General features: G+C 47.8%; 3 protein-coding genes and 2 pseudogenes across 4 annotated transcripts; 2 read left to right on the top strand and 3 right to left on the bottom strand.

Annotated features, from left to right (window-relative positions):
- Positions 1-71,789: 71,789 nt before the first annotated feature.
- LOC144104616 (uncharacterized protein CG1161) lies at positions 71,790-119,838 on the bottom strand. 2 transcript variants are annotated; one of them, XM_077637733.1, is made up of 5 exons: positions 119,682-119,813; positions 117,473-117,582; positions 82,033-82,282; positions 81,763-81,792; positions 71,790-74,104 (listed from the first exon to the last, which is right to left on the bottom strand). In XM_077637733.1, exons 1-5 carry the CDS (start codon positions 119,772-119,774, stop codon positions 73,958-73,960), a joined length of 630 nt encoding a protein of 209 aa, XP_077493859.1. In that variant the 5' UTR covers positions 119,775-119,813; the 3' UTR covers positions 71,790-73,957. The 2 variants fall into 2 exon arrangements, with proteins under 2 accessions (XP_077493859.1, XP_077493860.1); XM_077637734.1 differs by lacking the exon at positions 81,763-81,792 and having other exon boundaries at positions 119,682-119,838.
- LOC144105041 (uncharacterized) lies at positions 94,805-97,111 on the bottom strand (annotated as a pseudogene).
- A 5,805-nt stretch (positions 119,839-125,643) lies between the features above and the next one.
- Positions 125,644-225,035, top strand: LOC144104150 (methylosome protein WDR77-like). Its single transcript, XM_077636992.1, has 9 exons — positions 125,644-125,851; positions 145,605-145,790; positions 168,007-168,151; positions 174,747-174,799; positions 185,756-185,823; positions 195,176-195,230; positions 198,504-198,684; positions 208,996-209,073; positions 224,844-225,035. Exons 1-9 carry the CDS (start codon positions 125,791-125,793, stop codon positions 225,025-225,027), a joined length of 1,011 nt encoding a protein of 336 aa, XP_077493118.1. The 5' UTR covers positions 125,644-125,790; the 3' UTR covers positions 225,028-225,035.
- A 33,562-nt stretch (positions 225,036-258,597) lies between these two features.
- On the top strand, positions 258,598-260,242 carry LOC144104149 (uncharacterized; annotated as a pseudogene).
- A 25,252-nt stretch (positions 260,243-285,494) lies between these two features.
- On the bottom strand, positions 285,495-287,359 carry LOC144105166 (uncharacterized). Its single transcript, XM_077638325.1, has one exon. It carries the CDS (start codon positions 287,357-287,359, stop codon positions 286,163-286,165), a length of 1,197 nt encoding a protein of 398 aa, XP_077494451.1. The 3' UTR covers positions 285,495-286,162.
- Between the last annotated feature and the right edge of the window lie 999 nt (positions 287,360-288,358).

Genomic DNA, 288,358 nt, shown 5'->3' with positions numbered 1-288,358 from the left:
CCGATTTTGCTGTGGTCAGAACCACCTGAATAGTGCTGCGTAGAGACGATGAGCGAGCAGTTCCCCGGGACAGAGCGCTAGCGCTATCCATCTGCGGACGCTCGAGCCGATTTTGCTCTGGTCAGAACCACCTGATTAGTGCTGCATTGAGACGATGAGCGAGCAGTTCCACGGGACAGAGCGCTAGCACTATCCATCTGCGGACGCTCACAGAGCCGAGTTTACTCTGGTGAGAACCACCTGATTAGTGCTGCGCAGAGACGATGAGCGAGCAGTTCCCCGAGACAGAGCGCTAGCGCTATCCATCTGCAGACACTCACAGAGCCGAGTTTACTCTGGTGAGAACCACATGATTAGTGCTGCGTAGAGACGATGAGCGAGCATTTCCCCGAGAGAGAGCGCTAGCACTATCCATCTGCGGAGGCTCAAGAGCCGATTATGCTCTGGTCAGAACCGCCTGATTAGTGCTGCGTAGAGACGAAGAACGAGCATTTCCCCGAGACAGAGCGCTAGCGCTATCCATCTGCGAACGCTCAAGAGCCGATTTTGCTCTGGCCAGAACCACCTGATTAGAGCGGCGTAGAGACGATGAGCGAGCATTTTCCCGAGACAGAGCGCTAGCCCTATCCATCTGCGGAGGCTCAAGAGCCGATTTTGCTCTGGTCAGAACCACATGATTAGTGCTGCGTAGAGACGATGAGCGAGCAGTTCCCCGAGACAGAGCGCTATCCATCTGTGGACGCTCAAGAGCCGATTTTGCTCTGGTGAGAACCACCTTATTAGTGCTGCGTAGAGACGATGAGGGAGCATTTCCCCGAGACAGAGCGCAAGCGCTATCCATCTGCGGAGGCTCAAGAGCCGATTTTGCTCTGGTCAGAACCACATGATTAGTGCTAGGTAGAGACGATGAGCGAGCAGTTCCCCGGGACAAAACGCTAGCGCTATCCATCTGCGGACGGTCAAGAGCCGATTTTGCTCTGGTCAGAACCACCTGATTAGTGCTGCGTAGAGACGATGAGCGACCAGTTCCCCGGGACAGAGCGCTAGCGCTATCCATCTGCGGACGCTCAAGAGCTGATTTCGCTCTGGTCAGAACCACGTGATTAGTGCTGCATAGAGACGATGAGCAAGCACTTCCCCGGAACCGAGCGCTAGTGCTATCCATCTGCGGACGCTCAAGAGCCAAATTTGCTCTGGTCAGAACCACCTGATTAGTGCTGCGCAGAGACGATGAGCGAGCAGTTCCCCGAGACATAGCGCTAGCGCTATCCATCTGCGGACGCTCAAGATCCGATTTTGCTCTGGTGAGAACCACCTGATTAGTGCTGCGTAGAGGCGATGAGCGAGCAGTTCCACGAGACAGAGCGCTAGCGCTATCCACCTGCGGACGCTCAAGAGCCCATTTTGCTCTGGTGAGAACCACCTGATTAGTGCTGCGTAGAGACGATGAGCGAGCAGTTCCCCGAGACAGAGCGCTAGCGCTATCCATCTGAGGACGCTCAAGAGCCGATTTTGCTCTGGTCAGAACCACCTGATTAGTGTTGCGTAGAGGCGATGAGCGAGTAGTTCCACGAGACAGAGCGCTAGCGCTATCCACCTGCGGACGCTCAAGAGCCCATTTTGCTCTCGTGAGAACCACCTGATTAGTGCTGCGTAGAGACGATGAGCGAGCAGTTCCCCGAGACAGAGCGCTAGCGCTATCCATCTGAGGACGCTCAAGAGCCGATTTTGCTCTGGTCAGAACCACCTGATTAGTGTTGCGTAGAGACGAGGAGCGAGCATTTCCCCGAGACAGAGCGCAAGCGCTATCCATCTGCGGACGCTCAAGAGCCGATTTTGCTCTGGTCAGAACCACCTGATTAGTGCTGCATAGAGACGATGAGCGAGTAGTCCCCCGGGACAGAGCGCTGGCGCTATCCATCTGCGGACGCTCAAGAGCCGATTTTGCTCTGGTCAGAACCACCTGATTAGTGCTGCGTAGAGACGATGAGCGAGCAGTTCCCCGGGACAGAGCGCTAGCGCTATCCATCTGCAGACGCTCAAGAGCCGATTTTGCTCTGGTGAGAACCACCTGATTAGTGCTATGTAGAGACGATGAGCGAGCAGTTCCCCGAGGCAGAGCGCTAGCGCTATCCATCTGCGGACGCTCAAGAGCCGATTTTGCTCTGGTCAGAACCACCTGACTAGTGCTGCATAGAGACGATGAGCGAGCAGTTCCCCGGGACAGAGCGCTGGCGCTATCCATCTGCGGACGCTCAAGAGCCGATTTCGCTCGGGTCAGAACCACCTGATTAGTGCTGTGTAGAGACGATGAGCGAGCAGTTCCCCGGGACAGAGCGCTAGCGCTATCCATCTGCAGACGCTCATGAGCCGATTTTGCTCTGGTCAGAACCACCTGATTAGTGCTGCGTAGAGACGATGAGCGAGCATTTCCCCCAGACAGAGCGCTAGCGCTATCCATCTGCGGAGGCTCAAGAGCCGATTTTGCTCTGGTCAGAACCACCTGATTAGTGCTGCGTAGAGACGAAGAGCGAGCAGTTCCCCGGGACAGAGCGCTAGCGCTATCCATCTGCGGACGCTCAAGAGCCGATTTTGCTCTGGTCAGAACCACCTGATTAGTGCTGCGTAGAGACGATGAGCGAGCAGTTCCCCGAGGCAGAGCGCTAGCGCTATCCATCTTCGGACGCTCAAGAGCCGACTTTGCTCTGCTGAGAACCACCTGATTAGTGCTGCGTAGAGACGATGAGCGAGCAGTTCCACGAGACAGAGCGCTAGCGCTATCTTTCTATGGACGCTCATGAGCCGATTTTGCTCTGGTGAGAACCACATGTTTAGTGCTGCGTAGAGACGATGAGCGAGCAGTTGCCCGAGGCAGAGCGCTAGCGCTATCTATCTGCGGACGCTCAAGAGCCGATTTTGCTCTGGTCAGAACCACTTGATTAGTGCTGCGTAGAGACGATTAGCGAGCAGTTCCCCGAGACAGAGCGCTAGCGCTATCCATCTGAGGACGCTCAAGAGCCGATTTTGCTCTGGTCAGAACCACCTGATTAGTGTTGCGTAGATGCGATGAGCGAGTAGTTCCACGAGACAGAGCGCTAGCGCTATCCACCTGCGGACGCTCAAGAGCCCATTTTGCTCTGGTGAGAACCACCTGATTAGTGCTGCGTAGAGACGATGAGCGAGCAGTTCCCCCAGACAGAGCGCTAGCGCTATCCATCTGCGGAGGCTCAAGAGCCGATTTTGCTCTGGTCAGAACCACCTGATTAGTGCTGCGTAGAGACGAAGAGCGAGCAGTTCCCCGGGACAGAGCGCTAGCGCTATCCATCTGCGGACGCTCAAGAGCCGATTTTGCTCTGGTCAGAACCACCTGATTAGTGCTGCGTAGAGACGATGAGCGAGCATTTCCCCGAGACAGAGCGCTAGCGCTATCCATCTGCGGACGCTCAAGAGCCGATTTTGCTCTGGTCAGAACCACCTGATTAGTGCTGCGTAGAGACGATGAGCGAGCATTTCCCCCAGACAGAGCGCTAGCGCTATCCATCTGCGGAGGCTCAAGAGCCGATTTTGCTCTGGTCAGAACCACCTGATTAGTGCTGCGTAGAGACGAAGAACGAGCAGTTCCCCGAGACAGAGCGCTAGCGCTATTCATCTGCGGACGCTCAAGAGCGGATTTTGCTCTGGTCAGAACCACCTGATTAGTGCTGCGTAGAGACGATGAGCGAGCAGTTCCCCGAGGCAGAGCGCTAGCGCTATCCATCTTCGGACGCTCAAGAGCCGACTTTGCTCTGCTGAGAACCACCTGATTAGTGCTGCGTAGAGACGATGAGCGAGCAGTTCCACGAGACAGAGCGCTAGCGCTATCTTTCTATGGACGCTCATGCGCCGATTTTGCTCTGGTGAGAACCACATGTTTAGTGCTGCGTAGAGACGATGAACGAGCAGTTGCCCGAGGCAGAGCGCTAGCGCTATCTATCTGCGGACGCTCAAGAGCCGATTTTGCTCTGGTCAGAACCACCTGATTAGTGCTGCGTAGAGACGATTAGCGAGCAGTTCCCCGAGACAGAGCGCTAGCGCTATCCATCTGAGGACGCTCAAGAGCCGATTTTGCTCTGGTCAGAACCACCTGATTAGTGTTGCGTAGAGGCGATGAGCGAGTAGTTCCACGAGACAGAGCGCTAGCGCTATCCACCTGCGGACGCTCAAGAGCCCATTTTGCTCTGGTGAGAACCACCTGATTAGTGCTGCGTAGAGACGATGAGCGAGCAGTTCCCCGAGACAGAGCGCTAGCGCTATCCATCTGAGGACGCTCAAGAGCCGATTTTGCTCTGGTCAGAACCACCTGATTAGTGTTGCGTAGAGACGAGGAGCGAGCATTTCCCCGAGACAGAGCGCAAGCGCTATACATCTGCGGACGCTCAAGAGCCGATTTTGCTCTGGTCAGAACCACCTGATTAGTGCTGCATAGAGACGATGAGCGAGTAGTCCCCCGGGACAGAGCGCTGGCGCTATCCATCTGCGGACGCTCAAGAGCCGATTTTGCTCTGGTCAGAACCACCTGATTAGTGCTGCATAGAGACGATGAGCGAGCAGTTCCCCGGGACAGAGCGCTGGCGCTATCCATCTGCGGACGCTCAAGAGCCGATTTTGCTCTGGTCAGAACCACCTGATTAGTGCTGCGTAGAGACGATGAGCGAGCAGTTCCCCGGGACAGAGCGCTAGCGCTATCCATCTGAGGACGCTCAAGAGCCGATTTTGCTCTGGTGAGAACCACCTGATTAGTGCTGTGTAGAGACGATGAGCGAGCAGTTCCCCGAGGCAGAGCGCTAGCGCTATCCATCTGCGGACGCTCAAGAGCCGATTTTGCTCTGGTCAGAACCACCTGATTAGTGCTGCATAGAGACGATGAGCGAGCAGTTCCCCGGGACAGAGCGCTGGCGCTATCCATCTGCGGACGCTCAAGAGCCGATTTCGCTCGGGTCAGAACCACCTGATTAGTGCTGCGTAGAGACGATGAGCGAGCAGTTCCCCGGGACAGAGCGCTAGCGCTATCCATCTGCAGACGCTCAAGAGCCGATTTTGCTCTGGTCAGAAAAACACCTGATTAGTGCTGCGTAGAGACGATGAGCGAGCAGTTCCCCGGGACAGAGCGCTAGCGCTATCCATCTGCGGACGCTCAAGAGCCGATTTTGCTCTTGTCAGCACCACCTGATTAGTGCTGCGTAGAGACGATGAGCGAGCATTTCCCCGAGACAGAGCGCTAGCGCTATCCATCTGCGGACGCTCAAGAGCCGATTTTGCTCTGGTCAGAACCACCTGATTAGTGCTGCGTAGAGACGATGAGCGAGCATTTCCCCCAGACAGAGCGCTAGCGCTATCCATCTGCGGAGGCTCAAGAGCCGATTTTGCTCTGGTCAGAACCACCTGATTAGTGCTGCGTAGAGACGAAGAACGAGCAGTTCCCCGAGACAGAGCGCTAGCGCTATTCATCTGCGGACGCTCAAGAGCGGATTTTGCTCCGGTCAGAACCACCTGATTAGTGCTGCGTAGAGACGATGAGCGAGCAGTTCCCCGAGGCAGAGCGCTAGCGCTATCCATCTTCGGACGCTCAAGAGCCGACTTTGCTCTGCTGAGAACCACCTGATTAGTGCTGCGTAGAGACGATGAGCGAGCAGTTCCACGAGACAGAGCGCTAGCGCTATCTTTCTATGGACGCTCATGAGCCGATTTTGCTCTGGTGAGAACCACATGTTTAGTGCTGCGTAGAGACGATGAGCGAGCAGTTGCCCGAGGCAGAGCGCTAGCGCTATCTATCTGCGGACGCTCAAGAGCCGATTTTGCTCTGGTGAGAACCACCTGATTAGTGCTGCGCAGAGATGATGAGCGAGCACTTCCCCGAGACAAAGCGCTAGCGCTATCCATCTGCGGACGCTCAAGAGCCGATTTTGCTCTGGTGAGAACCACCTGATTAGTGCTGCGTAGAGGCGATGAGCGAGCAGTTCCACGAGACAGAGCGCTAGCGCTATCCATCTGCGGACGCTCAAGAGCCCATTTTGCTCTGGTGAGAACCACCTGATTAGTGCTGCGTAGAGACGATGAGCGAGCAGTTCCCCGAGACAGAGCGCTAGCGCTATCCATCTGAGGACGCTCAATAGCCGATTTTGCTCTGGTCAGAACCACCTGATTAGTGCTGCGTAGAGACGAGGAGCGAGCATTTCCCCGAGACAGAGCGCAAGCGCTATCCATCTTCGGACGCTCAAGAGCCGATTTTGCTCTGGTGAGAACCACCTGATTAGGGCTGTGTAGAGACGATGAGCGAGCAGTTCCCCGAGGCAGAGCGCTAGCGCTATCCATCTGCGGACGTTCAAGAGCCGATTTTGCTCTGGTCAGAACCACCTGATTAGTGCTGCATAGAGACGATGAGCGAGCAGTTCCCCGGGACAGAGCGCTGGCGCTATCCATCTGCGGACGCTCAAGAGCCGATTTTGCTCTGGTCAGAACCACCTGATTAGTGCTGCGTAGAGACTATGAGCGAGCAGTTCCCCGAGACAGAACGCCAGCGCTATCCATCTGCGGGCGCTCAAGAGCTGATTTTGCTCTGGTCAGAACCGCCTGATTAGTTCTGCGTAGAGGCGATGAGCGAGCAGTTCCCCGAGACAGAGTGCTATCCATCTGTGGACCCTCAAGTGCCGATTTTGCTCTGGTGAGAACCACCTGATTAGTGCTGCGTAGAGACGATGAGCGAGCATTTCCCCGAGACAGAGCGCTAGCACTATCCATCTGCGGAGGCTCAAGAGCCGATTTTGCTCTGGTCAGAACCACCTGATTAGTGCTGCGTAGAGACGAAGAACGAGCATTTCCCCGAGACAGAGCGCTAGCGCTATCCATCTGCGAACGCTCAAGAGCAGATTTTGCTCTGGCCAGAACCACCTGATTAGTGCTGCGTAGAGACGATGAGCGAGCATTTCCCCGAGACAGAGCGCTAGCCCTATCCATCTGCGGAGGCTCAAGAGCCGATTTTGCTCTGGTCAGAACCACATGATTAGTGCTGCGTAGAGACGAAGAACGAGCAGTTTACCGAGACAGAGCGCTAGCGCTATTCATCTGCGGACGCTCAAGAGCCGATTTTGCTCCAGTCAGAACCACCTGATTAGTGCTGCGTAGAGACGATGAGCGAGCAGTTCCTCGAGACAGAGCGCTAGCGCTATCCATCTGCGGACGCTCAAGAGCCGATTTTGCTCTGGTGAGAACCACCTGATTAGTGCTGCGTAGAGACGATGAGCGAGCAGTTCCCCGAGACAGAGCGCTATCCATCTGTGGACGCTCAAAAGCCGATTTTGCTCTGGTGAGAACCACCTGATTAGTGCTGCGTAGAGACGATGAGCGAGCATTTCCCCGAGACAGAGCGCAAGCGCTATCCATCTGCGGAGGCTCAAGAGCCGATTTTGCTCTGGTCAGAACCACAGGATTAGTGCTGCGTAGAGACGATGAGCGAGCAGTTCCCCGGGACAGAACGCTAGCGCTATCCATCTGCGGACGCTCAAGAGCCGATTTTGCTCTGGTCAGAACCACCTTATTAGTGCCGCGAAGAGACGACGAGCGAGCAGTTCCCCGGGACAGAGCGCTAGCGCTATCCATCTGCGGACGCACAAGAGCCGATTTTGCTCTGGTGAGAACCACCTGATTAGTGCTGCGTAGAGACGATGAGCGAGCAGTTCCCCGAGACAGAGCGCTATCCATCTGTGGACGCTCAAGAGCCGATTTTGCTATGGTGAGAACCACCTGATTAGTGCTGCGTAGAGACGATGAGCGAGCATTTCCCCGAGACAGAGCGCAAGCGCTATCCATCTGCGGACGCTCAAGAGCCGATTTTGCTGTGGTCAGAACCACCTGAATAGTGCTGCGTAGAGACAATGAGCGAGCAGTTCCCCGGGACAGAGCGCTAGCGCTATCCATCTGCGGACGCTCGAGCCGATTTTGCTCTGGTCAGAACCACATGATTAGTGCTGCGTAGAGACGATGAGCGACCAGTTCCCCGGGACAGAACGCTAGTGCTATCCATCTGCGGACGCTCAAGAGCCGAATTTGCTCTGGTCAGAACCACCTGATTAGTGCTGCGCAGAGACGATGAGCGAGCAGTTCCCCGAGACAGAGCGCTAGCGCTATCCATCTGCGGAGGCTCAAGAGCCGATTTTGCTCTGGTCAGAACCACCTGATTAGTGCTGTGTAGAGACGATGAGCGAGCATTTCCCCGTGACAGAGCGCTAGCGCTATCCATCTGCGAACGCTCAAGAGCCGATTTTGCTCTGGTCAGAACCACCTGATTAGTGCGGCGTAGAGACGATGAGCGAGCATTTCCCCGAGACAGAGCGCTAGCCCTATCCATCTGCGGAGGCTCAAGAGCCGATTTTGCTCTGGTCAGAACCACATGATTAGTGCTGCGTAGAGACGAAGAACGAGCAGTTTCCCGAGACAGAGCGCGAGCGCTATTCATCTGCGGACGCTCAAGAGCCGATTTTGCTGCGGTCAGAACCACCTGATTAGTGCTGCGTAGAGACGATGAGCGAGCAGTTCCCCGAGACAGAGCGCTAGCGCTATCCATCTCCGGACGCTCAAGAGCCGATTTTGCTCTGGTGAGAACCACCTGATTAGTGCTGCGTAGAGACGATGAGCGAGCAGTTCCCCGAGACAGAGCGCTATCCATCTGTAGACGCTCAAGAGCCGATTTTGCTCTGGTGAGAACCACCTGATTAGTGCTGCGCAGAGACGATGAGCGAGCATTTCCCCGAGACAGAGCGCAAGCGCTATCCATCTGCGGATGCTCAAGAGCCGATTTTGCTGTGGTCAGAACAACCTGAATAGTGCTGCGTAGAGACGATGAGCGAGCAGTTCCCCGGGACAGAGCGCTAGCGCTATCCATCTGCGGACGCTCGAGCCGATTTTGCTCTGGTCAGAACCACATGATTAGTGCTGCGTAGAGACGATGAGCGACCACTTCCCGGGACAGAGCGCTAGCGCTATCCATCTGCGGACGCTCAAGAGCTGATTTTGCTCTGGTCAGAATCACGTGATTAGTGCTGCACAGAGACGATGAGCAAGCACTTCCCCGGAACAGAGCGCTAGTGCTATCCATCTGCGGACGCTCAAGAGCCAAATTTGCTCTGGTCAGAACCACCTGATTAGTGCTGCGCAGAGACGATGAGCGAGCAGTTCCCCGAGACAGAGCGCTAGCGCTATCCATCTGCGGACGCTCACAGAGCAGAGTTTACTCTGGTGAGAACCACATGATTAGTGCTGAGTAGAGACGATGAGCGAGCAGTTCCCCGAGACATAGCGCTATCCATCTGCGGACGGTCGAGCCGATTTTGCTCTGGTGAGAACCACCTGATTAGTGCTGCGTAGAGACGATGAGCGAGCAGTTCCCCGAGACAGAGCGCTATCCATCTGTGGACGCTCAAGAGCCGATTTTTCTCTGGTGAGAACCACCTTATTAGTGCTGCGTAGAGACGATGAGCGAGCATTTCCCCGGGACAAAACGCTAGCGCTATCCATCTGCGGACGCTCAAGAGCCGATTTTGCTCTGGTGAGAACCACCTGATTAGTGCTGCGTAGAGGCGATGAGCGAGCAGTTCCACGAGACAGGGCGCTAGCGCTATCCGTCTGCGGACGCTCAAGAGCCCATTTTGCTCTGGTGAGAACCACCTGATTAGTGCTGCGTAGAGACGATGAGCGAGCAGTTCCCCGAGACATAGCGCTATCCATCTCCGGACGCTCGAGCCAATTTTGCTCTGGTCAGAACCACCTGATTAGTGCTGCATAGAGACGATGAGCGAGCAGTTGCCCGAGGCAGAGCGCTAGCGCTATCTATCTGCGGACGCTCAAGAGCCGATTTTGCTCTGGTCAGAACCACCTGATTAGTGCTGCGCAGAGATGATTAGCGAGCAGTTCCCCGAGACAGAGCGCTAGCGCTATCCATCTGCGGACGCTCAAGAGCCGATTTTGCTCTGGTGAGAACCACCTGATTAGTGCTGCGTAGAGGCGATGAGCGAACAGTTCCACGAGACAGCGCTAGCGCTATCCATCTGCGGACGCTCAAGAGCCCATTTTGCTCTGGTGAGAACCACCTGATTAGTGCTGCGTAGAGACGATGAGCGAGCAGTTCCCCGAGACAGAGCGCTAGCACTATCCGTCTGCGGACGCTCAGGAGCCGATTTTGCTCTGGTTAAAACCACCTGATTAGTGCTGAAGAGAGACGATGAGCGAACAGTTCCCAGAGACAGAGCGCTATCGCTATCCATCTGAGGACGCTCAAGAGCCGATTTTGCTTTGGGCAGAACCACCTGATTAGTGCTGCATAGAGACGATGAGCGAGCATTTCCCCGAGACAGAGCGCTAGCCCTATCCATCTGCGGAGGCTCAAGAGCCGATTTTGCTCTGGTCAGAACCACATGATTAGTGCTGCGTAGAGTCGAAGAACGAGCAGTTTACCGAGACAGGGCGCTAGCGCTATTCATCTGCGGACGCTCAAGAGCCGATTTTGCTCCGGTCAGAACCACCTGATTAGTGCTGCGTAGAGACGATGAGCGAGCAGTTCCCCGAGACAGAGCGCTAGCGCTATCCATCTGCGGACGCTCAAGAGCCGATTTTGCTCTGGTGAGAACCACCTGATTAGTGCTGCGTAGAGACGATGAGCGAGCAGTTCCCCGAGACAGAGCGCTATCCATCTGTGGACGCTCAAAAGCCGATTTTGCTCTGGTGAGAACCACCTGATTAGTGCTGCGTAGAGACGATGAGCGAGCATTTCCCCGAGACAGAGCGAGAGCGCTATCCATCTGCGGAGGCTCAAGAGCCGATTTTGCTCTGGTCAGAACCACATGATCAGTGCTGCGTAGAGACGATGAGCGAGCAGTTCCCCGGGACAGAACGCTAGCGCTATCCATCTGCGGACGCTCAAGAGCCCATTTTGCTCTGGTGAGAACCACCTGATTAGTGCTGCGTAGAGACGATGAGCGAGCAGTTCCCCGAGACAGAGCGCTAGCACTATCCGTCTGCGGACGCTCAAGAGCCCATTTTGCTCTGGTGAGAACCACCTGATTAGTGCTGCGTAGAGACGATGAGCGAGCAGTTCCCCGAGACATAGCGCTATCCATCTGCGGACGCTCGAGCCGATTTTGCTCTGGTCAGAACCACCTGATTAGTACTGCATAGAGACGATGAGCGAGCAGTTGCCCGAGGCAGAGCGCTAGCGCTATCTATCTGCGGACGCTCAAGAGCCGATTTTGCTCTGGTCAGAACCACCTGATTAGTGCTGCATAGAGACGATGAGCGAGTAGTCCCCCGGGACAGAGCGCTGGCGCTATCCATCTGCGGACGCTCAAGAGCCGATTTTGCTCTGGTCAGAACCACCTGATTAGTGCTGCATAGAGACGATGAGCGAGCAGTTCCCCGGGACAGAGCGCTGGCGCTATCCATCTGCGGACGCTCAAGAGCCGATTTTGCTCTGGTCAGAACCACCTGATTAGTGCTGCGTAGAGACGATGAGCGAGCAGTTCCCCGGGACAGAGCGCTAGCGCTATCCATCTGCAGACGCTCAAGAGCCGATTTTGCTCTGGTGAGAACCACCTGATTAGTGCTGTGTAGAGACGATGAGCGAGCAGTTCCCCGAGGCAGAGCGCTAGCGCTATCCATCTGCGGACGCTCAAGAGCCGATTTTGCTCTGGTCAGAACCACCTGATTAGTGCTGCATAGAGACGATGAGCGAGCAGTTCCCCGGGACAGAGCGCTGGCGCTATCCATCTGCGGACGCTCAAGAGCCGATTTCGCTCGGGTCAGAACCACCTGATTAGTGCTGCGTAGAGACGATGAGCGAGCAGTTCCCCGGGACAGAGCGCTAGCGCTATCCATCTGCAGACGCTCAAGAGCCGATTTTGCTCTGGTCAGAAAAACACCTGATTAGTGCTGCGTAGAGACGATGAGCGAGCAGTTCCCCGGGACAGAGCGCTAGCGCTATCCATCTGCGGACGCTCAAGAGCCGATTTTGCTCTTGTCAGCACCACCTGATTAGTGCTGCGTAGAGACGATGAGCGAGCATTTCCCCGAGACAGAGCGCTAGCGCTATCCATCTGCGGACGCTCAAGAGCCGATTTTGCTCTGGTCAGAACCACCTGATTAGTGCTGCGTAGAGACGATGAGCGAGCATTTCCCCCAGACAGAGCGCTAGCGCTATCCATCTGCGGAGGCTCAAGAGCCGATTTTGCTCTGGTCAGAACCACCTGATTAGTGCTGCGTAGAGACGAAGAACGAGCAGTTCCCCGAGACAGAGCGCTAGCGCTATTCATCTGCGGACGCTCAAGAGCGGATTTTGCTCCGGTCAGAACCACCTGATTAGTGCTGCGTAGAGACGATGAGCGAGCAGTTCCCCGAGGCAGAGCGCTAGCGCTATCCATCTTCGGACGCTCAAGAGCCGACTTTGCTCTGCTGAGAACCACCTGATTAGTGCTGCGTAGAGACGATGAGCGAGCAGTTCCACGAGACAGAGCGCTAGCGCTATCTTTCTATGGACGCTCATGAGCCGATTTTGCTCTGGTGAGAACCACATGTTTAGTGCTGCGTAGAGACGATGAGCGAGCAGTTGCCCGAGGCAGAGCGCTAGCGCTATCTATCTGCGGACGCTCAAGAGCCGATTTTGCTCTGGTGAGAACCACCTGATTAGTGCTGCGCAGAGATGATGAGCGAGCACTTCCCCGAGACAAAGCGCTAGCGCTATCCATCTGCGGACGCTCAAGAGCCGATTTTGCTCTGGTGAGAACCACCTGATTAGTGCTGCGTAGAGGCGATGAGCGAGCAGTTCCACGAGACAGAGCGCTAGCGCTATCCATCTGCGGACGCTCAAGAGCCCATTTTGCTCTGGTGAGAACCACCTGATTAGTGCTGCGTAGAGACGATGAGCGAGCAGTTCCCCGAGACAGAGCGCTAGCGCTATCCATCTGAGGACGCTCAATAGCCGATTTTGCTCTGGTCAGAACCACCTGATTAGTGCTGCGTAGAGACGAGGAGCGAGCATTTCCCCGAGACAGAGCGCAAGCGCTATCCATCTTCGGACGCTCAAGAGCCGATTTTGCTCTGGTGAGAACCACCTGATTAGGGCTGTGTAGAGACGATGAGCGAGCAGTTCCCCGAGGCAGAGCGCTAGCGCTATCCATCTGCGGACGTTCAAGAGCCGATTTTGCTCTGGTCAGAACCACCTGATTAGTGCTGCATAGAGACGATGAGCGAGCAGTTCCCCGGGACAGAGCGCTGGCGCTATCCATCTGCGGACGCTCAAGAGCCGATTTTGCTCTGGTCAGAACCACCTGATTAGTGCTGCGTAGAGACTATGAGCGAGCAGTTCCCCGAGACAGAACGCCAGCGCTATCCATCTGCGGGCGCTCAAGAGCTGATTTTGCTCTGGTCAGAACCGCCTGATTAGTTCTGCGTAGAGGCGATGAGCGAGCAGTTCCCCGAGACAGAGTGCTATCCATCTGTGGACCCTCAAGTGCCGATTTTGCTCTGGTGAGAACCACCTGATTAGTGCTGCGTAGAGACGATGAGCGAGCATTTCCCCGAGACAGAGCGCTAGCACTATCCATCTGCGGAGGCTCAAGAGCCGATTTTGCTCTGGTCAGAACCACCTGATTAGTGCTGCGTAGAGACGAAGAACGAGCATTTCCCCGAGACAGAGCGCTAGCGCTATCCATCTGCGAACGCTCAAGAGCAGATTTTGCTCTGGCCAGAACCACCTGATTAGTGCTGCGTAGAGACGATGAGCGAGCATTTCCCCGAGACAGAGCGCTAGCCCTATCCATCTGCGGAGGCTCAAGAGCCGATTTTGCTCTGGTCAGAACCACATGATTAGTGCTGCGTAGAGACGAAGAACGAGCAGTTTACCGAGACAGAGCGCTAGCGCTATTCATCTGCGGACGCTCAAGAGCCGATTTTGCTCCAGTCAGAACCACCTGATTAGTGCTGCGTAGAGACGATGAGCGAGCAGTTCCTCGAGACAGAGCGCTAGCGCTATCCATCTGCGGACGCTCAAGAGCCGATTTTGCTCTGGTGAGAACCACCTGATTAGTGCTGCGTAGAGACGATGAGCGAGCAGTTCCCCGAGACAGAGCGCTATCCATCTGTGGACGCTCAAAAGCCGATTTTGCTCTGGTGAGAACCACCTGATTAGTGCTGCGTAGAGACGATGAGAGAGCATTTCCCCGAGACAGAGCGCAAGCGCTATCCATCTGCGGAGGCTCAAGAGCCGATTTTGCTCTGGTCAGAACCACAGGATTAGTGCTGCGTAGAGACGATGAGCGAGCAGTTCCCCGGGACAGAACGCTAGCGCTATCCATCTGCGGACGCTCAAGAGCCGATTTTGCTCTGGTCAGAACCACCTTATTAGTGCCGCGAAGAGACGACGAGCGAGCAGTTCCCCGGGACAGAGCGCTAGCGCTATCCATCTGCGGACGCACAAGAGCCGATTTTGCTCTGGTGAGAACCACCTGATTAGTGCTGCGTAGAGACGATGAGCGAGCAGTTCCCCGAGACAGAGCGCTATCCATCTGTGGACGCTCAAGAGCCGATTTTGCTATGGTGAGAACCACCTGATTAGTGCTGCGTAGAGACGATGAGCGAGCATTTCCCCGAGACAGAGCGCAAGCGCTATCCATCTGCGGACGCTCAAGAGCCGATTTTGCTGTGGTCAGAACCACCTGAATAGTGCTGCGTAGAGACAATGAGCGAGCAGTTCCCCGGGACAGAGCGCTAGCGCTATCCATCTGCGGACGCTCGAGCCGATTTTGCTCTGGTCAGAACCACATGATTAGTGCTGCGTAGAGACGATGAGCGACCAGTTCCCCGGGACAGAACGCTAGTGCTATCCATCTGCGGACGCTCAAGAGCCGAATTTGCTCTGGTCAGAACCACCTGATTAGTGCTGCGCAGAGACGATGAGCGAGCAGTTCCCCGAGACAGAGCGCTAGCGCTATCCATCTGCGGAGGCTCAAGAGCCGATTTTGCTCTGGTCAGAACCACCTGATTAGTGCTGTGTAGAGACGATGAGCGAGCATTTCCCCGTGACAGAGCGCTAGCGCTATCCATCTGCGAACGCTCAAGAGCCGATTTTGCTCTGGTCAGAACCACCTGATTAGTGCGGCGTAGAGACGATGAGCGAGCATTTCCCCGAGACAGAGCGCTAGCCCTATCCATCTGCGGAGGCTCAAGAGCCGATTTTGCTCTGGTCAGAACCACATGATTAGTGCTGCGTAGAGACGAAGAACGAGCAGTTTCCCGAGACAGAGCGCGAGCGCTATTCATCTGCGGACGCTCAAGAGCCGATTTTGCTGCGGTCAGAACCACCTGATTAGTGCTGCGTAGAGACGATGAGCGAGCAGTTCCCCGAGACAGAGCGCTAGCGCTATCCATCTCCGGACGCTCAAGAGCCGATTTTGCTCTGGTGAGAACCACCTGATTAGTGCTGCGTAGAGACGATGAGCGAGCAGTTCCCCGAGACAGAGCGCTATCCATCTGTAGACGCTCAAGAGCCGATTTTGCTCTGGTGAGAACCACCTGATTAGTGCTGCGCAGAGACGATGAGCGAGCATTTCCCCGAGACAGAGCGCAAGCGCTATCCATCTGCGGATGCTCAAGAGCCGATTTTGCTGTGGTCAGAACAACCTGAATAGTGCTGCGTAGAGACGATGAGCGAGCAGTTCCCCGGGACAGAGCGCTAGCGCTATCCATCTGCGGACGCTCGAGCCGATTTTGCTCTGGTCAGAACCACATGATTAGTGCTGCGTAGAGACGATGAGCGACCAGTTCCCGGGACAGAGCGCTAGCGCTATCCATCTGCGGACGCTCAAGAGCTGATTTTGCTCTGGTCAGAATCACGTGATTAGTGCTGCACAGAGACGATGAGCAAGCACTTCCCCGGAACAGAGCGCTAGTGCTATCCATCTGCGGACGCTCAAGAGCCAAATTTGCTCTGGTCAGAACCACCTGATTAGTGCTGCGCAGAGACGATGAGCGAGCAGTTCCCCGAGACAGAGCGCTAGCGCTATCCATCTGCGGACGCTCACAGAGCAGAGTTTACTCTGGTGAGAACCACATGATTAGTGCTGAGTAGAGACGATGAGCGAGCAGTTCCCCGAGACATAGCGCTATCCATCTGCGGACGGTCGAGCCGATTTTGCTCTGGTGAGAACCACCTGATTAGTGCTGCGTAGAGACGATGAGCGAGCAGTTCCCCGAGACAGAGCGCTATCCATCTGTGGACGCTCAAGAGCCGATTTTTCTCTGGTGAGAACCACCTTATTAGTGCTGCGTAGAGACGATGAGCGAGCATTTCCCCGGGACAAAACGCTAGCGCTATCCATCTGCGGACGCTCAAGAGCCGATTTTGCTCTGGTGAGAACCACCTGATTAGTGCTGCGTAGAGGCGATGAGCGAGCAGTTCCACGAGACAGGGCGCTAGCGCTATCCATCTGCGGTCGCTCAAGAGCCCATTTTGCTCTGGTGAGAACCACCTGATTAGTGCTGCGTAGAGACGATGAGCGAGCAGTTCCCCGAGACAGAGCGCTAGCACTATCCGTCTGCGGACGCTCAAGAGCCCATTTTGCTCTGGTGAGAACCACCTGATTAGTGCTGCGTAGAGACGATGAGCGAGCAGTTCCCCGAGACATAGCGCTATCCATCTCCGGACGCTCGAGCCAATTTTGCTCTGGTCAGAACCACCTGATTAGTGCTGCATAGAGACGATGAGCGAGCAGTTGCCCGAGGCAGAGCGCTAGCGCTATCTATCTGCGGACGCTCAAGAGCCGATTTTGCTCTGGTCAGAACCACCTGATTAGTGCTGCGCAGAGATGATTAGCGAGCAGTTCCCCGAGACAGAGCGCTAGCGCTATCCATCTGCGGACGCTCAAGAGCCGATTTTGCTCTGGTGAGAACCACCTGATTAGTGCTGCGTAGAGGCGATGAGCGAACAGTTCCACGAGACAGCGCTAGCGCTATCCATCTGCGGACGCTCAAGAGCCCATTTTGCTCTGGTGAGAACCACCTGATTAGTGCTGCGTAGAGACGATGAGCGAGCAGTTCCCCGAGACAGAGCGCTAGCACTATCCGTCTGCGGACGCTCAGGAGCCGATTTTGCTCTGGTTAAAACCACCTGATTAGTGCTGAAGAGAGACGATGAGCGAACAGTTCCCAGAGACAGAGCGCTATCGCTATCCATCTGAGGACGCTCAAGAGCCGATTTTGCTTTGGTCAGAACCACCTGATTAGTGCTGCATAGAGACGATGAGCGAGCATTTCCCCGAGACAGAGCGCTAGCCCTATCCATCTGCGGAGGCTCAAGAGCCGATTTTGCTCTGGTCAGAACCACATGATTAGTGCTGCGTAGAGTCGAAGAACGAGCAGTTTACCGAGACAGGGCGCTAGCGCTATTCATCTGCGGACGCTCAAGAGCCGATTTTGCTCCGGTCAGAACCACCTGATTAGTGCTGCGTAGAGACGATGAGCGAGCAGTTCCCCGAGACAGAGCGCTAGCGCTATCCATCTGCGGACGCTCAAGAGCCGATTTTGCTCTGGTGAGAACCACCTGATTAGTGCTGCGTAGAGACGATGAGCGAGCAGTTCCCCGAGACAGAGCGCTATCCATCTGTGGACGCTCAAAAGCCGATTTTGCTCTGGTGAGAACCACCTGATTAGTGCTGCGTAGAGACGATGAGCGAGCATTTCCCCGAGACAGAGCGAGAGCGCTATCCATCTGCGGAGGCTCAAGAGCCGATTTTGCTCTGGTCAGAACCACATGATCAGTGCTGCGTAGAGACGATGAGCGAGCAGTTCCCCGGGACAGAACGCTAGCGCTATCCATCTGCGGACGCTCAAGAGCCCATTTTGCTCTGGTGAGAACCACCTGATTAGTGCTGCGTAGAGACGATGAGCGAGCAGTTCCCCGAGACAGAGCGCTAGCACTATCCGTCTGCGGACGCTCAAGAGCCCATTTTGCTCTGGTGAGAACCACCTGATTAGTGCTGCGTAGAGACGATGAGCGAGCAGTTCCCCGAGACATAGCGCTATCCATCTGCGGACGCTCGAGCCGATTTTGCTCTGGTCAGAACCACCTGATTAGTACTGCATAGAGACGATGAGCGAGCAGTTGCCCGAGGCAGAGCGCTAGCGCTATCTATCTGCGGACGCTCAAGAGCCGATTTTGCTCTGGTCAGAACCACCTGATTAGTGCTGCGCAGAGATGATGAGCGAGCAGTTCCCCGAGACAGAGCGCTAGCGCTATCCATCTGCGGACGCTCAAGAGCCGATTTTGCTCTGGTGAGAACCACCTGATTAGTGCTGCGCAGAGGCGATGAGCGAGCAGTTCCACGAGACAGCGCTAGCGCTATCCATCTGCGGACGCTCAAGAGCCCATTTTGCTCTGGTGAGAACCACCTGATTAGTGCTGCGTAGAGACGATGAGCGAGCAGTTCCCCGAGACAGAGCGCTAGCACTATCCGTCTGCGGACGCTCAGGAGCCGATTTTGCTCTGGTTAAAACCACCTGATTAGTGCTGAAGAGAGACGATGAGCGAACAGTTCCCAGAGACAGAGCGCTATCGCTATCCATCTGCGGACGCTCGAGCCGATTTTGCTCTGGTGAGAACCACCTGATTAGTGCTGCGTAGAGACGATGAGCGAGCAGTTCCCCGGGACAGAGCGCTAGCGCTATCCATCTGCGGACGCTCAAGAGCCGATTTTGCTCTGGTCAGAACCACCTGATTAGTGCTGCATAGAGACGATGAGCGAGCAGTTCCCAGGGACAGAGCGCTAGCGCTATCCATCTGCGGACGCTCAAGAGCCGATTTTGCTCTGGTGAGAACCACCTGATTAGTGCTGCGTAGAGACGATGAGCGAGCAGTTCCCCGGGACAGAGCGCTAGCGCTATCCATCTGCGGACGCTCAAGAGCCGATTTTGCTCTGGTCAGAACCACCTGATTAGTGCTGCATAGAGACGATGAGCGAGCAGTTCCCAGGGACAGAGCGCTAGCGCTATCCTTCTGCGGACGCTCGAGCCGATTTTGCTCTGGTCAGAACCACCTGATTAGTGCTGCATAGAGACGATGAGTGAGCAGTTCCCAGGGACAGAGCGCTAGCGCTATCCATCTGCGGACGCTCAAGAGCCGATTTTGCTCTGGTCAGAACCACCTGATTAGTGCTGCGTAGAGACGATGAGCGAGCATTTCCCCGAGACAGAGCGCAAGCGCTATCCATCTTCGGACGCTCAAGATCCGATTTTGCTATGGTGAGAACCACCTGATTAGTGCTGTGTAGAGACAATGAGCGAGCAGTTCCCCGAGGCAGAATGCTAGCGCTATCCATCAGCGGACGCTCAAGAGCCGATTTTGCTGTGGTCAGAACCACCTGAATAGTGCTGCGTAGAGACGATGAGCGAGCAGTTCCCCAGGACAGAACGCTAGCGCTATCCATCTGCGGACGCTCAAGAGCCGATTTTGCTCTGGTCAGAACCACCTTATTAGTGCTGCGAAGAGACGACGAGCGAGCAGTTCCCCGGGACAGAGCGCTAGCGCTATCCATCTGCGGACGCTCAAGAGCCGATTTTGCTGTGGTCAGAACCACCTGAATAGTGCTGCGTAGAGACGATGAGCGAGCAGTTCCCCGGGACAGAGCGCTAGCGCTATCCATCTGCGGACGCTCGAGCCGATTTTGCTCTGGTCAGAACCACCTGATTAGTGCTGCATAGAGACGATGAGCGAGCAGTTCCCCGGGACAGAGCGCTAGCGCTATCCATCTGCGGACGCTCAAGAGCCGATTTTGCTCTGGTCAGAACCACCTGATTAGTGCTGCGTAGAGACGATGAGCGACCAGTTCCCCGGGACAGACCGCAAGCGCGATCCATCTGCGGACGCTCAAGAGCTGATGTTGCTCTGGTCAGAACCATGTGATTAGTGCTGCATAGAGACGATGAGCAAGCACTTCCCCGGAACAGAGCGCTAGTGCTATCCATCTGCGGACGCTCAAGAGCCGAATTTGCTCTGGTCAGAACCACCTGATTAGTGCTACGCAGAGACGATGAGCGAGCAGTTCCCCGAGACAGAGCGCTAGCGCTATCCATCTGCGGACGCTCACAGAGCCGAGTTTGCTCTGGTGAGAACCACCTGATTAGTGCTGCGTAGACACGATGAGCGAGCAGTTCCCCGAGACAGAGCGCTATCCATCTGCGGAAGCTCAAGAGCCGATTTTGCTCTTGTGAGAGCCACCTGATTAGTGCTGCGTAGAGACGATGAGCGAGCAGTTCCCCAGGACAGAACGCTAGCGCTATCCATCTGCGGACGCTCAAGAGCCGATTTTGCTCTGGTCAGAACCACCTTATTAGTACTGCGAAGAGACGACGAGCGAGCAGTTCCCCGGGACAGAGCACTAGCGCTATCCATCTGCGGACGCTCAAGAGCCGATTTTGCTCTGGTCAGAACCACCTGATTAGGGCTGCGTAGAGACGATGAGCGATCAGTTCCCCGGGACAGAGCGGTAGCGCCATCCATCTGCGGACGCTCGAGCCGATTTTGCTCTGGTCAGAACCACCTGATTAGTGCTGCATAGAGACGATGAGCGACCAGTTCGCCGGGACAGAGCGCTAGCGCATTCCATCTGCGGACGCTCAAGAGCTGATTTTGCTCTGGTCAGAACCACGTGATTAGTGCTGCATAGAGACGATGAGCAAGCACTTCCCCGGAACAGAGCGCTAGTGCTATCCATCTGCGGACGCTCAAGAGCCGATTTTGCTCTGGTCAGAACCACCTTATTAGTGCTGCGAAGAGACGACGAGCGAGCAGTTCGCCGGGACAGAGCGCTAGCGCATTCCATCTGCGGACGCTCAAGAGCTGATTTTGCTCTGGTCAGAACCACGTGATTAGTGCTGCATAGAGACGATGAGCAAGCACTTCCCCGGAACAGAGCGCTAGTGCTATCCATCTGCGGACGCTCAAGAGCCGAATTTGCTCTGGTCAGAACCACCTGATTAGTGCTGCGCAGGGGACGATGAGCAAGCTCTTCCCCGGAACAGAGCGCTAGCGCTATCCATCTGCGGACGCTCACAGAGCCGAGTTTGCTCTGGTCAGAACCACCTGATTAGTGCTGCGCAGAGACGATGAGCGAGCCGTTCCCCAGGACAGAACGCTAGCGCTATCCATCTGCGGACGCTCAAGAGCCGATTTTGCTCTGGTCAGAACCACCTTATTAGTGCTGCGAAGAGACGACGAGCGAGCAGTTCCCCGGGACAGAGCGCTAGCGCTATCCATCTGCGGACGCTCAAGAGCCGATTTTGCTGTGGTCAGAACCACCTGAATAGTGCTGCGTAGAGACGATGAGCAAGCACTTCCCCGGAAAAGAGCGCTAGTGCTATCCATCTGCGGACGCTCAAGAGCCGAATTTGCTCTGGTCAGAAGCACCTGATTAGTGCTGCGCAGAGACGATGAGCGAGCAGTTCCCCGAGACAGAGCGCTAGCGCTATCCATCTGCGGACGCTCAAGAGCCGATTTTGCTCTGGTGAGAACCACCTGATTAGTGCTGCGTAGAGACGATGAGCGAGCAGTTCCACGAGGCAGAGCGCTAGCGCTGTCCATCTGCAGACGCTCAAGAGCCCATTTTGCTCTGGTGAGAACCACCTGATTAGTGCTGCGTAGAGACGATGAGCGACCAGTTCCCCGGGACAGAACGCTAGTGCTATCCATCTGCGGACGCTCAAGAGCCGAATTTGCTCTGGTCAGAACCACCTGATTAGTGCTGCGCAGAGACGATGAGCGAGCAGTTCCCCGAGACAGAGCGCTAGCGCTATCCATCTGCGGAGGCTCAAGAGCCGATTTTGCTCTGGTCAGAACCACCTGATTAGTGCTGTGTAGAGACGATGAGCGAGCATTTCCCCGTGACAGAGCGCTAGCGCTATCCATCTGCGAACGCTCAAGAGCCGATTTTGCTCTGGTCAGAACCACCTGATTAGTGCGGCGTAGAGACGATGAGCGAGCATTTCCCCGAGACAGAGCGCTAGCCCTATCCATCTGCGGAGGCTCAAGAGCCGATTTTGCTCTGGTCAGAACCACATGATTAGTGCTGCGTAGAGACGAAGAACGAGCAGTTTCCCGAGACAGAGCGCGAGCGCTATTCATCTGCGGACGCTCAAGAGCCGATTTTGCTGCGGTCAGAACCACCTGATTAGTGCTGCGTAGAGACGATGAGCGAGCAGTTCCCCGAGACAGAGCGCTAGCGCTATCCATCTCCGGACGCTCAAGAGCCGATTTTGCTCTGGTGAGAACCACCTGATTAGTGCTGCGTAGAGACGATGAGCGAGCAGTTCCCCGAGACAGAGCGCTATCCATCTGTAGACGCTCAAGAGCCGATTTTGCTCTGGTGAGAACCACCTGATTAGTGCTGCGCAGAGACGATGAGCGAGCATTTCCCCGAGACAGAGCGCAAGCGCTATCCATCTGCGGATGCTCAAGAGCCGATTTTGCTGTGGTCAGAACAACCTGAATAGTGCTGCGTAGAGACGATGAGCGAGCAGTTCCCCGGGACAGAGCGCTAGCGCTATCCATCTGCGGACGCTCGAGCCGATTTTGCTCTGGTCAGAACCACATGATTAGTGCTGCGTAGAGACGATGAGCGACCAGTTCCCGGGACAGAGCGCTAGCGCTATCCATCTGCGGACGCTCAAGAGCTGATTTTGCTCTGGTCAGAATCACGTGATTAGTGCTGCACAGAGACGATGAGCAAGCACTTCCCCGGAACAGAGCGCTAGTGCTATCCATCTGCGGACGCTCAAGAGCCAAATTTGCTCTGGTCAGAACCACCTGATTAGTGCTGCGCAGAGACGATGAGCGAGCAGTTCCCCGAGACAGAGCGCTAGCGCTATCCATCTGCGGACGCTCACAGAGCAGAGTTTACTCTGGTGAGAACCACATGATTAGTGCTGAGTAGAGACGATGAGCGAGCAGTTCCCCGAGACATAGCGCTATCCATCTGCGGACGGTCGAGCCGATTTTGCTCTGGTGAGAACCACCTGATTAGTGCTGCGTAGAGACGATGAGCGAGCAGTTCCCCGAGACAGAGCGCTATCCATCTGTGGACGCTCAAGAGCCGATTTTTCTCTGGTGAGAACCACCTTATTAGTGCTGCGTAGAGACGATGAGCGAGCATTTCCCCGGGACAAAACGCTAGCGCTATCCATCTGCGGACGCTCAAGAGCCGATTTTGCTCTGGTGAGAACCACCTGATTAGTGCTGCGTAGAGGCGATGAGCGAGCAGTTCCACGAGACAGGGCGCTAGCGCTATCCATCTGCGGTCGCTCAAGAGCCCATTTTGCTCTGGTGAGAACCACCTGATTAGTGCTGCGTAGAGACGATGAGCGAGCAGTTCCCCGAGACAGAGCGCTAGCACTATCCGTCTGCGGACGCTCAAGAGCCCATTTTGCTCTGGTGAGAACCACCTGATTAGTGCTGCGTAGAGACGATGAGCGAGCAGTTCCCCGAGACATAGCGCTATCCATCTCCGGACGCTCGAGCCAATTTTGCTCTGGTCAGAACCACCTGATTAGTGCTGCATAGAGACGATGAGCGAGCAGTTGCCCGAGGCAGAGCGCTAGCGCTATCTATCTGCGGACGCTCAAGAGCCGATTTTGCTCTGGTCAGAACCACCTGATTAGTGCTGCGCAGAGATGATTAGCGAGCAGTTCCCCGAGACAGAGCGCTAGCGCTATCCATCTGCGGACGCTCAAGAGCCGATTTTGCTCTGGTGAGAACCACCTGATTAGTGCTGCGTAGAGGCGATGAGCGAACAGTTCCACGAGACAGCGCTAGCGCTATCCATCTGCGGACGCTCAAGAGCCCATTTTGCTCTGGTGAGAACCACCTGATTAGTGCTGCGTAGAGACGATGAGCGAGCAGTTCCCCGAGACAGAGCGCTAGCACTATCCGTCTGCGGACGCTCAGGAGCCGATTTTGCTCTGGTTAAAACCACCTGATTAGTGCTGAAGAGAGACGATGAGCGAACAGTTCCCAGAGACAGAGCGCTATCGCTATCCATCTGAGGACGCTCAAGAGCCGATTTTGCTTTGGTCAGAACCACCTGATTAGTGCTGCATAGAGACGATGAGCGAGCATTTCCCCGAGACAGAGCGCTAGCCCTATCCATCTGCGGAGGCTCAAGAGCCGATTTTGCTCTGGTCAGAACCACATGATTAGTGCTGCGTAGAGTCGAAGAACGAGCAGTTTACCGAGACAGGGCGCTAGCGCTATTCATCTGCGGACGCTCAAGAGCCGATTTTGCTCCGGTCAGAACCACCTGATTAGTGCTGCGTAGAGACGATGAGCGAGCAGTTCCCCGAGACAGAGCGCTAGCGCTATCCATCTGCGGACGCTCAAGAGCCGATTTTGCTCTGGTGAGAACCACCTGATTAGTGCTGCGTAGAGACGATGAGCGAGCAGTTCCCCGAGACAGAGCGCTATCCATCTGTGGACGCTCAAAAGCCGATTTTGCTCTGGTGAGAACCACCTGATTAGTGCTGCGTAGAGACGATGAGCGAGCATTTCCCCGAGACAGAGCGAGAGCGCTATCCATCTGCGGAGGCTCAAGAGCCGATTTTGCTCTGGTCAGAACCACATGATCAGTGCTGCGTAGAGACGATGAGCGAGCAGTTCCCCGGGACAGAACGCTAGCGCTATCCATCTGCGGACGCTCAAGAGCCCATTTTGCTCTGGTGAGAACCACCTGATTAGTGCTGCGTAGAGACGATGAGCGAGCAGTTCCCCGAGACAGAGCGCTAGCACTATCCGTCTGCGGACGCTCAAGAGCCCATTTTGCTCTGGTGAGAACCACCTGATTAGTGCTGCGTAGAGACGATGAGCGAGCAGTTCCCCGAGACATAGCGCTATCCATCTGCGGACGCTCGAGCCGATTTTGCTCTGGTCAGAACCACCTGATTAGTACTGCATAGAGACGATGAGCGAGCAGTTGCCCGAGGCAGAGCGCTAGCGCTATCTATCTGCGGACGCTCAAGAGCCGATTTTGCTCTGGTCAGAACCACCTGATTAGTGCTGCGCAGAGATGATGAGCGAGCAGTTCCCCGAGACAGAGCGCTAGCGCTATCCATCTGCGGACGCTCAAGAGCCGATTTTGCTCTGGTGAGAACCACCTGATTAGTGCTGCGCAGAGGCGATGAGCGAGCAGTTCCACGAGACAGCGCTAGCGCTATCCATCTGCGGACGCTCAAGAGCCCATTTTGCTCTGGTGAGAACCACCTGATTAGTGCTGCGTAGAGACGATGAGCGAGCAGTTCCCCGAGACAGAGCGCTAGCACTATCCGTCTGCGGACGCTCAGGAGCCGATTTTGCTCTGGTTAAAACCACCTGATTAGTGCTGAAGAGAGACGATGAGCGAACAGTTCCCAGAGACAGAGCGCTATCGCTATCCATCTGCGGACGCTCGAGCCGATTTTGCTCTGGTGAGAACCACCTGATTAGTGCTGCGTAGAGACGATGAGCGAGCAGTTCCCCGGGACAGAGCGCTAGCGCTATCCATCTGCGGACGCTCAAGAGCCGATTTTGCTCTGGTCAGAACCACCTGATTAGTGCTGCATAGAGACGATGAGCGAGCAGTTCCCAGGGACAGAGCGCTAGCGCTATCCATCTGCGGACGCTCAAGAGCCGATTTTGCTCTGGTGAGAACCACCTGATTAGTGCTGCGTAGAGACGATGAGCGAGCAGTTCCCCGGGACAGAGCGCTAGCGCTATCCATCTGCGGACGCTCAAGAGCCGATTTTGCTCTGGTCAGAACCACCTGATTAGTGCTGCATAGAGACGATGAGCGAGCAGTTCCCAGGGACAGAGCGCTAGCGCTATCCTTCTGCGGACGCTCGAGCCGATTTTGCTCTGGTCAGAACCACCTGATTAGTGCTGCATAGAGACGATGAGTGAGCAGTTCCCAGGGACAGAGCGCTAGCGCTATCCATCTGCGGACGCTCAAGAGCCGATTTTGCTCTGGTCAGAACCACCTGATTAGTGCTGCGTAGAGACGATGAGCGAGCATTTCCCCGAGACAGAGCGCAAGCGCTATCCATCTTCGGACGCTCAAGATCCGATTTTGCTATGGTGAGAACCACCTGATTAGTGCTGTGTAGAGACAATGAGCGAGCAGTTCCCCGAGGCAGAATGCTAGCGCTATCCATCAGCGGACGCTCAAGAGCCGATTTTGCTGTGGTCAGAACCACCTGAATAGTGCTGCGTAGAGACGATGAGCGAGCAGTTCCCCAGGACAGAACGCTAGCGCTATCCATCTGCGGACGCTCAAGAGCCGATTTTGCTCTGGTCAGAACCACCTTATTAGTGCTGCGAAGAGACGACGAGCGAGCAGTTCCCCGGGACAGAGCGCTAGCGCTATCCATCTGCGGACGCTCAAGAGCCGATTTTGCTGTGGTCAGAACCACCTGAATAGTGCTGCGTAGAGACGATGAGCGAGCAGTTCCCCGGGACAGAGCGCTAGCGCTATCCATCTGCGGACGCTCGAGCCGATTTTGCTCTGGTCAGAACCACCTGATTAGTGCTGCATAGAGACGATGAGCGAGCAGTTCCCCGGGACAGAGCGCTAGCGCTATCCATCTGCGGACGCTCAAGAGCCGATTTTGCTCTGGTCAGAACCACCTGATTAGTGCTGCGTAGAGACGATGAGCGACCAGTTCCCCGGGACAGACCGCAAGCGCGATCCATCTGCGGACGCTCAAGAGCTGATGTTGCTCTGGTCAGAACCATGTGATTAGTGCTGCATAGAGACGATGAGCAAGCACTTCCCCGGAACAGAGCGCTAGTGCTATCCATCTGCGGACGCTCAAGAGCCGAATTTGCTCTGGTCAGAACCACCTGATTAGTGCTACGCAGAGACGATGAGCGAGCAGTTCCCCGAGACAGAGCGCTAGCGCTATCCATCTGCGGACGCTCACAGAGCCGAGTTTGCTCTGGTGAGAACCACCTGATTAGTGCTGCGTAGACACGATGAGCGAGCAGTTCCCCGAGACAGAGCGCTATCCATCTGCGGAAGCTCAAGAGCCGATTTTGCTCTTGTGAGAGCCACCTGATTAGTGCTGCGTAGAGACGATGAGCGAGCAGTTCCCCAGGACAGAACGCTAGCGCTATCCATCTGCGGACGCTCAAGAGCCGATTTTGCTCTGGTCAGAACCACCTTATTAGTACTGCGAAGAGACGACGAGCGAGCAGTTCCCCGGGACAGAGCACTAGCGCTATCCATCTGCGGACGCTCAAGAGCCGATTTTGCTCTGGTCAGAACCACCTGATTAGGGCTGCGTAGAGACGATGAGCGATCAGTTCCCCGGGACAGAGCGGTAGCGCCATCCATCTGCGGACGCTCGAGCCGATTTTGCTCTGGTCAGAACCACCTGATTAGTGCTGCATAGAGACGATGAGCGACCAGTTCGCCGGGACAGAGCGCTAGCGCATTCCATCTGCGGACGCTCAAGAGCTGATTTTGCTCTGGTCAGAACCACGTGATTAGTGCTGCATAGAGACGATGAGCAAGCACTTCCCCGGAACAGAGCGCTAGTGCTATCCATCTGCGGACGCTCAAGAGCCGATTTTGCTCTGGTCAGAACCACCTTATTAGTGCTGCGAAGAGACGACGAGCGAGCAGTTCGCCGGGACAGAGCGCTAGCGCATTCCATCTGCGGACGCTCAAGAGCTGATTTTGCTCTGGTCAGAACCACGTGATTAGTGCTGCATAGAGACGATGAGCAAGCACTTCCCCGGAACAGAGCGCTAGTGCTATCCATCTGCGGACGCTCAAGAGCCGAATTTGCTCTGGTCAGAACCACCTGATTAGTGCTGCGCAGGGGACGATGAGCAAGCTCTTCCCCGGAACAGAGCGCTAGCGCTATCCATCTGCGGACGCTCACAGAGCCGAGTTTGCTCTGGTCAGAACCACCTGATTAGTGCTGCGCAGAGACGATGAGCGAGCCGTTCCCCAGGACAGAACGCTAGCGCTATCCATCTGCGGACGCTCAAGAGCCGATTTTGCTCTGGTCAGAACCACCTTATTAGTGCTGCGAAGAGACGACGAGCGAGCAGTTCCCCGGGACAGAGCGCTAGCGCTATCCATCTGCGGACGCTCAAGAGCCGATTTTGCTGTGGTCAGAACCACCTGAATAGTGCTGCGTAGAGACGATGAGCAAGCACTTCCCCGGAAAAGAGCGCTAGTGCTATCCATCTGCGGACGCTCAAGAGCCGAATTTGCTCTGGTCAGAAGCACCTGATTAGTGCTGCGCAGAGACGATGAGCGAGCAGTTCCCCGAGACAGAGCGCTAGCGCTATCCATCTGCGGACGCTCAAGAGCCGATTTTGCTCTGGTGAGAACCACCTGATTAGTGCTGCGTAGAGACGATGAGCGAGCAGTTCCACGAGGCAGAGCGCTAGCGCTGTCCATCTGCAGACGCTCAAGAGCCCATTTTGCTCTGGTGAGAACCACCTGATTAGTGCTGCGTAGAGACGATGAGCGAGCAGTTCCCCGAGACAGAGCGCTAGCGCTATCCATCTGGGGACGCTCAAGAGCCGATTTTGCTCTGGTCAGAACCACCTGATTAGTGCTGCGTAGAGACGATGAGCGAGCATTTCCCCGAGACAGAGCGCAAGCGCTATCCATCTTCGGACGCTCAAGAGCCGATTTTGCTCTGGTCAGAACCACCTGATTAGTGCTGCATAGAGACGATGAGCGAGCAGTTCCCCGGGACAGAGGGCTGGCGCTATCCATCTGCGGACGCTCAAGAGCCGATTTTGCTCTGGTCAGAACCATTTGATTAGTGCTGCGTAGAGACGATGAGCGAGCAGTTCCCCGGGACAGAGCGCTAGCGCTATCCATCTGCGGACGCTCAAGAGCCGATTTTGCTCTGGTCAGAACCACCTTATTAGTGCTGCGAAGAGACGACGAGCGAGCAGTTCCCCGGGACAGAGCGCTAGCGCTATCCATCTGCGGACGCTCAAGAGCCGATTTTGCTCTGGTCAGAACCACCTGATTAGTGCTGCGTAGAGACGATGAGCGAGCAGTTCCCCGGGACAGAGCGCTAGCGCTATCCATCTGCGGACGCTCAAGAGCCGATTTTGCTGTGGTCAGAACCACCTGAATAGTGCTGCGTAGAGACGATGAGCGAGCAGTTCCCCGGGACAGAGCGCTAGCGCTATCCTTCTGCGGACGCTCGAGCCGATTTTGCTCTGGTCAGAACCACCTGATTAGTGCTGCGAAGAGACGACGAGCGAGCAGTTGCCCGGGACAGAGCGCTAGCGCTATCCATCTGCGAACGCTCAAGAGCCGATTTTGCTCTGGTCAGAACCACCTGATTAGTGCTGAATAGAGACGATGAGCGAAAAGTTCCCAGAGACAGAGCGCTATCGCTATCCATCTGAGGACGCTCAAGAGCCGATTTTGCTCTGCTCAGAACCACCTTATTAGTGCTGCATAGAGACGATGAGCGAGTAGTTCCTCGGGTCAGAGCGCTGGCGCTATCCATCTGCGGACGCTCAAGAGCCGATTTTGCTCTGGTCAGAACCACCTGATTAGTGCTGCGTAGAGACGATGAGCGAGCAGTTCTCCGGGACAGAGCCCTAGCGCTATCCATCTGCGGACGCTCAAGAGCCGATTTTGCTGTGGTCAGAACCACCTGAATAGTGCTGCCTAGAGACGATGAGCGAGCAGTTCCCCGGGACAGAGCGCTAGCGCTATCCATCTGCGGACGCTCGAGCCGATTTTGCTCTGGTCAGAACCACCTGATTAGTGCTGCATAGAGACGATGAGCGAGCAGTTCCCCGGGACAGAGCGCTAGCGCTATCCATCTGCGGACGCTCAAGGGCCGATTTTGCTCTGGTCAGAACCACCTGATTAGTGCTGCGTAGAGACGATGAGCGACCAGTTCCCCGGGACAGAGCGCTAGCGCTATCCATATGCTGACGCTCAAGAGCTGATTTTGCTCTGGTCAGAACCACGTGATTAGTGCTGCATAGAGACGATGAGCAAGCACTTCCCCGGAACAGAGCGCTAGTGCTATCCATCTGCGGACGCTCAAGAGCCCATTTTGCTCTGGTGAGAACCACCTGATTAGTGCTGCGTAGAGACGATGAGCGAGCAGTTCCACGAGACAGAGCGCTAGCGCTATCCATCTGCGGAAGCTCAAGAGCCGATTTTGCTCTGGTCAGAACCACCTGATTAGTGCTGCGTAAAGACGATGAGCGAGCAGTTCCCCGGGACAGAGCGCTAGCGCTATCCATCTGCGGACGCTCAAGAGCTGATTTTGCTCTGGTCAGAACCACGTGATTAGTGCTGCATAGAGACGATGAGCAAGCACTTCCCCGGAACAGAGCGCTAGTGCTATCCATCTGCGGACGCTCAAGAGCCGAATTTGGTCTGGTCAGAACCACCTGATTAGTGCTGCGCAGAGACGATGAGCGAGCAGTTCCCCGAGACAGAGCGCTAGCGCTATCCATCTGCGGACGCTCACAGAGCCGAGTTTGCTCTGGTGAGAACCACATGATTAGTGCTGCGTAGAGACGATGAGCGAGCAGTTCCCCGAGACAGAGCGCTTTCCATCTGCGGAAGCTCAAGAGCCGATTTTGCTCTTGTGAGAACCACATGATTAATGCTGCGTAGATACGATGAGCGAGCAGTTGCCCGAGGCAGAGCGCTAGCGCTATCCATCTGCGGAAGCTCAAGAGCCGATTTTGCTCTTGTCAGAACCACCTGATTAGTGCTGCGCAGAGACGATGAGCGAGCAGTTCCCCGAGACAGAGCGCTAGCGCTATCCATCTGCGGACGCTCAAGAGCCGATTTTGCTCTTGTCAGAACCACCTGATTAGTGCTGCGCAGAGACGATGAGCGAGCAGTTCCCCGGGACAGAGCGCTAGCGCTATCCATCTGCGGACGCTCGAGCCGATTTTGCTCTGGTCAGAACCACCTGATTAGTGCTGCATAGAGACTATGAGCGAGCAGTTCCCCGGGACAGAGCGCTAGCGCTATCCATCTGCGGACGCTCAAGAGCCGATTTTGCTCTGGTCAGAACCACCTGATTAGTGCTGCGTAGAGACGATGAGCGACCAGTTCCCCGGGACAGAGCGCTAGCGCTATCCATATGCGGACGCTCAAGAGCTGATTTTGCTCTGGTCAGAACCACGTGATTAGTGCTGCATAGAGACGATGAGCAAGCACTTCCCCGGAACAGAGCGCTAGTGCTATCCATCTGCGGACGCTCAAGAGCCGAATTTGGTCTGGTCAGAACCACCCGATTAGTGCTGCGCAGAGACGATGAGCGAGCAGTTCCCCGAGACAGAGCGCTAGCGCTATCCATCTGCGGACGCTCACAGAGCCGAGTTTGCTCTGGTGAGAACCACATGATTAGTGCTGCGTAGAGACGATGAGCGAGCAGTTCCCCGAGACAGAGCGCTTTCCATCTGCGGAAGCTCAAGAGCCGATTTTGCTCTTGTGAGAACCACATGATTAATGCTGCGTAGATACGATGAGCGAGCAGTTGCCCGAGGCAGAGCGCTAGCGCTATCCATCTGCGGAAGCTCAAGAGCCGATTTTGCTCTTGTCAGAACCACCTGATTAGTGCTGCGCAGAGACGATGAGCGAGCAGTTCCCCGAGACAGAGCGCTAGCGCTATCCATCTGCGGACGCTCAAGAGCCGATTTTGCTCTGGTGAGAACCACCTGATTAGTGCTGCGTAGAGACGATGAGCGAGCAGTTCCACGAGACAGAGAGCTAGCGCTATCCATCTGCGGACGCTCAAGAGCCCATTTTGCTCTGGTGAGAACCACCTGATTAGTGCTGCGTAGAGACGATGAGCGAGCAGTTCCCCGGGACTGAGCGCTGGCGCTATCCATCTGCGGACGCTCAAGAGCCGATTTTGCTCTGGTCAGAACCACCTGATTAGTGCTGCGTAGAGACGATGAGCGAGCAGTTCCCCGGGACAGAGCGCTAGCGCTATCCATCTTCGGACGCTCAAGAGCTGATTTTGCTCTGGTCAGAACCACCTGATTAGTGCTGCATAGAGACGATGAGCGAGCAGTTCCCCGGGACAGAGCGCTAGCGCTATCCATCTGCGGACGCTCAAGAGCCGATTTTGCTCTGGTGAGAACCACCTGATTAGTGCTGCGTAGAGACGATGAGCGAGCAGTTCCACGAGACAGAGCGCTAGCGCTATCCATCTGCGGACGCTCAAGAGCCCATTTTGCTCTGGTGAGAACAACCTGATTAGTGCTGCGTAGAGACGATGAGCGAGCAGTTCCCCGAGACAGAGCGCTAGCGCTATCCATCTGCGGACGCTCAAGAGCCGATTTTGCTCTGGTCAGAACCACCTGATTAGTGCTGCGTAGAGACGATGAGCGAGCATTTCCCCGGAACAGAGCGCTAGTGCTATCCATCTGCGGACGCTCACAGAGCCGAGTTTGCTCTGGTGAGAACCACCTGATTAGTGCAGCGTAGAGACGGTGAGCGAGCAGTTCCCCGAGACAGAGCGCTTTCCATCTGCGGAAGCTCAAGAGCCGATTTTGCTCTTGTGAGAACCACATGATTAATGCTGCGTAGATACGATGAGCGAGCAGTTGCCCGAGGCAGAGCGCTAGCGCTATCCATCTGCGGACGCTCAAGAGCCCATTTTGCTCTGGTGAGAACCACCTGATTAGTGCTGCGTAGAGACGATGAGCGAGCAGTTCCACGAGACAGAGCGTTAGCGCTATCCATCTGCGGAAGCTCAAGAGCCGATTTTGCTCTTGTCAGAACCACCTGATTAGTGCTGCGCAGAGACGATGAGCGAGCAGTTCCCCGAGACAGAGCGCTAGCGCTATCCATCTGCGGACGCTCAAGAGCCGATTTCGCTCTGGTGAGAACCACCTGATTAGTGCTGCGTAGAGACGATGAGCGAGCAGTTCCACGAGACAGAGCGCTAGCGCTATCCATCTGCGGACGCTCAAGGGCCCATTTTGCTCTGGTGAGGACCACCTGATTAGTGCTGCGTAGAGACGATGAGCGAGCAGTTCCCCGAGACAGAGCGCTAGCGCTATCCATCTGCGGACGCTCAAGAGCCGATTTTGCTCTGGTCAGAACCACCTGATTAGTGCTGCCTAGAGACGATGAGCGAGCATTTCCCCGAGACAGAGCGCAAGCGCTATCCATCTTCGGACGCTCAAGAGCCTATTTTGCTCTGGTGAGAACCACCTGATTAGTGCTGCGTAGAGACGATGAGCGAGCAGTTCCACGAGACAGAGCGTTAGCGCTATCCATCTGCGGAAGCTCAAGAGCCCATTTTGCTCTTGTCAGAACGACCTGATTAGTGCTGCGCAGAGACGATGAGCGAGCAGTTCCCCGAGACAGAGCGCTAGCGCTATCCATCTGCGGACGCTCAAGAGCCGATTTTGCTCTGGTGAGAACCACCTGATTAGTGCTGCGTAGAGGCGATGAGCGAGCAGTTCCACGAGACAGAGCGCTAGCGCTATCCATCTGCGGACGCTCAAGGGCCCATTTTGCTCTGGTGAGAACCACCTGATTAGTGCTGCGTAGAGACGATGAGCGAGCAGTTCCCCGAGACAGAGCGCTAGCGCTATCCATCTGCGGACGCTCAAGAGCCGATTTTGCTCTGGTCAGAACCACCTGATTAGTGCTGCCTAGAGACGATGAGCGAGCATTTCCCCGAGACAGAGCGCAAGCGCTATCCATCTTCGGACGCTCAAGAGCCTATTTTGCTCTGGTGAGAACCACCTGATTAGTGCTGTGTAGAGACGATGAGCGAGCAGTTCCCCGAGGCAGAACGCTAGCGCTATCCATCTGCGGACGCTCAAGAGCCGATTTTGCTCTGGTCAGAACCACCTGATTAGTGCTTCGTAGAGACGATGAGCGAGCATTTCCCCAGGACAGAACGCTAGCGCTATCCATCTGCGGACGCTCAAGAGCCGATTTTGCTCTGGTCAGAACCACCTTATTAGTGCTGCGAAGAGACGACGAGCGAGCAGTTCCCCGGGACAGAGCGCTAGCGCTATCCATCTGCGGACGCTCAAGAGCCGATTTTGCTGTGGTCAGAACCACCTGAATAGTGCTGCGTAGAGACAATGAGCAAGCAGTTCCCCGGGACAGAGCGCTAGCGCTATCCTTCTGCGGACGCTCGAGCCGATTTTGCTCTGGTCAGAACCACCTGATTAGTGCTGCATAGAGACGATGAGCGAGCAGTTCCCCGGGACAGAGCGCTAGCGCTATCCATCTGCGGACGCTCAAGAGCCGATTTTGCTCTGGTCAGAACCACCTGATTAGTGCTGCGTAGAGACGATGAGCGACCAGTTCCCCGGGACACAGCGCTAGTGCTATCCATCTTCGGACGCTCAAGAGCCTATTTTGCTCTGGTGAGAACCACCTGATTAGTGCTGTGTAGAGACGATGAGCGAGCAGTTCCCCGGGACAGAGCGCTAGCGCTATCCATCAGCGGACGCTCAAGAGGCAATTTTGCTCTGGTCAGAACCACCTGATTAGTGCTGCATAGAGACGATGAGCGAGCAGTTCCCCGGGACAGAGCGCTGGCGCTATCCATCTGCGGACGCTCAAGAGCCTATTTTGCTCTGGTGAGAACCATTTGATTAGTGCTGTGTAGAGACGATGAGCGAGCAGTTCCCCGGGACAGAGCGCTAGCGCTATCCATCAGCGGACGCTCAAGAGGCAATTTTGCTCTGGTCAGAACCACCTGATTAGTGCTGCATAGAGACGATGAGCGAGCAGTTCCCCGGGACAGAGCGCTGGCGCTATCCATCTGCGGACGCTCAAGAGCTGATTTTGCTCTGGTCAGAACCACGTGATTAGTGCTGCATAGAGACGATGAGCAAGCACTTCCCCGGAACGGAGCGCTAGTGCTATCCATCTTCGGACGCTCAAGAGCCTATTTTGCTCTGGTGAGAACCACCTGATTAGTGCTGTGTAGAGACGATGAGCGAGCAGTTCCCCGGGACAGAGCGCTAGCGCTATCCATCAGCGGACGCTCAAGAGGCAATTTTGCTCTGGTCAGAACCACCTGATTAGTGCTGCATAGAGACGATGAGCGAGCAGTTCCCCGGGACAGAGCGCTGGCGCTATCCATCTGCGGACGCTCAAGAGCCGATTTTGCTCTGGTCAGAACCACCTGATTAGTGCTGCGTAGAGACGATGAGCGAGCAGTTCCCCGGGACAGAGCGCTAGAGCTATCCATCTGCGGACGCTCAAGAGCCGATTTTGCTCTGGTCAGAACCACCTGATTAGTGCTGCGTAGAGACGATGAGCGAGCAGTTCCCCGGGACAGAGCGCTAGCACTATCCATCTGAGGACGCTCAAGAGCCGATTTTGCTCTGCTCAGAACCACCTGATTAGTGCTGCATAGAGACGATGAGCGAGCGGTTCCTCGTGACAGAGCGCTGGCGCTATCCATCTGCGGACGCTCAAGAGCCGATTTTGCTCTGGTCAGAACCACCTGATTAGTTCTGCGTAGAGACGATGAGCGAGCTGTTCCCCAGGACAGAACGCTAGCGCTATCCTTCTGCGGACGCTCGAGCCGATTTTGCTCTGGTCAGAACCACCTGATTAGTGCTGCATAGAGACGATGAGCGAGCAGTTCCCCGGGACAGAGCGCTAGCGCTATCCATCTGCGGACGCTCGAGCCGATTTTGCTCTGGTCAGAACCACCTGATTAGTGCTGCATAGAGACGATGAGCGAGCAGTTCCCCGGGACAGAGCGCTAGCGCTATCCATCTGCGGACGCTCAAGAGCCGATTTTGCTCTGGTCAGAACCACCTGATTAGTGCTGCGTAGAGACGATGAGCGACCAGTTCCCCGGGACACAGCGCTAGCGCTATCCATCTGCGGACGCTCAAGAGCTGATTTTGCTCTGGTCAGAACCACGTGATTAGTGCTGCATAGAGACGATGAGCAAGCACTTCCCCGGAACAGAGCGCTAGTGCTATCCATCTTCGGACGCTCAAGAGCCTATTTTGCTCTGGTGAGAACCACCTGATTAGTGCTGTGTAGAGACGATGAGCGAGCAGTTCCCCGGGACAGAGCGCTGGCGCTATCCATCTGCGGACGCTCAAGAGCCTATTTTGCTCTGGTGAGAACCACCTGATTAGTGCTGTGTAGAGACGATGAGCGAGCAGTTCCCCGGGACAGAGCGCTAGCGCTATCCATCAGCGGACGCTCAAGAGGCAATTTTGCTCTGGTCAGAACCACCTGATTAGTGCTGCATAGAGACGATGAGCGAGCAGTTCCCCGGGACAGAGCGCTGGCGCTATCCATCTGCGGACGCTCAAGAGCTGATTTTGCTCTGGTCAGAACCACGTGATTAGTGCTGCATAGAGACGATGAGCAAGCACTTCCCCGGAACGGAGCGCTAGTGCTATCCATCTTCGGACGCTCAAGAGCCTATTTTGCTCTGGTGAGAACCACCTGATTAGTGCTGTGTAGAGACGATGAGCGAGCAGTTCCCCGGGACAGAGCGCTAGCGCTATCCATCAGCGGACGCTCAAGAGGCAATTTTGCTCTGGTCAGAACCACCTGATTAGTGCTGCATAGAGACGATGAGCGAGCAGTTCCCCGGGACAGAGCGCTGGCGCTATCCATCTGCGGACGCTCAAGAGCCGATTTTGCTCTGGTCAGAACCACCTGATTAGTGCTGCGTAGAGACGATGAGCGAGCAGTTCCCCGGGACAGAGCGCTAGCGCTATCCATCTGCGGACGCTCAAGAGCCGATTTTGCTCTGGTCAGAACCACCTGATTAGTGCTGCGTAGAGACGATGAGCGAGCAGTTCCCCGGGACAGTGCGCTAGCACTATCCATCTGAGGACGCTCAAGAGCCGATTTTGCTCTGCTCAGAACCACCTGATTAGTGCTGCATAGAGACGATGAGCGAGCAGTTCCTCGTGACAGAGCGCTGGCGCTATCCATCTGCGGACGCTCACGAGCCGATTTTGCTCTGGTCAGAACCACCTGATTAGTTCTGCGTAGAGACGATGAGCGAGCTGTTCCCCAGGACAGAACGCTAGCGCTATCCATCTGCGGACGCTCAAGAGCCGATTTTGCTCTGGTCAGAACCACATAATTAGTGCTGCGAAGAGACGACGAGCGAGCAGTTCCCCGGGATAGAGCGCTAGCGCTATCCATCTGCGGACGCTCAAGAGCCGATTTTGCTCTGGTCAGAACCACCTGATTAGTGCTGCGTAGAGACGATGAGCGAGCAGTTCCCCAGGACAGAACGCTAGCGCTATCCATCTGCGGACGCTCAAGAGCCGATTTTGCTCTGGTCAGAACCACCTTATTAGTGCTGCGAAGAGACGACGAGCGAGCAGTTCCCCGGGACAGAGCGCTAGCGCTATCCATCTGCGGACGCTCAAGAGCCGATTTTGCTGTGGTCAGAACCACCTGAATAGTGCTGCGTAGAGACGATGAGCAAGCAGTTCCCCGGGACAGAGCGCTAGCGCTATCCTTCTGCGGACGCTCGAGCCGATTTTGCTCTTGTCAGAACCACCTGATTAGTGCTGCATAGAGACGATGAGCGAGCAGTTCCCCGGGACAGAGCGCTAGCGCTATCCATCTGCGGACGCTCAAGAGCCGATTTTGCTCTGGTCAGAACCACCTGATTAGTGCTGCGTAGAGACGATGAGCGACCAGTTCCCCGGGACACAGCGCTAGCGCTATCCATCTGCGGACGCTCAAGAGCTGATTTTGCTCTGGTCAGAACCACGTGATTAGTGCTGCATAGAGACGATGAGCAAGCACTTCCCCGGAACAGAGCGCTAGTGCTATCGATCTGCGGACGCTCAAGAGCCGAATTTGCTCTGGTCAGAACCACCTGATTAGTGCTGCGCAGAGACGATGAGCGAGCAGTTCCCCGAGACAGAGCGCTAGCGCTATCCATCTGCGGACGCTCAAGAGCCGATTTTGCTCTGGTCAGAACCACGTGATTAGTGCTGCATAGAGACGATGAGCGAAAAGTTCCCAGAGACAGAGCGCTATCGCTATCCATCTGCGGACGCTCAAGAGCCGATTTTGCTCTGGTCAGAACCACGTGATTAGTGCTGCATAGAGACGATGTGCGAAAAGTTCCCAGAGACAGAGCGCTATCGCTATCCATCTGCGGACGCTCTAGACCCAATTTTGCTCTGGTCAGAACCACGTGATTAGTGCTGCATAGAGACGATGAGCGAAAAGTTCCCAGAGACAGAGCGCTATCGCTATCCATCTGCGGACGCTCAAGAGCCGATTTTGCTCTGGTCAGAACCACGTGATTAGTGCTGCATAGAGACGATGAGCGAAAAGTTCCCAGAGTCAGAGCGCTATCGCTATCCATCTGCGGACTCTCTAGAGCCGATTTTGCTCTGGTCAGAACCACGTGATTAGTGCTGCATAGAGACGATGAGCGAAAAGTTCCCAGAGACAGAGCGCTATCGCTATCCATCTGCGGACGCTCAAGAGCCGATTTTGCTCTGCTCAGAACCACCTGATTAGTGCTGCATAGAGACGATGAGCGAGCAGTTCCTCGGGACAGAGCGCTGGCGCTATCCATCTGCGGACGCTCAAGAGGTGATTTTGCTCTGGTCAGAACCACCTGATTAGTGCTGCGTAGAGACGATGAGCGAGCAGTTCCCCAGGACAGAACGCTAGCGCTATCCATCTGAGGACGCTCAAGAGCCGATTTTGCTCTGGTCAGAACCACCTGATTAGTGCTGCGTAGAGACGATGAGCGAGCAGTTCCCCAGGACAGAGCGCTAGCGCTATCCATCTGCGGACGCTCAAGAGCCGATTTTGCTCTGGTCAGAACCACGTGATTAGTGCTGCATAGAGACGATGAGCGAAAAGTTCCCAGAGACAGAGCGCTATCGCTATCCATCTGCGGACGCTCAAGAGCCGATTTTGCTCTGGTCAGAACCACGTGATTAGTGCTGCATAGAGACGATGAGCGAAAAGTTCCCAGAGACAGAGCGCTATCGCTATCCATCTGCGGACGCTCTAGAGCCGATTTTGCTCTGGTCAGAACCACGTGATTAGTGCTGCATAGAGACGATGAGCGAAAAGTTCCCAGAGACAGAGCGCTATCGCTATCCATCTGCGGACGCTCAAGAGCCGATTTTGCTCTGGTCAGAACCACCTGATTAGTGCTGCGTAGAGACGATGAGCGAGCAGTTCCCCGGGACAGAGCGCTAGCGCTATCCATCTGAGGACGCTCAAGAGCCGATTTTGCTCTGCTCAGAACCACCTGATTAGTGCTGCATAGAGACGATGAGCGAGCAGTTCCTCGGGACAGAGCGCTGGCGCTATCCATCTGCGGACGCTCAAGAGGTGATTTTGCTCTGGTCAGAACCACCTGATTAGTGCTGCGTATAGACGATGAGCGAGCAGTTCCCCAGGACAGAACGCTAGCGCTATCCATCTGCGGACGCTCAAGAGCCGATTTTGCTCTGGTCAGAACCACCTTATTAGTGCTGCAAAGAGACGACGAGCGAGCAGTTCCCCGGGACAGAGCGCTAGCGCTATCCATCTGCGGACGCTCAAGAGCCGATTTTGCTCTGGTCAGAACCACCTGATTAGTGCTGCGTAGAGACGATGAGCGAGCAGTTCCCTGGGACAGAGCGCTAGCGCTATCCATCTGCGGACGCTCAAGAGCCGATTTTGCTGTGGTCAGAACCACCTGAATAGTGCTGCGTAGAGACGATGAGCGAGCAGTTCCACGGGACAGAGCGCTAGCGCTATCCTTCTGCGGACGCTCGAGCCGATTTTGCTCTGGTCAGAACCACCTGATTAGTGCTGCATATAGACGATGAGCGAGCAGTTCCCCGGGACAGAGCGCTAGCGCTATCCATCTGCGGACGCTCAAGAGCCGATTTTGCTCTGGTGAGAAACACCTGATTAGTGCTGCGTAGAGACGATGAGCGAGCAGTTCCACGAGACAGAGCGCTAGCGCTATCCATATGCGGACGCTCAAGAGCCCATTTTGCTCTGGTGAGAACCACCTGATTAGTGCTGCGTAGAGACGATGAGCGAGCAGTTCCCCGAGACAGAGCGCTAGCGCTATCCATCTGCGGACGCTCAAGAGGCGATTTTGCTCTGGTCAGAACCACCTGATTAGTGCTGCGTAGAGACGATGAGCGAGCATTTCCCCGAGACAGAGCGCAAGCGCTATCCATCTTCGGACGCTCAAGAGCCGATTTTGCTCTGGTGAGAACCACCTGATTAGTGCTGTGTAGAGACGATGAGCGAACAGTTCCCCGAGGCAGAACGCTAGCGCTATCCATCAGCGGACGCTCAAGAGCCGATTTTGCTCTGGTCAGAACCACCTGATTAGTGCTGCATAGAGACGATGAGCGAGCAGTTCCCCGGGACAGAGCGCTGGCGCTATCGATCTGCGGACGCTCAAGAGCCGATTATGCTCTGGTCAGAACCACCTGATTAGTGCTGCGTAGAGACGATGAGCGAGCAGTTCTCCGGGACAGAGCGCTAGCGCTATCCATCTGCGGACGCTCAAGAGCCGATTTTGCTCTGGTCAGAACCACCTGAATAGTGCTGCGTAGAGACGATGAGCGAGGAGTTCCCCGGGACAGAGCGCTAGCGCTATCCATCTGCGGACGCTCAAGAGCTGATTTTGCTCTGTTCAGAACCACGTGATTAGTGCTGCATAGAGACGATGAGCGAAAAGTTCCCAGAGACAGAGCGCTATCGCTATCCATCTGAGGACGCTCAAGAGCCGAATTTGCTCTGGTCAGAACCACCTGATTAGTGCTGCGCAGAGACGATGAGCGAGCAGTTCCCCGAGACAGAGCGCTAGCGCTATCCATCTGCGGACGCTCACAGAGCCGAGTTTGCTCTGGTGAGAACCACCTGATTAGTGCTGCGTAGAGACGATGAGCGAGCAGTTCCCCGAGACAGAGCGCTAGCGCTATCCATCTGCGGACGCTCAAGAGCCCATTTTGCTCTGGTGAGAACCACCTGATTAGTGCTGCGTAGAGACGATGAGCGAGCAGTTCCACGAGACAGAGCGCTAGCGCTATCCATCTGCGGAATCTCAAGAGCCGATTTTGCTCTTGTCAGAACCACCTGATTAGTGCTGCGCAGAGACGATGAGCGAGCAGTTCCCCGAGACAGAGCGCTAGCGCTATCCATCTGCGGACGCTCAAGAGCCGATTTTGCTCTGGTGAGAACCACCTGATTAGTGCTGCGTAGAGACGATGAGCGAGCAGTTCCACTAGACAGAGCGCTAGCGCTATCCATCTGCAGACGCTCAAGAGCCCATTTTGCTCTAGTGAGAACCACCTGATTAGTGCTGCGTAGAGACGATGAGCGAGCAGTTCCCCGAGACAGAGCGCTAGCGCTATCCATCTGCGGAATCTCAAGAGCCGATTTTACTCTTGTCAGAACCACCTGATTAGTGCTGCGCAGAGACGATGAGCGAGCAGTTCCCCGAGACAGAGCGCTAGCGCTATCCATCTGCGGACGCTCAAGAGCCGATTTTGCTCTGGTGAGAACCACCTGATTAGTGCTGCGTAGAGACGATGAGCGAGCAGTTCCACTAGACAGAGCGCTAGCGCTATCCATCTGCAGACGCTCAAGAGCCCATTTTGCTCTGGTGAGAACCACCTGATTAGTGCTGCATAGAGATGATGAGCGAGCAGTTCCCCGGGACAGAGCGCTGGCGCTATCCATCTGCGGACGCTCAAGAGGTGATTTTGCTCTGGTCAGAACCACCTGATTAGTGCTGCGTAGAGACGATGCGCGAGCAGTTCCCCGGGACAGAGCGCTAGCGCTATCCATCTGCGGACGCTCAAGAGCCGATTTTGCTCTGGTCAGAACCACCTGATTAGTGCTGCGTAGAGACGATGAGCGAGCAGTTCCCCGGGACAGAGCGCTAGCGCTATCCATCTGCGGACGCTCAAGAGCTGATTTTGCTCTGGTCAGAACCACGTGATTAGTGCTGCATAGAGACGATGAGCGAAAAGTTCCCAGAGACAGAGCGCTATCGCTATCCATCTGAAGACGCTCAAGAGCCGATTTTGCTCTGCTCAGAACCACCTGATTAGTGCTGCATAGAGACGATGAGCGAGCAGTTCCTCGGGACAGAGCGCTGGCGCTATCCATCTGCGGACGCTCAAGAGGTGATTTTGCTCTGGTCAGAACCACCTGATTAGTGCTGCGTAGAGACGATGAGCGAGCAGTTCCCCAGGACAGAACGCTAGCGCTATCCATCTGCGGACGCTCAAGAGCCGATTTTGCTCTGGTCAGAACCACCTTATTAGTGCTGCGAAGAGACGACGAGCGAGCAGTTCCCCGGGACAGAGCGCTAGCGCTATCCATCCGCGGACGCTCAAGAGCCGATTTTGCTCTGGTCAGAACCACCTGATTAGTGCTGCGTAGAGACGATGAGCGAGCAGTTCCCAGGGACAGAGCGCTAGCGCTATCTATCTGCGGACGCTCAAGAGCCGATTTTGCTGTGGTCAGAACCACCTGAATAGTGCTGCGTAGAGACGATGAGCGAGCAGTTCCACGGGACAGAGCGCTAGCGCTATCCTTCTGCGGACGATCGAGCCGATTTTGCTCTGGTCAGAACCACCTGATTAGTACTGCATATAGACGATGAGCGAGCAGTTCCCCGGGACAGAGCGCTAGCGCTATCCATCTGCGGACGCTCAAGAGCCGATTTTGCTCTGGTGAGAAACACCTGATTAGTGCTGCGTAGAGACGATGAGCGAGCAGTTCCACGAGACAGAGCGCTAGCGCTATCCATATGCGGACGCTCAAGAGCCCATTTTGCTCTGGTGAGAACCACCTGATTAGTGCTGCGTAGAGACGATGAGCGAGCAGTTCCCCGAGACAGAGCGCTAGCGCTATCCATCTGCGGACGCTCAAGAGGCGATTTTGCTCTGGTCAGAACCACCTGATTAGTGCTGCGTAGAGACGATGAGCGAGCATTTCCCCGAGACAGAGCGCAAGCGCTATCCATCTTCGGACGCTCAAGAGCCGATTTTGCTCTGGTGAGAACCACCTGATTAGTGTTGTGTAGAGACGATGAGCGAACAGTTCCCCGAGGCAGAACGCTAGCGCTATCCATCAGCGGACGCTCAAGAGCCGATTTTGCTCTGGTCAGAACCACCTGATTAGTGCTGCATAGAGACGATGAGCGAGCAGTTCCCCGGGACAGAGCGCTGGCGCTATCCATCTGCGGACGCTCAAGAGCCGATTTTGCTCTGGTCAGAACCACCTGATTAGTGCTGCGTAGAGACGATGAGCGAGCAGATCCCCGGGACAGAGCGCTAGCGCTATCCATTTGCGGACGCTCAAGAGCCGATTTTGCGCTGGTCAGAACCACCTGATTAGTGCTGCGTAGAGACGATGAGCGAGCAGTTCCCCGGGACAGAGCGCTAGCGCTATCCATCTGCGGACGCTCAAGAGCCGATTTTGCTCTGGTCAGAACCACCTGATTAGTGCCGCGTACAGACGATGAGCGAGCATTTCCCCGAGACAGAGCGCTAGCGCTATCCATCTGCGGACGCTCAAGAGTCGATTTTGCTCTGGTCAGAACCACCTGATTACTGCTGCGTAGAAACAATAAGCGAGCAGATCCCCGGGACAGAGCGCTAGCGCTATCCATTTGCGGACGCTCAAGAGCCGATTTTGCTCTGGTGAGAACCACCTGATTAGTGCTGTGTAGAGTCGAGGAGCGAGCAGATCCCCGAGGCAGAGCGATAGCGCTATCCATCTGCGGACGCTCAAGAGCCGATTTTGCTCTGGTCAGAACCACCTGATTAGTGCTGCATAGAGACGATGAGCGAGCAGTTCCCCGGGACAGAGCGCTGGCGCTATCCATCTGCGGACGCTCAAGAGCCGATTTTGATCTGGTCAGAACCACCTCATTAGTGCTGCGTAGAAACGATGAGCGAGCAGTTCCCCGGGACAGAGCGCTAGCGCTATCCATCTGCGGACGCTCAAGAGCCGATTTTGTTCTGGTCAGAACCACCTGATTAGTGCTGCGTAGAGACGATGAGCGAGCAGTTCCCCGAGACAGAGTGCTCGCGCTATCCATCTGCGGAAGCTCAAGAGCCGATTTTGCTCTGGTCAGAACCAACTGATTAGTGCTGCGTAAAGACGATGAGCTAGGAGTTCCACGGGACAGAGCGCTAATCCATCTGCGGACGCTCAAGGGCGGATTTTGCTCTGCTCAGAGCCACCTGATTAGTGCTGCGTAGAGACGATGAGCGAGCAGTTCCCCAGGACAGAGCGCTAGCGCTGCCCATCTGCGGACGCTCAAGAGCCGATTTTGCTCTGGTCAGAACCACCTGATTAGTGCTGCGTAGAGACAATAAGCGAGCAGATCCCCGGGACAGAGCGCTAGCGCTATCCATTTGCGGACGCTCAAGAGCCGATTTTGCGCTGGTCAGAACCACCTGATTAGTGCTGCGTAGAGACGATGAGTGAGCAGTTCCCCGCGACAGAGCGCTAGCGCTATCCATCTGCCGACGCTCAAGAGCCGATTTTGCTCTGGTCAGAACCACCTGATTAGTGCTGCGTACAGACGATGAGCGAGCATTTCCCCGAGACAGAGCGCTAGCGCTATCCATCTGCGGACGCTCAAGAGCCGATTTTGCTCTGGTCAGAACCACCTGATTAGTGCTGCGTAGAGACGATGAGCGAGCATTTCCCCGAGACAGAGCGCTAGCACTATCCATCTGCGGAGGCTCAAGAGTCGATTTTGCTCTGGTCAGAACCACCTGATTAGTGCTGCGTAGAGACGAAGAACGAGCACTTCCCCGGAACAGAGCGCTATCGCTATCCATCTGCGGACACTCAAGAGCCGATTTTTCTCTTGTCACAACCACCTGATTAGTGCTGCGTAGAGACGATGAACGAGCAGTTCCCCGAGACAGAGCGCTAGCGCTATCCATCTGCGGACGCTCAAGAGCCGATTATGCTCTTGTGAGAACCACCTGATTAGTGCTGCGTAGAGGCGATGAGCGAGCAGTTCTCCGAGACAGAGCGCTAGCGCTATTCATCTGCGGACGCTCAAGAGCAGATTTTGCTCCGGTCAGAACCACCTGATTAGTGCTGCGTAGAGACGATGAGCGAGCAGTTCCCCGAGACAGAACGCCAGCGCTATCCATCTGCGGGCGCTCAAGAGCCGATTTTGCTCTAGTCAGAACCGCCTGATTAGTGCTGCGTAGAGACGATGAGCGAGCAGATCCCCGAGACAGAGCGCTAGCGCCATTCATCTGCGGACGCTCAAGAGCCGATTTTGCTCTGGTGAGAACCACCTGATTAGTGCTGCGTAGAGACGATGAGCGAGCAGTTCCCCGAGACAGAGCGCTATCCATCTGTGGACGCTCAAGAGCCGATTTTGCTCTGGTGAGAACCACCTGATTAGTGCTGCGTAGAGACGATGGGCGAGCAGTTCCCCGAGACAGAGCGCTAGCACTATCCGTCTGCGGACGCTCAGGAGCCGATTTTGCTCTGGTGAAAACCACCTGATTAGACCTGAATAGAGACGATGAGCGAACAGTTCCCAGAGACAGAGCGCTATCGCTATCCATCTGACGACGCTCAAGAGCCGATTTTGCTCTGGTCAGAACCACCTGATTAGTGCTGCACAGAGACGATGAGCGAGCAGTTCCCCGGGACAGAACGCCAGCGCTATCCATCTGCTGGCACTCAACAGCCGATATTGCTTTGGTCAGAACCACCTGATTAGTGCTGCGTAGAGACGATGAGCGAGCAGTTCCCCGAGACAGAGCGCTAGCGCTGTCCATCTGCGGACGCTCAAGAGCCGATTTTGCTCTGGTGAGAACCACCTGATTAGTGCTGCGTAGAGACGATGAGCGAGCAGTTCCCAGAGACAGAGCGCTAGCACTATCCGTCTGCGGACGCTCAGGAGCCGATTTTGCTCTTGTCACAACCACCTGATTAGACCTGAATAGAGACGATGAGCGAACAGTTCCCAGAGACAGAGCGCTAGCGCTATCCATCTGCGGACGCTCAAGAGCCGATTTTGCTCTGGTCAGAACCACCAGATTAGTGCTGTGTAGGGACGATGAGCGAGCAGTTCCCCGGGACAGAGCGCTAGCGCTATCCATCTGCGGACGCTCGAGCCGATTTTGCTCTGGTCAGAACCACCTGATTAGTGCTGCATAGAGACGATGAACGAGCAGTTCCCCGAGACAGAGCGCTAGCGCTATTCATCTGCGGACGCTCAAGAGCCGATTTTGCTCTTGTCAGAACCACCTGATTTGTGCTGCGTAGAGACGATGAACGAGCAGTACCCCGGGACAGAGCGCTAGCGCTATTCATCTGTGGACTCTCAAGAGCCGATTTTGCTCTGGTCAGAACCACCTGATTAATGCTGCATAGAGACGATGAACGAGCAGTTCCCCGAGACAGAGCGCTAGCGCTATCCACCGGCGGACGCTCAAGAGCCGATTTTGCTCTGGTCAGAAACACCTGATTAGTGCTGCGCAGAGACGATGAGCGAGCAGTTCCCCGAGACAGAGCGCTAGCGCTATCCATCTGCGGACTCTCAAGAGCCGATTTTGCTCTGGTGAGAACCACCTGATTAGTGCTGCGTAGAGACGATGAGCGAGCAGTTCCACGAGACAGAGCGCTAGCGCTATCCATCTGCGGACGCTCAAGAGCCGATTTTGCTCTGGTGAGAACCGCCTGATTAGTGCTGCGTAGAGACGATGAACGAGCAGTTCCCCGAGACAGAGCGCTAGCGCTATCCGTCTGCGGACGATCAAGAACCGATTTTGCTCTGGTGAGAACTGCCTGATTAGTGCTGCGTAGAGACTATGAGCGAGCACTTCCCCGAGACAGAACGCCAGCGCTATCCATCTGCTGGCACTCAACAGCCGATTTTGCTTTGGTCAGAACCACCTGATTAGTGCTGCGTAGAGACGATGAGCGAGCAGTTCCCCGAGACAGAGCGCTAGCGCTGTCCATCTGCGGACGCTCAAGAGCCGATTTTGCTCTGGTGAGAACCACCTGATTAGTGCTGCGTAGAGACGATGAGCGAGCAGTTCCCAGAGACAGAGCGCTAGCACTATCCGTCTGCGGACGCTCAGGAGCCGATTTTGCTCTGGTGAGAACCACCTGATTAGTGCTGAATAGAGACGATGAGCGAACAGGTCCCAGAGACAGAGCGCTGGCGCTATTCATCTGCGGACGCTCAAGAGCCGATTTTTCTCTGGTCAGAACCACCTGATTAGTGCTGTGTAGAGACGATGAGCGAGCAGTTCCTTTGGACAGAGCGCTAGCGCTATCCATCTGCTGACGCTCAAGAGACGATTTTGCTCTGGTCAGAACCACCTGATTAGTGCTGCGTAGATACGATGAGCAAGCAGTTCCCCGGGACAGAGCGCTAGCGCTATCCATCTGCGGAAGCTTAAGAGCCGATTTTGCTCTGGTCTGAACCACGTGATTAGTGCTGCGTAGAGACGATGAGCGAGCACTTCCCCGGAACAGAGCGCTAGCGCTATCCATCTGCGGACGCTCAAGAGCCGAATTTGCTCTGGTCGGAACCACCTGATTAGTGCTGCGTAGAGACAATGAGCGAGCAGTTCCCCAAGACAGAGCGCTAGCGCTATCCATTTGCGGACGCTCAAGAGCCGATTTTGCTCTGGTCGGAACCACCTGATTAGTGCTGCGTAGAGACTATGAGCGAGCACTTCCCCGGAACAGAGCGCTAGCGCTATCCATCTGCGGACGCTCAAGAGCCGATTTTGCTCTGGTCGGAACCACCTGATTAGTGCTGCGTAGAGACTATGAGCGAGCAGTTCCCCGAGACAGAGCGCTAGCGCTATCCATCTGCGGACGCTCAGGAGCCGAATTTGCTCTGGTCAGAACCACCTGATTAGTGCTGCGTAGAGACAATGAGTAAGCAGTTCCCCGGAACAGAACGCTAGCGCTATCCATCTGCGGACGCTCAAGAGCCTAATTTGCTCTGGTCGGAACCACCTGATTAGTGCTGCGTAGAGACGATGAGCGAGCACTTCCCCGGAACAGAGCGCTAGCGCTATCCATCTGCGGACGATCAGGAGCCGATTTTGCTCTGGTGAGAACCACCTGATTAGTGCTGAATAGAGACGATGAGCGAACAGTTCCCAGAGACAGAGCGCTATCGCTATCCATCTGAGGGCGCTCAAGAGCCGGTTTTGCTCTGGTCAGAACCACCTGATTAGTGCTGCATAGAGACGATGAGCGAGCAGTTTCCCGGGACAGAGCGCTGGCGCTATTCATCTGCGGACGCTCAAGAGCCGATTTTGCTCTGGTCAGAACCACCTGATTAGTGCTGTGTAGAGACGATGAGCGAGCAGTTCCCTTGGACAGAGCGCTAGCGCTATCCATCTGCTGACGCTCAAGAGACGATTTTGCTCTGGTCAGAACCACCTGATTAGTGCTGCGTAGATACGATGACCGAGCAGTTCCCCGGGACAGAACGCTAGCGCTATCCATCTGCGGACGCTCAAGAGCCGATTTTGCTCTGGTCAGAACCACCTTACTAGTGCTGCGTAGAGACGATGAGCGAGCAGTTCCCCGGGACAGGGCGCTAGCGCTATCCATCTGCGGACGCTCAAGAGCCGATTTTGCTGTGGTCAGAACCACCTGATTAGTGCTGCGTAGAGACGATGAGCGAGCAGTTCCCCGGGACAGAGCGCTAGCGCTATCCATCTGCGGACGCTCGAGCAGATTTTGCTCTGGTCAGAACCACCTGATAAGTGCTGCATAGAGACGATGAGCGAGCAGCTCCCCGGGACAGAGCGCTAGCGCTATCCATCTGCGGACGCTCAAGAGCCGAATTTGCTCTGGTCGGAACCACCTGATTAGTGCTGCGTAGAGACAATGAGCGAGCAGTTCCCCAAGACAGAGCGCTAGCGCTATCCATCTGCGGACGCTCAAGAGCCGAATTTGCTCTGGTCAGAACCACCTGATTAGTGCTGCGTAGAGACAATGAGCGAGCAGTTCCCCGAGACAGAGCGCTAGCGCTATCCATTTGCGGACGCTCAGGAGCCGATTTTGCTCTGGTCGGAACCACCTGATTAGTGCTGCGTAGACTATGAGCGAGCAGTTCCCCGAGACAGAGCGCTAGCGCTATCCATCTGCGGACGCTCAAGAGCCGATTTTTCTCTGGTCGGAACCACCTGATTAGTGCTGCGTAGAGACTATGAGAGAGCTGTTCCCCTAGACAGAGCGCTAGCGCTATCCATCTGCGGACGCTCAAGAGCCGATTTTGCTCTTGTGAGAACCACCTGATTAGTGCTGCGTAGATGCGATGAGCGAGCAGTTCTCCGAGACAGAGCGCTAGCAGTATCCGTCTGCGGACGCTCAGGAGCCGATTTTGCTCTGGTGAGAACCACCTGATTAGTGCTGAATAGAGACGATGAGCGAATAGTTCCCAGAGACAGAGCGCTATTGCTATCCATCTGAGGACGCTCAAGAGCCGATTTTGCTCTGCTCAGAACCACCTGATTAGTGCTGCATAGAGACGATGAGCGAGAAGTTCCCCGGGACAGAGCGCTGGCTCTATCCATCTGCGGACGCTCAAGAGCCGATTTTGCTCAGGTCAGAACCATCTGGTTAGTGCTGTGTAGAGGCGATGTGCGAGCAGTTCCCCGGGACAGAGAGCTAGCGCTATCCATCTGCGGACGCTCAAGAGACGATTTTTCTCTGGTCAGAACCACCTGATTAGTCCTGCGTAGAGACGATGAGCGAGCAGTTCCCCGCGACAGAACGCTAGCGCTATCCATCTGCGAACGCTCAAGAGCCGATTTTGCTCTGGTCAGAACCACGTGATTAGTGCTGCGTAGAGACGATGAGCGAGCAGTTCTCCGGAACAGAGCGCTAGCGCTATCCATCTGCGGTACGCTCAAGAGCCGAATTTGCTCTGGTCAGAACCACGTGACTAGTGCTGCGTAGAGAAGATGAGCGAGCAGTTCCCCGGGGCAGAGCGCTAGCGCTATCCAACTGCGGACGCTCAAGAGCCGATTTTTCTCTGGTCAGAACCACCTGATTAGTGCTGTGTAGAGACGATGAGCGAGCAGTTCCTTTGGACAGAGCGCTAGCGCTATCCATCTGCTGACGCTCAAGAGACGATTTTGCTCTGGTCAGAACCACCTGATTAGTGCTGCGTAGATACGATGAGCAAGCAGTTCCCCGGGACAGAACGCTAGCGCTATCCATCTGCGGACGCTCAAGAGCCGATTTTGCTCTGGTCAGAACCACGTGATTAGTGCTGCGTAGAGACGATGAGCGAGCAGTTCCCCGGGACAGAGCGCTAGCGCTATCCATTTGCGGACGCTCAAGAGCCGATTTTGCTCTGGTCGGAACCACCTGATTAGTGCTGCGTAGAGACTATGAGCGAGCACTTCCCCGGAACAGAGCGCTAGCGCTATCCATCTGCGGACGATCAGGAGCCGATTTTGCTCTGGTGAGAACCACCTGATTAGTGCTGAATAGAGACGATGAGCGAACAGTTCCCAGAGACAGAGCGCTATCGCTATCCATCTGAGGGCGCTCAAGAGCCGGTTTTGCTCTGGTCAGAACCACCTGATTAGTGCTGCATAGAGACGATGAGCGAGCAGTTTCCAGGGACAGAGCGCTGGCGCTATTCATCTGCGGACGCTCAAGAGCCGATTTTGCTCTGGTCAGAACCACCTGATTAGTGCTGTGTAGAGACGATGAGCGAGCAGTTCCCTTGGACAGAGCGCTAGCGCTATCCATCTGCTGACGCTCAAGAGACGATTTTGCTCTGGTCAGAACCACCTGATTAGTGCTGCGTAGATACGATGACCGAGCAGTTCCCCGGGACAGAACGCTAGCGCTATCCATCTGCGGACGCTCAAGAGCCGATTTTGCTGTGGTCAGAACCACCTGATTAGTGCTGCGTAGAGACGATGAGCGAGCAGTTCCCCGGGACAGAGCGCTAGCGCTATCCATCTGCGGACGCTCGAGCAGATTTTGCTCTGGTCAGAACCACCTGATAAGTGCTGCATAGAGACGATGAGCGAGCAGCTCCCCGGGACAGAGCGCTAGCGCTATCCATCTGCGGACGCTCAAGAGCCGAATTTGCTCTGGTCGGAACCACCTGATTAGTGCTGCGTAGAGACAATGAGCGAGCAGTTCCCCGGGACAGAACGCTAGCGCTATCCATCTGCAGACGCTCAAGAGCCGATTTTGCTCTGGTCAGAACCACGTGATTAGTGCTGCGTAGAGACGATGAGCGACCAGTTCCCCGGGACAGAGCGCTAGCACTATCTATCTGCGGACGCTCAAGAGCCGATTTTACTCTGGTCAGAACCACGTGATTAGTGCTGCGTAGAGACGATGAGCGAGCAGTTCCCCGGGACAGAGCGCTAGCGCTATCCATCTGCGGACGCTCAAGAGCCGATTTTGCTCTGGTCAGAACCACGTGATTAGTGCTGCGTAGAGACGATGAGCGAGCAGTTCCCCGGGACAGAGCGCTAGCACTATCTATCTGCGGACGCTCAAGAGCCGATTTTGCTCTGGTCAGAACCACGTGATTAGTGCTGCGTAGAGACGATGAGCGACCAGTTCCCCGGGACAGAGCGCTAGCACTATCTATCTGCGGACGCTCAAGAGCCGATTTTGCTCTGGTCCGAACCACGTGATTAGTGCTGCGTAGAGACGATGAGCGACCAGTTCCCCGGGACAGAGCGCTAGCACTATCTATCTGCGGACGCTCAAGAGCCGATTTTGCTCTGGTCAGAACCACGTGATTAGTGCTGCGTAGAGACGATGAGCGAGCAGTTCCCCGGGACAGAGCGCTAGCGCTATCCATCTGCGGTACGCTCAAGAGCCGAATTTTCTCTGGTCAGAACCACGTGACTAGTGCTGCGTAGAGAAGATGAGCGAGCAGTTCCCCGGGGCAGAGCGCTAGCGCTATCCATCTGCGGACGCTCAAGAGCCGATTTTGCTCTGGTCAGAACAACCTGATTAGTGCTGCGTAGAGACGATGAGCGAGCAGTTCCCCGGGACAGAGCGCTAGCACTATCTATCTGCGGACGCTCAAGAGCCGATTTTGCTCTGGTCAGAACCACCTGATTAGTGCTGCGTAGAGACGATGAGCGACCAGTTCCCCGGGACAGAGCGCTAGCGCTGCCCATCTGCGGACGCTCAAGAGCCGATTTTGCTCTGGTCAGAACCACCTGATTAGTGCTGCGTAGAGACGATGAGCGACCAGTTCCCCGGGGCAGAGCGCTAGCGCTATCCATCTGCGGACGCTCAAGAGCCGATTTTGCTCTGGTCAGAACCACCTGATTAGTGCTGCGTAGAGACGATGAGCGACCAGTTCCCCGGGACAGAGCGCTAGCACTATCTATCTGCGGACGCTCAAGAGCCGATTTTGCTCTGGTCAGAACCACCTGATTAGTGCTGCGTAGAGACGATGAGCGACCAGTTCCCCGGGACAGAGCGCTAGCGCTATCCATCTGCGGACGCTCAAGAGCCGATTTTGCTCTGGTCAGAACCACGTGATTAGTGCTGCGTAGAGACGATGAGCGAGCAGTTCCCCGGAACAGAGCGCTAGCGCTATCCATCTGCGGACGCTCAAGAGCCGAATTTGCTCTGGTCAGAACCACGTGACTAGTGCTGCGTAGAGAAGATGAGCGAGCAGTTCCCCGGGGCAGAGCGCTAGCGCTATCCATCTGCGGACGCTCAAGAGCCGATTTTGCTCTGGTCAGAACAACCTGATTAGTGCTGCGTAGAGACGATGAGCGAGCAGTTCCCCGGGACAGAGCGCTAGCGCTATCCATCTGCGGGCGCTCAAGAGCCGATTTTTCTCTGGTCAGAACCACCTGATAATTGTAGAAATAAACACTTGCCAAAAGTTTCGACGGAAAAAGGAAACACGACGTTTCGGGGCCCCTACGGATTTCTTGATCACGAGAGCGCCGCACGTGTCCTGTTAAGAGCATGTTTCGTCTTATGTATATGAAGATTCTAAAAAGCGCGATTACTTAATCACTTACAGTGAAATTCTAGAACACTACAGAATGGGGAGGAGAACCCTGTCTCCCCCCATACATCTCTCACAAAGAAGGAAGAAGTAATCTGGCGAAAACTGCAGACGGGTACTTTTCCAAACCCGTATGTCCTACACAAATGGCATCCTGAGGTGCACTCTTAAATTTGCAAAAACTGTGAAGACATAGCGACCCTAAATCACATGCTGTGGGCTTGCCCAGCGCTAAATGGTCGACATGGAAACAGAGAGTCATGGGAATCCTCCCTCCATAGCCAGGAAGAACAAGTACAGCGACAAGTCATCGGTCATGCCCAGGCCGCCCCCGGAAGTCAACTGATTCCGGCTGACGTCTAGGGGGGAGGCAGACGGTGAAAGGGGAGCTGCGTCTCACCCATCACCCATACTCTCTGACGGGTGCAAATAAAGTGCTTTCTCTCTCTCTCTCTCTGTGGATATGACTGATGCTTCGTCCCAACCGATGGTGTGTCCCGTTGATACGCTGTGTTCCGCCAAAGCTTTCGATGTGGAGCGGCCGTTCGTGACGCCATTATGATGCTCTCTGAGCCTGCGTCTGAAGTTTCCGGCTTCGCCAATGTAAGCGGTGTTGCAGACTTGACACGGTATCTTGTATAACACGCCCGGGTACCTTGAGAGATCTAGACGATCTTTTACCCGGACCAGCTATTGTTTTAATTTGCTGGTAGGCACATGAGAAATGTGCACGTCACAGCCTTTGAAAATGCATGAAAGTGCTTCGCTTACCCCGGAAGCATAAGGAATGCTCGCTCGCTTGACTTCTGCGGTTTTCTGCTCTTGCCCAGGACGGGAGGCGTGAGCGAAGTGCTCTTGGCTTTTCATTACCTGCTGAGGCTATCCATTGTTTTTTAAGTCTTGCTTCACTTTGTCGATTTCGGAGCGGAGTTTTTCTTGGCTGGAGCATAGGGTGAAAGCGCGATTAAAAAGCGATTTGGCGACTGACCGCTTGCGACCAATTGGATGTGCGGACTGGAAGTTGAGGTACTTCCCGGTGTGCGTCAGTTTTCGATATTCTGAGGTTTCAGGCACGGTTGTTTTTCGCTGCACGAGATCATCAAGAAAGGGCGATTTTTCTTGTCTTCTTTTTCCACGGTAAATTGTACTGATGGCTGAATTGAATTTCGATGAAATAGGAAAGGCTGCACATCTTCGTGATGCACACTGCATAGGATAGGATAGGAAAACTTTTAATATCCAACAGAAAGAGGGTAGCCAGAGGGCTACCCGCCTAGACGACGGCCGAAAGGTCTTGACTCTCGGCGGCGGCTTCGGCCAGTCGGACGAGTTGTAACTGAGTCGCCGGGTCGGAGCTCAGTAGTAAGGTCTCCCATTGATCTTTTGTGTTAATGCCTCGTCCCTCCCGGGGAGCATGAGGACATTCCCATAGTATGTGGTCCAAGGTGGCCCTAAGTTCGCAGTTCGCGCATTTTTCTGAAAATTGCCCTGGGTACATAAGACTCCAACACTATCGTTTGCAACGAGCTAGACTTCCTCCAGCGGATAGATCCTTGTCCAGATACCAAGCCATCAACTGGCGCCGGTTACAAACTTACACATTTCCAAACCCGGCCCTCTGGAGTCTTATGCACACTGCAGAAACAGTCGCCCAGACAACTTTGGTGCCGGTTGGAACGTAGAAGTGGCTGCTCTCTCAATGGCTTCTAGCGAGGATGGCGCAGACAGCGGAGATAGAGACTCCCATTGCTGTGCCAAAGCGCTGCCTGTAGAAAGTCTTTTGAAAACAAAATACATGTTGTCGAGACAAAATCGAGACAAAAGGAAACTGCGCGGCGATGGCGTAAAGGTAGAGCACCCACTTCACGTGCAAGAGGACCAGGGCTCGAATCCTGGCGCCGCGAAATTATTAACCGGGTTTTAAAAAAAATCCGCGTGTCGACGGAATTTTATATCCACGCCTGGGGTGCGGCCTGATCTCGATGACCGGACAACGCACTCCCTCACCAAAACAAGATTTGGCCACTCTGGTGTACTTACTTGCCCGCAACCTTTATGAACAAGCCCTCAGTCCCCAGCGGCTGCGGAGCAACTGACCAAGGCGGCGGGCAGACCTGTGACGCAGCGGAGGGTGCTAAGAATTTCTGGCTCCGGACAGGCCACCATTGGAATCTGAACCTGGCAACGTTTAACGCTAGAATGTTATCCAGTGAGGCTAGCCTAGCAAAGCTGCTTGAGGAACTAGCGGGCATTAAATCGGATGCCATAGGGCTTAAAGAAGTTAGGACAGTTGAGGCGTGTACAGTACTAAAGAAAGGACACATACTGTGCTATCGAGGATTAGCGGATAGACGAGAACTAGGTGTGCGATTCCTCATTAATCAGGATATAGCTGGCAACGTAGAGTTCTGTAGTATTAACGAGAGGGTAGCAGCTAGCGTAATTAGGCCTAATAAGAGGTACAAGCTGAAGGTGGTGCAGGCCTACGAGCCTACATCCAGCCATGATGAGCAGACCGTTGAAAGCTTCTATGAAGACGTGGAATCGGCAATGAACAAAGTAAAATCACAGTACACTGTACTGATGGGCGACTTCAATGCGAAGGTTGGAAAGCCCCAGGTTAGTCAATCCTATTCCCTGTATTCTAAATGCACAAGCAACCGGTGCTTGCTGCTCATCCCATGCCCACATGTTCTGCCGTTATTGGCTGCTGATTGCGTGGATATGTTGCTTTTCATGTCGGGAGACGTTGAGTTCAACCCCGGCACTGGGAAAAATGACGTTGACGGCACCAACATCGAAATATTGGCGGCAATAAAAGCGCTCGCAAGTACAATGGAATCGCGTCATGCAGAATTAATGTCGGCCCTTAATGAGGTGAAAGCTAGCCAAAAGATCCTCAAGGAACTTGTGTCTGATGTTACCGTGAGACTGGCTGCGGTTGAGACCAGAGTAGACACTCCTGAAGGGATCCATGATGCTGCAGAACTTAGTCGCGTAGTCAGCGATGCTGTTGAAGGCGAGACTACTACGATCCAAACTCGTCTCAATGAGTATGAGGATAGGTCACGCCGAGACAATTTAATTTTCTGTGGAATTTAAGATGAAGCAATTGAGACTTGGGCCCAAACCGAGCAAAAAGTAGGACCCCTTTTAATAGATTCCCTCTCGCTGCAACTAAATGATGAGGCCATCTCTCGCGCGCATAGGTTGGGGCCTTTCGTTCCAGCTAAAACCCGGCCGATAATTGTTAAATTTCTTTCCCCAAAGACCAAAGACCGCATCTGTCGTATTTGGCCAAGAGTCCAACAGATGGCGGCACCGCCCCATTGCTGTGCTTGACTGCACAGTTCGCGGAGCGCGCGAACATGAATAAAGTCAGTCGTTCACCGGACTCAGTGTTGGCTGTTCGTTCTCTGGCGCTCGCCCGCAACGCGCGGGGCTCGGACATCACAATGGCGACAAGGAACACGTGTTGAACTGTTTGAAGCGTTCCTGTACTTCGGAAATGCCAGGCGTCGGCAAGCTAGAGCCGTTCGACACGCAGACGAACTGGGACGAGTACCGAGAGAGAGCTGTTCAGTACTTTATTGCCAACGATGTGCCGGATGACAAGAAACGAGCTGTCTTGCTCACGTGTTGTGGCCCGGCCACATACACCTTGCTGCGGAATCTGCTGGCGCCCGTGAAGCCGTGCGAGGCAAGTTTGACTACCATTTTTGATGTCCTCGGGAGGCATTTCTCGCCACAGCCGTCGGAAGTTGTTGCCTCATTCAAGTTCAACTCCAGAACACGACAGGCGGGTGAAGCGGCTGCTGACTACTTCGCAGCCCTGAACAAGCTGGCCGATGAATGCGGGTTTGGCACCTTTCGTGAGAGAATGCTGCGCGACCGTATAGTGGCGGGAATTAACGATGAATCGATGCAGAGACGACTGTTGGAGCTGCCGGACTTGACGCTTGACATGGCGAAGAAAACGGTTATCGCGATGGAAGCGGCAAACAAGGATTCGCAAGTGCTTTCAACGGCGCCCGCGCCCTTTGTCGCGCCGACCAACGCTGTGTCACGTGACTCTACGAAGCCGAGGCGAGAAGAAACGGCCATTTTGTGCTTTCGCTGTGGTGGCGGGCATCTGGCGACGCAGTGCCGACATCTAAACAGTGTCTGCCACAACTGTGGGATTAAGGGCCATCTCTCTCGTGTGTGCAAGGGGAGAAAAAATGCGACAAACACCAGGAGAGCGAAAGATGTAGCAAATACCAGGAAAGCGGCGCCGCCGTCTGTGAACAAATCTGTGCATGTCGTGAACGATGCCAGGTGTGATGAAGCCAATGAGCGACCGGATGCGCTTCAGGTATACGAATTGTGGAGTCTGCAAGGCACTGCAGGAGTTACTCAGCCATACCGCGTGGAAGTCGCGGTGAACGGAACTTCGCTGCTAATGGAAGTTGACACGGGAGCAAGTGTATCCGTCGTATCTGGGGACACATTTCACCGAAAGTTTCCGTCGGCACGTCTGAAGCCTTCAACTGTTGTGTTGAAGAGCTACTCAGGTGAACTGTCTCCTGTACTAGGAAGTTTGCCTGTGACTGTTCAGCTGGGGAACCGGAAGTGCAAGGAGGTGTTGTACGTTGTTTCTGGTGATTGCCCGTCCCTCATGGGGCGCGGTTGGATGAAGGGTCTTGGTTTGGAATTATGCAATGCGAGAGAGCTCAATGCTGTGTCGTCGCTTGAGGATGTACTGGCTGCGTACTCCACTGTTTTTGATGGCAAACTTGGAACTCTCAAGGGCGTGGCTGCCAAGATCACCATTCAAGACAATGCCAAGCCAAGGTTTTTCAAGCCTCGATCTGTACCGTTCGCGATGATCGATCGTGTTAACGAGGAGCTGCTCCGTATGGAACGCGCTGGAGTGCTGCAACCGGTAAGATCATCAGAATGGGCTGCACCCATTGTGCCTATTCTCAAGCGCAACGGACAGATTCGAATCTGTGGTGACTTCAAGGTCACGGTGAATCCTGTGACTGTGCCGGAGAACTATCCGATACCGCGTGTTGAGGATCTATTCGCCAGACTGAGTGGGGGTGAGTTCTCCAAGCTCGACCTCAAGGATGCCTACTTGCAAGTGGAGCTGGACGAGGCGTCCTCGAAACTGCTGACCGTCAACACGCCAAGGGGGCTGTACCAATACACACGCCTGCCTTTCGGCGTAACCTCAGCACCGTCGATTTTCCAGAGGGAGATGGACAACTTGATGCGCGGTCTACCACACGTGGTCGTGTACTTCGATGACATCCTGGTGACTGGGCGCAATGATAAGGATCACCTTCAGAACTTGTGCCGAGTACTGCATCGCTTGAAGGAAGCCGGTCTGAAGCTGAAGCTTGACAAGTGCACCTTCATGGGTCCAAAAGTGGAATACCTGGGCCACGTTGTCACGTCGGCTGGTTTCCATCCTAACCCTGAAAAGACTGAGGCTGTGCTGAAGGCCCCCAAGCCTAGCGATGTGAAGTCACTGCAAAGTTATTTGGGACTGGTAAATTTCTACCGGCGATTCCTGCCAAATCTGTCTGCTGTTCTTCATCCACTGAATCAATTACTTGGAGCCAAGACACCGTGGATGTGGGGTGCTGACCAGGAACGCGCGTTTAGGGAAAGCAAGGAGTTGCTGGTGTCTGCTGCGGTTTTGGCACACTACGACCCTAGGAAAACATTGGTGCTGATTTGCGATGCATCACCGTATGGAGTGGGGGCTGTGCTGGCTCACCGTGAGGACACGGGCGCTGAGCGTCCGATCGCTTTTGCATCAAGAAGTCTCACATCAGCTGAGCGCAACTATAGTCACTTGGATAAAGAAGCACTTGCCCTGGTGTTTGGAGTGACCAAGTTTCGGCAATATGTCTGGGGCAGAGAGTTTGAGGCGGTCACCGACCACAAGCCTTTGCTAGGCCTGCTCTCCGCTGACAAACCCGTGCCAGAGACGTGCTCTCCTCGAGTGCTGCGCTGGTCACTGATGCTGGCCGCTTATAACTACAAGCTTAAGTACAGACCCGGAGCCAGCATCGCCAGCGCTGACTGCTTGAGTCGGCTGCCGCTGCCTACTTCGGAACACACTGTTGAGCGGCCAGCTGAAGTATTCATGCTTGAGGCTGTTTACCCCAGGGTTTTGGTGGCGTCTGTTGTGGCGGAAGCCACTTCCAAAGACCCTGTGTTAGCAAAGGTTCGCGAGGCACTGTGGGCTGGAACAGAGCTGCGGGATCCTGTGCTAAAGCCATATGCCAATCGCACAACGCAAATGAGCGTCCAAGAAAATTGCATCCTGCTGGGTTCGCGAGTGGTTATTCCTAGTACACTGCAACCTCAAGTGCTGCGTCTACTCCATGAAGGCCACCCTGGAATTTCAAAAATGAAGGCAGTTGCTCGAATCCATGTGTGATGATCGACCCTGGATGAAGACATTACGAATACGGTGCGTGGATGCCGTGTGTGTCAGGAGAACCAGAGAACTGCGCGGCCAGTAGCTATGACGCCATGGCCGTATCCCGAGAAGCCGTGGTCACGAATTCACATCGACTTTGCTGGACCTCTCAAGAATCGCTACTTGCTGATCGTGACGGATGCTTTTTCAAAATGGATAGAAGTTGTTCCTGTGACCACACCATCAGCAGATGCCACGATTCCATGCCTACGGACTATGTTTGCTGCCCATGGTTTGCCAGACGTGATTGTGTCGGATAATGGGCCAGCATTCGTGAGTGCCTCGTTCAGGGAATTCCTTCAGCGCAATGGCATAAAGCATGTGCTGACGCCACCGTATCACCCGGCATCAAATGGTGCTGCGGAGCGTGCAGTGCAAACTATCAAGGCAAAGCTGAAGAAAGCAGTGGGTGGAAGCTTCGACTGTCAGCTAGCCCGCGTCCTGCTGAACTACAGGTCAACGCCGCACGAGACTACTGGGTGCTCCCCGGCTGAGTTGATGATGGGGCGCAAGCTGAAGACAGCTTTGACCCTACTGCGGCCTGACATGAGGTCCACAGTTCTTACAAGGCAGCTAAAGCAGAAAGTTGCGCACGAGCAGCATGCCCATCGGACGCCGCTTGTGCAGCCAGGGGATTCTGTATATGCACGAAACTTTCGAGATGGTCCACCCTGGTTTCCTGCAATATGGTGACTGCTACATCGGGCGACCACATCGCCGATGTCACATTGCCTGATGGTCGGCCCTGGAGGCGACATCAGGAACATCTGCGACACGATTTCTCCGCAACCGAAGTGTCTCCGCCGGCTGCAGCAAAACATCAAGTCGGTACACGTGATGTGAGTGCAGATGACCAACAGACCTCTGCCATGCAATCACACCTGAATGCCGGCAGCGAGGACGGATCTGTACAGCACGAGGCTCCACCAAGGGATAATTCAGCACTGGGTGTGCCGGTTGATCCAGAGCTTCCCAAGTGTGAGCCGCAAACACCACCGTTGCGAAGAAGCTCAAGAGCAAGACGGCCCAATGTACGCTATTCGCCGTGAGGCCTGTTCACGTTACCTTCTTTGTGTGGGTGGGGAGGGGTGTCGTATTTGGCCAAGAGTCCAACAGATGGCGGCACCGCCCTATTGCTGTGCTTAACTGCACAGTTCGCGGAGCACGCGAACATGAATAAAGTCAGTCGTTCACCGGACTCTGTGTTGGCTGTTCGTTCTCTGGCGCTCGCCCGCAACGCGCGGGGCTCGGACATCACAGCATCTTATCGCAAAAGGATAAGTTTAAAAAAAACGCGTTAGTGGGCGAGATTTTTGTAAGGCGACCAGACAATCGCGGAAAAAGCTGTTAGAACTCGGTAAAAGTACTGGAGCATTCTATCATTTGCGCTACAATAAACTACATGCGAATAAGAAATGCTACGTTTATTGTTCACAAACTGATCGTGTGTGCAAAATTGAGCCCGTCGTGGCCGCATCTACACATGCCAATGAAGCAGGAGGCTCTTCAAGCTCGTCCGTTCTAGGCGATTAGGGATCAGCTGCCGTTGACGCAGAGTGTGCGCGTTATCTCGTAATCTTTTTCACAAATATTCGAGGCCTCAAGAATAAACGCGACGCCCTATCCGCCCATACAGACACGTGCGGTGCCGATGTGATTATTATCACTGAAACATGGTTGTCTTGCATAATTGAAAAACAAAAAAAACGCATCTTTCGCCACCCAGCACGGCATCTAACTCTACTGAGAGATGGAATGCTTATCGTACTGTGGCATCGCAATACAAAAATGCCCTTTTCAACGCGAAACGCAACTTGTTTCAACATACCTTGCCCAGAATGCTGATTACTAACCCATGCAAGTTCTGGACTATCCTTAACGTGAAACCAAAAAAAGATATGATACTGAAAGATAATCAAGGTGGCCTGGTGGTCCCACTAAACGAATGTTGCACATTATTAAATCGTACATTTTCTCTATGTTTCGTAACTGCACCCGTTACCCTTCTCGACATGCCTACATTTGACTCCCAAATGATGGATGCCATCACATTGACTGGGAGGGAATTTACAAACTTATTGATAATGCTAAAATGTCATCTTCTGCAGGTGCTGATGGTATCAGTAACAAGATGTTGAAAAACACTATTACTTATTCTTCACTTATGTTGTCCGAAATTTTTACTCAATCATTGCAGGCTGGCACGCTCCCCGATGACTGGAAGGTGGGCAAGGTGGTTCCAGTACACAAGTCTGGCGATGTTCACAGCCCTATAAACTACAGACAAATATCATTAACTTCTATTCCATGCAAATTACTTGAACATGTAATCTATTCTGCCCTCATGAGTCACCTTGAGTCCAATTCTTTTTTTACAGTCGATCAACATGGTTTTCGAAGAAATCATCAATGTGAAACACAGTTAATCGCTTTTACTAATGACCTTTTTGCAGCTTTGGATCGCTCTTCTATTATTGATTGCATATTGATTGACCTTGCTAAAGCCTTTCATACCATCTCTCGTCTTCTACTTTTCAAACTTAGCAAACTAAACATAGATAGTAATGTATTAAAATGAGCATTTTTTAGCTGGTCGTACTCAGTATGTAACAGTTAATGACCATATTTCTGATCTTTCTTCAGTAACATCAGGCGTTCCTCAGGGATCTGTTCTAGGGCCTCTCTTTTTCCTAATCTATATTAATGATCTTCCGATCTCATAACATCATCTAACAGGCGGTTCGCTGTTGACTGTGTAATTTACAGAGAAATTTCCAACCCATCTGATACCTTAGTTCTTCAATCTGACGTTAATTACATTTCTGCTTGGTGCGACACTTGGCTAATGAAGCTTAATGCATCTAAATGTAAAGCAATGAAAGTAACACGAGTACCTTCCAAAGCTAACCCGTATTCATGTTCTAAATGGCTCCCCCTTAGCTTTTGTTTCTGCATTTAAGTATCTTGGCGTATACATTACTCATGACCTTTCATGGAAAACGCATATCGAGCACATAACTAACAATGCTAATCGCATGCTTGGTTTCCTTCGTCGTAACTTCTCACTTGCTCCGGTTAGTTTAAAACTACTTCTGTACAAAACGGTCGTCCGATCTAAAATGAAATATGCGCATTTCGTATGGGACACTAACATCAAATCACTGATTAATGCCTTAGAATCTGTTCAGAATCGTTCAGCCCGTTTAATCTTGTCTAACTACTCTCGTTCGTCTAGCGTCACACTCATGAAGCGAACTCTAGACCTTCAAGACCTTTCACTGCGGCGTCATCTTTTTTGACTTTAACTTTCCACAAAATATATTACACAAATGAATCGTTAAAACAATGTCTTTTCACTGCTCCAAGTTATGTATCATCCCGTATTGATCACCGGTTCAAAGTGAGAGTTCCAAGCTGCAGAACTAACCATTACTTTCATTCTTTCCTGCCCAAGACCAGCTCAGACTGGAACCACCTGCCCGCCTTGCATCCCAGAACCAGAAGAATTCAAATCTGCGCTTCTTCATCATTTATGTTAATATCTCTCCTTTTGTATTTGATTTTGATTAATCACTTACCACTCCTATCTGTAACGCCTCAACGGCCCTGATAGTAACGAAATAAATAAATAAAAAGAAGCAGGCTGACAACCAGACGGTAGGTGACTATTGGATAGGTTCTAGGAATAGCAGGGGAGAGTTATTAGTTGAATTCGCAGACAGAAATAATTTACGGATCATGAATACCTTCTTCCGCAAACGAGAGAACAGGAAGTGGACCTGGAAGAGCCCCAATGGTGAGACTAAAAATGAAATCGACTTCATACTATGCGCTCAACCTGGCATCGTTCAGGATGTGGCCGTCCTTGGAAAGTTGTGCTGTAGCGACCACAGAATGGTAAGGTCTCGAATTGGCTTAGACTTGAAGAGAGAACGGAAAAAGCTTGTGAAAAGGAAGTCCAATAATGAGTTAGCAGTAAGAGGGAAAGTACAGGAATTCAGGATATCGCTGAAAAACAGATATTCGGCTTTAACCGAGGAAGACGATCTTAATGTTCTTATAATGAACAATAATCTGACTGCCACCATTACGGAGTGCGCAGTAGAAGCAGGGGACAGGATGGTTTCACAGGATACCAGCAAGCTATCTCAGGAGACGAAAGATCTGATTAAGAAATCACAATGCATGAAGGTGTCTAACCCTACGGACAGAATAGAACTGGCAGAGCTATTGAAGTTAATACATAAGGGCAAGGATAGCCAACGTAAAGAAGTTTAAAATGGAGAGAATCTAGCATGCTCTAAAGAACGGAGGTAGCCTGAGAACGGTGAAGAGGAAACAAGGCATAGGCAAAACCAGATGTATGCATGAGGAGACAAGGAGGGCAACGTCAATAGCAATATGGATAACGTGGTTAAAGTAGCCGAAGAATTCTACACAAATCTGCACTGTAGCCAATGTAATCAGAACGTTAATGAGAGAGGCAGTAGCGCACAGCAATGCGTCATCCCGCCTGTAACAAAAGGGGAAGTAAAAAAAGCCTTAGGAGCAATGGAAAGAGGAAAAGCAGCTGGGGAAGATCAGGTAAAAGCAGATCTGTTGAAGCACGGAGGGGAGATCGTGCTAGAAAAACTAGCCACTTTGAATGCGCAACGCCTTATGACCTCGACCATACCAGAAGCTTGGAAAAATGCAAACATTATCTTAATTCATAAGAAAGGAGATGTCAAGGACTTAAAACATTACAGACCAATCAGCTTACTATACATTGCCAAAAAAGGATTTACTAAGGTAATCGCTAATAGTCAGGGCAACCTTAAACTTTAATCAACAAAATGATCAGGTGGGCTTTCGTAAAGGATATTCCACAATAGATCATATTCACACTATCAATCAGATGATAGAGAAATGCGCAGAATATAGCCAACCTCTATGTACAGCCTTCATTGATTATGAGAAGGCATTCGACTCAGTGGGATCCTTAGCAGTTATAAAGGCATTGCATAATCAGGGTGTAGAAGATCCTCATGTCGAAATACTGGAAGATATATATAGCAACTGCACAGCTACCATAGTCCTCCACAAAGTCAGCAATAAAATTCCAATAAGGAAGGGTGTCAGGCAAGGAGACACGATCTCGCCAATGCTATTCACCGCCTGTTTACAGGAGGTATTCCGAGGCCTGGATTGGGAACAGTGTGCAAGAAGAGTAAATAGAGAATAACTAAATAATCTGTGATGCGCTGATGACATTGCCTTGCTGAGTCACTCAGGAGATGAACTCCAAATCATATTCAATGAGTTAGGCAAAGCAGAACGGTGGGTCTAAAAATTAACATGCAGAAAATCAAAGTAATGTTCAACAGTCTAGCAAGGAAACAGCAGTTCACAATTGGCAGCAAGAGGCTGGAAGTGGTAAGGGAATGCCTCCATTTAGGGCAAGTAGTGACAGCTGATCCGGATCATGAGAGGGAGATAACTAGAAGGATAAGAATGGGGTGGAGCGCATATGGCAGGTTCTCTCAGATCATGAATGGCAGTTTACCAATATCCCTCAAGAGAAAACTGTGCAACAGCTGTATCTAACCGGTACTCACCTATGGGGCAGAAACGGGGAGGCTAACGAAAAGGGTTCAGCTTAAGTTAAGGACAACGCAGCGAGCCATGGAAAGAAAAATGATAGGTGTAACGTTAAGAGACCAGAAGCGGGCAGAGTGGGTGAGGGAACAAACGTGGGTTAATGTCGTTTTAGTCGAAATCAAGAGGATGAAATGGGCTTGGGCAGGGCATATAATGCGAAGTCAAGGTAACTGCTGGTCCTTAAGGGTAATGAAGTGGATTCCAAGAGAAAGCGTAGCAGGGGGCGGCAGAAGGTTAGGTGAGCGGGTGAGATTAAGAGTTTAGTTTAGTTTTCGGGGGTTTAACGTCCCAAAGCGACTAATGCTATAAGAGAAGCCGTAGTGAAGGGCTCCGGAAATTTCGACCACCTGGGGTTCTTTAACGTGCACTGACAGCACATAGTATACGGGCCTCTAAAATTTCGCCTCCATCGAAATTCGACCGCCGCGGCCGGGATCGAACCCGCGTCTTTTGGGCCAGCAGCCGAGCACCATAACCACTCAGTCACCGCGGCGGCGGATGAGATTAAGAAGTTTGCAGGCAAAGGGTGGATGCAGCTGGCAAAGGATAGGGTTAATTGGAGAGACATGGGTGAGGCCTTTGCCCTGCAGTGGGTGTAGTCAGGCTGGTGATGATGATGATGAAGGGGAATCTGGTGGTTAATTGTGCAGGCATTATCATTCCACTGGTGCCCTACTTTCCTTATACGGTGAACAGTTTGGCAAATCAGGCCAGGCTTCCTTCCAGCAGAACAGATGACACTGTCGGCAACCTCTTTGAGATGGTGAGATGTGCCATGGACGTATAGAATCACTGCAAATTTTTTCCGCCAATTCGCGCATGTATTCTTTTCAGGACCACTCAATGTCTTCTTAAAGGGGCACCGTGATGTTTTACTCACTGCCGATTAATCTCATTAAACAAATTCCTCATGCGTTTCATAGACCAGTGCAAAAAGAATCCTGCCAATCAGAACCGCACATAGCACAAACAGAGCAGAAGCTTGCATGCAATTGTTGCTTTGCTGGGCCAGCCCACATCCGCACATTTTCACAGAATTGTGCCGTCCTCCCCCTTGTGTACACGCTGCAGACAGGGCAGGGGCAAATAACTTAACAAAGGAAGCTCCCCAACGTTTCTTCGTTGGTAGGATTGACTGGCTGCCCCCAACCCCTCACCCCCAACCTCGCCTCCGTGTGGCCTTTCTCTTCACATTTTTGGGCAAGGTGGCTTCACCCCCCCCTCAGCACTTGTACCCACATGAGTTTTTGTTCGCTTTATTTTCAGTTTTTGTGGCATGCGAAAAGCTTGCAGCACTCTGAGACAATACCTTTTGGACCCATTCCCCAAGTAGAGAAGAACAAGCACGGGAACAAGACTCAAACTTAATGCCCAACCAATCGGAAAGGCAGTGCGCAGTCTGGATACCAGCTCATTTCCGCTGCTGAAAATGACTGCCGTGTTACGACGCCATCAGCTTGAAACGAGCATTTCTGAAGATGATTAAAATATCAAATACACGATTTCGGCTACCTCTTCTGGCGTTCAGGTGCCACAGTGCCCGTTACAGTGTATACAAAGAATAAGCACCTCATGCTTTGTCTACGTCGCAAGGCCCCTTGAAGCTTGGCTTCTTAAGCATGTGCAATCATGAAACACATTAACTCTCGCACTGCTAAACGTTGTGGCCCCAATAAATTTTCTTCCACATCGGCAGCTTTTCGACAGTATTCCTGTGATAGCCAGCTTATTCTTTGCAACAGTGACATGCACTCACACCTTGACCGGTTTGGGACAGTACAAGATAAAAATCTAATGTTTTAACTTGCACCGTACAGTTCTGAACTAAATGCAAGTAATCCTAGCTGGCTGTCAGCAGTTGGTCCATGCTGCTAATGTTTGTTCTCAGTGCTCCCGTTTTCCTTAGACACAACCAATGACCTTCCCTTCAGTGTTCAATCATGAAAAAGCCTTCTGTTAGCTCCACCATTCCACCCTCCAGAACCAATAGTTTTTACTGTCAGCACTAACTACATTTTGCTTAGGTACTTATAAGGCCATACAAAATGAGGGACATTTACAGCATACCTGTTAGAATACTCAGCCATTGATGTTAGTCCGACAAGTACAACCACCCACAATCTAATCAGCTGACAGTGATAAGTAATTGAGGAGCTCCTGACATATGAAACAATCCAACAGTCACTGAGACCAAGGAAAGCCTAGGGGAGTGTTTCTTCAGAAACTGTTGGCTTCATTCATACCCACTGCCTGGGAAACTTACACCATGACATCCCCTGAGCACCACCTGTTAAAGCATCAGCTGGGATGCACATTAATGACACAAACGATACAAATATAACTTTGCGGAAGTCCTGAAATCAGTTCAAAGCCAAGCTGCTCATTTTATTCTCCCAGACTATTGTTGAAGCTTTAATGCTGCAGCAATAAAGGGAGATAGATCTTCAAATTTATTCCACTCATGTAGAGACAGCAGGTTTTTGTACTCTGTACAATCGCGCAACCAAATCATGTTACAACTCATGGTTCCTCCTGCATTAGCCACATGTCTCAGCTCAGGCTACTACATTTCAAGACAAATTTTTTTTTTCGCACCCGAAAAGGCTCGTCCATCTGTGCTTACTGACCTCTTTTCCTTCCAACCGGTCGCTGCAGAAATCCAAACAGCAAATGACGTGCCCTTTTGGTGCACCACTTCAAAGCTCAAGCATTGCAGTTTAGGACGGTTGAGGTTAAATAAGTACAAAAATAGACTGGTGTAATAAAATGCTTATTCGCCCACTCACCATGGCAAACAAATACAATGCTATCTGCGCAACGAGTCCATTGAGAACTTTTCTGATATTCTATTCCAAGCCATACCAGGCAGATTGTTGCACTTTGGCTAACTTGCACAAGCTACCTCTATACGAGCAAGGTGTGCTGCTGGGTGAGTTGGTTGGGGTACATTCTGAGAAAAACAGCGCTCGCAGACAATGAACGAGAACTTGCTCAAGTTCATTTCTAATACAAGGGGCTCTTCTCATTCAGTGTCGATCCGTGCCACCTTGTCTCCTTGATAAGCAGCGCAGTTGTGTCCTTCTCGTCCATTGTCTGCGAGCGCCGTTTTTCTGATTCGACCTCTATGCAGCTAAATTCATGCACTGTGTAGCTAGACATGCATTCAGAGCCCATCTGTCAGTATTTCCGTTGTGCTGGTCCCCAAGCCTTTGTCAAGCTAAAGATACAAAAACTTCCGTAATGTGATTTGGTGAAAACACTATGCACTTTGGAGTGAGTGTGTCATTTTATCCCCATCCACAGGGGTCTAGGATTTCCAGTTTTCATAAAGTGTGCCTCCTCCTCCTTCTCTATGATGCAAATAAATTACACATGCAGTCCTACTGTCCTGAAGAGGTGAAATTACAGCTACAGTAATTTTCTTAGATTGACCACAGTGGAACACATGGAAACCTGTACTCAGTACTAATTTCAATAATCGAGCTGCTGTTTTCCTTGCATAACTAGCAGTTGTTGTTTTCATGCAAGGCGGGCCTAGAGAGGATTATTATTGGGCAAGAACTCCAGAACGGGGGAAAGGGTGGTCGACCCCCCCCCCCCCCCCCAAATTTCTGCAGAGGGGGCAGTGCTCCCTGGTCTCCAACTGTTTGTGCTCAGAACAGGTTTCTGACAAATGCTTACATTCTATTCAGCAGACAAGGTAATGGAAAGAGAGGGTCTTTTTTTTTTAATTTTGTAGTTTTTATCAATGGGAGATTAATAAAGGTAGAAGAAAAAAACAACCACATGCCACCAGTGGGATCTAAATCCATAACCTCCAAATTTCGCGTCCGGTGCTCTACCAACTGAGCTACAGCGACGGCTGTCCAATCTGCTGCTTTCGGGGGTATTAAAGTGTAGTGCAAGCGAACCTTGAGTGTTCACCAGTGCCACCCTCTTCCATAGCGGCAGACGTAGTACATCCTCTATTCTAGGACATTATTAATGTAAAGCATTGTGTGTCTGGGCTAGTTGGCTTCATATAGCGAGTTTTTGTTTGAGTAACAAACTAATCATGTCCCAAGAGAACTCATTGATTGGCACAATTAAAACAAAGTCTGTGCAAACTTTTCTAATGCACTCAATCACTTCTTGCGTATATATGTCTATTAACACGTTTACTGTGTTGTCAGCCACATCATGTATTCCTGCAGTGCAGCATGAATACTGAGTGGCACTATGAAGCCATGGGAAAGCTCCGATTTAATGAGCTAAGAATGCATGCTGCTAACCTAGCTTGTCCTAGTCAGTGTTCTTGGCCCCGGGAATTTGTGATAAGAATCACATTGTCATTCTGAAATAATTATCACACATTGCAACTTTTGATGGGAGCACTCTTCAGTTATGAGGGGAGGGTGCAAAAATCCTACACTGTTGTGAGAACGACTGCTCTTGTCCCAGATGAGACTAGCAATCAAAAGAGAAGTTGGATGCGATCGTGGTGTGATGGCTTTTTTGTAGGGGTGTGCGAATATTGAAATTTTCGAATACGAATCGAATACGAATATGAAGAAAAAATGGCTTCGAATATCGAATCAAATATCGAGTATCTATTCAGTACAAAAAAAAATTTAAGGAAACGATGAGCAAGCAAACGTAGTTGCCCTTATTTTTTTTCAAAATAGTGTATGGCCTTTGCAACTGATATAAACAAAACTAGACTGCCTGAGCACCATATAAAAATAAACAATGCGCAGAAATGTATACTACTTAACTGAACAGCATAACAGTATCCAACCTGTAATGTGGTCAGGCAAAATGAAATCCATAACATGGCAAGACTGGAAACAAAAATAACATGATGGCTAGTAAAAGCTCATTAATTCGGAGTTAAAAGAGCCGACAGAAATGCCTGGGTTATTTGAAGGGCGATTTATAAAATGCCCCGCAGCGACGAAAAAAAAAGAACTACCGAAAATGCGGCAGTCATACGAGGCAGCTCTATCGTGCAAACACCTGTAATCCCGTGACGAGCACCGAGTTTCGGCGCGCTGGAAGAAATCGCGAACGTGACCGAGATGGGAACGCACATTGATGTCGGAATGGCGAGACTGCCTCTAAAAAGGAAAAAAAATTACCATCGACGACGCGTCAGTCAGCGCCTGAAAGCGGCACGGTGCTAAGATTGCACTACTAGCGAATGCGCGGGCAGACAATTTTCATTGCCACGGGCGAGTGGCGAAGCTGAGAAACCAAAACTACACGGCCAGGTTATTTTTGGGGCCACCTGAACGTTGTCACGCGTGCCGTTATGCCCACTTAAGAGGTGCATGGTTTACAGTGCACCACGCAATAGGCGGGATTTTTACAAGATCGTTTGCCCTGTTGTGACACCTCGACTCGCCACTTCAGGAGCCTCACGCAAAATTCCGCATGTAGGCTTTCCCGCATAGCGTGGTTGACCAAAACAATATGGCGGTGGTGACACTCTGAGAGTTAAGGTGACAGAACGAATGCCATGGGTGTGGACATTAATTATATAACATATTACGGAAGGATAAAAAAAAACGCGCTTTCGCGTTGCAATTGTTAGAAGCGGGTCGTCCCCCATCTTGCTCGCAGCGCGTGTGGTATGTGAGAAAGCCCACTTGCGGAATTACGCACAGGGTGAAGCCTAGCGGCATCGGAATGCGATCGGTTAAAGCAATAAACGATGGAGAAGAAAGAGAACAGGGCTTTCATATTGTTTTGCTGGAACTTCAAACTCTATATTCACGTAATTTGCCCAGATATTGCGCTTCTGCCGCAACCAAATTTACGAAAGTCAGCGCGGTATAAGATCGCTGCCGAGTATTTGCAAATTTTCGAATATTCGGAAATTCACGAATATCATTTCTCGAATACAAATATGAACCGAATATAAAACATATTCGATTCGTATTCAAAATTTCGAATATTCGCACACCCCTACTTTTTTGCTTTCTGGAATGAAAATAGTGCAAATGTTTATCGTTTCTTATAGCGCTGTTTCAGATGTTAAAGCTTGCTTGCGGCGTTGCAATGTTTATTGTCATGAATTCATCCACTGACATCAGGGTCAGCCACACAGAGATCCATGGCCATCACTACCGACTGTGGTTTTACACTCTGCGAAAAATCGCACAAGTAAACGTCTCAAGTGAGCCACAACCAATGCGGGTAAGTCTACCACACATCTGTGTGTTTTGCTACTGCTGTTGCCCTGGATGAGGAGCAGTGGCGGGCACGCCAATCGGAATGCTTGTACAACACTTTTTGCACCCTACGTGCACCCATGCGAACGACGTCTCAAAAGGAGGCGGGTGACAGGGTGCGACCAAGAAGTGGGCCCCAAATGGTATCCTGTCATTCTTGCCCAGTTCAAAAGAGTGCGCTTTGAATGAGAGGGCCACAAAGGGTGAATCGGAAAGCACCCAGGGAGGACGTGGCACAGTTTCCAGTGTCTTTTGCAGCAAGCTGGAGCTTGATTACCTGCCACCATTGAAACAAGAGCACTCTGTAGCCATCATGGCTGCCTATCTGGATGCACACATGAAGCACTTCTCATGCCAGGTGGTGTGCAGCATGCACAGATGCTGACACTGTGGAGGATGCATAAATATTCATTTATTATTTGCAATAAAGTTGCTAGTGACATCACGTGTTGTGTTCTGCTCCATTATTTCTGTCTTTCTGGACCTCCTTGCTTCAGTATCTGCCAAGATCAACTGCAGGGAGAGTTATGGCGATTTCCACTGGTCGTGCTGGAGCAGCTTTTCTTGCTCCGCAGCGACGAATTAGAGTTCTACTGGTCGACCTGGACCGACCGCGAGAATTCCGCTGGTTGTTTGGAGCAACTCCGTTCCATACAGAGCGCTGGTCGACAACGGTCGCTGCACTCCGAGACGGTTTGGGGAGCTCTTTTGCGATTCGAGCGCCTCGCTTCAAATCCACCAGTGGAATTCGCCATTAGTTTCATTGCATTAAAACAGAAAGACTGCAAAGCAGAAGACAAAGTGCTGCGCGTGTCAAGAAATGGTACATTGACCTATTCTCACGACATACCATATTTACTTGAATGTAACGCAAGTTTTTCCTGGATCTTTTCCCCTTAAAGTCTACCCTCGCGCTATAAATGAGTACCACACTTCTACTGGCCTAAAGCAGTGCCACGGTGCAGCCATTTCAAAGCAATCATTTTGCTTTCGGTTTCCACAGTTTTACGATCTTATGCTGCCAACAAAGGTACCACGGAAGCCAAATCCTCCGTTAAAGCTTGTCAGTCCAAGTCCAAGTCAAGTCTAAGTGTTGTTCCCTGTCATTTTTTTTTTTTTGGTGTTTGTTGCGACCTCGCGCTCAATGCGTTGTCGTGCCGTGTTATTGTGGCGTCACTCGCGGTGTATTGATTCAGTGTACACGATGGCAATGTGTTGTGCTCAATATGCCGCTTGTTTTAAGAGAAAAGTGGTCCTGTTAGCTAAAGAGGTCAGCAGCTCGAAGACTTGACCTCAACGAGTCAACCATCCGCGGATGGCAGCTGCAGTGGGACAGTCTTTTTAAATGTGAGCCCGACCACAAAAGATCACGTCGAACTTGAGAAAAAAGTGGCAGACTTTACTATCGAGCAGCGCAACCGTCTCATGGGGGTCAGTGTCGAGCTGATCCGTTGGAAAGTTACAGACATTGCCCGGGAGATGGGAAGTTCAGAGCATCTCATGGGTGGGCCAAAACGTTCATGAAGAGGAATGGATTCTCTCTGCGGTGAACAACATCAATATGGCAGAAGTTATCGGGAGACTACGATAGTGAAAAGGAGGACTCCGTTTCCGAGACCTCGGCCTCCAAAAGCGAGGAAGATGAGTAAACATGTTGGCCACGATGTCTATAAAAGGTACTTTGTTTTGCCTCGTTAAGCCTTGCGTTACATTCGTGGTTTTATTTTTTCCCGCTGGGCAGCATGTAAAGTCACCCCTCACGTTACATTCACAGTCACATTACATTCGAATAAATATGGTAAGCTGCCAGAAAAGTGTACTTGTTAGAAACAACTCCAGATGAATGCCTTTATGGCTAGTGCACCCAACACACCAAACGCAAGTTGTGCTTCGAGCCTGCTTTGACAAAATGTGAAATGGAAACTCCACACAAGGAGAGAGAGGCACACGACAACAGCCTCGGCTTGTTGTGTGTTAGTATTGTGGCCACAGTAAACATAAACTCGCCAAGATACGAGGTATAAAAACTGCATGAGGGACCCGTAAGGGCCCTGTGGTATTGTTTCCTTGCCTGAAGGTATTCCATGAAACCATAAATTATCATTAGCAACAGAAAGACACCTACAAGAAGGTATGCACGCACCTCAAGCACAGTCCGGAAGCACAGGTGGGCTGGGAGGGTGATAATTATGACAGCCAAAGAAACAAGGTGCAAACAAGAAGGAAAGGGGAACCACTTGTGACATTCCCCTCCTAACCCTTGCCACTTCACAGGACAGGAGAAGAAAACGGGAACAGAACCAAGCGCGATAGTGGCTTCCACCAAGGCAATGGGGACCGGTGTGGACAGCCTGGCCCGACCGTTGCTGGACACCTTCAGAGCCCGTGAGACATGGCTCAGGCACATTTCAATTGTACATCTTTTCCTCGTGCCAAGTCGGTTTCTAGAACACAGCCCACTCAGAAGCACGCTGTTCCTTTTACAGTGGTGTCCAATCAGACCGAATGCATCATCAATCAGACTGCCAGTTAAGCAGCTTTTTGGGGCAGAGGGCCATCCTCAGTTGAGCATAGTGTGCTTGTCGTAGATGTTTCGGCGCTGCTCCTGCACCTGGCGCTTCCACTTGTCCTGCTGCTGGCCCACCTTGTTGAGGACGCTGCTGCTCGAACGGCGCGTGCGCTGCTGGTGCATGGGCAGGGGCTCCTCCTGCACATTCACCATCATCGTCAGCTCCCATGCCTGTGCCCCACAGACTTCCCAAATACATGTCATGGCCATCATTCGGTTGACGAAAGCGAACAGCACCAAGAAAAAATTCAGTTACAAATTATATAGTGGTTGTAGGCCATGGGACAATTCATGAATACTAGCATCTAATGCATCATCTGAAACAAGTAGACACGTAAGCAAGAAATAAGACGTCTATACTCCTTTACAAGGGCTCTCGAACACCTTCTTAAGAGGGTACATAAACTTTCTCGGCCACTACATTCGCTCGTCATGAGCACCTGAGCCAAATAATACACTTCTAGACGCAGCAGAGCACCCACAATCGTGCGCAAAAGTTGGAAAGTCCTTTCTGGCGACTTGTTCACACTCACACCCTCCTCTGTCGTACGCACATCATTTATTTATTTATTTATTTAGCAAATACTGCCGGCCTGTGTTACAGGCCTTAGGCAGGAGTGGGGTACAAAGATATTGATAAAAATGACAAGTACATTGCAAAAGAAGCAGATAGCGAACAGAGCAAAAACCAGTACATACAACATAAAATCGATTACAAAGACATAGAACATATGATGACATCGATCCTGGCAGCAAATGAAGGCATCGGACTTGGCCCAAAACAAGGATATATAAGAGCCCTATACATCCTTCAGAGCTTGTAAAAATAAATTCACCGATTCGCAATTGACAACATCAGCAGGTAAACCATTCCACTTAATGATAGTATGGGGAAAGAACGAATACTTAAATACATTAGTTTTGCATGAAAACGCGGCAACTTTCTTAGTATGGTAAGAGCGTGTAGGGTGTCGAGACCAGTACGCCTGCATTGAGCCACAAGGACAGGCATTTGTTTCACTTTTTGGTTTGAATAACGCGCTACACACTAACAAAACAACACCAGAACGAAGGCCTTTGTTCCGGTGTCGTTTTGTTAGTGTGTAGCACGTTATTCAAACCAAAATGTACAACCAACTAGCCCACATTGCTGCCTTGATTTGTTTTACGCCCTATTATGTTTTCACTGCTTCCCTGTCACACGCTCCATGCATTATACATTACGACACATGAAGTGCAACCAAAGTGGACAGATTTCAGCCTGCTAAGATACAAGTGCAGTTGTTCAAAAGGCCAAAAAACAAATTTTACACAAGTTTCCTATGCGCAGCTGGTGTAGTACGCACAAGTCCACTTGAATGTTGACCTCGTGAATTGGCACCAAGCTTGCTTGAGAGTGTTTCCGTACTCGCATACAGTAATCCCTCGTTATAATGAGGTCCTTTACTCGAAATATTACTTTACTCGATATTTCTTCCAGTCCTGACCCAAACGCATGCATTTTAAGCCACGTTGCTCGAAACGCACGAAGAGCTTGATGCACTTAGCGTGAAAGCAAAGGCAAACTGAGACACCACCGCCGCCAAACGGCGGCGACCCTTTTGCGCATGCAGAGTCAAACTAATGCCATTGACGAATTATTCTCATGCTGGCACAGAACAAGCCACAAAAGTACCAAACCTACGACCGATGACCTGCCTAGTAATGGGCACTAAGCTAGTGCTGAGTGCGCCCAGCTGTTTACAGCAGAGCGAATGGAAGCTGTCAAATTCCATGGTGCAGCGCGCCCGAACCGTTAACCTCGGTCGCAATCGCATCGCCGGTGTCTCCCGTGATAGAATCCACATGAAAAAGTTTTTCTGACACTTTGGATGCAAGAGGACCGCTGTCTCTTGGATGCCGAAAAGTGGCCAAAAGACTGCGGGCAGACTTGCGCCGTAGCATTCTATGGGATGCACTTGATGAGCAAAGTTTTACCACTCTAAAGAGCACTTCAGGCGCTGAAACGTGCCAAAAAGCTCAAAAGAAGTGTCCCTACGATTATGGACCCATTCACACTTGCGAGTCGCAGAGATTGTGCGACTGTCTGGTTGAAAAGTGACAGTCGCAAACGGTTGCACTGGTTGAAAAGCAACAATCGCAGGCCAGTCACTCGCTGCTCGATTTTCCAGCATTGCGACTGCGAGCCACAAACCGCTGAACCAATCAGCGAGCGAGCCGAGCTTTCGGCAACGACACCGACCGCGGACGCACCAGGCAGTGAACTGAGCTGTTCCCTGGCTGCCGTAGTGGTCGCCAAGCCTAACCATTCCACACAGACCGAAGCACACGAAGCTCTTAAAGCGCGCGAACAATGTCATTCCCGTGAGTTTTCACAGTTTTCACTTCAAACGAGAAGGTGACCTGCAGGTCGCGCTTGCAAGTGTGTACAATGATGTTTGTCAAGCTGCTGCCTGGTTGCAAGCAAGTGCCGGTCACATGCCATTTGCCATGTTTGACGCGAGAAGCTGCGTTAACAAATTGGGAAGACAACATTGGAGAATCCAGTCTAGAAATTTGTTCACCGCTTGCCATAATCAGGGCATGTACTGCGAAGGCAAGATAACCGCTGGTCCCCAAGGGTAACAGAGTGGACTCCAAGAGAAGGCAAGCGTAGCAGGGGGCGGCAGAAGGTTAGGTGGGCGGATGAGATTAGGAAGTTTGCAGGCATAGGGTGGGCACAGCTGGCAAAGGACAGGGTTAATTAGAGAAATATGGGAGAGGCCTTTGCCCAGCGGTGGATGTAGTCAGGCTGCTGATGATGATGATGATGTCATAATCAGCCTGCATTGCAATAAAACACCGCCCCTAACTTCGTTGCACTTTTGACGGTGCAATCAACCGATGACTTGCCGAAAACACGAGAAATCCGAACGTCGGCAGTATAGTCGCCAGCGGCGAGTCTGGCTGTCAGCATGGCGGCTCAACGCAACCAAGGTGTTTCCCCGGTGATTTTCTCGAGCCAGTCATGCTCGATTCGCCCCATCCGACTAGACAAATGGTCTAAATGCATACTAGGGTCATTGAATTTTGTTCCTAGACATTGGTCAACGGCGCGGACGTGATGCTGCGCGAACATCAACTCTCGAATTGTAGAATTTGCACAGTGTATTGTCGACAACGGTGCGCCGAAAAACCCTCGCTTTGCAAACTTCACGGCTGCACACCTCGGGAAAAAATTGCCCGGTAACCATGCAAAGCCTCTTGCTGGGCTAGTTGGTGTAACGTGTAAAAAAAGTGAAAACAGTGCTAATTTTTACACAAACCACACACCATGCAAAGCCCCTACTGCAAAACCATTCAGTTTTCCCAATCGCGCTGCGTACCCACAATGAGCGGCTAATCATTTTTTGAGCACACCAAACACAACCTCAGACTCGCGCCACGGCATCTGCGGCGCTTTCCAGCACGATACTCTCGTAGCATTCCGTGAGCGCCCTATAAAAGCGGCCACTGCCTTTGAAATACCCAGAAATACCTCCATAAAAGCGACCACTGCCTTCGCAATTCAAAATACCCTGAAGGTTGAATGTATGAGCGGCGACCACGGCCTCATGCAATGCTTGATCACATTAGAGCACGGTAAGAACTTGAAACAGACAAAGCTGACTGCCTTTTTTGCACTTGAATAAAGTTTTGCTTCACTGAATACATTGTATTTTGATTTCCTCACAGTTGCGGCGCAATCAGAGCTCAACTGCTTTAGCTTTTCTAGGTTGGTCACTTATATCGAATTACCGCTTATAACGAATTTTTTCGCCGTCCCGCTGACTTCATTATAACGAGGGATTACTGTATACAAATATAACTGATTTACTTGCACAATGATCGCACTCGCGTAATGATCGCACCCCTGAATTTTGTCCTCATTCTGTTCTTTTTACTCCCCGCATAATGATTGCACCCCGAACTTGCCACGATACGTTGGGCTTGCTCTGTCAGCCGTCATTTTTGTCTTGATGACCCGCACTGTTACAGCGGCAGCTGCCTGTTGGTTGACCTGCAGTCATCCCGCAGCAAACGCGTTCCCATAATTCTTGACAAAAATAATATAAAAACTCGCAAGGAAATGGAGTTTCTTTCCTTCCTCCATGCTCCACGAAAACTCGTGTTCGCCATTTTGGAAATCTGCGGAGTGCTTTGTGATTTTGTGTGTGTGTTGATGCCATTCCACCATGGGGCGGTATGCAAGTTTCATGACCGCATTAAAGCTCAAGGCTATTGATTATGTGCTGGAGCACTCCAATCGTGCTGCCGCCAAACATTTCAGCGTCGACGAAATTCGAATACAGTATTGGAAAAAACAATGTGAGAAGCAGATGGCTACGAACAAAACTCGCCGGGCTTTCCGTGGGCCCAAAACGGGCAAGTTTCCCCACGTTGAAGAGGAGGTCCTTCAATACGCGAAGGACCTGCACAAAGATGGTTGTGCAGTGTCATTAGAAATGATGCAAACACAGGTACACACAGCTGCCAGAAAGCTGGGAATCGCCGCAAAGGACTTCTGCGCTAGCTCCGGATGAACTACCCGCTTTATGCGACGAAATGGACTTTCCCATAGGCGGCGGACGCCGTTGTGCCAGCGACTCCCATCCGCGTATAAAAGCAAGGTAATAGACTTTCACCGTTTTGTCACCAGGATCCGCGAAGAGAGCGGCTACCTCTTGTCGCAAATAGGGAATGCCGACCAAACTGCGCTAACCTTCCACATGCCCCGAAACACGATGGCCAACGAGAAGGGCGCTCGGAGTGTCCTCGTGGAGACATCGGGTGCAGAAGAGCAGCGATGCATTGTCATGCTTGCTGTTACAGTCAACGGGTGGAAGCTGCCACCATATGTTATATTTAGACGGAAGACTGTTCCGAAGGGAAACTTTCCCCATGGCATCCATGTCTGTGGTAAAACTAAAGGCTGAATGACTGCCGAACTGATGGTTGCCTGGATAAATTCATATATTACCACTTTTTGTTTTTCAATAAACTCAGTTGCTAGTCAGCGCTTGTCTTGCCTTTGTTGCGCTGTTCACCCACCACGAGTGCTTACCAACTCGCCAAAATTTCAGCTTTACTCAATGTGACTGGATAAAGACTGTTTGGGGGCGAAGACCAGGGGTGCTTCTGCTTCCCTCGCTTTTTGTTTTGAACAGCTTCAGAGGCCACCTGGCGGATGGTCTACATGCTAAGCTTAAAGAGCTACATACGGACATTGCAGTGATCCCGGGAGGTCTGATGTCGTTGCTGCAGCCACTCGGCGTCACTGAACAAACCGTTCAAGGACAATGTTCGAAGGCTCTACGCAGAGTGGATGGCGGCAGGCGAACATGATTTGACGTCGAGCGGCAAAATCAGAAGGACGTCCGCGGAGGTGCTTTGCTCGTGGATTGTCGAAGCGTGCAGTGGTATCACCGATCAGGTAGTGGCCACGAGTTTTAAGACAACTGGCATATCTCTGGTTGGCAACGCTCTGGATGGAACGGAAGACGACTTTCTTTGGGACCACGAAGATGCCCCCAGCGATGACACTGCCGTCTCCGACAACGAACCGTGCAGCAACAACAGTGAGGATTCGGACTCGGAATAAAGTAATTTTTGAATGAGAAAAAATAAAAGGGCAATGTGTAGTTCATGTGATGTCTGTGCAATGTGTGTTTATTACACAGGTAATCCATACTCAACTTCTATTCTTGGTTATGATCGTGATAGCTATTGTAAGAAGTCTGACCTGCAACTTGTTTGCATTTTCGATGCTAAAAAATTTTTTGTAAATTATTTACTCCCTGTAATAATCGCACCCCTAAATTTGCATCAATTTTTTTAGAAACAAGTGTGATCATTATGCGAGTAAATATGATATATATATTGCTGTGCATATGCTTCCACTGTTCTCAGGCAAACTGGAGTAGAAAAAAAGCACTTAACAGGAGTTTTACGTTGAAACCCATAGTGCAGTATCAACGAAGGCATGTTTCCTGCAGTCCTGTGACAGCACGGCCAGTATCAACGTTGGCAGGCAACTGCAGTGATCAAGTCATGCTACTAAACTAATCTTGAAAAGCTCTCGCTCTTTGGAAAAGTAAATATGAGACAGAAAAAATACGAATGCAGCAGAAAGCTGAGGACTGTTTATGGCTTATGGGGGTTTAACATCCCAAAGCGACTAAGGCTATGAGGGACACTGTAGTGGAGAGCTCCGGAAATTTCGACCACCTGGAGTTCTTTAACATGCACTGACATTGCACAGTGCATGGGCCTCTAGCATTTCACCTCAATGCGATCGCCGTGGCCAGGATCAAACCTGTGTCTTTCGGGTCAGAAGCCGAGCGCCATAAGTACTGAGCCACTGTGGCGGCCAGAAAGCTGAGGAGCCGACGACCTTGTCAGCCAAACTCCAATGGCTTGTCTCCTCCCTCCTACCATGCGATTACTCATTCTGGAACCAGATGGCACTAGGTGACAGATTTAAGCGTGCCCCCTGGGCAGCACAGGTTCCCTATCCTGACACAGGCTCATATGTGTTCAATCGTGATGGAAAGTTTTACCAACGGCACTTTGCTTCAGTCAGCCTGCATGTCTGACGAGCTTTATCACTGTTAATTCAGATCCGGCATTGAAATTCTTTGTGCGATGAGTTGGCGCAACTCAGCTGGAATGAATGCGGCGGCTGTTTGCTTTCCTACCTGCGCAAAGCATCACTGACGCTCCTATGTGGCTTTCTCCGATGGAAAAAGGATGGCTCCATCCGCATACGAGGATATTGTGGCTGACAGTTTTGTACTGCCACACAAGGAAGAGCTTCTCCACAGCTCAGCTGGGTCATAGCGTTTCTCCAAGCTGGACCTCCCCTCAGTTCACCAAGTGCCCCGAGGGTTGGGAACTGACAACTCTCATTACACACGATGTTCCTCTTCAGGTTCAAGTGCCTATGTTCTCCGCCTTTTAGAAGACAACACACAGGTGCATCTGGTGCACCTCGCACAATAACAGGAATCGCGACAGAAGTGCACAGCACATTAAGGGACGAGGACACAAGGAAACACGACACATGGGACACACGAGCATCCAGGCAGTCTTACTTGACAGCCGTTTACCCCGCACAAGACAATGTTGCTGGCCTACCCTTGTCACTGATATCACGACAACTCTCAATCTCCTGACGCAGGAGCTGGAGCAAAAGTAGGCAAAGTACAAAACTTATCCGGATTAGCGACGGGGCACCCAACACCGAGGCTTTGCAGTTGGCACATACATGCGAGCTTTTTCATCAGTTTTCGGAGCCAAGAAGAGTTGTTGAGCGATGTGGACCACTGTCACATCTGCTAGATGACAGGCAAGTGAGGCATGCTGCAAAGTTCTCTGCCATCCACAAGTTGTCCAGTAGCAACTTGCAATCCTGCTCTGCTTCCGTTCACCATGAATGCCGACCACTAAACATTGGGTCAGAGTTGAAGAGTAGTCAGGTGCCCATCAACAGTCCGGGACCTCCGCTGTGCCCGACTCCTCTCTCTCACTTCCTTCGCCTTTAGCTGTCCAAAAGAAGCTTCCAGAAGAGTTTAATCCTGAATCAAAACACTGAACAAAACATTCTTGTTTTAACTGTGGCTATGAGCAGGCGCAAGAGGCAAGCACATGTGTGCAAGCAAGAACTTGCTTGACAGGCACTATGTCCTATGTGCTCTTAGGATGCTACAACACTCGCCAAGATAGAAAGAGAAAGAGGGGTTTGGTTCACACCACGACCACATGTCGCTCATACTTACGTGCTCATCTAAGCCCAAGGACATTCTTTTCTATAGGGAGCAAGCAAAAGGTTGTAGTGTTAGCATCAGGTCGGTGCAACACTGCAAAATTCAAAATGGCAACCAAAAGCAATGCTTTGGTGCTGTGCACCGCATGGTTATAGGGACCCTGAGGACAGACATCAACACATGCAATTTTTCACAGCCATAAATGCCAAACCAGTGGGGTCGCTTTTGCTTGGAGGAACAAATATTGATGTCCTCAGGGTCCCTTAAGGAAGAAAGACCAACCAGGTTGAGCTCCTCGTCCACGTGCTCCTGGTAGGCGGCAGCCGCCTTGCGCCGGTTGAGCAGCGGATCGAGGCACATGAGGAACAGCATGTAGACGGTGAGCAGGGAGATCACCCAGATGATGAGGATCACCAGCACACGGATCGTGGTGGTGTTGCGCCGCTCGTAGCGGCACTTGCAGCGTGGGCAGAACTCACTCTCCTTGCCCCGGATGTCCGTCGCCTGGGGCAGGATCACCCCCTCACAGTTGCTGCAAGGCACGAAGTGAAAAAACAATCCCTTCAATAAGGTGTGTTGCTGGACTATCTGGTTCTGCATGCTTAACATGGCCTACCATCAAATTGTGCTTTTACGTTGCAGCTACCAGCCACGACACTGCGTACTCAAAAGAGAAATAGGGCTTTATGCACCTGTTCGCTGTCTCCTTGTCTCTTTTGTCTGTGTGATTTTATTTGCGCCAAGGTGGATTTTTTCCAAGCTTCAAAAATGCTAAACCAACTAGCCCAGCAACATGCCTTACTGGGCTTTATGCGTGCACTTGAACTGCTAGAATTTGTAATTTGAAGTTATCGGCTCTAAGCCACTCCCCCTGGCAGCGATGGCCATTTTAGGTCCGTTCGATTCACCTGCACTCCCTGCACCAGTTCTGTAAAATTCTGAAGTGGTGCCGCCTAGGTGTCGCGAGCGTGCAGCGCCAGTTCCAGCAGTTCAAGTGCAGCTTGGCACTGACGAATGGTCGAGTGCAGGCCTGGCCGTCTGCTAGCCTTAGCGCCGCCCACCTCAACGGCCGCCAACATCCCGAACCGCGTGAAAAATTTTCGAACACAACATCACAGTGAAGTGCTGTCCATGAACCAGCTTCAATCGATACATGTGCACCTCGCAGCAGCTGGTGCAATACACACGTGTGTTGTTTCACTGAACACAACAGAGATGTGCGCACACCGAGTGACAGTAAATAGCGGCATGTCCGCCGCGATTGTAACGGCCAGTGGGCGGGTACTTTCCTCACTTTCGCACTGTGCTCGCGCGCCTGTCCACGAGTAATAGTTTTCAGCACGCGCCCACACCAGCACAGAAATATTGACACACACAGTGTTTGCCACCACACGCGTGGAATGGCTGGACACGCACACAGTTTACTGTGCACACACTGCACAGAAATCCCCGCAGGTAGTTGCAGGCCTGATCAACAAATCCCCAGTGACGCTCCGTACGAGGCAGACCCTACTGGGGCACCGTTCTTGTCGACGAGAGGATAAACCTGAGTCCCTTCGTCGCGTTTATGTCAATGCATAAGCCATCGTCTGCCTCCATGGCGGCTGCAGCTGCACGAGGTCCGTTCAATTTGCCTGCACTACGTGAACTGGTTCTCGCAGTGCTGCACTTTTCCATTCATTTCAGCCATTCAAGATGGCGCTGTCTGCACGACACCATTGGCTGCAAAAAAGTGCGGACGTTGTGCAGGTCTAGTTCAGAAAAAACTGGTGGTCGGTGCCGAAATCATGCAGCTGCAGCCTCCATGAAAGCAGACTTCACTTCACTTCACTTTATTACCTTAAAGACCCCACTTTGGGGGTGTTACATAAGGGGTGGGAGTACAAATATAGGTTGAATATGATTGCTTACATGATATTTATGAAATGCATATTTAAATTGTTCACAAAACTTGATTGGCAGGTGATGGCATCAACGTCGTGGGGAAGGCCATTCCAGTCTTTAGCAGTGCGAAGAAATGACAATGACAGACGATGGCTTGTGCGTTGCGATAAACGCGGTGAAGGGACTCCGGTTTATCCGTTCGTCTGTGTTAACAGTAACGTGGACGGCCATTTTGCAGACCATTGCAAGAAATGCAAAAAATGTGACTGCGGTTTTGTTTGTGGGCCAGAATGCACTTTCCAGTGTAAACCATTGTTCCATGAGTCGGAGATAAGGGCACGTGCGGAAAAAAAACGCCAGAGGGAAGTGACAGAGGCATGGCTTATATCTAGAGGTGGTGAATGGTGCGTCCGTAAGCCATCAACCTCCTTATCCAGTAAAGAAATTGCCTTTCGGGATGGCGGCATCAGACGATATCATACTTTTGATTTCCCTCCTGGTTTGATGGTAGCTTAGAATTCCTTTTATGCCCCGACACTGGTTATTGTTGTTGCCTGCATTTTGTATTGATTTCGCTGACGGTTTCCTTTGACTCTGCTATTGCTATGACTTGACTCTGCGTTTGCTATGACCTGTTGATCTGTTTTTGTTATGACGTAAAGATGCGTTCTGTACTTATGCACTTCGGACATCCCTTTTACGTTGGGTGGAATGCCCTTGAGATGGATGCAGGTATCTGGCCTCCAAGGACAAAGTTGAGTGTTGCGTCAGCACTGGTTGCACATTCATGGTTACTCATGTTACTGCAGTAAAACGGCGCGTTAAGAGAGTTGGTACATACTTGATGAACAAACAGGGACAAGAAAGAAGACGGGACAGGCACTGACTGAGGGTTTACTGAAAAGGAACACGTAAAGTGTGCTCTCTTTAAAACCAAGAGCATACATGAGCTGACTTCAGTCAAGATGATTGAGGTACCACAGTTCACTGTCATGAACGAGGACGGGTGGGGTGCTTGCACATGTGTCGCTGTTTTTGTGAATGTGAAATGCTTCACTAATAAATGAACTAGAGAAATCAGCGAAGCATTTCACATTCACAAAAACCACAACACATGCGCAAGCACCCCACCCGTCCTCTATTATGACCATGAATGAAGTTCTCAGCTTATCAGTGTTGTTGGTGCAGCTCATGCGCGCTCTTGGTTGTAAAGAGAGCATATTGCAGGTGTCCTTTTTAATAAACCCTCAGTTGCTAGTCAGCGCCTGTCCCGTCTTCTTTCTTGTCCCTGTTGCTGTGCTGTTTTTGCTCATGTCACTGGGCATGCGATGTATTGGACTGTATATAATGTGGCCTGTTACTAAGATAATCGCTAATAGAGTCAGGGCAACGTTGGACTTTAATCAACCAAATGATCAGGCAGGCTTTCGTAAAGGATATTCCACAATAGATCATATTCACACTATCAATCAGGTTATAGAGAAATGCGCAGAATATAACCAACCTCTATATATAGCTTTCATTGATTACGAGAAAGCATTCGACTCAGTGGAAACCTCAGCAGTCATTGCGTAATCAGGGGGTAGAAGAGCCTTATGTCAAAATACTGGAAGATACAGGTGAACCTCGATATAACGAACCTCGATAGAACGAAGTTCACGATTGAACAAACTTTTTTGTTTCAGTTTCTTGCTTCCATTGAAATGCATGTTTTTTTTTTCCTCGATTTGACGAAGTGGTTTCGCGCTGCAGTTTCAATGCAACGAAGTTTCTGGGAGCACAGAAAAACTATTTTGGAAAAACTCCGCCACTTTATGAAGTATATTAAAGTTTTATTTTGTAAGAAACATGTTTGTAGAGGAAAATGTTACCCCACTATGGCGCCCCAGGCGCACAGACGTGTAAATAGTGCCCTCTCCGACGTTTTGAAGTCTAGAGCAACGTTGTCAATCCAATCCGATCCAAGCCTAGTGCGTCTCTCGTTCGTTGGCACAGGAAGGCACGCTGCCACAAGAAGTCATTTCTTTCTCTGTGTTGTGTTGTGTTGTGTTGGGTTTAATGGCACATAAGCAGCTAAGGCTATCATGCGCCAGGCTCAAGGTATATGAACATTTTTCTGTAGGTGGGAGGAAACATGGTTGTGTAGATGACTTAAATTGCTATTTCGTTCTGGTAGTAATAAGAGAAAGAAGAATTTTTAAAAATGGCTAAAAATAAACGCTTTCAAAAAGGTCAGATAACCTCAGTAGCCATCCTTGGCTGGGCAAGGATCCTGAGGCTCCCAACCATTCAAATAACCACCTCAGCCCTCTTCTCATGGAATGAGAAAATGGCTGAAATGCATCACATTTTAAAGCAAAGCTGTAGATCAAAGTTTACAGTTTCTGAAGAACATCTGCTTCTTTTAAAAAGCTAAAAACGGAAGATATGTTCACAATGGCATTTTCGCCTAAAAGCAGCGCTGGGTGTAAAGGAATGTATTCATTATAAAACTTCATAAAGTGCTTATTTCTTAGTTTTTCGAGTTTTGCGCACGAGAATAAAATATGGTTTATTGTTAGTTCGTCTCCACATCTTTCACAATGAGGTTTGTCTTGTTTCGTTAGTATGAAATTATGTGTAATGTGTGTATGTCCAATGCGGAGACGACATAAAATTACTTCAATAAATCGTTCCTGGTGCCTACAGGTCTTCCATTCACCCAGGACAGGTTTTACAAAGTGCAGCTTGTTGTTAACCTCGTTGTCCCAAGAGGCCTGCCATTTTTCTCTCAATTTATTCTGGACTGACTTGATGCAGTCCTTATGCGGTATGTTAACTGGTTTTATTTTTGCGTTAAGGGCAAGTGCGGCGCTTGCATCAGCCCTCTCATTTCCGCTGATGCCCACGTGACTGGGAACCCAGCAAAACTTTATTGTATGTCCTTGTGAATAAGCTCGTATTACATTATGTATTATGTTTCCTATTAAGGGTTCAGTTGCATTTCTGGGGTTTATTGCTGTAATTACGCTGAGAGAATCACTGTAGATAACACTGTTCTGTATGTTTTTCTTCAATATTTGTTCTACCGCTAGAACAATGGCGTAGCATTCTGCTGTAAAGATTGAAGCGCACTGAGGCAGCCTGACTACTTTTTCCCATTTCCCTTGCACTATCGCGCTCCCTACATAGAGTGCTGTCTTAGAGCCATCTGTGTAGAAATCTGTGCAATTCTTGTATTTTTCACTTACTCCAAGAAACTCTTGCTGTATATATTCCAGTGGGGTATGTCTTTTTTGAATGTGTGTCAGTGCGAAATCGCATACACCAGGAAACAAGTACCAAGGTGGCAACCTATCGGGTCTCTGGGCGACATCAGGAAGTGCATCTAGTATGTTTATTTCTTGGCATATTTCTTCAAAGCGGAGGAGCAATGGTTTTACAGCTTGAGGTTTGTTGGTGAACAGTGTTCTGGATGGGCATTTTGTAACTATGGTGTAACAAAGATGTTTCGGTAGCGACCTTATTTTCAGTACGTATGCACAGGTAAGCATTGTTCTCCTGTTGGTGAGGGTCGGTTCATTTGCTTCTACGTGAAGGCTATTTATGGGTGATGTTCTGTAAGCACCCGTTGAAAGGCGCAACCCGAGGTTTTGTACTGGATCTAGCTTTTTTAGGTATGATGGCCTCGCAGAGCCATACACTATGGATCCATAGTCTAACGAAGAGCGTACTAGAGAGCGATAGATGTGCAATAGGCACCTCCTATCGGATCCCCAACGCTTCCGTGAGAGTACTTTAAGTATATTCAGGGATTGGGTGGCTTTCTTTTTTAGGGTGTTTATATGTGGTAGAAACGTTAGCTTTTTGTCAAAAGTTAAGCCTAAAAATTTGTGTTCTTGTTTTACTGGAAGTGTGGTGTCGTTCAAGTGGAGGGTGGGATTAATCTGCAGTCCTCTCTGCAGCGAGAAAAGAACCGCAACAGTTTTCTGTGGAGAGAACCTAAATCCATTTCTGTCTGCCCGAAGTGCTAATTTGTTTATTGTGAGTTGTAGTTGTCTCTCACAAGTTGCCAGGCTAGAAGATGTGCACGCAATTTGAAGGTCATCAACGTAGACCGAGTACATAATGGACTGTGGAATTATACTGGTTAAAGAATTCATTTTTACTATGAATAATGTAGTACTTAAAATGCATCCCTGAGGAACGCCGTTTTCCTGAGTAAAATTATTTGAGAGGGTTGCGCCGAGACGAACTTGGAAAGAACGGTTGGATAAAAAGTCGCTCAAATATTTCAGCATCCTCCCGCGGATACCAAGCTCTGCCAGGTCGCGAAGAATCCCGAACCTCCAGGTCGTGTCATATGCCTTCTCCATATCGAAAAAAACTGAAAGGCAGTGTTGTCTGTGTATAAAGGCCTCTCGGATTGTGTTTTCCAGGCGGATTAAATGGTCGACTGTGGAACACGTTTTTTTAAAACCACATTGGTGGACATCAAGAAGCTCTCGGGATTCTAGAATAAACATTAATCTAATATTTATAACACTCTCAAAAGATTTGGCAAGACAGCTTGTAAGGGTTATAGGCCTGTAACTGTTAGGGGAGGTTGGTGGCTTTCCTGGTTTTAGAAATGGAACAATAATGGCTTTTTTCCAAGCAGCTGGTATTTTCCCTACGACCCATATTTTGTTAAAAAATTTTAACAGAACTTCTACAGATTGCTCAGATAGATGGGACAGCATTTCATAATGAATTTCGTCGGGGCCTGGTGCAGTTTGTTTACCTATAGACAGTACTCTCTGTATTTCTTGAAGTGTAATCAAATTATTGTAAGGCTCGTTTGTGCTGCCTGCCGTAGGGAGTCTTTGTTTTTCGGTTGTGTTTTTGTATTTTAAGAATGACTTTGTATAGTGGGAAGAACTAGAAACTATAAAAAAATGTTGCCCCAAAATGTCTGCTTGTTCTTTAATACTTGTCTGAACACCAGGATCCGTCAGCAGAGGAAGGGTGAATGGGGAATAGCTGCCATTTACTTTTCTGACCTGCTCCCACAGTTTTTTTGATGTTACCGAGCTGTTTATGGAAGACACATAATTTTGCCAAGACATTTTTTCCGCGTTCCGCCGTATATACCGGGCTTTAGCTTTTGCCTTTTTGAAAGTTATTAGATTTTCGTGAGTAGGATACCTACGAAATACACCCCAGGCCTTATTTTGTTGTTTTTTGGCTTCCCAACATTCTCGCGTCCACCATACCTTGTGGTTCTGGCGCACCACGCCTGTGGACTGGGGAATAGCTAGCCGTGCAGCATCGATGATACACTTTGTGAGAATTTCATTGATTTCATCTATGCTAAGTGCTTCTGAGTAAATGTCCTCTAATCTGGCCTTTTCTCTAAACAACGCCCAATCAGCTAGATGTAGCTTCCATCGCCGTGGTTTGGTTGGGGTGACTGCAGGTGAGGATGATAGGCTTATAAAAACTGGTAGGTGATCACTCCCAAACGGGTTGTCTAAAACGTCCCACTTAAAATCACTAAAAACAGAAGGTGAACAAAAAGACAGGTCTAAACTGCTCATTTTCCCAGACGTTGGGGAACAGTATGTGGCCTTTTTCGTATTTAAAAGACATACATTATTCGTCAGGATAAAATCTTCGATTATTTGACCTCTAGCGTCACAGCGTTCGCTTCCCCACAGGGAGGAGTGAGCATTAAAATCCCCAAGTAACAGATATGGCTCCGGAAGTTCTCTGATCAGTTGCTGTAGATCATGGAGTGTTAACGTAAAATGTGGAGGAATGTATACGGAACAGATTGTTAGTGTTTTGTAGCTTACGATACTGACTGCAACCGCCTCAAGTTTTGTTTTGAGTTTAATTTCTTGAGCAGGGACACCGCTTTGAACGACTATCGCGACGCCTCCCGATAGCCGATTTGCCTGCTCTCGATCGCGTCTAAAAGTTTTATAATGTTTCAGGATATGTACATGTTGTGGACCAAGATTGGTCTCCTGAAGACATAAAGCTGTGGGTAACATTGACCCTAAAATATGTGTTATGTCGCTGTAATTCCGCATAAGTCCTCTACAATTCCAATGGATTAAAAAAGCCATGTTTATGTTTTTGAGAGGAAATAAAAGGGGATTTACTTAAGTAGTGGGCCCGTTATTAGGGGCCTGTCTTTTTTCCGCTCAAGAGAGCTGTTCCGCCTCTGTAGTGGAGGCGGAGTGGCAGTTATATCCATCGCCTCACGCGAGGCGCTGGAGGACCGCGGGGAAGCCGCGGGTTTGTGGGTTTCAGTCCTCCCCCGGTAGGGGGAAGTCCTGCGGGATGCCGACGCATGGACCGGCGCTCCCTGCTTTGACACTGGCAGGGCAGCTTTCGCTGACCCTGCCTGGGGCGTGAATGGTCCTGCCATTGGCTCGATGGAAGTGGCCTCGGCAGCGACCGGGGTGCTGTGTGGTGCACCGCCCCTGCGCACCACATCAGCAAAGCTGGATTTTGCTGTGAAGGAGAACTGGTTGGTAACGGCAAATCGCCTTCTTGCTTCTCTAAATGAAATATTTTCCTTGGTTTTTATAGTGATAATCTCTTTTTCCTTCTTCCAGGACGGACAGGCCCTGGAGTATGCAGCATGTTCTCCTTCGCAGTTTGCGCAGCGCAGGGCTGCGTCACATTCCTCAGAAATGTGATCCTTGGAAGCACATTTTGCGCACGTTTTGCGGCCGCGGCAGCTCTGTGAACCGTGGCCAAACCTTTGACAGTTGAAGCATCTTCGTGGGTTTGGAATATAGTGCTTGACGTTTACTTTTAAATATCCTACATCGATGGTTTCTGGTAATGTACTTGTATTGAACGTTAGGACCAAGTGTTTTGTCTCTATTTCTTTATTGTCTTTCCGGATTTTGATTCTGTACACATCTGTGACATTTTGGTCAGACAGGCCTTCCAGCAATTCTTTCTCGGTTAGGTGTATGAAGTCGTTTTCAGAGATGACTCCACGGACTGAGTTTAGGGATCGGTGCGCTGTTATGGAAACTGGGGTTTCTCCGATGGATGCAATGTTTGCGATTTTCGAGTTCTGGGTGTTGTCAAGGAGTTCTAACAATAAGTCTCCGCTGGCCATTTTAGACACCTTGTAGCCAGGGCCCAGGGTATCTGTTAGGCATTTAGACACAAGGAACGGAGAAATTATTCTTGCTTGTTTTTCATTACTTTCGCTGTGGATTACATAGAACTTGGTGAATGTCAATGTCGGTTTCTTTTTTGAAAAAAAGTCTGCTGCTTCGTTCCGCCCTCTCTTGAGAGAGCGATCGGGTTTTGAAAGGGGGGGAGCCATAAAAAATGAAGTTTTTCAGTCATGGTGCCAGCCACCCACCATGGAGTCCAACAAGGGGACGGGACAGGAACTTGAAAGCAAGTCCTGCCCACGCCAGCTGTACACCTCAACTATAACCAAATCCGACACAACTCAGGGTGGTTGGCCACACATGGTTAACCCTGGCCGCCTATGAGAAGTGAAAAAAACTAAGAAGTGAGTAGGAGATAGGAGAGTTGTGAGAAAGAAATAGGAAAGTGAAAGACAGAGTAGAGGATAGGAAAAGGCGACTGCCGATTTCCCCCGGTCGGGTCAGGCCGGAGGTGCCGTCTACGTGAAGCTGGGGCCAAAGTGGTGTGTTGCTTCCGCCGAGGGGCCTTAAAGGTCTAAACGCTCGGCATTGGCTCAACCACCAGGATCCCCTTTTCCCCGGACACGGCGATGCCACGCACGGCGAGGCGCGGGTGCTCGGGTCCGTGGTGATGCACAGTTCACCATCATCCCCTTGCGGAGATGTCCCTGCGGATGCTCGGGAACCCGCGGTGTCGCCACTCACCGTCGCGACGCCTGCAAATTGCAGGCGCCCCCCTGCGGGGGCATTTCTTTCTCTGATCGTGGTGCTTATTTGTGCAACAATGAGTGGTGCGCCCCGGAAGAGAAAAGTGCTTTCTCTTGATTTTAAAGCGAAAATGATCAAAGAAGTAGCCGCCGGCGAGTAGAAGAAGAAAGTGGCGGACAGGTACGAAATAACACTGAGTACCCTTTCGACCATTTTAAAGGCGAAGGACAACATATTGTGCGCTGTCAGCGACAGCGGCCTGAGTGGGACAAGGAAGAGGCTGAAAGCGGCCACGTACGGCGACGTGGAGAAAGCCACATTCACGTGGTTCATGGAAATGCGCGCAAAGAACATGCCTCTGAGTGGCGCCATACTTCAGCAGAAAGCCCTGGACTTTGCAAGTGTGCTTGGGTGTGACGAATTCAAGGCTAGCAGCGGGTGGCTACAACGTTTTAAAGAGCGCCACAATATCGTTGGCAAAGCAATCAGCGGTGAAAGCGCGGAGGCGAATGCCATTGGAGCTGCTGATTGGCTTCGTGACCGTGTTCCAGTTATCCTCGCCCGCTATGACATCGCGGACATTTATAACGCCGATGAAACGGCATTATTCTATCGCCTTTTGCCGAAGAGGACCCTGGCTCTGAGAAATGAACGTTGCCATGGCGGCAAGCAGAGCAAGCAACGTCTAACTGTGTTGCTATGTGCGAACATGGATAGCACGGATAAACGCAAGCTGCTGGTCATCGGAGCTAGTGGAAGACCACGTTGTTTCATTGGAAGGTCGATGCCCGTCAAGTACGTCAGCAACGCAAAGGCTTGGATGACACGAGCCCTGTTCAGCGACTGGCTTAAAGAGCTGGATGAGGAAATGAGGCAGCAGAAGAGAAAAATCTGCCTTCTCCTAAGCAACTGTTCAGCGCACCACGTTGACGCGGAGCTGTCAAACATCGAGCTGGAATTTCTTCCCGCAAGTTGCACATCCCTGATCCAGCCATTGGATCAAGGTGTAATCAACAGCGTGAAGTGTGCTTACAAGAAGCGCATGATCGAGAGAATTTTGCTCAACATGCGCCTTGAACGCGACACCAAGATTGACGTGTTTATGGGCATAGAAATGCTATCTGCGTCCTGGCAGTCTACGAGCAAAGAAACTATTGTAAACTGCTTTAGAAAGGCTGGCATAAAAGCTGTGTGCGGCTCATTGGATGCGGCAGACAACGATGAAGCGAGCGAGGGAGAGGCGCCTGCACAGTCAGATTTCGCTGATGCGTGGCAGCAGCTGAGCGAGGAAGGCGGCGTTCCCGAGGATGTAAGCCTTACCGACTTCATCGCCAGTGGTGGGTATGCCGTCACAACAGAAGAATTGGACGACACCGCAATAATTGAAAGCGTTCAAGAAAAAAACCATTGTAGAGGACGGTGACGACACCGAGGAGGCAACGCAGACGCCCACAGCAACAGAAGTGCTCAATTCCATTGACATTTTGCGGAGTTATGCCGGCGCGCAAGAACATGAACAAGCATTGGTAGCGGTAGCCACCTACGAACGCCTCATTACGCCGACGCTCATGAGCAAACGTCAGGCAAAAATAACTGACTTCATGACTGCATCAACTCGCACTGCATCATGAAGTGATTTGATGCAGTCACTTGCCTTTTGCAAACTTTTGAGAATAAAGGTTCTTCGTTTTTGAAGTATGCTTAGTTATTGAACTCGCGTCAATCTCGCCCGGTCGCGGCGCTGGACTGCTGATCCAGATGATGCGGCGGCTGCGTTTTGATGGAGGCGAAATGCAAGGCGCCCGTGTACTGCGTGACGTAGCGCCGGTTAACCCCCATGTGGTCGTGTAATTTTCGGAGCCCTCCGCTACGCCCTGTCTTGTGAAGTTCCAGTTGACAGTCAGTAAATCGCGCCCCGCCCCGCATGCGGTGCACAAAGCCAGCCTAACTATTTTGCGGGGGCTTCCTACTTGCACGTGCCATTCCCATCAGCCCGTGAGCGCAAGTGACGGAGCGCAGTGTTGCTTGACGCCATTAATGGATTTCCGCGCTGCTTGGTTTTGTTTTCGGTGATGCCGCACGCTTCGTGGCACGTCTTCGTGGCAGCAACACGGGAAGCTCGCTTTAATTTTTCACTTGCGGCATTATCTCCATATCTCATTCAAGATTTTGAGATACCCGCAATTCGCTGAGAAAATACTGTAAGGTAATGGGCAGCAAAATTCACGGCGCCGCGGGGAGCAGCTCGACTCTACAGAAAATTTCAATTAAAGCAATAATTTGAGATGTGCCATTTCGAGGTAACGAAGCTTGACTGAACTACTCTTGCCGCTCTATTTGCTTGTCGTTTCTTCTAAAATCGGTTGCAATATCGTCACGAACGCACGTGAGCGGAATAAAACAGAAAAACGAATGTTGTTTGAATGTACAATTTCATTAACGGCACTCGAAGACAAAAACCTCGTTGCAACGAAGTTCGCGATATAACGAAGTTTTTTCCCGAAAAGTACTACTTCGTTATATCGAGGTTCAACTGTATATATATATAGCAACTGCACAGCTACTATAGTCCTCCATAAAGTCAGCAATAAAATTCCAATAAGGAAGGGCGTCAGGCAAGGAGACACGATCTCGCCAATGCTGTTCACCGCATGTTTACAGGATGTATTTCGAGGCCTGAACTGGGAACAGTTGGGAATAAGAATAAATGGAGAATACCTAAATAATCTGCGATTTGCTGATGACATTGCCTTGCTGAGTCACTCAGGAGGTGAACTGCAAATCATGATCAATGAGTTAGACAGGCAGAGCAGATCGATGGGTCTAAAAATTAACATGCAGAAAACCAAGGTAATGTTCAACAGCCTAGCAAGGGAACAACAGTTCACAATTGGCAGCGAGAGCCTAGAAATTGTGACGGAATACGTCTACTTAGGGCAGGTAGTGACAGCTGATCCGGATCATGAGAGGGAGATAACTAGAAGGATAAGAAAGGGGTGGAGCGCATATGGCAAACTCTCACAGATCATGAGTGGCAGTTTACCAATTTCCCTCAAGAGGAAAGTGTACAACAGCATAATCTTATCGGTACTCACCTACGGGGCAGAAACGTGGAGGCTAACGAAAAGAGTTCAGCTTAAGTTAAGGACAACGCAGCGAGCCATGGAAAGAAAAATGATAGGTGTAACATTAAGAGATCGGAAGCGGGCAGAGTGGGTGAGGGAACACGGGATAATGACATCCTAGTAGAAATCAAGAGAAAGAAATGGGCTTGGGCAGGGCATGTAATGAGAAGGCAAGATAACCGCTGGTCCTTAAGGGTAACGGAGTGGATTCCAAGAGAAAGTAAGCGGAGCAGGGGGCGGCAGAAGGTTAGGTGGGTGGATGAGATTTTCGACCGCGATGTGCTTGTTTACACTGAAACCTCTTTCTACTGAAGCCTGCCCATGGCTAAGCAAGAGAAGGACCTTCAGTACTTCCCATAACATCGAGAACGCTCGGTCATGCTTCAAAAGGAGCACGAAGAGAATGTCAAGGCTTGCTTGTTTACACTGAAACCTCTTTCTACTGAAGCCTGCCCATGGCTAAGCAAGAGAAGGACCTTCAGTACTTCCCATAACATCGAGAACGCTCGGTCATGCTTCAAAAGGAGCACGAAGAGAATGTCAAGGCGTTCATGGTCTCTTTCATAGTTTTGGAGTTCATGCCATTTTTCTTGGCAGAACTGAATTTACTGTGCACACACAATATTTCGCTTGTGCTCAGAAAGAAGCTTGCTGTCAATTAAACAGTTAAGAACAACTTTCAGCTTCCCAAGGCACATTTCTGTCTTCGACATCTCTCTGGAGTCGAAACATGACAACCCTCTAACCAGAGGGTACCTAAGAGGGCTTCTCTCCATGATTTTCAGGATCATGTTCACAATAAACTTCCGACACTAGCCCCTAAATTATACATCACACTTGGTACTCGCTTTTCCGCTCTTTTAAGATCTTCTCAGCAGCACGTCCAACGTCCACCTTATTAAGTGACGTGTAATTGGCAGAATCATGAACATCAATTCGTAGCAGTTTCGTGATGCTCGTGGCTTCTGTCAATACCGAGCGCTTCACGTACCCTGCAAAGAGGCTCCTCAAAAAGTTTCAGGCTCTTTCGCTAAAAAAAATGTCTTTGGAGAATCACTCTGAAAAACAGTCAAGAAAGGCTGCACAATTATTGTAACGTTTAGTGAAAAGTTCAGTTTCGCAAGTGCAAGCTGGTCCTTCAGAAAAGCACTGACGTTCTGATACGCTCTACATTTTGGCAAGGGTAGCCTATGGTCGCTCACTGCTTTGGTGTAGTGCCTCAAATGCTCCCACATAGCCAGAACTCTCTCCAGTACTCGCACGTTCTCGACCCAACGGTGCGGTACGAAAGGTAGTGGAAGCAGCTTGCTCCCTGTTTCTTCAACAAGATCTTCACGGCGGCCCGGTGCATCATGGAAGAGTGAGAATAAGCTTGACAGAAAGGTGCCATCTTGCCAGCTCATCGCATGCATTCCTGCTTTGTATGCACTGTGTGCAAGCCACATGAACCAATATCCAAGCATTGAACTTGAAAGTCATTCTTCATGTGCTGCTGCAACTTGTTGAAAAGACTCCAGTTGACATTCGGGGGGCCGTCCATCGGGAGCTGCACAATCCTACTCAGGGGAAAAGGACGCGAGTGTTTCCGTCAACTTCTGCATAAGGTCGTCCGCTGTGCTGTGACCCATGAATGTCAAAGTCAGATATCTGGTTGTCACCTCACAGTTTTTCCACAATCTGACGTGAACATCCAGTTGTTTTCTTTGCAGGTATTCATTCAAGGTTTCGTCAAAAAGCACAACAAAATTGTCACACTTCTCCATCATTTGTTGTACTTGCGAAAAGAAAAATGGGTGCAGACCGTGGCAGGCGACGTACGCACATTTTTTTCTCAGAGCAAGTGAAGCTTCTCGCAACCTCGCTATCCGAAAACATCTTTTGGAATAGCTGGAAAATGGATCCACTGGAGCTGTAGGAGTAGTGTGACGACACAACTTTCATCGTCCACAAAATCTCGGCTTCCATCATGGAATCATGCGTGCTGCAGTCTTCGTCAAGTGTCGCAGCCCGAGAGGAAGGTGCCATGCTTTCACGCTGACAAGCAGCCTCGGACGTCAGATTTGCCGCTTGCATGGAACTTGTGACGAATGAGCAGCCCTCACCTGCTGCAGCTTTGGATCGGTGCTTCGTGCCTTCCTGGTGGCTCTTCAAGGCAGATTCCCCCATCGTTGCAATGTTGACCATCTTCTGATATATCGCGCACTTTGCTCGATAAGGATCGCTTGGTTCCAGTCTCACCGAGTGACGATAGTCAGTATGTTGCAGCCACACAGGCTGAAACTTGCACTTCCCGCCTGGCATCCTGTCAGAGTAGACACACCACACAAACGCGAACTTCACCGAAATGGCGCGCACGAGGCCGACAGACGACCCGACTATAGTGCCTAAAAGAGCACTTTCTAGTGTGCCGAGCGCAGGTGTCGCGGTAGCACCGAGAGTGATGCCTGCCGCCGCCAGCCGCTTGGTGTGCTGCCCTATGAGACTGTGGCGGACCATACTGAGACATGGGCGGACTTCAGGCGAGACATGACGCGAGTCTCCCCATTTGCCCGGCGATCTGCCTCCTTTATGTTCTTGTCCCAATCCGTGATACATTCCAGGTCTGCGGACGCGCTGGGTAATGAGACGAGCCGTTTCTTTCCACGTCTCTGTCTGGGAAATCGCGGTTTCGCAACCTGTTTGAAGTTTCTTTAGACAGACGAGCGCACACGTAGACGCAAAACACCCACTCACAACAAGAAAAGACTGCAATGAAAGCAAGAGCAAAGTGCGAAATGAACTGCGCATTGCAATCGACACGTAGCAATCAATGCACCACAAACGAATGCGAGTCGAACACTGCACAGTTTAGCATGGTGCCGACAGGCATCGCCGTCTGGTGGCCCGTGGCAGCAGGCATCACTGCCTATGCCACTGTCCCGCGTTGGAGACACTCGGTGCACGGCACACTAGAGTATATTCTAGACACTATACGCCAACCGACCGAGCGATATGCCTTGCATTGAATTGGATTCGATTTCCAATGAATATTATTTGCTAGACGACGTAGGGGCTGCGGGATTTAAAACAAACTTCCTGATGTTGCCCTTTAGTCAACAAAGCTTGTTTCCATGGACATGCGTAAGCGAAAGAGACTTTAAAATCAGCGTGACTTGCGGAGGTACGTCATTAGTTTTCTCTAACGGAACAAATCCCATGGAATTTTCAAGGATTACAAGGAGCGCACGGGCATTCAAGTAGTTTCAAGGGCCCTTGAACTTATATTGTCAATATCAAGGATATTCAAGGATTTCAAGGGGCTCTGCGAACCCTGTTAGCAAGTACAAGCATTCGTCAAGTCCTGTGAGTCAAGGACGGGCTTGTCGACTATGCCATCACAGAGATCGCTGATCAGTTTCCTGTTACAATGCAGGTCTTAGCCTCGTCCGTCGCCCAGCTGGCCGCTACCCTTGTATTGACTGGTTCGTCAAGCGGCACGGTGACGTGCCAAGCATCGTTTTACGGGGGGGCGACGTTGACAGTTTTCTCCAGCGTGACCTGAACTTTACAGCCATTTGCTCCGCTTCAAAATATTTCTTGGCGCTGTCTCCCGACCTCGGGACCATCCACTAAATATGGGAAGCCCCATCGTCATCAACGATGACGATTCCACAAAAGTTCCTTAAGAATGTAATATTGCAAGAAAACATTGAATTCATTTGATTTATTTTTCTTGTTCTTTGCTAGCATATATGGCCTTTCAGTATTGCTTGTTTTATCGCTTTTGTCCCCTGAAGAGGGAATAAATTGTTTGCAATTGAAGTTATATATGTAGTTCTTGTTATATTTGTAGTTCCATATGTAGTTCTGTATGTAGTTCTTGTTTTTTGCTAGCATTTATGGCCTTTCAGTGTTGCTTGTTTTATCCCTTTTGTTCCCTAAAAAGGGAATCAACTGTATGTTTCTGATGCCTGTCAGCTGACTGCATACGGAGCAGAGGCCTTTGCCAGGCTTCTTGCCTTTTGCCTTTGCTCCGGTTTCTGTAAATCAGAATGAAATGAAAAAAAAAATGTTTTCTGCAAATACAGATTCAATGGCCTGCTCTGTCCTGGTGCCCTGATCGACACAGTCTGAATTGCATTGCTCTCATATTCGTCCAGGAATACCAGAGATAAAAACGCAGCGGCTGTCATCCGATTTGTAAAGATCTTTGTAACGAGCCGTTGGATGAGTCGGCACAACCTTGAGATACTGAGCGCACTCATCGGCTAGGTGCCTTTCACGATGTCAAGACTAGGCGTTAATAGTTAAGTCGCGCATTTTAAGGATAAACAGCAAATAATTTCGGAGAACGGCAAAATGAACAGTAGCATCGGTATTGCCAAGGATTTCTCGCCTATGCCTCAGTGAATGCCTCCTATAGTTTGTGGCGATTTTAACTTTCCAGATATCGACTGGGTGAACCTAAGTGCAGATTCACGCCATTCAAGAGATTTTTTGGGTCTTATTCTCTCGTTTATCCTCTCTAAACAGTTAGTTTTCCAACTCGTGGTGGTAACACCCTAGATCTTGCTCTTGTCTCAAATCCAAATTTAATCCAGTCATTGTCATCCTGCGATGGTCTTAGCGATCATAGCATAGTGCTGTTCACCCTATCGATTCCAATCCCTCCACGACAACGTTCAGTGAAATACATTCGTTATTACAGCAGACGATTTTTCGAAAATCAATGATGAACTGGCTGAATTCCTTCTTCACTTTGCAGAGTCCGCTCCTAATAGGTCTGTTGATGAAAACTGGCGTTCGTATAAAGAAACAATTATCTCTCTAATTGATTCATATGTACCCCTCGTCTGCATTCGTGGTGATGCCGGCAAACCATGGTTTACGAATTCATTAAGAAAATTATGTAACAAGAAAAAACGGTTATTCAGGGCAGCTTAGAGCTCGAACTCTGCTCTTAAATGGGAAAAGTACTTTAGCTGTCTGCATAATTACAGCAGGTTGCTGAAGATCGCCAAACATAAATTTTACGAAGGGAACCTACTTGACATCCTCCGAAATAACCAAAAAAAGTTTTGGTCTTTTTTAACTCCCAATCATAGCGGATCGTATAATATCACTTTATTAGATGCCGATGGCTCTCACGTTCTAAAGGAGTTCCGTTCAGACGTAATGAATGAGTACTTCTCGTCTGTTTTCACACAGGAACCAGTTACAAACATTCCTATAGTGCCTAGCTTAAATTTCCCTCAAATGCCACCAGTTGATATCTCAGTTGATGGAATATGTAAATTAATAGATAACTTAAATGTATCCAGTGCCCCTGGGCCCGACAACATATCAGCCAAAATTCTTAAAGGTACCAAGTTAGTATCCAGCCGTATCCTACAAATTATTTTCACGCAGTCTATCTCCAGTGGCCAAATCCCGTTCGAGTGGAAGTTAAGTAGAGCTGTACGCACTTTTAAGGCAGGGAACCGCTCCGATCCGTCCAATTATCGACCTATCTCGCTAACGTGCATTGGATGCAGGCTCATCGAACATATAACTTACTCTCACATTGCAACGCACCTAGATAATAATTCATTTTTCTTCTCAAACCAACACGGATTGCGTTCTGGTTATTCATGCGAAACTCAGCTTTTCGAATTCACGACTGACCTCCACTCAAACCTAGGCTCATCATTTCAAACAGACATAATTTACCTTGATTTTTCTACGCGTTCCCCACCAGCGCCTCATTACCAAACTTTCCTGCCTGTCTCTGGACCCACTAGTATCATCATGGATTCACTGTTTTCTAACTAATCGTTCGAAATATACCGTCATTGATAGTCATCCTTCCACCGCTACAAATGTTACCTCTAGAGTCCCCCAGGGATCAGTTCTTGGCCCGCTTCTGTTTTTGATCTTTATTAATGACCTTCCTGCTGGAAGTCATCCATTTGTCTGTGCGCAGACTATTGTGTTGTCTACAGTCGTATATGTACTAATAGTGATCAGTCTCTGCTGCAAGACGACTTAAACTTAATTCAAAACTGGTGCTCTACCTGGCTCATGAAGTTGAATGTGACAAAATGTAAGTTTATGCACGTGTCCCGGAAACGATCTAACTTGCCGTACTCATATTCGCTAAACATGACCGCGCTATCGCAAGTTGAATCTTACAGGTATTTTGGCGTCGAAATAACAAGTAATCTGAACTGGTCAAAGCACATCGTCACTTGCTGCATGCGTTTCCAAATCACTAAGTTTCATCAGACGATCTCTCACATTTTCTCCACCCACAGTTAGACTAATTGCATATGAAACATTCATCCATATTAAACTTGAATATGCATCGACTGTTTCGAGCCCGCATCAAGAATACCTAATCCCGGCGTTAGAAGCGATCCAAAACCGAGCTGCTCGTTTCATAACATCCAAATATGATTCTCGGCTGAGCGTTACTAATATCAAATCTTCCATTGGTCTAATCCCCCTGTCAGCACGGCGTAAGATAGCAAGACTCTATTTCACAAACTTCATTATAATTTCCCGCAATTAGGTGAGAGCCTTATTCTGCCCCCCTTGAGATCCTCCCGACGTTTGTTTAATTGCAACAGTGTTCAGCATATTCATGATAGCACAAACGCTTTCAATAATTCCTTTCTGCCAAATGTTATATCCCAGTGGAATGTACTCCCTGACAGTATATTATCAATGAAACCAACTCAGTAACATTTAAAAACTTATTGATTGCTTATTTCTCTCCTCAATTCCTGTAAAAACCCTTTTATTTACCTATTTATTGCATTGGCATTTACTGTGTTTATTTGTGCTTGCATTTATACTTGTGTTCTACCTTTGTGCCCTGTTATTACCATTTGTCCCCCCCCCCCCCCCCCCCTTGTGTAATGCCCCATTGGGGCCTTTAAGGGGAAATAAATGTGATGATGATGATGAACTTTGCATTTTCTTCCGTCTTCACCAATGAACCTGCTGATAACTTTCCTGACATCCCAGTTTTTGACCATCCGGTCATGAAAAATATCTCATTTGAACCCCATGGCATTGCTAAATTGCCAAAATTATTGACTCATAAACCAATAGTTCGTCCCCTGGTACCGACAGTGCTAAAGCAAAAGTACTGAAGAAAATTCTGGGGGCGGCACTTTGTTGACCCAAAGTGCAGTGAGGCGAAAGCGTGGTGTTGCTGCTTGTGTCACTGATGTGTGGTTAAGACGTTAAGTACACAATTCTTTGTGAATCTTAAATGCTGGAGACATTGGAGGACGTGTAGGAGGCATCCGCCTAATTCAACACCTTTCCGCAAACACTCTCCAGCGTGAGTAGATGAAGCGCACAAAAACACAGCACACAGGAAAGAAAGACACAAGTTAGGCATTCATTAATACATCGGCCTCTCGGACCGATGTGCACCTTTCGACAAGTCAGCAGGATGCTATAAACTACCCCTACAGCACATTTCAGAAAAGGGTTTCCATGCTTAGTTTCACATTCTGTTGACTTGGCATTATCATTTCCAATCTTCCGACACAGCGATGCAAGTTTTCTGGGTGCAGAGAAGACCACCGGGACTTTGTATTTTAAAGCAGCATGCTTAAGATTATGGGCCACCTTGTGGGTGTATGGAATGACCACTGGTTTGATCTTTTTTTTTTTCAGATACTTCACCATCCTCGCTCTTTCTTTTTTACCTTTTTCAGCAATGCTTCCATCACAGAACTCATCACCAGGGAAGGAAAGCCTGCCTGTTTAAGCTTTTGTATCTGTGCGTCAAAGCTTTCCTGTACTTTATGACAGAACGATTTCTTTAGAGCTGAATCAACACACATGATGGCAATGGCACGTTTCACAGTTTTTGAGTGCATCGAATCATACGGCAACAATTCTTTGCGGGCACGAGAATGATACATCAAGCAAACACCTTCGTCAGTAATGGTTATGTCAATATCTAAAAACTGTAATTTGCTTTCTTTCGCTAGTTCATATGTAAAATCCAAACCCTTAGCATGCTGTTTAAAATCCGATAAAATATCCTGCACAGTTTGCGAGTAAGTAAAGGCCGAATGTTTAGTCAATATAATTGAAAATTATATAATTAAAAATTTATATGTGTCTCTTCAAGTCCACCACAACCTTCACTGGTGATCTGCCATATCGCCCTTATGACGTGCCGTGCGAGGGTTTATGGGTACTGCATCAAGAAGGGACTTATACCTCGTGAACTTGCCGCACTGTTTGGTTTCGCCAGACCCTCCATCGGTCATGTTAAAAGGATGTGCCGGATCTTACGATCCGAGCTATGGAGACAGGTTCACCTGTTCTACGATTGGCTTTGTTTAATGTGCTTTTCCATAGACCCTACCATCGCCGGCACGAAACTACAGTCTCTGCGAAAACTAGCAGCCCAGGCCATAGAATTCTTGTTGCAAAAGACTCTGCTTTTGCTACCCAAAGGAAGCAAAGAAGTCCAAGATGGCGGCATGCCTCCTCAGATTCTGGGGGGAGCATACATTCCGGAAGACATCGTTGAAGTCCTCAAGAAGGGTCCGAAGTACAGCCTTGAGCCGAGGATCCCGGAACATGAGCTCCTTTCCCTGAATCGACGGATTTCCAACAAAGCCGATGTGGAGGACAAAGAAAGGTGCTTGCTCAACGGTGTTGACAGCCTCATCAGGCCTCATGCGAGCCGACAAAGAAGGAGGCTTCGTCGTCTTGCCGTCAGCCATGTTCGGTGAAAAAGCAGTCCAGGCTATCCACAAGAATTTCAAGACCATAAAACAGAGACCTGGAAAGGTGAAAAGTCGGGCAATTTCCTTATGTGAACAACTCAGGCTACAGAAGCTCGCAAAAGGCATTCAGGACAGCAAGCGCAATAGTTTGGATGTGTTCTTCACTGCGAAGACACACAAAGAAGGGGTACATTTCAGGTGCATAGTGAGCGAAAGAGGTGCCTAGCAAAGTCAAGTTAGCCGCTACCTTCTAAAACAGCTGAATAACCTGGCTGTGGAAGATCCGTTTGGCGTCAAAAACAGTCTTGCAGTCATTGAATTTCTGCGGGAGAACAACTCACTAGGTTGCATTTTTTCTATAGATGTCGTTGATCTCTTTTACTCTATACCGCATGCAGAGTTGATGGCATCGGTCTTGGCCTGCATCGAAACGAACAACCCGATTTCTTTCCAAAATACTGCCGGTATATCTGTAGATAACTTCCTAGCACTCTTAGAGTTTTATTTGTCTTCGACAAGCGTTTCCTTTCACAGTCAAACGTATGTGCAAAAACGAGGAATATGTATTGGTTCGTGTGTCACTCCCGCATTGTGCAACACCTTCCTTGCGGGCATTGACAGAACCCTATCGGGGGCATTTGACGCAGGTAAGGTTCTGAAGACCTTTAGGTACGTTGATAATTTTTTAATTATATTGACTAAACAATCGCGCTTGACTTACTCGCAAACTGTGCAGGATATTTTATCGAATTTTAAACAACATGCTAAGGGTTTGGATTTTACACATGAACTGGCGAAAGAAAACAAATTACAGTTTTTAGATATTGACATAACTATTACTGACGAAGGTGTTTGCTGGATCTATCGTCCTCGTGCCCGCAAAGAATTCTTGCCGTACGATTCGACGCACTCGAAAACTGTGAAACGTGCCATTGCCATCATGTGTTTTGATTCAGCTCTAAAGAAATCGTGCTGTCATAAAGTACAGGAAAGCTTTGACGCACAGATACAAAAGCTTAAACAGGAAGGCTTTCCTTCCCTGGTGATTAGTTCTGTGACGGAAGCATTGCTGAAAAAGGTAAAATAAGCAAGAGCGAGGATGGTGAAGTATCTGAAAATAAAATCAAACCGGCGGTGATTCCATACTCCCACAAAGTGGCTCTTAATCTTAAGCATGTTGCCGTGAAACACAAAGTCCCGGTGGTCTTTTCTGGCACCCAGAAAACTTGCATCGCTGTGTAGGAAGATGCAAGGACTGTGGCAAAGAAGAGCAAAAAATTTGTTTGGTTTATGGTTTATGCGGGTTTAACGTCCTAAAGCGAATCAGGCTATGAGAGACGCCGTAGTGAAGGGCTCCGGAAATTTCGACCACCTGGGTTTCTTTAACGTGCACTGCCATCGCACAGTACACGGGCCTCTAGGATTTCGCCTTCATCGAAATTCGACAGCCGCGGCCGGGATCGAACCCGCGTCTTGCAAAAAATTTGTGAAGCGAAGCTCCAAGAAACTCAGATATTATGTAGAAGTAAAGATAAGACTGCCCGTGAACTGCTAGAAGCCCACCAGATTAGAAAAAGCGGGAGTTCCTGTGTCAGCACCCGATTGCTGGTCATTCATAAGAATGAAAGTATATTTTAGATACATGTAGAAAGATTTGAATCACTTTTGTTCCCCCCTATGTAGTATCCTTCCCCTCGCACTAGTCATTTACCTGTTGTTTGTTATATTGTTTTTGTCTCCCTTTCCACCACGCCTTCCTCTTGGCTATAAATAAGCCGTTCTTGAATTAAATAAACAGTTGCAAGTAGCGCCTGTCTCGTGTCTTTCTTTTCCTGTGTGCTGTGTTTTTGCGCGCTTCATCTACTCAAGCTATGAACCAACTTGCCCAAGAACGTGTTCTACTGAAATAACTCTCCAGCGTCCTAGATAAGGAAAACTACACATTTGTTTGCAGGAAGTAGTGTAGTCGTTAGCACGCTCGGCTACAGAACGGAAGGATGGTGTTTCGAATCCCATCGTACAGAAAGATTTTTTTCTTATCTAGTTGAATAGCATAACGGATGGATGCAAGCACGAGCCATTAAAGGCCTTAACTTAATAGTAAAGATATCGGCAGTGTCATTCTGGCACTCATCTTCCAGCAATCGCTTACAACAGGAACATTACCGCATGACTAGTGGATTGGTAAAGTGATCCTTGTATTAAAAAATGGTAGCCATTCATCCCTGTACAATTATCACCTGATTTCACTCACATGTGTTTGCTACAAAATCATGGAGCATATTTTATATTCGCATGTTGCTACCTTTATAATTTCTTCCATCCTAATCAACGTGGTTTCCTCACCATGAGAGATTAATTGAGTTCATTGGGACAAAAGTCTGGAATACATTGCCACTGGAAATAAAGCTTGCCAGAAAATTTAAACTGTCTTCGAAATTATATTTCTTGCATAATCAAGTAATGATGTGATTTCTCTTTTGTGTTGCTGTGTTTGCATTTTGTCTGAATTCCCCGCGTATAGTTTGCTGAAATGCTGGTGTGCAGCTTTCTTATACCTTTGACCAAATGCCTTGTTTTGCATCCGATCGGACACTGGGTGCTTTTGCTGTCTTATTTCTCTGTTATAATTTTTTTCTTTTTTACTTTACATATTTATGCGGTTGCCTAAATGTCTTGTTTTGTATTGGACCGGACACTAGCCATGTAGGCTCTCGGTCCAAATATTCTGTACAAATTTTCCTTGGATTATGAAATAAAGCTAATTTTGATTTGATTTGAAAGGCCACTCATGTGACACTCAGCTCGCCTTCTTTCTACATGATTTACAATCGTATTTAGACCGCAAAATTCCATGTGGTGCTCTGTTCCTAGATTTCGAAAAAGCGTTTGATAAAGCCCCTCGTGGCTGCTGAGCTCACAAATTATCCCTTAAATCTGCACCCCTTGATAGTTGATTGGATCGGTGCCTCTTTGCTGACCGTCATCAGTTCCTCCATGCTGTCACTCATCATCCCTTTTACGTGTGAAGTCTGGCATCCCCCTGGGAACTGTAGTAGGCCCTCTTCCAGGAAACATTAATGATCTATCACTAAGTATTTCTTCAAACATCCAGCGCAGCGGTGGCCTAGGGGTCTGAGCATCTGCCTCGCGCGTGGGAGGTGCAGGGTTCAATCCCCAGTGCTGCCGGGTACCCACCGGTGATACAATGAGTACAAGCTTTCCCCTGGTCTGGCGCTCGGCTTATTCAGGGTGAAATGCTTGGGAAATGGGCCCCTGATCCCACTTTGAGTAGGAGAAAAATACAGTGTGCCATGGCGCTCTTTTGCCACAGCCGACTGCTCACTGATGATCATGTCATATATTGCCTTATAAGAAATCCATCGGACATCATCACCCTCCAAAAAGAGCTTTCTCAGGAAAGTTATCGGCAGGTTCATTGGTGAACACGGAAGAAAAAGCAGAGTTAAGCACAATTGCGACATTGGATTCAATAATGAGATTTCCGGAGCTATCGCAGAAGAATATGACATTACGTTCGTGAGGCATAACGTTTTTCTAGAACCTCTTGGGGGTTATTTTGCAAACAGCATCCTTGGGTACCTTCGGTGCAACCTGGCATTAGCACCTAGTTCTTTCAAATTACTCGCTTACAAGACATTCATCAGACCAAAATTTGAATATGCTAACTCCGTTTGGGATCCCCATAAAACTAATGCAACTAATACCATTGATACAGTCCAGAATCATGCCGCTAGGGTTACCTCATTTGACTACTTTTGTCATACGAGCATCCTAAAACTAAAATCTCAGTTACACTTACCTGCACTAGTCACCCATTGTAATGCATCGCGTCTTTTTTATTTCATAAGTTTGTTCACAGTATTCCAGCAGCCAATAAAGTCACCCCACGCTCACATCACATTTCCCGCCATAGATACCTGAACGCTAGAAACGTGCACATACCACAACATTCGAGCAATCGTTTTAACTGAAGACTGCCCACACAACTGGAAGTACCTCCCCACTGAAGTGGCCGTGATCAACAACCATCAACTATTCAAGTTCAGCATCGAGGACATTCATTCATCAACGTAACCATTGTCCTCCATTGTAAATATAATGTATAGTTATCCCACCCCTCAGTGACTCTCACGCTGCATTACATTAATAAAGTCATCAGGAAGCCTTCAGGAGCAGATTGTCGACGACTTGAACAGATTACACACCGAGGCCTGACAGCCATGTCACCCACTCACTGCGGCCTCGCAGGCAACGATCACGCTGACGGTGCAGTGCAGCGAGGTGAACCGCAGCGTCAATGTAGACCCCTTCTACGTATGACCCCACTTGTGACTTCCGCATGCCACGCAATTTAGACAGACGTGGTCGTAATTGCCTGCACCAAATTCGCCTGGATGGCGCCTTCAATAAATTCTATCTTCATAAAATTGGTTCATCCAGCAGCCTTCTGTGCCCCATATGTGGTGTGCCCGAGAATCTTCAGAACTTGATCTGCCATAGCCGAATGTTAATAGCCATCACAAGGCACTGTTAAGTGCTGTAAGACTAGTAACATGGACAGTTGAGCGAGTTGGTACATCATTTTAAAACTTTCGAAAGCGCTGCTACGGGGGACACCAAGAGAAAGAAAACGAAGGACAAGCGCTACTATCAACTGAAGTTTATTGAAAAAAACACAAGGTTAAGTAGCTCACACAAGGCAGCCAGCAGCGCATGCACCTACCCTCAGAATGACAAAACGAATCACTGTGTTGAATTAAGATACCGAATTTCACAATCGTGGATGACAACAGATGGTGTGCTGACGCACATGTCGGAGATTTTGTGAATATGAAATGCCTCAGATAATTCCCTTGTTAGATGATTGGAATGCTTATACAGTATTTTTGTACTATTGAACAGAGGTACACATGCATTTTTTCCCAACGGGTTAGAATGGTTAAGGTCGCAGTCTCTGTAACGCAGCGCTTGTCCTTCGTTTTCTTTCTCTTAGTGTCCCCCGTAGCGGCGCTTTCGAAAGTTTTAAAATGCTGTAAGACTCCGTCAGGACGGCCTCATCCACCTAGCGCATGTCCTTGGGCCCTGGAGTGGTGCGGCTGCGCAAGGGACAAAAGCATTATTAGTTTACCTTAGAGACAAGGGTTTGGTGGACACCCTTTGGTAATCATGTGAGTGCGTGAGTATTGAGCATGCTTGATTTCACCTTTCACCCCCTTCTTCTCTTCTTTCAACCTCACCGAAACCCCATCTGGTGATATGCTCCCGTTTCTTGATTTAAGGTTGGGTTTAGGGCAAGACCATGTTTGTTGGATGTATGCACCAAAGTCGAAGAAGCCTTTGCTCAGTTTAATGACAACTGGCTGCTATACTAACAGGATCTCCGAGTTAGCTAACAAATATATTCCTTAGATGACCATCCACAGCAATCCATAAAAGCCCTGGTTCATGAACAGATTAAAAATTCAGAAAAAAAGAAAAAGCGCCTTTTTTTTCCAACTGCAAAATTGAAACCAAGCACCCACGCTTGGAACAGATACTGTGCCGCAGAGGGCGCCTACCATACTGCTACTATTGCTACACAGTCATTTTTCAGTCCCGAAATCCTTACCAATGACCCCAAAAAAATCTGGCAATTAATCAGCCCAATGAACACTCACACCATTACCCTCCCCAACACAGTGGGTGAGGAGGTCAGTGGTGCTGACTTTGCTGAAATTTTCAATGATTCATTTTCATCGGTTTTCACCTCCACCTCCCACCACTGCACTTCCCCCTTTACCCTGTCTGTCATTCTCCAGTTATGGTATTTTGACTCGAATAGAAAATATGAAGCTGTAGTCATCCGCTGGCACGGACCGAATCCATTCCCAGCTGTCAAAGGGCACAAAGCACATGACTGTTGAATACTTGTCGCTGTTGTCCACGCTTGCAACAGGAAGCCTACTGGATGACTGGAAAGTGGAGAAGGTCGTTCCAGCAAACAGATCAGGGGACAAGCAATCTCCTCTTAATTGCCCTCCCATTTCTCTAACCAGCGTCGATGCAAAATCATGGAAGACATCATTTATTCCCAAGTCATGAACTTTCTGGATGCTAACAAGTTTTTTCATTCGTCACAACATGGACTCTGCAGGGGCTTTTCTTGCGAAACCCAGCTCGCACTTTTCATTCATGATACATGCAAATCTTGATCGTAATATCCAAACTTAAGCTGTTTTTTTAGATTTTGCAAAAGCCTTCGATACCGTACCTCACACGTTTGCTACTAAAGCTAGAGTAGCTAAATTTACATCCTAACATCCTTGCATGGATTAAGGAATTTCTACCTAACCACTCCAACTCCTACCTCTCTCGCTGTAACATAGAGCGTCCCTCAAGGCTCTGTCCTTGGTCCGCTCCTGTTTCTAATTCACATTAACAATATAGCAACACATTTAACATGTTGTGTTTGCCTGTTTGTCAAGGACTGCATCATCTATTGCACAGTGACTAACATATCCCACCAAGCAGCAGCTCTTCAAAATGATCTTAATCACGTCCATCAATGGTGCAACCAATGGTTATGAAACTATGCTAATGAATGCAAACTTGTCTACTTTCTTTGTTGTCGCCAACAGCCCCTCGTATTTAACTACACTATTCTCAACTCTGCTGTTGAACCTGTAAATATTGTAAATACCATGGCACAACCTTAAGCAATGACTTTTCCTGGCATACTCATAGCAAACATTCCCCCCCCTATTCACACACTCAACTGGTTGGGCTGCGCACAGAATCACACAACGCCTCGTCAGGCTTCCATTGGCTATTTGCCACTCCACCCGGCTCCGGCATCAGTGCAGCGACAGTGTTGTGGGCGTCATTATGGTGGGTAGAAGGGGGCAGTGTAAAGGGAGAGGCGCGATGTGTGATGAAATTTCCCGGTGCTACAAGGGGCGCTGAAGCGTGCTGGTGTGCAAGGACAAGCCACCGCACGGGTGAGTACAGTGGTGCGGGCAAGGTCCACTCGGACATGTAGACTGCGTAGACTGCGCTTGGTTGCAAATGGATTGTGATCACTTCGAAGCTGGGAAGTGTTTCAAGTGTGCCACTATGATTACTTTGAGGTGTGAAGTGCATGCATGATATTATGCTGTTCCTGTGTTATGGTCTGCTAGGCAAGCGTAGACTGGTCTATGCTGTGATTATCCACAGTGATCATTTAGAGGTGTGAAGCTGGTGATATTGTGCTGTTCCTGTGTTGTGTAGTAGATAACACTAAGCACTCATGGCGTCAAAAGTGCGAACATGTTTCGTACCTGGGCGCAGAAGCGGGTACAGAACGTGCAAAGCCAATAGAGGCCTCCCTTTTCAGGCCGCCTAAAAACACAGCTCAACGCAAACTGCAATCGCAAAATATCAAATGTGCTGACAAGGAAGGAGTTGACAACAAAGCGTGTCGTTTGCGAACACCACTTCGAATCGAAGTACACTGAAAGGGCCGGCATGTGATAAAAATAGGGAAGAAGACGAAATTCCCCTTGTTCAGCCACAGCTGACTGCCAATGCGATTCCTACTGTCTTTCCTGATGGCCCCAAATACTTCACCAAGAAAGCGCCTACCAAACGGAGGGGAAGGAATTTTTGCAACCAAAACGCACAGCCTTAAAAAACAAAAAAGGATAAGCACGGCCAACGACACGCAGCCGGCGCAGTCACTGGAGCTACACTACGTAGCCGACTTCTCACCAGGACAGTCACCAGGACAGGTCAAGACTGAGGCAGATATAGAGCGCATTTACCAAAATCTTCAGTTGCCTGATAATTCCTGGAGAAAATTGAGATTTGCAGCAGAACCACACATTGCTTTCTTCGGCATTTGTGAGCAAGATGGAGACGAGATCTGTCAAACGCGGCTACCAAAAGTGGTGACGTTCCAAGAAGGCAACCAGCTGGGGTCAGTGCTGTGCTGTGTCTATGTGAGAGGTGCAAAGGTGCATTGAAATGTAAAATGAGAGCTTCCTTTTTTCAATCGCTTGACTAACCTGCTGCGCATTGCGATGTAGAAAATAACGCATCTTTTCAATCTCTGCTCTCCACAGTAGCTTCACTCTCTTATTAATGCATCTCTGAGCCACAGACATTTCGCGATGTCTGCACAGCACATCACAAAAAAAATTCATGCGACACACGTGCTAGCTGCCCTGTGTTGCGCCCTTCATGAGACACGACAGCTGCACACCAGCTGCAAGTAGCGCCATCTACAACTTTCATCGCTCCTCTGTGCACCCCACCGGCTCCCGCCCGTCACACTGGCCCCTTCTAGCCACCACAGCGTTAAAGTGCTCTAGAACCTTGGGCAGTGTGTCGTCCGGGCTGGGAAGCAATGGAGGAGGCGAGGCCATCGCAGCGATGACAGGCGCACTAGGCGGCCAGGGGGCGCTGCTAGTAAAAGGAGTGCCAAGGAGTGTGGGAAGCACTGCTCAAGCGCAGAGTAGTTTCACGTGCTGGCGGCGAAGGATTTGTGTTTTGTTCCCGTGCGCGTTGCATCGCCGTGTGTTCCCGGTGTATTGTTTACGTCTGCCTGTGCTGAAGAGTTGGATTAAGCGAGTAATGCATGCACAATGACGGAGAGCCGACGAGGCAAAAGGGATACCACATGTTTTGTGCCGGGCTGCAACAGTGGTTACCGGTCGTACAAGGAACCCCGCTCCCTTTTCCGTGTACCCACTGACCCTTATCGCCGTGAGATTTGGTCATGCAACATCAAGAGGGGAGATCGAGTTCTGAACCAAGGAAGTGTTGTGTGCAAGCGCCATTTCAAACCAATTTTTGTTCAGCGCACATTTAAAACAACTATAAACAGCGAAGTCGTGGAGATCCCTCGAGAACGACCACTGCTTACAGATGATGCTATTCCACCCATCTTTCCGGATGCACCAAAGTATGTTTTGAAGTCCTTGCCAAAGAAGAGGAAGCACAGGAACATCTTTGAGCAGACAATTCTTGCAGCAAAACGGAGGCGGTGTTTAAGCACACAAGCGAATCAGCCAACAGCTACGCCTAATTGCGACAGTCCCCAAGAGCCGAACAATACGGCTTCTGCCAAGAAAAACGCGTATGTACCATATGCAAGCCTAAAAATACCTGATATGTGGTCAAAAATCGCCTTGCCACGCTGCGAAAAATGTATTAACTACGCTGAATGTGAATTGGATGCTGCCGGAGACACGAGCAAATTGGTTTTGCAAAAGCTTGTAAAAATTGACTCGTCGGTTACACAGCTGGTCAGGGAGTCTGTTGCTGTGGCTAAAGCTTATCTACGAGGAAAGAAGTTGCTTCAGCAAGATATTTCAAAGCCAGAAGATGTGGTGGCGCTAATCGGGCACGTTAATAAGTGAATCTGTGCTTTGGTGCAGGCGTACAACCAGTTATTAGTAAGTGCCCATAATTCAACGGAAATTTCTTTTCCAAGAGGTGCACGCTTGTGGTCAAGGACGGTACAGCCATTGCATGTGTTCACTGCAAGTACCAGCGCAAATTAATACAGGACCATCTGTCTCGAAGAAGGTGTCGAAAGGTAGTCGCCAGGAGCAAAACTGCTAACGTGCGCAGGGCACTGCGACGAATGAAGGTGAAGCTGCACAAAGCAAACGTGGACCTTGAAGGAAGGCTGGATGAGGCAGAAACTGCTTTGAATTCACTCCCTCCTGAAGACCATGCATTTGGACTACATTGCTGAAAAGATTTCCAGCCGCCTTGTTCACTACGTTGCTGGGTATGTCGCCCAGAAGGCGCTACAGAGCACAGGATGCAGCCTTTGTGCTCAATGCTTGACAATTACCAAGGTCGCTGCAAACCAGATCTCGCGCAAAATGAGTTCATCCGGCAATTTGATTGTGGTGGCCTATTGTATCCATCTGGTCAACTTGCAAAGTTAATCGCCACACTGGAAAACTCATTCACTATTTTTTTTAGCAGCAGAAAGGTTAGTGCAGCAGGTATGCCGGATTTTGCTTCCTTTCTGCATGGTATTCCCCTTCCAATGGTTGGCTGCCCTGGCAGTGATACTGATGTCTCCCTTCGAATTGCTAAGTTTTACGTGCTCCTCAGGTTCTGATTCTACATGAAATCTTTTAAATAATGACAGGAGCTCCCAGCGAGAGCGACTGAAGCACCTTAAGCTGAGGAGGCGCAAATGAGTGTGGTGTATGCAGCCTACAAAGGCTCTGCTTTGCATGGTGTGTCATGTTTGGAATTTGAATAAATAAATGTCGACACCACGACCTCATTTACATCGGGCAAACAGGTCGTTGTTTTAATGAGCGTGCAAGTGAACATTCCCGAAACTTGCGCAACAACGAAAGGAGCTTCCTCGTTGACCACTGCAAAAGCTGTTCTAAGTGCCGTCCCGAATTCGAAAAAACTAGATTTTTGAAGAGTGGAAAAGATAAAACTGAGAGAGAGATTGTTGAGGCATATTTCATCAAAAAAGCTGGAAACAAATGCGTTAGCAGGCCTTCCATTATTCTTAGCAGTGCCGAGACGTCTTTTATAGAAGGTTTTTTGTAGTTCGCAGATTTCCCTTGGTTTTGTGCTCTTGTTTCGTCCTTTCTTTCGGTGTTTTACAATCTTTAGATTTCTAGACGCTAAGACGACTGTTTTTTACAGGAATGATATTCAGTTTTTTTCATGTGGTTTTATCTCATAGTAGTTCAATTCGTGCCCTTGGATGATGATGTTATTATTTGTGCTGGCCAGAAAAGAAGTTGGCTTCCCAAGCTCTGTGTAGATTAGATTCTGTAGTGATCAGCGTTACTTTGTTGCAAGTGTTCGCATGAATTGCCGTTTGATATGTACAACGTTTACGCATTTGTTGATATGGCTTGGTTGTGGTACAAAAGGCAGGCTAGGTGCAATAAACCCCAGTTGTAAGTTGGCGTCAGTCCTGTCTTTTGTGTGCCTTCTATGTCCCCGTTTCTTGCGCCATTACCAGTTTTTCTTTCAACATGAACCAACTCGCCCAAACTAGAGTTTTACTTGACCACGACCCGTTGTTTTCACTTAATGTGCAAACTTTCTAAAACAATGAAAATGACCTGGACGTGAGTTTCAACACGCCGCAGGCTTTGAACAACTGCCTCCATGCAACGAGTTTACAACCTTGTGTGCATAGGATCGGAAAAACGAGATCCAGCTAGCCCACGCTGAATGCGTCCTGTACTTTATTTAGCTCATGGCTAACGGCTGATAAAGCCCACACCGAACAATATTTTCGTCGTAGGTCTTATCGGTTTCCTACTGCTGCGCGCTGCACGAAACAACGCATTATTTGTTCAGGGAGTTTACGTCCCAATGCGACTCAGGTTATGAGAGGCGCCGTAGTGAAGGACTCAGGAATTTCGACCACCTGGGGTTACTTAACGTGCACTGACATCGTACAGTACACGGTGGGCCTCTAGAATTTCGCCTTCACCGAAATTCGACCGCCGCGGCCGGGATCGAGCCCGCGTCTTTCGGGCCAGCAGCCGAGCGCCATAACCACTCAGCCACCGCGGTGGCCGCCCTCTAGTCAAACGAATTCTCTTGTACTCTTTGATGTCACCCCAGATGGAATCAACATGTTAATAAAAGGATTAAATGCCGACGCTGCGAGTGGACATGATGACATTAAGGTAGCACCAGTAAAAGAAGTCTCGTCAACTATTAGTCCAATTCTTGCGTTCTTAATAAACTTATCGTTTCTGACTGGAATCTTTCCACAGAAACTGAAGGTGGCCAAAATAATTCTTGTCCATAAAGGTGGTCCTATAAATGATATCTCAAATTATCGTCCAATCTCTGCCCTGCCCACATTTTCAAAAATTTATGAAAAGTGCATCCATAAGCGCCTGATAGCATACCTTAACAATTATAACATACTCTCGCCATCCCAATATGGTTTTCAAAGAAATAACACAACAGAATATGCACTTGTAAATGTGAAAAATCAAATTATTGATAACCATGATAGGAGGCTGTATACCTTAGGCATCTTGGTATGGCGTTGCGCAGACGACGAGACGAACACAGGAAAGAGTAGGACGACCGAAAGAGCGCTCTTTCTGTCGTCCTACTCTTTCCTGTGTTCGTCTCGCCGTATGCGCAACACCATAAAGAGAAAGCTATGCACCAACTTGCTTAGCAAGAAGTTCTTCTACAATACCTTAGGTATATTTCTCTATTTGTGAAAAGCATTTGATTCGGTGAATCACAATATCATGCTTAGAAAATTGCACAGATATAAAATTAGCTTCGATCTCTTTCAGAGTTTCTTGACACTGAGGCAACAGTATGTTAACATACACGAATCTGATATTGACTTTGGCCAGCCAATCAGAGCTTTTAATCGAATATATCAAGAATTCTTGTTCTTTTCAAATATATTTTTAAAGCCATGAACAAACTACAAGTATCACTAAACCTCTGTAGATGGCTATCATTCAGTCTGTAACTGATATTCTCTTTTCTGCACTACACAATATAAGATAAGGCTCAATTCTACCAGATGGTATTAGAAAATCTCAGAAACGTCTTTCTGTTTTTGGCTTGCTTTCTATCAAGTGTTACTTTTGGTTGTACATGGATGTATCTGTACCCTCCTTCCTTAACAAGCTCTCCAAAGTGTATTTGTGTTGTATTGCAGTATTGTATTGTTTAATTGCTGTACTTGTGTTGTATTTGAAAGTGCAGAAATATATTTGTGCTATTGTAACCGCGTAAGTGTTTTATCTAAATAAAATGTGATTTTGCTGCTGGAGGCTGTAAACAAGTGTGTGGGGGCTAAGGCCTCGTCAGGCTTCCGAGCCTTTAGCCTTATGCCACCCGCAGGGATTAACTGTATTAGTTCCTGCAAATAAAGTTACTTATTCACTTACTTAAAAAAAAACTACGAGTAGACTCGGCCATCACCTTGCTGTCACATCCACGGACACAGAGGTAAGAACAACCGCCTTGAAGGCAATAACTCAGCTGCGCAAGCACGGGCGACCGCAGCTCGTTTGCTTGCATGTTTGCTTGAACAATATATATCAAGTCGATAAAATAAAAGTGCGCATGTTTTCATCCGAAACATGTAATTAGCCCACCTGTGCGAAAAAAAAAAGCATGAGGCGTGTGATTCAGTTCGAGGATGGACAATCTTCCCATGGAATTATTTGATGTCGTGAAACTTGGACAAAGCACCTTGGTTATGTAACATGTTTGTTTCGGTTATGTAATAGTGGTTGTTTATTTTTAAATTATGCATATTAATTCGATCACAAATGTGTGGCCATTTAGCACACAACGTGCAACAGACCGCGAACTTCTTTTCAGGTTGGTGCAATCAGCTGGTGAACTTCGCAACAGTGTAAATTTAAATTTAATGAAGCTGGAGATGTTTGTAACAAGCAGAAAACCCCAAATGGGATACTTGCCTGCAGGAACGTCGATGCTTCACGCACGCATAGCACGTGTATTGGTATAGGGTAATAGGCTAGTGCTACCTCGCGGGCACTTAGCAAAACAGACTGGCAATTGCAATACTGTGGGGATGGACTTGACGCTTCAGGCACCGTTCTCAAGGAGGCACTGATCAGACAAGAGCTATCTCGAACCAGAAGCTGCTAATCAGAGGTGGCATGCAATTCAAGCTTCTAGACAGGTCTGTGCACCGTACATCTGTACGCGAGCACAGCAGAGCCACTTTGGGGGGGACAGGCCAGTGTGCATGCTCACCGAACCCACAAAAGCAGTCCATGGAACCCATTTTGCGTATTGCATTGCCAAGACAGTGAACACGTGTGTGAGCACTTTTTCCCAAGCTTTACAAGCAAGGCAGCTGGCGTATCTGGACAAGTGCCTTTCATTTTCAAAGTAACTAATGACATCATTTCCTATTGTTCCAACTTGTTTTCATGCGCTTTTCTCTACATATTACACGTGTGTTACAGTAAACTACCAGTTATTAGTGAACGCCTGTGTCGTCTACATTTCGTTTTTGTTGCGCTAAATCCAAAAGAAGCGAGCGACAATGCATGCCAAGGTGCCGTGTCTGCACAGCACAAGAGTGGGCAGGTTTTGGCTTTGCCTGTGAGTGGCAGTTTCTTCTCACCATCGCTGTGGGGAGACGTTCATGATGTAGAGCTTGCGGTCCGTCTGGGAGCCCTTGACCACCGCTGTGCTGGGGCAGATGCACTTGCAGCGCACATCCTCATACTGTGCCTGCCACACAAGAGGAAGAGGTCAGCAATACGCCACTTTCCCATCACTGACCATCCCATTTGATGCAACACTTTTCCGGCTCCTTGAATGTCTGGTTGCGTTTTACTCTGCATCTCTGTCGAATCTCTCAACACTAAATGCATTCAAGTCACCAAGAATTTGGTCCCTTCCAAGTTCAATTAATCCATGAAATTACAGAAGCATTTCACATTGGGAAATTTAACAACTACAGCAGTCGGCCAACTGCCATGCTGCATGAGAATGAGTTGGCCTCTGATGCTCTAGCCTGTTTTCCTTTCTTCTGACTGCCCTCTCCTCCAATTTGAAGTGGGCGCTCGTGATGTGCTCCCATCATCTATTTTGCGCTGTTCCCACCACCCCGACAGCTGCACTGCAAGGTTTCACCAATAGGCAGTTCATGCAATGGAACCATGCAGCTTTTGCCTTCCTCTGTTGCGGAGAACAGCACTTCAAAATGCGACAGCCGGTGTTGTACCACAATAACCTCAAAATAAAAAAAAATTGTGTAGATAGGAGGGATCGAACCCGGGTCTTTCAGATTGTGAGGCGAGCACGCGCAGAACACGCTACAAAGGCTCGTTTGTTCGAACTCAATAAAAGTGACTGAGCTGTGGTCTTCGACTTCGTGAAGTGTCTTTGTGTAGTGATGCGTACATGAGTAATACCCTGGCAGCACTGCAACATGCTGTCCTGTTCCAACCTTAAAGGCGAAGCTTAAGTGTCCTTCAATTTTGTTTTTTATTGGTGCCTCCATCGAAATGCAGCCGCGGGATAGGGCGCACATCCCCCTTGATGTGCTTCTGAGGGAACTGATTGCCGAAAACGATGGCAAATCTCCATTTTTAATGCGAAGGCATTACTAGGCTATGCCGGTACCGGAAGTGTAAAGTATATAAAGTCAATCATTAAAAAATACAAGTCAATGATTACACAATATTGAGTTACAGTCATCAGTCATCGATAATTAAAAAAGTCAACAACTAATAACCACAATAATAATTAATGTTGCAAATTAGTGAGTGTAATACACTCAAGGCAATTAACGACGGTGATAAATTGGTTTAATTAATGGGGCTAATTAGTGAGACCATGTAACATCACCCATACGTCTGATGATGTCACCACTACACTCAGTCAACCATTTCAGAGTACAGCAACAACAAAAAAAAGAGTACACATCGTCGATTGGTAGCACCGGAGATCGATGAGTGGCGGTCAGATATTAACGGAGTGGGTAAGTTGGTGTAGAAAGGCATCGACTAGAAGCCACCAACGTCGCAGTAAACACTAATGCTTTTGCATTTCTCCAATGAAGCCTGTGCAGTGATCTCTAAGTTCCTCTCTAGCTTCTCTACATTTTCGCGACAAGAAGTTGCAGGAAATCCGAAAAAAACAAAAAATTCTTTGGGAGTGCCGCTGCTCTCATTCATTCATTCATCATCAGCCTTACTACACCCACTACAGGGCAAAGGCCTCTCCCATGTCTCTCCAATTAACCCTATCCTTTGCCAGCTGCATCCACCCTTTGCCTGCAAACTTCTTAATCTCATGCGCCCACCTAACCTTCTGCCGCCCCCTGCTACGCTTACTTTCTCTTGGAATCCACTCCGTTACCCTCAAGCAGTGCCAACTGTGCTGGCGTAACCTAAAGGCAGTCAGTGTAGCGCCAAAATGACTGCGATAAGTAAAAGCTGTTTAGCTCTCGCATGCCACCACGGCGCAACCCAGCTCGGAAGACACAATGAAGGAAACTAAGACTGGGGCCAGCTGGACAGCAGTGGTTCAAGACATCGATCAGCCTGTATCCCGAAATGGCAAAAATTTCTCCTCTGCGCTTTTTCTAGGCACAAAATTACAAAATTACGCCTAAGACATGTAAGATATTGAGCACAGACAAGCAAACAAAGAAAACAGACGAAAAGATTGGGGAGTTATTAGTTGGAAATGCGTCTTTCGGTACGTGCGAAACCCATTACGAGAGCACACGGGTGTGCGTCATCGGTCATCAAGAATTCTTGGGCGCAACTGTCCTTCGCACGCAGGAATTAACAAGGATGGCATGAAAGTCGCCTACTTACATCACAGTTGTGCACGACGGCTAACAGGACGCACAAAATTCCTACCAGACAGAGCTCCCCTCTCTCCATTGCACCAACTGTCGCCCGCCCCATCAAACAGCTGTGATCGCTCTGGCTTGGATTGCGTCGACTTGCGTTGACTTCACAGGTACAAAAACGTAACAATTAGATTAAATTAAATTACATTTGAGGTTGTTTTTTTTGTAACGGGCAGACATTACACCCATAGAGGTTTTTAGTACTAACACTAAGAAACTGTATGATTACACCAAAGTCCTAGACAACTTCGAGCAGACGATGGTGATGATAGCAGGCGAATAGGGCAACTAAGCGTCCAGAACGGCCAAAAAGCTAACGAAAGTTGGCACATGCTGCTCCATACGAAACCGCCATCTGTACCACTGATCTCCACTAGGCTAAGGTGGCTAGACAGTCTAGCCACCTTAACTAGGAATAGAGGAGGCTATGCACTAGGTTAGGTGTCAACTAGGTGGCTGAATGCAGCATTCCCGCTTTCTGAAGTGGGCGCAGGTGAAGCCACCGGAAGTTGGATGGCATGTCCCGGAAGTTTGGTGTCTGCTGTGTATTTCAATGCAAAAAGTCACGCCTTTCACCCTTCCGTCCTCAGTTTTTCGCGTTGTTTTCGTGTAACGTCTACTGTAATATCAAAGGAATAAGCAAGCTTGACGTGATAAATGTGAGCATTGTTCGGGGAACACTAATTTCAGAGGAACCGAAGTGAACAGGAATGCATGTCTCACCATGACGCGGCAAAGGGGTACGTGCATTAAACACTATTTTCTGACCTGGTTCTTGTCTTCCAAGCGTAATTAGGAGAAGTAGGGGAATGACGATGTGCCTAGGTCATCTTGAAAACAAATTTTCGTGTAGGAAAAAAAATAGGGCAATGGCGCGGAAATCCTGGCACTCGAAAAGCCTGTTTCAATTTCGGGTTGGTGGCGGACGATGTCTCTGCTCATCGATTACAGGTGATATTTATCGCTTTAGTGCGCCATTTGCCTTCCATACGTGCTTTTAGTCTAACTCTATAGCACAGCCACATTTCATGTACACAGCACGAGAGAAACGACTGACGAGGAAGACGAATGCAGCAGCGCATACTTGAGGAGAAGAAGAAGAAGAAGATGTGACAAGCGCTGTTAGAAGTCAACTGCACCAGGCACCACGAATGAAAGCCATTCAGGCATAATTTGCGATAGTACGAAACAGTACTTGATACGCTCGTCGAAAAACCAGTACCGATATACCTTTTGGACGCGCTAATGTAAACCACCAGAACACCGCGACGTCACCTCAGATTGTGGCCTCGCCCTCGCTCCGGTTCGGTCTAAACATAATTCGGTAAAATGGTCACTGCAAAGTCGGCTGCCTAATGAAGGTTTTCATCTATTCTTTCTTAAATCCATCCCTGATTGATGGTATAACCTGCGCTTAGAGCGCGCGACAACGTGCATCACAACAAAGAGCAGAGTTGGCGACGCTAGCGCAACGGGACGACACAGTTGAGCAGACGAGGCTCCGTACGTATAAAGCCCCTTGATAACTTGAGAGGCTTTACGTGTGTACGTACTGTGTGCAGCGACGTTCTGTCGTCTGCTAGTGTCGTCCCATAGCGATGCAATGGACCCTTATTTTTGAAACGCCTTTCCCGAAGACTTTGCTGCTCTCCTTATGCAGTTGACAGCGCAACAGGTAGCCACTGTCACGAAGAAAGACGAGAACGTAGAAAAGCCAAATGCTAAGCGGAAAACAAAAACTAAAACTGAAAAACCATGCTGAGGTCCGATTTCGTGCACTGCCAAAGGCTGACTTCCGGGACATGCCGCCCAACTTCCGATGGCTTCACTTTCGAGCGGATGGATGGATGGATGGATGGATGGATGGATGGATGGATGGATGGATGGATGGATGGATGGATGGATGGGTGGATGGATGGATGGGTGGATGGATGGATGGATGGATGGATGGATGGATGGATGGATGGATGGATGGATGGATGGATGGATGGGTGGATGGATGAATACGGCTGAACCCTTTAAATCGGGAGTGGCTCAAGCCACCTAGCCATGTCTTGTGAAATTTTACTCCTGTCTTGCTTTTAGCCACCAATCAGATAACCTTCGCTTGGTTACTTCTAACCTCTTAAAATCCACTTTCCCTTCACTATCCTTAAACCCCAATGCCTTGGGTAAATCAGCCCCGCTGCTTTCCAGTGTAGGGTGAAGCCCTTTACAGAAAAGGATTATCAAGTGTTCAGCCGCTTCCTCCTCCTCTCCGCACGCAATGCACAACGTGTCTATCTCGTGGTACCTGACTCTATACGTCTTAGTCCGCAAAACCCCAGTCCTGGCCTCAAATAACAAAGAGCTTCCCCTACAATTAGCATAGATATTTTCTTTGGCAATTTCCTGTTTAAAGGCCCGGTATGTTCCCAGTGCCGATTTCGTCAGCATTCCCGTTTTCCACAGAGCTCTCTGTGTTTCTTTAACCTTTTTCTTAACCGATAATTGCTGATTTGCCCCCTTACTGCTGTCCAGGTATTTGCTTGTCAATTTTCTAGTTCGCTTTCTCCATTTCGTGTCAACATTCTTTATATACGGGTATCTGAAAACTTTCCTAGCACACTGCGTTTCCCCCGTTTTTTTCAATCGTTTCTCAAATGCTATCTTACTGCTAGCCTCTCTGCTCTCGAAAGACGCCCATCCCATATCACCCTTTACCCCCAGATTTGGTGTATTGCCAGCGCCCGATCCAGCCCCCTAGTGGAGATCAGTACTGAATGGCTAAGACAGCGAGCATTCACGAGAGTGGACAGATGTGTTACACCACCTGTAACGTAAGCATGTGCCTTAAATTTCGCACATATGTGCGCTTAGATGCCTGAAGTCTGCATGAAAAAGAGGAAATAATTTTATTGAGCCAGAGCCGAGAAATCTAGCAGTAACCTTTTGGGGCCGTCCCTGAGACGCACTTTTTGGACACGGCTAGTTGTGGGGACGTTTTCTGGACGTCTTCGGGAAAAATGAGCACCTCCTGGGGACGTTCCAAATCTCCTGATGGGATATTTAGAGGAGATTTAGAGGAGGTTTTGTGTTTGTTGGGGTGGTCTGTAGTACACATCGTAGGCCTTGCCTTGATCATTGCCTCCTCTAGAAAGATGCCTGCGGCGTCGCTCGCTCACCCATTGTAGCCGCCGTGCCCTAAGTTTGCGGACGGTTGTTAAGATCCATCGCAATGCCCGGCCAGAGGCACGGCCGAACACTTTTTGTGGCGCTGCCCTGTTTTTGACGTGGTGCGGGAGCGAGCACTTCAGTCCCTGGGCGGGCACCGACCTGGCACCTTGCAGGAATGGGTCGATCCACCATTACACATCGGATCATCGGACGCACTCCGGCTCTGGCGGGCTTTTCTCCTATACTTCAATGAAGAAGAAGGGCCTGGCCGTTTCTTCGCAGAGCCGACCACAGGACCACCCCACTTCGAAGAAGTGGAGACCGGCCCTCCTCCCCCCTCCCCCACCTCCACCCCCATGAAACCCCTCATTTCTGCCGCAAGGCTAGGCCTATTTTATGCAGAAATAAAGACGTATAAAAAAAGAACCAACGCTAAACAACACACACAGAGGACGAGACGAGACACACAAAGGCGCTGTCTCGTCTCGTCCTCTGTGTGTGTTTTTTAGCGCTGGCTCTTAATGCGATGGATCACAACCAATGGTCAGGGTGGTGAAGTGCCGAGGCGGTAGCAGCCAGCAGCGGGCATCGGCGGCGCTGCTCGACAAGCGCGGCGCGACCCGTCTGTTCAGTTGCATTTGAGCGAAGTCGTTGTGTTCTGGGCGCTTGCAGGTATCTGCGACTTTTTACTTTCAGCTCTGCGCGCATATGTTTTTGTTTTCTTATTAAACAGTCGAAAACGCGCGGAAGGCGCCGTCTCGCGCAGAGACGTCGTCTGCTACGGCGCGGGCGCGCCACGACCGCGCTACGACCGCGCGGTGAATCTTTTTTTCCCTCCCCTCCTCCTCCTATGACACGCCGGCAGTGGGCGTGGAGGCTAGCCCTCCAGTAGTGTTCCTGTATATGCTCCCGCAGGGAGCAGAGTTGCGCGAAGATCCGCCATTTTGTTCCAAGCTGTGCGGGAAAGCAGCTCCTCGAGCGCTCAGCGCCCGTCCTTGTCGCCTCGTCTCTGTCCTCGTCTGTTCAGCGCTGCTTTTCCAGAAAACGGGGCTGGCGTTGTAGAGCAGTTCGCTTGTTTTTGTTTGTTTTTTTGAAAAGCTTTCAAACGACTCTGGATTGCGGGCATCCTTTTTTCCTTTTACTGTCTCAGTGCTCAGGGATCGATGTTAAGCCCATCATACTTCGTTGAAAAAAACGCCGAAAAATAATCTGATTTGCCGAAAATATCATACAGCTTGACACAAAGATCGCGGAATGACAGCGATAGCTCGCAGTACGGACATTAATGGCGCAGAAATGCTTGAAAATGAAAAACCTGTGTGAGTTGTGCGATGAAGAGAAGTGCGGTATTGCATCTCCCTGCAGAACCACATTGAAATACATTATTCTTTAGGGTTGCGACCGACGATGTTGCACGAAGCTTGTGAAACCACGCTGCATACGATGTGAATGCGGGCAGTCTAAAGCAATGCATTTTGCACGCAAGTAAATCTAACCAACCAAAAGCACAGATATCGCAAACTCGCGCGCTTATCTTTCACAAAATATACGTATCATTTGTTGCTGTGACTTCTAGCCCTCCATTGCATTTTTCCTATGCCATGGTCATCTTTTCAAGCCAAACACATCACGTTCCGTACTTCTTTAATAGTTTCCAAGGATCTCGAAAAGTGATGTGTGCTGGTGCTGTTATTTGCTCGTTTTTCCCTGAGCACTATTGCGTTTTCTCTTGACCTACTTAAAATATATGTACCTTCACTGCATTCTGAAATACCTTTGTTTCGGACTGCTCCATGCTTTTACTCAAGGAAAACTAATTATCTGAATGTCCAATTTTGCTTTCAAGTTTCCTGCTATTTTTGTTCCCCTCTCCTCCAGTGTTAACATCCTTGTCAGTGGAACCTTAAGGGTATTCTTAACAAATATAATAGTTAAATAGCCTAGGCAAAGGTTGTTCTCAGACTGGCCTCCCACTTCGGTGTAGTAGACTGGGACTAGAACAAAATTTCACATACAGTTTGCTTGTCAAACATTCTTTATTTCACAATACAAACCATTTCTGCAAAAAGCTGGAGGTGGCAGCATAATCAGCAGACAGGCTGGCAGCGGCTGCACATGAGAAATGCTCTGTCACGTACAGTTATGTTAGGAACAGAACCTTTATTCACATTTTCATTTGGAACTTGTAGCGTTGCAGGAAAAATGAAGATAATTTGTTGATGGCAAACATGAGTCGCCGCATGGAGTTTGAACGTGCCTGCTGAACAATTTATAATTTATATTGAACTGTAATTTTTATCAGACTAGGCTGCCGTCACTGCACACTATCAAAATATATACAACTGGAGCGCAGGGAAAAGGGGGGAACACACTGCAGCCGACTGCACCGAACACGTCCGATCACAATGGCAGCCGAGAGGGTACTGGGGCTGGCGAGGAACCGGCGTTGCGCCTGGAAAGTCGGCTCCTCCACTTCAAAATGGAACAAACGTCGTCAGCGGAATCACGTTACGGCCGCTCTGCGAATGGCGTCAAGAGCGGCGCGAGGAAAACAGTCGCGCAACTCTGCTCCCTGCGGGAGCATATAAAGGAACACTACCCTCCAGTAGACAAGCCCGTGTCCTCCCACTTTCATCCTTCCCTACAACCACAGAAGAAGAAGAAGCATATGTTGCAAGCGGCCACCACAAGGATCGCTAGCTACTACCCCAAGTGGAAAGGAGAAAAAAAAGGAAAAGGTAAGGGCAGCAGGTTTTTGGCGCACACGGCAGGCAGAGGAGGCGATGCCTTGATACGCATGCGCGAGCTTGGTGCGTGGTAAAAGAGAAGAGCGTGTGTTTTGCGGTTTCGTTGCCCCACGTGCACCTTTGTTTGGTGGTTGTGCTGTGGACTAAACATTGCGACGTGTGCCGCTGATGGCGTCAGTCCCGGCGACCACCTTTCATAGGAACATCGACGACATCAAGCGCTGCAAAGGTGAGGATGCTTCCTCTTCGGATCGACATGCTGAGAAAAGTGGGCGCATGCCGTCAGTTCCCCCGACAGTAGCGGGGTAATCAAGCGCGGTTGCAAGTCAGCAGAGCAGACGCGGGAACAACTTGTTTATCACAGTTGTATTTTTGAAACGCATTCCTTACCTTTCTTGTGTAATGCATTGTGCAAGGTGCTGTCGTGTAACGGAAGGACCTTCGAACGCGCGCGCCCGTCCAGTGCATTGCCGGTCGGAAGGCGGTTTTCGCAGCTGACCACTTTTGGTATCCCCGACACCGAAGCCTCAGATCCTGGCGCGGTCACTGGTGCGCCAAGGTTTTCCAGGAGAGGGCCGATATGTCTCGTGCTGTCACATCTTGTCCGTCGTGGTTGGGCGCCGATCGGGAACCCCCTAGCCAGATTGTCCTGCCGAGATGGTTGGCATCGACCGGACTCCATCAGAGCGCCAGGTTGGAACCAGCTAAAACACACCATACTGAGGACACTTAACAACAAAGACAAAAAAAGGGGGGGGGGGGGCGCACTCACAGGTGCTGGCTAACAACCGATTTTTATTGAGTGAAACGTACAAAATATATGGAACTAACAAATGGAACATGGAAGTAAACATAAAAAAGTGCAAGTACATGCGGGTTTTTCGTCGTAACACCACATTGCCTTCATATCGTCTTAATAATTGCAGCCTTGAGTCTGTGCCTTTTTACAAATATTTAGGTGTCTTCATTTCCCATAATCTTTCTTGGAAAGTACACATAGACTATGTAAGCAATAACGCTAACCGCATGCTGGGCTACATACGCCGTAACTTTAATCTTTCTTCTAGCTCCGTAAAACCGCTTCTCTACAAGTCTTTGGTTCGTAGTAAACTAGAATATGCTGCATCTATCTGGGACCCCTATCAAGAGACACTAATATACCAGCTCGAATCTATACAGAACCGTGCGGCCCGTTTCATTCTCTCGAATTATCACCGAAACTCTAGTGTCAGTGCCATGAAATCAAGCTTATCACTCCCACTACTGTCGCAACGTAGAAATATATCCCGCCTTTGTCTATTCCATAAGATTTACTGCGATAACCCCATCCTCAAGAGAAAATTTATAACGCCACCTTGCTACGTTTCAGCTCGGATCGATCATCGTCATAAAGTTGGTATTCTTTCATGCCAAACAAACCACTTTTACAACTCATTCATCCCCAGCACGTCGGCACAATGGAATCACCTTCCCCGATCGGTCGTCGAAATAAGTGACCATTCTGTGTTTAAATCGGCTTTAACTAACTTGATGGTAACATAGTACATGTAATTCTTGCGCCCTGCCGTTTATTCTTTTCAGCTTATGTGGTAGTTAAAACAGACCTTGTCTGCGTGGTATGCTTGTTTGCGTGGTATGCTTACTTTTATTCTTTGCTCATAATTTCGTGTTAAATGACTTAATTTGTTTGTATTTGCTGTAACCTACTGATTTGCGCGAGCCATATTCTTGTTCACATTTCTGTGTTACTTGTGACTGCTGTTCCTTTGTTATTTTGTCTATTGTACCCCACTCCCCTCTGTAATGCCCTCGGGCCCCGAGAGTACTGAAATAAATAAATAAATAAATAAATAAATAAATATACGAGAGCCGTGGTAATCATATGTATCCAGCGTCACATGGTGCAAAAGGCCATGAAAGTGGTAATGAATGCTTAAAAGGGATGCTGCAAAAGAAATAAAGTACACTGGATGACAACAGAGCAGTTAATGTCCTATGGGGTAAAGAGTCATAAAATCGATAAAAGACATTTCTGAAAAGGTGGCAAGGGTAAAAAAAACAATAAAGTCGGGCAAAAGGAATGGCAGAAAAAAAAAATACACCCAATGACTGTGACAAGGTGTAGCTAAAATCTGCAACGGCCTTAACATAAAAACGATAAAAGAGTTAACTTTGAGTGAATCAGGCATGTGTGATCGACATGTTATATTTAACAAAGCTCTTATAGGAAAGAAGACCAGCTCCCATGACATTCTTCTCCATCCCTTCACTCATTCAGTTTATCATTGTTCAGAAACAGTGTCTCTTCTTTGCTCAGGCGTAGGGAGCCTTGCTGACACATATATGAGGGAATTCTGAAATATCTTGAGCTTGTATAATCACCCGTGTTGTGGCGTCCTGACACTTCCGCAGAACAGTTCTTCCCAAGTCAGGTTTGCAGTCTTTGCAGTGGTTGCAGTGTTTGCTTAATTCTCCTAAGTGTACGTCCTTAACAGGATAGATAAGCGGGCGAGTTGGTGATACATAATGCAAAAAAACAGCGCGAACAAACGGGGACTAGACGAAGAATACACAGGAACAAGCGCTGTTCGAATAAGCTCAGTAAAATTTGTTCAGCAGTAGAAAATAAGTCCCGCAACCCCAAGAAATCTGTAGCGTCCTGTGGTGTTAAGCACGCTAAAAGTTTTGTGCCGTGCTCCAAAGGGGTAGTTTATAAAATCCCCCTATCCTGTGGTCAGATATACATTGGGCAAACGGGACGTTGTATTAACACACGACTCGGAGAACATCTCAATTCATTAGAATCTAATCGCTCCACTAATCTAGTCGATCATTGCCGAGAGTGTCAATCATGTTTTCCGTCCTTGCATTTTACTGACATTTTGTACAAACACCCCGACCAGTTGACCAGGGAAATTATCGAGGCGTATAACATGACAAAGAAACCAAGATTATGTGTCAGCCAACCATCCCTGCTCCTGCGTGACTGTGAGGTTGCATATCTGGACATCACATAGTAACACATGCGTTCTGATTTTGTGTTTTTTTCGTTTTCTGTTTCCTTTTATAAGTGTGCTTCCTGTGATTAAACTTTAGTTGAGAACAGCGCTTGTTCCTGTGTATTCTTCGTCTAGTCCCCGTTTGTTCGCGCTGTTTTTTTGCATTACGTCCTTAAGATTTTTTTCGTGCCTTGTAGTCTTGTGTTCAGGCACCTCCCTGTTTGGCCGGTGTAGATCTTGCCCCATGACGAGGGGATTGAATAAACAACATTTTTCCGCTGTTGACATGATGGTGACTCTGCCTCGTCATGCAGTCTGGTTCTCCAGGGGTGTCAGAGTTGACCCTCTTACCCAACGGGTGCAATTTCTTTGGGGCCGAAAAGAAGACATCAATTCCTACTCTATTTCCTATTTTCTTCAGGTTGTGTGATACAGCATGCAGGCAGGGTGTCACTGAGACCTTCCTTCGACTGCCACTTGTGCTAGATGTTTTTTTGGCTTTCTGAGCATGCCTTCCGCTACAGCAATTACAAGATGTGCTGAGTAACTGGCTTCCACAAGGCAATGCGCTTGTCTCTGGGAAGTGTCTTCCTGCCGGTGTTCACATGATTTTTCAAGAGCGTTCATGAAGCAAGACTTCACGATGGCTCTTTACACGAGGTTCCAGTGTGTCAAAGCATATGGAAGGACTGGCTTGTTAACCCTTGGCTCACAGGCCCAGCACACGTGTTAAGAGGGCTCACCAGCTACAAGGCAACTCAGATTTGAACTTTTTCTGTCGATAGATGGCAGCACTTAAGTGCACCAAAAAAGGAGGTAAGTTCTATCCCCCCTCCAGGTGTGTAAACTACACCACGACACGGAAGTATTCGTTCTGCGTACAAAAAGTAAAGCCCAGAACTTTCTGTAGGTATGTGGCCAAAGTTCCGAAGCACAAAAAAAGTTAACCCCCCTCAAGCCATTGAGCAAAGAAGGATATTGGGGTCAGACAATGGGCCATTTCCCAGTAACTCACCAATTTAGCCTTTGGGGTTTGGGTCCCCTAAGCTCCCTTGTCTTTCCTGCGAAAATTCTTTCACAGTGGTAGGGTGGGGTTACTGGTTTCGCCTGAGCAGATAGGTGTGGTCGGTTAAAATGGCGGAAGAAGAGACCTAGCCCATCCCCTGGACATTACTGGAAAAAGGTCCATTGTGTTCAACACCTAAGTAGCCAGCCCCAAGTAAAAGAGAAAAAAGGAGCTTCTAGCACAAGGCCTCATGACTGGTCTTCTTCCCTTTCCTGCGTAGCCTTCCTTAAACAGCTACAGAAGGATGTCCTGGAGTGCAGTGACAGCGCTGCTATCTTTCAGGCTGCTATCGTTGGTCACAGAAATGGAAAAGTCCTGTACCTTGGCGTGAAAAACAAGATATGCGCAATGTGTCGTCGGACTCCACAAGGTGTCACCCCGAAACAGCATCAGTTGTACCTGCAAGGTTTGGAGGCCAAGCTAGAGGGGAGCGGACTAGGCTTCAACCTATCTTTTTTCAAGCAAGGGGAATTGATTAAACAGACATTACCGGGACTAATATACGCGGACGATATAGTGATAATGGCTGACAACAAGGAAGACCTGCAGAAGTTGTTAGACATATGCAATACAGAGGGAGGTAGATTAGGCTTCAAGTATAGTAAGGAAAAATCTGCAGTCATGATATTTAATGAAGAGGGCGGCGAGCATAGAATACAGGAGTTTGTGCTAAAAGTAGCGAATGAGTACAAGTATCTTGGGGTGTGGATAAATAACAGTGTGGAGTATCTGACAGAGCATGAAAAATATGTAATGAATAAAGCTAGTAGGAATGCAGCTGTCATGAAAAATAGGGCACTGTGGAATTACAATAGGTATGAGGTGGTAAGAGGGATCTGGAAAGGGGTGATGGTCCCTAGCCTGACCTTCGGGAATGCGGTCCTGTGTATGAGGCCAGATGTTCAAGCAAGGCTGGAAATTAGGCAACGGGGAGTAGGGAGGTTAGCTTTGGGAGCACATGGCAATACACCAAATCAGGGGGTACAGGGTGATATGGGATGGGCTTCTTTCGAGAGCAGAGAGGCTAGCAGTAAGATAGCATTTGAGGAACGATTGAGAAAGATGGAGGAAAAGCGGTGGGCTAGGAAAGTTTTCAGATACCTGTATATAAAGAATGTTGACACGAAATGGAGACAGCGAACTAGAAAATTGACAAGCAAATATCTGGACAGCAGTAAGGGGGCAAATCAGCAATTATCGGTTAAGAAAAAGGTTAAAGGAACAGAGAGAGCTTTGTGGAAAACAGGGATGCTGACGAAATCAGCACTGGAAACATACCAGACCTTTAAACAGGAAATTGTCAAAGAAAATATCTATGATAATTGTAGGGGAAGTTCTTTGTTGTTCGAGGCCAGGACTGGAGTTTTGCGGACTAAGACGTATAGAGTCAGGTACCAGGAGATAGACACTTTGTGCATTGCGTGCGGAGAGGAGGAGGAAACGGCTGAACACTTGATACTTTTCTGTAAAGGGCTTCACCCTACAGTGGAAGGCAGCGGGGCTGACTTACCCAAGGCATTGGGGTTTAGGGATAGTGAAGGGAAAGTGGATTTTAAGAGGTTAGAAGTAACCAGGCGAAGGTTATCTGATTGGTGGCTAAAAGCAAGACAGGAGTAAAATTTCACAAGACATGGCTAGGTGGCTTGAGCCACCGCCCGATGTAAAGGGTTCAGCCGTATCCATCCATCCATCCATCCATCCAGTGCCACAAGAACTGGCAGGGAAGCTCCACCAAGCATGGAGCAAGCTATTGTTGTTGTTCTTGTCTTGCTCATGACATAAAGAACAGCCCAAATCATGTGTTTGGAAACCACGCCAACTGCACTGATTACTTCTGTTACGGAAGCAAAGCGGGAGATGGAAATATATTTCCCGAAATAGTTCAGAAAGGCATCTTTGAAGAAATTTGTGTTGCCATGAGCAGAGTGGTTGCAAGTTCTGCAAGTGGTTGCAAGTGGCAAAGTTCTGGCGCCATTTGAATCCTTCCAGGAACGAAATTACGAAGATAAAAATTGACGAGGTGACTATAACAGACGCTAATGAGATTGCAACGCATTTTAACAATTACTTCCAGAGTGTTTTCACGAAGCTAGATGATTTTAAACCTCAGTGTGTTTGTAGTAATGATTATTCTTCTGTTTGTAGTAACGAACTGATAATTAGTCGCGAAGGAGTTTTAGCAATGTTTCTTAAACTTAACACAAAAAAATCTTCCGGACCCGATGGTGTTCCGAATTCATTTCTTAAACGCTACGCGGAACAAATATCTCAATACTTAACTGATATGTTTAACTTGTCTTTGACAACAGGTGTTATACCGTCTGATTGGCGTAAGGCTCGAGTTGTCCCTATTCTTAAGAAAGATGACTGCCAACTAGTTACCAATTATCGCCCTGTTTCTTTGACGAATAATTGCTGTAAGTTGTTAGAGCATGCTATTTTTTGTTATATTGTAAAATTTTTAGAGGACCTTAATATTTTAACAGCTTACCAACATGGTTTTAGGAGAGGTATGTCTACTGTTACCCAACTTTTATCTGTAGTGCATGAATTTTCAAGAGTGCTGGATGCTTCCGGACAAACAGACGTCTTATTTTTTGACTTTAGTAAAGCATTTGACAAGGTGCCTCACGGAAAATTATTGTTTAAACTTGAATCGATTGGACTTCCCTCTTTTATAATTCAGTGGGTGCATGCCTATCTTACAGATAGGCAGCAATTTGTAGCAATCCAGGACTTTTGTTCTAACATGCTGCATGTGACTTCAGGGGTTCCTCAAGGCAGTGTCTTGGGACCCCTCTTATTTTTAATCTATGTAAGTGACCTAGTGGATATTGTTGAAAAGGATGTAGAGGTGAGGCTGTTTGCCGATGATTGTATAGTATTTAAAGAGGTAGTAGGTGATTCTGACCACTTGTCACTTCAAAAAACTGTATTAGCAATTGCGGACTGGTGTGAGCGCTGGGGCATGGATATTAACCCAAACAAAACCGTACTATTGAGAATCACAAGGAAAAAAGTGCCCAGATTTCACAGTTATATACTTTACAATCATCCCATTTTAGAAGTTGAAAGCTATAAGTACCTCGGAGTAACCCTCACGAACAAACTTACTTGGTCCACTCATATCGCTGACATCTGCTCATCAGCAGTAAAGAAATTATGGTTTATTAAAAGAAAACTCAGAAACTCTCCCGTGAGCACCAGAATCACTGCATACAAGGCTTGTGTTAGGTCCCGGCTTGAATATGTGGCAGCAGTGTGGGACCCGCATAACAAGAAAGACATTGCTCAACTGGAACGTGTTCAGCGAAAAGCAGTTTGTTTTATTTATGGGAAATATAGAAGGATAGACTCTCCAACTGCATTAATTCGAAAGAGTAATTTACAGTTCTTGGCAATAAGAAGAAAAGTTACCCGTCTAGTACTGCTTCATAATTACATGTCTGGAAATCTGAAGGCAGATCTTCCTGATTGTGTGAAGCTGGCGAGCACTAGGAGAACACGTCATGTACATGAGCAGTCATTAGCACCAATTTTCGCGCGAACTAGTGGGTTTAAGAACGGTTCTTTTCCAAACACTGTCGCGGAGTGGAATGGCCTTCCTTCGGGTCTATGTAAGTCTAGGAATTTTGAGAAGGAGCTCAAGAACTTATTGTATGGCTCCCAGTATCTTGTTTGATGACTCTGGTTTTGTGTCCTGTTTACTGACTCGCGGTTTTGTAGCTGGTGCTCTTTTAGAAATTTTTTTAGTTGTATGCCCCTCCTGCTTGGGCCAACTCTGGCTTGCAGTATACTGAAATAAATAATAAATAAATGCGGCGAGCCTAATAATGGACATCGATAACAATGCTGCCGAGCATTACAATTCCGTGGTGGCAAAATTTGTAGGAGGAAAGAGGACAAACTATTCCTTGAAAGGATCCTACGAGACGAGGTGTTTTGCAGCCTCTTATCGCTCAACTGCCGAGGAACATACGAGGAAAAAATCACGCGCAGGATTTCGGGAGGGCAGCTTGGGAGATGCACAGCATCATTTGTGAACGCATTAATTTCTAGGAGGAATTCAAGGTGAAAGGTACTGAAAAAAAAGATACAAACCACTCCACGCTGCCAGCGCAGAGAAAAAGAGCGACATATTGGTGCCGATGCTGATTACGGCGTACCAGACATGGAGTCCGATGCTTTTCAATCTGCTTCCGACAAATTCCTGAAATCGCTTTCGCTGTCAGCAAGCAACATCGAAGACCTGCAGCGAGCAACGTCAAAGCAGAGTGGATCCACTCTGTGGAAACAAGAAAGGCGAAAGAGATTGACGGCATCATTGTTTGGTGCTATTTTTAAAATGAAGCCAACGATGGGATGTGGGCGGACAGTTGGCGACATCCTTTACAAGGAAATAACTTCTGAAGCGATTCGGTATGGAAGAGACCACGAGTACTTAGCACTCAAGCAGATCGAGAATGAGTGCAACGTCGTGGTGAATGAGTGCGGCCTGTTTGTTGACCACGAGAACCCCTTTCTTGGCGCTTTCCCGGGCGGACTCATTGAGGAGGACGTCCTTGTTGAAGTTAAGTGTCCGTACTCAGCGAGAAACCTTACTCCACTGGAAGGAGTTCGCGCAAAAAAATAACGTGATGTGAGGAAAACGAGAACGGGAGATTGCAGCTGAAGACAAAAACCGTAATTACTGGTACCAAGTGCAAGGACAGCTGAATATTGCTCGCCGTAAGAAGTGCTTATTTGTGTTGTGGAGCAAAAAGGGCATCAGCACTGATGTGATTTCCAGGAATGAATCATTTTGGAAGGACGAGGTGTTGCCGCGGCTGAAAGAATTTTATATCTACTGCTTGCTGCCTGAGCTCGTGGACCCAAGGAGGAGCCGTGACCTTTCAAGTCGTGAACCTGATTACATTCTCGAAGCACAAAAGACTCGCTCGCTCAAGCGACCTTTGAAGGAAACATCGAAAAACGACGATAGCCAACAAACCGCCTAGGACACCCATTCTGACTACAGCGCGTATTTCGCTTGTCTTGCGCGACACACACGAACTGCCTTCACTGTGGAGCTAACGGAAGCCATCCTGCGCTACAGTATAGATGCTGTCGGACGGCGACTGTGTTTCATCCACAGATGAACGGCCTCACGCAGCGCTTGAACAAAACCACTGCAGACAAGCTTGCCATGTACGGCGACACTGAACACAAGACCTGGGATGTCTTCCTTCTTTTATTTATTTTATTTATTTATACACAGTACCTACAGCGCCCTCATTGGGGCATTATTGTAGGGGGGAAACATCATAAATAAGAACAAACATCTAGTACATAATAAATTAGGCAAATGATGCGGTCTACACAGAAAATACAATAAACCCATGCACACGGAAGCAAAAACAAACAAACAAACAAAATAAAAACCATTGTAGAAAGGCAAACATACCCTAAACACACACATACACACACAACATACACACACAACATACACACACGCCATGTTCATCTACTACACCGCAGTTGAGGAGACCAGTCATATATGACACATTTTAGGCTCATTTACGGCAAGGAAGCAACAACAACGCTTGACGCCATGCTGCCAAACGTCACCAGTGACAACAACCTTGACGTCACTGCCTGCTTGCAGCATGCAGGAGTTCTACGAGTTGCTCGGCTACGCATTACTGACCAAAAGTGAACCTACGCCCGACGCTACAATCTCCGCCGTCGCCATGCACAATACAAGCCAGATGACCGCGTATGGGTATAGATGCCTATTCTACGGCAGTTCAATAAAGAGCTTGTTTCAATACCACGTTAATCTGCGCATCTGTTTTTTCACGGCATTTTCACCACCTCGTGACAATATTTAAATTGTGGCAGATTTGCTTCCTTTCATACCTCATTCACTGCTTATAATTTCACAACAAAACAAATAAAAGTTGGATAAAACTTAAAAAGCCGGGAAGTGTGGTTTGCAAAAGCACCGAGAGCGTCCTGTAGCTATGCCTGGTGACTGAACGCAAACTTTGGCATTACATAAGCGAGTTCTTGCTTAGCCCTGTTTACGTGAACCAATAACGTTAGGTTGAGTTGGGGGTCGGGCTGAGCGAGGTCAACCCAACTCGACCAGTGCGTGTTTACAAACTTGATTTTAGGGAGTCGAGCCCGCTTAAACTGTAGCCACACCAAGCGTTGACCGAGCAAGCAGTGGCAGCGTCCAAGATTGAGGCTCGTCATCGCTGTATCAGAGGCGCGGCAGCACACGTAATAAGCAAGTTCGCATTTATCCTCTCCCCTCCCACTAACCCTACTTTTCGACTCGACAGCGTTTGCAAGCACATCGGGTCAGAGTCGAGCTGAGTCGACCTACCCCTTGCGACGGAGTTGACTGGACCCGAACCTTCGTCTCCCTACCCAACTTGGCGCGCGTTTACAGGAACCCAGTACCGGTTTTTGGCCCAATAACTCAACAACGAGGCCGTGTTGGGTTCATGTAAGCGCTGCTATTGGCACGAGGTCCTCCTATGAGGAGTATTTGCAGCTGTATTCTTGACTTGTATCAGTGCCACCTGGGTTACCCGCACCCCTGAGGCTGGGGAAGGAACAATGCTGTTCTTCCACACTGTCCTGATAGGGAGCCCCCTTCCTGTGTTTTAGCACTAACAATGCCTTATTGTGTGGCTGCCAGGAGGGGAATGGGGGGGGGGGCTTTTGGGTGTGGCTTTGCATTCCACTTCCTTTCAAGCAAAATTGAGTGGGACAAGCTCAAGCAAAAAAAAGAAAGCAGAAATCCTTTCCGAATGCAGCCCAAGAAAGAAAAAAGGAAAAAGAGAGCTCAAGTCCCTCCAAGTTCTAAACAAACACCTGCTGCACACACGAACACAGACAACCAAGAGGTTGGTGGTAGGGTAGTAGCGACAAAAATATTCTGACGCCAGATGGAACCACGTTGCACTAGTTAAATTTGGTGAATTTCAAATCCCTGCAGAAAATACACAACTTTGAGAGCCTGTAAAACGCAAACACTGGGCTCGATCTGGATGAAAATTGTGGCTTAACAATCAAGAAAGAAAAAGGGAGGAAATGTTGTAGACGAAATTTTGATATTTGGCTTAGTTTTTTTACGAGATGACATGAAAGACCGACATATCTAAAAGTGCAATTTTTTTTATATTTACCTCTGATTTGTAAAAAAATGAAAATGAAAAAATATTATCTGTCCGCAACATTTCCGCTATTCACTAAAAAAGAAAATGCTGCCGCAAAGCTCATGAAAATGTATCCATTTTTAGACATGCTACAGCTTCTGAAATTTCCCATGTATTTCCTATGGACAGTGTCACTGGTGAACCCTCTTAAGTATAGACCTGAAGAGTGGTGGATTGAGCTAGTTGGTGTACGTTTGTCATTTTTTGCAAGCACTAAAAGAACACGAACGAAGAGGGAACAATCATTGACGAGTGCTTGTCCATGTCTGTCCCCGCTTTGTGTTCTTTTAGCGCTTGCGAACAATGACAAAGTATAGACCCAAGTCCAGGAATCTAATGTGGCTGTTAACCGGGCACTCGTGAGTTAATGTCAGCGGTCAAAAACAGTCGGTGAACGTTTTACGACATCGGCCAATCTTGTCTCAAAACATCCTTTGTCGCTGTTCAGGAGCACCAGAAAATCACCTACAAACCGAAACACACTCGCTATCCAGACTCGCTGCAATGATTCTATAGCTTACGGCCTCAGGCAGCAAGATATATATCGCTCAAGGTCGATGCGGCACACAAAGCAATGCAGATACCCTTTCATTGTGAGACGGTATTTTTTTCGAACAGTGCAAAGGTGGAGTTCAAGTAGGTTGAAAGCACTTAAAGCTCTTAAGCTTGAAAGCTCTTAAGAAACTGTTCACTGCCACGCCTGATTTATTTTGACACTGAATCGCTCCATGGGCATTGATTGCATCAGTGAAGTTGACTGCACCTGATTACCAATGCCGCTGCTTTCCTATGTATCATGTACGTTTTGTACAATAAAAATCAGTTATTTGCCAGCGCCTGTGTTTGCATCCTTTTCATGTTTTGCCCGTGTTGCTACTGCGCTGTAGTCTTAAGCAAGCACAACCAACTAGCCATCCATTGCGTATTAAATTAGAAGCAATTGGAATCCATCGTTCAGGGAAGCTCCGTGCACCAACTGAAGGAGCACAAGACCATCGCAGGCTAAGTTGAGCACTCACCGTGACTGTCAGTCATCACTGCAGCAACACTGTGCTGAAGTGGCCCATTCATGCACGTTATTGAGGTGATGCCCTCACCATTCATAGCGACACCCGAGCATGGGCTGTGCCAGAACAACTGGAAGGCCCCGGTTCCAGAGTGGGAGAAGCCACCCTGCTTGGTGATTTTGCTGGCTTAGTCGAGGTGTGTGCATTTCGGATAGCTGTTGACGCCTGCACCAAATGTCTTGAAGTGAGGCAAATCAGTGACAGTGAGAGCTTCTGTTCACATGTTTGGACTGATCACTGAAGATTTTCTTTGGCACTGGCCACTCCTTGTTGGAATGGATGAGGTTTTTTCACAAAGGAAATTGCATCTCTGGCGTCACATGATGGTGAGATGATGAGTCTGTTGGCTATCCCTTTAGATCGGGAGATCAACGGCACGAAACCAGATCAAGCCAAAAACTCACTAAAAATCGTAGCAGCTTTGGGTCCCCTGAGCTCTCAAGGATGGTGTCTGTTTTGTATGTGCCATCAATTTTCAAGATGCCTCTTGGTTCTTTCAACCAGCTTCTGCTGTGGTGGCTTGTCGGGTCAGCGAAAACCAAGCATCATCGCTCTGAGGCTGCTAGGTCCGTCGATTGCGTCTGGTATGAGGTCAGGTACAAGATTGTCCCGTGTATCCAAAACCGAGGGTTGTAGGCCTGCGCATTCCAGCACATTGTGCTGGATGGTTTACTCAGCCCCTCCACAAAGTTTGCCCGTCAGGCTCAAACCGTCTGGCTTCGTCTCGTCTTGCTTGCTTCTTCCGTCCGTTTCCCTTTCACGCAACGTTAACTCCAAACATGAACCAACTGGCCCTTCAAAGAACACTGCTCCGTGTACTTTGCCTGAAGACGACCGCTCCTAGATTCTGCACCCTGTGGCTGAGCAGAAAGATGTGGGAGTGTTCATTTCGCAGGAGAGCAACTGTTCAAAGTGCCGTGAGCAATGCAGCTCGGGTTGTCAGGTCAGTTGGCAATGCCTTTCTGTGCACTTGTCGTGGTGCTGTTATCTCGAACAACCCAGCTCTAAGAAGTGCTTCTGCACAAAGGGAAGAATGCATCCAGAAGTCACCTAAACTTGGGAAAACAGGGGGGGGGGAATGTGTGTTTGTTTTTTTATTTATGGTGTTGATCAGTGGAAATTGGAAGTTAGTACTAGTGTTACTTGAAATATAAATGGCTCATAAATAAGAAGAAATCACAAGATGGTTACGAGTGTGTAGCACAAATGTTTGAGCTTGTACCCCTTGCAGCTGAGGTAGACGCCCATGTCTCTCGCCCACTTTCCCTTTCTTCCCCTAAATGTGGAGAGGATTTCACTTGCCTTGGAGGAGGGAATAAGAGTGGAAACAACCTTGCACTTTGTTGTGACTGACTGCTACTCCTGGGCCAGGGGGAGGAATGTGCTCAGCTTGCACAGAAATGCTGGTCCCAGACTCCAGGTGAGGGAGGCAGTTTTTTGTCAACACTCGACCGGCTCCACCATTGGGAGAGACCTGCCAAGCAAGCTGTCATTTGATGGCCCCTCTTTTCTTGCATAGCGCGCAGAAGACGCATCTCCCTACATGTGAGCCCCACACACAAGTGGCTTCTCTGAATCCATGGGAAACCAAGTCCCCTTTTCCAGGTGTGGGGGGTGGGGAAGAGGAAATGTCTTAACTGCTTTGTCATGCTGCACACGTTACGAAAAATAGATGAGAACCAAGGAGGACACACAGCGCAAACTGACAGCTGTTTACTCATTCATGAAATCCGCCTGTGGAAATGCTTGCAAAGCTATTAGATCCGCGTGGAAAAAATGAAAGATAAAACATTAGTTTACTCTTCTGGTATACATCAGATCAGCATGCTACTTGCAGTCTTACCAAAACATGCGCACACATATCTCCTGGCGCTGCTGTATTGGTGTGCATGGGAAGCTGTGGCTAAGCAGTGTGTTTTAGTGCTTGTGGACGCTATATGAATGTTTGATGCCAAGTTCACGGCATACTTAACACAACAGACTTGCAAGCGGTTTGTGTAGGCAGAAATGTGCTGAATTGATTATCATGCGTGTGAAGTTTGCTAACCTTTCCGCGAACTCGTTGGGCTTGTGTTCGCAAGGAAAGCCGCTCCAGTGGGGTCGGAAGGTGCCAACAAAGGGACCCGTCCCGTCCTGGCCTCCCCTTCGTGCAGCGGACGTCCTTGTTTACTCCGCGCCGTCACGGGCATAGCCCGTCCTAAGAAGCCTAACCATGTACAGCTGTCGACATGTGTTCGTTGTCAAGGGGTTGACGAGGTTTCGGGGGCGCACGAGATACGGCTGAGTATTAGCCGAGTGACCGGAAACCCACTATTCCCGTAACGACTGTCTCCTTCTCTTGCGGTGTGTTCTCCAAACAACTTTAGGGATGGTCTCGTCGGCATATGTTTGTCGCATGTGCGAAAGAGATAGATCAGTGGTAACGGCTGGGCCATGGGTGCCGTGGGAGAGGGTGGTCGCGTTTGTGCTCTCTGTGTATTTGATTGCAACCTCTCCTTTTCCAAATGTTTAATCAGCACTCTCTCCCCAATTTTTGATTAGTTGGCGGAAACTTTGTTTTCCTTTCCCTAACGACTGATTGGCGAGGTGTGTCACTTGTAATCTTATTGGTGGCTGTCCCCGCTAAGCACGGAGACAGCGGAGGGTTTAAAAACAAGCGCTCATGGTTGAACGAGGGCTGAATTCGTCTGATCAACGATTTAGTCATGTAAATAGTTTTCTCCTTGCTTTGTTTCTTCTCGTTTTTTTTTACCTATGTTGTAAATAAATAGTTAACCTTCTCCTTTCCTCGAGTAACATGAATGTTTGCGAGTTAGAACCATCGGGTCTCAAGAAACCCCGATTTCATCATCAACAAGGCGTTTCCTCTCATCACCATCTGAAGGGGGAAACTCAACTATGCGTTTATATTGGTACATTTAGAACGGCATGTTTTAATGCGTGAGAAAACTGCACAAGCATATTTGCCTTTTTTTTTTTTCATTGTATGATGAGTGATTTGCCTTTGTTTCATGACGCAGTGTGGGTTTGTACAGAAGACATCCAATACAGCCTGGGGAAACAAGTGCGAGTGCGTCAAACCGTGTCTACCACGCATAGTGTGCAAGCAAGCTGCATTTTCTGCCACTGCTTCTGATAATTCAGACAACTGCGTTGCTCTAGGGCCACAGTGAGGCCCTGTGCTGGTGCCCGTGTAGCACTGCACACAAGAAGGAGTGCCCTTGAGCCTGGGATAGTGCCCTTGAGCCTGGGATCACATACTGCTCGGCCGGTGTGTCCACAAATGGTGGTCTAGTGGACTCTCTCTCCCTCAAGAGAGACCCTTTTTCACAATGCCATTTTCAAACCAAAACCAAAATTTGTGGTTGGTGGATGTAGCGATGACGTCACAAATATTGCTAGAAAACCACTCGAGTACGTGTTGAATGGCTCAAGTTGTGGCTGAAAATGGTGAATCCCTTCATCAAATGCCTTCACACAGACCTCAGATTTTTGTTACTGAAGTAGTGGGGAATGGGCATTAATGTTTAGAAATAATTACAGCTGCGCAAAAATAAGGGGGAGGGGTGCAGTGAATGGGTGCTGAACTTCCAGCAGTTTTTTTATTTATTTATTTATTTATACAAATACCTCACAGGTTCCACACTTGGAACATTGTGTGAGGGGAGGGGTTACAATATTTAGCAGACAAAAGATGGTACAAAGTGGAAAGAACAAAAAATAAACAATATTAAATACATTGGACTGCAAACAATGATTACACCGTACATGAAAAAAAAACCGTAATATACTGACACAGAGGAAAAACAGCAAACAAGTAGTGGCACTGCATGGATTTGACAACACATACGAAAACAATTTATGTACAATATCATGGATGCATGAAGGTGGTCAATTCGTTTTTGAAGATTAATGGGTCACGTATGGTAGCAATGCAATCCGGAAGGCCATTCCAACACTTGATAGCACGTGGCAAAGCAGAAGAATTAAACGCGAGTGTTCGGCCGAATAGACGTTGGAAGCTAAGATTATTATGTAGGCGACGTGAAGTGCGCATTGGACGTGTAAGGGGCAGTGTGGACGCGTGACGACTGTATATTAGTTTCTGTAGTAAGCAAAGAAGTGCGATATCCCTACGTGTCTGTAAACTTATTAGCGATAAAGATAACTTGATGCTTGTTACGCTGGAATGACGGTTGTAGTCGTGAGAAATAAAACGCGCTGCACGGTTCTGAATTGCTTCGAGTGAATGAATTAAATAAGCCTGATGTGGTGACCAGATGGCTGATGCATATTCGAGTTGGGGACGGACAAATGTTAAGTATGCTAGCTTGCGGGTAGAAACAGGTGCGCTATGAAGATTTCTTATCAGGTAGCCAAGCTGTGCGCGATGCTTTAGCAGTTATGCATTGAATATGTTCCGCCCAAGAAAGATTTGAAGTCAGATAAACGCCAAGGTATTTATAGGAGGACGTGCGGGATAGTGTGACACTGTTAAGGGAATAAGTGAATAGCGAGTTTGAATGCTTCCGGCTAACTGTCATGATTTTACATTTGTCAGTATTAAGTGTCATTTGCCATGATGTGCACCAGTTAGTTACACATTCAAGGTCCTGCTGAAGAATTGCATGGTCAGTGGTTGAGCGGATTTGGCGATAAATTATGCAGTCATCGGCGAACAGTCGGACCGATGATGTAAGATGCGATGGCAGGTCATTTATGAAAATTGAAAATAATAAGGGACCGAGAACACTTCCCTGAGGGACGCCAGAAGTGACGTCACTAAGGGGTGATGAAAAGTTGTTTGTTACCGTGAACTGCTTACGAAAAGATATGAAGTTCCGGATCCAGGAGACAGTTAGCGAGTCTAAATTAAGCGACGATATTTTAGCTATAAGGCGACAATGGGCAACACGGTCAAACGCTCTGGAAAAGTCAATGAATATGCAGTCAGTCTGGTAGTTTTCATCCATGTTCTTGAATAAATCACTGGTAAGTTCAATTAGTTGTGTATCACAGGAAAACCCTTTTCTGAATCCGTGCTGGCGTGGGAAAAAGAAATCATTGTTCTCAAGATGGCGCGCGACGTTAGATGCAACGATGTGTTCAAGTAACTTACATGGAATACTCGTTAGTGATATGGGGCGGTAGTTACTAACTGTGTTTTTGTCGCCAGATTTGTAAACAGGGATTATTTTGCCAATCTTCCAGTCATAAGGAATTTCAATAGGACAAATTGCCGGGCTAGTTGGTAATGATCCATTCTTGTTGACAGCGCGTTTAGAGCACAGGGACAGAAGAAACACAGAGGACGACGTCACAGGACGACGTCTCAGCGCCTGTGACGTCGTCCTCTGTGTTTCTTCTGTCCCTGTGCTCTAAACGCGCTGTCAACAAGATAAGGAATTTCGCCGGTTGCTAAAGATTGCCTGAAAATATGACACAGAATGATACTAGAGGGATGTATGGTGTGTTTGAGAATTTTTGTATTTATTCCGTCTACCCCTGAGGAAGTTGATACCTTAAGACTGTTAATTAGAGACGCTACGCCTTCTGCTGTTATATCTATTGTAGTCATGAATGGGTAATTGAGTTCTTGGGGTTGAGGTAGGTTGGAATAGTCTTCGGTAGTGAATACTGATGTGAAGTAGTCATTAAACGTGACTGGACAGTTCTCTTGGGGTATTGGACATTTGTTTTCATCAAGCAATGAAATGGTGTCCGACGTGCGTGACGGGGAAATTGTTTTCCAAAATTTTGCGGGGTTATTTTTTATGAGCGATTGAAGGTCCTGTGATAAAAATTTATGTTTGGCCTTCCGGATGGCATGGCAGTATGATGCTTCACACAGTCTGTGCTCAGCATGCGCAGAATCAGTGCGCATTCGTTTCGCGGCTCTGAAAAGACGTTTTTTCTTGTTTTTCAATGCTCGTAAGGAATTGTTATACCAAGGTTTAGATATGTTGACCCGTAATGTTATTCTCGGTATGTGTTTACGCACCAGTTTCGCTATTTTTTCTTTGAACAAAGTCCAGTTTTCGTTAACAGACCGGGATGAAAAATCACGCACAAGAATTTCGGAGAAATGCTCGAGACAACGATTAATAGCGTCAAAGTCAGCCTTCCTGTAATTTAGAATCTGTTTTGTTTGGGTGCGGCGTGAGTAATAAGGGGCATTAATCGATAACTGAAGAAGCTGATGATCACTGAACCCGTCATTATAAGATATATCACTAACCCTCTCGGGAGCAGATGATTGGGAACAAATCACAAATATATGCATGCGTGCATGTGCACATCTGAGAGGGAGGCCCCAAATTTGAGGAATATGTTCAGATCCCCATGTGAGATGCTTTTTGCGATAACGGAGGAGTTATTTAGGCCAGATGAACAGTTCTTCAGACAATAACTTTCCAGAAAACTTTAAGCATCTTTTCCTTAGTGCGCATTTGTTACACTTGTTGCGTGCTCCCTTAACCTATTGTTAACACATCTCCCACCTGTGCACTTTTCCGCACCATAAGAAAATTTCATACACTCAGCCCCTGTCATTATTTTTAAGTATGTACCAACACGCCCAATTTGCAGCAATAATTAGGGGTGTTAACATGCGGAGAATGTTTCGGATGTTGAGTGCACAGTGTTACCCATAGGAATTATCTGACCACTGAAAGGTCTGTTCATTTCGGAAGGGTGCTGACGTCATGGAGGTCGAGTTCGGGAAACTGTGCACCGTTTTACAGAACGGGTGAAGGCAGATCGGTTTTCATCAGAACTAGCTGCAAGATCAAGAGTTTTAAAACCCTACAGCATAAGTCTGAATAAAATATTGTGAAGCTGCCATTTTACTGCCTAGATTTGTGGCCCTCACTTGTGCCAGATATTTTCCAGCTTGCTGGAATCATTTTCTTAGCAGTTTAAAAACAAACACTGCATCTATGACAAACACACAGGAGACACCCTTCTAGTCGATGTAGTGTCTGTGTTTTTAGACCAACCAAGAAAATGGTTCCAGCAAGCATCAACTATCTCAACGTAATAGTTTAACGAATTTCCAGCTGTTCCACCTCGGTACTTTTCAGTCTGCCCCCCCCCCCCCTCCCTCCCCCCCCCCCCCCTCCCCCCCCCCTCCCCCCCCCCCATCTGTTGAGGGATCAATGCCTGCACTGTTTGACTGAAGCAGTGCACTTGGCTACAAAGCAAAGCAACACACTCAATGGGGGGGCATCTTGGTGTTTCTTGCTGCATGGATTCCAGCACCGCAGGCAGGGTTGCGGTGTCAGTTAGCTGCCCTGCAAGTGTGCGTTGTGTGTGGTCGATCAGTAGGCTTATTGTAATGGGAGTCCTGCAGTTCGGTTGCTTCACTGCATTTGTGAATTGATGAGCCTGCTGCCTTGTGCTGTGGTATGCTCAAAGTGTGTCAAGGTTTTCGTGTTGCTGGCAACTGATGTGCCCAGTAAGGTGCAGCACAAAATCCCTGCTAGCTGCCACTCTGCTGTAGAGAAAAGTGCTCACACAACTGTGACATTCTGCATGCATCATCACTGTAGACAGGGCGTCAACTGTTTTCCTTCTGTTCGAAGGGAAGGAAGTGGGGCAGCAGAGTGGGCAGATGATGATGATGGCCATGATCTGTGTGCAGATGGGTCCCTGGCACTGGCATGCAACAACCTCTTTGGGAACACGTGGGACGGCTCTGTGCGGCTCTATGAGAGGGTTGAGGACATCCCCAGCCTGGAGGAGTGCCTGGCCTCGGTCACGACTGACTCGACTGTGGCCGACATAGTGCCGGCGGGGCCAGGGCGCCTCATCTTAGGCCTCGACTCGGGTATTTATTTATTTGCACATTTCCAGGCCCTCATAAGTGAGGCATTACATGAGGGTACATAAAAATATTCTCGAAAGGGGTGTTGGTGTCATAGGTTCACGGTAAGGTAGGAGTGTTACAACTGTGATTTTAACAAAGAGTCCTTACACTCTTCTCAGGACCACCTGGGCCTGTATTCTATGTTTTGTTCTTTTCAAAATTGTCATTTTTGCCACACCTGATTGGTCGAAACACTAAAGGCGGATGTGGCGGCTTGGATGCACATATATATTGGATTGGGCAAGAAAAACAAAAAATCTCTGAGGATGCTTAGAACTGAAAGAGAAGGCGAGAGCCTAGTAGGACATGCTGTTGATTTCTTGGTCTTGTTTGTCGTCACCCTTAGCGATGTGGAATGAAGCTCTGAGCCCACGCGGTGACACATACAAGGCGGGCGAGTGTGGTGCCGCCGTTTCCCAAATGTTTCTGCAGGCGCCACTGTTGACATTTCCTTCAGCGATGGCGCCCTCCCGCACCACTGCTGACATTTTCCTCCTCCCCCCAGTGCCACTGTTTCCTTTTCTCGTAGCTCTCGGACTGCGCTCTTTCTCAGGACCCTGCTGCTTCCCTTTGCTGGTGCGCTCTGTTTTTCTGTACCTCACAACGCGACCTTGAAACAGAGAAATCTAAGGCGTCAAAATAAAAGTGCCCAGCTCACACCCCAAAAGGTGTCCAGCAGACAGAGACGTCACTCACATAGTGTATGCTCCCATAGCGGATGCACAGGGACCCAAGTTAGGTAAGTAGCCAACATGGTGGAATGCTTGCAAGTGGAGCCTCTTGCTTCGGAGTGAACTCATGGGTGTTACTGCGTTTTGTGACATGTCAGCTGGCTGGCTGAGCGCAGGGCTTTCCTTTGTCTTATCTTGCCTATAACAGAATGGATGGACGATACATTTGGCATTTTTTTATTCCGTTGGACAATTTGGCACCTCGTAAGCCTAACAAGAAACACCAGTTTGTTGCAGAAATAGTTCACATTGTGAAAAAAAGGTAGTGCCGCTATGGAATCCCCTAAGATGGAGTAGATTTGTAATAAGGGAGTAATTACTAATTGGCATCCACCCAAGCACAGCCATATGACTGGCATATGATTATACCGCTTTCTCGAAACTTCATAGTTAACGAAAAATCGTGTTTAAGAAAATTTGCAGCCGTATAGCTGTGCTTGGGTGAATGCCAATGAGTAATCACTTTCTCATGTCTCCAGAGTTATCGTTACGCTTGCGTACATTGAACAATAAAACAAAGCCTACTGTCCTGCAAAGTCCTTGTGTTTTCGTACAGGGTCATTCCATGCCAAACGCTCCAGTGTTGGCGCTCAACCCTCTTCGATTTCATTTAAAATAATTTGCGGCTTTTTATTGAACTGTCAGAAGCAATCTCTCAGCAACATCTTCCTTGGAAAAGTGGATGAGGCCATATGAGGTCCTTCTTAACAAAACTTAGTTGTGAGACAGCGCTTGTTTTGTCCCCTTTCTCTGTCCTTCGTCCGTTTGCGCTGAATTTTACCGCCAAAATGAACTACATCCAACTCTCCATTCTTCTGCAACAGAGGAGAGACTCCGGTCTCCCCAGGAGATCGTATTCACTTTTGTGGATGCCCCGTCTTGACACCTAGCAGAGCATGGCTTCTGTAAAAGCAGCACGCGAGAGGTGTGATGACGGTTTCGCTCAAAGCCGATGTGCAATGCTGAGCATGTGAGTGCAGTCTGAGCAGTGCTAAGGTTGTGTTCTGCAGTGAAGTGACAGCACGGGGCAACCATGACCGGCGCTGCAACGCTCAACTACGAAAATTTCCTCGACTAAAACAAAAAAAAACCTTGACAAAAATTTCTGAGCAAAGTTACAATAAAACGAGCTATTAGTGGAATATGGTTTTGAATTTTTGCAGTGAGCACGTCAATATAATATTTTTGAGTGAATGCGCAGCACAATGCACTTTTCACAACTTTGGCATATTTTCCCGGAATGTTATTCAGGTTAATTTTTAGTGCAAACATTTTTGCCATGTACTAAATGTTATGATGGGCCACTGAACAGGTTCATATTACTCATAAATTTCGCGTGGCCTTTTTGAAAAAAAGTTCAAAATATAGCATTTTGAACGAAAAAAAATTCAACTACAAAAAACATAAAAACCTTGTGCAGGCAATGTCTTGATGCATGATGAAAAATACAACTCCTGTACATTTATTTGTCCACATAAAGTTTGGAACGAAAGAAGGAAATGAACATCTTAATGTAAAATTTTTACAGAGACCTAGCTCTGCACTAGTGTGGAAAATTGAAAGGGCTGTCACATCATGGGAAATTTTTTTCCTACTAGATATTAAGGGAAATTGCTTTTGACGGTGCAATAAAAAGCCACAGATTTTTTTGAATGAAATCAAAGAGGGTCGAGCGCCAACACTGGAGCATTTGACATGGAGTTACCCTGAACGGAAACGTGCATTCGGTATTCTAGAACTCTGTTAGCTGTCAGAGTGCCCCAGTTACAGTTAAAGCTTGATATAATAAACAGGGATGCCAGAGTGCTGCGACCACGGCTAGCCAAATTGGCCTCCGCAGCACCCTACTGTAGCCAAAAGCAAAATTTTTAAGTAGCGCAAAAGTAGCCAGACATCTTTATTATAAGTCAAATGTAATCTTTATCAAAAATGTCACGTTTTATTTTCTCAAAGCACAAATACTGTATTTACACGTTTGTAAGTGGACACGAATGTAAGTCAACCCCCATATCTCATTTCAGCAAAAAAAGGGCCGTTTAAGCTTGGCCTTTAAAGTGGTATAGGCGCCTAATTTTGGTGACATGTGTTCTTCTCTATTATGATGTGGAAGACATTACTACCCATGAATCATTATGTGGTATTCACCTACGACCTCTAAATAATTTATAATCATTTTTAATTGCTTCATCAAATTGATCTGCCTATCTATATATAATCATATTTTTCCCGTCTTGCTGTTTTGGTTTCTGTTTCAACAGCCAAACGATGTCTGTGACGGCAAAGAATGGTTTTATGTCACTTGAGGCATGGCAAAAAGTCAATATACCGCAAAAACCGGAATATAGGTCGAACGTTTTTTCAAAGAACAATGGCAAAAAGTCGACCCCCGTCTTATATACTGGTCATTGGCGGAAAAACTACGGAAGTCTTGCAACAATGGGCGGCTGAAGTCAACAGCCTTCATCGCCATCAGCAGCAGTGCGGGGCAGGGCGTGGCGACGTTATGGCACCTCCATTTTGCATTTCCGTCGTTGCAAAGCTATTTTGTTAAAAGGCTGCTTTTTCACATTTTGTTTCAAAATGAGTGGAATCCAACGACAATTCACCGTCACCTTCAAGAAAAACGCAATTGAGTACGTGGAAGCTCACAGCAACCTGGCGGCAAGGCGCAAATTTGGAGTATCCGAAAAGAGCATTCAGTATTGGTGGAGGCAGAAGCTGCGTATTACAATTATTTTATTTATTTATTTATTTATTTATTTATTTTCAGATACTGCAGACCATACATATACATGGCCCAGGCAGGAGGGGCATCCGCGGCAAAAACATGAGTACACATATAACAAGCATACAGCTGTTCAGAAACAAATTTCACACAAAAATTCATAACGAGCGAACTACAATTAACAGCGCAAAAATTGACGCTCCAGTTCTTTAACAAAGTCACAGGCTGCGAAAGTGTGCGAAGGCAGGGAATTCCATTCACTGGTAGTCCTGGGAAAAAAACTATGTTTATAGGTATTGGTTCGTGCAAAAATTGGGGCCAAGGAGTGAGGGTGTGTGTGTCGAGTTTTCCTGGTGCAATGTGGCTTAACACAGTCTGGCATGTTTAACCTCAGCGTACCTGAGACGCAGTTATGCAAAAAAGCGAGCCGACTAATTTTTCGACGGGATTCCAATGTTCCTATACTATGTTGCCGCATCAATAAGGAAGGAGAATCGTGCCTTTTATATTTGCTAAAAATAAACCGGACAGCCTTTCTTTGGACTCGCTCGAGCTGCAATATGTCCTTCTTATTGTGCGGATCCCATACAATGGAAACATATTCGAGCTTGGCTCTAATGCAGGCATTATAAGCTAATAGCTTAACTTCGACAGGTGCACCTTTAAGTTTCCTCTTTAGGGACCACAGCTTACTAATAGCGGAAGAACAAATGGCGGATATATGCGGAGACCAAGTTAGTTTATTTGTTAGCGTCACACCAAGATATTTATGCGTGTCTACTTCTGTTATAATATTGTTGTTAAGCAAGTAAGAATAGGTGCTGATATTTTTCTTCCTTGTAACTCGCAACAGAACTGTTTTTTGTGCATTTAGTTGCATTCCCCATCGAATGCACCACTCATGAATAGCCTCTAGGTTTGCTTGTAATATTGTATGGTCATTTGGTGCTGTGATGTTCTTAAAAAGCACACAATCATCCGCGAACAATCGGATAGCAACGCCATCATGAACGACATCAGACAAATCATTGATGTATATCAAAAACAATAGCGGCCCCAAGACGCTGCCTTGGGGGACACCAGAAGTCACAGAAAGCGTTTTTGACGAGAAATTCATAATTTCAACGAACTGCTGCCTATCTCTAAGGTACGCCCTTATCCACTGCAAAACGCAGGAAGGAAGACCAATGCATTCCAATTTGTACAGCAACTTTCCATGCGGCACTTTATCGAAGGCCTTCGAAAAGTCTAAAAACAGCGCATCCAGCTGGCCATTCATGTCAAGAGCTTGTGCGAAATCATGAACAGTACAAACAAGTTGGGTAACAGTTGACATGTGCTTCCTAAAACCGTGCTGATACTGTGATAGAAAGTTGCGGCTTTCTAGGAAATCTCTGATGTAGGTGGCAATGACGTGTTCAAAGAGCTTACAGCACGTACTCGTGATTGAAATGGGGCGGTAATTTGACACAGATAAACGATCACCATTTTTGTAAATGGGAACCACACGTGCTTTCCTCCAGTCATGTGGTATTTCCCCTGTGGCAAGTGATAAGTTGAAGATATCTGTTAAGAATGGAGATAGTTGTTCCGCGTACCGTCGCAGAAAAGAATTCGGTATATCGTCAGGACCAGAAGGTTTTTTAGCATCGAGTTTTAAAAGCATAGCTGTGACCCCTTCCCTAGAAACCACGAGATCATCCGCGCCTGCTGAGTGTGTACTGTGAACCCTGAATTCTTCTGCGGCAGTGAATACACTCTGGAAGTAACCGTTGAAATGTTCGGCAATTTCAGGGGGATCAGATATTGTTGCATCTCCGATTTTAATTTCCTTAATTTCCTTTTTGCTTCCATTTAGGTGACGCCAGAATTTTCTGGCATCGCTCTTTATGAAGGCAGTAAGACGATGACCAAAGTAATTACTTCTAGATTCCCTAACCTTTGCCAATAACTCTTGCCTTAGTTCATGGAAGCGTGTAGTTGTCGTGTTGTGGTGCCTCCTTAGTCGCTTCATCTTACGTTTGGTATGGATAATGTCACGGGTAATCCAGGGAGTGAAGCGTCGGCTACGAAGATTCCTTGAGGGTACATAGTTATTAACACAAAATTTGATGGCGCCGCAAAACTTTTTCCAGGAAATTTCAACATTATTGACCACGTTGTCAAACTGGATGTCCAAGTAGTCAATGATTGTAACATCATCAGCCCTGGAAAAATCTTTTACTACTCTTTGTATTTTTTTCTGCCTAGTGTGGTTTTGCGATAGCCACCTCAAAAATACCAACTTGTGGTCAGAAATTCCTTCTTCTACTGAAACCTCAGAACCATGAAAGAACTCAGTGGTGAATAAAAGATCGAGAATCGCAGTGCCACGAGTGAATTCACGAACACGCTGTTCTAAGTTCAAATAAAACATCATATCTAGCACTGCATCTGCTGATCTAGAAATTCTATAATTCAAGGAGCTCCAGTGAATCGATGGTAGGTTAAAATCCCCCGTGATGACAGCATTCCTTCCGCCAAACCCTTGGAGGTGGTCGTATAAACGGTCCAAGAAAAAGTCATCAGCGTCCGGAGCACGATATACCGCACACAGAAAAAAATTCACTCCGAAAAGGCAAAGTTTCAACAAGAGACTTTCGTGCGCAGCAATTTGTTCACAGACAGTAACATCAACATATTCCTTCGTAACAACTGCTACACCGCCACCACGTGCGCCTCTATCACGCCGATACAGGTGATACCCCGGTGGTACGATTTCATCATCATTTATATCGTCGTGCAGCCAAGTCTCAGTGATCACGCAAATATGGGGATCGTATGAAATCAGAAGTGTCTCCAAAGCGTCTGTTTTATTTGCTATGCTTCTAGCGTTCAAAGAAACCATGCGTAACTCACTCAACTTTGTTTGCTAGCTATCAGGCAAGGCAACTGCTTTCTTCGGTAGTGCCAGGCGGGACATCGTGTTGTCATCCCATACATAGAAGACGTCGTCAACGCGAAGTTTATCATAAAATAGGTTCACTTTCTTCCCTTCATCTTTTTCGCTCTTGGCGCTTTCCCAGAGAAGCTTCCGCTTTCGGAGCGTCTCTGTGCAGTAGTCATTTTGGACCGACATGCCTGATCCCTTTAGCTTTCGAGCATTACGTTGAACAGCCTCTTTTTCTCTGTAATCTTCAAAGCGCACACTAATCGGTCTTTTGGGTGAAGGTTTCCCAAATCTGTAAATGCGGCTAATGGACATGCACTTTACATTGAGCTTATCTTCGAATATTTCTTCCATAACCTTACTGCGCAAGGACGATTCTGATTCATCCGAACTGCCTTCAACGCCAAAAACAATAAGGTTAGGCTTCCGGCTACGATTTTCCAAGTCGACCAGCTTTTTGTGTTCTATCTGTTGAGCTTCTTTCATTTTATCAATAATAATTTGGACATCAGAAGTGGTGCTGGTCGTGTTAGGAATAATTTCGGATTTCTGTTCCAGACTAGCCAGCCTAACCTCAATGCTCGTAACCCTCTTTTCTGTGGTTTCAAGGCGAGTTATCAAGTCAGCAATATCAGTTCTGATGGCCTGTTGGCCATTCACTAGCGTCTGAAGCATTTCCTCGACAGATGGTCCCGGGTTTTCCTCAACATCCCCACACAGAACAAGTCTACAAGAACAAAAACACTCATATGCAATTTCTAAACAGGTGTGAGGGCACGGCAGAATAATCAAAAATCTATCATCACTACGGATTGAGAAGCTATAACTGACCTGTACGATGAAAACAAGCCGCATAGTTAGCGATCGTCGCCTGGCCACTTCGCCGTGCCCACTGACTGAAGTCGGGTGTGGTGCTTCTTTTATACAGCTTGTACCCGATGACGTGACGAAGCCTTGATTGGTCGCACGAATGGTAGCGCTCGTGGTGATGATAAGATTCCCAGCATGCTTGTCGATAAAGTCAGTTGCTGCTGACGAAGAAGCCTGGGGCGGTGATAGCGCTCCGCTGACGGACAGGAACAGCGCCTGTACGATGAAATAAAAGCCGCATAGTTAGCGATTGTCGCCTGGCCACTTCGCCGTGCCCACTCCAACTTGCAGCAACCAGAAGAACACATCATTTCGTGGGCGGACCACAGCGTTTCCAGAATTGGAAGGAAAGGTTGCGCTGCGTTCAATATGAAAAAAACCAGGTGCTAACAAACGATGACACAGAAGGGACACAGCGCTTGCGCTGCATTCAAGATCTCTGCCTGTGACGGCCAAATGTATCCCCGTAAATGCGGTAGAGATCGCGCGTGCCTCTAGACTCACGAGGGTACAATTCAAGGGCTCGCCATTCACAGTGCAGCGATTCATTAAGAGGAAGGGCTTTGCTCTATGGCGGCGTACTTCTATGTGCCAGAAACAAAGAAACAAACACGTGGGTCGATGGGCGCGCGATACTGCTAAAAAATTGGCCGGGTGTACATACGAGCAGCATTTAAATTAAAATAAATACTGTCACCATTGTGCAACCTGTTGAATCACAATTGTTTCAAGGTAAGAGTGTCTTTCAGTACTTTTTTCATTGAAAAAGATTTTTTTTTTCTCATTTTTAGACTTGGTTAGTTAGGGGTCGACCTATATTCCAGTCCGACTTATAGTCCGGCTTTTACGGTAATTGCTGTTTCATTGTTTCAGTTCATTACAGTGCTGAAGGCAGCCTTCCTCAAGAGCCGGAATGACAACAAATGTGGAAGCAGCGATTACCGTAAAAACCGGACTATAGGTCGAACCGGAATCTAGGTCGACCCCCCAACTAACCAATTCTAAAAATGAAAAAAATCTTTTTCAGTGGTAAAAGTACCGAAAGACACCCTTACTTTGAAACAAATGCGACTCAACAGGTTGCACAATGGTGACAATATTTGTTTCCATTTAAATGCTTCTCTTATTTACACCCGGCCAATTTTTTAACAGTATCGCGTGCCTATCGACCCGCGTGCTTTGTCAGCACCTTATCGTCACAGCACCGCTTTCACGCGGATGCATACAGCACTCACAGGCAGCAATTTGGCATGCAGCTCCCAGATGAACTCCACAACCTTTTCTTCCAATTCTGGATACGCTGTGGTCTGCCCACGAAATGATGTGTTCTTCTGGTTGCGGCAAGTTGTAATACGCAGCTTCCGTCTCCGGCAGTACCAAATGCTCCTTTCGGATACTGCAAATTCGGACTGTGCCGCCAGGTTGCTGTGAGCTTCGGCGTACTCGGCCGCGTTTTTCTTGAAGGCGACGGTGAATTGCCGTCAGCTTCTGCTCATTTTAAAACAAAATGTGAAAAAGCAGCCTTCATCCGAAATAGCTTTGCAACAATGGAAATGCAAAATGGCAGTGCCACGACGTCGCCACGCCGCGCTGCTGATGGCGATATGGTGATGGAGGCTGCCCATTGTTGCAAGACTTCAGTAGTTTTTCTGCCAATGATTGGTATATAAGATGGGGGTCGACTTTTTGCCATGGTTTCTTTGAAAAAAACTTTGACCTATATTCCGGTTATGCATCATTACAAACAAGAAAACATGCACCCAAAAGTTAGGTGTCTATACTCCTTTAATAGTAGAACGCGATAGCATTATCTTGCGGCCGCCGCTTATCGCCAGCCTGCGCGTGGGTTTGCCCGTGGACATTCCAAAACGAAAATGTAGTAGACACTAGACTACTCGTCCACACTTGGAGCATCATCCTCACTAGCGCTGCCATCGTGATCGTTGTTGCAGTCCCACAGCACGTCGTTCTAAAGTCGTTGTGCAGTGAAATCTCGCACCTTGCAAACAGCCACATCACATCATCGTGTGGAACAGCTGAAAATTGTACCTCATTGCAGCTGCCACACACCTGTATCACCTGTTGTGAACATGGAACTTGTGACGCGGTGCAGTTGTTCGTTTCTTTGGCATAAAGACTGACAGCCATCCTGAATGTAGCCGTGAACGAGCGTCAGTCGCTCACTATACCCGAAGCACAAATGACAACTGACGAAGCACTCTGTTAAAAACTCGTGAAATGCAGCCGGCAGTAGTCAAATGCATCAGAGCCAAAGAGAAACGTGTAAATATACTCCCCAGCTCAGCTGCAGTTTTGAGTGGCGGTGCCGGCGCGATTGTAACAGCACCCTTTCCATCAAGCATCGACACTCCCTTGAGCGCTGAGTGCGCTGTTGAAATTTAAAAAAGAAACATGAAGGATGCCTGTTAAGAGTAGAACGCAAAAGCGTTATTGGGCCACCACCGCCGCTTATCAGCAGCCACAATATGCAGCCATGTGTGGGGAGGGGGAGTGCCGTTTTGCTGCTTATCAATAGCCGCCATTGGCCTCCGCGTGCGGGGAGGGGATGCCAGTTCTGCGCATTGACATAGCAACTGCTCAAGGCCAGCACCAAGAGCGACGCGATGGAGCCATGTTGTAGCATGCTTGATATCTCGTTTGTCTCGCCTTTATTTCTGGTGCCATGCTTTGGTTTCGATTGTAAGTTGAGCCCCCCACTTCAGAAAAACTAGAAGATCAAATTCTCCTTAACAATTCTTTAGAATCAATCCACACTTGGTGTAAGACCTGGGGAATGAAACTTAACGCGAATAAGACCAAAAGCATCACATTCACTAATAAGAAGCAGCCTCTAAGTTTTACATACACACTTGGCGATACACAGGTCAAAAAATATGATAAGGTGAAATATCTAGGACTCATCCTAACATCCAACCTGCATTGGGAACCCTACATCAAATCAATTTGCTCTAAAGTTGAAGGTAAATTAAATTATTTAAGGAGAAAGCTGCGTAACACGCTGGCCCATATTAAACTCAGTGCCTATAAAACTCTCATCAGACCTACCCTAGAATATGCGGATATAGTCTGGAGCCCCCAGCAAAAAATTTTAATCAACAAATTATAGCGCATCCAAAAACTAGCAGTAAGGTTTGTATACTCAAAGTATTGTCGCCAGACTACCGCCACCAGTCTAATAATTAAATCAAATTTGCAAAGCCTGTCACAGCGAAGAATCATTTCAAGATTAAAGTTTTTGTTCCAGCTTCTTCACGGCGACTTCAAAATAACAAATTCACAATACTTACACCCTCCTTTCAAACACTCGTCTAGAACTAACCATAGTAAAACAGTCCGTCAACCAGTCAGCCGTGTAAATATCCACAAGTACTCCCTGTTTCCAGATGCTATATCCTATTGGAATAAACTGCCTGAAGATGCGGTGAAGTGTACGTCCGTGAAATTATTTGTTAATTATATTGAAAAAATTGACTTTTCTGCTTAATTTTCTCTATTATTTTTGTGTTTAGATCACAGAAGATCTCTGTATTTTTGTGTTTGATCACATTGATGCCTTGTTAACACTCCTGCAAGAGCCCGAAAAGGGCCTGCAGTATGTTGAAATAAATAAATAAATAAATTTTCAAAAGTTTTAAACATAGGTCGTCTTACAATCGTGTTAATATTGTAGCACTCCGCAGTAAAGCCGCTGAGCAATGGTATGCATTCAGCCATCAGTATGGTTCAAGCTCACAACAGTTTCCCCAAACACAACGCAAAAAAAAATGAAACACTACAATTAATTGCAAGACAAAGTTTAGTGCAGTAGATGGCAGTTTGTACAAAATCTAGCACAATAGATAACAGAAAGTGGGCTGAAGAGGGATCTCAGGCATCATGAGTTGATTGGTGATTGGAACTGCTTGATCCATATGGAGTGTTGGAAAACGGGGAAAACACTCTTGGCCCGGTTTAAAATCTTTGCAGTGGCCCCCGTTCCTGGCAAGGCCAAACGTATCATGGAGGAGTGTTTCCAATGTCTAGTTAGACATTCTATTTTTCAGGTTGGTTTTAATGAGCAAGAACTAGCTGAACACTCGTTTGATGGTGGCGTTTAATACTGTAATTGATAACAAAAAGAGCACGAGCTCAGACATCAGTGGGAATGTCAGCTTGACAGCAACATTGTTTTGCATTTCTCATGCTTGCCCAGAATTCATTTCGAGCAGGTGATACTCAGATTCTAGTGCAGAAATTTAATAGGTTGTTAAAAGTACCGAATGACCGATGGACAAAATCAAAGGCGTACTTAATTATGTTCTTTTTTTTTTCATTCGAGAAGCTGCAGGTTGCTCGGCAGAAAGCTGCTTCGGCCCAGTTTTGCACTCCATAATAAAGTTGCGCACATTTACAAGCGAAAAAATTACCAGAGTCACCAAGGGAATAGTTCTCGAGGTTGTTGAGTAAAAAAAAATTGCATACCACTGCCCTGACATGTAATATATGTGCTGCTCCCACTCTGTGTTGTCAGGTTCTGCATAGCCAGGCATTATAACTCTTGCCATTAGCGTAGAAGAAAAGAAATAAATTCCTCATTTAGCCTGACAGGGCCTGGGGCCTTGCACTGAAGCTTGTTCATTCGCTCGAATTCATGGTTGATTGCACTTAGAAATTAAAAAAAAGTAAATGTTGCTCATCAGTGTACATTCCGCTTGATACTTGTAGTCGTGTGTGCTGCTTTTCACTGCTTCAAAGGGTCTTGCAGGGCAGCCCACTGATTCACGATTCATCACAAGGCAGGTGCAGCGCTGAGCCGTTTGTCACAGAGGAGCTGGTCTTTGACAAGATGGCCAGCACTGCTGCCATCACCAGCTATTCAGGACATCGACTGAGATGATGGTGTTTCCTTGCACTCTTGCTGCTTTTTTTGGGGAATGGGCGAACCATTTGAAAGTTCCATGTACAACGATCCTAGTAAACGATATACGAGGTACGGTCACACATGATTGCGCTTTTGAAATAACTTGGGACAACACAGGGACGACACAAACACTGGTGCGCAGACTGTCAACTGAAGTTTATTGCGTGTGCCCACATATGTGGGCTTCACATGTCAAAACATCAATCCAGAAAAACACATTTAAAGCAGCAATTTTGCTATCATATCAGCAAGCTTCAATAAAATACTTTGTCCTGGCAGACCAGTTTCCCTTTATTATTACTTAATCTGGCGACAGTTGCGGTTAGACTTGGAGAGCATAACCGCAACTGTGGCCAGATTAACTTACCTGGAAATCTGGCAGCACATTGCGCCAGGTGCGATAGCTGCAAACCCCACTTCCAGCAGACTACAGTTCTGCTGAAATCCAGGGATAAGACAATCGGGGAGCTGTGGGGAGTTTACTGCTTGGAATCGGGAAAAGAAGGGACGTAAGTGACCCTTCAGTTTTTCTTTCCAAATAAGATAAGGAATTCTTGGAAACGTAATACTAAAAGCCTGAGCCTCCCTCATTTTGCATGCACGCAGGGGATGGACAATTTTTTTTTTTTTTTTTCAGAATTCAAATTCACGTGGAAAACCTATTTTATTACATCCTGCACGATGCCATCATGCAAAGCGTCAGAGCTTGCATCTCTGATTTCAGTGATGAAGTGCGGTTTATCAGTCACTGTGGCAAACCTGTGGAATCTTTTTTGCATTAATTCTCATTTTATATTAACCTTTGTAGGCTGGCATTCGTCTCTGTTTTTGCAGAGATCTGATGTTTGTATTGGTTCACGTGTAGCGCCAGTTCTTTCTGACATTTTCCTCAGCCATGATAGAAAAATCAAACAGAATTTGAACTGTCTACCTTTGACAATTTTCTGTTATGTTAATGATTATTCAGTGCTTGCACCTTCTGAACGTTTCAATCATTTGTCAGTGATGCTTTGAGGCTGTTTAAAAATTGTGGACAAGGTCGTAGCTTCACTTTTGAATTTCCTGGTCAAGACTTGCTGCAGTTCATTGATTTAGCCCTCAATTTCTGTAGCAAGCATATTTGCTACCGTTGCCACCCTAGGTCCAGTAAACCTTTGTTTCATTACAAGTATGTGCACTCGAAAATTATAAAGAATGCAACAGTCTCTTCCTGTCTACGCTCGGCCCTTCTCAAATCTTGTGTACACCAGACGGGGATAAGTTTTCTTGAGCAAGTGAAGAGACTGATCAGTGCAGGTATCAGGGGTTGCCAGCGAAGTTGACAAGCTTCTGCGATGGGTAAAAAAGGAATTGACGTGAAGAAAGTGTACATGACCGGCTGTAAAAAGCTCACAATCCTGCTTCATGTTCATTGTTTCAAACATGGGTTGCGAAACGCCGCAAAAAGATATGACTTGAGAACAGCCATTTCTGCTCCCCTAAAACTGTCCAGTGTTTGTGCCTTGGTTCGCAAAAAGGCAAAAGTTCGTAAAAGTGTACAGCAGTGTCACGTTAATCACAAATCCAGGTTCGTACCATGTAGAACTCAGACAGCCTACAGCATCCCTCTTTCCTGCAATAAGTTGTATATTGGCCAGACCGTCTGTTGTTTTAATATCCGCATTTTCAAACATAGAAGTTCTTTAGGCCCTAACGTACCTAAACTTGCTTAAGCATTGTGCAAAATGCAAATGTCAACTCCTCTTTGATAAAACCGTTGTGCTTGGGAAAGCGCGGAACGAGCGCACCAGGGAGATAATAGAAGCTTTCTACATCATCAAAAGTGGAGATGACTGCTTAAGCGATGCTTCAATCGCATTGACTAAGAATGAGATTGCTACTTACCTAGATTGAGCAGTGACCTAATCGCAGTGTGAAACTCTTGCTTCCCTTCCCTTTCCTTGCTTCTCTGACTTGCTTTTTCAATCGCATTTTTGTTCTTGTTTCTTCATGTGCTCTATGCTGTTTATTGTGTACACTTCCCAGTAATAAATTTCAGTTGAGAGACAGTGCTTGTTTGTGTTCCCTTGCTTCCGTCCTGTTCTTCTTTCGCATTGGTTTGTTTTAGAACATGCATCCTCTCCAACTTGTCTAATTTAGCATTCTTGTACATGCCCTGGCCAAGCCCATTTCTTCCTCTTGATTTTGACTAGGATGTCATTAACCCGCATTTGTGTTCCCTGACCCACTCTGCCCGCTTCCGGTCTTTTAACGTTGCACCTATCATTTTTCTTTCCATATACAGTCAAACCCACTTATAACAGGACCGTCAGCTTTACCATGTGTTCTGTGGTAAAATAAACCGCTTATAGCAGTGCTGTCTTAGCACATTATTGGTTATAACAATTAAATCTGGTCATTGAGTGTCAACCATGACAGAAACAAAAACATGGAAACGCTACAACAGCACCAGCAAAACCATGCTTGCAACACAAAAGCGCACGTGTGTGGAGCCAACCGACAGATTGAGCTGGCGCAGCAATGCTGCGAAAGAACCTGTGACCAAGGACGCTTTCTTGTCGTGGCAGCGCAGGCAGGAGGAACTACAGATGTGCTCCCCTGTGTAAAAGGTCCACACAGAAAAGAAAGAAAGGAGCATGGTAGCAATGGTAGGGAGCCTTGGTTCAGCAGTTCATTATTAACTGGCTCGTTTTTCTTTTTTCGAAGTGAAAAGCTTCAGTACACTAGGTAAAGCAGTTGTCATCATCACATAGGCAAGAAAATGACCTTGAACGACCTTACAGCACAGTTCGGGTGTCCACCAATATATGCCAGACAGTTACTGGGCCATTTTCTTTCCTCAAATTCAATTTTCAAAACCAATCCAATTTTCTTTGAAGGCAAAGGAAAGGTGCATAACTGGCCCCCTGGGACAGTGGTCATCTCAGCCACGCTTTAACCTAGGTGCTGCTGCATGCCTTGGCGTTCACAACTTTGTAGCAGAAACGCCCACTGCTGCTGTAGCCCTTTGGCATTCATTGTGTTCATTGGGGTTGGGGATGACAGTGTTCTAGACTCCAATGATTTTGAGGAAAGGAAGGTGCATAACTGGCTCCCTGGGACAGTGGACGCCTCAATCGAGGTATGTGGCAGAGGTGAGAGAGAGATTTCGGCTGCATGCATTAGTGCTGTCAACGTTGTGGCAGAAGGGGCACTGCAGCAATAGGCCGCAGCGTTCATTAGGTGACCAACCTCTTGCAATCAACCATTTATTTAACTGCCACCTGCCAGGTTGGGCGCACTGTCTATCCAGTGTGTGAAATGCACTCATCGTTACAGATGCCAAGCCATGTCTAGTTGCTGGACACACCACAGCTTTCGCTCTCTAACCAGGTTTAGCAGTAGTTGAACCGCAGCAAATTTTTTTTTTTTTGCATTCCGAGTTACCATCGGCAGCACGTGCATTGTCCCATCTTCCCTTGTTCTTACCTAACTTGGCCATGGTCCCCGCTTCGCAGATTTAACGTGTCCCAAGGGCAGGCATCACCGCTTCAGGCAAGCTGCTGCGTTGCTGCATTGGCCACGCGCGCCATACATACTCCCAATCAGTCCTGGTGCTGATTGGCGCAATTGCATTCGTCCGCGTGGTTCTTTCTCCGGTTCTTCCAGTGCGCCGAAGCTGCACGCTCGTCATGTGCCTGCCCTTCGTTTTTTATTTATTTTGTTTTTTTTATTTATTGGATGCCTGCATCGCCCGTAGGGCATTACAGCAGGGGGGCTACAAACGTTAACTGGCACTTTACATATTATTTCAGCGTATGGTAAAAAGCATTGTTCATAGAAGTATACACAGTATGCTAAGTTTCTGACTAATTTCCAAGAACAAATCTGACTTTTGTGCAGTGAAGCCTGCTGACACGCAATGCTGCCTCTTGTGAGGGGTGTGACGCAGTAGCGATGGAGCTCCAACACTTGCGCGTTGTACCGTGAACATTGTCAGAAGATCCTTACCACTTTTGAGCAGTCCTGCTTCGACTCTTCCAACAATATGTATGCAATAAAGCATTTATGAAATAATAATAATCGTCGCGCCGTTCTCATCTCAAAAGCAAGCAACCGTTGCCCAGTCTTTCACCAAACAAATATACCGCGATGCAATCGGTTCTTGCTGGTTTTTCAGGATAATTCAATCATTTGAACTTTTTTTGGTCCCCTGATGTTTGAATTAACGAGCTTTTACACGCATTGGAGCAATTTATTTATTTACAGAATACCTGCGTCGCCTAGGAGGCATTATCGCAAGGGAGACAACTTGAAAACTATGTGTTCATTTTCACAGAAAAAGCAACAAGAACATTACGCAAAGTTAACATCAAAGCAAAACAACACAATAAGTGAACATTATTGAAGGTGACAGAAAGCTTGAACAAAAGTAAGGAGTAGATTCTCAGGAATACAGTCGGCAATAAGAATCACGGTTATCAAACACTGAAACATATTCTTCCGGCAACAAGTTCCAGTCTTTCGCAGTTTGTGGGAAGAATGATTTAGAAAAACTGTTTGTATTACAGTTGTATCAATCAAACCATTCCAGGTCTTTTTTTCTAATAAATGCTCTAAAGTTTGTCATCTTTTCTTTTTTTTTTTGCGCAACTCCTTTATAACAATTTTCGGTTCTAACAATGGTATTTCCATGGCACTTCGATACTGTTATAAGTGGGTTTGACTGTAGCTCGCCGTTGTCTTCAACGTCAAAGCATTCTTTATTTTGAAAGTACAAGGCATTACATAAAATTATTTGGACCAATAGCCGTGCGGCTAGTGAAATGGTCCATTACAAAATAAAATAAAATACACCAGACAGCCGTAATGACAAAAATAAAAAAATAAAAATAAACACAAACAGAAATAAAGAATGGCATGGAACAAATGTGCACTTGAAGTAACAGTTAAAAAGAACCTGTAGAGGGATAAAAAACACGAAAGAAAAGTTCATAAAGGTCAACAAGCGGTTAAAAAAAAAAGATGGAGGTCAGAGCCCTTCCTCATTGCTAATAAAAAAGAACTTGCAGCACAGCTTAAACCTATTGGCAAGCTTCACATTAATAAACACTGTGTTCCAGGCTTTTCCGCCGTAAAATTGAAGTAAGCGTTCTCCTTATACATTGCGGCAGGCAGGCAAATTGAAATTCTATTTAATGCATGTCTTGTGTTACGGTACTGCAATAAGAAAAAAAACTTAGTGGTACAGGTGTATTAGTATTAGTAATATTATTTACCAATACACATATTTTGTAATTAGGCTAAGCATGGATTCAAATGAGAATATGCGATGCTCCTTGTATAGACAACTGCAGCAATTCTTTGAAAACGCATGGCCAGTTACCTGCAATGCTCTCTTCTGTAGTCTCTGTATGGGATCTTAATAGGTTCTGTATGTTTGGCCCCACAATCCGGAAAGTACAAGGAACGGAGTACATTGTACGGAAAATACTGATTTGCCTTAATAAGTGCATAGCAGCTGAAAGCTATCTTTTTGCACACCTTTTCGATGTGTTCTTGCCAATGCAGGTGTTGGTCAAAAATGATGCCAAGGTATTTGTAAGAAGACACCTGCTGAATGCAACGGTTGTTTAATGATATGTTACTCGTACCACTGTCAATGTTTCTTCTCCTAGAGTGGAATACTGTATATTTAGTCTTATCTACATTTATTGTTAATTTGTTTGCAGAAAACCACGAGGAAATATTAGACAGTTCAGATGTTATCCTGCTTTGCAGGACCGAGAGCGATTCAGCTGAGAACAAAAGAGCAGTGTCATCCACGCACATTAGAACCTTTTGAAATCGAACAACTTGCGGGAGGTCATTCACGAAGATAGGAAACAAAACTGGACCCAATACCGACCCTTGCGGAATCCCGCAAGTGGTTTGTAGAAATGCGGAATGTGTGTTCTTCACAACTACTTTTTGTTTTCTCTCAGAGAGGTAACTAGCGAGGAACTGGAGAGAATTATTTTCAAGGCCACGTGCCTTTAATTTTTCCAGCAACTCTGAGTGACAGACGCATTCAAACGCCTTTTTTGTGTCAAGGAATACTACTATTTCCAGCTGGTTTTTGTGAAGAGCAGTGTTGATGTGCTGTGAAAATGTTACACCGGCAGTGGTTGTTGATTTAGATGAAAACAAAGCCATGCTGCTCTGCTCAACTTACGTTATTATCAAGCAGAAACTTATTAAATTGTAGAGCTATTAGTTTTTCGAAAAGCGAATTTATTACACTAAGCACAGTTATGGGTTTGTAACTATTGGGGTGATTGGGATCACCAGTCTTGTAGACTGGCACAACTTTCGCTGTCTTCAAAGTTGTTGGATATTTGCAACTAATTGTCGCGTGGTTAAATATGCCGCATAAGGGGACGCATAGAGTGTCAACACTGTCTTTTAACACCTTCGCTGGTATTCTGTCATAACCGGTAGCTTTGTTTTCTTGCAGAGCTTTAATTACTGACGTCACTTCCATCTTCGGTTATCTCCCGGAAAGCAAAGGTATTATGCGTTACTGTAGGTGGACTTAACCCGGGTGTTGTTAACGGGAATGCCTTAACCAAGTTCCTTCCACAATCAACGAAATGATTATTCAAAGTATTAGCGACCTCCTCTGTGATTACATCAGGAACAATGTGTTTTTTTCTTTAGTCGAACAATATCTCTTGCGATGTCTCATATCTTTTTGGAATTCTCTTGCTGCCGTGTAATTAACATGCCGTAGTATTCTTTGTTTGATTTCCTCATCATTGCGACCGGCCTATTTCGGTAGCACCGAAACAGTTTGCGGTAGTAATCATTAGCCTGTTTGTTTTTCCAGTTGTGGTAGTACGGATCCTTCTTTTTCAGGACTTCAAGTGTAGCTTTGGTCATCCAAGGGCATATACCGTGGTCGTAATTACGCCTAGTATATATGTGAGTCGATTGTTCAATGACGTCGGTGATTCTGACCACCATATCCTGGTATTCAATATCTATATCGTTATCATACACGCCTTTGAAGTCTGTACACTGAAGCAGAGGTCACATATGAGCGTAATCAACTCGAGTTGCACGTTCTCGAGACTGGGTGGAATGTCAGCGCATAGGGTCACTGGGATAAAGCACAAAAGTCTGAAATGGCAATGTCGCGGACACCAGCAAACACATTTATGTCTTTGTTGCAAAGCACATGGTCAATCAGAGAAGCAGATTGATTAGTTACTTGAGTTGACTCAGCTGTAACATTTCTCAAGTTACTGTAACAGCGGAGGATAATCATACCAGTTATCTTTCAAGAAATCAATGTTAAAATCACCAAGATATTTAACGGGATTTGCTAGTCGCAAGTGGTAGCAGCACGCTCTCCATTACTGAATAGAATTTGTTTATACAAGCACTAGGTGGACAGTAAACAACTCCTGTAGTGATGCCCCCCGCAGCCGTATAAACAGATTCAACTATGCTTCCCACAGAACTTGTATTTTGACAGCAACGGTAACTGAGTTCATGTCTAACAGAAAGTGCCATGCCACCACCATGTGATTACTATCCAGTGGTTGCGAAAGAAAATTGTACCCAGAAATTTCGACACTTTCATCTTCCTTAAGCCATGTCTCTGAGTGCAATGACATTGCATTGGTGTGAGTAATCTCACAGATAAGCAACCAAGAGATCGTGATTTTTCTAGCACTCCGGATATTACAGTGTAATACGGATACCTGACCCCGACTAAGCCATTTGTTTTCAATTTGGGCGGAACTGTAAGTCATTCAAGGACAGACCACTTACAGAGCAGAAAACATCATTACAAGACCTGGGCGAGGTCAGCCATTCGTGTGACGTGCAGTACATGCGAGTTCTCCATTTTCCGTATCAAAATTTTACCTTCTGTGACCCACGCATACTTCCATCCCTTTTCTTTTTTTCCTAGCAGCACCTTGTTTGCCGGGCACAAAGGCTCGTTCACGTATACTGGTGAACTCTCTTCCGCTGAGTTGGTGCAACCCAGCTGGAGTGTATTCAGTCTTTGTTTTGTAGCATTACGGTACAATTACGGTAGCATTTCGGTAGCACTACATTACGGTAGCAAACATTACGGTAGCATTTCGAGCCTTCAGCGTGGAGGTGCGCAACCCTGTGGCTGCGCCGCCACGCTATCACGTGGTCGGTCACGTGGTGCAGAGCAGCTGCCGGCGTCGCGGCGCCGTGGCTGATCACGTGGTTCGTCACGTGGTTGGTCACGTTACCAAGTTCCACTCGGCCAGCTGTAGCTATCGCGTCACTCCAGGTTTCACCAGAGTGAAACCACCACCAATTTTTTTTTTTTTTTGCTGCTTTCAGCATGTTGTCTCTAGCGATACGGGAGAGAAATTTACCTACGATATTCAACTTCTTTGTTTCTGTTCATCGATGGCACCCAGTGAATGGCATCAATGTCACTTTCTTTGATTTCCATTTGCAAATGCCGTGAAATGCCTTTCAAGGTGGAGACAAGGTTTTCACCCTTGGCTACAGGAAGTCCCTTTGATCTACAGGCTACTTTCCCTGCTTTACTGCTGCAAATCAATCATGTCTTTCTTCATCTCCTCTAGTTCTTTTGTGAGGTGACCGTTTTTCTTCTTTATTTCTGTTTTCAGCTTTGACACATTTCAGTTCCACATTTCAGCTTTAACTTGAGCTCAACCCTTTTCGTTAGCCTCCACATTTATGCCCCGTAGGTGAGTACTGGTAAGATACAGCTGTTGTACACTTTTCTCTTGAGGGATATTAGTAAACTGCCATATGCGCTCCACCCTATTCTTATTCTTCTAGTTACTTCCCTCTCAGGATCTGGATCAGCTGTCACTACCTGACGTAAGGAGACTTATTCCTTTACCACTAACAGCCCCTCGTTGCCAGTTGTGAACATTACTTTGGTTTCTGCATGTTAAGCTTTCGAGCCGCCGCTCTGCTCTGCCTGTCTAACTCATTGACCATACTTTGCAATTCTTCACCTCACTGACTGAGCAAGACCAGCAGCGGATTCCAAATTACTAAGGTATTGTTCAGTAACTCTGCTCACCATGTCCCTTTGCCACTGTCTGTGGTGCTTATTGTGCTGCGCATGCCCTGCTAGCCTTGCTGGCTCTTCTATAAAGCACAGCATTTTGTGCCTTCATCTGACTATCCTGAAATCTGGAGAAAAGACCTGGATGCAGAGACTCTGTTTGTAACAGAGATCAAGAGACTTGAAGTCTGTGTGCACTTATGGTGTCACGGCAAAACGGCTGCATTGGCCGTGCTCCTCTGATGCCATCTGGAAAGCACACGAAATGAGCTTTTGAACGGTAGCAAAGTGTCCATGGTTGGGGTGCGGTTTTGGAATTACTATCATGTGATGTGTAAGGTCATTTCAAAGCTTGTGATTGCTTTGAGCCTGGATATTTCATGGAGGTGTAGTTTGAAGTATATTTAATAGGAAAAACTGGTTTAAATATCAACTTTCTCGCAATTTTTTTAGATCCCTCCTTTTAAAATATAGCTGTAGGCAGGGTCAACATTCATTGCATTCCTACTGGTGTGCATAGGTCAAGACATTCTACAATTTTTGTTTTGAATTTTTTGCAATGAAGTGTACGTTGGCATTCGATGCAAGACATTTAAAATTCATAAATTTGGAAATTAAGAACTGTCTTGGTCTGCAGCATGTTCCTATTAGACCAAAAAAGGCAAATATGGTCAAAATAGATAAAGCAGCCATGAAGAAATCTGCTCTGCAAGGTGGGTATGCAGACAGAGAATCTTGACTGAGAATATCGCCCATTGTTCGAGCATTTCCCCTCAAATCACTGCTGCCGCAGTTGACGAAACAGCTTTTTTGGAGTACTTCTGTGTCAATTTCAGCACTGAAACCTAGGTGCAGCATGATGAATGAGGCATACAAGTGGATGTCACTGTTCTCAAAAAATCAATTTCTTTGGCGGCTATTTCAAAGCCACTGTTGGATGTTGCAGGTGCACTAGAGATGCTGCAGCTGACACCAGACGAGCCCCGGCTGCTGGACACTGTGTTCTACCACTGTGACCATGACAGCGGTGTGACGTCGCTGGCCCCCTCCCCGGGCGGCCGCTGGCTGGCCTCTGCCAGCTGGGACATGGGGTAGGTGATGTAGGATGCATCTCTGGCTTGATTTGATCCTGTGTGTGTGCGAAAGCAACAGTGTCAAATCCACCACTGTTACACGGCCAGTTTCAGTGGCCATCGAGTCGAGAGTCTTCGAGATTCTTAATCGCTATCAAACCCGAAGGACTTGTGTCGCTGGAACACAGCAAAATTCAATGGCCTTTGAAATGGCGCTCGTGTCTTGTGCCAAGCTTGTGTGGTGCCACAATCGCTACTTTTGGTTTTATGCAAATAACAAGAATATTTTTATAAATATTATCTAAATGTGGAAATACATTTTTTTCACAGTCGTCGGGTTTTTGGTTGTTATTAAAGGATATTTGCGTTGTCTTGGAGGACACTTCCTTTTGTAGGATTTGTTGTCACAGTTTCGTAACGCTCTGACAGCACTGATACCGCTGAATTTTCCGTCTTCTGCAATGGAAAGTATAAAATTAATGCGTTCTAAACGAGATCGATACAATTTTTGAATTATTGTACACACTAATATTTTACTGCTTGCAATCAATTTTGTGAGTATAATGTTCGTTCATGCTTTTGCACCGTGAACTTTATTGTGCATGTTGGCACCACTTGAAGCAAAGCTAGCAGCCTTGGGCAATGCTTGAAGGCCTTCGAAATCTCGGTAGAGTTCCGCACTGCTTTGTTGACTCGATGGCTGTTGAAATTGCCCGTGCAGCAGCCCTCAATTGCCTTTGAGTCGATAGACTATCGGTTCGAGGGCCTTCGAAATGCCCGAGTGGCAAGGGCATAAGAATCTTGTGTGAAGCCTTGGAGTAACTCGGGTAAGTTTGGAGGAGCATCATGCCAGCTGTAGCCAATGGAGGGTAACCATGGTCAAAGCTAGCATAGCAGCAGCCCATGCAGAAATAAAATATATATTGCCACGATTGGGTTTCGAACCCGTGGCAGTGCAAATAGATAAGCTTCGCTGGCCACTGCTTGAGAGCAATATGCTATTGCTGCAGCTGATCGCGCTTCGTGTTAGCTCGTCCGTTACCACGCCACTATGGATTGATCACTGGTGATTGGCTGATTCGAAGCGTGATTTCAGTGCTACCGGGGCCACTCAGAATTTGTTGCACTATCTAGTTTGCGGTTTAGAGTCTACACTTTAGTTTCTTGTGGAGTTTGTATTTTTCCTGCTAGGTGGCAATTTTTTAACGCCCATGAAGTTGAGTTTCCGGCATGCTGCGCTTGTGGGACGGCGTGTGGCTGCAAATTCTGCTTCGCGCGATTTTGCTGCATCTGCAGCAGATTTTTTTCAATGCATAAAGCAGCAGTGACTCTGGTGGTGATATTGCTTTGTCAGAACTTTATTCTGACGAAGAAGCTTTGCAACCTCAGCACGAAAGGAGGGCACCAGTCCATGCATCAGTTTTGTTTCCCGCTTCTTGTCTGTTTCTTTGCTCATGGAGCCAGTTTATGCATCCCACTGGTGTCATGAATGATATGTCTGGTTTCTGTAGTGTCTTGGTGTCATATGGGCAAGATTTATTTCTATCTGCCCCAAAAAGGAATAGACTCCAGTCCCAGTACAAATCAGGGTACCAATCTCAGATTGACGCTTCATAAGAGCCGAAAGCTGTTCACCAAGGCTGTAGATCGTCTTCAGACTTGTCCTAAATTGTCTGAAACGTCTTCTGAAATGAATGCTTGTAAAATCTAAGCATTGTAGACTATTCGCAAGTACCTTACAGTCAGACCTCCTTATAAGCAACAGAGATATTATGAATTGCTTGCTTTATCAAAATGTTCCTAAATGTTTTCAACAAAGACATGCATTTCTTACTTTTTATGTTGAACGCTTTTTGCAGTAAAACGGATAAATCGAGCTGTGGCCGCTTGGTTTGCAGGCTTTGCATTACTACACGGGTGACTAGTGGTGGTGCGGCAAGCGCTCTCTTTTTTGCCTGCATCGCCACAAACGATATGGCAGCGAGTACCCCTGGTAGCCATGTGGTGCCTCGGAACCAGCAGCGCCCTCTGCTCAAGTAATTGATGCTGATCAGCTGTGAATCAGGCCAAGAGAAAGCTCTATACTGAATGCTGTGCATTGGTCAAATAGTCAAGAAAGAAGGAGAATGGCAGTCTAGTCGCTTCTGTGTTGTGCCACCAGTTCTCACATGCACTGATGTGATTGCTGCGCCAAAAGGCAAAGCCTGCGACATGCTGCTGCATTATGACAAAATACAAGTAATCTGCACCAAAACTCCGCATTTATACTTAAGAACAAAATTCCCGAGCGCCACGTGTTATCCTTCATGAACGTATGTATGTTACAAATCATGCTGGCCAGGCCCGTTTTCACCCCATGTAATGAAAACAGAGAAGCAAAATAGGCCTGCAGCGCACAGGGATTTACTCTCATCATCCCGTTGGGTGGAGGGCACGCTGGAAATGCACATGGCAAAAACATTCACTAACAGTGCTGGTCTTGACTTCCATGTCCTTGCTCGGCTGATGTGGGGAAACTGCTTGCTGCCATGAAGTTCTCAGTGGCTGTCAATTTGTGCTTTGCTTCATTTCCCTGTCAAAAAGAGAGAACTTTCATTTCCCTGTCAAAAGAGATTTAATAAAAACTTGTTAGTTGAACCCCCGTTAATTCAGAGACATCCGTAATACTAACTGCTGGTGCAGTCTCACCCAATGCCCATCTTAGTTTATGGCATCGAATGCTCGCTGATTTGGATGCTACGGGTCTCATACTGGCTAATTTGAATGGAGGTCCAGGTATGACATGCATGGCAGGTGCTGTCAAAGTAGCCCTACCGGAACCTGAATTGCTTGCTGCACAGTTCTGCACACCTCATTTGTGCGTGCAGCGTCAGGCTTGATGGAAAATGGACGACCCCATTTGTAAGAATTGTCTGGCCCCCTATCTCGGTATAAAAAAATTACTTTGGGCCCTAAACGAAAAAAATTCCTGGCTGCGTCCCTGCCTCATATTGCAGAACTGTGCTGTTTATCCCGCATTACCGCCATCGCACCATGCTCGTGGCTTCCCTACTTGGTGATTGTCAAACCCAGGTGTGCAAAATCATTTTCCTTTGGACAAGGGAATTCAATGAACAAAGGAGGAAAAACAGGGCTGGCGCAGTTGGCAGAGCATGTTCACATTTGTGACTAGAGCTGAGTCGACCATTTAACCATGATTGCTGGAACAAAGGAATGGACTTGGAGTTATGGGCAAGGGCTGACATCGCTTGCTGCTGTTGGCTAAGTGAGGCTGTTTGTGTGGCCTCCTTGTTGGCGTGTTGTGCAAAGCAGCTGGGCCATCCTTTGATGTGAAATCACGGTCTATTGAGGATATATAGAATTATTGTTTATCATGCAAAAGTATAGGCTGTTTGTGTTTATCCAATTCCCATGCACCGGTCCATTTGATATATCGAACAGCACCTTGCCCTGGTGAGTGGCACTTTATAACCAGAACAGCGCGCACTAAGACACGGACACGAAGGGAGACACGACACACATGAGCGCTGACTTTCAACTGGTGTTTATTGTTTGGAACGAGGCATATATACAGTTCCGACAACACAGGGAAACCAAACCATCCATTCATAGATTCATAGTCAATTCATGCATGTCGCACTGAACAAGGATGATAACAACATTATCATTTTCCCTTCGCTAAAAATGCCAATTCTTTAGGACTGATTGATAAAGAGGGGCTACTGACGCAAGCGTCATTAGACCAGGCGATGTGCGCTGCTTCGATTATTTCGCGTGTTAATTGGTCATTGTGTTTACTTAAAATTTGTGTGCTAGTGAAGTCAGGGTGGCAAGTTTTGCTTTCACAGTCTCTACAATGGATCCCGAGATGCCCTTTTACTGTGTTATGCACGTTGTTATTGTGCTCCTTCAGGCGTTCATTGAGGCATCTCCCCGTCTGACCCACATACAGCATGCCGCATGACAAGGGAATGGCATACACTACACCTTCTTCACATGATACGAATTGATTTTCATGCTTGATGTCGCAATCTCTGGGAACGTATTCAGTGTTAACCATTTTGCACATCTTCCCAAGCTAATCCGGAGCCGAAAACATAACCTTGACACGTGCTCTATTCGCTATCTTTTTTAGTCTGTGGGAGAATTGATGAATGTAAGGCACAACAGTAGTTTTTTCTTTTTCCTTCCGCGTCTCTGCCTGCTCCCCTTTTCCATTTTTGCTTAAACTACTGAGAATAGATTCGGACACTGATACTAGTAGCTGCTTGGGATAACCAGCCTTAACGAGCCGATCAGTTTGGAGAAGGAAACTATCTTGCATGGAGTGCATGCAAGATTTGTTAAGCGCGTTGTGGTAGCATGACTTCGCCACGGCACGTTTTACGAGCTTAGAATGAGATGACATAAAAGAGAGCAGTGGCTTTCTGCTTCGTGGCTGGTAAGACCAACACATGTGATGGTGCATTAATCTGAGTTTGAGGTCTAAAAATTGGATGACATTGTTTTCTGGCACTTCAGTAGTTAGTATGAGGGGGTGAAGGCACTCAACAAAGTTAGCTTTGATCTGCGTAAAGACTGCGTCAAATTCTTCCACATTAGAGTCTATAATAACAAGAAAGTCATCAACTTAGCAAAAACATTGTACAACCTTTGACCCTTTCAATTTTTTCGCTTCTCTTAACATCTCATGTGCAGAGATAGGCCGGCTGCACATTGCATTGTAAAACTGCATGACAAGGTGAACGTGGGTTTGTGAGGTGGTCTCTCATGCTAAGCGCCACCACTGTGATGTGAAAAATGCAGCTTTCAGTGCACGGTGCATGCAGTCAAGCTAACCTGACAGCTTTGCTTACTTCACTGCAAAGGCGTCCTGGATGCCAAGTGTACCTTGATTTGGTAACAGAGGAGTGACTAGTTCCAAGCACTGTGGTTTCAATGCAAGCATGCAAGGTCGCCTAGTGATGTGTTGTGCTGCCAGGCGCATTGCTACAAGAAACGTCATGTCACTAGAGTGAGATTTAGTTCTAGTCTACATATCTACTGCCATTATTTATTTATTGGATTATCGATGCATATCGCAATGCCCATCAAGTTTGATACACCTTATATTCATGGTAAAGTGGCAAAAATCTTAGTCATTTTACGATAAGCTGTTCTTGGTTCCAGGTTGGCATATTTTACATACCAAGTTAGTGATATACCAAACTTCTGTGTGAACCCCTTAAGTTCTATATAAATAAACCTGGATGTAACGAACCTCCATATAGAGAATTATTCCTCTATATTATGAAGTTCCTCAATTCCCCAACGCCGCCTCCATTGAAGTGCATGCGTTTGAGACCTCCAGTAACGAAGATGTTGCTGCGGTTGGCCTTGATATAACAAACCGTCTGTGCCGACTGTCTGTTAGCCAGTCCAGAGTTACTCAAAATTTGGCAGAACCACAGGAGTGATTCCCGACGATAAAGAGCAACGCCTATTGCAATGAGAGACCACTGTTGACACAATGCGCTGTGCTCCAGCGCCATTGGCACATCTTCGGTGCTTTCTCGTCTGGAGTGTCATGCCACCTGCCAGTACAAGAGTTCAAGCTCAGAAGCAGCGAAAAATAATAGGGCATAGCAACAAAGAAATGACACAAGCAATGCGCACCCACCTCCGCCGTGGTGTTGCTCACGCGATTGTGGCGGGGACTGCGGAGAGTGCCGGTGACGCAAGGTGTGGAGCCCTTTTCCTGGGGCAGCAGCAGACCGGGAGGGAACATGCGGGAAGAACCCAGCATATGGAGGTAGGGCAGCCGCTGTGCCCCAGCCTCCCTGCCCCGCGAGCCATGGTGGTAGGGGTCACAGTTGTTCCAGTCGCTAAACCTTTCTCTGCGTTTATGACTTCGAGTAAAGCTGTTTTCTGTAAACATTTTCCAGGTGATATCAGCCACATTTATTTCTATTTTGGTTTCCGTTCTGTATTGCCCTTTCGAGTCTTCTCGTGAAAACTGCACGTAATGAAAACCTTGATGAAACGAAGAATCTCGGACTTTTTTCAGTTTCGTTACTGGGTTTAACTGTATATCTATGATTGGCTGTATATAATAATGAACAATGCTAGCCCTGCTACATGTAGCTCTCTTAGGCAGGTATTTGGTGGTAATGCCTACTATGCATTTAAAAATACTGCAAGCCTTATTTATTAAATTGTCACTGCATTGTGAAGCATGACGCAAAAACCGCAACTTGTTAGCAAAGTACTGTATGGAAATACAAAAAAAAAGCAAGACAAAAAACACTGGAGCCAAAAGCAGCAGATACTCTTGCAATGAATATTGGGGATGTTGTTTACGACGGGACTACTGCTTCTTTCTCAATGGGATGAGAAGCTTCCATTAATCTGGACCACAAGGGCTTGCCTGAGTGGGCAGCAGGTGATCCTTTACTCTCCCTGCTGCATGTCCACCTTATGTGCACACGTGACATACCCCTGACCGTGCACTGTCGGCCCCACGCCAGCTGTTGCTGCAGCTAGCAGAGGTTAAGGTGCCGTGAGGAATTAATGTTTTTTATGGGCAGAAAGTGTGGCTTTTCACCAAGCTCATGGTCGTCTCCTTGCTGTGCAGGATCAAGCTGTGGGACATGACCTGCATGGAGTGCAGCAGGACGTACACGTCAGGTGAGGCAAGCTTTCTCGTAACTGCGTTAGCTCTGCACGGAGTGGGCGCCACGAAAACCATTCCGCAGCAGCAACACCAGATTGTTTTCCTAGTGCAGGTTGTGGGTGGTACAGCACGAAACGGATGAAAGACGAGGAAAAAGACGACACGGACGAGCGCCGACTCAAAACTGGGTTTTTATTGAGAAAAAAAAATTTCAAGGTTCTAGTACATCCAGGCTAATTCGAGATCAGAGTAGAGCCAGTTATAGGGCTACGAATTTTTCATTCAAACGTTCTTGCCCTCATTTTCAGACATCCCAGCCGCAGCGGCTGAATTTCGATGGAGGCGAAATTCTAGAGGCCCGTGTGCTGTGCGATGTCAGTGCATGTTAAAGGACCCCAGGTGGTCAAAATTTCCGGAGCCCTCCACTACGGCGTCCCTCATAGCCTGAGTTGCCTTGGGACGTTAAAGCCCAATAAACCGAAACCTAAACCTCATTTTCAGACAGGTCTGTTGAACAAAACTGGGTGCTTTTTAAGAACACTATGACAGTTCTATTGTACAAATATCTTTCCTTGGTTTCTATCTTGAACAAGAAATCTAATTCATGTTTCAGTAGGTCTCTCTGCCGTTGCCGGAACAAAAAAAAAAAAGCAACTTTTGTGCAGAAAGGCTAAGCATGTGTCCATGTCATGTTGAGAAGTCGCTGACATGAAGCCCGAGCATTCGTTGTCGTACGGCGCTTGCCCAGCCAGACCGGGCTTGGTGGGTTCAGGCAGTGGCCTGGCGAGACAAAGAACCTGTACAACCAGCCAGGCAAATTTAGGCATGCTGCTCTGAAGAATGCTGCCGTGCCCTTGGTTTTGCGAAAGCTTTTGACTGTGTTGCACATTCCCGTTTGTTCTCCAAATTATCTGCTCTTTGCCTGTATTCTTTAACACTGACATGGCTTTTTAGCTTGCTTTCTTTTCGGCAGCAGTTCACAACAGCTGACAATTTCACCTCCTCATTCTGTGACGTAGCATCTGGTGTGCCTAAGGCAGTGGGGTCTTGGTCTTCATCAGTGTTTTACCCACTGGCATACCTTCTTCCCCATGGCTTTTTTGCGGCCGACTCCATCATTTACCGCTCTATTAATTCCACACATGATCACCTTGCTCTCTAAAGTGACCTGAACCTCATTTTGAGACTGGTGTGATAAATGGCAAATGCTTAACTCGACTAAATGCAAGATTAGACGCCTTTAGCATACCATGTACTGTGTTACCGTTACCATGACCGCGAGTCGTCACTGCGCATGTGCAGATCGCCTAAAGGCCGCAATATGGCGCCAGGGATCCAGCAGCTGCATGCAAGCTTTCCGCATCGGGACCAATCAGCGCATGCTTACTGCCGGTGGGCGGGATTCCGGTACTTCGGCCCCGGTAATGGTAACACGGTACACGGTATGCTAAAGGTGCCTATTTCTTTCAGCCACAAGCGTACTAATTCTGACTTCTTGTACCTCATAACACTGGCATTATCATACAAGTATTTAGGTATTCATCTGGCGCATAAATTTCATGGGCCACGCTATTTGCACCAAAGCCTCTCTATCATCGGAACTTACGAACCTGCATTGGAACTTGCGAAACTCTCTCAACAACGTAAGAAAACATGGCATATCTAACAAGCATGTGGCCACAACTAGAAAATTTGCACCACCTGCTTGGCCCCATATCAAAACTACCTAATCAGCATGGTAGAATCCATCCAGAATATTATATAGCTGCTCATTTTATTATGCACAGCTACAGCCCCGACTACAGCATAACGAAGATCAGACTTGATGTTGGCCTCGAGCCTTTAGACCCTCACCTTTCAAAACAAAGAGACGCCGACCAGTAAAACGAAAAAATTGTATTGACGTTTCGGCGCCCAGAACGGGGGCCTTGTTCACAATGGAAACACACCAAGAGGGTTCGTCTTTTTAAAAGCTATAGTAATCGCCGTAAAGATCGCGCGTAAATCGGGTTAAGATTGCCCTCGTTACGATTAAGCGTGTGAGCCGTTGTCTGTATCACCAGGGACTCGAGATGAAGCCGTGATGTTGTCAGTTTCTCTTTTTCGATGATTCTTGCTTTTTCCCAATCTATTCTGTGATTTGCCGTCACCGCGTGCTCTGCCAAGGCGTTATTGCGGGTATCTTCTTTCTGCACATCACGAGCATGTTGCTGTAGGCGCTTCTTGTAACTTCCGGTTTCGCCGATGTAAACACCGTTGCAATCTGCACAAGGGATGGCGTAGACAACTCCTGGGAACTTCTCTTCTGGCAACTGATCTTTGACGTTCATCAGTTGTTGTCGCATTTTCTTGACAGGGACATGGGCAACTTGCACGTCATACTCTCGTAATACACGGGCGAGGCACTCACTTGTTTTCGGCACATAAGGAATAGCCGCACGTTTTTTGGGCGGAAGAGGGGCGTCCGGATGACGAGGCCGTGACAGCCGTCGTTCTGTGGACCTGATAAAATGGCTTGGGTAACCACAACTAGTGAGATCTTTTCGTACCCTTGACGCGTCCGCAGCGGCGTCAGTGGTGTTTGTGCATATCTTCTTGGCCCGCTGCATTAAACTGCTCACAACGGCTCTTTTTTGGGCGGCAGGATGGACGGAACTGAAATGTAGGTAGCGGCCTGTATGTGTAGCCTTTCTATACACGCTAAACGACAACTTCTGGCCTTTCCTTGAGACGAGGACGTCCAGAAAAGGCAGACTGCCGTCCACCTCTTCTTCCAACGTAAACTGAATGGCGTCTTCCTGGCTGTTCAGGTGTGTCAGAAACTGGCTCACCGCGTCCTTGTGCAGAATGCAAAAGCAGTCGTCGATGTAACGGAAGAAGACCTTGGGGGCAGGGTGAAAGGAGGTTAACGCGCGTCGCTCCAATGACTCCATGGTGAGGTTAGCGGCCGTCACCGAAACAGAAGCACCCATGGGGGTAGGCCGCTACCTACATTTCAGTTCCGTCCACCCTGCCGCCCAAAAAAGAGCCGTTGTGAGCAGTTTAATGCAGCGGGCCAAGAAGATATGCACAAACACCACTGACGCCGCTGCGGACGCGTCAAGGGTACGAAAAGATCTCACTAGCTGTGGTTACCCAAGCCATTTTATCAGGTCCACAGAACGACGGCTGTCACGGCCTCGTCATCCGGACGCCCCTCTTCCGCCCAAAAAACGTGCGGCTATTCCTTATGTGCCGAAAACAAGTGAGTGCCTCGCCCGTGTATTACGAGAGTATGACGTGCAAGTTGCCCATGTCCCTGTCAAGAAAATGCGACAACAACTGATGAACGTCAAAGATCAGTTGCCAGAAGAGAAGTTCCCAGGAGTTGTCTACGCCATCCCTTGTGCAGATTGCAACGGTGTTTACATCGGCGAAACCGGAAGTTACAAGAAGCGCCTACAGCAACATGCTCGTGATGTGCAGAAAGAAGATACCCGCAATAACGCCTTGGCAGAGCACGCGGTGACGGCAAATCACAGAATAGATTGGGAAAAAGCAAGAATCATCGAAAAAGAGAAACTGACAACATCACGGCTTCATCTCGAGTCCCTGGTGATACAGACAACGGCTCACACGCTTAATCGTAACGAGGGCAATCTTAACCCGATTTACGCGCGATCTTTACGGCGATTACTATAGCTTTTAAAAAGACGAACCCTCTTGGTGTGTTTCCATTGTGAACAAGGCCCCCGTTCTGGGCGCCGAAACGTCAATACAATTTTTTCGTTTTACTGGTCGGCGTCTCTTTGTTTTGAAATGTATCCCCCCGGCCAGACGGGATTCCGTCACACTCTCGACTTCATAGACCCTCACCGTTCCATCGCTCTTTTGTGCGTATTTCATAAATATTATTACAGCACCAGGTCATCTCCATTACCTCTTGAAGCGCCTTCACGCATTTCATGCTGCCTATATAATCAGTACAGCATAAAACGCATACACGGAAGAACCCAAGCTTTTAGTTCACCTGCACTTGCATGTGCCATCACTCTTTGGGATGGTCTTCCTGACATTTGCAAACATCAGCCATTGAGGATCAGCTGCACAAACATCTCAAATGACATTGTAACTTCTTTTACCTTTCTTTCTTCTATATCACTGTATATATCTGTTTCCTCGTTGCTGTTGCATTTTGTTATGGTTCTTTAGGTGTCTTACAGTTTTTACAACGATAGATTCTTCTAATATGACCACTGCATTTTTTTCTTACATTAGTATTTGCCGTATATCCTGCATTTATGTTATACATTGTACCTGTGTATATTGTTGCCGTTCATCTCATGTTGCATTGATTAGTTTCTCTTGTACGTATGTCCTTCTTTTTCCCCCTTGCTCAATGCCCCTCTGGGCCCTGCAAGATATTACGAATAAATAAAACAGCACATTTTATACATCAGAGTCGTGTGACACCGAAAAGCATAGAGCACTTGCACTCAACACTTTCAAGGAATATAGCATTATGAACTCATCTGCCATGTGGGGAGCTTCTAAATCCACACTGCAAGAAACGGACAGGGATGTCAGAGGGACACCAGAAACGTCCTTGGCCATTTTTTTTTTGCGCTGTGGAATTACAAGCATGAAATACCATCCAGCCCAACAAATCGTTATGTGGGGAGTCCTGTCCAAAAACCAAGCTGTTCCTCCCACTCTTTTTTATCATGAATTATCGAGAAATGCAACTCTTTGCATGCGTGGTGGAAAATGCTATCAGCCAGGTCGAAAACACTTGCTGCGAAGAAGCCCGCACACGAGTGGTGGGTGCCTTTAATGCCGTTCCTTCCCAAGGAGTCATCGTGCAAATGAGCACATTGTGATTTTGGCAGCAGATAAAGGCAATGTAACCCTTCTCCTGGGTAAGTCCGAATATGAAATGAAGATGCTGTCTCTTCTGGATGACAGTGAAATGTATGTCTGCCTCAAGAAGGACCCAACACTCAAGCTGGAAAGGGAATTCCAAAAGCTGCTGGCCGACGTGTTTCTGATCGTTGCTCCGAAGCATGAAGCGCTCTACTACAAACTGCTTAGCCACAACAGACCTACGCCTGCCTCCTATGGATTGCCGAACGTTCACAAACCAGACGTTCCGATGTGTCCCATAGTGGATTGCACACACTCTGCCACTGCAGGACCTCCCAAAATGCTTGCACTGTGTCCTTTCTCCGCTTGTCGGTAAGGGTATTATTCAAGTTCGCAGTTCTTACGATTTTGTCGAGAAGACGCAGCACCTTGATCGAGGAAGGCAAGGTGGTGAACATGAAGTCCCTGTTCATGAGCATCCTGATAGACCAGGCTGTCACCAAGTGCTCCGAAGGACTTTGGGCGCTGTGCCTCGCTGAGAACTGGTCGGGTCGAACCCAGGCCTGTTCGCCAGACTGAAGTGATGGCGGATCCCTGGCGCGATGACGTCGATTAAAGTCCTTCACAGTCGTTTTCTTGTAAGGGTCATCTCCGAGTGCTACCTCCTCCCTTTCGGGCCAGTATGGACAAAGCTTTTCATCTGGTTTTGGGACTCGAGTTCTCAGTTGTCTTCCCATTAGGAGTTGAGCCAGGCTGAAGCCGCTTAATCCTGGAGTATCCCTATAGCTGAGAGGGGCCAGGTGAAGCTCCTTTGCTTTACGGAAGATGTCTTCCACAGTCAAGATTATTCGCTGTGGGTAATGGGGCCTACTGGTGATGTGCTCGAAACCATGAGATGCAGCGAATGCGGCAAATTCGTGTGAAGAAAAGGGCAGACCATTGTCTGACTTTACCTGTTGCGGTATCCCATGTCGGGCAGACTTTTGAGCACATCAGTGACCACAGGAGCTGTTGTCCCTTTCAATGTCACCACCTCCACTACCACCAAGAAGGTTTGAGAGTTGTGGTGAAAGAGGTCCATGCCCAGAACTTTTCAGGGACGACCAGGGAGGTTTGTTGGAAAGGGTGGCTTCGGTGAGTTCACTCGAGTAAGGGCAGCGCATCTTTCACAGCTGGTCACGAGAGAGGTAATCTACCATACATATTTACGAGCGAGGGCATTGGTGCGACTGATGCCCTGTTGTCCCTCATGCAGAAGTGTCAACACTGCTGGCCTCATTGCTGAGGGGATCAGGAGGCGAGCGTACTTGAGGAGGAGACCATCACAAACAGAAAGTTCATTCTTCACTGATTCATAATTTGACTCGTGAAGAGGTACCTTTGACTTCTCTGGCCAGCCGTGCTGGCAGAAAGAGATGAGCGTGCTGCATTCTGCATCACAACTTTGGGCATTCCTGATATCCTGCATGTTCACAGGAAGCATATCTGGAGCGGAAGCCACGACTTTGGTAGCAAAAAGTCCCACGGTGTCCACTGGATGCACTTTGGGAAGGATGCGAGACAATGCATCCGGTGTAGCCAACAAGTTCCCGGGCACATACATAATCCGAAACTGGTCAGGCATTATCTTAAGCCTGAGTCTTTGCACCCGTGGAGGAAGCACATCAAGTTCCATTTTGCCAAACAATGACACGAGAGGAAGGTGATGCCTCTGATGAACTCGTTGAATGGCCCACGCTGTAGCTAAGGCCGCTTTTTCTGTCTGACTGTATTTTTGTTCTGTGGTCACCATTGACCGTGAGGCTACTGGCCTCCGTTCGCCAGTCGGTTGTGCTTGTGACAGCACTGCTCCCAGTCCAAAAGCGCTGGCGTCAGCAGAGACTGCTGTGGCATGCGATGTGTTGTGGTACTTGGCCAAGCAGCGTTCGGATGTCAGAAGTTCCTTGACTTTTTTGAATGCAGCTTCCTGTTCATGCTGCCAAGTCCAGCTAGCATTCTTGTTGAGAAGGGTGCGTATCGGGGCAGTGATTTCCCAAATATGTGGCAAGAACTTGTCAATGCCTTCGGGCCTTTAAGGATGAAATAAATGAAATGAAATGAAATGAAAGATGATTCACCATCTCGAGTAAACGTCTGACACCTGCAATGTCTGTGAGAGGCGGCACTGGATGGACTGCCTTGATCTTGCCTGGGTCAAATGGTCAAAGCCCTGGGTCAAAGCCCTCTTGTCAAAGGACTCTGCCTATCTACACCTCTTGGCAAAGGAGACTGCTGTGACATTCCGCGTGTGCTACGAGGATCCACGTTCGACGGCGCGGCGTAGACGGAGACCCGTGACAGCGGCATCATCAATTACCCAGCCATGCTCTTTGAGTGACGACCAGAACAACCGGACCCGCCGCCGCCCCGGGGAAACAGGCTTTATCCTCCCCAATTTCCGGGCACATTCCAGGACAAGGGAGCTGTCAGCGGGCCAGAGCGCGCCGTACCACAGCCGACGCTATGCGCTACCGCGAAGACAACATTCTTTCCCCCCCCCCCCCCTTTGTCGTGGGCCATCGCCGGGAAGGCACCCACAGCTTCCCAGAAGGGCCGTGACGGACACCTGTCAGACAGACAGGCAGTACTCGCCAAGAATGTGGAAAGACAGGCGCTAGTGAATTAGCTCCGAAGAGAGAGCCTGTGTATACTCTCACTTGAGAGAGAGTGGTGGCGTTTTTGTTGTTTATTTAGTTTGTATTGTTAACAGACTCTGGGGTCGAGGCTAAGCCCAACCCAAGGGGTGGTCCCCATCTCGCATGTTATTTTGGATTGGAGAATTGATGCTTTGGGGCGGGCCACTGGAAATGACCGCCCTTAGTCCTTTGTTAATCAAGTGCTTAAAAGCGCATGTAAACGGATGCAGTCCAGTCTGAGCTGGGGCTCCATGCTTAGCATGTAATGTGATGCTACTTAGGCACTAACCTGCCCGGTCGATGAGTAAAGTAGTGCAAAGTTTGTTCTGTTGTAAAATTATGCTCTGCTGTCATCATCTACAAGCTCGCCTCCTGTTCATCTTCCAAACCGAACGACACTAGAGGAAGGGTTTGTGAACCATCCTCGAAGAAACGGACGACTATTGAAATTCTACTGCATACACGCTGAGGACGACATCGTTCGCGAAGAGGGCCTTCAGCGCCGAAGCCCGACGGCGTGCAGCTTCTGCCAGCAACCGCTCGAGCCCAACTCCGGAGCCACTCCATCGCCCCCATGAAGTCGTCGGCACGTAAGCTCGGACGCCCCAGCCTCTGATGTATAACCTTAATCATGTGTAATTATTGAATATACCTGTTTGTTTAAACTGAGCCATACGGTGTCTCTTTGCCTCTCCGTCCCGTGTGGACCTGCGCATTATGGGGGTCATCACACTGCCTATCTACGCAAGTAGATAGCATGTTCCTCGACCTGCTACCTTCAATCCTCTGCAGTATGCTCTGATGGGACCCTTTAAGTGCAGCGTGTGCATAGGGTCCTGCTTAGCGACCTGTTGCTGGCCTAATATGACAGGAGAGCTGGCCTAATATGGCAGGAGATTACTGCCAAATCTTGACAACTACGGGGCCGTCAAGATAACGCGGTATGTGGATGATTACCTTAATCTGTTCGAACCGAACGCCGCCAACAAGCTCGCAGTACCAGAAGGCATCATAGGCCTCTTTAAATCGAAACTGGCTGGTGTCTCTTTAACTTCAGAACTTCTGGAAAACAATGAACTCAGGTTCCTTGATGTGACCCTCAAAAACACACCAGATCACATCTGCTGGAGACGCGCGCCACGTTCAATGAAGAGCCTCCTGCCCTTTTCGTCAGTGCAATCAAAACTAGTGAAGCGCAGCATTGCCACATCAGCACTAAGGAACGCACCGCAAAGATCATGCTTTCACTGCATCCCAACCAGCTTCCAGGCGCAAGTCGCACGGATGACAGAAGTGGGGTTCCCACTCTCGCTCCTTGCTAGCTTGGCAGAAAAACTACTTCGAGGGCTTCGTCATTCCCATTGCGCCAACAGCAGGCCAGATCGGTCAAGAACAGAGGTAATTCCCTATGTACACGAAGCAAGCCACAGACCCAAGAAAATAGCCGAGAAGCATGGAATACGCATGGCTTTTTCGGTGCCCAACAAACTAGGAGGCCTAAGCAGGAGAGTTAACCAAGAAGATCTGCCGAAAAGCGCGTGTAAGATTAAGCACAGGACACCATTTTTAAAACCATGTGTAACTGCCTCTGTGTATGAGATACCGCTACCGTGAGGTGCGTCCTACATTGGACAAACAGGAATATGTATCAACAAACGTCCGAAGGAACACTCGACTTCACTCTCGACCGGCACAGGCAGCAACGGGAGGCGACCATCAGCCACGAAGGCTGGGGGAGAGAGCGAGGCAGTCGCGCCGCTCCGGAACGGAACACAAACTGCGTTATTCAGAATACCCACTGCTTGGCTTCAGCTAGGAGGCTGCCACTGTTAAGTCAATAGGTGGCGAGCCCAACAGCAACTTAAAAATCAACAACATCGTGGCTATATCTGGGATTCCTAATCGTACAGATCACATAACACACGTCAATCCGAAACGACGGAAATATAAAGCAATCTATGCATGTTCCTTGTGGCGATTATTCAGGCCTATTTAACAAACCACTGTAGCGCCCTGCGTGGCTGGCAGTGCGCGTGATGCCGAAAAGGACAAAGTGTCCCCAGCACGCACTGGATGGAGAGAAGTGTCTGTGGTTGGTGCTTTAGTGATTGCTCTGAAGCAGAATGATCTCGTGCCACTTCGCGCAGTTTGAGGTACGATAAGACCATTTATTGCCTGCTTTCTATGTACAGGCCGGGGGGCATAAGGCAGGAAAACAAGCGTTGAAAACGTATTAGCTCCACTCGGCATCTGTTCTGAGCGAGGTTTACATCTAAGGCACATGCAAGCGACTGGGCGGGGAGGCCAAAAATTTTCATCTTGTTAGAACCTCGTTGCTGTGCCCACTCAAAACAGTTTTTTGTGCTTGGCAGTAGAAATTGCGAGTGTTTATGCGTTCTTCACAGGACAGTGCAGGATTTTTTCCCGTTGTGTCGCATACATGTGTCACCTATCATTATCACATGGTGTACGGAGAGTTTTTGACACTCATGAATGTTGGCGATGTAGGTCGCAGCAGCCATGCTGTGCATTGTTGCATGCCAGCTTCTGGCCTCTGCGTCTTCATTGCAGCCGAGTCTGCAGTCTGTGTGCCCCTTCCTCTGGTCTTGCGTCTTTTCTCGCTGTTTTTTTTTTCACGTGAACATGTACCAACTCGCCCAACAATTCACGCTTCTGAACCACCATAAGTCTCACTCATACTATGTCATTGTTCGTTATAAACGAGTACAACTGTATGGAGTTGCTATGTTTGCACTTCATTCCATTGTGCAGCATAGTGAACCTGGTACTGTATCATTTTTTAAAAAAAATGAAGCATTGTGCCAAGTTAGTGCAATGCTTCAGCGAGCAGGGAGGCTAGTCATGATGGCCCACAAGAATTTGCAGATGATGGGTCTTATCGCTTTGGACTGAGGAAAGCACAAGTGCAAAAGAAAACATGACAGGATGGCCGACTATAAATGACCAGGGATGTTTTAATGTGGAGCAGCTTTTATAAGGAATAAAGAAAAGTGGAGAGCCACACATCAGCACATCGGAGCTACTTCACCTGCGAGTTATGCAGAGTATGTGCTCTTCAACTAAAAAGTGTATGACAAATGAATATTTCAAAAAGGTGACTACAAAAATCACAACTTAAGCCATCTCAGGTGTAGGTATGTACCAATAATGACAAACTTACTGTTGTAGCACATCTTTACATCACGCTCAAACTTTTCAAGCATTGTTTGCCAAATTAAGAGGTTTGTAAACTTAAAAACTACATGCTCCGGAGTGCTTCTAAATCGTATCGCTCCAAAAGGCTCCAGACTGGAAATATCTGTGCTCCAAACTGCTCCTAGTTTGACTTTCCTCTCCTCCAAAGTACTCCAAATTAGAAATTTCATGCTCCAAAAATTGGTCCAAATTGAATTTTACCTGTGGCATCACTGTGATTGTCTTCTCTTCTTGCAGCACACTCGGATGTGGTGTGGAAGGTGGTCTTCTCTACGGACCCCAACGTCTTCCTCTCTTGCAGCAAGGCAAGTCCATTTGGTCACCATGGATCATGAGCAGTTCTTGAGTTCATGAGATCATGAGTTCTTGAGATCATGAGTCACACGCTGCAAAAGTAGGTTAGGTAGTTGGCACTGAATTCGGACCTCTTATCGGAAGCCGTGCAGACAATTTCATCACTAGCCCAAAGTGCAAACAGGACAGAAAGATGGAGTCTGCACTTGTATCGAACTTGCCCACTTCAGCAACGTCCCCTTCGAGGTGAAAATCACTGTAACTCGGGCCCTGTCTGTTCCCACAGCCGCACCAAAAGTGGCCAAGAGATGGACACTTTGGGTGCCCGAAAAAGAGGGCAGAAAGTGGTTGTGCCCTTGTTGCTTGCTGCAAAGCGTGAAGCCCTCTGTCATGATGTGCCCAGTGCTTTGCATAAGGTCATTTAACCAGCAAAGGAAAAGCATGCCGTACACCTGCTAACCAAGTTGTCCCTCAAGACAAAACATTAGGTAAGCTGGCTGAGATAGACACCTCATTAAAACCCATTGAAATGGCATTTCAGTCCAGTGACTTTTCATGCAATTTCCAAAGGCAGTCAAAAGCTCCCATTATTCACTTGCAATATTGCAGCGCCAATACATTCGGTTGGATTGCTTCAACAAAATGTAGTTATGAGCCTTATTTGGGCAATTGCATTTTTTTTTTGTCTGTGCTGCGTGCATCATGGTTAAAGGTCTTGAATTCTTTTTTTTTTCCATTTTGGACAGGGTTTCATAACGGCTACTCGACAATAGGCCATATTCACACTGTCAATCAGGTGATGTACAATGTACAGAATATAACCAACCCTTATAGAGCCTTCATTGATTATGAGAAAGCATTTGACTCAGTGGATGGCGGAATCAGTGTGTAGAAGAGCTTTATGTAAAAGTACCAGATGATATAACAGCTGCAAACCACCATAGTCGACCATAGTGTTAGCAATAAAATTCCAATAAAGAATGATGTCAGGCAGGCAAACATGATCTCTCCAAAGCTATTCACTGCCTCTTTACAGGAAGTTCAGCTTAAGATACGGACAACACAATGAGGCATGAAAAGGAAAATGCTAGGTGTAACATTAAGAGACCAGAAGCGGGCAGAGTGGGTCAGGGATCAAACACGGGTTAATGACATCCTAGCCGAAATCAAGAGGACGAAATGGGCTGGGCATGTGATGCCAAGGCAAGATCCTTAAGGGTAACGGAGTGGATCCCAAGAGAAGGCAAGCGTAGCAGAGGGCAGCAGAAAGTTAGGTGGGCAGATGAGGTTGAGAAGTTTGCGGGCATAGATAGGATGGTTGCAGCTGGCACAGGACAGGGTTAATTGGAGAGACACGGGAGAGGCCTCTGTGGGCTGATGATGTTGTTCACAGTATCTGCTGGTTTACGACTGAACAACAGTGGCACTTTGAGTTTCCTCGGCAGATGGTCACCGTCATTTGTTGGGGCTCGGAAACGGTGAATGTAAAAGCTAGAGTCAGTGGGATTGAAGATGATAGCCAAACTAGCCATGTTGTGCACATACATTGGCTGTAGTGAATAGTAAGTACTCTGTAATATTTACTTCCAAGTTTGGCAGCATTGGGTGTTAGTTGCTTTTACATGGGTTTGACAGCAGAGGAGCAAGAATTGGGGTCGAAACACAAGGCGAGCACTGTGCACTCTCCTGTCATCCATGTCTGTTCCTCGTAAAATGTCTCAGCAACTCACGATTTAGCCATAGAGCAAAAATCAGCCTTAACATGGCTTGCTCTCAGAACCCTCTGCCAGTGGCGCCATCTGTCTTGCTTAAAAGAGCTCCATTGTAATTGCCATGGTGAAACTGTCCATACAGGCCAGCTTTAATTTGTCCCCTTAAGGGGGAATTGCTTTAACAGAGAATACGGTCTTTAAAAAGATTATTCATGAACGAAGCCACAGCTGCGAAATCTTCAGGGAACATGTAGTTTTGCATGCTGATTTTAAGTGCATGTAAAACGATTCCTTGTGCACTTATTTAATATGTTATGTAACTTTCTGTCAAGAAATGTTGCTGCAGGAAACTTGCTGCAATGCATTCCATTGCTTTTTCTTGACTGCAACGAATGCAGTAAGTGTAAAGCTATCAGAGGGACAGAAAATGGGGCAAATGGTGGTGGCGGTGGTTAGTTGAATCCACCAGCACGAAAGACAGGGACGAGAAAAGAGACAAAACAAGTGCTGATTCGCAACTAAAGTTCCTTGCGAGTTTATAAACTTTAGTTGTGAGTCAGCGCATGTTTTTGTCTCTTTTTCTGGTCCCTGTCTTTCACGCTGGTAGATTCACCATGTAAGGTTATCATTCTGCCTATCATAGTGACACCATGCTTGTGCCAAACTGCTCGCTACCAGATATGCTGCACCATCCTGATACAAAATCAGGAACTTGTGCCAAACTTCCTGCCATTTGTCACCGTCGTTGCAAAATGTTGGAGCCCACTTATCATATTAATCGCATGTTTGAAAAAAGAAAATGAAATAGGGCATGCCCTTCAGCACATTCCAAAATGAAAATGTATTAGTCACTGGACTACTCAGCCACACTTGCACCATTGTTCTCACTCTTGCTGCTGGGGTCCCAGGTCGTCGTCCAGCAAAATCCGCCGCTTCATGAGCAGTCACACCATGGCATCGTGTGAAACGGCTGAAAATTTTGGTTTGGTTTATATGGGTTTAACGTCCCGAAGCGACTCAGGCTATGAGAGATTTACCTCTTTGCAGCCACCAACACCTGCCTGTATCACCCATTCCGAGACGTCAAACTTGCGGCCCAATGCGCAGTTTTGTAGCTTTTTGGTGTAAATAATAACAGCCATCTCAATTGAATGTAGCTGTGAACAAGCACCGGACCCAGAGCACAAATGACAAGTGACGACGCACTAGTTTAAGAACTGATAAAACATGGCCGGTGGTCGTGATATGCGTCGGAGCCAAAGAGAAACTATGCGTGAGCGAAGTCAGCCCTTCCATCAGCTGCCGACACTGCCCGGATGTGCTGCCGTTCCGAGTGGCGGTGCTACCGCAAATGGAACAGCGTCCCTTCCATCAACTGTGGACACTCTCTTGAGCGCCAACATTGCGCAGTTAAAAGTAGAAAAAAAAAACAATCCTTTCGAACAAGCGCGCAGAATAGAAGAATGCTACTGGGTAGAGCCGTAGAGCAAACATAAAATTGCAACCACTCAGCAGCTTGTATGATATCTTGTTTTTCTTGCCCTGATTTATGGTGCCATGCTTTGGTTTCACTCGTAAGTCGACCCTCCCACTTTGGATTTTCAAATTAAAGAAAATAGATCGACTTGCAATCGTGCAAATACGGCATAACGAACATGCCCGTCAGATGGCATTCTTTCCTTATGTTCTGAAGTTTGTGGCAATGGACTATTAAAGGATGAGCATCGCAGCTGGTGGCGGTGGTCCACGGTATACTTATGCGCAGTCATCTTCGGCGTGGTGACGTTTTGGCTTGTGTTTTGGGGTCACTGCTCTTTCCTCTCTCCCTTTCAAAACAGGAGCAGCTCGTGCGAGACATTGTCAGGCTTGTCTATTTTAGACATCACGAAAGCCCACTATGGATGCAGGCGTTTACAGAAGCAGCCAAGTCGCATCTTGGTTGTAGTTCATTGTGTGCGAAATAGACGGAAAACAAAAGTAGACATCACAGACAAGTCACAACTGATTTTCAAAGTATAAAAAATGACACCGTGTTTACTCACATAGTGAACCCACCCTGACTTTTTGTCTTTGAGAATTTTTTTTTTACTGCGACAGCACTAAGTGGGTGGCTGGCGAAAAAGGCATCTCTGTGAGGATGGAACTGGATGAGCAAGAGGAGCAGAGCGAGGTGGAGACGCGCTCGTGCGCTCTGATTGGTGGAGGCGAAGAGGGTCGCGTGACACAGCAGGGCAGCTTGTGTGGGAGTCAGTGGCGCATGTCGGGACGTGGACAGGAGGGTTAGGTGACTCTCTCAGCGCGGCATCGGATTGCTTTGCATGTGCTTTGCGCCGTGTTAAACAGATGCGTGGATGTAGCGGGTATCATGATTATGTGACACGTGTTGCGGTGCTGCACCATGCCTCACATAATCATGATACCTGCTACATCCACACATCTGTGCTGCACCATGCAGCGTAATCAGCGTAATAATATTGCTCAGAAAAGTGCGAGGCAAGCAGACAGGAGTGCGCGGCGAAAATGGGGTAGCAGCTAACTGCGGTGCTGGCAGAAAAGAACACTGAAAACTGACTCGTTCAGCCAAGGTGGCTGCGTGGTGTGGAGCATGCACAGGTGGTGGTGAGCACCGGCCCTGTCTCATTTTGCACTGTGTCGCCATAGTCGCTTGATATTGCTACATGTGAAGGAGCCCCGGTGACAGGCGGGTGTTGGTTGTAGCAGTGGCAGGGGTCGGGGAGAGCAATGAAGCAATGCCAGGATTTCCAGATTGTGTAATCTTGGCAAGTTCCAAAAAGCTGCTGCCAAAATCTGGCCGGGTTTATAAATTCAGAAAGACATAAGGTAAATCAGAAATTGGCTGTTAGTTCATATGTTCACAGAATAACACACAGTTTGAAAATGCGTGTGTGTGTGTGTGTGTGTGTGTGTGGGGGGGGGGGGGGGGGGGGCTATTTGAGATTGGCACCGCTTCCTCTGCACCCTGTAAGCTGAATGGGCTCTGTCATGCCACTAGGATCCACCATGAGAGGGTGATAAACATTCAAGTGTCTAGTTTCACAAAGGTCAAGGCTTGCGTATTGGGCCTGCACAGTAGTATATAAGCTGCCGCTTTTACGCAAGAAAGTGTATACAGTTTACCTCGATGTAACAAATCTTGATACAGCAAAGTTCACGATGGAACCAACATTTTTCATGCTTCTTGCTTCTGTTGAAATGCATGTATTTTTTTCTCTCAATTTAACGAAGTAGTTTCACACCACCATGCAAAAAGAAAATTTGGGCAAATTCCACCACTTAGTAAAATTAAAAAATTTTTGCTTGTTGTAAAAATGTGAAGGTTGCTAATGCCACCAATGAACAAGCATTGGTAACTGTAGCAAACCTATGAGCGCCACATCTCGCCAATGCTTTTGAGCAAACGTTACAAAAATAACCAACTTTATGACCACACCATTAAGTGGGTTGCTTTGTACAAAGCTTGAACAATAAAGGTTTCTCGTTTGTGAACTGCGCTTGGTATAACTCGCTCCATATTGCCCCGCCGTGGTGGCCCAGTGGTTACGGCCTTTCACTGCTGATCCCAGGTACATAGCGGCTGCGTTTCGATGGAGGCCAAACGTACTACTGTGTACTATCATGGTTGTACTGTCACCCATGTATCGCACGTAGTATGAACTAAACCCGAGAGCTTGCACGATGCAGCTCGTATTGAGCGCTATAGTACTGTGCAACATTAGTGCACGTGTATGAACCCAAGGTGGTCAGAATTTCCGGAGCCCTCCACTATGGCGTCCCTTCTAGCTGATGTTGCTTTGGGACGTTAAACCCCTTAAACCAAACCACACCCTCACGACCGGTCCCATGAAGTGCGCACACAGTCGATGGTTGCTAAATCGCATCCAGCATGCGCATACACATGATGGAGCACAGAGCAGGCCAAACCAGCTGCGCTGTTCTGCGAAGTCCTCTGCTGTCACATCCCGTTTCGATCAGAGCGTGCTTGGTTTCATATTCGGTGAAGGTGCCCGCGCCGTAGCAGCCAATGTAGGAACATGCCAAGCTCGTGATATTTTTTTTCAATGGCAGCATTCACCTCCAACTATCAGCGAAGATTGCTGGCCAGTGACCAGCAATCTGCATCAACATGATTCCTGACCAGACGGTATGCCGTCAAACCCTCGACTACGTAATATAAATGCATGGCGCCGTGTGGAGCAGCTCGATCCACTGAACATTTCGACTGAACCGCTATTTTGAAGTAAGCGATTTCGAGGTAACAAAGCTTTGCTGAAGTATTCTCACCAATAGTTTTGCTTGGTGTCTCTTCTAAAACATTTGTAATATCTTCCCGAAAACACGTGCGCAAAATAAAGTGGAAGGGAAGGTTTTAGGAATGCGCAATATCATTTGAGCCACTGAAAGACAAAAACCTCGATGCAACGAAGTTCACAATGTAACCAAGTTTTCTTGGATTCTGGCTATTCCCATTTGAACGACCACTGCTGGGATTGCAGGTAGAGGACGAGAAAAAGTGCAACCCTTTGGTTACCATTGTAAATTAAAGGCGCCAAAAACCGCACGCATGCACACTCGCGCACGAGAGAGAAGAGAACGGGACAGAGCGCCACTCACAACTGGTTTATTTTGCAGAAACCACATACACATATACAGTCAGCCAGCACCTGTGCAACGGACATGTTCACGCATCAGTCGTACATGATAAGCGTCGCTCAAAACCTTTTTTTCCGCCTTATATTGATATTGATCTTTCACTCACGCACAAACTGTCTTTCTTGCTTATATAGAACACATAAATCAGTTCTCTGGCTTTCATTATGCTACTCGGGACAAAAACCCACACCTTTCAGAAGCATGGCTCACAAAAGTGCGAAGGGTAGGATCTAATATGCTTCGGTAAATTTGGGCCCCCGTTGTTTTTCTCCAGGTTTCGTTCATGCTCCCTGATTCGCTCATTGACACAGCGCCCGGCTTGTCCTATTTAGGAATGACCGCACGAGCGGGGAATTTCTACTCTTTCGGTACATCTCGGGAATGGTCGCCCATGCTTGGTTCCGCAGCCTCTTCCTTCTTCCTTTCTTTTTTCGATTCGAGGGCAAGCGCTTCCGAGCCTCAGGGTGGCTGAAAACACCATGCCTGCTCGCAACCTTCTTCAAACTGTGGGCCAACTTGAGCACATACGGCACCGCCACAGCACAGGTCTCACCTCTTCTCAAGGGACCTCTGCCCCAGCTCGCACTGCCCTTGTCCTCATCTTCTGGGTGGAGCATTGTTTTTTGCCACCAGGATGAAACAATAGAAGACTAATGGAATCATATGCCATCTGAAAAAGACAACCACCAGCCTTTTTTGTTGCTCATCGATAAAGAGATAGGGTGGAAGCTTGGCCATGTGGGTGTGTCCTCATCGTTCCAGTGCAAAAGACGAGGACAATAGAGAGGTTTTGTTTCTTGATAATTCATGATTATGACTTGGGGTAAGAAAAGGGCTCGGTGTTTGACAGCGGTTTACCACATGGCAGGCAAATTGTTAGCGATTTACCCCTTAATAGTGCTTTGTGAAAGTGCTCTGGGCTCTTTAGCGTCATATGATTGTGATGTATGAAATATGTGTTGTCAGTAAAAAAGGAGTTGCGAGTAAGTGCTTATCTGTGTCATCTTCTGCTTTTGTCTGTATCGCGCTCTCCCACCCACAATGAACTGTTATTACCAACTCGCCCAGCTGTTCATCCTCCTGCTTTGGTTGTAGTTACTGGAGCCTTGAATGGCATCACACCCAGTCGTACATGCGCCCCCACCCCCCTCCCCATAGTGCATGTCAGGAAAAAGAAAAAAACGTATTGGTAACTTAACTACTCCTCCACACTTGCGCCACCGTTCTCACTAGTGCTGCCATTGTCATCGCTGCTGCAGTCCCACTGCATATCGGTCTAACGACATTCATCACCCATCCCTAAATGACGAGCTTGTGGCCTGGTGTGCTGTTCGTTTCTTCAGTGCCAGAAAATGACAGGCGTGAACGAGCTTCGAGCGCTTACTGGACCCAGAGCACTAATGACGTCTGACGAAGCATAACAGTAAGAGCTGGTAAAACGTGGCCAGCAGTAAATTCTGACTAACAGAGCCGAAGAGCTATGGCAAGAATGTTATAACAAAAGAAGGAGGAGCAGACGTTTTCAGTGCATCAAATTACGGCCGAGTGGGTTTTATTCTGTGACGGCCAGGTTGATGTTTCCGCAGATTATTCCAACACTGATTTCATTTTTGTGCTGGTCCTACGCGATGTCAGCAACTCTGCTGTCAAGTGTTTCCCATGATCGCTTTGGCGCTTCCTTAGAGTTGTTGCACTGCATAAACAAGCATAAAGGCACAACCAGTACAGAAGAGATTATTTCATATAAGTAAAGCAGAGCTTGCATTTTATGTCATGCAAACGAGCGCTAGCTGTCAGCACACATGCAGCAATGTAAACGACAGCACTGGGGTGCAGTAGTCGTTGTATTGGCACATTCATGGGGAAATTTCGCGGCCCTGTGGCGAGTTCTGAATGGCGTACTCATATCTTGAAGCACTCATTTGGTGAGTGCACGGGCCAGTATTTGCTAAACAAGCAGCAGATAGCAACAGCCACAAAGTTGGAGCAGTCACACGGCGCAGCTGTGAGTGGGCAAAGCGATTGCAGCGGCTATTGTTTGGTGCTTGTTTATTGAAGCATTCGAAAATGGCAAATGGTGCTTTGTCAACTGGGATGTCGCCTGAACTGAGTGCCATTAAGAAACTTGGTGTAGCAGCGCCAATCCTTCATTCTAGTCGAATGACGTTTGGTGCGAAGGCATTTGAAATACCTAGCACTCAGAACACTGGGGAAGCAAGCATTGTCCGGTGGAGTGCACCTTCCTATGCTGCACTCCTCCCGGCCTGTCCACCATAAGCACAAGAATAGCAGGGGATAAGCAGTCTTTGCACGACAGCTACCACTCATCCCTCGGCATCTTGCAACGAATTATGCTGGAATGACTCTGGAGACTCAGCTCTCGATTTGTCTGTGCAGTAGCTTTAGTTTCTTTTATTTTTTGTAAGAAACGTTTTCATGTAAATATGTGTGCTGGACTTTAACATTTATATCCATGGCATTTGAAAAAATAAATGAAGTAGAATCTCGATAGTATGAACCTCATGGAGTAGAAAAAAAAATCATATCATCTAAAACTAAAATAATACATATGCATAAAAACACGAAACGCATTCACGTAGGTCTGTTTATGGCTTATGGGATTTGTTGCAGTGCATACAGTGCAGCTCATGTGTGGGCAGCGCTTACTGCTTCATTCATCTGTAGAGGGTGTTCCGAACATCCAAAATTCTGCATGTTGTACACAAAGGGAATTTTACGAATTCATACCAGCTGTGTTCGTATCATCGAGATTCTACATAATAGCTTTATTGCACAGAACAGGCCTTTAAAAGTGAACATGCTGACATAATTTTGTTAAATATTTAATGCTGTGGGGATGACTTACAACAGTGTTAGTATATAACAGCTTAAAGTAAAGCGTGTGCCAATTTTGGGGACATTTCCTGTTTAATCATGGTGCAGATGAATGGGTCTCATGTGCCTGTTTTGTGTTTTCCAGGACGGCAAGGTCCAGTCGTGGGACATAAGGCTGAGCAAGCCAGCCACTGTCCTGGGTGAGGTTCTTCCTGTGTTGGCTGGAGCAAAAATAGCTCTTATGATTCCTGGCCTAATTGCTTAGCACGATGGTGGCATTTCTGCATGCAGTTTGCATTGCATGAGTGAAATGGTGCGTGTTTGTACCCATTTGCACAGGCCAAGGTGCAGCAGCTGGACGTGCTTGTCGGTTACTATTGTGCTAACACTGGAAATGTTGTGCTGGAGCATCTCAAGTCCTTTCATTTGGGCCGTGCGACCACTAATGAGCTGTTTTCCTGCATTTAGGATACCCTCAGTGATGTTCGCAAGAAGAACGTGTGTTTTTACAGTGACGGCCCTAACATCATGGAGGAGGAGGAAAAAACATTTATTGCTGCACTGTATTAAATTGGGAATGGGAGGTGGGGATGGTTGTTGCCCTGGGTGGCAGTCCCTATTCCGGGACGCCATTGGCCGCCGCTGCTGCCCGTGCTCTCTGGACCAGGGCCCGCTGGGCTCCCAGGTCCAAGCTGGAAAGGGCCGCATCCCAGCCCTCCCTAGTTGGCTGTCTTATAACAGCTATATGTGCATTGTACTGGCAGGCCCACACACCGTGGTATGGGTCAGCATACTGCCCGCAGAATTTGCACCTGCCTGTGAATATAGGGTCCACGTGTTTTAATATGGCGGTCCCTTCAAGTGGCCGCCTTGGTAGTGCAAGATTACGCTCGGGAGTGCGGTCTGGAATGTGCTCCGAACGAATCAGAACTTTTACACATTAGAAAGGATAGAAACCTAGGCGCAAACAAGCAAATTTACTTTAACGACACCCAGATACCAGTGGTGGAGATGCTTTGGGTTTTGGGATTACAAACTAATAACTGAGGTAATAAAGTCACGGCCTTGCAAACAATAAAGTCCACTTGTGAACAAATTAGTAGGATGATTGGCAGGATATCCGGCAAGCGCAGTGGACTTCTCGAAAAAGAAACCGTTTGCCTGGTTCAGGCATTCATCGTCAGTTGCGTGGTGTATGTGGCGCCCTACCTCAAGCTGAGGAAGAGCAACTGCAGGAACCTCAACGCGATGATTTGGACGGCAGTTAAAAAGGCGCTAGGACTCCCTGCCAAAGCGTCTACGGAGCGCCTGCTCCAGATTGGTGTCTACAACTCTGTGGAGGAGCTGATTGAGGCCTGCAGAACACGCCAAATTGCCAGGCTGTCGATGACCAGCGCCAGCACACAAGTCCTCCGGGACCTCAATCTCGCTCTGCTCGCCACCACCAAACACAGAGTCGACATCTCGGAGGCATGGAAAAATACTTTGACAGTTAAGCCGCTCCCCAAAGATATGAATTGGGAGTATAATGAGGGAAGGTGTTATGGGGACTCAGCCCCGCAGCCTTCCCTTTTCGTTTGCTTTCCCGCGATGCACCGTGCAGCAGCAGCCTCGCCTCGAGGAGGGGCGTATTCCCTGGTTAGTTACCTTAACTAACAAGAGAGGGCGCCAGCTTCGTAGCGCGAGAAATGGCTTGCATGCGCGTAGGAGAGAGAGCCTCTTCGGCTGGGATCGTCGGCGCGAGCGGCCGTTTTGCACGTGGCTCCACTCTTCGCCAGCACGGCGAGGAAGTGGCGGGGAGACATGCTCCCGTATCTCGGCCCATCCGGCCTCGAAGTATCCCTTGCCCTAGCGTGGGCGAACATTCGCTCGTAACCTTGCTGGTGAGTTGGACGGCCTCAATTCCTCCGCGTATTTTGTTGCCAGCTGGCGTTATTGTTGCCGTAGCAATAAATGCCTGTTTGTGTCAGCCAGTGTGTCGTTCCTTTGTTCCCCAATTAAAACCCCACAGCGTGAAGACAGGCATATACTACGGGGATGCAGTGGGTCCAACCGAGGAGGATTACGGTGGTGCGCGAAGGAAAACAGGTGAAAGGGCTCTCGGTAAAAAGTAACGACGCACTAATGTTGGAGGAAGTGGTGATTGCACTGGCCACCACCCACTCCGACGCAGCGTACATAGTGTTGAACTTGCAGCAGGCCCGCTGAAATTACGTGCGGGTAGGATAGCGCCACTTGCCCGCAGAATACCATTGGCAGTTGAGAGCAATTTGGATTCGGTGATTAGTAAAAAAACATAGTATGGGTTATGCAGGGTATGTTGCTGGGCGAGTTGGTGGTGATCGAACATCATAGAATCGAAGCGTTAGCAGGCAAGGACACAGGGAGGACACACACACACACACTTGCGCTGACAAACACACTCAGCGCAAGTGTGTGTTTGTGTCCTCCCTGTGTCCTTGTCTGCTAACGCTTCGATTCTATGATAGTATGGGTGCCCGGTCACCAGGGGGTTGATGAGGGTAACGACACCGCTCACGCGGCTGCCTGAGCGTTCTTTCTCCCGGGTTTCACTCAATCCCTCTGTTCTGCTGCAGCAATCATACTAGTCCTGCTAATCTCTTACGCGGATATTACAAACCATCTACGCCTCTGCAGGAGGGTCCAACCGGGGCCCGCCAAGGGTCTCGACAGAACCGAGGAGTGCCAGCTTAGGCAGCTCCAAAGGTAACGCAATGAAAAGCCTTAAGAGAAGGCCAAAGAAGGAAGTGAGCCTCGACATGTTTGACATCGGTGAATGCGGTCTCCACAAAGTTCACAATGCTTCTGCTGTTGGGCTGATATGTTCTACACGGAAGTGCTATCTATTGTAGCTAATGTGTGCAGACATGAAGGAGCTGCTGAATGATCTAGGAATGCCCCAACTGGAGTTTTTGTGGAAGTGAACAGCAGATGGCTGACACTAGTGTGGAGTGAGTGCTGAAGTCACTTGATGCCCTCACAGCATTCTTCTCCAAGGCTGGGCAGCCAAAGTGTTCATCTGTGAGGCACGGCTGTCTGTCATCTCCGTTCTGTGACAAAACACTGCTCAAATGTTTTACAGATTTCAAATGCTCTTCCAAAGCAAGAACCCTCCTGCATGTTCTCTGTGATGAGATGTTGGTTCTCATGAACTTTTTGTACTAGTTGCAAACAAAATTGCTCTCAGTCACATTTAATATTGCAAGTCTGCTCCAAAAGTGCTCCGAAATAGCCTAGAAATTGCCCCAAACCTGCTGCAAAATGAGACTTTTGCTGCTCTCATGCCTGCTGGAAAAAGCTGGAGCCATGCTTCCACCCCTGCATGAAATTAAATGTAATATTTAAAAGGAGCGCACAAAAGTGCATGTTGCCTGACGATTTGAGAACTGTGTCCAGGTGCGAAGATGTAATGCTGTGCTAGACTGAGGTGTCTTCTCCTCTCCTGGCGGCAGGCTGCTGTGGTCTGTGTGGGCCGACCACCCTGGACTGGCAACCTCTGAGCGCCAGCTGCTACGTGGTGGGGATGGTGTCGGGGGATGTGGCGGTGCGCGACCTCCGCCGGCCAGACAGGGATGTGCTCGAGCTGAAGGCGAGCCAGAGGCCCCTGCACCGCATCCTCTTCTGCCCCGACACGTGAGGACTGTCTCTTCTTTTGCAGTGCAGTGCTTCACCTACAGTAAGGTTTGCCACATTTTTCAGGGTAACGAAATTTTATTGCTGGCTGGAAGTGAACTAAATTGTTCTTAAGAGTGTGTGCCCAAGTGCGTGTAGCTTAAATTGTCCAAGGGTGAACAAACATTATTTCTATGAGCTTCTTGGGTGAGCGTGTCGGTGCAGCCAGGCAGGCCTGAGGCCATATTTGTCAATTCCCGAAGCTGGGAAAGTCGCCTGACAACATCGCCTCCCACTCGGACAAAGACAAACTTGTGATGAGTAAGTGGTAGCAATGGCACTCGAGGTGGCTGCGTCTTTACTTAGTCATGCTGAGGTGGTTGGCAAGCTTGCATTGCAAGAGAGACGCATATGAAGAAAGGATGGGAGTATAAGACTGCTTTCACCGCAAACAAGGGTTTTATCCAAGAGTAAGCACTCTTTGCTTGCTAGGCGATCAATTTGTCAGTAGTGAAATTGCAAGGCAGTTTTGCTGGCTTGGTAAAATCAAGGTTTCACTGCGCTGCTGCTGGCCCCACTAAGCACTCGGGCCAGAGCAGTGCACTGCGCAGTGGACAGCCTGGGCCGACAGAGAACCGAGGAGGGTGAGGCCACCTTTTTCTTGGGATTATTTGTGGAATAACCCCTGCTTCTGGAATGACAGCAGAGCAGAATGAAGAGTTGGGGTATTTTGATGGATGATAAGGAAGCGGGACGACAGATTTGAAAGAACACACGACGAGCACTTACTATCAACAAAGTCGTTTATTCACGTGCTCAGTATAACTATGGAACAAGAAAAACAAGGCAAATAAAGTAAGGAACACAAACAAAAACCAGAGATTAGCTATTAGAGCCCAACAAGGAAATCTCATGCCTCGCCAGTGCAACGGATGGATCACTGACACAATGGTCTTTTTTGGCACTGTAGTAGGCTCCCAAGTTTTCTGATCGTGATGTGTGAAGATTACAGATGTTTGGGCCAGGCGTGCTTTACAGGTTTAATCTGTTTCCCTGTGTTTTCACCAATGACAGGCAAGGTGAGTGCCTGTGCCGTTTTTCATTGCTCTGCGGTGAGTTGTGTATTGATGCAGCAGCCAGTTTGGCCAGTGTAGTGCACAGCACCGCATGGCACAGGGATCTTGTATGTATACCACATTTCTCTTGCAGTCTACCATCGGTCTTGTGTGTTTGATATCACTTTTTTTTTTCTTCTGCACGTGCTTGCATTGTCTTTTTCGGCGGCCTTTTTTTCTGCCTACAAATTCTGCTGAGCTGGTTTGGAGCGGAGAATACAACGTCTACGTTGTAACGTGCAGCCACCTGTTTAAGCCCATGAGCCGTGTGATGAATATAAGGAAGAACTGCAAGTTTCCCACACTGCCTATCCTCATGGAAAAGCTTGGGTTGTCCGCTGACATTTTTGACCATCCTAGCCATCCTTGCAAGCCCAGGAAATGATGTAATGAGGATAGCCACAAGGTGACACGAATTTAATAATGCCGCTCTTGTATGCATAACGGGACAATGCCCTGAGGAGAAGTGCAGCAGTGGTTTGACTGACCTCAGGTGGTATTCCCAGCAAACGTGGTGACAGTGAGCGCTCTTCGTGTGTTCCTTCGAGTCTTTCGTTCCTCTTTTTGCCCTGTCCTTGTATGTACTGCAGAGCTGAGCATTTTTGAAGAAAGACTAGATAACGCATACAGGAGAAAAGGCTAGCACTCGGAACCTTAATGTAGAAGCAACTGAAGAACACCTACCAAAGCCTCGTGGCATTGCTCACCTTAGCCTGATATTCAAAGAGGTTGAAGCAGTGAAACATCATTCGAATGAGTTTTTGTCAGTGCTCTAAGTGACACCCTTTCTGACATACTTTTGTCTGATTGGGAATGACTTCATAGTTTAGTTTGCCGAAGGGGAGACGCGGGTATTGAAATGATAAAAACTGCGAAGGTTTCAATGTTGGAAATATGGCATTTTCAGAACCACTGTACTCTAAAGTTCCTGCGTAGTAAGATTCAAGGTCTAAATTCAACCTCCAACTAATAAAATATCTATATATTTTGTACCTAGGAATCCCAGAAATGGCTATTTTGGAGCAAAATGCGGCTGGACTTTGCACCCGTTGCTTCCCACGACTGCGTCCCGACGGCCACCATCTTGGTTTTATTTAAAAGCTGGGCTCCTTCCCCGCTACCTTCTATTACTCACTACTGAGGAATATTTTTGGAGTGTCCCATTTCCGCTGTTTTTGAGGCTCTGCAACAGCTCCGAATGGCTGGGGCACGCACTTCAAATGCGATTTTCTCAGCTTCACGTTTTTTCTGAAAGAACTAAAGTGTGGAGCTATCCTGTTTTTCTTTGGCTCAGTCAAACATTCAAGTTTTGTGGACCCTAATGTCACCAAACTATTTTTCGTAATTATGGTGCCTAGACGAAATTTAACACTTTTATATCATGATTTACTTCAACAACAATATAATTAGCATAGCTCCAGATAGCAGGTCTTTGGCTACAGCCCCATTTCAATCGAAAGCAAATAATGTCGATAGAGACTTAACTACCTGTAAGAATATAACTAATTATGATAATTATGCTAATTTGCTGTAATATGGGAACTAGTTGAAATATACTGAAACTAATTATATTTTTGAAAACAGGAAAAAGAAACGTATGCACACCTAACTTCAGCGTGCTGTATTTAATAATAAAAATGTTCATTTCAAGATGCGCGTCTTCCCATAAATTCATTCACGAAAGATGTTGAATAGTCCTGTTGTATGAGCTGGTGCCTACACCAAAACATGGTCACCATGCTCTCTTTTTATTTGCATTGTTGAAGAGCGTGGCATCTCAGGTTGACCCGCTCTTTATGGATGGTGCTTTCCAGCGTAGTGTTGAGCATGGCTGGGGCTTCTTCATCTTCATCATGCTCTCACACACTTGGGTGCCCCACAGTAAGACCTCAGCATGAACTTCTAGCACCTCCGGTAGGTGCTTCCATCCCCAGTGCTGCCGGCTGTTCAATTGTTTCCTGATGGGTACAGGTCTGACTTTACTTCGTTTATTTTTATCTTCAAATACTGCCAGCCTTGTTACGAGGCTTTAGGCAGGAGGGGGCATTTAACACGGTAAGAACGAAAAGCAAACAAGGTATGAGACACTGAAGAATAAACTGCAAAATAAACAGCACAGAAAGCAGTTTCCATCGCAATGGTTCCACAGGGAGAGGTTGGACATGAAGTCGTGGCTTATGGCAGAGGAAGGGTGAAGCCGTTGGGCAGTCGACAATGTTGGCGGGTAATGCGTTCCATTCGGAAACCGTGCGCGGGAAAAAAGAATTCTTAAAAGCATTGGTCCAGCATGAAAAATATCTCGTCTTTTTGGTGTGATACAAGTGTGCGCAGCGAGGTGGTTAGCCGGTAGAATGTGTACTGTTTTATCTATTCCTAATTGACTGTTATAGAGTAAATAGAAAATTTCAGTCAGTCTCGGTAGCGCCTTGATGAGAGACTTTTGAGTTCTGCTGCTGATGGAAGATTTGATGGGGATATGTACCAGCTGTGTGAGTTAAAAATGAACCTGGCTGATTTTGTTTCTACTTTCTCAAGTTTAGTGATGTTAGTTCTGTATGTGGATCCCAAACAACCGCAGCATATTTGAAAATGGGCCGGATGAATGTTTTGTAAGCCAAGATTTTAATTTTGGGTGAAGCGTTTTTAACGTTCCCCTTAAAAAAGAACGAGGTTTCTTTATTTGCTTTATTATAAATGTGTGTTACATGTTACTGGAGATTTGACGTAATTACACCCATGTACTTGTAACTGGATACGCCAGGTAAGCAGTGGTTGTTAATGCTGTTAGTAAATGTTAAGGAATTCTTTTTGCGTGTGGTAGTCATTGCAGCAGACTTTCTGAGAATTTCGAGCACCAAGTTTTTATCGCAGATAGCCAAGTATTTAAAAGTGTCTGACCATTTGAATTGCGCATTTCGTGATATACAATGCAGTCATCTGCAAAAAGCTTGATTTTGACTCGTATGTGACTGATGATGTCATTCATAAAGACGAGAAAAACTACCAGCCATACTAATGATCCCTGTTGATTGATTTGAATGCACTGTTCTTTCTTCTCGACGTAGACATGCCAGCGCTCCCATGCAAACAGACATGCCAAGGCTTCTCGCTCACCCACTAAATGCCTCCACTCTACTGAGGCCAACGCACACAATGCGAATGCAGCTGTGCACATTTCTTCACCATTACCTTTTAAGCACACACCCAAACCCTTGTCCAAAGCATCCGTAGTGACAATATCTAAATCTGGGAATAACGGGACTAGCTGATAAGGCGATTTTGATGAGCTCATTACTGCATTGAGCTTCCTCACACCAAGCTAACTTGATTTACAGTAAAATACACCTTTATTTTTCAGGAATAACTGCATGGTCTCGGGTTAAAAGCTACACAAGAAGCTTGACAAGGCAGAAAAGACTACTTACATGGCAGCAGCATAATGAAAGCACTGGACTTCTCACTACTAAACAATATTAAAACAAGAACATGACAGTGAACGCGATAGATTAGAACAGTGGTAATTTCTAATAATTTAACCAGCAATCAACTATAAGTAACCCTTGTAGAACAATGAAAATAGTATGCCGTGCAAGAAGAAGCCAAATACATAGATCATAGGTACACAAAATGAGAATATAATTGCTTTCTGTTCATGCCCTCTGTATATCTATATTTGTTGAGTGTTGTTGGTGGGTTTTGGTTTTGCGACTGGTGTTTATAAAACGTACGGAAACAAGGAAGAGCCCAAGCATGAGTATTTCTTGTTTCCACATTAATATTTCGTCGCTCTAAAGATGCCAAAGATGCTAACAGGTTTATAACTTCAGTGGACAAAAATTAACTGATTGTAATAAACGAAATTTGTATAGCCTGTCTACACTTATTACAGTCGAGCCTACTTCTAGCAATACAGTCGAGTTCACATACAACGGTCCCACCTAAGACGAACTTTTGCTTGTAACGAACAACACCTGCGCAACCGTCAAAATTTACATTGTTTACATTGTTTCAATCTATATTTTGACATATAAATCACACGTGTAACGAACGTCCTTAAGCCCTGCTGATCGGTTACAGCGAACGGACGGCGTAGACCCGGCGCTGCAATGCGAGATAACCTGCCTCCGACCCCTTTGTGCGCCCGGCGCGAGGTATGTTTTCCCGAGCCTCATCACAGGTGAACTGCCTGCCCCGTTACGTGCCACTCTCAAGCGAGCTACCCTTTCCCTGCCGACATGCCTTCCAAGACCTCTCTCCCAGCCCTCCTCACAACACCGCTGCCTTCTCCTCACTCTCTTGCAAATCCGCGCATGGCCTTCGCGATCAACCGCGCCGCCGCCAGTGCCGATAGCGGAGACCGCACTCCGTGAAGCAGGCTTTCTGCATGGACGCCTCTCATTGGTCTCTCCGCTGGCGCTTGCGTTTGTATCTTTAGCCTGATTGGCTTGATTGCCGCCTGTGTACGTTGCACGTCTACCCCATCGCGCTTTTGTTGCGGTGCGGACGTTTCGGTGGCTTCATTCAAATCTTGGGCCCTGGTTGTAATTCAGGATGGCAGACGGGAACACCGTGCCCATTTCCATTATATTCGGCGGTAGAGATGACAAAAGCGGCCTAGGCGGAGGTGACGGCCACTGGCGTGCGGAACTGCTTCCGCAAGGCCGGCTTCATCGACACAGTGCCTTATGCTTCGGAAGATGACCAGCCCGGCGGCGATTTGTGGCAGCGCGTCGACGGCTGCGACATGGGGGGTCATGACATTGGTTGGAATGATTTATTTCTGTCGATAACGATGCCGAAACCACGGAACCGTGCACAGACGAGGGCATTGTTTCTGAAGTGCGGGACGAGAGTGGCATGGAGGAATCAGATGAAGATGAAACTTTGGAGCCAGAACCCATAAGCGCGCTTGTAGCAATGAGCTACACAGAGAGCCTCAGACAACTTGTCTATGCCAAGGGCCTCGGCGATAGCACGCTTCTGCTTAAAATAAGCTGGAAACCTTTTTCATCGGATCTGCGCTGCAAAAACAGACGTCCAGAAGGATGTCGGCAAGCTTCGCGTGAGGCAAGCAAAGCTGACAGACATGGGGTTTTCTCGTGCAAACCAGTGAGAAGTACGTGGCCAGGGTGTCTACCAACCGGGAAAACCGGGAAGACTGGGAATTCTCAAGGAATTTAGATAATCTGGAAAAACTCAGGGAAAACTTGGGATTTGTGCTGATATCAGGAAAAATTAGCTGCAGTTCCACATAAAAGGAACAAAAATCGCGATAATGCTGCCTCGTGTAAACAATGCGGACGGGCATTGCACGGATTGCCCAGTGCGGCGTTACACGTCCTCTCCTCAGCGACCGCTGGCCTCCAACATTGTGCTGTCAAGTGGAGCATCCCAGTAAGGCGGCAAAAAGCTTTGCGGCGCCAGCAGCGCTTCCAATTTCGAAGCGTACTACGTCGAAAGCGGACACTTTCCCACGCTTACCCGGCGCTGTGGCCGACAGCAGAGCGCGCGCTTCCTGCAGTTCGCACGTGCGCTATTCGACGGCCAGCGGCCTCCCCTTGTTTTCCTGTGTTTCCGAGTGGACAGCTCCCCCAAGGCGGCAGAAAACATTGTGAGAACCAAGACCTAGTGAGAACTTGCGATGGCCCCAAATGAACTCGTCCTCCCTGCGCATCTCCTTGATGGAAGCATTTCTGCCGCAGGGGGTGCATGCACGCAATGCAGGCGGCGCAGCTTTGGGAGAAAGGGAAATAGTTAGGCGCCTTTTCGCGATCTGCCGACGCTAGCAAAGCAACGAATTCTGTCCGTACTTAGCTGTGCCGTTTTGAACCAACTTAGTTTTAATGACTGCTGTGGTGCCGCAGGCAAGCTGTGTGCGACGTGTCGAGCATGACGGCCTTCAAGTGTACTTTCGTCCAGGACTGGGCGAATGCGAAACATTGCGAGTTTGTAGCCTGGATTAGGCCCGTCGAAAGTAACCCGTACGCAGCATACTGTGCGCTGTGCAGACAGAAGTTTTCGCTCAGCAACATGGGAAGAAGAGCGGTGACAAGTCACGCTTAAAGTAAGAAGCACCGACTGGCCATTACCGGAACCGGGAAACCATCTGTAGCCTCATTTTTGACACCGCTGGCCACCGTTGTGACCAATGCCGGGACACCCTCTGTAGCCCCATTTTTGACACTGCCGACCACCGTTGTGACCAATGCCTGGCAAGTGCCGTCAGTTTCTGCGCATCCTTCAAGTGCTTCAACTACTGCGACGGACGTCCAACCCCATCATACAGCAAAGGATATCTTTCAGCGTGACTTAGTGGTCATAAATGCTGAAGTGATGTGGTGCCTCAACGCTGTTATGACGCACGCATCACTCCGTGCTGCTGCGGCGTCGGCTTCTCTGTTCCCTTTTATGTTTCCATCATCAGCTACAGCCAAGAAAATGCAGCTTGGCAAAGACAAGGTAGGATATACTATTGTCTATGGCCTCGCAAGTTTCTTCAAGGAAAACCTCAGGTCGGAAGTAAGCCAAGCCTCCCACCTCGTCGTTGCGTTTGAAGAATCATTGAACAAAGTTGCACAAAAAGATCAAATTGACGTGTTGGTTCACATTGGGTCGAATGCAGAGCAAAGCAGGAAAACGCACTACCTGATGTCATGCTTTCTGGGGCGCATGCGGGCGGGAGAATTGGTATCCGCTTTTAAAACTTCCACAGATGGGCTCTCCTGATCAAAAATTCTTCAGTCTTCAGATCTCAATGGATGGGTCAAATGTAAATATAAAATTTCTCCGTGACATCAAACAAGAACTTTGTGAATCCAGCGACCTGCAGTTCGTCTCAAGAGACTTGTTGAGAGAGAATCGCACTTGTGACGCTAAAGTTCAGGTCCCACACCATTACATTTACTATCAGTAGATAGAAATATCTCACATTTGAAAATATTTGTTTCCGCATACATCTTCCTTTTAGTTCGTATCTGAAATTGTTCATTTCGATTCACAGTTCGTTTTAGCATTTTTTCGAAGATATTCGATTTGTTATGCATTTTTCTAATCTCCCCCCATTTTTTTTTAATTTAAGAAAATAAACACTGCTGCTTACTTTTCAAATAGGATTAAATCGTTGTTTTTATTTTTTAACATGCTTAGTGGAGAGTGATACCATCAGGCCACTTTGTGTCAGCTTGTTTTCGCATAAAACGAAGTACTGTGTCACTCGGGGAATTTTACAAATGCACTCAGGGAACTGGGAAACTCAGGGAATTTGGAAATGTCATCTTGGTAGACACCCTGGTGGCGAGATGCTTGCGGCAATTTCACCCCATTGTTTCTTTGGAATTTCTCAAGGTGAGAGGCGGCCGCAGCCACCTTCTCATATTTTTTACATGGCCCTTTTCGGAGCCACCAAATCGATGCCTCGGCGGAGCTCGCATGTCACTTGCCGTCCATGACCCCTCTTTGCGCAACCCATTTATAACAATGGAATTTTTCTGGCATTTGAATATCGTTATAAGTGGACTCGACTGTATATTAAATACCATGTTTACACGATTGTAAGTCGACCTATTTTTCAAAATTTGAAAATCCAAAGTGGGGGGGGGGGGGGGGGGGGGGGGTCGCCTTAAAATCGAAACCAAAGCATGGCACCATAAATACAGGTGAATCAAATGAGATATCAGGCATGCTACAAGGTGGTTGCATTTTTGCTGCACGGCTCCGTCACATCGCTCTTGGTGCCTTGAGCAGCTGCTATGTGAACGTGCAGAACCGGCATCCCCACCCTGCGCAAGGCGGCCGAAGGTGGCTGTCGATGAGCAGCAAACCGGCACCAGCCCACTCCCCACACGTGGCCGCAAATTGCGCCTGCTGCTGATTGGTGTTCATTTCTTCATGCGCCTGCCAACTTCGTGGTGGGGTGGGGGCCAACACCTTGTGAGTTATATGAGAACACCAAGTACTTAGAGGAAATAGACCTTTCTCGGCCTACGTCGTCAGCACATGTGTTTGTGGCCAAGACATGCTCCGTACCGAGGAAGCTCTCACTTGGAGAAGACAGGCTGTAAGGCATCTCGAATCGGGAACCAAGGTGGCGGGCGGAAGAGTGCTCAGCACCAGCAAAACTGGTTCAGAACTGAACAAGGATGATCTTGCCCATTGGGCCGCAACAGGCGTGGCCGTGAAAAGGGGGCCAAGGCCTTATGTGAGTCTTACAAGACGGCGAAGCACTTTGAGGAAACTAGTTGCAGAACCCAGTGCAGACTCGTTCTCCTCGGCACACCCTGAACCCCTGTCGGCTGGCAACAGTGACATCCCTCTTGGACTTCTCCTCTAGCGTGAATGCGGGAGCAGGGGGAACTCTGTGCTGGATAGCCATGGAGACGTACAGTGAGCTTCCATTTGGTCGGATTCAACTTTGTGTCCTGGCAGGAACACGAGGCAGCTGGCCTTGTTTGCTCTAGGAGCAAATTCCTTGCTGCTGTCTAACTGGACATTTTTGTTTGTGGCACCAAGTGTTCATTCAAAGCAGCCGGCTGTTAGTGTGATTGGTGTGCTTCTCCGGGGATGGGCCAGTGGTCTTTGCACCAACAAAGAGACGCCGGGAAAGCCACCTACGGCAGGTGTGGAGCGCAGCATCCAGGCTCCCCCACATCGGACCGCAGCGCATCAATGTGCGCTCTAGTGGTACACCATGAATGAGCCATTTTTCCCTGCTCTGCCGGATTTCACCTGCTGCCAACCGTGGGCGGTGGGAGTAGACAGTTTCTCCCGAAAAGGCGGTTCAGTGCTATTGCATTTAAATTTTCACTCATGTCAGAGCAACACCCATGCAGTTGGGAAGCTCTCACAGTGAGAACTTGAGATTTCGAAGCAAACATGGAAATAATTCTGTACCTGAGGGGATGCCTTTCGCAGTCTCAGTGCGGCGTCCTTTTCCTTCACGTTCCGTCTCTCTCAAAGCGCCAGCAACACTCTGCTCTGACCTCTGCTTAAGAGCAGTGGCAATTGCTTCCAAGCATAACAATGCAGCAGCACCCTTTTGTGTTACTTTTGATGCAGTATGTAGAAATAAATTCTGCCTGGTCACTGCTGCTGCCAGGAACATCGTTAATTAAACGTGTGGGGAGTTTGTTGGTTTCAGTGCGCAAAGGCCTTCGAGCATTGAGTGCCTAATATCGTGTCCTCACATATTTTTGTCTCCTATTGCTGGTTCATAATGCAGGCCGAGTTTGCTGGCGATATGTGCAGACGATGCCGTTGTGCGGGTGGCTGATGTGACCAAGGCAGAGGACCATATCATGTGAGTCTTTCATCAGCCTTTCTAGGGAGACTGGCAGAATTCATGTGTGGCCAAGCATTTCATTTCGTAATGTGATGGAGGTGTCACCTTTTGGGCAAAATAGTGTGGCTGTGGAACTACTGTGTGGTCTTTTTTTTTTTTCCCTACTTGGTATGTTGTGGATTCCATGAGAAGGCCAGCATAAGAGGACAGCGGAGGTTAGAAAGTTTGTGGCCTTAGCTGGCACAGGACAAGGATATGGGAGAGGCCTTTGTCCTGCCGTGGACACAGTTTGACTGGTGATAGTTTTTTCTTTTACTTCTAGAAAGTAAGTTGTGAGGTTTCAATTGAAGCTCATACCTGTAGGCATACGGTAGGCCTACTGCCGTTGAAGGATTCTGCTCTATGGACCATTGACTGCTGTCTGCAACTGGGTGCCCATAGACGCTCAGTGCACCGGTCTTAACAATGGCATAGTTGACAGATGCAGAGCACGGTTTATGAAGGTAGGACTTCAAGGGTTACTCGTCGATTGTTGAAGGAGTCTTTATTATCTGAGCAGAGCCCACTGCTGGCCTCTCTCTGTGGCCTTTAATTAACCCTGCCTGAACCACTTGTGTCATACCTAGGCGTGTGCGAATAGGGGTTTTTAGTTCTAATTGGACACACAGTATCTTTGAACAATTTCGAAGCGAATATATTTAATACTTCTGGCACACAACAAGGATTTATTTAACAGTAGCTTGGTTTGGGCTAGTTGGTAACAGTTCTTAGAAAACATAGCGCAAAAAGGACACGGACGACACAGAAGTGGACAGGACAGGCCATGGAGGCGTATTTTATAAGAAAAGCTGGGAAAAAGTGCGTCAGCGCACCTTCTATTCAATTACTGGACAGTGAAGTCGAATTCCTTGATGGCTATCTGTAGGTGTGAACCATGTGTCAAAAAATATTTATGGTGTTGTGAACTGGAACGGTTCCGCTTCTCCTTTGGGTTTTTCCTGCTGCTTCTATTCCTTGGCATATTATTGACTTTTACTTCAGTTGTTATTTCCTTTCTCATATTTGCCCCCCCCCCCCCCCCTCGTTGTTTTAGCGTGGAGCCCTCTACACTCGTGTTTTTATACTTCTAGTTTTATCCTTTTTCTGTTTAGGTCCTTCTGTATTTTTCATATACATATATTTTCATTGTTTCCTTGTTTCAAACTTTTTCAATATTTTTTTTCATTTGATTATGTATAGTATCACAGCCCTTATCTGTTTTTGGCCTAAATTTCTGCTATCTTTTACTTCCATTGCCATGACCCATCAATGTTGTTTCCCCATTGTCATTCTGTCTTTCTTCACCACGTGCTTGTCTCAGTGTGGAGCCTTGTACACTCCCCTCATCTTTTAGTCGATCTGTTTATCTCCCTTTTTGCCGCGTTATCTGTTTGGTTCTTAACATTGACAAGCTTGTAAAGCGCTTTTTGCAGTAAGTTTCGGTACACGATGTCTCTTTCTTTCAGTGTTCCCCGGCACCGTGCTTTCATTTTGTTATTTTATCGTAATTTTTTGCTTATTTTCACACGCTGTAATCCTGATTGTGCTCTTCTTTGCGCATGCTCATCGCTTGATGGTGGTGATCGGCTCCTATATATTAGACGTGGTGGCTTTTCGAAATATAAAGTTGCAAGTTAGCGCCTGTCCTGTCCACTTCTGTGTCGTCCGTGTCCTTTTTGCGCTATGTTTTCTAAGAAAAGGATTTATTTATTTATTCATTCATATACCCTCAGGGCCCGAAGGAATTAAAGAGGGGAGTGGGAAGGACATACATTAGGTCAGATGCAGTGCAGCAGAAAAATAAAATAGAAGAAATGAAAACGCGGCGAAAAATGAACAAAACATAACACAAAATAAGGCAAGAGAAGGCAAAGAGGAAAAAGCAACAATTCCCAAAAAAAGAGAACATTTCCGGCAGACAGCTATAAGACAACGAAAACGAATGCAAAATAAACCTGACTAAAATCCACAAATAAAGATAACATAGGACAGCCTTAAAAGAACAATTAGAAATATCGACAATGTGCCTGGGAAGGCGATTCCAGCTGTCAGAAGTGTCGGGGACAAAAGAAGAAAAAGCGTGTTTAGTGTGGCATGATGGAACACCTACTTTGCGAAGATGATCAGTGCGGCCTGAAACGCATGTAGGGGCAGTTAGTAGCCGGCTCTTAAGGACAGGATTGTAGTAATAGATCTTATGAAATAGGCATAAGCGCGAAATTTTTCTGCGGAGTGAAAGAAGCCAGGGTCAGGTCAGGGTCCCAGATAGATGCTGCATATTCCAATTTAGGCCGAACAGGTGTTTTATAAAGGAGCAATATTATTGAAGTAGAAGAAAGGGAGAAGTTTCTGTGCAGGTACCCCTACATGCTGTTAGCATTCTTAGTAATAAATTCCACGTGCAGATTCCAAGAAGGATTAGAAGTTATGTGCACACCAAGGTACTTATACGAAGACACAGTTTCAAGAGGGATATTATTAAGATTGTAAGTAGCTATTCCAGTGTTACGTCGATTCATGATTAAACTCGTTCATGATTAAACTGCACGAAAGAAACAGGGACAAAGACAAGAAACACGTACACACACAGAGCGCGGACTTCCAACTTTTATTCGAAAAATGCTTTGAGCATTCCTTTTATACGCACCAAACAACCACATGACACAGCCAGGATCCAGCACAGCAGATAAGTTTAACAGTTTAGTCGATCCAGAATGTGCTCGCAAGAATGTGCTCGTTTGCGCTTAAGAATCGGATTATCCTTCCGGAGGTTTCTTCCTTCTTCAACCCGGCAACTGCTTCTACAAGACATGCTGTTAGGATTATGAAGATCATGCGAGGGGAACTGTGGAGGCAAGTACGTCACCTGCAGGGTATACTACGATTGCAAGCGACAACAAAGGATTTATACCCCGGGGTAAGAGAAGATGTATTCAAATCGTGGAACCGTGAAGCATCTACTAAGACGGAGTACCTTTGGGGAAAATGTGTATCACAACTGTGTGAATGGAAGAGATGCCAACAAAAGAAGGGATGCCAGCAAGGGCAAGTGTTGTGCCTCGGTACGTCGGTACCCAAGGAAGTGGAAAAGGTTCTTAACTACGGTCCCAAGTTCTGCACGGAGCCCAAGATGACTTCTGTCGAGCAACTGTCAGTAGTGAAAAGGATTTCCAGCAAAGCACAGGACGATGACAAGGGATGGTGCATTTCCGAAGGCCTCGATTGCCTTATGAGGCAAAAAGGAACTCAGAAAAGTGTGAGTGAACCCATCAAAGATGCTATTCAGTATCTAAGACCTAACAGTCTGAAGCTTTTAGTAGCGGATAAGGAGGGAGGATTTGTGGTCATGTCAAACACTTCGTACAATGAAAAGGTAAAAATGGCATTAAGTAAGAACTTTGTAGCTCCGATGGTGTCCAGCCAGAAAGCGAAAAAACAGGCATTAAGGTTATGTAAAGAGAAGGGACTGGATAATTTAGGCAAAAAGATAGGTGCCAGTAAGGAAGTGGGATTAAGCGTTTTCTTCTCCGCGAAAACACATAAGGCGGATGTGCCACTGAGGACAATTGTAACAGAGAAAGGGTCATGGCAAGGCGTCCTTTCTAGATTCTTGCAAGAGAAATTAAGTCTCTTGAAAATTGAGGACCCGTTTCTGGTTAGTAATTCTAATGAAGTAGTGGACTATTTTAAGAACCACGAAGATTCTAGGCACGTTAATTTTGCCTTTTCAGTAGATGTAAAAGAGCTTTTTTACTCGATGCCGCAGGGGGGAAATCTTGATTGCGTTGCGCGACTGTATTGAAAGTGGAAACCCTTTGTCATTTCAGAATTCTACTGGCATGTCAATTGAAAGCTTTTTGCCATGAATGCCTTCCGCGCTGCTCTCAATAAGTCGTGCGAGCATTGCATCACAGAAAGTGTGAGACTGCAAAAGCTTCGCCTAGAGAACGCCGGGTTTCCAGAGGAAACTCTGACATCTGTTGCGGAAAAGCTGCTGAAGGAAGTGAGAACTGGGAAGCAACATAACCATGACGATCCCCAGCGGCGGACTCAGCTTGTGGCTATGCCGTATGTTCACAACATGTCGCACCGTCTAAAAAAGGTGGCGAAAAAGTGTGGCGTCGATCTTGTTTTGACTGCCCCAAAGAAACTAGTGCGCTTGTGCCCACTCGTGAACAGCGAGGCAAGGAAGCCAATATGCACTAAGAACCACCAAAGGAAGTTCGTACCATGCAAAATGGGTGTTGTCTATAAAATCCCGCTCTCTTGTGCAAAGCTTATATCGGGCAATCAGGAAGATGCGTTAATGAAAGGCTGAGAGAGCACCGCTTGGCGACAGAATCCATATCGGCGGGGGGGAATCTCGCGGTGCACTGCAAACGCTGTCTCATCGAACGGTACCCTGGCGACCCTGACCCTGTACCCTGCACACCAATCTTGCATGAAACAAGCATTCTAGGAACACTAAAAACGCAATCGGAACGGGAAATTTTCGAAGCTATGTGCATTGATAAAGAAGGTTCAAAATGTGTCAGCACCCCATCTGTTTATCTATCAAAAAAAGAATTGTTGTTCTTGAAACGTGGCGTTGCTACTGCGCGTGTGTGAATATCAGCATTTGAGATGTCTTATATTGAATGTTTTTTCGATTAAACGACAGTTGAAGACTAGCGTACGTCCTGTGTATTTGTGTTCTTGTCCCTTGTGTTCACTAAGCGCTAGAAAATATGAGTTCTAAAAAACCACAAGTGTGTGCATGCCTAAACACCCTTGATGCCTAGATAAAAGGAAAGAGGATGGTAAAAAAAACCTGCCGGTGAAACTAAGAATTCAAAGAGAATGAAATACAGAAACGGCCGAACCACGTATTACGAGCGAAAACTTACTAAGCAAAAGGGATGTGATGTGGAACCAACAGTAACAACAGTAAAAGATGAAGGTGCGAGCACTAAAAAGTAAGCAGAAAAGCATAAAAGCGAAACCATATGAATGATACAAAACAAGGTTAACAACAAGGCTGAAACCATGAAACCGAGAGTGAATTATGGAAACAACAATAAACAAAGGTAAGGGCGACGCAAAAATGACAAAGGCTAAAACAGGCTAAATTCTATGAAGGGTGGAAACAACAAGTAACAAGAGTAAAGGTGCAGGGTTAGAAAGGTCAATTTATAGCGCTACTTTCTAAAAACGAGATTTCTTTATTCGAAAGCAGAATGGACGATGTGCACACTCAATTGTTCGCATTCTTTGCGATTAAGAAGGCCTCAATTGTTTCCCTTTCTGTTTTGGTTCAAGCTGTAGCGAGGAAGTTTGTGCTTTCGACAAACGAATGGCAATCACTTTTTTTGCACTTCTTACAGTGTAAAGCTAAATTGCCACCTGAGTTGGTAGACAGATTGCGAACGTGTTCAGCCACTCTCTCATTGAAACATCGTCCAGTTCGGCCGATGTACATCTTTCCACAGGACAATGGAACCTGATAGATAACTTCTCTGGCTCATTCCGTGTACTCAGGGCTGTGATTTAAGGTACATCTTTGGTGTCTATCATCTCTGTTCATGATTCCACACACTTTAGCGAGCTTACACGGCGCCAAAAACACGAGTTGGACGCCGTATCTTCCTGAAACTTTCTTTAAATTGTGTGACACTCGGTGCACGTAAGGCATGACACACACAGGTTTTTGTTTTTCATTCGCTTGGCAGTTCGGTTCGTATTCTTCATCCTCTGTAGCAAGCTTTCGCAAACAGAGGCTATCAGTTGCCGCAGATACCCAGCAGCATACAATCTATCAATCTGACAGATAAGACTTCAACTCATTTTGTGCTGACATGACTTTTCTAGGGCGGAACGGCAGGCAACGTTCGCTCTATTTACCAACTTTGAATGTGCACTGTCATAGGGTAGAAACTGCTTGTTCATTCTGGGGTTGTAGGACCAACAGATATGTGAGGGCGTAAATTCTAGATTGATATCCAGAAACTGGATTTGGTTACCCTTAGGCAATTCATGCGTGAAATGAAGACCTTTCCCTTCACACTTGAAAACATTGAGGATGCTACTCACTGAATCAGGCAGACTAGAATTAGCAGAGAGGTTTACCATCACGAGATAATCATCAATGTATCTAAATATGCACACAATATGTTGGTTGTAGAGACAACATTGCAAGTGCTGGTCAAAGGAAGTGAAAAATACTACATAAAACGGGTGCAGCGGATGAACCAATGCAAATGCCACTTTTCTGAATGTAAAACTGTCCTTTGTGGCAGATTGCGGTCGAGGCAAGGTAAAATTTCAAAAGTTTAAGGAATTGTTCCAAGGACATGCTAACTGCATTGCGGAAGCTGATTTCACCATATTCTTCTACTTGCTGCTTGACAGCTGCAAGCAAGGCTTCATGCGGAAGAACAAGTCCTCTATGTCTATCGAGAACTTTTGAGTTCTGCACTAAAAATGGATCCGGTCCCACAACTTTGTCCAGGTGCTCCTTTAAAAAATCCCCTACCGTACGCTGCCAGCTGTCCTTCTCTGATACGATGACACGAAGAGGACAATCTACCTTGCGGGTTTTTTTCCTGTGAAGAAAACGTGCAGGAACCCATTTTGATCTTTCTTGACGTCTTTGGCCATTGATTCAAGCTGTACCTTCTTCAGAAGCTTCCTGGCAGCCTTCTTTTGTCTTTTTTCACAAAACTCTATCAGCCTGAAGTTCTTCGTTAACGCCTGTACAGCCTTTTCTTCATACATTCCAACTGGCATAACAACGAAGCCGCCTTCTTTGTCGGCTTGGATGACTATAATGTCGCTGTCTCTCGAGTAGTGTACGATTTTCTTTAAAGGAGGGTTCTGTGGTGGACCTTCACTTACAGTGCAGATGAGGCTGTCGACTCCGTCGCCGATAACACGTCCTTTATCTTGGTTAGTTGTGCTACGAGCAATTTGTCGCACTGTTGCTCAAAGGAGAACTTCGGACCCTTTTCCAGAAGGCTCTGTATATTTCCAGGGATGTTGACATTGCCTTCCACTAAGATGGTCTTGGCTGCATTGCTGGTGGCACGCTTCCGAGATGGAAGCTTGGGCCTCGCAGGGTGCCATAGAAATTTGGTGGAACTGGCAGCCATCTTTTTCAGTTCTGAAAATCGTCGGTTTGCCACGGAGGGACCTTCTTCTTCATAGACAAGAGCGCGCAGCCAGTCAGTGTAGAAGCGGACTTGTCTCCTGAATGAACAAGCGGCCACCAGAATGAACAAGCAGTTTCTACCCTATGACAGTGCACATTCAAAGTTGGTAAAAAGAGCGATCGTTCACCTTGCCTGCCGTTCTGCCCTAGAAAAGTCATGTCAGCACAAAATGAGTTTGTCTTAACCATCAGATTGAGAGATTGCATGCTGCTGGATATGGCTGCAGCGATGGCATAGAGGTAGAGCATCCGCCTCGTGTGCAAGAGGACCGGGGCTCGAATCCTGGTGCCGCACAATTCTCCACCGGGTCTGAAAAAAAAAAAAAAATGCGTGTCGGTGGAATTGCATAACCAGGCCTGGAGTGCGGCCTGATCTCATTGACCAGAAACAACAACGCACTCCCTCACCAGAACAGGATTCGGCCACCCTGGTGTAGTACTTGGCCACAACCTTCTATGAACAAACCAATTAACCCTAGGCCCTCAGTCCCCAGCGGCTGCAGAGCAACTGACCACGGCGGCGGTCAGACCTGTGACGCAGCGGAGGGTGCTAAGAGTTTCTGGCTCTGGACAGGCCGCCATTGGAATCAGAACCTGGCAACGTTTACCCCTAGAATGTTATCTAGTGAGGCTAGCCTAGCAAAGCTGCTTGAAGAACTAGCGGGCATTAAATCAGATGCCATAGGGCTTAGAGAAGTTACGTGGACAGTTGAGGCGTGTACAGTGCTAAAGAGCGGGCACATATTGGGCTATCGCGGATTAGCGGATAGACAAGAACTAGGTGTGCGATTCCTCATCAATTAAGATATAGCTGGCAACAAAGAGGATCTCTACAGCATTAACGAGAGGGTGGCAGCCATCGTAGTTAAGCTCAATAGGAGGTACAAGATGAAGGTGGTGCAGGCCTACACACCTACATCCAGTCATGATGACCAGACTGTTGACAGCTTCTATGAAGATGTGGAATCGGCAATTAACAAAGCAAAATCACAGTACACTGTGATGATGGGCGGCTTCAACGCGAAGGTGGGAAAGAAGCAGGCTGACGACCGGGCAGTAGGCGACTATGGGATAGGCTCTAGGAATAGCAGGGGAGAGCTATTAGTAGAGTTCGCAGATAGAAATAATTTACGGATCATGAATACCTGGTTCCGCAAACGAGAAAACAGGAAGTGGACCAGGAAGAGCCTCTATAGTGAGACTAAAAATGAAATCGACTTCATACTATGCGCTCAACCTGGCATCGTTCAGGATGTGGACATCCACGGGAAGTTGCTCTTTAACGACTACAGAATGGTAAGGCCTTGAATTAGCTTAGCTTTGAAGAGGGAACGGAAGAAGATGGTGAAGAGGAAATCCAATAACGAGTTAGTGGTAAGAGGGAAAGTACAGGAATTCAGGATATCGCTGCAGAACAGATATTCAGCTCTAACTGAGGAAGACGATCTTAATGTTCATACAATGAACGATAATCTCTCAGATATCATTACGGAGTGCGCCGTAGAAGTAGGTGGTAGGCTTTGTAAGGATTTGTAATGAGGCGAATTTTATAGAGCTTGTTTGGTGCCTTTTCTTTACGAACTCTCTGTTCTGTGTCAAAACAGATTATATGGAACATGCTCACTAAGACTTCAAAATGAGTCTAATTTTATAGAGCTTGTTTCGTGCCTTCGCTATATGAACTATCTCTGTTCTGAGTCAAAACAATTTCAATAGAATTGCCTCCGTAAGACTTTATAATGAGTCAAATTTTATAGAGCTTGTTTTGTGCTTTCGCTATATGAACTCAATCACTTCGTTCGCACTCAAAACAAATTCAATAGAACTGTCTCCGTAAGGTTTCGTAGTGAGTCTGTTTTAGAAATCAGTTCATTCCGTTCGCCGTAAAAACACAGTAAAATTTTAAACCAAACTGCACCTGAGCACGCTAGAAATAAATCAGTGCAAACATATAGCATTATGTTTTTAAAGGGCACCACTGAATCAACCACTAACCTCCAGAAAGAATTCGGCAGAACTGAGCGGCTCATATATGTATTCGTTTCCTTTATTGAGTAAAAAACAACCTCATTGCCAATGCGATCGTTTGCAATCTTCGGAGACGGGATAAACAAAGCATACAAATATCTGTAAATGAATATTTTTCCTCGATGAACAGCAAAATATGATCAGCTCTCACTACTGACTAATGAGCGCAAATAGGAGTAGCCTTGTTCATCGCCAAAGTTACTGCATACACCATTTTTCGAGCTCGTGTTGATTTGTGTCTGCATAAGTTATTTCCTATTTTTCCTTCGGCGAAAAAATGGGCTTTTTTCCCGTAACGTCCTGTGTATATCATAAACATTGCGCACGTGTTCTACCACGAACGGTGTTTGTCGACCAAGCACATGACGCACTGCAGGACAATAATTCGGTGCAGTATTAGCAGAGCAGTTCCAAAACTTTGTAAGTCATGTTACCTGCATAGCAAAAACACTTCTACCACGGCTTCGCGGCCTGTCCTAGGGGCAGGAGTTCGGTGCAGCGCTGAGGACTGGCAAAGCTGTGTTTCACCATTCCGTCTCAATTGCAGCGGGTTGAGGGTGCATTTCACCTGCGCATAAATGTCTTGGCAGAGCTTCGCCTAATCCCTTTATCGCCGCAACTACACAAGGCAGAAGCACGTGCACTAAAGGCGCGCCATTTTTTGACAATACACTTCTCCAGCGCTGCACCCGATCTGCCCCTAAAACAGGTTTGGCCTGAATGGTAAACACCCCTTCTGCTGTAAAGAGAAGCTGACTTTGAGAGTTTTGCAAATTAAGGGCCATGCCCACGCAGATTCCCACGTCGTCCCAGCACGCCCCGGTCCCAAGCGAGTACATGTAGTCTCGTTCTCAAGACTTATTGTGTAGGGATCAAGCACATTAAGTACATCGCTGCCAAAGTACTGCGTGAATGGAATGTCTACACGCCTGTCAAGAACATCTGTGGCTAGACGCGAAGCCGACACTGACAACACTGTGTGGGCTCGACAGACCAGGCAGCAGCATGTGGCCTTATAAACCCTTCTTTAGTCTAACCCAGGTGGTGCCTATTATTCCTCACTTAGAGGTGATAGTTGTGGTATCCTGGTTCTGCCTTGCTCCCAACAGTGCATTCGTATCGCATGTGATATATACCTAATGTGCGAGTTGATGTTTTGTGGCTACATGGAACTGAATCCTGGCCCCAAGACAGACTCTGACAGTATGAGCACGCAACTTCGGAGATGTTGAAGCAACTGACTTTGGGACAGCAAAAATTTACAGACGAAATAGCAGCATAAAGGACGCATGAGGCGAAGATGGAAAAAATATTGCGCGAATTCACCCAACAGCTCGATCTGTTAAGAGGCCAATGAGCCTGCGTAGAAAACTTGGGAAGAACAGTCACCTTCCTACGCGAAAAAATTATCGACTTGGAGGACAGAAGTAGGCGTTCCAGCTTAGTTGTGTTTGGGGTACAAGAAGACGGCCATGAAATGGAATCTGTCCTTAGAGAGAAAGTTATTTCTGAGGTTTTTCAAGAGAAGCTTGGTGTGACATGGGGCAACTCAGTCGCCAGAATCCACCGTATTGGCAGATATGGGAAAAACCAATCAGTCGTATTGTTCTTCCAGGACTTTAATGAAAAACAAGAAGTAATGCGGAATTTCTGCAAGCTTAAAGGAACCAAACATTCTGTACAAAATGGCTATTCACGTGACACCCTCAGAATAAGAAAGCTCTTATGGGATAGTACAATCCATAGGGATCAAGGCAGGAAGCCCTTTCTGGTGCACGATAAACTAAAAATGGACGGGCAGATTTTCGCGTGGAATGAGGCCAACAATTGCAGAATCAAGATACGAAATGAGCAGAGTAAAGAGTGACTCGCGTCATCGCTTATCAAGGAACTCATGCTTTTAAACATAAATGCGCGCAGCGTGGTAAATAAGAGCGATCATCTTGAATCCGTGATTCTAGGGTGTCAGCCACATGTTGTTGTAGTCACAGTGACTTGTTGCACGAAGGAATTGATGATGAAGATGTTTTCCCTCCCCTTTACCGCGTATTCCGTCGGGACAGATCTACCAGAGGAGGCGGTGTTGTCGCACTCGTAAAACATGGCATCGACACTTCTTTCCTAACTCAAATTGAAAACCATGAAAGCCTCGCGTTAAAAATTTCTTGTTGGGGACGGCCCTTTCTAGTGATCGCAGTTTACAAAGCCCCAATTCTCTTCCGCGGTTTCTACGTGAACTGTCTTATTTCATGAATGATTTTGATTGCAACAGAATCTTATTAATTGGTTATTTAAACCTTCCATCAATTAAGTGGGACAAGCCCTTTCTCAATGCCGATCATGCTGCCCACGAAGAGCACATATTTAATATTATGTTGAGACGTGACTTGCAGCAAGTAGTGAGGCAGCCAACATGTGTACATGGTTGTACTTCTATACTTTACCTTGTCTTTGTAAGCCGATGTATAAGTGACTACCATGTTTCAACTGAGCAGGGAATTTCCGATCATGATATGGTCTATTGTTCCTTCCCTACCCATATTGTTTGCAAAAAGCCTGTGGCCAAAGTGTGCTATGTAAAGGACTTCTCGCATGCAAAAGATGAGAGTGTGTTGGATTATTTAGATTTCTGCCTCAGCAGTTTCTGAGGCAGTAATACTGATGAGGTATGGAATAAGTTTAAAACACTACACTGCCTTGTAAACTTTGTCCCTAATAAAATAATAAAATCTCGCAAAGTCTCTCCCTGGATCACACGTTAAGTCTTGCAATTGAAAAGAAAAGTAAAACGTTTTAAACGTGGAAGCGCCAGTCGTTTCATTATTCAGTCTTTTCAACTCTCCCTTAATGCAGCTGTGAGGTCCGCTAAACGCCATTACTTTGAATACAGACTGCCTAATTTCATTCGAACTTCACCTGAAAAATTTTGGAACCACTTATGTCAAAAGAAAAAAAGCCTATTGACCGAATAATGCACGATGGCAAGCCTCTCACAGATAAAAATGATATTGCTTCGCAATTTAACTGCTACTTCCGCAGTGTCTTTGCTAATGCAAGTGGTGAACATTGTCCTTTTGAAACGGCCTGCACTATGCCTTCTATTACGATATCAAGACCTGGCATTGTTGAATTGCTCCTAAACCTGAAAACTAAAGTGTCGCCAGGCCCTGATAAAATTCCGAACGCTCTCTTGCGCCAGTATGCCAAAAAGCTTTCAGAGTTTCTGGTTGTCATTTTTCGCGCGCCACTTTCATCAGCTGTCATTCTTCCTTCAGATTGGAAAACTGCACGTGTTGTTCCTGTTCCTGTTCGGAAAACATATCAAATTATCGTCGCATATCTCTCACTTCAACATGTTGCAAATTATTGGAACATATCATCGCCAAGTACATCATCGGCTTTCTTGAAAACAACAATATCCTTTCTAACGGGTTTAGGAGGGGCTATTCTACTGTAACACAGCTAACATCGGCTGTTCATAGCTTCGCGTCTCTACTTGATAAATTCGGCCAGGTTGATATAAGTTTTATGAATTTTAGTAAAGCATTTGACCTCGTCTCCCATTCTAAATTAATTGACAAGCTTAAACAAGTTGGTCTTCCTAACTTTATAGTTAACGGGGTTTCAGCTTGCGTATCTAACCGAGAGCAGTTTGTTATTATTGATGACCATTATTCACACAACCTGCCTGTCTCTTCTGGTGTCCCCCGAGGAAGCGTCCTCGGTCCCCTGTTATTTTTAATATATGTGAATGACAATGTGAAGGTAGTTACTCATCCCGTTCCAATCCGGCTGTTTACAGATGACTGTGTTTTGTTTAATGTACTACTTGTCATGAAGACCAACTATTACTCAATTAAAACCTAAAGAATATTTTGGATTGGTGCAATCAGTAGGGCATGGAACTTAAAGCTCAGAAAACCGCTTTTACGGGATTAACCAAAAAAAAGAAAAACAGCATATTATACCGCTACGGCCTTCCTTCATTTTTACTTTCGGGGGTAAGTGAATATAAATATCTTGGCCTGACGATAGCTAATAATCTAAGCTGGAACAAACATATAAGTAACGTATGTGCATCGGGTTTTCGTAAACTTTGTGTCCTCAAGCACAAACTGAAGAATGCTCCTGCAGACTTGAAATTTTTAGCCTATTCATCATTAATCAGACCCAAGTTAAAATACGCTTCCATTGTCTGGGACCCATTTACTAAACTAACATTCAAGCACCTGATATGATCCAGCGCAAGGCCATTCGATTCTTCTTTTCAAAATACCATTCAACCGACTCATCTACTGCCATAATGCGAGAACCCGGAATTCAAACATTGCAGGTAAGACGTAAAATTCTCAGATTGAAATTTCTTTTCCTTCTCAAACATAACAAGTTGTCGATGTGCCTGCACCCCTACGTCAAGCCATTTTCTGCTCCACGACCAACAAGACTCTGATTCATTAACTCCATTCTCCGCCAGAACTAACCTATTTATATACTCCTTCTTCCCTCGCACCATTACTGAATGGAATGCTTTACCTTCAACAGCACTACATGACATAGAATCCATTGAAGAAATGGAAGATTGACGGCATCACACTTTTTTGGCTTTGTGTTTCGAAGTTTCTTTAGTGTTTTTGTGTATATTCATGTTGCATTTTATTGCCCCTCCTGCTAGGGCCCAGAAGGGCCTGCAGTATTTTCTAAATAAATAAATAAAAATAACAGAGCAAATAAAAACAATGAGGTGAGGTGCGAGGAAAAACCGTTTGCCAGGATTCCTAGATGTGGTTAAAACGTGTAAGAATCCAATCTCATCACTGCATCCGACTCTTGCCCAGCCTCTTGACCACAATGTTTTCACTTGATATCTACTTTGACACTAATATCTCATGATTTCAAATCAGGTTTCCGATTTCGTATGAACTTACCGTAGTTACTTGCATAATTTGCGCACCGCTAATTTATTTCCCGGGTTTGCAAAAAAAAAAAAATCTTTTCTCACATATTTTATCCTCTCTGCTGCGCTGAACCCCCAGCATGCGTGCACAAAGCAGGCTTGAGAACAACGGCATAGCCATGTGTGACTGCCAGAGGTATGACGGAACGAACTGCGTGCAGTCTACCCAGCTCGCTCGCACTGGTGGTCGCTTTCTCGAACTGCGTACAGCTTCGCGCTCGCTATGATCCGAAACTGCCGTTTGCCGCTAGTCAGCCGGGCCACTCGTGAGGGCACCATTTTATCGCCTAGTCTGCATTTTCCTCTGACTGCTGGCTTTGTGATTGTATCGTTGTATGTTTATTGCTTTGAGCTGTGTAAGTACCGTCCTGCCATTCCACGAGGAACTGCATAACATGGGGCAGGAAGGGCTATGCATCACATATTTGGAGAGCTGTTTTTTGGCCACCAAAGGGTGCGAGTGTGCAGCATGTGTTTACTGAAGAAATAGCTCTGAGGGCACAGGACATAGAAGGAAAAAAAGGCACATTGTCCATAGTGCTGTTCTTCTGCAGCGTATATATATACAGTATATATTGCGCGTTATGATCTTTGTAGAGTTTTTAGAACGTGTTTGCAAAATCTTAGTGTCATTTGTGTCCTTCTTTTTGAGGCTTTAACTTAATCAAAAAAGTGTGCAAATTATGCAAGTAAATTCAGTGTGCAGTATCTGTGGTAGCAGTCCGAATACATGAAAACAAGGAAAGCGTGGGAAGTCCAGTGAATGCAAAATTAGAGGCTTTCAGCAGAGACGAGACAAACAAGCACTCATGGAATGCAGTCGGGGAAAACCAAATCTTCATGCACTGGCCAACCTCACTGAGGGCTGTGCAGTGGGCATTACTTAAGAAAGCAGAAAAGAATCAGGGTAAGTTTGGCTAGTAATAATGTTCAACGGGCAATTAACAGAAATTGAAGTGGGCGCTGTTGCAGTGGTGTAGTGAAGCACTGGAAGGATGGCAAGGAAGTAATCTCATATAGAAGACGATTCTGAAGTTTAGCTGTGGTGTTTGTGCAAGAAAGGGCTGTCAAGTTTGTGGATGGGTAAAGCTAATCTTTGCACTTGCATATTGACCTTGGTCTTGCAGAAGTATTGTGGCAGATGCTGCTTTTCCGGACAAATGAGATTTCCTCAAACCTTATACATCATTGAGGCAGGTGCATTTGTAGTGTGAAACGTGTGTGTTGTTTGGAGTTTGAAGGCAAGAATTTTGAATTGGTACTTGATTAGATAACCTACAAGCGAGGAGTCTGACCAGGATTAAGCAAGTCTAATTGTGTCTGAAAAAAATCAGTAAACCTCGCTACATTTAGTGTAGTGTTCTTAGAGATATGAAGGTTAAAACTGCTCGATGAGTAGGCCCCTAAACACTTGATGAAATGTAGCGTGAGTGTCACTGAAATTGTGGTGAAGTAGTGGGAGGGTTCTCGGTGCCTTAGCTTGCTGTGTGTGGAGGAGCCTTGTGTCAAGATTTGCATGCTAGTGCTATTGAACAGAATTTGTGAGCTCTTTAACAGCGTGCCTTGTATAAACCCTTGCAGCTACACCAGTGAGGAGCACACCGACTTCGTGCGGGGCCTGTGCTGGAGCGGCGGTGAAGGCTCGAACGGGCTGCTGTCATCGGCGTGGGACGGCCGCGTCCTCCAGCACTCAGTCGGCCTGTCGTCGGAGGCGTGCCATGGGGACGGGAAGGGGCCTGCAAATAAAGCTGCACTGGTCGCTTAACTAATCAAGCTGCTCGTTTTCTCTCGCCTGAATTGATTGAAGTCACAGCGCGTGCACATGCGCAGCACTTGAGACGCAGCAACTGTCTCAGTCCCCCTTTCAAGGTGGGGGAATCAAACCTTGGCAGCAAGGTGTGTATTGAAGACGTTTTCAGGAGCTCCGAATAGCACTCTTAGCGAAGGGCATCACATTTGTTATCGGAATGCTGCCGCTGGTCGGGTGGGCTGTACGTTTAAACCACATTCTGTTGGGTTCTGCAAGAACTTCACTGTTCAAGCAAGGTGGCCGTCTGTCGACGCACCTTACATCTAATTTACCCCTCACTGAACTTCACGCCAGCCAAGCATTGCTGCCGCTCCCATCACTGCGCAGGAAGGACAGTTGAAATGTTGGACGTTGGAAGCAGCACGGGCAGAGAACGAGGAAAGAAAGTGCTCGCCACTTGTTTTCGTGCTGTCACTACCGTTCAGTTTCTTTTTTAAAGTGTGAAATGGTTCAGCTGCCATTCTTGGCAGATTAAGGGTAACGTTGTATGGAAACCGCAGTGACACTGAAGCTGGACATGAACGAAGCTAGGCCGAACTTATCCGAAGTATTCCGAAACTTTCCGTCCAAACGGTATCCAACAGGCGAAAATTTAAGCCACGAGCTGCATTTCATTTCCCGATGGCTCAGGCCATTGCTGCAGCCTCTTGACCTCTGCATTGGATATACAATACAATACAATATTTATTCTGCATAATCAAAAACACAATGCACGTAACAGGACTGCCAAAGCCTCAGAGGGCTTGACTGACAGTGCCTGGCAGTCAGAAAAGAAAATGCAGAAAGTTGTTACTGAAGATTGCAGTGAAAGAGAAAAAGTATAAAGATGACTGAAAAGAAAAATTAAGTACTTCTTGACAGTCTCTTTATCTCTTGTTTAGTGTGTGCTTTTCAAACAGGCGCAGGTAATTTGTTAAATATTGTGGGCACATAATATTGTTGCGTTCGTTTTCCACAATTTGTTTGGGGATTATGAACTGATCCTTTGGTCTTAGGCAATGGGTTGTTGTGTGTAGTGTTTTAAAATCATTGTTCCAAAAGTGGTTAATTGTAACAGTTTTGACCATAAGAGACGTAAAGGAGGGCATATTCAAAAGTTTAAACACATCTGTGCCTTTCTTAGGGCAATTAATCATATACCATTGACAACAGCAAGGAACGTAAAATTGACTTAACTCTTGAGCTCCATCTGAGGGTGCAGTCAAACCATAATGCATTATACTGCAAACTAAGGTATGAACAATTGTTTTTCGTACAGATACTGGCATAAAGCATCGGATATTGTACCGGAAACCACGCGTATTTTATTACAGAGGTGGGACAAATGTGAATTCCATAAACGATCACTGTCAAAAAACAACCCAAGCTATTTAACAGAAGATGCATATTGAACAGGTTGACAAGTGCATGTATTACAGTCAGATGTGCGTAAGAATAATGGTTTCATTGGCAGAATTTTTTTCAATCTATGGAAGCACACAAGTCTCGTTTTAGTAGGGTTAATGCTGATTAGATTTGTCGCAAACCAGTCCATGGCTCTGGTTACATTGTTATGTAATGAGCTTAGTGCATCGTAGTAATTAGTTGAACAAGATACATGTACCGTGTCATCGGCGTATTGATACACATGATCATCTACTACATTGGACAGATCGTTCACATAAATGTTGAAGAGCAGGAAGCTTAATATAGTGCCCTGGGGGACTCCAGAATAAATACAAGCAAAATCACTGAAACTGTTCCCCACTTTTACACACTGTCGTCTATCCTGCTTCAGGAAGTTTGATAATATGTTCAAAAATTATCCACGAAGGCCGAGCAGAGACAGTTTTTGTAGTAGGATGTTGTGACAGACAGTGCCGAATGCCTTAGAGGCATCCAAAAAGAGAGCACATGCTACCCAATTGCGATCTAAGGTTGAATTTAGCCAATCAGAGAAAGCTTAAAACAGTGTTTAGGTACCTCTCCCCTATATAAGTCCGTACTGATTTGATGATAATATATTATGCTTAACTAAAAAGTGTGTTATTGCATGAGCCACGTGTTTTTCTAGTATTTGAGCTGTACAGGGGATTACCGAGATAGGCCTGTAATTTTCTATATTGTTGCGTGCACCTTGCTTATGAAGTGGAACTACAATAGCGGTTTTCATTTCAATTGGGATCACGCCATTATCCAGAATATAATTTTCAACAGGGAGTAGCAGATGTTCAATAGCGCCAAGGTTTCTTTGGAGCTCATTGACTGATATCTTGTCAAAGCCAGCTGATTTGTTCTTAATGTTAAATGCAATAGACATGGGTTCGTCAAGCGAGAGTAAAGGAAGATATGCTGAATCTAGCACACTCTTAGTTAAAGTACACGCACATGGTCGCTGCGGTATTGATCCCGAAATGCTTGAAAAAAGCTGATTTAATTGGTTTGCCACAGTGATATCATCTGCAGAAAGATACGATGAAACGTTTTGTTTAGGAGTGGAAACATTGCCCCCTTTAAAGGGACTATGCAACGTATAAAAAGTTTCTTGTAAATGCTTTCAATGCTTAGAAATGATAATAAGAAGTCACACCAAGTATGAGTCTTTGGAAGTGAGTAGGCAATTTATTATGAATTTTTAAAAAATGTATTTTTCATAATTTTCGGGCCGATTGGTGTTGGTGTTTTCGTAGTGACCGATTTTGAAAGTAAAATCGTGAAAATAGACGTCACTAGTTTTGTGACGTCGGCAGGCTACCACGCTGTCATTCACTGGAGCCACGACGTCACAGGCACACTTCCGGTAGCCGTGAAAGTCGTCTGCGCGTGCTGCCGCGCGAGCCCCTCGGGGAGTCTTCACAGTGCGACATGGTTGGAGACCGGCGATGGAGACAAAAACAAGACTGCCGACCAGGTCTTCGCGAGATCGGCCGCCGAGCACAAACATTCACCAAACATGAACTCGATTTATGTTCATAAGTTCTGGGATAGATGAATGTGAAAAATGTATCATTTCTGAAATTTCATCCTATACAGCTGCATGGCCAAGCTCGAGTAGTGCTGGCGGCTGTGGTGGCGAGGTGTTTCCCGTCTGCCTCAACTGCGCGATCGTGGCACTGCGGCCCTACCGCTCCTCAGCCGGTGGACTGGCCGCTCGCATGTGAAATGCTGCGGTGCGTGGGCGCTTTCGCTCGCTGATCTCGCTTTTGAAGCGCTGCAAACTATTGTGAATCTATCCAGGCTAGTATATACTCAATCCGCAGGCCTGCACATGCCTTGTGCAGTTATGTACTCGGGTTGCATATTGTTTGGGACCAAAGGTGATATGAATTTGTGCCGTATAGTAATATTCTGCCGCATATCTCGACTATACTCCTTTTTATGGTCGCAACAGGCCATGATCCCTTTTCGCAAAGGGTATACACTGCCCGTTCAACTACCAACTGAACCTGGCTGGCAGAGTGAGATGCAATCATGAACACGACTCAAACAAGGAAATTAGCTCTGTTATCATAGAGTTATACTGGCTAAGAGACTTCGAAATGGAACATAGAATAGAACTTTATTTACATCACTATACATGATGTAGGAGGCCTGCAGAAAAAGCTGCCGGTAACCAGCTTGACAGGGCCGCAGACCACCTTGCGTTGGCAGTACTCAGTGGAGATAAATAGCACCTAAGTCATAACAAAAGAAATCGCGGGAACAGTGCATGAAAGAATACGAGGTGCATACATGATAACTGAAAAGTGGCATTACATACACTACATTTCTCATGCAAAAAAAAAAGTGAAAAACTCGCGCAATGTCTTGAACGTAATTTTTTCAATTTGTACATTTCGAGCTTCTAAACTGTTCAGTATCCTTGGAAGTTTGTTCTGCAGCATTTGAAGGCCGTATGTTGTTCTGCTTGTTTTAACCTGCCATGGCTCGAAATGGCGTGCATTGTAAGTCTCTAGATTTCTTTGTAGTTTAGCTATTTTCTGAATAAAACCATTATTACATTTCGCATCTTGTTTGAAGAGTTTGCAAAGCCACTATTCGTAACAGATTGTGGCTGGAATAACGTTGTACTTTGTGAATAACGCACGCGTATGAGAGTGCACTGGAACATTTTCTACAGCTCTTAAAAACCTTTTTTTGCAAAATGAGCAACCTTTCAATGTTGGATTTAGTAGTTGATGCCCGTACCAAACGACAATAGTTCAGTCTAGAGGAGAAAAGGCTGTTGTAAATTGACATTAAAATGTGACATTGTGTCTTGAAAAATGATGCCCAAAGTCTTAAAGCTAGGCACAATCTCTATGACAGTTGAGCGTAGTAAAATTTTATTTTGCGTATCGATGTTTTTGTTTCGACTATGAAACAGAACTGCTTTTGTTTTATCAGCGTCTATCCTCGGGCTATTTTTTTGTGTCCTTTCATCAAGCTTCATTAGCGCTACATTGGCTGCAGCTATTATCTGATTGCTTGATTCTCCTGTAAAAAATATACTTGTGTCATCTGCATAGTTTATAAATACAACGGATGGGGCTATGTTGTACACATCGTTCACGTACAAGTTAGAAAGAAAGGGGCCCAGAATAATCCCTTGTGGTACGCCGTAGAAAACTTGAAGTGGGTCGGACAAAGAATCATCTATGGCTACTGTCTGGGTACGGTGTTTTAGGTAGGAATCGATAAGGGCACTGGCTTTTCCACGAAAGCCGTAATGTTCCAGCTTCCTTATCAGCACTGCATGATTGATAGTGTCGAAAGCTTTAGAAAAGTCGGCATACAAGCACAATACTAGCTTTCCTTCTTCCAGCCTGCTGAAGATGTGTTCCTTTTGGGTCACAAGCTTGCATCAATATTGGTAAGAAACACATCTATCAAGGAGGATGAACAGGCTGTCACTCTCGTTGGAATATCGATTGTGTTCCTAACACCATGAGTGCTCAACAAGACAGCAAGGTTAGTTTGCAAAGAAGTGTTCAACATATTGATACTAATGTCACCACTCAATATAACATTAAGGCGGTTCATATTAATGAACGAGAACAATGTGTCTAAATAGTAAAAAAAAAGTGCCATTTTTTCATTTGGTGGCGGATAACAGACGACCAATACGTCGTTTTGCATGCGAACAGATACAACTTCATAATCTTGGGTAAGCGTAGAAAATTCTTCAAGCAGCTCACATTCAAAGATTTTTTTGACCAAAATACACACCCCTCCACCCCGTCCAGTGGAGCGATTTAACACAAATACACCTTCCCAAGTGTTATAACTTCCCCTGCATTTGCGCAACCTTAGTTTACAGCTAACCGTTTATTTCACTCTACTTAAACTGAACTCCTAGGAATGCACTCCTACTTAATTCCAACTTAAATTACTAATTAACCTACTGCCATCTGGTTTTGGGAACATCAAAAAAACCTCAATAAACTATCTGTGTTACAGAAAAAGACAATAACGCACGTAGCTGGAATCAGTTTCACAGCTCACACCCTTCCTTTCTTCCTTGAATATAAAATTATGTTAACATTATGCACGAATATCCATGTCCAACATTCTCGAACAAAAATTTTCAATATTGGAAAATGGTAAGGTACTAATTTATGGAAATATTGAAGGCGCTGTTTAACAAATTTCAAGGAAGTATGGAAATATAGACTGCTGTTGTATAGTCTCATCAGCATTTAGAAAAAAAGGAAAACAATCAGCATTGCATTTAAGTAATCGCTGATTTAACCGAATTATTTATTTATTTGTTTATTTACAAATACTGCGGTCTCAAGGAGACCAAGCAGGTGGGCATGTACATTTCCTTCCGATTAACATTAATTATAAATAAGCTCTTGCGTTTAACATGTGAAAGATAATAAAAGTGAACAAGCATGCATTTCAGTTTTATAGAATGATCTCGTAATCTCAACAGAAATGAACTTGCATACGCTACCTGCCAGAAAAATGATAACCTGATGAAAGTACGGAAAAAACGGTACAGATTGTCACGACGCAAAATACAGCAGCAGCGCCTAGTCACAATTGTCAGTGGAAAAAATTTCAGAGGGGAGACCATTCTGCTGACTAACTGTACAGGGAAAAAAGAATTTTTGTACATGTTAGTGCGGGCATGGAAAGGCAGCAAATTGGTGGGCATGACGGTGCCTTGACGCACGTGGCAGGTAACGTTGAAATGTATGGCCGTCCGTTAAATTCCAGCAACTTGTCATACATCGTGAAAAGAAATTTAAGTCATGCTATAGTTCTTCGCGATTCTAAGGTAGGGATATGATTTATAGCCATGAGTTGTGACGGGGAATCGGTGGGCCTGAACTTGTTGAAAATGAACCTCACTGCTCGCCTCTGAACCATTTCAAGTTTATGTTTATGCTTAAGACAAAAGGGATCCCATACTATGGCTTCATACTCTAATTTCGGCAATATGTAAGTTTTGTAGGCTAGCAGTTTCAAATCAGGAGGTGCTGTTTTCAGCTTATGATGCAGAAAGCAGAGTTTTCGGGAGGCGGATGCACAAATGTTGTCAATGTGTTTGGACTATGAAAGAGGGTTTGCAAACGTTATGCCTAAGTATTGAGGAGATGAAGCGCACAATAACACAGCACACAGGAAAGGAAGACACGAGACAGGTGCTTCTCGTGTCTTCCTTTCCTGTGTGCTGTGTTTTTGTGCGCTTCATCTCCTCAAGCTTTGAACCAACTTGCCCAAGAACGTGTTCTACTGAAATGCCTAAGTATGTTTAAATTGGACTGCAAACTGAACATACGAGGAGGAGAAAGAAAACTCAGGTTTGGTTAAATCCTTGGTGGTTTATAGCATACACCAACGTACATTTTACGTGCCAGACTCGCCTACGCCACATATGCAACTTGAATTCATTGCTTTTTACTGCATTCATTGTTAATAAAGGTCGTACATGTGATTCAGCTAGAGAAGAACCTAGAATTTCGCCGTGATGAGCGTCCATCCACCAATTACCGCGTACTTGCATCCACTCCGCCATGAACCACCATCTGCAGTACCCTCTCATTGAGATTGCGCGACAAGTGATAACCGTGTGAAAGTAATTTACCAGAGTGCTAATCGTGGGTATAACCAATTTATCTCTGCAATATCTACACTGTACTCGCTTTCTTTTCTGAAACTTGAATATGATTGAATGTGCCATCACTGACCTGGCATCATCAACCTATGGAAATCGCCCGCTTTAAGAAATTGTTTACGGGCTGATCTGCTGCGCCATATACGTTATGTAGTGAAATTAGTGTTCTGCTTAGGCATCCGTCGGCAATATTTGAAGGTATCGTCGCTACATACTGTTTTGGAAAGGTGATATACGTATATGATTCACTAAGAGCCCACGATTTCTACCGATTTGATTGAACCACCACCTATATTCTTGCGTGCGTACTTCCAGAGCTTGTTTACTTTGGCTGGAACCATCACCTGTGGTTAGCCACTATTGAGTATGCGCGACAAGTGATTACCACGGGAACAAAATTGATCACAGTATAAATCGTGCATTGATCTCCGCAATACCTGCCCTATAGTCGTTTTGATTCCTGAAATAGGACGGTGACTTATCGGTAATTTTTAACAGCCTGCGCTATTTGAACAATTATCCCCTGTAGTTCAAGTTCAAGTTCAAGTTTATTGTTATTGCATGTACAAGAAACGGGCTTACATATTATATACAGCATCAGGAGGTCCCAGAGTGAGAAACTGCCAGGGGGACCTCCTATCATTAGTGGGTGCATAAGAGTGTTAGAGCAGCAAGAAATACAATTCATAGGGAACAAGTGCACATAAATAGAAGACAATTAGATATATACTAAAAACAGCGTTATACAGTAATATCACAATAAATAATCATAAGCAGGAATATCTAGTAATCTGTAATAAAAATTTGGCTCTTCTGCATATTACGAACAAAGAAAAATACAGTGTTTTACAGAAACATGAAGCCTAAAGATACAATAACAGAAAATATGTCAAGAAAATTTAATAAATGTATTTATGACAAATGAAAAGATGGTTCTGCTAACAGTATTCTTTTCATATTGTGTTTAAAAAACTGCAATGAAAGAGATGACTTAATATTAAAAGGGATGCGATTCCAAAGTGAAATACCATAGAAACGAAGTGTACATTTACCATAGTTAGGTCTGATTTTAGGTAATAGAAGGTTATAGCATTCTGAAAACCTAGTATTATTTTTGTTCATGAGGTTTCCAAAAGGAAGACTGTCTAAGGTTATTTCATGATGAAAGAGATGAAATGTAATCAGTGATAACTTATGATAGAACAGCTCTTGAATGGGTAAAACGTTAAGACGTTGATAGATAGGTAAACAATGGCAGCGGAATGAGCTGAAAGTCATTAATTTTATTGCCTGATTTTGAAGACGTTGAAGTGGCTTGAGATGAATGGCATATGTATTACCCCATGAAGATAAACAGTATGATAAATGACCGTTAATATAAGCATGATACAACGATCTAATAATATGAGGGTGGAAGAATGCGCGTGTTTTAATGATAATGCGGATGCCAAATGAAACCTTTTTTATTAACGAGTTGGCATGGCTATTGAACTTAAGGTGTTTGTTGAGAGTAATACCCAGAAATTTAACAGTATCAGATGTCGGTATAACATATGTATTTAACGAGACAGTTATTGGAGAAGAAATCGACGTTTGTGGATTATGAAATAGTACAAAGGTTGTTTTTAAGGGATTGATTTGAAGTTTATTATCAGTGCACCAGGAATACACATTGTTAAGATCAGTGTTAAGTGTGTCTTGAAGTGCGGTAAGCGATTTCTGTGATGAGTAGATGGACGTGTCATCAGCATATAACAAACAATTACAATTGGTAAGTACATTAGGTAGATCATTTATAAATAATAAGAACAACAATGGGCCTAGTATAGAGCCTTGGGGAACACCACAGTTAATTACTTTAGTAGAAGAGAATTGGTCATTAAGATACACTACTTGAGGCCTGTTAGACAAGTAGCTGCGAATAAGATTTAAAGGTGGGCCAGTAATACCGAAAGAGTCGAGCTTATACAGAAGAATAGAATGATCTAGAGTGTCAAAGGCTTTTGTTAGATCGAAGAATATGGCTCCTGCAACAAACCCTTCGTCAATAAAGTGTTTAATGTTATCCATGAAATTAATTAATGCCAATTCCGTCGAATAATTCTGCCTAAAACCAAATTGTAATGGAGAAAGAAGATAAAATTTGTTGAGGTAGTGCATTAGACGAGTGTAGATAAATTTTTCAATGGTCTTATTAAAAAATGGCAAAATACAAATTGGGCGATAGTTATTAATGTTTTCACGAGAACCCTTTTTGAACACAGGGATTACTTTATCATGTTTCATCAAATCAAGAAATATGCCTGTGCTAAAAGTTTTGTTAACGATATCTGCAAAAACAAATGATATGTCTGCCGCAACCAGTTTTATTCTAGAAGGCGGAATAGAATCCAGGCCAGGTCCAGTGACATTAACAGAACAAATTACCTTTAAAACTTCTTCGGAAGAAACCGGTCGAAGGAAAAATGACTGAGGGCAACGTGGGAGATGGCGTAAAACACTAGGCGATAGCGTGTTCTGGCAAGTGGCAAAATGATCCCTAAAAGCATTTAATATGTCAGCCTCGGTTATGCATTTCTCGTTGTCGTAAATTATTTTTTTAATGCCCGTATTAGACTCTGTAATATTAAGAAATTCTTTAATAAGCTCCCAATTACGTCTGGTATTCATTCCGTTCTGAATTATCCGTCTTTCATAATAGTCCCGTTTTGCGCGTTTAAGGATACCAGAAAGGATATTGCTATAATTCTTAAATTTAGTTCGCAAAGCTGTGTTGAACGGCTACAGTCTCACCTTTTTGTGAAGATTATTCTTTTTGTTATAGAGCGCTGCAACACATTTGTAATCCATGGATTTCTGGGAGACGAGAATCTTTGCTGAAAGGACACATGAGTTGTGCACACATTGATATAATTTGTTGTTGTTGATAAAAATATCGAGTACGCCCTGTCAGGACAGTTCTCCTGAAAAACGCTCTCCCAACAAGTGCCTTGTACCTTCTGGATAAATAACGTTTCATTGAAAGTATTTTTGGAATATTGGTGAGACTGCGTACGTTTTGCGACACCCAGAAGGGAGAACAGAGGATAGTGATCAGTAATGGAATAATCTATTACTCCAGTGGTATAATCAGAAGATGATGAGGAAAATATATGATCTATCAATGTGCAAGAACCAGAAGTGTCGCACCTGGTTGGAACACCGATTAGGGAAAGAAACCGTAGCTAAATAAGCAGTTGGTATAATCAGAGCATGACTGACAGTTGAGATTAAGTATGTTGATGTTAATGTCACCACAAATGATGATGTTCTTGTTTTTGTTGGTTAAGACGATGAGTATTTCTTCTAGCTGCGAACAAAAGTCCGAATACGACGATGACGGGGAACGATAAACGGACGCCAGGATTGTATTCCGGTTATTGAGGGACAGAACATTCCGGTCGAACTCCAGCCAGACTGACTCGCACAGCAAATTGCGGAACGAAAGATAATGACGACGAGCGTACGAAATCGACGAATTCACAAAAATGGCAGATCCGCCACTTCGCTGAACTTCACGGTAACTAAATTCACTGGTATATCCTGGCAGACCAAATAGATTGCCATCTACTGGTGTTAGCCATGTTTCAGACAGGCATATTAACGAAACATTATGGTTGAGTAAAGTAAGGAAGTTCAAAAGGTCATCATGATGTTTGCGCAGACTTCGAATATTGCAGTGAATGAACGAAAATCTGGGCGATTTGTCATGTAACAACGTTTTCACCTGATCACATGAAAACATTCCTCTATTTATGGTGAGGATATACTTCGGAAAAACGGGAGTGCAGGCGCACTGACTATGTAAAGATAGCCAGATCGCTTACGCATGAGATGCGATAAACGCGGCTATTCTCAGCCTTTCTAGCTTTGATTGCGCAGTTTTCAGTCCAGAGGAATCGCCATCCTTTAGTCTTCTTCAATTCGAGAGCTTGTGCGAAAAGTCGCGTGTTCACTGGCGTGAGGTGATCATTCACGAAAAACGGGGAATCATTGTTTCGCGAAAATCCAATGGCTGATGTGGTGAGCTTAGCCTTAATTTTTAGCTTTACTAATGAATTCAGTTCGCTTCGACCTGGAACAGAATCGTGCGATAATGTTTTTGTCTTTTTTTGCGGGGACACGATGAGCAATGTCGGAGGGGACGATAGGACAGCCAATCTTTTCACCTATGGTTTGTATTACAGCCAGGCAGTTTTCACCTTCCGTGACGGGAATGCCTTTTACTTCAACGTTGTTCAGTCGCGAATACTGCTCTACAGACATGAGGCGTTGAGACAGCTTTGCGTTTTCATCCTTTAACAGCTTATTTTCCTTCAAAATGGTCTCATTCTGTACTTTCACGGATTCATACAGTCCATTAAACAGGCAAAGACTTTCTTGCATTGATTTCATTTCGGCATGTAGTGTTGCTATTTCTTTCGCTAGCTCGGCACACGACAGCATCTTCAAACAAACACAACAGGCACTTGTGGCAACAGGGCAGCAGCAAAGATGAATTAGGAAATGCACTAGTTTGTAGGAGACAAACCTGTACGAAGTTGGGGACGGAATTAGTTGCGTGCTCGCTGCCGCAACCCTTGCTGCCAAGTGATGGGCTGGCTCATGCACACCCCCTTTTGTAGGCGCTCCGGTAGATACGGTCACTCCGGTAGATGGCGCTTGACTTCACGAGTATGCAGATAACAGCGGGCGTGAGTTGTTACGTGAATCAGCAGATGACGTCACTCCCGCAGATGCCGCTGGATTCCACCAGGCCGTAGATAACTGCAGGCGTGAATTGCAACCTGTACGAAGTATGGGGACGGAATTAGTTGCGTGCTCGCTGCCGCAACCCTTGCTGCCAAACTCCATAACGTACGTGCCTGCGTTGTTCCTCTGCTTGTGTTTCTTTTTTCTCCGAGGCGCCGATTGTCGTTAATCAGCGCTCGGAAGTGCGAAACCGGCTCAAGCCACCTAGCCGTGACTACGCATGAAGGCAGCCATGAAGGCCATGAAGGCAGTTCATGGTGGACAAGGGTCAACGACAGATTCATTATGTAGCGGTAGGAAGCAGTCTCGTTAAGGACAGCGGGCAAATAACGCAAATGTTCAATTCCAGTTTTCAAAGTGAGTTTTAAAGGGCGGAAATTTATTATGACAGTCTCGGAGGTGATCAGTCTTGTTCTCTGTACATAACCTAAGAGTGTGTAGTTGAACTGGTTTAGCTGAACTAAAAACCATCCCCGGATGTAAGATGCGAGAGTCCCGGGAAGGTTATTACAATGACACTGTTTGCAATTTTGCTTCGGAAAGCCCTCGAAAATTCAGACACCTCATAGGCAACAAGTGTCAACGAATCATTGATCAGCGAGCGGAAAGAAGCAATCTCGTCAAAGACAGCACTCAAAGAGTGCAAATGTTTAATTTTGGTTTTCAAAGCTTGTTTTAAAGATCGGACCATTATTGTGACACTCCCGAAAGAAATCTCTCAGGTTCTCTGTCCATATTCTTAGATGTAGTTGAAGTGTTTTAGTTGAACTAAAAACCATCCTGGAATGTTTTTAGTTGAACTAAAAACCATCCTAGCCCGACAAGTCCTGTTGGAATGTATGATTCGAGATTCCCGGGCAGGTTATTACAATGACACATTAGGCCATTTTCCAACTGAAAGCCCTTCAAAATTCAGGCAGTTCATGGGGAACAAGGGTCAAAGATGGATTCGTTAGATAGCGGTAGGATGCAGTCTCGTTAAAGATAGCGGACAAATAACGCAAATGTTCAATTCCTGTTTTCAAAGTGAGTTTTAAAGGTTGGGCAATTATTATGACAGTCCCGGAAGTGATCAGTCTTGTTCTTTGTCCATAACCTAAGAGGGTGTAGTTGAATAGTTCTAGTTGAACTAGAAACCATCCCCGAATGTAAGATGTGAGAGTCCTGGGAACGTTATTGCAATGATACTATAGGCCATTTTGCTTCTGAAAGCCCTTGAAAATTCAGGCAGTTCGTGTGGAACGAGGGTCAACGACGAAATGAGCAGGCAGCGGTAGGAAGCAATCTGGTCACAGACAGCAAGCAAATAGCGCAAATGTTCAATTCCCTTTTCGGAAGTGTGTTTTCAAAGTGGGACTCTATCCTCCATTATAAGATGCGAGACTTCCCGGAGCGTCAATATAATGACACGTTTCGCCGTTTTCAATCAGGGAGCCCTCCAATATTCAGGTAGTTCCTGGGGAACAAGGGTCAACGACGGATCAGCAGGTAACGCTGGGGAGCAATCTCGTCTCAAAGAGGAAGCAAATAGCGCAAATGTTCAATTCCCTTTTCGGAAGTGTGTTTTCAAAGTGGGACTCTATCCTCCATTATAAGATGCGAGACTTCCCGGAGCGTCAATATAATGACACGTTTCGCCGTTTTCAATCAGGGAGCCCTCCAATATTCAGGTAGTTCCTGGGGAACAAGGGTCAACGACGGATCAGCAGGTAACGCTGGGGAGCAATCTCGTCTCAGAGAGGAAGCAAATAGCGCAAATGTTCAATTCCCTTTTCGGAACTGTGTTTTCAAAGTGGGACTCTATCCTCCATTATAAGATGCGAGACTTCCCGGAGCGTCAATATAATGACACGTTTCGCCGTTTTCAATCAGGGAGCCCTCCAATATTCAGGTAGTTCCTGGGGAACAAGGGTCAACGACGGATCAGCAGGTAACGCTGGGGAGCAATCTCGTCTCAGAGAGGAAGCAAATAGCGCAAATGTTCAATTCCCTTTTCGGAAGTGTGTTTTCAAAGTGGGACTCTATCCTCCATTATAAGATGCGAGACTTCCCGGAGCGTCAATATAATGACACGTTTCGCCGTTTTCAATCAGGGAGCCCTCCAATATTCAGGTAGTTCCTGGGGAACAAGGGTCAACGACGGATCAGCAGGTAACGCTGGGGAGCAATCTCGTCTCAGAGAGGAAGCAAATAGCGCAAATGTTCAATTCCCTTTTCGGAAGTGTGTTTCCAAAGTGGGACTCTATCCTCCATTATAAGATGCGAGACTTCCCGGAGCGTCAATATAATGACACGTTTCGCCGTTTTCAATCAGGGAGCCCTCCAATATTCAGGTAGTTCCTGGGGAACAAGGGTCAACGACGGATCAGCAGGTAACGCTGGGGAGCAATCTCGTCTCAGAGAGGAAGCAAATAGCGCAAATGTTCAATTCCCTTTTCGGAAGTGTGTTTTCAAAGTGGGACTCTATCCTCCATTATAAGATGCGAGACTTCCCGGAGCGTCAATATAATGACACGTTTCGCCGTTTTCAATCAGGGAGCCCTCCAATATTCAGGTAGTTCCTGGGGAACAAGGGTCAACGACGGATCAGCAGGTAACGCTGGGGAGCAATCTCGTCTCATAGAGGAAGCAAATAGCGCAAATGTTCAATTCCCTTTTTCGGAAGTGTGTTTTCAAAGTGGGACTCTATCCTCCATTATAAGATGCGAGACTTCCCGGAGCGTAAATATAATGACACGTTTTGCCGTTTTCAATCAGGGAGCCCTCCAATATTCATGTAGTTCCTGGGGAACAAGGGTCAACGACGGATCAGCAGGTAACGCTGGGGAGCAATCTCGTCTCGGAGAGGAAGCAAATAGCGCAAATGTTCAATTCCCTTTTCGGAAGTGTGTTTTCAAAGTGGGACTCTATCCTCCATTATAAGATGCAAGACTTCCCGGAGCGTAAATATAATGACACGTTTTGCCGTTTTCAATCAGGGAGCCCTCCAATATTCAGGTAGTTCCTGGGGAACAAGGGTCAACGACGGATCAGCAGGTAACGCTGGGGAGAAATCTCGTCTCAGCGAGGAAGCAAATAGCGCAAATGTTCAATTCCCTTTTCGGAAGTGTGTTTTCAAAGTGGGACTCTATCCTCCATTATAAGATGCGAGACTTCCCGGAGCGTAAATATAATGACACGTTTCACCGTTTTCAATCAGGGAGCCCTCCAATATTCAGGTAGTTCCTGGGAAACAAGGGTCAACGACGGATCAGCAGGTAACGCTGGGGAGCAATCTCGTCTCGGAGAGGAAGCATATAGCGCAAATGTTCAATTCCCTTTTTCGGAAAAGTGTTTTCAAAGTGGGACTCTATCCTCTATTATAAGATGCGAGACTTCCCGGAGCGTCAATATAATGACACGTTTCGCCGTTTTCAATCAGGGAGCCCTCCAATATTCAGGTAGTTCCTGGGGAACAAGGGTCAACGACGGATCAGCAGGTAACGCTGGGGAGCAATCTCGTCTCATAGAGGAAGCAAATAGCGCAAATGTTCAATTCTCTTTTCGGAAGTGTGTTTTCAAAGTGGGACTCTATCCTCCATTATAAAATGCGAGACTTCCCGGAGCGTCAGTATAATGACACGTTTCGCCGTTTTCAATCAGGGAGCCCTCCAATATTCAGGTAGTTCCTGGGGAACAAGGGTCAACGACGGATCAGCAGGTAACGCTGGGGAGCAATCTTGTCTCATAGAGGAAGCAAATAGCGCAAATGTTCAATTCCCTTTTCGGAAGTGTGTTTTCAAAGTGGGACTCTATCCTCCATTATAAGATGCGAGACTTCCCGGAGCGTCAATATAATGACACGTTTCGCCATTTTCAATCAGGGAGCCCTCCAATATTCAGGTAGTTCCTGGGGAACAAGGGTCAACGACGGATCAGCAGGTAACGCTGGGGAGCAATCTTGTCTCATAGAGGAAGCAAATAGCGCAAATGTTCAATTCCCTTTTCGGAAGTGTGTTTTCAAAGTGGGACTCTATCCTCCATTATAAGATGCGAGACTTCCCGGAGCGTCAATATAATGACACGTTTCGCCATTTTCAATCAGGGAGCCCTCCAATATTCAGGTAGTTCCTGGGGAACAAGGGTCAACGACGGATCAGCAGGTAACGCTGGGGAGCAATCTTGTCTCATAGAGGAAGCAAATAGCGCAAATGTTCAATTCCCTTTTCGGAAGTGTGTTTTCAAAGTGGGACTCTATCCTCCATTATAAGATGCGAGACTTCCCGGAGCGTCAATATAATGACACGTTTCGCCGTTTTCAATCAGGGAGCCCTCCAATATTCAGGTAGTTCCTGGGGAACAAGGGTCAACGACGGATCAGCAGGTAACGCTGGGGAACAATCTCGTCTCAGAGAGGAAGCAAATAGCGCAAATGTTCAATTCCCTTTTCGGAAGTGTGTTTTCAAAGTGGGACTCTATCCTGAATTATAAGATGCGAGATTTCCCGGAGCGTCAATATAATGACACGTTTCGCCGTTTTCAATCAGGGAGCCCTCCAATATTCAGGTAGTTCCTGGGGAACAAGGGTCAACGACGGATCTGCAGGTAACGCTGGGGAGCAATCTCGTCTCAGAGAGGAAGCAAATAGCGCAAATGTTCAATTCCCTTTTCGGAAGTGTGTTTTCAAAGTGGGACTCTATCCTCCATTATAAGATGCGAGATTTCCCGGAGCGTCAATATAATGACACGTTTCGCCGTTTTCAATCAGGGAGCCCTCCAATATTCAGGTAGTTCCTGGGGAACAAGGGTCAACGACGGATCAGCAGGTAACGCTGGGGAGCAATCTCGTCTCAGAGAGGAAGCAAATAGCGCAAATGTTCAATTCCCTTTTCGGAAGTGTGTTTTCAAAGTGGGACTCTATCCTCCATTATAAGATGCGAGACTTCCCGGAGCGTCAATATAATGACACGTTTCGCCGTTTTCAATCAGGGAGCCCTCCAATATTCAGGTAGTTCCTGGGGAACAAGGGTCAACGACGGATCAGCAGGTAACGCTGGGGAGCAATCTTGTCTCATAGAGGAAGCAAATAGCGCAAATGTTCAATTCCCTTTTCGGAAGTGTGTTTTCAAAGTGGGACTCTATCCTCCATTATAAGATGCGAGACTTCCCGGAGCGTCAATATAATGACACGTTTCGCCATTTTCAATCAGGGAGCCCTCCAATATTCAGGTAGTTCCTGGGGAACAAGGGTCAACGACGGATCAGCAGGTAACGCTGGGGAGCAATCTCATCTCAGAGAGGAAGCAAATAGCGCAAATGTTCAATTCCCTTTTCGGAAGTGTGTTTTCAAAGTGGGACTCTATCCTGAATTATAAGATGCGAGATTTCCCGGAGCGTCAATATAATGACACGTTTTGCCGTTTTCAATCAGGGAGCCCTCCAATATTCAGGTAGTTCCTGGGGAACAAGGGTCAACGACGGATCAGCAGGTAACGCTGGGGAACAATCTCGTCTCAGAGAGGAAGCAAATAGCGCAAATGTTCAATTCCCTTTTCGGAAGTGTGTTTTCAAAGTGGGACTCTATCCTGAATTATAAGATGCGAGATTTCCCGGAGCGTCAATATAATGACACGTTTCGCCGTTTTCAATCAGGGAGCCCTCCAATATTCAGGTAGTTCCTGGGGAACAAGGGTCAACGACGGATCAGCAGGTAACGCTGGGGAACAATCTCGTCTCAGAGAGGAAGCAAATAGCGCAAATGTTCAATTCCCTTTTCGGAAGTGTGTTTTCAAAGTGGGACTCTATCCTGAATTATAAGATGCGAGATTTCCCGGAGCGTCAATATAATGACACGTTTTGCCGTTTTCAATCAGGGAGCCCTCCAATATTCAGGTAGTTCCTGGGGAACAAGGGTCAACGACGGATCAGCAGGTAACGCTGGGGAACAATCTCGTCTCAGAGAGGAAGCAAATAGCGCAAATGTTCAATTCCCTTTTCGGAAGTGTGTTTTCAAAGTGGGACTCTATCCTGAATTATAAGATGCGAGATTTCCCGGAGCGTCAATATAATGACACGTTTCGCCGTTTTCAATCAGGGAGCCCTCCAATATTCAGGTAGTTCCTGGGGAACAAGGGTCAACGACGGATCTGCAGGTAACGCTGGGGAGCAATCTCGTCTCAGAGAGGAAGCAAATAGCGCAAATGTTCAATTCCCTTTTCGGAAGTGTGTTTTCAAAGTGGGACTCTATCCTCCATTATAAGATGCGAGACTTCCCGGAGCGTCAATATAATGACACGTTTCGCCGTTTTCAATCAGGGAGCCCTCCAATATACAGGTAGTTCCTGGGGAACAAGGGTCAACGACGGATCGAGCAGGTAACGCTGGGGAGCAATCTCGTCTCAAAGAGGAAGCAAATAGCGCAAATGTTCATTTTTCGTTTTCAAAATATGTTTTCGAAGTCGGAAACTTTTATCACACTTCTGTAACAGTGCAGTCAGGTTCTCGGTCCATAACCTAAAAGGTTTTAAACACTTTTAGATCCCTTCCTTTACGTCGCGGTTGCGGTGTCCAACGATATATGAGACAGATACGGTGCCATTTCCTTCCCCCACAAACCAATTATTATTAATATTTTGCAACTAAAACTAAACCACGAATGTCAGATGCGAGATTCCAGCGAATGTTATTACAATGACACTGCTGGCGATTTTGCTTCTGAAAGCCCCTGAAAATTCAGGCAGTTGATGAGGAACAAGGGTGAACAATCGATCGATCAGGTAGCGGTAGGAAGCAATCACGTTAAAGCCAGCAAGCAAATTGGGCAAACTATCGTTTTCATAGTGTGTTTTAAAGGCCGGACAATTATTATGACACTCCCGTAACTTAGCAGTCAGGTTATCTGTGCATAAACTCAGAGGGTGTACTTGAAGTGTTTTAGTTTAACGAATAAAAACCATCCCCGGATGTAAGATGCGAGGGTACCGGGAAGGTTATTACAGGTATTGTAGAACTTCTTGCTGAGAGATTTGGTGCATAGCTTTCTTGGTATGGCATTGCGCACACGACGAGACGAGCACAGGAAAGAGTAGGACGACAGAAAGAGCACAAACTATCAACTGACTTTATTGCTATCACAGCAACATATATATGCAGAAATAACACGTGAAAAACAAAGAGAGAGGGAACAAAGATGAAGTTTGTGACAAGTCAAGTCTGCATGTGTCAACAAAAGCAGCGGAGAAAATTTTTCTCTTTATCATATAAGGTGACCGAGGTATCACTTACACAACTATCACCCTTTTCTCTGATGTAGAATGCCTCCAAAAGTTCGCGGGCTATTTTGTTTTTGCTTTTGCCCAGAATCTTGATTTCTTTGAGCATCGGCTCACAACCAACGCATGAGATGCAATGAGCGGGCAAGTTCGCCCCTTCTCTTTTCTGTATAGAAAGGGCATGCTCCCCTGCGCGTTCATTGACGCAGCGTCCAGTTTGGCCGAAATACACGCGTTCACATTTGAGCGGGATTTGGTAGACCACGCCAGTGGCACATTTGGCAAACTGTACAGCATGTTTCTCTGTGCATGCGCTTCGTGGGGTTCCATCCTCGGTGATCCTGGAGCAAAAGCGTCGTCTCCTAAACACGTACAAAAAATACCGGGACGCAAAAGTTCTTGAAAAGGTACGTGCTCTTGGAACAGACATAAAAGTTAAAAATAAAGCTGCGAAAAAAAAGATACATGAAGGAGTTAGGTGCTAAAATTCAGAGTAATCCAAAAGAACTGTGGAAATTTCTTAAAGTTAATGGCCGTGAATCAGTCGGTATTCCGGCACTGAATAACGGCGCTGAACCTATAACTGATGATTTTGATAAGGCATGCTGTTTCAGTGATTATTTTAAGTCTGTTTTCGCAGCGAACTCGCATCATGAAATGCCAGTCATGGATGCCCATGTGCAAGAGACAATGCCTGAGCTAACAATTACATACAACGGTGTGTTAAACCTGCTGAATAACATAAAGGTGTCTTCGGCAAGCGGGCCCGAAGATGTTCCCGGTAATGTCTTGAACGTCTGTGCTGAAATCATTGCTCATTACTTAGTTATTCTATACTCGAAATCGTTAGATACAGGAATAATACCCCAGCAATGGAAAAACGCTAACGTGGTGCCCATTCATAAGGGTGGTCCTAAAAACATAGTTGCTAATTACAGGCCGATTTCGCTTACAAGTATTAGTTGCAAAACGCTTGAACACATAATATATAGCGCGTTGATGAAGCATTTGGAACAAAATGAATTTTTCACTCAAGCTCAGCATGGTTTCAGATCAGGTTACTCGTGTACGACGCAGCTCTTAGAATTTAGCCATGATATTTTTTCATCATTTGACAAGGGTCTACAAACGGATTGCATTTTTTTAGATTTCAAGAAAGCGTTTGATTTGGTACCTCATGATTTGCTACTGTATAAATTATCTTTGATCAAGATTCCAACTTCCCTTCTAAACTGGCTTCAATGTTACCTGCAGGGACACAAACAACGTATATTGATTAATGGGTCCCAGTCTGATTATGTTCCTGTATCTTCGGGGGTACCGCAGGGGTCTGTTTTAGGACCTCTGCTGTTTCTAGTTTATATTAATGACATTTCTAAATATATGACCTGTAAAATACGTTTATATGCTGACGATTGTGTTATCTACCATGTTATTAACAGTTCTTCAGATTCTTGTCATTTGCAGTGCAACTTGGACCGCATACAGCAATGGTGTTTGAAGTGGCAGATGTTTCTGAACCCAATAAAATGTCAGTTTATTTCTTTCACGCGCAAGCATCACCCTTTCTTGGCTGAATACAAACTAGATTCTACCCGACTTTCTAGAGTTACTCACTATAAATACCTCGGCGTTTACTTTTCGTCTAATCTCACCTGGAATGAGCACGTCGAGCACGTTTCTGCTAAAGCTTATGGCATGCTAAATTTTCTAAGAAGAAATTTTAAAATGGCACCACTAAAAGTTAAAGAGCTTCTATATTTCACCTATATTCGGCCAATATTGGAGTATGCTTGTGTTGTTTGGCACCCCCCTACTTTAAATTTAACAGACATGCTTGAGCGTATTCAGAACTTTGCCGCTCGGTTTGTCTCAAGTAATTATGATTTTAACAGCAGTGTTACTAACATTGAACTAACGCTGGGATGGGAGCTGTTACGGAAACGCCGTACCAACTCCCGGTTAGAAATGCTGTACAGAATCTTTCACCGAAAAATAAAAATAAAGAAAATTATTTGCTTCCACCGCATTTCAGGTCAAACAGACTTGACCATGGGTGGAAGATTAGAGAAATTAAATGCAAAACTAACACTTATCAAAACGCATTTTTCCCATCTAGCATTCATGACTGGAATCGCCTGCCCCATGAAATTGTTGAGTGCCGTTCCGAGTCTATGTTCCGCGCGTTACTGTCGGATGTATGAGTGCGCAGTTGGCTTTCTTTTGGCTTTTTTAATCACGCGGTCTTCGTTCTTGTTGGTCCAGCATCATTTGGTCAGTTGGCTTTTTTTTTCGTCATGTCTTTTTGTTGTTTCATATTTCATTCATTTTGTACTTGCTGTGTCATGCCTTGTTGTATTGCTTTTTTTTTTCCTGGCCTATTCTTCTGTTATGTATCCTCATCCCCCCTGCAATAATGCCTTCGGGCGCTGCAGGTATTTCCAATAAATAAATAAATAAATAAATAAATAAATAAATAAATAAATAAATAAATAAATAAATAACCCAGCGAGCTTTTTTGGGGCCGAAAATACCACCGGAACGCCATGCCTGTTGGCCACTTTTTTATATTGTGGGAGAATTTGTGCATATATGGCACCACCGTCGGCTTTGTTCTCAGCATGCGCTCAGGGACACAGCTGCGCTTGCCTTTCTTTGTATTCTGCAAAAGGTTCTCGGCTACCGCAGTGAGGAACGAGCAGGGAAACCCAGCTGAAAGCAGCCCGGTGATCTGATTGTGAAAGCTGGAGCGCATTTCATGCTGGCATGATTTGTTTAAGGCAGATTCTGAGCATGAGTTTGCAATTGCTCTTTTCACAATCTTTGAATGAGCAGAATCAAATGGAAGAAGTGCTTTTTGTGCTCTAGGAGCATATTTCCAACAGACATGGTTCAAGCCAAACTGCAAGTTAATATTTAAAAACTACAAAGAACCGTTAGTTGGGAGTTCGTGTGTGAACACCAAACCTTGGCCATATTGTCTAAAAAGAGTTAAAACACTGCTGAGTCAGTGCAGGTCACCGTTTTCTGTTTAGAAAAAACAACTCAAAAATCGTCAACATATCTAAAACATTTAGGAACACCGTGGTTAGTAAGCTCTAGAGTCAGGGTACGGTCAATAGCAGCTAAAAATGTTTCGCAGAGGATCGGGGCGACACAGGAGCCAATGCAGATGCCTTGTCTTTGAATGTAAAAACTGTCTTTAATAGAGATAAAGGTGGCTTGCAAATAAAATTCCAGCAAGGACATGAAGATGTCTGTTGAAACACCAGCCTAGTTTCGAAACTCTATTTCACCGGAGCTCTCAATGCATTCTTTTACGGCAGCAAACAATGCCTTATGAGGCACAGAATAAAACAGAACTTCCACATCAGTAGAGGCGGCGTAGCCAATATGAGCAGAAGAAGCCAAGAACCTAACTAAATCACCGGAGTTTTTTGTCGCAAAAGGGTCTACAACCTGTAAAGCACCGAGATGTTTCTGCAGCAAATGGCTAATTAACATCTGCCAAGAACCCTTTTCGCTTACAATGGTTCTAAACGGCACAGAGTCCTTGTGCGTTTTTGCCGTGAAGAAAACAGACAGCGCTTTCTTTTTACATTTGATAATCGAGCTTGCAAGCTTACACAACTCAAGTTGCCTGCAAAGCGCTGAAGCCTTGCTTTTAATCCTTGTGGCACTTGGTTTGACGCGTACGAAGTTCTTAGCGATTGCTTGTGCCGCTTTCTCGCTTGGAATCTTCTTTTAGGACGACGAATCTTCCATTCTTGTCGGCCTCAAGTAACCGCAGGTTGTTGTGCCTGAAGAAAGTAACGACGCTTCTAGCTGGGTCATAGTGTGCCTGGTGGAAGCCGTGGAAACTGTTTTTGTTAGAGCCTCCACTCCCTCCAAGAGGCACCTCTCACGATCCTCTCTGTCGGCCTTGCTAGAAATGCACCGATTAAACGCTAACAGGTCGTGAGCTGGAACGGATGGCTCATAACTGTACTTCGGACCCTTGCCAAGGATGCCAGCCGGCCTCTACAGGCAGCACTACTTCGTCCAGAACTAGAAGGCTTCTTGGAACATGCGCGTTGCCTGCTGGTCTGGTGCGAGCGATAGCTTGCTGAAGGCACTTAGCCCCCCAAAACTCAGTCCTCTGAGCTGCAAATCTTCTGGCGGTACGCAACTTGATTTCCGCTAGCCAACCCTGGTCTAAAGCGTAGCAAAGCGACCGCAAAAGGTCTTGAAACCTGCGTACTTGACGCCAAGGGTCTGATCTTATGTACCTGCATATGCGCTTCAAAAGTATAACGGCCTGAGGGGCGAGTTGGTGCATGATGAAATGAACGGCTGCGCAAATCAGGACACAGACAAGAGACATCACATGCGCACACTACCAACTGTTTATTCTATGAAAAGGTGGCATATTTAAACAGTTCCGCTCAAGCATGATACTCATCTCATTATCACTTCGAACCCAGCACGTGGTATGAAAGCCGCTACATCAGGTTAACAGACTATATACTACAGATTAGACTGACAGGTCAAAGGGATTGAAAACGGAAAAAAGGGCCATCTCTTAGCAAAAGCAGTGTCAAACAATCGTAGCAACAGCAGAGTCATACAGGAGAAGCAAAAGCAGTCAGAAACCAAAAAAACAAAATATAAAAAGTAAAATACCAATAACAATCGTAGCAAAAGCAGAGTCAAACATATGAAGCAAAAGCAGTCAGAAAAAGAAAGATAAACGAATAAAAAAATTTAACAACCCACCTAAACAAACAGCAGACGGCCGCTAGAAATGCTAGGCTGAAAAGTAGCACAGAGCATGACGTCACAAAAAACTGTCTAGGAAGGAAACTTCATTTATACGGAGGAATACCGAGGCGTCGCTGACCCATGTGCTTCCTTTCTTTTTTATCATAAAGGCCTCAAGTATTTCACGCGCCACCTGATCGCGACTCCTGCCCAGAATCCTTATTCCGTTAAGCACTGGCTCACACTTGCAGTCTCTACAATGGGGAGGCAAATTTGACCCGCCTCCGCTTTCAAACGTTTTCTCATGCTCCCGTGCCCTGTCGTTAATGCAGCGACCCGTCTGGCCTATATAGACCCTTCCACACGTCAGTGGGATTTCATAAACCACTCCGACAGCACAGGATACGAATTGCTTGCCGTGCCTATTTTCGCACGGGGCTTTCTTCTTCTGGCCGATCCGCGAGCATAACCCGCTCAGCTTTCTTTCTTCGCAAACCACAGAATTTTTGTGGCAACGTTACCTCACTGTTCTCCCGCGGAAAGCCTAAAAAGAAGGAGGTGAAGCCTAGGAGTCTGGTCGTCCTCGGGAATGCCTCCGTTCCAGAAGAACTTGCCGCTACTCTAGCGAAAGGGCCGAAGTACAGTGTTCCGCTGAGAATCCCTGCCTTCGAGCTCCTCTCCCTGAACAGGAAGTTGGCAGATAAAGCCGGTGAGGACCGGCAAAGATGCCTTTTGGATGGTGTTGACGGAATGTTGAGGCCATCCCGGAAAAAGGACCTTTACCCGAAGGAGAGCACGCAACACATCGTGTCGTTCTTCAAGGATAATGACCTAAGACTTCTTCAAGCGGACAAAGAAGGCGGTTTTGCGATGGTTCCAGCTAGCATTTTCAAAGAAAAGGCGACGCAGGCCATATTGAAGAACTTTGTTCAGGTGAAGAAGAGTGTCTGTAGAGTGAAAACGAAAGCCATCTCGTTGTGCAATGAGCTGCAGCTTTGCAGGCTGGCTAAGGGAATCAGCGATTGCAAGAAAAGGTCTCTTGATGTGTTTTTTACGGTGAAAACCCATAAGCCAGACATGCCATTCAGATCCATCGTTAGTGAGAGGGACTCTTGGCAGCAAATGGACAGCCAGTTTCTTCTGGAGCATTTGAAAGGACTGGAAGTGGACGATCCCTTCACCACCAAGAATTCTACAGATGTGACAGCTTTCTTAAAAGACCAGTCCTCTATCGGATTCATGTTTTCTGTGGACGTTGAAGATTTATTCTATTCAATTCCGCATAGCGACCTTTTCAAATCCGTACAGGAGTGTATTGAGTATAATGGCGCCATCGCATTTCAGAACTCAGCTGGACTTATGGTACCTTCGACTGGTCGCTTCAGAGCGCTCTGAGAGGCGAAAGCACATTCAGCTGGTCGCAATCTGGCGCTCTGACCACGTTCAGCTGGCTCGCGCTCACCGCTCGCCTCTCGCTCAGAGCTGCTCGAGACGCTCCGGCCTTTTTCTCGGAGCGACTGGGCGCTCCCGCAGAGTTGTGGTCACGTGACAGATATTCACCCTATTTCGACGGCCACCGGTTATTCTGCATCGACGAATGCGAAGGCGCCAATAGTTCCGTTTCTTTCTGGAGGTTGGTCCTTCCTACGCGATTTTTGTGCCGTAATATATATAGGCAAAGCGAAAGCAGATTGCGACATTTGGCGCCCCGTCAAAGCTTCTGGACTTAGGAGACAGCAGTGACTCCACTAGTTCAGACGAAGACTGTGGAGCTTACGAGCTGATGCTTGTCAAACTCTTCGGTGTTCCGAAAAAAATACCGAAAGTAACAAACTACTTGGAGACAGTAGTGCGGCTTTACTCCGAGGAAGAGGTAAGGAAAAGGTACGTCAACATTATGAAAGCGGCTGTCTATAAATGCCTTTTCTGAACCAGTTTCGCAGCAATTTTCGTCTCCCTGAGAAGACATGCCGTGAGCTAATCGAGAGATTCGCGGGGTCTCGGTTTTACCCCTCGGACAGAACTCACGGTGGCTCTGCGGTGAAAACTGCAGAAGAGCACATTCTCTCCTTTCTTTGGTGGGCAGTCTTTTGTTTATTCTGTATACTGAATAGAGAAAAAAATATGTTCTTGGGGTGCGTTTCCCGTGCTGTTTTGTACATACCAAGTCGATCGGCCGCATGACTATTCTTTAAAGCGATAAAAAAATACTGTATGTCCGTATTTTGCAGCCATTCTTTTTTGGTAAAATGACAGGATTGCACTTAAGTGTGTCCTCCATTTATCACTTGAAATTTTGTTTATTTAAAAATTTCTTTTTAAAAGTTTTTCCTTATTTTATTCTGGTTCTAGTTTATTATTTATTTTATTTTTCTCATAATAAGTAAGCCTTCTATGCATTTACATCGTTTTTCATTGAATTAGTCACGAAACCTGCTCCAAACACAGCATTTATTTTCATTAATTAAATTTAATTAATTGCAATTCAGCAACCGAACTTTCTTCATTTTAAGGAACTACTCACACACTGCCTAACACAATCAAACTTTTGCACATTTATCTCCACAGAATGACATAATCGTGCGGACAGAATTTGCGCACAATTCTTGCTGATGCAACATAACCATAAAATGCTTTCACATTAATAATTATTTAAACTTCACGACTGATGTCTACTGACTATTCGCGAACTATATTGCAGTCAAGGGTATCACTAGGAAATAAAAAAAGATGCCAAAGAAGCTTCACTGTATATAACCACTCTTTTGCACCGGGATAAACATAATCCCATTCATTGCCTGACAAATATGTGATTTCTGCTGGAACTAAAGAGTTTTTGCTGCCGCCACCACCTTTCCGTCATATATCCTTTCTCCTCATTCTTGTAGCAGGCAGACGATTGTTGCAGCTGATAATACGGCATGTCAACCACGCCTATTCAAAACTTGCACAGGTTTCCTACAAGGCGGCAGTGGGAAAAATAAGGATTTCCTTACATCTCTTTATCCGCCTCTTCGATCGTGCTTTATGAAGTGCTTCAGTGTCTGGAGTGCTGCCAGGCACTTCAAAGTGCTCTGCAGGGACGAAGCACAGCGCATCTCCGCACACATATCTTTACGCTGATGCTCTATGAATGTACACTATTCCTATGTAATAATTTCCAGGTACGCTGGCAACAAGGCGTCAATGCGGCAAGTAGCCACCCTTTTCGACATGGCCGAATCAAAAGTGCAAGGGGTAATCACAAGAGTGATGGAATTTCTGTGTGACATTGCCCCAGAAATCATTTACTTTGGAAGCGACAAAGAAGCTGTGGCTCAAGAATTTGAGAAAGTAAGCCCCTTGTACGATGTTACAATTCGTTAGGACTGATGCTTGGGTGAGTTGGCATGCCATTTGGAGTTGGTATGCCAATTAGACAAGGACTGAAGGAAAAAGTGCCCGTCTTTGTGTTTCTTCCTTTAGTCCTTGTCTAATTCGCACTGTTCTTCCTGATAATGTTACAAGCTTTCTAGGGATTCTTTTTTTCTAGGTCTGCCTAACAGTTGTGGGCAGGTAGCTGACGCAATTGCTTATTAGGTTGAAAGTCAAACTCTCAGCATTTATACAGTAGAGAAGAAAAAAGCATTAGAGTAGCATGCATATAATGCTACACAGAAATGTCATCTTATGCATTTCAGATTGCTGGCTTTCCGAATGTGGCTGGCTGCATTGACGGCACCTATGTTTGTATGCGATGTCCGGACAACAAGGTTAAGTCTACCTATGTAAACAGACATGACCAGGTGTCACTGACAATGCAAGGAATTTGCGACTCAAGGTGCAGATTTCTGGACGTTTTCACTGGAACACCCAGCAAAATACACGATGCCAGAGTCCTCAGGCTGTCTACAGTGCAGGAAGAATTGCCAGTGGTTTGCGAAAATAACAAGTACCACATCTTAGGCGATGCAGCATGTCCAATAAGGGCATATATGATCACACCTTTCAGGAATTATGGCGCCATGACTCGGGCAATGATTTCGTTCAACTACCGCCATGCTGCAACACGAGTGAAAATTGAGAACGCATTTGGAATGCTAAAGCAACGATTTCGGCAGCTGCGGTTTGTGGAATTTCACACTTTGGACAAGATAACCCAGCTCATCCTCAGTTGCTGTGTCCTTCATAACCTTTGCCTGGACGCTGGCGACTGTGATGTGCCAAGTGATGACGATATGGGTGGAAGGCATTGCAGGCACAAGCAAGGAGACTCGGCAACAGACCAGCAGACACAGCAAACTGCTCGTGAAAGTGCCCTTCGGAGGCTTGGAGAACTGAAAAGGGAAGCTCTGGCACAGCTCTTTTGAAGCTGCAATTATGTTGAGAACAAACGATTGCATTGCCCAAACTTTTATCGCACTTTTAATTGGTCAAACTTTTATTGCACTTTTATGAACACATGTTGTGACTTTCAACAGGTATGAACAAAGCATTCTTGACTACAGCACTGTTTGACAAGGAATATTCTTGAATAAATATGCTCTTTCAATCAAGAACTATTTCTTAATTTGAGTTCAAAATATCCTTCAGCACTGCCATTTGCTCCGCATGAGCTTTGAGTAGTGCCTGGTGCCTGTCTACTTTTCTCTGTTCTCTTTCTTCGCGCCGAGCTTCTTTTTCATTGTTATCTTTCGCATTTCCTCAAAAAATAATGTCATTTCCTGCATCCTAGATGTGCTCGGGCGCATCTTTCTGTCTGTGCGGTACCTTTTATTTTCTTTCTCCTCAAATGATGAACCAGAACCGGGACAGCACGTGCCATAGCCACTGAGCCACCGCGGAGGCTGCAGTTTATTATGAACCCGGTACTAAATTTCATGTGGGAACACATTACATTTTGGAGTTTCGCTCTTGCTGACGATTCCACGGCATATTATGAAGTTTCGCTATGTACACATACCGCTCCACGCTGCCCGAAAAAACCACCTGGGCCGTTGTTGAATCGGGCTGAAGTGTACGTTTTATAATGGTCGACAGTCCGCGTAATCGTGCAACCATCAGGCTTTTGGCGGCTCAAGCCGCCGTGCGGCCTCGGTGCCCATACCGGCAGCGATCCGGCTGGCGTAACTTAAATGGCGGCCAGGCTGCGGTACCAATGTTGCCAGACTGCATGCTAGACGTCTACAGGCGAGTTCGACGGACACAGTGTTGCCACTTTCTCTCCATCCTCCTCCTCATACACACGCCCCCCCACCCTCTCCTTCCCCTTTCAGATACCGTATTTCACGCTACGTAAGGCGCGCGCTGTAGCGTGTTCGCCGCTGGGCTTTCAGATGCCGTGGATAATTCTAGCACCCTTCGCGAAGGGTGCGGTCGCTATAGCCGGCACGCTTCCGATGGTCTCTGGGCAGGCGTTGCATAATTCCTGCACGCTTCCGACAGTCTCGAGAACTCCCAATTTAAGCTCCACTGGTCTGACACGACCGAAACTTTCGCTCTGCGCGGCCGCTATAGCCGGCATGCACACGAATCCGGCAGGCGTTGCATAATTCCTGCACGCTTCCGACGGTCTCGGGAACTCCCAATTTAAGCTGCACTGCTCTGGCGCGACCGAAACTTTCGCTTTGCGCGGCCGCTATAGCCGGCATGCACACGAATCCGGCAGGAGTTGCATAATTCCTGCACGCTTCCGACGGTCTCGGGAACTCCCAATTTAAGCTCCACTGCTCTGACACGACCGAAACTTTCGCTCTGCGCGGCCGCTGTAGCCGGCATGCACACGAATCCGGCAGGCGTTGCATAATTCCTGCACGCTTCCGACGGTCTCGAGAACTCCCAATTTAAGCTCCACTGCTCTGACACGACCGAAACTTTCGCTCTGCGCGGCCGCTATAGCCGGCATGCACACGAATCCGGCAGGCGTTGCATAATTCCTGCACGATTCCGACGGTCTCGGGAACTCCCAATTTAAGCTGCACTGCTCTGACACGACCGAAACTTTCGCTCTGCGCGGCCGCTATAGCCGGCATGCACACGAATCCGGCAGGCGTTGCATAATTCCTGCACGCTTCCGACGGTCTCGGGAACTCCCAATTTAAGCTCCACTGCTCTAACACGACCGAAACTTTCGCTCTGCGCGGCCGCTATAGCCGGCATGCACACGAATCCGGCAGGCGTTGCATAATTCCTGAACGCTTCCGACGGTCTCGAGAACTCCCAATTTAAGCTCCACTGCTCTGACACGACCGAAACTTTCGCTCTGCGCGGCCGCTATAGCCGGCATGCACACGAATCCGGCAGGCGTTGCATAATTCCTGCACGCTTCCGACGGTCTCGGGAACTCCCAATTTAAGCTGCACTGCTCTGACACGACCGAAACTTTCGCTCTGCGCGGCCGCTATAGCCGGCATGCACACGAATCCGGCAGGCGTTGCATAATTCCTGCACGCTTCCGACGGTCTCGGGAACTCCCAATTTAAGCTCCACTGCTCTGACACGACCGAAACTTTCGCTCTGCGCGGCCGCTATAGCCGGCATGCACACGAATCCGGGAGGCGTTGCATAATTCCTGCACGCTTCCGACGGTCTCGGGAACTCCCAATTTAAGCTCCACTGCTCTGACACGACAGAAACTTTCGCTCTGCGCGGCCGCTATAGCCGGCATGCACACGAATCCGGCAGGCGTTGCATAATTCCTGCACGCTTCCGACGGTCTCGAGAACTCCCAATTTAAGCTCCACTGCTCTGACACGACCGAAACTTTCGCTCTGCGCGGCCGCTATAGCCGGCATGCACACGAATCCGGCAGGCGTTGCATAATTCCTGCACGCTTCCGACGGTCTCGGGAACTACCAATTTAAGCTGCACTGCTCTGGCGCGACCGAAACTTTCGCTTTGCGCGGCCGCTATAGCCGGCATGCACACGAATCCGGCAGGCGTTGCATAATTCCTGCACGCTTCCGACGGTCTCGGGAACTCCCAATTTAAGCTGCACTGCTCTGGCGCGACCGAAACTTTCGCTTTGCGCGGCCGCTATAGCCGGCATGCACACGAATCCGGCAGGCGTTGCATAATTCCTGCACGCTTCCGACGGTCTCGGGAACTCCCAATTTAAGCTGCACTGCTCTGGCGCGACCGAAACTTTCGCTTTGCGCGGCCGCTATAGCCGGCATGCACACGAATCCGGCAGGCGTTGCATAATTCCTGCACGCTTCCGACGGTCTCGGGAACTCCCAATTTAAGCTGCACTGCTCTGGCGCGACCGAAACTTTCGCTTTGCGCGGCCGCTATAGCCGGCATGCACACGAATCCGGCAGGCGTTGCATAATTCCTGCACGCTTCCGACGGTCTCGGGAACTCCCAATTTAAACCTGAGCCGGTGAGCCGCTAGGAGGTGTACGCATACTGGTGTGGCTTACTTAAAAAAACTGATATTTGAGCTAGTTGGTGCACACTTCTGGGAATAACAGCGCTGAGACGAGGGACAAAGAAAGAAGACAACAGGACCGGCGCTCAGAAGCTCAATTCCCAGAACCTCAATTACTACAGCATTTTAACCACTTTTTAAAATGCAGGAAATTTTGTATGTGCTAGCTTCTTTCGTGGATGGTTATGCAAGATTGCATACATTAGACGAATCGGTGATCTTATAATGTTTTTGTCCGTGCATACCCACTGCGCTCTAACGAGCCTGCAAGGCACTGAGAGTAAAATGATTGTGTTTTACTCGCCTCTGATGTGAGATTGCATAATTGAGACCGGCAAGAAATTGCCACTGTGGCATGAGAGAGAATTCGGGCGGAGCGGGCAGCAGCGCCTCTGCCTAGGCAGCTCTTGGTGGCTCCGAGAGGAGCCGGTAAAAATAATAGCGACAGCGGGTGCTGTCGCTGAAGTCGGCGTTGCAGAGTCGACTTCAATGGGGAGTGCAGATCGGCGACAGCGGCTGCGTGGCGATGGTTTAGAGCGGGTAGCGCCGTGCAATCGCCTCCATCAGCCGCAGAAACGGGTCCTGGCACTTGGTGCGACCGTTGATGGATTGCCACCACTGCCAGAATAGGTGCGACTGCAGCAGGGCCCGGGAGGTCTTCTGCCCGTTCCGCACAAGCTTACGCTTCACCTTCTGCCACGCACTCTCGATCCTCTGAGTGTTGGCCCCTGTGAGCGGGTCGACGAAATTGGTGGTTTGGTTGACTGTGTGCCAGTCTAAGTTTAAGGGAGCTCCGTTCCCGTCTTGCAGGCTGGGGATGCAGTTGTAGGAGGCCCATTCGTCGCTGTAAACAGTGGTGCCTGGCTGGATGTTGGCAGTGTTCGAGCCTATGTAGTGAACGGATACTTTCTCTGAACGCCCGCTTTTTATGTTCTCAGGGGTTGACAAACGACCGGACAAAACAGCGCGTTTTCAACTAATTCCGGAGTGTAAATTTTCTCATTTTCGGTAATATGTCGTGTGATATGTTGAGCACGCAAAAAGAAAAGAAGAAAGTGTAGAAAAAGCAAAAAAAAATTCATGCGAAACAGCACCTGTATTACTCTGTAACTGTAACTGTATCAAGCTGTATCACTCTGTGTCTGCTTTCTCCCAAAACCTCTCAGGTTCTGCGCACTGAAAGTCTTATCGCACACTACTTTTGCTTTCCACCATTTTAGCTTTACGAAAAACGTTATACATGTTTGTAAAAGCCTAACAACGGCAAATGCCTAAGAACGGCATCCGCACACGAAATGAAGAAATATTCTTTTATCAGTCCAATATTGTTTCGGTCCTGTGAGCCTGTCTGTTGCTGTTTTGGTGCTAAACTTTCGGCTCTGAATGCATCACATTTACCACCAGCATCCTGTACAGCACAGCCTGTGGTCAGCAATTTTCCAGACTCGTTATTAACGAGTGTCACATGTGCTCCAATCTTATTTCCTCTGTTTCGTAGTGGTACTGCACCAGGTTTCAAGAAGCATACGGGCGGCTGCGCTTGCGGGTAAATGCCGGCTTTTTCAGGGGCACCCAAAAAAATCTTAGCGTTGTGCGCTTCCCTTTCCGTTTCTTATGATCGTGCTCAGCACTTTTCGCGATGAAAACGCTATATTTATAAGGCGTCCCTTTTCTGTCCGTCAAGTCCTGTCTCTTAGGGCGGTCATATATCGAGGCCCGCCCTAAGCTTGGATTAACCAATGGAGGTAGCCAGAGCCCCTCAAGGTTGGGCCCAACTCTGAGCCCGGGGCTTGGCGAAGAAGAAAAAGAAACACATAAAGAAACATTCTGAAAACCCTCTCCCCGCAAGAGTTCTCGCCCTTATCGCTTGGTACTTTCCCTTTCCCTTCCCCGCCGCACCTGCCCGTCGCCCCTTGAAGGATGACAAATTCTTAAGCTAATTGGCGGGACCACTAATCCGCTGGCTATTCGCAGGACGGAATGCAGAGGCCCGCGACGCTTGGGCGAAGTCGAGAATACCAGCGAAAGAAAAAGAAGGCCCACGCGGAATGTGAGGTGGTTGGCATATTTGCCCAGACGCACAGCTTGGGCAGCACGGGGATACTGCCGTGGAAATGCTGCCCACGACCAAGCGGCGCCACGTGCTCGTTGTGTGCGAATCGCATGCCTTCTTGATGCGCTTAACAGAGCCGGGATTCTTCGGCCCTCAGTCAAGCGACACACACACACACACACACACACACGTGTGTGAGAGAATGGTGAGAAAAGGCTGGGTGAAATTCCTTTCAGCAGGTGGTGTCAGGTGCAGGAGAAGAAGGCAGCAGGAATTCCTTTCTGCATGTGGGGCCAGGTGCCAACCATAACATATATGTATATATAGCTCAGTCTGCGAGTTTTCAGCGTTCATTCGTGTCATCCTGCGCCGCTCCTTTTGGCACTAGCATCAGAGCTATATGGCGAGTGCAAGAATCGACCCATCGGTTGGCGAGGTCCATCTGGCCATCAGAAGCTTCGAGTCGGAGCAAGCGTTCCTCCGGGAACTGAAGCTGACGCCGGAGTCGACCCTTGCTCGACCATCGAACAACCAGCGAGGCCGGCCTGCGACATCGGAGTTTTGGGGTGTCTGCAAGGACCTTGGTTTTAACCCCAAGAGTCCTAGCTGCGAAGGCGAAGTGGTGACTTTTAATGGGAAATCTGCGAAAGGGAAGCGACCCAGCTTCCGCTGCAACAAGTGTAGAAGGCAGCTATCCCAGCTGAACGGCACCGCCGTTTTGCAAGGCGCGCAAGGCGACGGCTCTTTTTTTGCATGCAAAGACCGCCTCGGACGCCCCAATGTCAAGTTGGCAACGAGGGAAATAATATGGATAACATATTGTATGGCGAAGGGCCTCACTTCTACCCAGACACGGGAGCTCGTGTTGAAGGATTTCAAGCTGAGGAACGACGCCAGGAGCGACTGGCGGAACTACATCCGAGAAGTTCTCGAGCAAGAGCTCCAAGCGCGGCCCCCCATGGGAGGAGTCGGCCAGGAGGTGCAGATAGACGAGACACTTTTGCGGGGGAAGCGAAAGGCGAACAGAGGTCGGCTCCTGACCGGCGATGCAGTACCCCCGAGGCACCGCAACAATTACGGTGGTGTGGCCGACAAGGGCCCGTGGGTGTTCGGGATGGTGTGGTCACAGACTGGAGAGCCAAGACTTTTCCAAGTGGAGAAAAGGGACGCCGCAACGTTGGGCCCAATCGTCGCCGCCAACATCATGCCAAGCACCACTGTCTACAGCGACGAATGGGCGCCTACAGCTGCATCCCCAGCCTGCAAGACGGGAACGGAGCTCCCTTAAACTTAGACTGGCACACAGTCAACCACACCACCAATTTCGTCGACCCGCTCACAGGGGCCAACACTCAGAGGATCGAGAGTGCGTGGCAGAAGGTGAAGCGCAAACTTGTGCGGAACGGGCAGAAGACCTCCCGGGCCCTGCTGCAGTCGCACCTATTCTGGCAGTGGTGGCAATCCATCAACGGTCGCACCAAGTGCCAGGACCCGTTTCTGCGGCTGATGGAGGCGATTGCACGGCGCTACCCGCTCTAAACCATCGCCACGCAGCCGCTGTCGCCGATCTGCACTCCCCATTGAAGTCGACTCTGCAACGCCGACTTCAGCGACAGCACCCGCTGTCGCTATTATTTTTACCGGCTCCTCTCGGAGCCACCAAGAGCTGCCTAGGCAGAGGCGCTGCTGCCCGCTCCGCCCGAATTCTCTCTCATGCCACAGTGGCAATTTCTTGCCGGTCTCAATTATGCAATCTCACATCAGAGGCGAGTAAAACACAATCATTTTACTCTCAGTGCCTTGCAGGCTCGTTAGAGCGCAGTGGGTATGCACGGACAAAAACATTATAAGATCACCGATTCGTCTAATGTATGCAATCTTGCATAACCATCCACGAAAGAAGCTAGCACATACAAAATTTCCTGCATTTTAAAAAGTGGTTAAAATGCTGTAGTAATTGAGGTTCTGGGAATTGAGCTTCTGAGCGCCGGTCCTGTTGTCTTCTTTCTTTGTCCCTCGTCTCAGCGCTGTTATTCCCAGAAGTGTGCACCAACTAGCTCAAATATCAGTTTTTTTTAAGTAAGCCACACCAGTATGCGTACACCTCCTAGCGGCTCACCGGCTCAGGTTTAAATTGGGAGTTCCCGAGACTGTCGGAAGCGTGCAGGAATTATGCAACGCCTGCCGGATTCGTGTGCATGCCGGCTATAGCGGCCGCGCAGAGCGAAAGTTTCGGTCGCGTCAGAGCAGTGGAGCTTAAATTGGGAGTTCTCGTGACCGTCGGAAGCGTGCAGGAATTATGCAACGCCTGCCGGATTCGTGTGCATGCCGGCTATAGCGGCCGCGGCGAGCGAAAGTTTCGGTCGTGTCAGAGCAGTGGAGCTTAAATTGGGAGTTCCCGAGACCGTCGGAAGCGTGCAGGAATTATGCAACGCCTGCCGGATTCGTGTGCATGCCGGCTATAGCGGCCGCGCAGAGCGAAAGTTTCGGTCGCGCCAGAGCAGTGCAGCTTAAATTGGGAGTTCCCGAGACCGTCGGAAGCGTGCAGGAATTATGCAACGCCTGCCGGATTTGTGTGCAGCCCGGCTATAGCGGCCGCGCAGAGCGAACGTTTCAGTCGCGCCAGAGCAGTGCAGCTTAAATATTGGAGTTCCCGAGACCGTCGGAAGCGTGCAGGAATAATGCAACGCCTGCCGGATTCGTGTGCATGCCGGCTATAGCGGCCGCGCAGAGCGAAAGTTTCGGTCGCGCCAGAGCAGTGCAGCTTAAATTGGGAGTTCCCGAGACCGTCGGAAGCGTGCAGGAATTATGCAACGCCTGCCGGATTCGTGTGCATGCCGGCTATAGAGGCCGCGCAGAGCGAAAGTTTCGGTCGCGCCAGAGCAGTGCAGCTTAAATTGGGAGTTCCCGAGACCGTCGGAAGCGTGCAGGAATTATGCAACGCCTGCCGGATTCGTGTGCATGCCGGCTATAGCGGCCGCGCAAAGCGAAAGTTTCGGTCGCGCCAGAGCAGTGCAGCTTAAATTGGGAGTTCCAGAGACCGTCGGAAGCGTGCAGGAATTATGCAACGCCTGCCGGATTCGTGTGCATGCCGGCTATAGCGGCCGCGCAAAGCGAAAGTTTCGGTCGCGCCAGAGCAGTGCCGCTTAAATTGGGAGTTCCCGAGACCGTCGGAAGCGTGCAGGAATTATGCAACGCCTGCCGGATTCGTGTGCATGCCGGCTATAGCGGCCGCGCGAAGCGAAAGTTTCGGTCGCGCCAGAGCAGTGCAGCTTAAATTGGGAGTTCCCGAGACCGTCGGAAGCGTGCAGGAATTATGCAACACCTGCCGGATTCGTGTGCATGCCGGCTATAGCGTCCGCGCAAAGCGAAAGTTTCGGTCGCGCCAGAGCAGTGCAGCTTAAATTGGGAGTTCCCGAGACCGTCGGAAGCGTGCAGGAATTATGCAACGCCTGCCGGATTCGTGTGCATGCCGGCTATAGCGGCCGCGCAGAGCGAAAGTTTCGGTCACGCCAGAGCAGTGCAGCTTAAATTGGGAGTTCCCGAGACCGTCGGAAGCGTGCAGGAATTATGCAACGCCTGCCGGATTCGTGTGCATGCCGGCTATAGCGGCCGCGCAGAGCGAAAGTTTCTGTCGCGCCAGAGCAGTGCAGCTTAAATTGGGAGCTCACGAGACCGTCGGAAGCGTGCAGGAATTATGCAACGCCTGCCAGATTCGTGTGCATGCCGGCTATAGCGGCCGCGCAGAGCGAAAGTTTCGGTCGCGCCAGAGCAGTGCAGCTTAAATTGGGAGTTCCCGAGACCGTCGGAAGCGTGCAGGAATTATGCAACGCCTGCCGGATTCGTGTGCATGCCGGCTATAGCGGCCGCGAAAAGCGAAAGTTTCGGTCGCGCCAGAGCAGTGCAGCTTAAATTGGGAGTTCCCAAGACCGTCGGAAGCGTGCAGGAATTATGCAACGCCTGCCGGATTCGTGTGCATGCCGGCTATAGCGGCCGCGCAAAGCGAAAGTTTCGGTCGCGCCAGAGCAGTGCAGCTTAAATTGGGAGTTCCCGAGACCGTCGGAAGCGTGCAGGAATTATGCAACGCCTGCCCAGAGACCGTCGGAAGCGTGCCGGCTATAACGACCGCACCCTTCGCGAAGGGTGCTAGAATTATCGACGGCATCTGAAAGCCCAGCGGCGAACACGCTACAGCGCGCGCCTTACGTAGCGTGAAATACGGTATCTCAAATGGGATGGAGAGGGTGGGAGGGCGTGTGTATGAGGAGGAGGATGGAGAGAAAGTGGCAGCACTGTGTCCGTCGAACTCGTCTGTAGACGTCTAGCGTGCAGTCTGGCAACATTGGTACCGCAGTCTGGCCGCCATTTAAGTTACGCCAGCCGGATCGCTGCCCCAATACCTACAATGTGCGTTTTTATCGTGAAGACATTAATAAACTTCCCCGCTTCAACCGCTGGCTCATTTGCCGTGAAACTGCACACAGAACTTGCGTATTATGGTAACTTTGTTATCGTGGCAAGTTTGACAACGGTACTTACTTAGTTGAGCCGTGCATGATGCGAAAACAAAATCGTCTACGTAGAGATCGGCAACCAAAACCAACAGACGACGCTTTTTCGCTGAAGGGCGGCAGTGGCGCCATCTGTTTTCGGCAGTGAAAAACGTAACCAGAAGGCCGCTCAGAAAGATAAAGCCTCGTTAAATCAGCTGTTCTGATATTTTTTCCCGCTCAGTTAGCCGAAATTGTTGAAGCGCTTCAGTTGAAGCAGACGAAATGGCCGGAACGGCATATTCAAATGGCCCGCGCTCCTTGCAACGCTCACCTCGACGGTTCCGTAGCAACGGTTTCCGCTGCCGAAAACAGATGGCGCCACTGCCGCCCTTCAGGTTTTGGTTGCCGATCTCTACGTAGACGATTACGTTTTCGCATCATGCACGGCTCAACTAAGTAAGTACCGTTCTCAAACTTGCTACGATACAAAAGTTACCATAATACGCAAGCTCTGTGTGCAATTTCACGGCAAATGAGCAAGCGGTTGAGGCGGGGAAATTTTTTTAAGTGTTCACGATAAAAACGCACAACACTGTAGTTGTGCACGAAAAAGCCGCCGCTAGCCGTCATTACTTCCTCTGACACATATGTACCATCGCACGGAGTACGACTTGTAACAGGTATCAGATGGTACGAGTACATGCTACGGGGCAGAGAGCCCGGCACTGCTGCTAAGTCCTGAACGTACTGCAAGCCTACTACACAGCTGACGAGCAGCGTGCCCGCATACTTGGTGCTGTGCAGTGGCGCATTCATTCGCTATCAAGCGCACATGTCCAGGACAGGCCACAACGCAATTCGTAAATGCACCTAACAAATAAAGGTTGTTTCAAATGCGAAACTACAACGCTCGCAATTTCTACTGCCGCGGTGCACGCGCCTGTTTCGCGCGGCCAGAGCGACAAGGTTCCAACGAAAAAGTAGGAAATTTTTCACTACGTCGCGCCACTTGTCGTAGAATTCGCTCAGTCATAGCATGTGAAACTGCTTTAATAATGTGTACTTCGAAAGTGAGGCGCCCACAACACACCATGCTGACCAAGCGACACAAAGCCTGAGCGCGGGAAAGAGCCAGTTGTGGGTTTCAACGCACTGTGCACACTCTTCGTATTCCAAACTTACCGTCGTAAAGGGAGAATAACAGCTGCTGCGCAGCGGTCGTCGGGGTGTCCATACTGGGAAGCTGTCAGGACGGTAGGATACGTTCGTGGACATTCGCTTGCACTTCGCAGGCGAACAGAAACTGTCACCCCTGTTGGGAGCGTTGCGGGCATCGGCTGCTTGGCGGCGCTGTGGTCTGAGATTGTGAATGAGTACAAGTATCTTGGGGTGTGGATAAATAACAGTGTTGAGTATCTGACAGAGCATGAAAAATATGTAATGAATAAAGCTAGTAGGACTGCAGCTGTCATGAAAAATAGGGCACTGTGTCATTACAATAGGTATGAGGTGGTAAGAGGGATCTGGAAAGGGGTGATGGTCCCTAGCTTGACCTTCGGTAATGCGGTCCTGTGTATGAGGCCAGATGTTCAAGCAAGGCTGGAAATTAGGCAACGGGGAGTAGGGAGGTTAGCTTTGGGAGCACATGGCAATACACCAAATCAGGGGGTACAGGGTGATATGGGATGGGCGTCTTTCGAGAGCAGAGAGGCTAGCAGTAAGATAGCATTTGAGGAACGATTGAGAAAGATGGAGGAAAAGCGGTGAGCTAGGAAAGTTTTCAGATACCTGTATATAAAGAATGTTGACACGAAATGGAGAAAGCGAACTAGAAAATTGACAAGCAAATATCTGGACAGCAGTAAGGGGGCAAATCAGCAATTATCGGTTAAGAAAAAGATTAAAGGAACAGAGAGAGCTTTGTGGAAAACAGGGATGCTGACGAAATCGGCACTGGAAACATACCGGACCTTTAAACAGGAAATTGTCAAATGAAATATCTATGATAATTGTAGGGGAAGTTCTTTGTTGTTTGAGGCCAGGACTGGGGTTTTGCGGACTAAGACGTATAGAGTCAGGTACCAGGAGATAGACACTTTGTGCATTGCATGCGGAGAGGAGGAGGAAACGGCTGAACACTTGATACTTTTCTGTAAAGGGCTTCACCCTGCAGTGGAAGGCAGCGGGGCTGACTCACCCAAGGCATTGGGGTTTAGGGATAGTGAAGGGAAAGTGGATTTTAAGAGATTAGAAGTAACCAAGCGAAGGTTATCTGATTGGTGGCTAAAAGCAAGACAGGAGTAAAATTTCACAAGACATGGCTAGATGGCTTGAGCCACCGCCCGATGTAAAGGGTTCAGCCGTATGCATCCATCCATCCATCCATCCATCCATCCATCCATCCATCCATCCATCCATCCATCCATCCATCCATCCATCCATCCATCCATCCATCCATCCATCCATCCATCCATCCATCCATCCATCCATCCATCCATCCATCCATCCATGCATGCATTGCGTGCGGAGAGGAGGAGGAAACGGCTGAACACTTGATACTTTTCTGTAAAGGGCTTCACCGTACAGTGGAAAGCAGCGGGGCTGACATACCCAAGGCATTGGGGTTTAGGGATAGTGAAGGGAAAGTGGATTTTAAGAGGTTAGAAGTAACCAAGCGAAGGTTATCTGATTGGTGGCTGAAAGCAAGACAGGAGTAAAATTTCACAAGACATGGCTAGGTGGCTTGAGCCACCGCGCGATGTAAAGGGTTCAGCCGTATCCATCCATCCATCCATCCATCCATCCATCCATCCATCCATCCATCCATCCATCCATCCATCCATCCATCCATCCATCCATCCATCCATCCATCCATCCATCCATCCATCCATCCATCCATCCATCCATCCATCCATCCATCCATCCGTCAAAGAAAATATCTATGATAATTGTAGGGGAAGTTCTTTGTTGTTTGAGGCCAGGACTGGAGTTTTGCGGACTAAGACGTATAGAGTCAGGTACTAGGAGATAGACACTTTGTGCATTGCGTGCGGAGAGGAGGAGGAAACGGCTCAACACCTGATACTCTCCTGTAAAGGGCGTCACCCTACAGTGGAAGGCAGCGGGGCTGACTTACCCAAGGCTTTGGGGTTTAAGGATAGTGAAGTGAAAGTGGATTTTAAGAGGTTAGAAGTAACCAAGCGAAGGTTATCTGATTGGTGGCTGAAAGCAAGACAGGAGTAAAATTTCACAAGACATGGCTAGGTGGCTTGAGCCACCGCGCGATGTAAAGGGTTCAGCCGTATCCATCCATCCATCCATCCATCCATCCATCCATCCATCCATCCATCCATCCATCCATCCATCCATCCATCCATCCATCCATCCATCCATCCATCCATCCATCCATCCATCCATCCATCCATCCATCCATCCATCCATCGATCGGAGGAAGTAGCCCTTTCCTGCAATTTCCGTCGCTCTCACTGCTCTGAAAAGCACTTGCACATTCGGCTGGCGAGTCTTGCATCCTCCTCAGATCGGGAGCTGCCCCCGCTCCGGTCGCTCTAACTGAGAGAATCGGAGCGACCAGTCGAAAGTACCATTAGTGTCGACAACTTTTTATCACTACTAGAATTTTACCTTAGGTCTACGCTTGTTTCCTTTGAAACAGAAATGTACTTGCAGAGAAGAGGCATTTGCATCGGCTCCTGTGTTGCCCCTGCGTTTTGTAATATATTTTTATCAACTATTGACCGTGCTTTAGCTTCTTCCCTTGACAGTGGCCCAGTCCTGCGAATTTTTAGATAAGTGGACGACTTCCTGGTGGTACTAAAAACTACTAACTCTGCATTGACGCTCCCCAGCACAGTGGAAAGAATCCTTTCCGCTTTTAGACAACAAGGAAAAGGACTGGCTTTTACTCACGAACTACCAGACAACAACAGCTTGCAGTTTTTAGATATTAATATCAAGTTTTCAGATGGGCGAGTGTGTTGGATGTATTCCCCCGAGCAAAAAAGGAACTGCTTCCGTACGCATCAGCGCACTCCAAGACAGTTAAAATGGCTATCGCTTCTCTTTGCCTCGAGTTTGCATTACTTAAGTCGTGTGCTCACATGGCTGAAGCTAGCTTCAACTATCAGATCGAAAGGCTTCAGATGGTTGGCTTCCCGTGTTCTGTCGTTTGCAGCGTAGCAGAGACCCTCCTTCAAAAAATGAAAGGCAAGAAGAAAAAATCCCTTGCTAAGCCGGGATCAAGAAGACCACAAGTGGTCCCCTATATACACCGAGTGGCGCACAGTTTGAAGAAGGTTGCTGGCCGGTTCGACGTTCCTGTCATTTTCTCCGCGCCCAAAAAGCTGAGCGGGTTATGCTCGCGGATCGGCCAGAAGAAAGCCCCGTGCGAAAAGAGGCATGGCAAGCAATTCGTACCCTGTGCTGTTTATGAAATCCCACTGACGTGTGGAAGTGTCTATATAGGCCAGACGGGTCGCTGCATTAACGACAGGGCACGGGAGCATGAGAAAACGTTTGAAAGCGGAGGCGGGTCAAATTTGCCTCCCCATTGTAGAGACTGCAAGTGTGAGCCGGTGCTTAACGGAATAAGGATTCTGGGCAGGAGTCGCGATCAGGTGGCGCGTGAAATACTTGAGGCCTTTATGATAAAAAAGAAAGGAAGCACATGGGTCGGCGACGCCTCGGTATTCCTCCGTATAAATGAAGTTTCCTTCCTAGACAGTTTTTTGTGACGTCATGCTCTGTGCTACTTTTCAGCCTAGCATTTCTAGCGGCCGTCTGCTGTTTGTTTAGGTGGGTTGTTAAATTTTTTTATTCGTTTATCTTTCTTTTTCTGACTGCTTTTGCTTCATATGTTTGACTCTGCTTTTGCTACGATTGTTATTGGTTTTTTACTTTTTATATTTTGTTTTTGGTTTCTGACTGCTTTTGCTTCTCCTGTATGACTCTGCTGTTGCTACGATTGTTTGACACTGCTTTTGCTAAGAGATGGCCATTTTTTCCGTTTTCAATCCCTTTGATCTGTCAGTCTAATCTGCAGTATATAGTCTGTTAACCTGATGTAGCGGCTTTCATACCACGTGCTGGGTTCGAAGTGATAATGAGATGAGTATCATGCTTGAGCGCAACTGTTTAAATATGCCACCTTTCCATAGAATAAACAGTTGGTAGTGTGCGCATGTGGTGTCTCTTTCTTGTCTGCGTCCTGATTTGCGCAGCCGTTCATTTCAGCGCTTCAAAAGCCCCACTCTTGGTTTGAAGAGACCGAACAACGCGCTTACATCTTGAGGAATGAGACCCTTCCGCAAACAGAAGGCGATGTACCTGGCATGGCACGTTGAGCTGACGATGAGGTCCATGCAGGCGTTGACTTGGACAGGTCAAGGAGAAACGTTAAGAAAAGGGCCCTCAGAGCTAGTTAAATATTGTAGAAGAACTTCTTGCTGGGCGAGTTGGTGCATAGCTTTTTGGTATGGCATACGGTGGTGCCATATATGCACAAATTCTCCCACAATATAAAAAAGTGCCCAACAGGCATGGCGTTCCGGTGGTATTTTCGGCCCCAAAAAAGCTCGCTGGGTTATGCTCCAGGATCACCGAGGATGGAACCCCACGAAGCGCATGCACAAAGAAACATGCTGTACAGTTTGCCAAATGTGCCACTGGCGTGGTCTACCAAATCCCGCTCAAATGTGAACGCGTGTATTTCGGCCAAACTGGACGCTGCGTCAATGAACGCGCAGGGGAGCATGCCCTTTCTATACAGAAAAGAGAAGGGGCGAACTTGCCCGCTCATTGCATCTCATGCGTTGGTTGTGAGCCGATGCTCAAAGAAATCAAGATTCTGGGCAAAAGCAAAAACAAAATAGCCCGCGAACTTTTGGAGGCATTCTACATCAGAGAAAAGGGTGATAGTTGTGTAAGTGATACCTCGGTCACCTTATATGATAAAGAGAAAAATTTTCTCCGCTGCTTTTGTTGACACATGCAGACTTGACTTGTCACAAACTTCATCTTTGTTCCCTCTCTCTTTGTTTTGCACGTGTTATTTCTGCATATATATGTTGCTGTGATAGCAATAAAGTCAGTTGATAGTTTGTGCTCTTTCTGTCGTCCTACTCCTTCCTGTGTTCGTCTCGTCGTGTGCGCAACGCCATACCAAAAAAGGTACTACAATGAATCTGTTGGCAATTTTGCTTCTGAAAGCCCTCGAAAATTTTGACAGCTCATGGGACACAAGTGTCAAAGAATCATTGATCAGCGAGCGGTAGGAAGCAATCTCGTCAAAGACAGCAGGCAAATAACGCAAATTATCAATTCCTGTTTTCGAAGTGCGTTTTAAAGGTCGGGCAATTATTTTGACAGTCCCTCTCGGTCTATAATCTAAGAGCTGTAGTCAAACTGTTTTAGTTGAACTAAAAACCATCCCAGGATGTAAGATGCGAGAGTCCCGGGAAGATGATTACAATGACACTGTTGGCCGTTTCGCTTCTCAAAACCCTCCAAAATTCAGATAGCTCATGGGCAACAAGTGTGAACGAATCATCGATCTGAGAGCGGTATGAAGCAATCTCGTCACGGACAGCAGTCAGAGTGCAAATGTTTAATTCTGGTTTTCAAAGATTGTTTTAAAGATCGGACAATTATTGTGACAGTGCCGGAACAGATCACTCAGCTTCTCTGTCCGTATTCTTAGAAGGTGTAGTTGAAGCGTTTTTGTTGAACTAAAAACCATCCCGGAATGTAAGGTGCGAGATTCCCGGGCAGGTTATTATAATGACACTCTAGGCCATTTTGCTTCTGAAAGCCCTTGAAAATTCAGGCACTTCATGGGGAACAAGTATCAACGACGGATTCATTAGGTAGCGGTAGGAAGCAGTCTCGTTAAAGACAGCTGGCAAATACCGCAAATGTTCAATTTCTGTTTTCAAAGTGAGTTTTAAAGGTTGGACAATTATTATGACTGTCCCGGAAGTGACCAGTCTTGTTCTCTGTCCATAAACTTGGAGGGTGTAGTTTATGGGTTGTAGTTGAAGTTGAAATCATCCCCGAATGTAAGATGCGAGAGTGCTGGGAACTTCATTACAATTATACTGTGGGCCATTTTGCTTCTGAAAGTATTTGAAAATTCAGGCAGTGCATGGGGAACAAGGGTCAATGACGTATCCATTAGGTAGCGGTATGAACCAATCTCTTCAAAGCCAGCAAGCAAATAGCGCAAATTCTCGTTTTCGAAATGTGTTTTAAAGGTCGGACATATTGTCACGGGTGGTACAGCTCGGTTGGATACGTCAAAGTAGGTGACTGCAGCGGACGTCAGTAGCAGTCCCAAAAGCGGAGCATTCGCAGCCAGACACTTCGGCTTCTTTTCCTAAGGCCAGCTCGCGCGCGCATTCCGCGCTCTCGTGGTTCTAGTAGAACGACGACGATGAATGGGCGGTGTCATTACTCCCCGGCAAAAAGAAGCATCGTCCCGATGCTGGGAGTGAGTGGAGAGGTCGGAAGGACTGAACGGGGTTAGTGGGCGAGGCTACCGATCGTGATAAGGCTTCAGGCGGACCACGTGAACCACTTCAGGGCACGGGGACCGTCGGGACTTCTGAAATCCATCGGGAATGACCTCGTAGTTGAGGTCGCCCAATGACCTGACCACGCGGTATGGTCCGAAGTAGCGATGGAGGAGTTTTTCGCTCAGTCCTCGTCACCGAATGGGGAACCACACCCACACACGGTCGCCAGGCGCATAATGGACGTCGTGACGGCGCCGATTGTAGCGATCTGCATCTCGAAGTTGTTGGTCCTGAATTCGAACTTTGGCCAGTTGGCGAGCAGCTTCGGCGCGTTCCAGGAACGTGTAGGTATCAGTGTGAAGGCTAGAGTCGTCCAGATGTGGTAACATTGCGTCGAGCATCGTCGTCACTGCACGGCCGTAGACGAGTTGGAATGGGGACATCTGCGTTGTTTCTTGCATGGCCGTATTGTAGGCGAAGGTGACATAAGGAAGCACTTCGTCCCACGTTTTGTGTTCAATATCGACGTACATGGAAATCATGTCAGAAAGGGTTCGGTTCAGTCTTTCAGTCAACCCGTTCGTTTGAGGGTGGTACGACGTTGTTCTGCGGTGGTCGGTATGACTGTAAACCAAGATCTCCTGCAGCAGCTCAGCCATGAACGCAGGGCCTCTGTCAGTGATCAGCACTTCAGGTGCCCCATGGCGGAGTACGATCTGATGCACGAAGAACTTAGCGACTTCTAAAGCGGTGCCGCTGGGTAGAGCTGACGTTTCTGCATAGCGGGTAAGGTAGTCCGTCGCGACAATTATCCATTTGTTGCCAGAGTTCGAACGTGGGAACGGACCCAGCATGTCCATTCCTATTCGTTGGAAGGGCCTTGTGGGTGGTCTAATGGGCATCAAGAACCCAGCTTGTTTGGCTGACGGTACCTTGCGACGCTGACAGGCTCGGCACGTTCTGACGTAGTGAGTGACATCAGCACGGAGACAAGGCCAGTAGTAATTCTCTTGGATTCGGGCTAGCGTACGGGCTATGCCCAAATGTCCAGAAGTGGGTTCGTCATGGGAGGCTTGGAGGATTTCATTGCGCAGGCTAAGCGGTACGACGATTAGGTATTGCGTATTGTTTGGAGCGAAATTTTTCTTGACCAGAAGACCATTGCGGATGCATAAAGATGGCAACACGCGCCTGAAAGCGCGTGGGGCGGTCGTGTTGCTGCCGTTGAGAAATTCCATTACGTCTCGAAGTTCGAGGTCGGCGCATTGTTGGTCAGCGAGGCAGGAGGCGCTGAGAGCAGTCAATAAGATGTCGTCATCATTACAGGCGTCGGTAGAAGGATCTACTGGGGCGCGGGACAGACAATCGGCGTCAGAGTGCTTGCGCCCGGATTTGTACACGACAGTCATGTCGTATTCCTGGAGCCGCAGACTCCATCGGACGAGGCGAGCGGACGGGTCTTTAAGGCTTGCGAGCCAGCATAAGGCACGATGATCGGTCACCACCTTAAAATTTTTGCCGTAAAGGTACGGTCGGAATTTCGAAGTGGCCCATACAATGGCAAGGCATTCTTTCTCGGTAGCGGAATAGTTTGATTCGGCTGGTGACAAACATCGACTTGCGTAAGCGATGACCCGTTCTTGACCTGCTTGGATCTGGACCAGGACAGCACCTAAGCCGATGTTGCTGGCATCAGTATGGAGCTCCGTGTCGGCGTTTACGTCGAAGTGAGCCAGAACGGGAGGCGCCTGCAGGAGGCTTTGAAGGCTGCGGAATGCATTTTCTTGCGCTGCTTCCCATGTGAAAGGTGTAACCGACCTTGTTAGGCGCGTCAGCGGCTCGGCAATGCGAACAAAATTTTTCACGAAGCGACGGTAATACGCGCACAATCCAAGAAAACGGCGGACAGCTTTCAGGTCTTGCGGTGGCGGAAAATGGGCAATAGCTGTTGTTTTTTCAGGATCAGGCTGAACACCGGCTTGATTCACAACGTGCCCTAAGAACTTCAGCTCTGTATACGCAAAGTGGCATTTCTCATTTTTGAGCGTGAGTCCAGAAGACCTTATTGCTTGTAGGACCAATTCGAGGCGGTGAAGATGATCCTGGAAAGTCGGGGCGAAGACGACAACATCGTCAAGATAGACGAGACACGTCTGCCATTTTAAATCGGCAAGGACGGTATCCATGAGGCGTTGGAAAGTTGCCGGTGCAGAGCACAGTCCAAAGGGCATGGCCGTAAATTCATACAGGCCATCTGGAGTAATAAAAGCTGTTTTTTCACGGTCCCGCTCATCGACCTCAATTTGCCAGTAACCTGACTTGAGGTCCATCGAAGAAAAGTATTTAGCGCTACAAAGGTGATCCAGAGCGTCGTCGATCCGGGGGAGAGGATAGACATCCTTTTTGGTGATTTTGTTTAAGCGACGGTAGTCTACACAGAACCGCAATGTTCCGTCTTTCTTCTTCACAAGGACGACTGGCGCTGCCCAGAGACTCCGGGAAGGACGAATTACGTCGTCGCGGAGCATTTCCTTGACTTGGCGGCCAATAGCGCCGCGTTCAGCGGGAGACACTCGGTAGGGGGACTGTCGGAGAGGGTGCACGTTATCGTCCGTAATAATGCGATGCTTCGCTAGGTGAGTTCGTCCAACACACGATGATACCGAGAAGATGTCGCCGTAGCGCAGAAGAAGATCTTTAACTTGTTGTTGCTGCGTCGGGGAGAGTGCTGGATTGACGTCGAACGTGAAACCAGTGACTGGGCTCTGCTCTTGCGACAACGACATTGTGGAAATACTGGGTGTGCTGCTGACATGGGCGATGGCATCAACGTGAGCCACAACGGTTCCCACGTTCAGATGTTGGTGTGCACCACCGAAATTGGTTATCAGCACTTCTGTTTCTCCGTCGACGAGATTAACGACTCCTCTGGCGACAGCAAGGCTCCTGGCAAAAAGCAAGATCTGGTTGCCTTCCGCGACGCCTTCGAAATTCCGCACAGTCTTGGCGCCGACAGAAACCATAATACTCGAACGAGGTGGGATGGTGACGTGGTCATCCAGGATGCAAAGTGCGGTCGGATGGTCTGGATCTCTGTGTATTGCGTTCTCTGTGGAGAAACACACGGCCTTTGACTGGAGGTCGATGACCGCTCCATTCTCGGTCAAGAAATCCATCCCGAGAATGACGTCACGTGAACAATGTTCGAGTATAACGAACGTTGCCAGGTAGGTTGCGCCTTGAACTGCTACTCTTGATGTGCAAGTCCCGGTCGGTGTAACTAAGTGACCCCCGGCTGTACGAATCTGTGGGCCCATCCACGGAGTGGTGACCTTTTTCAGAGTGGCGGCGAAATTTCCACTGAGGATAGAGTAATCCGCCCCTGTGTCGACGAGTGCAGTGACGTCTGTTCCGTCGAGGGAAATGCTCAGGTTTGCTGTCGTAGACGGCGTGTGAGCGTTACGGCGCGGTGTTCGGTCACGGCTGCGGTGCGGCGCGGGTTCATTTCGATACGTCAGGTGGCATTCCCGTCGAGTCGGCGTTTCACGGTGTTGGACGGCATTCGGTCGTGGCATCGGGTGGCCACCTAGTTGCGGCGTAGGAGGGTCTGTTACATTTCGTCGGTGAGCAACCTCCTTCTCAAAGGTTGCTGCTTTTAGGTTTCCTGGCGGGGGCTTGGCGACCTTCCCCGAGGAAAGTCACCGTAAGACCGACGACGTGGGGATGGCGACCTGCGGGTCCCACCGGCAGATTCGGCCAGATAATCGTTGATTTCTCTGGGTCACTGCCCAGGCTGCGGACGTGGTGCATCTGCAGGGAACCCCGGCAGGCCCATCTGACGATACCTGCAGTTGCGGTACAGGTGGCCCGGCTCACCGCAGTGATAGCAGAGAGGACGGTAGTTGGGAGTGCGCCAGATGTCACTTTTACGGGGATACGATGGAGCAGGACGAGCAGGTGGTGGCGGCCGAAAAGAGGCCGGTGTTTCCTGAAGACGAGTCGGCGGCGGTTGTGCGCGACGAGCAACAGCGGCGTATGTCATTTGCGGTGGGGCTGTGGACGGCTGAAAGGGAGCTGGTGTTGTAAGCGCCTGTTGCACCTCTTCCCGAATAACCTCGGATAGAGCAGTAACCGTTGGCGCAGGCGGCGTAGCCGGGAACAGCTTCTGGAGCTCCTCGCGAACGATAGCTCGTACGGTTTCGCGAAGCATGTGGGTGTTACTGATGTCCGTGGTTGCCGCAGTCATGGCCAAAGGTTGACGCTCGTATTGTCGCAACCGCATATCGAGTGTCTTTTCCATGGTGGTTGCCTCCAACAGAAACTCTGCGACCGTGCTCGGTGGATTGCGAACCAGTCCGGCAAAGATTTGCTCCTTGACACCTCGCATAAGGTACCGGAGTTTCTTCTGCTCTGTCATGTCCGGGTCAGCTCGACGAAATAACTTTGCCATCTCTTCGAAGTATACCAGTATGCTTTCATTTGGTAGCTGGGTTCGGGACTGAAGGAGCAGATCGGCCCGTTCTCTTCGAATCACCGTGGTGAAATACTTCAGGAACTGGTCTTTAAATACGTTCCACGTCGTTATAGACGACTCCCGGTTCTCGAACCACGTACGAGCTGCGCCCTCCAGCGAAAAGAACACGTGTTGAAGCTTGGAGTCTTCCGCCCATCTGTTGTACCGGGCCACGCGTTCAAATTTCTCCAGCCAGTCTTCCGGGTCTTCGCCTGGAGAACCTTGGAAGATCGGTGGCTCCCGAGGCTGCTGCAGCACAACAGAAGGTGAACTAATCGTCGTCTGCATGCCTATTCCGGGCTGGACGGTCGTCGACGATGGCGCTGAACGAACCGCTTGGGTTGAGCGAGACTCCAGAAGCCCAAACTCGGGTTGAAGGCCTTGGAGCCGGCGGCTGCCGTAGTGTACAGGCGTCACCCCGATGGCAGATGACCCTCGAGGACTTGAATCCCTGCTTGCTGGGGGAGTCCGAGGCATGGAATGCGTTACCCAGCACCCTCCACCAGATGTCACGGGTGGTACAGCTCGGTTGGATACGTCAAAGTAGGTGACTGCAGCGGACGTCAGTAGCAGTCCCAAAAGCGGAGCATTCGCAGCCAGACACTTCGGCTTCTTTTTCTAAGGCCAGCTCGCGCGCGCATTCCGCGCTCTCGTGGTTCTAGTAGAACGACGACGATGAATGGGCGGTGTCAATATTATCAAACTCCCGTAACTTAGCAGACAGGTTCTCTGTGCATAAACTTAGAGGGTGTAGTTCAAGTGTTTTGGTTGAACAACTAAATACTATCCCCGGATGTAAGATGCGAGAGTACCGGGAAGGTTATTACAATGACACTGTTGGCAATATTGCTTCTGAAAGCCCTCGAAAATTCAGACAGCTCATGGGTAACAAGTGTCAACGAATCATCGACCAGCGAGCGGTGTGAAGCAATTTCTTCAGACAGGTGGCAAAAGGTGAAAATGTTCAATTCCGGTTTCAGAGCTTGTTTTAGAGATCGGACAATTATTATGACACTGCCGGAACAGATCACTCAGGTTCTCTGTTCATATTCTTAGATGGAGTCGTCGAAGTGTTTAAGTTTAGCTAAAAACCATCCTGCACTGTAAGATGTGAGATTCCCGGGCAGGTCATTACAATGGCACTTTAGGCCATTTTGCTTCTGAAAGCCCTTGAAATTCAGAGTTCATAGGGAACAAGGGTCAACGACGAATTCATTAGGTAGCGGTAGGAAGCAATATCGTTAAAGTCAGCAGGCAAATAACGCGAATGTTCAATAACTGTTTTCAAAGTGAGTTTTAAACGTGGGACAGTTATTATGACAGTCGCGGAAGTGATCAGTCTTGTTCTCTGTCCATAACCTAAGAGGGTGTAGTTGAACTGTTTTAGTTGAACTAAAAACCATCCCCGGATGTAAGATGCGAGTGTCCTGGGAACGTTAATACATTGATACTGTAGGCTATTTTGCTTCTGAAAGCCCTTGAAAATTCAGGCAGGTTATGCGGAACGAGGGCCAACGATGTATTGAGCAGGTAGCGCTGGGAACCAATCTCGTCTCAGACAGCAAGCAAATAGCGCAAATGTTCAATTATCGTTTGGAACTGATGTTTTCGAAGTCGGAAAATATTATCAACCTCCCGTAACAGAGCAGTCAGGTTGTCGGTTCATAACCTAAAAGGTTCTACTTAAACTCTTTTAGATCCCTTCCGTTACGGCGCCGTTCAGGCGTCCAACGATATATGAGACAGATACCGCACCATTTCTTTTCCCCACGAACAAATTATTATTAATAATATGGAACTCAAAATAATCCCCTAATGTCAGATGCGAGATTCCCGGGAACGTTATTATAATGACACTGTTGGCAATTTTGCTTCTGAAACCCCTGAAAATTCAGGCAGTTCATGGGGAATAAGGCTGAAGGAGGATCGATCGGCTAGCCGTAGGAAGCAATCTCCTCAAAGACAGCAAGCAAACAGCGATAATTCTCGTTTTCGAAGTGTGTTTTAAAGGTCGGAAGTTATCACACTCCCGAAACAGACAAGTCAGGTTCTGAGTCCATAACTTAAGAGGGTGTAAATAAACTCTTTTAGTTGAACTAAAAACCCTCCCACAATGTCAGATGCGAGATTCCCGGGAAGGTTATGCGCCACCGCCCTGCTATGGCAGGCGCTCCTAGCGGTGGGCTTTGTGCGACCCAGGTGCTCTTCCCGGGTGACCAATCATATTTTCCCCTCGCGGGAAAGTTAATTCAATTACACTGTTGGCAATTTTGCTTCTGAAAGCCCCCGAAGACTCAAGCAGTTCATGGGGAACATGGGTGAACGACGGATCGATCAGGTAGCGGTAGGAAGCAATCTCGTCAAAGCCAGCAAGAAAATAGCGGAAATTTTCGTTTACAAAGTGTATTTTAAAGGTCGGACAATTATTATGACACTCGCGTACCTTAGCACTCAGGTTCTCTGTGCATAAAGTTAGAGGGTGTGGTTGAAGTGTTTTAGTTGAACAACTAAAAACTATACCGGATGTAAAATGCGAGAGTACCGGGAGGGTTATTACGATGACACTGTTGGCAATTTTTCTTCTGAAAGCCCTTGAAAATTCAGACAGCTCATGGGTAACAATTGTCAATGAATCATCGACCAGCGAGCGGTTTGAAACAATCTCGTCAAAGAGAGCAGTCAAAGAGTGAAGATATTTATTTCTGGTTTTCAAAGCTTGTTTTAAAGATCGGATTATTATTAAGGCACTCCGGGAACAGATCACTCAGATTCTCTGTACATATTTATAGAAGGTGTAGTTGAAATGAATTATTTGGACTAAAAATCATCGTGGAATGTAAGATTCGAGATTCCTGGACAGGTTATTACAATGACACTCTAGGCCGTTTTGCATCAGAAAGACCTTCACATTTTAGGCAGTTCATGGGGTACATGGGGCAACGACGGATTCATTAGGTAGCGGTAGGAAGCAGCCTCGTTAAAGACAGCAGGTAAATTGCACACATTCTCGTTTTCAAAGTGCGTTTTAATGGCCGGACAATTATTATCACACTTTTGTAACTTAGCAGTCAGGTTCTCTGTGCATAAACTTAGAGGGTGTAGTTGAAGTGTCTTAGTTGTGCAACTAAAAACCATCCCCGGATGTAAGATGCGAGAGTTCCGGGAAGGTTGTTACAATGACACTGTCGGCAATTTTTCTGAAAGCGCTCGAAAAATCAGACAGCTCATGGGTAACAAGTGTCAACGAATCATCGACCAGCGATCGGTGTGAAGCAATCTCGTCAAAATCAGCAGGCAAAAGGTGCAAATGTTCAGTTCTGGATTTTAGAGCTTCTTTTAAAGATCGGACAGTTATTATGACACTGCCGGAACAGATCACTCAGGTTATCTTTCCATATCCTGAGAGGGTGTCACCGAAGTTGTTAAGTTGAGCTAAAAACCATCCTGCACTGTAAGATGCGAGATTCCCGGGCAGGTTATTACAATGAAACTCTAGGCTATTTTGCATATGAAAGCCCTTCAAAATTCAGGCAGCTCATGAGGTACAAGGATCAACGACGGATTCACTAGGTAGCGGTAGGAAGAAATCTCGTTTAAGACAGGAGGCAAATAACGCAAATGTTCAATTTCTATTTTCAAATTGAGTTTTAATCGTAGGACAGTTATTATGACAGTCGCGGAAGTGATCAGCCTTGTTGTCTGTCCATAACCTAAGAGGGTGTAGCTGAACTGTTTTAGTTGAACTAAATATCATCCCGGATGTAAGATGCGAGAGTCCCGGGAAAGTTATTACACTGAAACTGTTGGCAATTTCGCTTCTGAAAGCCCTCGGAAATTCAGACAGCTCATGGGCAACAAGTGTCAACGAATCATCAATGAGCAAGCGGTATGAAGCGAGTGCTGATGTTCAATTCTGGTTTAAAAAACTTGTTTTAAAGATCGGACAATTATTATGACATTCCCGGATCAGATCACGTAGGTTCTCTGCCGATATTCTTAGAAGAATAGTTGATGTGTTTTGGTTGAATTAAAAACCTTCCTAGAATGTAGGATGCGAGATTCCCGGGAAGGTTATTACAATGACACTCTAGGCCATTTTGCTTCTGAAAGCCCTTGAAAATTCAGGCAGTTCATGGGGAACAAGGGTCAACGACGTATCCATTAGGTAACGGTAGGAAGCAGTCTCGTTAAAGACAGCGGGCAAATAACGCAAATGTTCAATTTCTGTTTTCAGAGTGAGTTTTAAAGGTAAGACAATTATTATGACCGTCCCGGAAGTGATCAGTCTTGTTCTCTGTCCGTAACCGAAGTGAGTGTAGTTGAGCAGTTTCAGTAACTAGATACCATCCCCGATTATAAAATGCGAGAGTTCTGAGAGCGTTAGTACAATGATACTGTAGAGCATTTTGCTTCGGAAAGCCCTTAAAAATTCAGGCAGCTCATGTGGAACGAGGGTCAACGACGGATTGAGCAGGCAGCGGTAGGAAACAATCTAGTCAGAGACAGTAGGCAAATAGCGGAAATGTTCAATTATCGTTTTCAAAGTATGTTTTCAAAGTCGCAAATTATTATCACACTCCCGTAACAGAGCAGCCAGGTTCTCGGTACATAACCTAAAAGGTTGCACTTAAAGGGACACTGAGGAGAACCCTATCAATTTTTTTTTTGTTAGCAATATCTGATAGTTCGGCATTTCATGGCTTTGTTGACGCTTGTCCGGGAGCAAAAGATGCATTTATTTCAAAGAAATTTGGATTCGAAATTGAAAATATTTTTCCCGCCGCTCCGATTCAAACTCGAGAACTCTTATGACGACACAGAACGAAGTGACGTGAAATGTGACGTAAACGGAGACTCCGTGATTTCTGGCTGCTAGCGGTGCGGTCTAGCAGCTGCCGAAATGAAAGCTACCGCCGCCGCACGTTGAATGGATCTATCGGGGGTTGCCACCGTCGCTTCGTTTACGTTTGCACCGGCGTCTTGCCAGCGTTACGATGGATCCCGTTCCCTTACCCGAGGATGCAGTTCTCGCAAAAACTGTGGCCTGCATTTCAGCGACCTCAGCCCCACAGAGCGTGCGATGCATTTGAGGGAGCACGGTTAGGTTAGGCGCCGGCGGGTGGTTTCCCCCTTCCTCAGAGAGCAGCCGTTGCAAACTAAATATCATAACCCCAGTGCGGGGAGTCGCGAGGGGTGCGTTGCGCCCATCGGAGGCTGGCCGGGGCATTGGGACCACCGGATTGCGATTCCTTGAACTGAACGGGGCGGTTGCACGGCGCAGCAGGCAGCGTCGAGGTCTCCCACGGTTGCATGGGCCAAGTTATTTATTTTTTGCCATAAAAAACAAATGGTTGCTCGAGGGCGGTCGCGTTTAAAGTCGGCGTCTTGAAACCAAAGCCGGCGCACGACGCTTCAACGGCTTCCGCTAGATCCAACGGGTCCACTGGATCTGGCTCTCTCGCCAACTTGCATGTACCTTCAGATATGTACTGTGAATGGATTAAAATAGCCGAGCTCGAAAAGAACAGCTCCGCCGAACTGCCGCAGCTATTGAATATAACGCGCACCTCGCCGCGGAGCCAAATCAGTCTGGCCGGGCCGGCGGCGGCTGGCGTACTCGGCGCGAAATAGATACATGCTCCAATCTGCCCGCCAATGCGGTCAGAGTGCACCGAAGCCGCCGAACGCGTCAGCGGTCAAGCGCAGTTGGAGTATAGAGGGGCTGCGTTCCAATAGTCCCAAGTAGACGGCTACTTAGACGTCTAGCCGGACAGCCGCCATCTTGGGACGCGTTCTATTTCTCGGCGAAGCAGTCTCATAAGACTGCTTCGCCGAAGTCCACGTCGATGCAGGCTAACTTGCTGTCTAAAGATGGCGGAGCTGATGTACGCGGATGAGCGAGTCGTGCTCTTGCGGGCGTCGGACTGTACACGGAGTATAGTGTGACGTTCCTTGTGTGTGCTACGACGGTCCGCGTTCGACGGCGCGGCGTAGACGGAGCCCCTAGTGGCGGCAAAAGCACTCAAGGGAAAGCAATTCAGCTGGAAGAGAGGAGATCGGCGACAGCCGGTCTCGTTTTGGAAGCAGCCAGCACACATGTTTCTACTGTATATGGCTGCAAGCAACTTGAGTGGGATTGCTTTCGGGCCTGCCGCCATGGACCGCACGGAGAAGACCCAGGTGACAGCTGCGTCCAATTACCGAGCCATACTCGTTGAGAGTAAACGACCAAAACGAAGGGGTTTAAGCACAACCGGACCCCCTTTCCATAGTGTCGGCACGTGTCGAAAGCCGCCGCCGCCGCCGCGGGGAGACGGGCGTTATCTTCCCCAATTGCCGTGACCGTGCCGGGGACAAAGGGCCTCGTTTCGGCGGGCCTGGCCCCGTTACAAGACGGCAGGCATCATCACCAACACTCCCGAGCACATACTAGGACAAGGGACCACTTTCCCGGCCTTTTAGTGACCTCGCGTTCCGGCCTTGAGTGGCGAGTGTCATTTGATGGAGAACGGAGGTCGGTGACCCGCGGGAACCGTCAGCGGGCCAGAGACCGTCTACCACAGCCGACGCTACCTCGACGACAACCTTCTTTCCCTCGGACTCAACACGTGACGGGGGCGAGACCATAAGTGCGGTGGTGTGTTTGTGCGCCCAAGTGAAAGCCCTAGGCCCCTCCCACTCCGGCGTGGGCGTCCTCAACCTAGGGAATGTGGGGAATAAGAAGGATATAAAAATCGACAAGGAGTACGGAAGAAACTACGCTCAGGACGACATCGTTCGCCAAGGGGGCCTTCAGCGCCGAAGCCCGACGGCGTGCAGCTTCTGCCAGCAACCGTTCGAGCTCAACTCCGGAGCCCCTCCATCTTCCCCATGAAGTCGTCGGCACGTAAGCTCGGACACCCCAGCCTCTGATGTATAATCATAATCATGTATAATTATTGAATATATCTGTTTGTTTAAACTGAGCCATACGGTGTCTCTTTGCCTCTCCGTCCCGTGTGGACCTGCGCATTATGGGGGGTCGTCACAATAGGAAAGGAAAAATGTGAGTCATTCCATTATGTTATTTGGTACGCAAACTAGTGGCTAATTAATCTTCGTGGACATGCGATTCCTAGCAGTGAATCACGCAGGAGAAAATCGTGCAGTTGAGAGCTTTGCTACAGCAGCGGACGCTGTAGGTCTGTTTACGTGATCTGTCATCTGACGATGCCGGATCTTATTTAGCACTTTGATTTTAGAGAATCCTCGTCGCTGTCGTTGGTTTCCTCGACGGGCGTTAGGACGGCTGGCGTCACGGTTAACAAATGTGTTCTGTTGCTGTATTAGTTGCATCAACTCTTTCGCGTGCATTCCTTTTTATCTCTACACTCTCAGAACAAATACACCGGCATGTTGCAAATTGATTTTAGTCTTTGCAAGATTAAAGATCGCTGCTGTATTTAGGTCTCTCGCTGTCTCCGAGTGCCACGTACGGCAGACAGCAGGTTTAATGTCACGTATGTGCTTTCCTGTTGCAGTGTATATTATCCGTATCGCATTTCGCGCATATTGATTACAGTCTTTCGTATTCTTTCTTATGTTTACACGACCGTCTGGACGAGCACGTTCGAGGAGCATGTACAGTTTAGCATCAATAATAAAAGAATAATCGCTTATCTCTTTAGCGTCGTCTTCGGAGAGCGGCCCCGTCTGCTACAAGTAGACTGACCGATAGGCACATCCGCCAGTCCGGTTTACGCGCAAAGTCATTGCAGAAGAAATGAGTAAACTTGTTGAAAACACGTTTTTAATTATCGTTATTGCTCAGTTTGTGAAAAATAGTAGTACAACTGTTCATAAGATTTAGTTACATTATTATGCCGCGAGGCGGCGTGAGCAGTAGACAAGTTCCAATACATGGACATGTAGACTGCTTCCTAGACGTCACACTAGACGTCTAGGAAGCAGTCTAGGAAGCAGTCCTAGACGTCACACTAGACGAAGGAGGAAGAGGAAGACGACGCTGCTCGATCTGTTGTCACCTCAGCTCAGTAATTTTGCCTTGTTTTATATTTATTAACTAGGTTATTTCCATCCTTGGAAGACGGCCGCGTCTTTAAGGCGGTACTGTCCATACGGGAAGGGTACGGCAGCTCCGGCGCCGGTATCCTTAAAGGGACAGCGCCATCCGAAGGAGCCCAGTGGGGCGGAGGCGGCCATGGCATCACATGGCGGGGATCTGCCAGTCATCAGGGACGTCCAGCAGTGCAGTGCGTCATTCATTTCATTTCATCTCATTTATTCATACTGTCAGCCCTGGGCGGGCTATTACAGGAGTGAATATCAAACTTAAAACAGAAAAAGAACACATCAAACAAACACTGAGATCAACACTAAATTTCATACATAATTGTGTTTGCCACTTGAACAAAACAAAAACATTGTCATAAAAATCAAGCAGAACATAAAACATTGTGCAGTTTATCTAAAAATTCGCTAAGTGATTGTGACGTGACAACGGAGTTTGGTAACATATTCCATTCCTTAATGGCTCTCGGGAAAAAAACTAAATTTAAAGCAATCACTTCTGACAGGCGGCATTGGGATGTACAAACTGTGACGATGGCGGGATGTTTCCCCTGTTTTAATTTCAAAGTATTTTGTTTGATCGATTTTCAAGTAGTGGTTAGCGATCTGGAAAAGAAACTTGAGTCTGTCGCATTTGGTTCTAATGTCAAGTGTTTGCAAATCAGCAGATTTACACAAAGAAGTTGGAGAATCAGAATAACGATACCTATTAAATATAAACCTTGCTCCGAGACGCTGGATTCTTTCCAGCTTAGAACAGTTGGAAGCAGTGTACGGGTCCCAGACAACTTTTGCATATTCGAGGATAGGCCTAACTAGGCTTTTGAAAACCAGACTTTTTATTTCAGGAGTTGCACTGCACATATTGCGTCTCAATCTCCAGAGTGCCTTGGAAGCCTTAGTACATACATTATCTATGCGTGAATTCCAGCGTAAGTCAGATGTGAGTGTTACTCCAAGGTATTTAAAATTACTTACTCTAGTTAGTAATCTACCATTAATGCTGTAACTGTAATCAAGGACAGTTTTCTTTCTTGTAATGGTCATAAAAACTGTTTTGTTTGAATTTAATACCATCTGCCACACCTTACACCATTCATGTATTTTCTGCAAGTTTTGATTGAGTTCTGCCTGATCTTCTGGAGTATTAATTTGTTTATAAACGATGCAGTCATCTGCATACAGTCTAACTGGAACGCTCAAACCAACAGGCAAGTCGTTGATGAAGATCAAAAACAAGAGAGGGCCCAGAACGCTGCCCTGGGGAACACCGGAATTGACTGGCATGATGTTGGATTTATACTCTTGAACCTGAACATACTGTACTCTAGACGAAAGATATGACCTGAACCACTTAGTTATAGTTTCATTTTTAAATATGGCACTGATTTTTAGTAATAGCTTAGGGTGCGAAACCTTATCAAACGCCTTTGCAAAGTCCAAAATTACGATGTCTGTTTGCATGCGGGAATTAATTGACTGGGAAAGATCATGTACAGTTTCCGTGAGTTGTGTGATGGTAGAAAGCCCCTTGCGGAAGCCATGCTGGTTTACAAATAGGTGATTGTTACTCTCAAGAAAAGTTGATAAGTGAGCGTACACAATATGTTCGAGTAACTTGGAACACGTGCTAATGAGGGAAATGGGTCTATAATTTTCAACGTTAGAAGTGGGACCATTTTTATGCACAGGCACTATTTTCGCACATTTCCAGGCAACGGGAACACAACTACTGTCGATAGACGATTGAAAGATTTTGGTAAGAAATTTAGAATTCCACTCTGCATATCTATATAAGAATTCATTCGGGATACCGTCCGGTCCTGAGTTCTTTTTTGTGTTGATATTCAAAAGGAGTTTCAGAACTCCTTCTTCACTTATTTCTAAATCGGGTATAGGAGGGCAACCTGGAGGCTCAAAAAACGGTGATTCGCCGTCATCTTCAGTGAAAACAGATGAAAAAAATGAATTAAAACTTTCAGCCCTCTGGGGGCTCTCTTCTTCATTAGAATGGTGAGGTTTACCGCCGCCATTTATATATCGCCAGAACTTACTGGGCGCTTCAGTAAGAAATCTGGTGAGAGCCTGACTGTAAAAGGTATTTTTACTTTCTTTGATGAGTCGCTTTAACTCTTGGCTCATACGACATATGGAGGTTTTTAATTCAGGGCTTGGGTATTGTGAGCATCTTTTTCGTTTCCTTTTGAGCTGTCGTTTTTTGTGAATATTGTCTCTATTAATCCAAGGATGCTTCCTTTTTGTTATTTTCGTGGTTTTAGGAATGAACATCTCAATTGCTTTCGCTGTCATGTTTGCAAAAAAATCCCACAACTTATCTGTGCCAAGTCCGTCTTGATATAAACACATGAATTCATCAAACGAGATTTCAAGGTAGTCCAGTAATCCGACATCATCAGCAGCCGCAAAATTCAAAACAGTCTTTCTGCAAGATTTGTGACATATTTCGTGAGTCATATTGAGCAACATAATCACCATTTTATGGTCAGACAATCCTTCTTCAACATCACAACTCAGCAAAAACTCTAGTAGACCAGATGACAAAAAGACAAGGTCTAGTATCGAGGATGTTGTCGTACATACTCTCGTACTCTTTTCAACAATCTGAGTCAAACCATAGCAATAGGCGAGTTCGATCAGATGTTCACTGCTAGCTGTATCAACTCTGCCGGGAGAAAGCGACATCCAATCAATTCCTGGCAAATTAAAATCACCTGTCAGCATAATATTGTCACCAAAGTGTACATTTAGGTCCAGTAACCTTTTTAGGTTATCAAGCACGTCTATGGTTGAATTGGGAGCTCTGTAGAAAGCACCCACTAAGACAGTACGACCATTCAGTCTGGTTTTAATCCATGCAGTTTCTAAATCATCAAACCCTTCTATAACTGAGAATACTATATTACTCTTAACCAGTATTGCAACACCCCCACCCCTCCTTTCACGGTCTTTTCGTACTATGGAGTAGTTTGGGGGAGCAACTTCACAGTCTCTAATATCTTTATGTAGCCATGTCTCTGTGATTACCATAATATCGGGTTCATGTTCAAGGCATATACTTTCTATGGCGTCAACCTTGTTAAGCATGCTCCTAGCGTTCACATTTATAATTTTAAAGCAGACCGTCTTATGATTGTTTAGTCACTCATTGCTAGTGCTAGTGGCAACCTGGCATTTGAACCGCTGCTTGGTCTCCTCGTTCCATGCGTATAAGGTATTCTTGACTTTTAACTTATCAAAAATTAACTTAGCTTTCACGCCGTTCTTTCGTTCATCGGCACAGGAGTTCCAAAGGTTTTTTCGTGTTTCCACAACCCTTTTAGAAAAATCTTCATTTACACTAAATTGAGTGCCTTTTAGGTTGAAACAGTTACTCATTGTTTTCATCTTATCCCTAAAGTCAGTAAGGTTAATAATAATCGGACGGTCTCTACCTGGTTCCCTCTTTCCAAGTCGGTGAATCCTTTCAATAGTGTCCACCCTTTGTTTCAGAATTTTATCAAAGATGTCATTGTTTACTTTCTGTAGTAGGTCCTCTTCACTCTCTGATTCCTCCTCCTTGACTCTGCGTACAATCAAGTTATTGCGCCGCGAGCGGTTTTCCAACTCATCAAGTTTTCTCGAAACTGTAGTCATTTCTATTTCACATCTTTCAGCAAAAGTTTCTAGTTTCGAAAGCCTATCCCGAGACTCGTCAAAGGTTTGTAGCTTTTGTTCTATAGCAGACAGCCTGGATTGCATGTCCAGAATTCTTGCTTCAGACGATGTTTGGTTTTCCTGTATTTCGCTTAATTTGCTGAGGATTTTAGTTTGAGAAGCAATTACTTGTTGAATCATTTCCATTGTATCTGGGCCAGGATTTTCCTCAACATCACCGGATAACTTCAGCAACAAGCCTACAATTGAGATGCAATCACTAAAGCAAACCAGCAATGTGCGTGGACACGGCAACACGATCAAAAAAAGGCAGTTGCTACGGCAGCAATATTTTCGTCCACCAACCTGCACAAATAGTGGCACATCAGTTGACATTGTCACGACGGGGTTGCCGTGTCCACTGCTAATGGAAGGCGCAGGCGTCCCTTTTATAGGCAAAATCCGGGCTGGAAGTGTGGATGACGTCGCTGTGCTCGAAGAGGGTGCGCAGAAGGCAGTATCCACGTGCCACGACAGCAGCTCGCAGTGTGAAAAATGTACGCCCCCCGCGCACGGCAGTCGAAAGGCATCGGCAGAAGCTGGGTGACGATTGAAGCCGCTGTCTGCGCTTACTGCACGGTCCAAGGCGATGGAAAAGAATCCGCTAAGTACCTGCACAAATAGTGGCACATCAGTTGACATTGTCACGACGGGGTTGCCGTGTCCACTCTCATCGCTCAGTGTCATCATCGCTCAGTGGGGACGACTCAACTATCGTCGCCTCTGACGAGGAAGTGGCTGACATGGCGGAAATGGACAACGATGGCTTCAAAGTGGTGAGTCATCGGAAGCACCGGACAGTCGGCATCCCAGTGATAATTCAGCCAAAAGAGAAAGGTGTTGACTTCAGAGAGTGGAACGCTATCAGGCTGTTCGATGATATTAAAGTACTACTGGGATCTGCTCCGATTCGCAGTCGCTTCACAACGCAAGGGGCTCTTCATCTAGATATCTCAACGGAAGAGCAAGTAGACATTCTTCTGCGGTGCTCTCGGATCGGTGGCATACGAGTTCAAGCCCGGTTGCCACACTCCTACATGACTAACACATGTGTTATAAGGGGAGTACCAGTGTGGTATTCGGAAAGTGCCCTTCTTGACTACTTGAAACCGCAAGGAGTTTTGCACGTGCGACGGTTAATGCGCCGGATGGAGCCTGGAGAACAACAATGGGCAGCGAAGCCTACAAACTCTATTGTGCTAACGTTTGCTCCCAACACCGAGCGCCCTGGAATAATTGACCTTGGTTTCACCAAACATGCAGTCCACGAGTTCGTTGAAACTCCTCCCCGGTGGTTCAGGTGCCAACGCTTTGGACATGTAGCGAGAGTTAGCAACAAAGATCAACGTTGCAAGCGGTGTGGTGGTGGCCATGATTACAAAGAGTGCAAGGCAGATTTTGCTTGCGCTAATTGTGGAGGTGACCATCCAGCGAGTTTCAGTGGCTGCACATTCCGTGTAAGCGCCTTACACCGTCGCAAGTCCTTAATTAGTGGCCCCAAACCACAACCTACTGAGAAGCCGATACATGGAAGTGAAGAGTTCCCTGCGCTCGAGTCGGAAGCTCGGGACGTGGTAGCAAGCGACGTCGCTGCACGACCTGATCCGAGCAAGTCGGCAACGGCCTCCGAGGGTGAGCTGG

Source organism: Amblyomma americanum, chromosome 9 (genome assembly GCF_052857255.1).
Source record: "Amblyomma americanum isolate KBUSLIRL-KWMA chromosome 9, ASM5285725v1, whole genome shotgun sequence".
In the NCBI taxonomy this organism is placed as follows: Eukaryota; Metazoa; Arthropoda; class Arachnida; order Ixodida; family Ixodidae; genus Amblyomma; species Amblyomma americanum.
Note: the sequence above shows the minus strand (reverse complement) of the source record. Positions and strands in the feature narration are given on the sequence as shown.

Bases quoted from the DNA above. Each gene is read 5' to 3' on its own strand.
- LOC144105166 (XM_077638325.1), bottom strand. From the start codon at position 287,359: ATGTCAACTGATGTGCCACTATTTGTGCAGGTACTTAGCGGATTCTTT.
- LOC144104150 (XM_077636992.1), top strand. From the start codon at position 125,791: ATGGCGTCAGTCCCGGCGACCACCTTTCATAGGAACATCGACGACATC. The intron at 145,791-168,006 runs GTATTTATTTAT...TGGATGTTGCAG, and splicing joins CATCTTAGGCCTCGACTCGG to GTGCACTAGAGATGCTGCAG. The intron at 195,231-198,503 runs GTGAGGTTCTTC...TCCTGGCGGCAG, and splicing joins CAAGCCAGCCACTGTCCTGG to GCTGCTGTGGTCTGTGTGGG.
- LOC144104616 (XM_077637733.1), bottom strand. From the start codon at position 119,774: ATGGGGCGGGCGACAGTTGGTGCAATGGAGAGAGGGGAGCTCTGTCTG. The intron at 82,283-117,472 runs GTGAGAAGAAAC...CGTGCCTTGCAG, and splicing joins AACGTCTCCCCACAGCGATG to CAACTGTGAGGGGGTGATCC. The intron at 74,105-81,762 runs GTAAGTATGAGC...GTGAATGTGCAG, and splicing joins CCTTGGGCTTAGATGAGCAC to GAGGAGCCCCTGCCCATGCA.